Below are 288,358 nucleotides of genomic sequence, written 5' to 3' on the forward strand. Positions count from 1 at the left end.
TTTACGTTCTTATTCAACCATATTGGTTTTCTCTTATTTCTGGCCCTTTTATTCCCATACGGTATATACCTCTCGCACTGAGTATTCAGAATTCTTTTGAAGGTTTCCCATTTACTATTCGTATTTCCTTGATTAAGAACTTTGTCCCAGTCAATAAGTTGAAGGTTTTCTTTCAGCTGATCAAACTTCGCCCTCCTAAAGTTTAATGTTTTAGTTGTTCCCTTATTGATAACCCTACTGAAGGGCATTTTGAAATTGATAATATTATGATCGCTATTACCTAGGTGCCCCCCTATCTGTACCTCAGTTATTCTATCAGGCCTATTAGTCAATATTAAGTCCAACACGGCCTTCCCTCTCGTTGGTTCCTGCACTAGTTGGGAGAGATAATTATCCTTGATATTTGTCAAGAACCTTTTTCCTTTCTGCGATCTACAGGTTTCTGTTTCCCAGTCAATATCCAGGTAGTTGAAGTCCCCCATTACAATCACCTCATTATGTTTTGCTACTTTGTCTATTTGTCCTAATAGCAGTTTCTCATTCTCCTCTGTTATATTAGGTGGCTTATAGCAGACCCCCAGTAATATTTTATTATTATTTTTTGCCCCCTCTATCTCTACCCACATGGACTCGACCCCCTCTTCTCCCTCTCCTATATCTTCCCTTAGTCTGGGCTTTAGACGTGACCTTACATATAAGCAGACTCCTCCGCCCTTCCCCTGTTTCCGGTCCCTTCTAAATAAACTATAATCTGTTAAATTTACCGCCCAGTCGTAGCTATCGTCTAGCCAAGTCTCTGTTATACCTACGATGTCATACCTCTCCTCCGATATAAGCGCCCGCAGCTCTTCCGCCTTATTGGTCAGGCTTCTTGCGTTGGTCAGCATGCAAGATAAAACTTTGGGGTTATTTAGCATCCTATTCTTCTCTAACGATCTAACTGTACTATCCCCACCCCCCTCTCCACCCTCATTATATTCACTTCTCCCCTTCCCCCTTGCTTGCCTCACATCCCACCTATTTCCTTGGTTCCCCCCCCCGTCTCTAGTTTAAAAACTCCTCCAACCTATTAGCCATCTTCTTCCCCAGCACCGCTGCACCCTCCCCATTGAGGTGCAGCCCGTCCCTACGGTAGAGCCTGTAGCCGACAGCGAAGTCGGCCCAGTTCTCCATGAACCCAAACCCTTCTGCCTTGCACCAACTCTTTAGCCACTTATTCACCTCCCTAACCTCCCGTTGGCGCTCCTGTGTGGCTCGCGGGATTGGTAGTATTTCTGAGAAAACTACCTTGGAGGTCCTTGCCCTAAGCTTCCTACCTAGATCCCTGAAATCATTTTTAAGGACCCTCCATCTACCACTCACTTTGTCATTGGTGCCAATGTGGACCATGACCGCTGGGTCTTCGCCAGCCCCACCCAGTAACCTGTCAACCTGATCCGCGATGTGCCGGACTCGAGCGCCAGGGAGGCAGCACACCGTTCGGCGATCCCGGTCTTTGTGACAGATTGCCCTGTCTGTCCCCCTAATAATAGAGTCACCCACTACCAGGACCTGTCTAGCCTGCCCTACACTTCCCCCCTCCCCCTCATTACTGGAGCATACACTCCCCCGGCGGTCAGAGGATCTGTCGTGCTCCAATAATGCCGGTTCTGAACCAGCCTTCCTATACTTCTTCCCTCTATCCCTTCTAACTGTTACCCAGCTCCCTGCCTGTTCAGCCTGCGCTTCCCCACTAAGCTCCACCCCCAGTGTTGACCCATTGAGTGTCTGCTCGGTGAGCAGCAAACTCCGTTCCATGTTGTCGATGCTCCTCAGTACCGCTATCTGAGCACTTAGATCCAGGATTTGGGCTTCCAAGTGCACGATATGCTCACATCTCTCGCAGCAGTATGGATCCCTGAGCGGTAGCTCAAGGAATGCATACATTGCGCAAGATGTACACTGCACGGCTCCGGCCAACATGGACGTCATTCTAAATATGGGGATACAGTCAGTATATATGTACAAGTACAAAACACAATTATTTATATATAGGTGTATGGACGGGGATCAATTAGGGATGTGCAAGTGTATCGATTAGATATCGGCGCGGGATCAGTTAAGTATGGACGGGGGATCAATTAAGTATCAATTAAGTATGGACGGGGGATCAGCTGAGTGGGTGAGGTTGATTAATTAAGTATGGACGGTGTGTCAATTAACTATGGACTGGGATCAATAAGTATGGACTGGGGAAATAATTAATTGTGGACTAGGGAATCAATCAATTAATTATGGACAGGGGGTTTAATTAGGATGGGGGGTAAAGCAAATAAATAGGTATGGACGGTGGGTCAATTAACTAAGGACTGGGGATCAATAAGTATCAATAATATCAATAAATATGGACTGGGGAAATAATTAATTGTGGTCTGGGGAATCAATTAATTATGGACAGGGGTTAATTAAATATGGTGGGGATAAGGCAAATAGATAGGGACTGGGGATGAGTAAAAGTGGACAAGGGGAATCTATTAAATAGGACAAGGGGGATCAATCAATTATGGGCTGGGGGGGGTCAATCATTTAAATGTGGTCAGGGGGATCACTTTAATATGGATGGGGGGTGGTCGGGGATCAATTAAATGAGGACGGGGGGGTCAATTTAATGTGGTCAGAGGGATCAGTTAAATATGGATGGGGGTGTTCAGGGGAATCAATTTAAATATGGACGGGGTGATCAATTAAATATGGACGGGGGGTAATCAATTAAATATGGACTAGGGATACAATACAATTACAATACAGATACAAATACAATACAGTACAGTACACACTTGGGTTCAGTAGGGCCGCTTATCGCGGCCTCCTGCCCCTCACTCACCTCCTCTAGGGACGCTGCACGCTATCACAGCGCGCTTGTCCCTCCGGTCGCCTCTTACCGGTCCTCCTGATCACCACCACCTGGCACCCTCCGCTGGCCGGCACTGCACGCTGCCACAGCGCTCTCTTGCGCTCGTCCCTCCGGTCGCCTCCTACTGGTCCTCCCGGTCCACTCGGTCACCTCCGCCTGGCTCTCCTCCCTTCCCAGGAGCTCTCTCCACACACCTATCTTATGCTAATGAAGGGTGGTGTTTTTCTAAGGTCCTAGCAGGAGACAGTATTCTGGATAGTAACTTTACTTTCAGTTCAGCTGAAGAGACAGAGAACAGACGCAGACATACGAGCTCTGAAGACTCATACAGGTATGAATTGTTATGAAATAGTTTAGCTGTCTGTCAACTGATTCAGCCCACCTACTTTTGAAGGTGGCAGAACAGTTATTATTTCTTTTAGTTTTCATTTCATTTCTATTTTTCAGCAGGGAACTATATAGAATTATGGAATTTGTGAGGAATATGGAGAGAAGACGTTTGATAAAGCCTCAGGATATTCTGGCTACTTTGCAATCCATACCGGAGGATGAATCGGAATCCGAATTGCAGGAACATGTATTTGATTCTGACAGTGATGAAGATTTCATTCCTCAGAACATATCAAGTGAATCTGAAGACTCAGAAGGAACAAATCCAGAAGGTAAGTAGTTATGTGTATTTATTTGTTCTTCCACACACTGAGTTAGGGCCTGTGCACACTAGCAGAATTCTGGCTGAATAGCCATCTGGATATTCTTGCCGCAATGCAGGCCGTACCTGCCCGCTCATGCCTGAAGCTCCGCTCCGAACCCCGGGCTGGAGCCGCTGTCAGGGACAGAGCAGCGCTTGCTTACGCGCGAGCACGGCTCCGTCCCAGACAGCGGCTCCAGCCCGGGGTTCGGAGCGGAGCTTCAGGTATGAAACTCCGCTCTGTACCTGAGCGGGCAGGTACGGGCCGGATTGTGGTGAGAATATCCGGTCGGATATTCCGCCGCTAATCCAGCCAGTGTGCACGGACCCTTACAAAACAAAAATTCTAAATATTCATCAACTTTTTTACAGATATTCCAAGCACATCAACTGGGGATCGGGCTCATGCAGTTATGTTGCCTCGTGACCATCCTCCTGGTCGTGGACAGAAAAAATCAGCAAAACGTCCCAGAAATGAAAGAACAACAGATAACGATGGCGGCGAAGGTAATGCAACAACAAACACCAGAGAAGGCGAATCTGAAGGAATACTAGTTTCAGCGGATGGTATTCAATGGAAACCTGTTGAAATTGGAGAACACTTGCCTGGTAGGCGTGACAGCCAAAATATTCTTCGAGAAGCACCTGGCCCTACAGGATACGCCAGAAGAAATATCATTATCGATAGTCCTTTGAGCGCATGGCGTTTATTTTTTGATTCATATATATTGACACATATAAAGAACTGTACGCTTGCAGAAGCATGCAGGAACAATAATTTACAGTTTACTCTATCTGATGAGGAGCTAGATGCATTCATTGCGATATTCTATGCTCGTGGAATATCTGGCACGAACCGTCACTCGATTAGCAGTATTTGGTGTAATGACTGGGGAATACCGTTTTGCAAAGCGACAATGTCTAGGGACCGCTTTGTTGAAATTATGAGGTTTCTCAGATTTGATGAGAAATCTACTCGATCGGAGAGACTGCAAACGGACAAGTTTGCTCTATTTTCTACTGTGTGGGACAGGTTTATTGAAAATTGTATTGCGTGTTACAAACCTGGCCCATACATAATGGTGGATGAGCAACTTTTCCCAAGCAAAACTAGGTGTCCATTCACGCAGTACATGCCTTCCAAACCAGATAAATATGGCCACAAATATTGGCTAGCTGTTGATAAGAGGAGCAAATATCTGGCAAATGGCTTCCCTTATCTAGGCAAAGATGACACACGCCGTGCTGAGGACCGTTTAGCTGACCATGTGGTAATGAAATTATTGGACCCGTTTTTGAAAAAAGGTCGCAATGTTACAACCGATAATTATTTTACTTCAGTAAAATTAGCTAAACAGCTAAAAAGCAAAGGAACAACCATCGTGGGAACCCTGAACAAGATAAGGCGAGAAGTGCCTAAAGAAATAAAATCCATGAAAGAGGAATTGTACAACACTAAAGTGTTTAGAAATTAAGACAATTTTACACTTACAGTATATCAAGGAAAGCCCAACAAAAATGTTGTCATTTTGAGTTCCGTCCATCCAGATGTTGTTGTTGCGTCTGATTCCGCTAAAAAAAACTCCAGAAACGGTAAAGTTTTACAATGAAACAAAATATGGAGTAGATGTAGTGGATCAGATGGCACGAAAATATACCACACGAACATGCACAAGGAGATGGCCTGTTCATGCATTTGAAAATGCCTTAGACTTTGCGGTTATAAATGCATGGATAATATTCAAGGAGATTACCCACCAAAAAATGTCACGCAAGGCATTTTTGCAAACGCTTGTGAGAGAGTTGAGTGGTCCTTATGTCACAGATAGGGAAAAGGGTTCCACGTCCCAAGTTTCTACATGCTCAGAAGTGATGGTTCAAACAAAATTTTGCCAGATCAAAGAAAAGTGCAAGAAAAATAGATCTGTCGGAAATTGTAAGACTTGTGGTAAGTCTTTGTGTGGGCAATGTACTGCCATAAATCAAAGGCAATGCCTAAAATGCGAAACACCAAATGTTTAGAAGGTGAATTCTGCGCCATATTTTCATTTTTATGCTCCTCCACCTACATTTTCTCTGCTTTTTGTTCTTCAGTTGTTGTTTATATGTGTGCACTTGAATAAAAAAAAATGTTTGAAAAACGTCTATTATAATTATTGTTATTTTCTGTAGAAAAATAAGAAAAGCAGAAAAAAAACAATCAAAAGCATTACTGTTGGATCTCACAATAATAATACATTACAAAAAATATAATTATTAATAAATAACCACAAATGAAACTCTAAAAATAAACGAAAACAAGCAAGGAGTCAAAATGACTCCTTTCAGTAGTTCTAGGCGGGGTCACGAGTCCAGTAGTCCTAGTGTTAAAGAAGCACTCCTCCCATCAAAGTTTTTATCTTAATATATTGCACTCATCATCTTATATAGCACTGTGTACTTACAATTGCTCATTTTGCTTTTCTACCCAGCTAATTCTTCTGTTTTCCATTAGGTCTATGACATCATGTGATTAACCCCTTCAGAACATTTGAAGTTTATATACATCATGGAAGGAAAGGGGTTCTTGACCAGTGCAGTATACATGCCCTGCAATCACCGTGACTAAATGCGTGGTGATTGTATGAAGCTGCCTGCTGTTTGTCAGTATTGCACTGGGATTCATAGCAATGGGGGGTTGCGCCATCCCCCTGCAACTATCACTGTGATTGGCTGTTCCATTATGAACAACGATTTTAGGCAATAAAATTGCCTGAAACACTAAAGTCCAGCTATGATCTGTGCTGTAATATCATAGGCTGGAGCTTGGCAACAGCAGCACTAATTGCTGTGATCGGACGATGATGTCAATTGCACCAATCTGTGCACAGTAGCAGTCTGAACTTTGTGTGTTGATTTGCTGGGACTTGTGGTGCCATCGACTAATTTTGCCTGTGTAATCGCTGCTGCTGTTGTTCCTGTCCCCAGCTTTTTCCTAAGCCTACCATTTTCCCCCTAACCCCTTCCCCACATCCCCCTTCTGCTGCCAATCGGTACTTGACTGCTCGATTTATGGGAGTTTTTTTTTTCTTGTGCGTGCATCCTGCAGCTGCCGCGCGCTGATCAGTGACGCATATCAGATCGGCACCCGCGCTCGCTCTTTTACAGGACTTTGTTTGCCTTTATTTTACCAAATTTTTATAGTCTCCTTTTTATTTTTATTCTATTTCTAGATTTTCTTCTATTCTTTCTATATTTTTAAGTTTACACCGAGCACTCACACACAAAACTTGATACACACACCACACATGTGAAAAATTATCCCGCTCATCCCAAACACTATTCAGCCAAGGAGGAATACATCTTCCTTGCCTCCGCACTGTTAAAGGAAGGGAGCATCCTCTCTCACTATTTTTCATCTTCTTCCTCAAGTGATACTGAACCGGCACGCAGACGCCCCAGGTGTCCCAGACAAATTACGCCCAACAATTTTTATCCTAAAAGCCCACTTCATCATTTGTCAAATAGACCCCTATAGACATCGTAGAAATGTCAGTTTTGGGGCCTTGTTCTTGACATGGTGATAGTGAAGAAACCAGAAATTTGGCAATATTGGAGTGTTGACATTTTATATAACAGTCCACTGTTCCGCATGGCTATGCCCGCGACATGCTTTGAGACCATCCACAAATTTTAGAATTACAACTGATGGATAAACCTATATGGAAAGTTTTAGGAGAAACTCAAGAGGTTTCACATGTTTGCCAGTTTTGATCAAATCAGGGAGTCAATCGATCGGAGACAAGAGCACACAACCAATTTTGTCTGTGTCTCAGACTTCTCTGCGCTCAGATGCCTGGTTTTAAGTTTTTATTACAAACCACAAAGACAAGGAAAGTGAGAATGGCTTACATTATGTTACCTAAAAAAGAAGATACGATGGGGAAAAAAAGTCGTAAATTATGTATTCTTCTGCATTCCTTAGGATCTGGCTATATCTCGTTTACTATACGTTCAGAAACAAAGGAAGGCTTTAATACATCTCTAGATCAGAGACAACACCCTGTTATTTATGAATAACACTTATAAAGCTAACATTAAAATACAAAATTATCAAAGATATATGAATTGTCTAAATAATAAAGCAAAGTATAAATATTTACCATAACACAATAATAATGCAGGGTGTCCTTCTCGAGATGACCTCGATTTTTCAAAGTTTGGCCGGTCATTTATCACTTCAGCAACAAGTTTGCTCAGGTATACGTTCCCCAAATGGACATCTGCGTGGATAAGTCCCTAATATATTTCAAGGGGACGCTTAAATTCCGGCAGTACCTGCCCAGTAAGAGGGCCAGGTGCAGAATTAAGCTGTACAAACTGTTAGAGTACTTCAGGGTACACCCACAGGTTTAGGGTTTATGAAGGGAAAGCCCCCCCCCCGTCATGTGAGTGGCAAAATTGTGTGGGATTTGGCCACCCCCACTGCTGGATCAAGCTTATCACCTCTACGTGGATAACTTTCATACCAACATCCCACTCTTCAAGTTCCTCTCTGCGTGAGGTACCGCAGTCTGTACTGTATGCAAAAATCAGAGATGCCTCCCTAACACGCTAATTGGGCAGCTGCTCAGAAAGGGTGAGAACAGAGCCCAGTGTAGCGACAACATGCTGGTGGTCAAGTACAAGAGGGATATTCTCTTCTTGAATACCATACATGGTGATGCCCACACCCCCACCGCTGTACGAGGTTCCTCTACACCGATCACCAAACCAGACTGTGTCCTCCAGTACAGCAAGGACATGGGGGAAGTTGATCTCTCTGATCAAGTCCTCTAGCCCTACAGTGCCATAAGAAAAGTCTATGAAAGAGTTAAGCCAGCACCAGGACTCATACATCCAGAGCAGATGTCCTCAGGAGAGATTCACTGCAGGATCAACAGCCTAGCGTCAGCGGTGCTAATACCAAGAACCCATGTATATGCAGTAAGTGAATAGAAGAAAGGTAGCACTCACCATAGGTATGCGGGATCTGCAATCTTTATTTAAATAAAGACATACGGGAGCAACGGTGCAGGGGGAGCGTTACTGGACTACGGCCATTTCGCGCTTGATTGCGCTTCTACGGGTCCACATGACGTGTCAATGCCAAGGTGTGGTACAAGAAGCTGGCCGAGCACATTGTGCATGATGTGCAGGCCAAATGGGCCTTGATCACTTCCAGGAGGTAGTGATCAAGGCCCTAATATTTGGCAGTCAAGAAGAAGCGGGCCCCAGTACTTCCCAAACTGCAAAGAGAGGAAGGTCGTAAAAGAGGTGCCGGGTGTGTTACAGAAGGGGAATACGAAAGGACACCACTTATCAATGCGACACCTGCCCCAACAAACCTGGCCTGTGTATGAAAGACTGTGTTAGAGTCTACAACTCATCCATGGACTACTAAATTTACACTACACAACTCACGTATGCCGACCTAATGCACTCTACACAACTTACATATGCCACTACATTGTAAAATTCACATACCAGGAAAACACTAGATCAGTTCCAATATAGGGTCACTTGTGGGGGGTTTCCACTGTTTAGGCACATCAGGGGCTCTCCAAACATTTCGCATTTATGAAACTTTTCATTTTTATTCCCTTAAAGCACACCTGTCAGCAGGATTGTGCTTAGTAAACCACATACACTGTCAGGTGGGCGCCGTTACACTGATTAAAATGATACCATTGTTGATTAAATCCGTCCATCTGTTCTTTTATAATCTTCATTTTCATTTCTGACATAATGATATGCTTCAAGGCGGCCTTGGGGTGGATCTATATCTGGTGCTCTGCTTACATATTCATCTGTATGGCTTCTGACAGGTCACTGTGCCTTCACTGACCTGCCTACTATTTTAAATACTGCCTGTGTAATTTGTGTGCCAAACATGAAATTTACATGCACCAAAATGGCCCCGGCCGCCCGCACAAGTGCAGTAGCATCTCTCGCTTGCCGAGAAATGCTACTGAGCAAGCGCGGCCGGCGGTGCCATATTTCTGCAGGAAATTTCTTTTTCCTCCAGCAAAATGGCGCCCACACAATATATAAAATAATAGGCAGGTAAGTGAAGGCACAGTGACCTGTCATAAGGCTGACATAGGAATACATAAGCAGAGCACACAATAAAGACCCTCTCCACAGGCTGCCCCGAAGCACGAGCATATCATTATGTCAGAAATAGTGTTGAGCATTCCGATACTGAAATATCGGGTATCGACCGATATTCGCGGTATCGGAGTTCTGATACTGAGTTCCGAAACTTTTAGAATATCGAATACCGGAATCGGAAGTTCCCATAATGCAATGAGCCTGAGCCAGTTTGATTTTATTCAGCCAATGAGGATCCTAAGAAGTGTGGGCACATCCTGTTAGGCATGTTAACTAATGGCTGTGATTGGCTGCTGAAATGATGTCATGATGCACTATAAAAGCCGCCGCCATTTTGGGTTCACTCTGCTGTGAATTCAGTTAGGGACAGGACGCTGCTGTTCTGAGGGACAGTTTTAGCTACCGATTTGCTTTATTGTGCTTTACCCAGGCTACTGTTATGTGCTGCTACCAGAGCTAAGGAAAGAGAGGAGATCTGTCCCTACGATAGAACTCAGCTTGATCCCTACGATGTAACAGGGGACCTGATCAGACCTGCTAAAGTCCTCAGCTAGTCTGTACGGAGACCTATAGATGTGGGGAAGGAATCCCTACAAGTTCTAGGGACTGGAAGCAAAATGGACACCTCCTAACAGAAATAGTAGCAGACAGACGAACAAACAAATAATATTGAACACAGAGGTCCGAAGACCAAGCAAACTAACAGAGTTAGATACTGAGCACCGGCTAGCTAAAGAGTAGTAATACAATGAAGTCCAGCAAAGCCAGAAGGGCGGAGCAAGACTAAATAGGCCAACAAGGTCATGTGACCAGCAATAGAAAAAAACTAAGAGCAAGGTTCTAACAGCTACTTTATAAAGCTTTCTTTTGCCTTGCAGCGCTAGTGCACAGTTCTCTGCACTGTTCACGGCTGTCTGCGAGGTCTCTGTGTGAGTGCAGCTCACGCTGAAGTGTGTGCTGCAGCCACGTCCGGTTGTAGTCCGCTCAGCGTGCGTCACTGCCTCATACATTGTGCTTTTTTACATTAGTGCTGCTCATTTTTCCTGATTTCTCCTATTAGTGTGGTTCCATCCGTATCCAGCTAGAATTGCTTCCAAACACACTATATAGGAGTAGATAGAGAAGCTTTCTTTTGCCTTGCAGTGCTAGTGCACAGTTCTCTGCACTGTTCACGGCTGTCTGCGAGGTCTCTGTGTGTGAGTGCAGCTCACGCTGTAGTGTGTTCTGCAGCCACGTCCGGTTGTAGTCCGCTCAGCGTGCGTCACTGCCTCATACATTGTCCTTTTTTGCATTACTGCTGCTCATTTTTCCTGATTTCTCCTATTAGTGTGGTTCCATCCATATCCAGCTAGATTGCTTCCAAACACACTATACAGGAGTAGATACAAGTGCCTTTCTGCAGCCCCAGCCAGATTAGTATTAGCCTATTATTTGTAGCCTCATCTATTGCATTGTAGGTTACCTTCCTGCATTGTAATAGCTACAAAAAGTTTGTGATACTATCGGTTTTACATCTTCGGGCACATCCAGTGTCGTTTTGTGAAAAAAACAACGTAAATAAAGTTCACCAAACACTCCACTTTACAGTTGTGTAGGCCACATTAGCTCATATTAAAGTCTAGTCCACACTTTATAAAATTAGTGTTTCTTATACCTGTTAGCAGCTGTTCAGGAATAAGCACACTAAGCCCTTAGTACTTTTCTGCCTATCTTTATCAGTCTACCAAGATGAAAAAGGCAGGGAGTAAGGCATATGGTCGTGGGCTGGAGTTTCTGCAGGGAAAGGACGTGGGGATTCTGTGCCTGCAGGGAGAGGACGTGGGGATTCTGTGCCTGCTGCGGGCACCAGTGACTCAGCATCCCCCAGTTTTACCAGGGAACAGTCCTTTATACGCAGCTTTGTAGGAGCTCGCCATACCCCACTGTTGCGGGAGGACCAAATTGAAGCCGTTGTCGGATGGATGGCAGCTAACGCATCGACTTCAATTAGTTCCAGATCCTCTCAGGTCCTGAGCACTGAAGAGCACCCATCTGTCTCTTCACCCCCTGCCAAATTGCCCAGGCAGTCAGAGAGCCCTGGACAGGAGCCATCTCTACTTCTGTTCTCTGAATCTCTTGGCTTGGAAAGAGGGGGCCAGCCAAGCAGAATTCTAGAATTTGAAGAAGAGGTAGTATGCAGTGATGCGCAACCGCTTTGTCTCTCTGAATCTGAAGAGGAGGGTGGGCCAGTGCCTATGGTCAGCACACCTCAGTACGCATCTGATGATGAGACTCAAGTGTCACTTTCTGGTGCGTACTGTGCTCTCGAGACTACCCAGGAGAAGCAGTTGTTTGAAGAGGGTGGTGTATATGATGAGGTCCTTGACCCATCATGGCGTGAGGTACAGAAAGGTGGTGGGAGCAGCTCTGAGGAAGAGATTCCCCGAACGGCCCAAAAAGGAGGGAGATGGAGGGGGCAGACTTGGTTGCCTGTAGCCTCCACTTCAGCACCCATTAGGAGCATGCCTCTTCCAAAACCCAAAACGGGCGCTCCCAAGACTTGCAGTGCCTGGTCCTTTTTAGACACAGTTGCAGATGACATTTGCTTTGTCAAATGCAAGCTGTGTAATCAGAAAGTGAAAAGAGGGAAAAGTGTCAGCAAACTCAATGCCACAAATATGTGGAAACGTGCGGACCAAGCACGTGGTGGAGTTACAAAGACACACTGAAGACCTAGGCCAACCTACAGCGCCACCTACCACCTCTTCAGCTCGTGTTGTAGCCTCTTCCTCCAGCTCACACACAGCAGGTTCGGCTTCCTCACAGGATCGCCATGGAAGAACCTCTGGCACTGTTGTACAGAGACACAATGTCATTCCACCCATAGCACCATGTTCCCTGTCATCCTCACACTCCCAGGCCAGTCTACAGCCATCGTTAGCACAGGCATGGGAGAAAAGGCGCCCATACTCGGCAAACCACCCCCGAGCACAGGCTCTGAATGCTGGCATTGCAAAACTACTGGCCCTTGAAATGCTATCATTCAGGCTGGTGGAGACTTGACACCTTCCGTAACTTGATGGCATTGGCAGTCCCACAATACAACGTGCCCAGCTGCTTTTATTTCAGCAGGCAAGCCGTCCCTGCCCTGCAACAGCATGTGGAGGGAAAAATTAAACATGCGCTACAAAACGCCGTCAGTATCGAGGTCCACCTGACCACCGATGCGTGGACCAGTAAGCATGGACAGGGACGATACCTTTCCCTCACTGCCCATTGGGTAAATGTTGTGAAGCCGGGTACAGATCTTGAGAGTGGCGCTGTACGTTTTCTGCCAACTCCAAGGATTGCAAGAATCCAGTCTGTACACATTGACTCCTCCTCATACTCCAGTTCCTCTGAATCAGCGCTGCAGGAGCCGTCACGGCCTACCTCCACATCGACCCGTGAACGGTTGGTTACCTGTTACGACGATATGAGCACAGTCGTGGCCAAACGTCAACAGGCCGTATTGAAATTAATTTCTTTGGGGAATCGAAGCCACACAGCGCAGGAGCTCTGGAATGCCATCAAGCAGCAGAGCGACGTGTGGTTTGTGCCAGCGAATCTCCAGCCAGGCATGGTAGTGTGTGACAATGGCCGAAATCTGGTGGCAGCTCTGGGCCTAGGCAACCTCACTCACATCCCATGTCTGGCACATGTGCTCAACTTGGTCGTGCAGAGTTTTTTGAGGGACTATCCGGATCTTGATGCACTGCTGCACAAGGTCCGCATAGAGTGCTCTCACTTGCGGCGTTCCAGCATCGCAAGATCGCGCATTGCAGCTCTGCAGCGCCGATTACGCCTTCCAGAACATTGCATCATATGTGACCGACCCACCAGGTGGAATTCAACGTTACATATGTTGGAGAGGTTGTGTGAGCAGCAGGCAGCAGTAATGGAGTACCAGCTGCAGCAGGCGCAAACAAGTTGCACTGCGCGCCGTTCACACTTCACCACCACTGAGTGGGCCTCTATGAAGGACATCTGCCACGTTTTGCGTGCCTTTGATTATTCCACGCGGATGGCGAGTGCAAATGATGCACTAGTCAGCATGACTATCCCCCTTATCTGCGTGCTTGAAAAAACACTGCAAGCACTAAAGGAGGAGGTTTTGGAAGAGGTGGAGGATGAGGAGTCACAAATGCCATCTGCTTCTGTACAGTCTGCGCAACATGGTTCCTCACAAACGCCTAGGCAGGGGACACTTTGTGAGGAGGATGAGGAAGAGTCAATGGAGGAGGAAGACATCTGTCCAGAGGAGGGAGGTACACAATGCTCTAGTAGTCAGTATCTAGTAGTCAGTATCAGTATCAGTGGGGTGATGCAGAGCAGGCAGAGATCACGCCTCAAGCAGGGGACAGCGTTTCTTTGCCAGTTGGCAGTCTGCAGCACATGGTTGATTTCATGCTGCAGTGCCTGAGAAATAACCGCCGCATCGCCCACATTCTCAACACGGCTGATTATTGGGTGTCCATCCTCCTAGATCCTCGCTACTGGGACAACTTACAAAGCCTCATAACACCGTTGAACCGGGAGCGTAAAATGCGGGAGTACCAAGACACACTGGTGCATTCCATCATGTTCTCCATTCCATCATGTTCTCCATTCCACCCGAGAGCAGTGCTGCTAGTGCTTTACAAAGCAGCTCAGTGCGTGGAGGCAGTGGAGGAAGCTCTGCACAAAGAGGGAGCAGAAGCAGCGCCTCAGCACAAGGTAAGACCAGTATGGCCCAAATGTGGCAAAGTTTTGTGTCCCCGCCACAAATGTCTACACCATCACAGACAGCTCCAGTCAGCAGGAGGCAATGTTTCCGTCAGATGGTGACAGACTACATGTCTTGCCCTCTAAGTGTACTCCAAGACGGCTCTTCCCCCTTCAAGTTTTGGGTCTCTAAGCTGGATACATGGCCAGAGCTTAGCCAGTATGCATTGAAGGTGCTGGCTTGCCCTGCTGCTAGTGTATTATCGGAACGCATCTTTAGTGCCGCAGGTGGTGAACTAACAGACCGTCGCATCCGACTATCCTCCGATAACGTTGACTGGATTACTTTTATGAAAATGAACAAAGCCTGGATCTCGCATGAATTTGCCAGTCCTCTTCCAGATTAAATAATTGATTGGCAACAGTATCCAGGTCTCCTGTTGTGTTCATGTTTCTACCACATGAACTGTAATCCCTGGGCTCCAACACCGCCAGTTGCTGCTCAGAAGTGCAGTCTGCACAGTCAACACTTGCTCCAGTGTTATTGGGGTTCAGTAACGTCAGCTGATCCCCTGCTGTGTGCCCGGCAATTTCTCCTGCTCTGTCCACATTCACACTACTACTGATTTTAAACTTGCTCCAATTAGGCCTCTGGCTCCACTCTGTTTTTAGTATTTACCCTGGGTTCCAGCACCGCCAGCTGTTTCCCAGCAGTGTCTTTGGCACGGGTACTCCCTCCGGCCCAGCCTGGTTCCAGCACACCAGCTGTTTCCAGGTAGTGTCAACGTCACTTTGCCTCCAATACGTTGCCCTGTCGTGTTGCGGTCGGGTTAGCCGACTCTATGGTGCCTGCAGTTTAGGTGACTCCTATGTGGGCTGCGGGATCTGGCAATGAAGGCTGGTTCCATAGTGCCAATAGGACAATCACCCCCTGTAGGACTGTGGGTTTCGGTAACTCCAGCCGGCTCGCGGCCTTGCAACTTTTTTTTTTCATGTATACCTTCTGCTGCCTATCTGAGTTCCAGTACCATTAGCTGGTTCTTTGGAAGTCTATCTTGAATATGTCCCCCTGGGTTCCAGTAACATCAGCTGGTTCCAGGCAGTGCCTTTGGTTTAAGTGCCTCCTTCTCGGTATCCGAGTTCCACCAACGTCTGCTGTTCCTTGGTAGTGCTTTCTGGCATAGGTACCTCCTGCTTAGTAACCGGGTTCCAGTGCCGTCAGCTGGTTCTCGGCAGTTCCTCAGCCTTCTTGTACCTTCTGCTACATTTCCAAGTTCAAGCTTTTTGAAATGGTTTTTGGTAATCACTCTGGATCTCCCTGAAGACGAGGACCCTGAAGACCACCCCGAAGAAGACGAGGACCCTGAAGACGACGACCCTGAAGACCACCCCGAAGACGACGACCCTGAAGACCACCCCGAAGAGGACGACGACCCCGAAGACGAGGACCTTGAAGACCACCCCGAAGACGACGACCCTGAAGACCACCCCGAAGACGAGGACCCCGAAGACGAGGACCCTGAAGACCACCCCGAAGATGACCCCGAAGACCACTCCGAAGAAGACGACGACCCCGAAGATGACCCTGAAGAACACCCCGAAGACGAGGACCCCGAAGACCCCAAAGACGACGACCCTGAAGACCACCCCGAAGACGATGACCCTGAAGTCCACCCCAAAGAAGACGACGACCCCGAAGATGACGACCCTGAAGACCACCCCAAAGAAGACCAAGAAGATGACCCTGAAGATGACCATGAGGACAAAGAACAAGAAGACAACCACCAAGATACAGAAGAACAAGAGACAGACGACCAAGAAGCAGAAAAACAAGAAGCTGCAGAACAAAAAGCATAAGAACATTAAGCATAAGAACATTAAGCATAAGACTAAAAATCAGAGCAAAAGATATTATCTAAATTATAAGCAGAAGACGACTAAGCAGTGTATGGGGGTGAGTCCGTTCCTCCTCGTGGTGCCCCTGGAAAAGACTTGCTGCTGCAGGCCAAACTGAACGCGGACAAATCCTGTTGTAAATCTTTTGTGACAGGCAGAACGGAAGGTGTAATCTTCAAACTTTTATAGATAACAACTACAGGAATGCCTGTCACAAATAAGAATATGACGAAGAAGAAGAAGATGAAGAAGATGAAGAAGTAGAATATGAAGAAGAATAATAGTTGAATAAGAAGAATATGAAGAATGTAAAAAAAAGAATAATAGGAAGAAGGTGAAGAAAAAGATGAATAAGGTGAAGAAGAAGTTGATGAAAAAGATGCTGCTGCTGAGGATGATGAAGGAGAAAGTGTGGGAGAAGTAAAAAAGAAGGTGAAGAGCATGGAAGTAGTGAAACAAATATCTGACAAAATATAAAAAAGCTTAACATAGTCAATATCTTTGTAACGCCGAACGTCTTAAAAAAAAATATTAATTCCTGCTATTCCATTTGATTGGGCTAAACCTTTATGCCTTTAATGTCTCCTCCACCTCCCCCAATACATTCTACATTATTCTTAGTTGTTTTCCTTCATGTAGAATTAACCTACAAGGAAAGAAAGGGTTTATTTTCATTCCGATATTTGTGTCCCATTGACTTGCATTGGTTTCTGATATCGGAATCGGCGATATCCGATATTTTCCTTTCCCCCATGACAGCACACCTGAGAGAGGATCCGCCCTTCAAGGACAGGAAACCATCTGAAATAAAAGGGCGGCACCTCTCCCTCGCTCCAATTGGTTTCCTGTCCTTGATAGGAAGCCTCATGGAATATCAGGCGGCTGCCATAGGAAGAACACTTACCCAGGCCTGTCCCGGCGCTGGAAGAGCGGGCTGTAGTCCGTGGCGCCGGCCTTCAGGTGCTGGAAGAGCCGTCCGAAGGTTCCCCGGGGACCTGTCGCACGTGCTGGCGCAGGTGGTGCAGAGGTCCTGGACTTCCGGACACCGCCACGCCGCTCTTCCCCGGCCGCCCATGTGACCGGTCACGTGCCTCTGACGTCGCGATGCGGGGCACGCTGGGTAGGGGCGTGCCCTGATGACGTTAAGGGTGGCGCCGTAAAAAAGATGGCGGCGCCCTGCATAATGCCGGCCGGCATCATGAAAGCGCTGGCGACGGTTGCAGGAGGTGGATGGCGGTTAGGGGGAGGGGTTTGGATACCGGACGGAGACCGCAGGGACAAGCAGGTGGTGACCTCATCCAGTCTCCCATAAAAGGGAGCACCTGAGGTCAGGAGGTTGCTCATCAACATGTCAGACATGGAGCAACAGCAGCTGTCGCCACAGCCATAGTCGCCACCGCCTGCATCGCCATCTTCATCTGCTCGCCGTCCAGAGGGTCCAGTAGGAGGAGCAGTGGTGGTCCGAGTCAGAGGGGTAAAGCATCTCAGGACTCCTCGGTCTCCAGGAAGGATGCGTCGCGTATCCTGAAAAAGCCTCCAATTCCGGTATCTGCAATGGCGGGGTGAGTGATCTTCGTAAATGTCACTATATATATTGCTAACGGGCCCTACTGTGTGTTTAAATCACCAGGAGGAACCCAGGAAGGCAACCGCCAAGAAGCGGAACAGAGAATGCGCTATTTGCAAGTGCCCTCTAGCGATAGACTGGCAGAAGGAGCTGTGCGCGGTCTGCGTTCAAAAAACCATATGTGAGGGAACCCCGGATTTTGCAGCTAGCCTCAGATCGGTCATCAGATCGGAGGTAGAGGGCTCCCTTAAAGCACTCCTGAAGAAAAGGAAAAAAATAATTTCTGATCTTTCCCCTGACTCTGGTTCCTCCGTGTTGTCGAAGGGACAGGGCCATAGTGGGTCCTCATCCTCATCCTCATCCTCATTCTCCTCCTCTTCAGACAGCGATAGGGAGGGGAGACCGTGTTTTCCAGTAGAAGACACAGACAAATTGGTGAAGGCCGTCAGGACCACTATGGGGTTGAAAGAAGATAAGCCCATTAAGTCCCTAGAGGATATCATGTTTGCGGGGTTGGAGGAAAAGAAAAAACGTACCTTCCCAGTGAATGCTAGAGTCCAGGCTCTCATTAATAGAGAATGGAAGAAGCCTGAGAAAGTGGGGGCCTTGCCTTCATCTTCAAAGAGAAGGTATCCCTTTGATCTAAAAGACTCGGAGGTCTGGGACAAGGTGCCGAGAATCGACGCGGCAGTCTCTAGGTCTTCAAAAAGATCGGCACTTCCTCTTGAGGATTAGAGACCCCTTAGACAAGAAGGCGGATTCCTTTTTAAAGCATGCCTGGGAATCCGCAGCAGGGGGTCTTCAGCCGGCCATTGATGGAACATGTACAGCTCGTTCCCTTATGGTATGGTTACGGCAGCTGGAAGATCAGCTAAAAAATAAAAAGACCTCAAGGGAGAAAATATTAAACAGCCTCCCCCTGCTACATGATGCAGCTGCCTTCCTAGCAGATACCTCCGCTGACTCAGTGAAACTGGCAGCTAGGTCGGCTGGGTTATCGAACGCGGCTAGACGAGCTCTGTGGCTTAAAGGATGCCCTGGGGACTTGCAATTAAAAGCTAGACTGTGCTCTATCCCCTGTGACGGCCAATTTCTTTTTGGAAAAAAATTGGACGAGGTCCTTGAAAGAGCAAGTGACAGAAAGGGTAGATTCCCTGGGGTTTCAGCGGATGCCAGGAAAACCTATTTTCGGAGGGGAAAATTTTGTAGAGGTCGCCCCCCGGGAGAAAAAAGGAAATGGGACTTTAAGAACAGAAAAGAGTCTGGTTACATGTTCAGCGGTTCCTCCGCTGCCCCCAAGAAACCTCCACAATGACGCCAGGCCACAGGTGGGAGGAAGACTGTCCTTTTTTCTTCGTGCCTGGGAAAAAATTTCCTCCAGTCCCTGGGTCCTCAACATAGTGAGGGAAGGACTAAGGATTCAATTCGTTCAACGGCCAGGTGGTTCGTTTTTGATAACTCCGGTGAGAAAATCCCCAGAAGAACAGCGGGCCCAAGAATCGGAGATTTTGAGCCTAGTGGACAAGCAGGTACTATGCGAGGTGCCGGACAGTCAAAAAGGAAGGGGATTTTATTCCCCTCTCTTTTTGATAAGAAAACTGGACGGGTCGTTCAGGACTATTATAAATTTAAAGGGCCTCAACCGGTTTGTCAGCAACAGTACGTTCAAAATGGAGTCAATAAACTCTACAATAAAGCTTCTTTCCCACAATTGTTTCATGGCAGTGATAGATCTCAAAGACGCATACTATCACGTCCCGATTTTCCCAGGTCATCAACAGTATCTGAGAGTTGCGCTTTACATTCAGGGGAGCCTCAAACACTTCCAGTTCCAAGCTCTTCCCTTCGGGTTGTCAATTGCTCCAAGGGTATTTACCAAGCTGATAGCAGAGGTAACAGCCTTTCTCCGCATCCAGAATACAATCATAATACCCTATCTGGACGACTTCCTTATAGTGGGGGATTCAGAGGAACACTGCGTTTCACATCTGAATCAGGTCATAGCGGTCTTGCAGAGCTTGGGCTGGATGATCAATGGCAAGAAATCAAGACTAGAACCCGCAAGGAATCAGGCCTTTTTGGGGTTTACACTAAATTCAGAGTGTCAGACTTGTCTTCTACCCGACAGCAAGATAGACAAAGTCACAAATGTGGTGTTGGCAGCCATACACACTCCAGTTATGTCCCTAAGGGAGGCTATGTCCCTGTTGGGAACCCCAACGTCTTGCATTCCGGCGGTCAAGTGGGCCCAATTTCACACAAGAAACCTTCAGTGGGAAATCTTGTCAGTACAAAAGTTGTTAAGAGGGCATTTAAATGGAAAGGTTCATCTCTCCTTGCAAACCAGGAACGCCCTCTTGTGGTGGACAAGCAGGTAAAATTTGTCTCGGGGGGTCCAGTGGGACACGCCGGTACAAGATATCATCACGACCGATGCAAGCAACTCGGGGTGGGGCGCTCACCTGAAAGATCATATGATTCAAGGCCCTTGGTCGTTCTGGGAAAAAAAGGGGTCGTCAAATTTAAGAGAGCTATGGGCGGTGAGGAATGCTTTAGAAGGCTTCCTCCCTTTACTCCAAGGTAGCCATGTCCGGGTTATGTCGGACAACAGAACCACTGTGGCCTACATAAACCACCAGCGGGGAACAAGTTCTTATTCTCTTCTGGAGGCAGTAAGCAGGCTTTTTCAAGTAGCAGAAAAAAATCTCCTCTCTCTCACGGCGCTACACATAAGGGGCATAGACAACACGAAAGCAGACTTTCTAAGCCGCAACAAGTTGAGGCAAGGGGAATGGGCCCTGAACCCCACTGTGTTCCATCAGATAGTACAGCTGTGGGGTCTACCAGAGATAGATCTGTTCGCCGACAAAGACAACAGGAAGGTGGAGAAATTCTGCTCTCTAGACACAAGGGGGAACCCTTGGGCAATAAATGCTCTCAAAATTTCCTGGAGCTTCAAGCTGGCCTATGCATTTCCACCAATAGCCATGATACCTTTAGTGGTGAGAAAGATCAGGAAGGATCAAGCGAGAGTGATACTCATAGCCCCCTTCTGGCCAAAAAGACCATGGTTCTTCCTGTAGAGGATGATGTCACAGTCAGACCCATGGATCCTACCGGAAACCCCGGACCTTCTAGCTCAGGGACCAGTATTCCATTCTCAAGTGAAGGGTTTCCACTTAGCAGCATGGAATTTGAGAGGGCAATATTGAGGAGCAAAGGGTTTTCATCAGGGTTAGTGTCTACCCTGTTAAAAAGTAGGAAACATATAACCACCAAGATCTATGGTAGAACGTGGAGGAAGTTTTTGCAGTTCCTGGGGAAAACGTTAAGCCAAAAACCACCAATTAATTCAATACTGGAGTTTTTACAGAAAGGGTTTGAGTTTGGCCTAGCTACCAGTACACTTAAGGTCCAGGTTTCTGTCTTAGGTGCGTTATATAACCATAACCTCGCAGCAAATAAATGGGTTACAAGATTCATTAAATCTTGCGGTAGATCTAGGCCAGTCTCAATTCCCAAAGTTCCTCCATGGGACCTAAATTTAGTACTTGACGCACTAACCATGGAGCTCTTTGAACCAGTTCAGGGCTTGTCAGCAAAATATATAACGCTCAAAACTATTATTTTGGTAGCTCTAACATCAGTCCGTAGGGTAAGTGATCTACAGGCCCTGTCCATAAATCCTCCATATACGCAAATATTTGAGCATAGAATAGTTCTGAGACCTGATCCAGCCTACCTTCGTAAGGTTGAACTAAAATTTCATAGATCTCAGGAGATTGTTCTGCCCTCCTTTTGTAACAGCCCAAAGAACTCAAGGGAACAAAAGTTTCATAATCTTGATGTCAGAAGGGCTATGTTGCAATACATGGAAGTCACTAGCCAGTGGAGGCGTAGTCAGTCCTTGTTTGTAGCCTTCCAGTGGAGTAGGAAGGGGTATGGGGTAACAAAAGCAACAATAGCCAGATGGATTAGGGAGGCCATTTGTTTAGCTTACTCTTCAAGTAACACCCCGATTCCTGACGGCATCAAGGCTCACTCCACCAGGGCTGTGGCTACCTCCTGGGCAGAGAAAGCAGAGGTATCGATAGATCAAATCTGTAAGGCCGCTACATGGTCGTCACCATCTACCTTTTTCAAACACTACCGTTTGGATCTATCCTGCCTGTCTGACTTGACCTTTGGTAGAAGGGTGCTACAGGCGGTGGTCCCTCCCTAAGGTGTTTCTTTCTCCAAAATTCTCTCAGGTGTGCTGTCATGGGGGAAGGGAAAACACCAAGGTTACTTACCGGTAGCCAGTTTTTCCAGAGCCCATGACAGCACCCGTATATTCCCCCCCCCCTTTTCTCTCACCCTCGGGTGTGCACGTGTGTTGGGTGCTATTTGATATGGTGTTGGATTTTGTTTATAACGCCTGTTTTACGGAGGTCGTCTCAATGCTATGTAACCAACTGAAGCGAGGGAGAGGTGCCGCCCTTTTATTTCAGATGGTTTCCTGTCCTTGAAGGGCGGATCCTCTCTCAGGTGTGCTGTCATGGGCTCTGGAAAAACCGGCTACCAGAAAAGTAACCTTGGTGTTTTTTGGGTATCGGTCCGATCCAATCCGATCCGATATTTCCCGATATCGGAAGGTATCGCTCAACACTAGTCAGAAATGAAAATAAATATTATAAAAGAACCACTGGATGGATTTCATCAGTAAAGGCATCATTTTAATCAGTGTAATGTCACCCACCTGACAGTGAATGTGGTTTACTAAGCAAAATCCTGCTGACAGATGCGCTTTAACCCCTTCCCGACATGCGGCGTACATGTACGGCTCTGCGGGAGTTGCGTTCCTGCAAAGAGCAGTACATGTACGGCGCGGTGATCAGGCGGACTCACGCTGAGCGCCTCCGCGATCACATGCGGGTGTCAGCTCTGTGTGAGAGCTGCCACCCCGCAGCACCGCCCACGATCGGTGCTAACACCGATCACTGGCGTTTAACCCCTCTGATGCCGCTGTGAGTAGTTACAGTGACATCGCAGAGGGAGTGGGCTCCCACTGTGATCCCATCAACACAACGCAATGAGACGCCTCCTTCCTGCCTCTCTGATGCTGCTCTTGCAGCGCATCAGATCAGCGATCTGAAAGTTTGAAAATGATGTCCCACCCTGGGACAATGTAAAAAAGTAAAAAAACATTTAATAAAAATTATAAAAATATTTAAAAAAATAAATAAATAAATAAATCACAAAATAAAGAAAAAAAAGAAAATATATTAATCCAATAAATATATTTATCTGTGTAAAAAAAAAAAGTACACATATTTGGTATTGCCGCGTCCGTAATGACCCAACCTATAAAACTGTCCCACTAGCTAACCCCTTCAGTGAGCTCCGTAAAATAAATAAATAAAAAACAAGGCAAAGAACGATGCTTTATCATCATACCGCCAAACAAAAAGTGGAATAAAACGCGATCAAAAAGACGCCTGTAAATAAAAATGGTCGTCATCTTGTTCCACAAAAAACAAGCCGCCATACAGCTCCGTCAGCAGAAAAATAAAAAAGTTACAGCTCTCAGAATAAAGCGATGCCAAAATAATTATTTTTTCTATAAAACAGTTTTTATTGTGTAAAAGCGGCAAAACAAAAAAATATATATAAATGTGGTACCGATGTAAACGTACTGACCCGAAGAATGAAGCGGTCTTATAAATTTTACCACACGCGGAATGGCATAAAAAAAATCCCCAAAAAACAATTCCTGAATTGATGGTTTTTGTTCATTCTGCCTCCGAAAAAACGGAATAGAAAGCGATCAAAAAAAAGTCACGTGCCCGAAAATGGTACCAATAAAAATGTCAACTTGTCCCGCGAAAAACAAGCCCTCACATGACTGTCGGACAAAATATGGAAAAATTATAGCTCTCAAAATATGGCGATGCAAAAACTTTTTACAATAAAAAACAACTTTTAGTGTGTGACAGCTGTCAATCATAAACACCCGATATAAATCTGGTATCGCTGGAATCACACCGACCCGAAGAATAAAGTCGTCTAATCAATTATACTGCGCGAGGAAAGGCGTAAAAAATAAATAAATAAAACCAATTCTTTTCAAGTTGCTTATTTATTCATTCTGCCTCCCAAAGATCGCAGTAAGGCTCGGTTCACATTTATCCTGCGCTCTACGCTGAGCGCCTGCACCAGGGTTTCCATGTAAATCTGTGAAATACGCGATTCAGATGGAACCTCTGGCGGAAGATTCCCTGTAATGAGGCAGATGGAGGCACTGTGGACGCAATCTGGCCTTTGATCCCACGGTGTTCGTCTTTTATTAGGCGTGCATAAAACTGCCGTCGACCACAGTTTTGTGCACTTCCGAAAAGAAGGACAAGGCTGAACAGAGGCCAGATGGAGTCCAGAGTAACTGTCATTATAGTGAATGGATCGCTTGGGGATGTCATCTGAATCACGTCACTTGGAGATTTAGATGGAAACCCCGATATAAGTGCTCAGCGTAGAGCGCAGGATAAACGTGATCCAAAATGTTATGTAAAATGTTCCCAATAAAAGCTTCAACTCCATTCACAAAAAAAGCAAGTCCCCACTCAGCTCCGTCATTTGTTCACAATAATATAGGGGCTTTCACATTACTGGTAGCACAAAGGCTCTGGAAAAAAGAAATGGCTCCTCGCTCTCCAAAATTAATCAAACGAATTCTGCGCTCCCAAATCCAAATGTCCCCCTCCCTTCTGAGCTCCAGTGTGTGTCTAAACCACAGTTAGCGTCCACATGTAGCGATGAGAGCCTGCCTAATTAACGGGTGTATGTCTTCAGAAGCACAAGCTGGACATAATGTACTGGTAACCACAACGTACTGGTCACTACAATAGCAGATTTGCAGTCTTCACTTAGCAACATCCACTGCTGCTTGCATATGAGGTATTTCTAAATTCAGCAGAAATTGTGGGACAAATTTTGGTGCCATTTTTACCCATTTCCCAGTGAAATGTAAAATCTGGGGCTGAAACAAAATTTCCTTGTTGAAAATGTAATTATTTTTACTTCACTGCCCAATGGTATAAAATTATGTGACCCACCTGTGGTGTCAATTTGATCACTGCACCCTTAGATGAATTAATTAAAAGGTGTAGTTTGTAAAATTGGGTCACTTATGGGGGGGTTCAGTTGCTCTGGCACCTCAAGGGCTCTACCAATGTGACATGGCACCCTCAAACCAGTCCAGCAAAATCCGAACTCCAATATGGCGCTTCTTCCTTTCTGAGCTTTGCACTATGCCTAAAAAGTAATTTTCGACCTCATATGGGGTATCTGCATACTCAAGAGAAATTGCACAACAAATTTTGGGGTCTGTTTTCTCCTGTTATCCTTGTGAAAATGCAAAATTTTGTGCTAAAAAACTTTTTTTTTTTTCAATGTTGTAAACTTCTGTGAAGCACCTGGGGGTTCAAGGTACTCACCACACATCTATAAAAGTTCCCTAAGGGATCTAGTTTCCAAAATGGTGTCACTTGTGGGGGTTTTCCACTGTTTAGGCACATCAGGGGCTATCCAAACGCAACATGGCATCCACTAATTATTCAAACAAATTTTAAAAATATTTTTTTGTAGACCTGTGTTATTCAAGCAAATTTTACATTCACAAAGTCAAATGGCGCTCCTTCTCTTCCGAACCCTGCCGTGCGCCCAAACAGTGATTTTCTCCTACATATGGGGTATCTGCTTACTCAGGAGAAATTGCACAACAAATGTTATGGTGCAATTTCTCCTGTTACCCTTATGAAAATGCAAAATTGGGGGCTAAAAAACATTCTTGTGGGAAAAATGTGAAAATTTAATTTTTACGGCTCAATGTTATAAACTTCTGTGAAGCACCTTGGGGTTCAAAGTGCTCACCACACATTTAGATAAGTTCCCTGAGGGGTCTAGTTTCCAAAAATGGTGTCACTTGTGGGGGGTTTCCACTGTTTAGGCACATCAGGGGCTCTCCAATCGCAACATGGCATCCGCTAATTACACTGGTCAACACAAAAAAATCATCAGCAAAGGTAATATGTGCTGATTCCAAAAATATGCTTAGTTTTGCTCTATCACAAAGTTTCTGATATAGAAGCAGTTTTGTTATTACGTTATTTCTACATTTTCAATGTATGTGGTTTTTCTATGTTATTCCCATTTCTTTGCTTGTCGTACTTAATTGTGAATTTTCTTACAGGGACAAAACATCAGTAAAGTTTTTAGTGAGTTTTATGGGAAGGAGTATTGACAGTGCAGTCAGCCAATGACGGCTTCTCGGAAAGTCACATGTTATGGGGAGGAGCTAACTGTTATGAGGTGGTAAGATTTGAGTCAGTCAGAAAAGGATGGTGATGGCAGCAAGGACTGGTATGTGAGACTGTGACAGGAGACAGGCCTCTTACACTGAGGTGTAACTGAGTGAGGGTCTCCACAGAGAGAGAACCTGAAAGCAGCCAATATCACACTGAGAAACTGCCTGTCTGCAAGTGTTCATTTGTAAGGAATAGGCTGACCAGTTTACCTCACACCTGTATATAGTTATCTACCAGATTACCTCCAGTAAAATCAGTTCTAAATACAAGCTGACTCTGTCATCTCTGGGGAAATATCTACATACCGGCTCATCACATTTTTTTTATTTTGAGTTTGTCAAAACCATTGAACTGAACTTACTCTACTGATCTGATTTAGAGGAGAAAAATGCCCCGACAGATTCTGATATGTGTGATTCTTTTACACCAAAAGGCCAAGGAAGTTCAATCAATCATGATATTAAAATGATGTACCAGATGTACTTTAACTGTCCACTTGGTGATCAAGACAAAAGCTGGGCCCCTCATGTGATATGCTCAAGTTGTTCAAATGATCTTCGTGACTGGTTGAATATGAGGAAAGTGGCTATGCCATTTGCTGTTCCCATGATTTGGAGAGGACCCAAAAATCATAGTGATGACTGCTACTTTTGTTTTGTCAAACTGAAGGGCTTTTCTACAAGGAACAAACATAAGATGAATTACCCTGAACTTGAATCTGCGATTGGGCCAGTTCCACATGATGACACCTTGCCAGTTCCTGTACCACCGTTGTCTGGATTGGATGAAATTGAAGTAGAATATGGAGCTGAAGCTACTAGCGAAGGCATAGAGACCTCAAGTCAAGATGAGTATGTACCTGATGGAGCAGCTGAGCGGACAGAATGCTTTACTCAACATGAATTAAATGATCTCATCAGAGACCTGTCATTGTCTAAAGATAAAGCCGAACTTCTTGCATCTAGGTTGAAACAGAAGAATCTTCTTCATGATGTCAAAGTGTGTTATTACCAAAACAGAAATAACAGTGTAACACAATTTTTCACAGTTGATGGACCAGTGGTGTACTGTAACAATGTGAATGGCCTCTTTGAAGAACCTAATCAAGAGTATTTTGTTGCAGATTGGTGATTGTTTATTGACTCATCCCAGAGAAGTTTGAAAGCAGTGTTGCTTCACAATGGAAATATGAAACCATCACTCGCTATTGCTCACTCATGTCATCTAAAGGAAAGTTATGAAAATCTGTCAGTTGTTTTGGATGCTATACATTATAAGCATCATCAATGAAATATCAGTGGAGATTTGAAAGTGATTGGTCTGCTAATGGGAATGCAAGGAGGTTTCACAAAATATTGTTGCTTCTTGTGTTTATGGGACAGTAGAAATACAGTAGAGCATTATGTTCAACGTGATTGGGGACAGAGAAACATCTATGCTCCAGGTAGACACAATGTACAGCATAATCCTTTAGTTGCTCCAACAAAAATCTTTTTTCCTCCACTACATATAAAGTTGGGATTGATTAAAAACTTTGTGAAGCCATGGCAAAGACAAATTCACAAGGGTTCCAGTACATTTCACAGAAATTCTCCAGCATTTCACCAGCAAAACTGAAGGAAGGGGTATTTATTGGTCCTCACATTAGAGAGCTTATGAGAGACTAGATGGTGGCCCGATTCTAATGCATCGGGTATTCTAGAATATGTATACGGCCGACAGGGCGCAATCAGCAGAGCGGTGTTTAAATTTGGCGCCAAAATCGCTGATTGGTCAAGGCCGGCAACCGTGACCAATCACCAAAGCGGTGTTAAAATTTGGAGGCTATATCGCAGATTGGTCACGGCCGGCGGTCGCGACTAATCAGCAGAGCGGGGTTTAAATTTGGCGCCAATAATGCTGATTGGTCGCGGCCGTGACTAATCAGCAGAGCGGGGTTTAAATTTGGCGCCAAAATCGCTGATTGGTCACGGTTGCCGGCCTCGACCAATCAGCGATTTTGGCGCCAAATTTAAACCCCGCTCTGCTGATTAGTCACGGCCGCGACCAATCAGCATTATTGGCGCCAAATTTAAACCCCGCTCTGCTGATTAGTCGCGACCGCCGGCCGTGACCAATCTGCGATATAGCCTCCAAATTTTAACACCGCTTTGGTGATTGGTCACGGTTGCCGGCCTCGACCAATCACCAAAGCGGTGTTAAAATTTGGAGGCTATATCGCAGATTGGTCACGGCCGGCGGTCGCGACTAATCAGCAGAGCGGGGTTTAAATTTGGCGCCAATAATGCTGATTATTTGCAACCGGTAACCACGACCAATCAGCATAGCGGTGTTCAAATTTGGCGCCAATATCGCTGCTTGGTCGCGGCCGGCCACCGCCACCAATCAGCGAAGCAGTGTTTAAATTTGGCGCCAATATCGCTGATTGGTCACGGCCGGTGGTTGCGACTAATCAGCAGAGCGGGGTTTAAATTTGGCGCCAAAATCGCTGATTGGTCGCCGGGGAGCGGCGCTGCCTGTGCGGGTACTTCCGCTGCGAGCAGCTGGGAGATGAGCGGCTGCTCGCAGCAGAAGCATCCCGACCGGCGGCGTCGCTCCTCCGTTCACACTTGCCATCGGGAGATCAGAGCGTTGTTTAAATTTGGCGCCAATCTCGCTGATTGGTCGCGGTCGGCTGGCATCCGCGACCAATCAGCAGAGCGTTGTTTAAATTTGGCGGCAATCTCGCTGATTGGTCGCGGTCAGCTGGCGGCCGCGATCAATCAGCAGAGCATTGTTTAAATGTGGCGCCAATCTCGCTGATTGGGCGCGGCTGTCGTCTGCGCCCAATCAGCACAGCAGTGTTTAAATGTGGCGCCAAGATCGGTGATTGGTCGCGGCCGCTATTTAAATGTGGCGCCCAAATCGGTGATTGGTCGCGGGCAGAGGCCGCGACCAATCAGCAGAGCGGTGTTTAAGTTTAGCGCCAAGATCACTGATTGGTCGCGCTCTCCGCCCGCGACCAATCAGCGAATTGTATTGGTGAGGATCGGGGAGCGGAATCGTATTGGTGAGGACCGGGGAGTGCCGCTGCCTGTGCGGCTACTTCCGCTGCGAGAAGCCGGAAGATGAACGACTGCTCGCAGCAGAAGTATCCCGACCTGCAGCGGCGCTCCCCGGTCCTCCCTTCCGCGTGGATGTCAGCGCCGCAGCCTGTGCGGCTACTTCCGCTGCGAGCAGCTGGGAGATGAGCGGCCGCTCGCAGCAGAAGTATCCCGACCCGCAGCGCCGCTCCCCGATCCTCCCTTCCGCATGGAGGTCAGCGGCGCCGGCAGTCGAGGTCCTTCTGCTGCTACGGGCCGGGAGATGAGCGCCTCGCGCCGGTCATCTCCCGGCTGCATCTCCGTCCCGCAGATGAGCCGTTAGCGGCCATCTTTTTTCAGAAATCCCGCGGCGCTGATTGGCCGCTGCTGAACCAATGAGCGACGCGGAATTTCCAGGACAGACAGACGGGATAAGACGATTATATATATAGATAATGTGTGTTGAGGGAACTCTAAATGATAAGGAATTGAGAGCTTGGAAAAGCTTCAAGTGGATCTGTGAAAACTTCTTTGGAAGAAAATAAATCTCCAGAATATTTTGAAGGTGTTGAGGAACTGCTACATGCATACCAGTGTCTTGGATGTCACATGTCTCTGAAAATGCACTTTTTGCATTCACATTTAGATTTCTTCCCTCCAAATCTTGAGGATGTAAGCGATGAACAAGGCGAGCGGTTTCACCAGGACATTAAAGTAATGGAACACTGCCACCAGGGTTTTGGAATGACTCAATGATGGCATATTACTGTTGGATGTTATATAGGGACAACCCTGAAAAATCGTATCAACGACAGTCAAATGTCAAGCACTTTTAATTTTTGCTCATATTTTGGTTTCTATTTTGCATGTGAAATTATTTTGGTTCAATAAAAACTGTTTTGTAAGGTCAAGCATTTTTTTCTGATATGTAGATTACTCTTTTCTTAATGTCGCCAGTATATTTCCTATACCTTATAATAATGATGCTGCTCCGTGGAAACTATATCTGCTACAGAAAAACTATATACATTTTTGAAATCAGAACAAAAAAATGATTCAGAAAGGTAAAAGGTCAACTGCGATGATTACAAAAATATTTTTTGTAGACCTGTGTTATTCAAGCAAATTTTACATTCACAAAGTCAAATGGCGCTCCTTCCCTTCCGAACCCTGCCGTGCGCCCAAACAGTGATTTTCTCCTACATATGGGGTATAGGCTTACTCAGGAGAAATTACACAACAAATGGTATTGTACAATTTCTCCTGTTACCCTTATGAAGATGCAATATTGGGGGCTAAAAAACATTTTTTTATGGGAAAAATGTGAATTTTATTTTTACAGCTCAATGTTATAAACTTCTGTGAAGCACCTGGGGGTTCAAGGTGCTCACCACACGTTTAGATAAGTTCCCTGAGGGGTCTAGTTTCCAAAATGGTGTCACTTGTGGGGGGTTTCCACTGTTTAGGCACATCAGGGGCTCTCCAAACGCAACATGGCGTCCACTAATTATTCAAGCAAATTTTACATTCAAAAAGTCAAATGGCGCTCCTTTCCTTCCGAACCCTGCCGTGCACCCAGTGGTTTTCTCCCACATATGGGGCATCGGTTTACTCAGGAGAAATTGCACAACAAATTTTGGGGTCCATTTTTTCCTGTTACCCTTGCGAAAATAAAAAAATTGGGGTCTAATGTAACATTTTTGTGTAAAAACTTAAATGTTAATTTTTTTCTTCCACATTCGAAAAATTCTTGTGAAGGACCTGAAGGGTTAATAAACTTCTTGAATGTGGTTTTGAGCACCTTGAGGGGTGCAGTTTTTAGAATGGTGTCACTTTTGGGTATTTTCTGTCATAAAGACCTCTCAAAGTCACTTCAAATGTGATGTGGTCCCTAACAAAATAATTTTGTAAATTTTGTTGGAAAAATGAGAAATCGCTGGTCAACTTTTATCACTTGTAACTTCCTAACAATAAAAAAATTTGGTTCCAAAATTGTGCTGATGCAAAGTAGACATGTGGGAAATGTTATTTATTAACTTTTTTTGTGACATGACTGATTTAAGGGCATGAAGATGAAAATTTTTAAAATTGCAAAATTTTCGCCAAATTTCAGATTTTTTCACAAATAAATACATTTTACCACTATCATGAAGTACAATATGTCACGAAAAAACAATCTCAGGATCAGTGGGATCCGTTTAAGCGTTCTAGAGCTATTACCTCATAAAGTGACAGTGGTCAGAATTGTAAAAATTGGCCTGGTCATGAAGGTGAAAACAGGCTTCGGGGTGAAAGGGTTAAGGGCATAAAAATGAAAAGTTTGATAAATGCGAAATGTTCAAAAGAGTTTCGCCAAATTTTCCATATTTTCACAAATAAAGTTATACTGAACAAATTTTACCACCATCATGAAGTACAATTTGTCACAAAAAAACAAATCTCAGAATCAGGGGGATCCGTTGAAGCGTTTCAGAGTTATTACCTCATAAAAAGTGACAGTGGTCAGAATTGTAAAATTTGACGTCTTGTCATAAGGTGAAAACAGGTTCGGAGATGAAGGGGTTAAAAACTGACCAGCTGAATTCTTCTAAGCGCTATGTAGAAACAGGTCAATTTTCTCTGCACAAGTTGAGCCACTGCAAAAGTCCCTGGAGGAGCGGAGGGTCATGTGCACACCTGTGATACAAATTTTGTCGTATACCTAGTTAAGTGCCCTTGCGGCCTTGTCTACGTGGGGAAACGACCCAACCCATTAAAGATAGAATCTCCAAGCACAAATCTACCATCAGATGCAAAAATTTACTTCTACCTCTCCCCCAACACTTCACGGCAGCAGGACACAATGTGTCCCAATTGCGGTTTCAAGTTATAGAGCAAATTAAACCGCCCCGTCGTGGGGGTAATCGAATCCAGACCCTCAAGCAGAGAGAGGCATTCTGGATTCATGAACTGCAGTCCCTTCATCCCAAAGGACTTAACAAGGACTATGATCTGCACTCATTCATCTAAACCTACCTGGTCCCAATCCGTCCCAATAGGGACCTAGGTTTATTTATATGTTTATCCTTTTTACTCTACAAGGAGTTAACACACGCAATCCGATATTCATTTGACATTTATTAATAGGGACCAAGATTCATGTATGCTTATCTATAATGTGGCGATTGGCTGTATAACGGTATCATAGCAGTATTCCTGTGTGTTTTACTGTACTGTGTCTTATAACTTGATTTAACATTGTATTTCATATTTCAGATGAAGGATCCATACCCATCCTCATTCTCCTATATCCCTCCTGTACTCTGCAACCCCTTCTCTCGATGGTGGAACGCTCCTTGCCATTCTTTTCCGGCAGTGGAACACATCACTTCGATACAGAAACCACTTCCTGGTCCCTGGAACGCACCTACACGTCGGCTGACACGCACGCACGTGCGCATGCGCGGCGCCGGACCAATCATATGCCGGCACTCCCTTTTTCGCGTCACTTCCTGTGACGTCACCGCATCGAGCGCTAATTACCAGCACATTCTAACTTCCTCATTGGCTGGCAGCCAAACCCTCCTCTCCTCTAATAATATTTGTAGCCAGTCTCCTAGTCGTGTACTCTGCTCACATCCAGCGGTGGATACCGCGATCGATGCAGCACCTCTCCTATACTTCATGGCACAAACGGTATGTCTACCTCCCTTATAGTCCTCACCCCATTATAGCCCCATATATCCTTCCATTACCTCATAGTATGCACTTTCTCCATAGGAATCCCTGTATTGGGTCCCATCTCCTTCTCTTTTCCTGCTCCCATCCCAGTAACTTGGTAGGTTGCCCCCTTATTTTGCTTCACTGTTGGACAAAAGGCTACATAGACACATAGACCTTTATTTATATGTTTTGTATACATAATCTGTGACTTTATAATCACTATAATGTTTGTATTCTATATCTGTTCATTTTGTTTACATGCAGTACACTGATGAAGGTCTTGTCGACCGAAACGTCTTTACTGTGGACTGCAAATAAAAGTATCTTATTATACCATTTGGTGTGCTGAGGTTATCGCGACATTTCAAGGCTTTGGACCCAACTCATGCACCCAGGTCCAGTAGTGCTGCGTTTTTTTCTAAATATGAAAGAGGGGAACGAGTCATACAGGGACAAGAGCCTTCCAGTTTCTACACGGAGAAAAGAGAAGAATTAGCCCTGTAGAAAGGCAAAATGAGCAATTGTAAGTACACAGTACTTTATAATATGGTGACAGCAATATATTAGGAGGATAAAAACTTTGATGGGAAGAGTGCTTCTTTAACCCCTTCATGAAGCATTTTCTGTTTTTGCATTTTTGCTCCCCTTCTTCCCAGAGCCATAACTTTTTTATTTTTCGTTCAATATGGCCATGTGAGGGCTTATTTTTTGCAGGACAAGTTGTACTTTTGAACACCATCACTGGTTTTATCATATCATGTACTGGAAAGCAGGAAAAAATTCCAAGTGCGGTGAAATTGCAAAAAAAAGTGCAATTCCACAGGTTTTTTTGGATGTTTTTTTTCTACCACATTCACTGAATGCTAAAACTGACCTGCATTATTATCCTCCAAGTCATTGTGAGTTTGTAGATACTAAACATGTATAGATTCTTTTTTATTTATGTGGTGAAAAAAAAAAAAAAAAAGTCACCATTTTTCAAGACCTGTAGCGTCTCAATTTTTCAGGATTTGGGGCCGGGTTAGGGCTTATTTTTTGTGCGCCGAGCTGATGTTTTTATTTTGGGGTAGATCCGATGTTTTGATTGCCCATTATTGCATTTTATTGCAATGTTGCGGCGACCAAAAAAATGTAATTCTGGCGTTACGCCGTTTACCCATCGGATTAATTATTTTTTTATATTGACAGATCGGGTGATTCTGAACATGGCGATACCAAATGTGTGTTTTTTTTTATTGTTTTATTTTGAATTTTTTTTTTACACTTTTCGCTTGCTTCAAGTCTCCATGGGAGACTAGAAGAAGCACTTGTCAGATCTCTTCTGTTTATGACGTGGTGCGTACTAATACGTTCCACGTCATAAAGGGGTTAAATGGGCAAAAAAACACTGAAAAATTTGACATGCTGCAGATTTGAAAGGAAACGCTTTGAAGGTTCAAATCTGCAAGGAAAAAAAAAGCAGCATCAGTTTCACGAAGTCTCATTCACATTTGCTGGTACTGTTAACAGCTGTTTTTCCAAAGAGGAAAAGTGCATCACTAATTTGTCATGTCTGACTGCAGTCTTAAAGGGAATCTGTCACCCCCTGGGACTTATCTGACCTCTAATATGGGCATACAGGTGATAGAAATGTAAATCTATACCTACCTGTATGCCTCATATTGGATGTCTTGTTGCTGTGAAATGTCTTTTTATTCCTACAAGTTTCTGATGTGTTCCCTTCCTGGGACTGGAAGAAACCCCCGCATCCTGTGTGAATTACAATGTTTCCTCCCTCCCCTGCACGTCACAGTGCCTGGATTTGGCAGCTGCAACTGCACATCACAGGGCACTGTGACATGCAGGCAACGGGGGAAAAATAATCACCACAGGAGTCTGGATTTCTTTACGTCCCCCGGTCGGCAGGCATCAGAAACCTGATTGAATAAAAAGACATTTCACAGCAACAAGACCTCTAATATGGGCCATACAAGTAGGTATAGATTCACATTTCTATCACCTGTATGCTCATATTTGTTGGTTAGATAAGTCCCAGGGGGTGACAAATTCCCTTTAAAGCCTACTTGTTTATGAGCAGAACTGAATTCTTTCCATTTGGCCACTGCTCCATCTCTTGTCACTAATAAGAAAATGAATTGTAATATAAGTACAAAGTGATTATGTAATGTAGATATTAAACCTTAATAATTTTTAACACTTAAAAGGTAGGTACTGGTGGATCAAAACACGGACCAAGCTGGATTGACCATCTGTCCAGTAGCACATGTTACGTAGCGGATTCTCTCTGTAGCGTGTACATGAGATCTCACAAAACATGGACATGGCAAATCTGTCAAACCACTGCTCATCCATGTGGGTTTCAATTCTGCATAAACAATTGAGATACTACAGATTTATAAAGAAAAGAACATCTAACAGTATGTGTTAGTGTATGCTCACAGTTTTTTTACAAGAACTTTTTGGCTGAAAATTCCAAATGAATGTTGTTGGGATTTTTGTGCGTTTGAAGAGTTAATTTTTCTGCTTCTAATTCAGTCAGTGTCCAAATCTAGAGACTTTTTTTCAGGAAGAATCTGAAGAATTAATATGCTGCTTCTTCATCATTAACTTGTGGGGAAAAAAATCACCATGTGCACAACACGCAGAGATATTTTTACCACTGAAATCAGTGGGAGCCTATTCAAAGTGCATTTCAAGAAGTTCTGGATGTGGATTTTGGAGCAGAATCTGCTATGAAGTCCATGGTAAAAAAAACTCCATGTGAACATACTCCATAGTTCTCTAGTATTCTGTAGGCCATTATTCACATGGCAGCTACAGGTCTGCATCCGCTCCATTATGCACTGTAGCTATAAGCAGTTACTCAAGACATCAGCGACACTGGACGAATTTACAAAAGCACATCAAGAAATGTTCGGGAACACAATAGGTACAAGAATGGAGGTGGCATACGTGGTATGATTTGTATCTCAACACAACACCCTGCACTAATAATGACCAGTCAGTGATTCCTGCACAACACCCAGCACTAATAATGACCGGTCAGTGATCCCTGCACAACACCCTGCACTAATAATGACCGGTCAGTGATCCCTGCACAACACCTAGCACTAATAATGACCGGTCAGTGATCCCTGCACAACACCCTGCACTAATAATGACCAGTCAGTGATCCCTGCACAACACCCTGCACTAATAATGACCAGTCAGTGATCCCTGCACAACACCCAGCACTAATAATGACCAGTCAGTGATCCCTGCACAACACCCAGCACTAATAATGACCGGTCAGTGATCCCTGCACAACACCCAGCACTAATAATGACCAGTCAGTGATCCCTGCACAACACCCAGCACTAATAATGACCGGTCAGTGATCCCTGCACAACACCCTGCACTAATAATGACCGGTCAGTGATCCCTGCACAACACCCTGCACTAATAATGACCGGTCAGTGATCCCTGCACAACACCCAGCACTAATAATGACAGGTCAGTGATCCCTGCACTAATAATGACCAGTCAGTGATCCCTGCACAACACCCAGCACTAATAATGACCGGTCAGTGATCCCTGCACTAATAATGACCAGTCAGTGATCCCTGCACAACACCCAGCACTAATAATGACCGGTCAGTGATCCCTGCACTAATAATGACCAGTCAGTGATCCCTGCACAACATCCTGCACTAATAATGACCGGTCAGTGATCCCTGCACTAATAATGACCGGTCAGTGATCCCTGCACTAATAATGACCAGTCAGTGATCCCTGCACAACATCCTGCACTAATAATGACCGGTCAGTGATCCCTGCACTAATAATGACCGGTCAGTGATCCCTGCACTAATAATGACCGGTCACTGATCCCTGCACTAATAATGACCCGGTCAGTGAGATTCCTGCACAACACCCTGCACTAATAATGACCGGTCACTGATCCCTGCACTAATAATGACCCGGTCAGTGAGATTCCTGCACAACACCCTGCACTAATAATGACCCGGTCAGTGAGATTCCTGCACAACACCCTGCACTAATAATGACCCAGTCAGTGAGATTCCTGCACAACACCCTGCACTAATAATGACCAGTGAGTGAGATTCCTGCACAACACCCTGCACTAATAATGACCAGTCAGTGATATTCCTGCACAACACCCTGCACTAATAATGACCAGTCAGTGAGATTCCTGCACAACACCCTGCACTAATAATGACCAGTCACTGAGATTCCAGCACAACACTTTGCACTAATAATGACCAGTCACTGATCCCTGCACAACATCCTGCACTAATAATGACCGATCACTGATCCCTGTACAACACCCTGCACTAATAATGACCGGTCACTGATCCCTGTATAACACCCTGCACTAATAATGACCGGTCACAGATCCCTGTACAACACCCTGCACTAATAATGACCGGTCAGTGAGATTCCTGCACAACATCCTGCACTAATAATGACCGGTCAGTGAGATTCCTGCACAACACCCTGCACTAATAATGACCCGGTCAGTGAGATTCCTGCACAACACCCTGCACTAATAATGACCGGTCAGTGATCCCTGCACAACACCCTGCACTAATAATGACCCGGTCAGTGAGATTCCTGTACAACACCCTGCACTAATAATGACCCGGTCAGTGAGATTCCTGCACAACACCCTGCACTAATAATGACCGGTCACTAATCCCTGCACTAATAATGACCCAGTCAGTGAGATTCCTGCACAACACCCTGCACTAATAATGACCAGTCACTGATCCCTGCACTAATAATGACCCAGTCAGTGAGATTCCTGCACAACACCCTGCACTAATAATGACCGGTCACTGATCCCTGCACTAATAATGACCCAGTCAGTGAGATTCCTGCACAACACCCTGCACTAATAATGACCCGGTCAGTGAGATTCCTGCACAACACCCTGCACTAATAATGACCCGGTCAGTGAGATTCCTGCACAACACCCTACACTAATAATGACCAGTCAGTGATATTCCTGCACAACACCCTGCACTAATAATGACCCGGTCAGTGAGATTCCTGCACAACACCCTGCACTAATAATGACCGGTCAGTGAGATTCCAGCACAACACCCTGCACTAATAATGACCGGTCACTGATCCCTGTATAACACCCTGCACTAATAATGACCGGTCACAGATCCCTGTACAACACCCTGCACTAATAATGACCGGTCAGTGAGATTCCTGCACAACATCCTGCACTAATAATGACCGGTCAGTGAGATTCCTGCACAGCATCCTGCACTAATAATGACCGGTCAGTGAGATTCCTGCACAACACCCTGCACTAATAATGACCGGTCACTAATCCCTGCACTAATAATAACCCAGTCAGTGAGATTCCTGCACAACACCCTGCACTAATAATGACCCGGTCAGTGAGATTCCTGCACAACATCCTGCACTAATAATGACCGGTCACTGATCCCTGCACTAATAATGACCCAGTCATTGAGATTCCTGCACAAAACCCTGCACTAATAATGACCCGGTCAGTGAGATTCCTGCACAACACCCTGCACTAATAATGACCAGTCAGTGATATTCCTGCACAACACCCTGCACTAATAATGACCAGTCAGTGAGATTCCTGCACAACACCCAGCACTAATAATGACCGGTCACTGATCCCTGCACTAATAATGACCAGTCAGTGAGATTCCTGCACAACACCCTGCACTAATAATGACCGTTCACTGATCCCTGCACAACACCCAGCACTAATAATGACCGGTCACTGATCCCTGCACAACACCCTGCACTAATAATGACCCAGTCAGTGAGATTCCTGCACAACACCCTGCACTAATAATGACCAGTCAGTGATTCCTGCACAACACCCAGCACTAATAATGACCGGTCAGTGATCCCTGCACAACACCCTGCACTAATAATGACCGGTCAGTGATCCCTGCACAACACCTAGCACTAATAATGACCGGTCAGTGATCCCTGCACAACACCCTGCACTAATAATGACCAGTCAGTGATCCCTGCACAACACCCTGCACTAATAATGACCAGTCAGTGATCCCTGCACAACACCCAGCACTAATAATGACCAGTCAGTGATCCCTGCACAACACCCAGCACTAATAATGACCGGTCAGTGATCCCTGCACAACACCCAGCACTAATAATGACCAGTCAGTGATCCCTGCACAACACCCTGCACTAATAATGACCGGTCAGTGATCCCTGCACAACACCCTGCACTAATAATGACCGGTCAGTGATCCCTGCACAACACCCAGCACTAATAATGACCGGTCAGTGATCCCTGCACTAATAATGACCAGTCAGTGATCCCTGCACAACACCCAGCACTAATAATGACCGGTCAGTGATCCCTGCACTAATAATGACCAGTCAGTGATCCCTGCACAACACCCAGCACTAATAATGACCGGTCAGTGATCCCTGCACTAATAATGACCAGTCAGTGATCCCTGCACAACATCCTGCACTAATAATGACCGGTCAGTGATCCCTGCACTAATAATGACCGGTCAGTGATCCCTGCACTAATAATGACCAGTCAGTGATCCCTGCACAACATCCTGCACTAATAATGACCGGTCAGTGATCCCTGCACTAATAATGACCGGTCAGTGATCCCTGCACTAATAATGACCGGTCACTGATCCCTGCACTAATAATGACCCGGTCAGTGAGATTCCTGCACAACACCCTGCACTAATAATGACCCGGTCAGTGAGATTCCTGCACAACACCCTGCACTAATAATGACCCGGTCAGTGAGATTCCTGCACAACACCCTGCACTAATAATGACCCAGTCAGTGAGATTCCTGCACAACACCCTGCACTAATAATGACCAGTCAGTGATATTCCTGCACAACACCCTGCACTAATAATGACCAGTCAGTGAGATTCCTGCACAACACCCTGCACTAATAATGACCCAGTCAGTGAGATTCCTGCACAACACCCTGCACTAATAATGACCAGTCACTGAGATTCCAGCACAACACTTTGCACTAATAATGACCAGTCACTGATCCCTGCACAACATCCTGCACTAATAATGACCGATCACTGATCCCTGTACAACACCCTGCACTAATAATGACCGGTCACAGATCCCTGTACAACACCCTGCACTAATAATGACCGGTCAGTGAGATTCCTGCACAACATCCTGCACTAATAATGACCGGTCAGTGAGATTCCTGCACAACACCCTGCACTAATAATGACCCGGTCAGTGAGATTCCTGCACAACACCCTGCACTAATAATGACCCGGTCAGTGAGATTCCTGTACAACACCCTGCACTAATAATGACCCGGTCAGTGAGATTCCTGTACAACACCCTGCACTAATAATGACCCGGTCAGTGAGATTCCTGCACAACACCCTGCACTAATAATGACCGGTCACTAATCCCTGCACTAATAATGACCCAGTCAGTGAGATTCCTGCACAACACCCTGCACTAATAATGACCAGTCACTGATCCCTGCACTAATAATGACCCAGTCAGTGAGATTCCTGCACAACACCCTGCACTAATAATGACCGGTCACTGATCCCTGCACTAATAATGACCCAGTCAGTGAGATTCCTGCACAACACCCTGCACTAATAATGACCCGGTCAGTGAGATTCCTGCACAACACCCTGCACTAATAATGACCCGGTCAGTGAGATTCCTGCACAACACCCTGCACTAATAATGACCCGGTCAGTGAGATTCCTGCACAACACCCTACACTAATAATGACCAGTCAGTGATATTACTGCACAACACCCTGCACTAATAATGACCCGGTCAGTGAGATTCCTGCACAACACCCTGCACTAATAATGACCGGTCAGTGAGATTCCAGCACAACACCCTGCACTAATAATGACCGGTCACTGATCCCTGTACAACACCCTGCACTAATAATGAACGGTCACAGATCCCTGTACAACACCCTGCACTAATAATGACCGGTCAGTGAGATTCCTGCACAACATCCTGCACTAATAATGACCGGTCAGTGAGATTCCTGCACAACATCCTGCACTAATAATGACCGGTCAGTGAGATTCCTGCACAACACCCTGCACTAATAATGACCGGTCACTAATCCCTGCACTAATAATGACCCAGTCAGTGAGATTCCTGCACAACACCCTGCACTAATAATGACCCGGTCAGTGAGATTCCTGCACAACATCCTGCACTAATAATGACCGGTCACTGATCCCTGCACTAATAATGACCCAGTCATTGAGATTCCTGCACAAAACCCTGCACTAATAATGACCCGGTCAGTGAGATTCCTGCACAACACCCTGCACTAATAATGACCAGTCAGTGATATTCCTGCACAACACCCTGCACTAATAATGACCAGTCAGTGAGATTCCTGCACAACACCCAGCACTAATAATGACCGGTCACTGATCCCTGCACTAATAATGACCAGTCAGTGAGATTCCTGCACAACACCCTGCACTAATAATGACCGGTCAGTGAGATTCCTGCACAACACCCTGCACTAATAATGACCGGTCACTGATCCCTGCACAACACCCAGCACTAATAATGACCGGTCACTGATCCCTGCACAACACCCTGCACTAATAATGACCCAGTCAGTGAGATTCCTGCACAACACCCTGCACTAATAATGACCAGTCAGTGATATTCCTGCACAACACCCTGCACTAATAATGACCCAGTCAGTGAGACTCCTGCACAACACCCTGCACTAATAATGACCAGTCAGTGATATTACAGCACAACACCCTGCACTAATAATGACCCGGTCACTAATCCCTGTACAACACCCTGCACTAATAATGACCGGTCACAGATCCCTGTACAACACCCTGCACTAATAATGACCGGTCAGTGAGATTCCTGCACAACATCCTGCACTAATAATGACCCGGTCAGTGAGATTCCTGCACAACATCCTGCACTAATAATGACCCAGTCAGTGAGATTCCTGCACTAATAATGACCGGTCAGTGAGATTCCTGCACTAATAATGACCGGTCAGTGAGATTCCTGCACAACACCCTGCACTAATAATGACCCGGTCAGTGAGATTCCTGCACAACATCCTGCACTAATAATGACGGGTCAGTGAGATTCCTGCACAACACCCTGCACTAATAATGACCCAGTCAGTGAGATTCCTGCACAACACCCTGCACTAACAATGACCCGGTCAGTGAGATTCCTGCACAACACCCTGCACTAATAATGACCCGGTCAGTGAGATTCCTGCACAACACCCTGCACTAATAATGACCGGTCACTGATCCCTGCACTAATAATGACCCAGTCACTGATCCCTGCACAACACCCTGCACTAATAATGACCCAGTCAGTGAGATTCCTGCACAACACCCTGCACTAATAATAACTGGTCACTGATCCCTGCACTAATAATGACCGGTCAGTAAGATTCCAGCACAACACTTTGCACTAATAATGACCAGTCACTGATCGCTGCACAACATCCTGCACTAATAATGACCGGTCACTGATCCCTGTACAACACCCTGCACAAATAATGACCGGTCACTGATCCCTGTACAACACCCTGCACTAATAATGACCGGTCAGTGAGATTCCTGCACAACACCCTGCACTAATAATGACCGGTCAGTGAGATTCCTGCACAACACCCTGCACTAATAATGACCGGTCACTGATCCCTGTACAACACCCTGCACTAATAATGACCGGTCAGTGAGATTCCTGCACAACACCCTGCACTAATAATGACCCGGTCAGTGAGATTCCTGCACAACACCCTGCACTAATAATGACCCGGTCAGTGAGATTCCTGTACAACACCCTGCACTAATAATGACCGGTCAGTGAGATTCCTGCACAACATCCTGCACTAATAATGACCGGTCAGTGAGATTCCTGCACTAATAATGACCGGTCAGTGAGATTCCTGCACAACACCCTGCACTAATAATGACCGGTCACTAATCCCTGCACTAATAATGACCCAGTCAGTGAGATTCCTGCACAACACCCTGCACTAATAATGACCCGGTCAGTGAGATTCCTGCACAACACCCTGCACTAATAATGACCCAGTCAGTGAGATTCCTGCACAACACCCTGCACTAACAATGACCCGGTCAGTGAGATTCCTGCACAACACCCTGCACTAATAATGACCCGGTCAGTGAGATTCCTGCACAACACCCTGCACTAATAATGACCCAGTCAGTGAGATTCCTGCACAACACCCTGCACAACACCCTGCACTAATAATGACCGGTCACTGATCCCTGCACTAATAATGACCCGGTCACTGATCCCTGCACAACACCCTGCACTAATAATGACCCAGTCAGTGAGATTCCTGCACAACACCCTGCACTAATAATGACTGGTCACTGATCCCAGCACTAATAATGACCCGGTCAGTGAGATTCCTGCACAACACCCTGCACTAATAATGACTGGTCACTGATCCCTGCACTAATAATGACCAGTCACTGAGATTCCAGCACAACACTTTGCACTAATAATGACCGGTCACTGATCCCTGTACAACAACCTGCACTAATAATGACCGGTCAGTGAGATTCCTGCACAACACCCTGCACTAATAATGACCGGTCAGTGAGATTCCTGCACAACACCCTGCACTAATAATGACCGGTCACTGATCCCTGTACAACACCCTGCACTAATAATGACCGGTCAGTGAGATTCCTGCACAACACCCTGCACTAATAATGACCCGGTCAGTGAGATTCCTGCACAACACCCTGCACTAATAATGACAGGTCACTGATCCCTGCACTAATAATGACCCAGTCAGTGAGATTCCTGCACAACACCCTGCACTAATAATGACCCGGTCAGTGAGATTCCTGCACAACACCCTGCACTAATAATGACCAGTCACTGATCCCTGCACTAATAATGACCGGTCACAGATCCCTGTACAACACCCTGCACTAATAATGACCGGTCAGTGAGATTCCTGCACAACATCCTGCACTAATAATGACCGGTCAGTGAGATTCCTGCACTAATAATGACCGGTCAGTGAGATTCCTGCACAACACCCTGCACTAATAATGACCGGTCACTAATCCCTGCACTAATAATGACCCAGTCAGTGAGATTCCTGCACAACACCCTGCACTAATAATGACCCGGTCAGTGAGATTCCTGCACAACATCCTGCACTAATAATGACCCGGTCAGTGAGATTCCTGCACAACACCCTGCACAAATAATGACCCAGTCAGTGAGATTCCTGCACAACACCCTGCACTAATAATGACCCGGTCAGTGGGATTCCTGCACAACACCCTGCACTAATAATGACCCAGTCAGTGAGATTCCTGCACAACACCCTGCACTAACAATGACCCGGTCAGTGAGATTCCTGCACAACACCCTGCACTAATAATGACCCGGTCAGTGAGATTCCTGCACAACACCCTGCACTAATAATGACCCAGTCAGTGAGATTCCTGCACAACACCCTGCACAACACCCTGCACTAATAATGACCGGTCACTGATCCCTGCACTAATAATGACCCGGTCACTGATCCCTGCACAACACCCTGCACTAATAATGACCCAGTCAGTGAGATTCCTGCACAACACCCTGCACTAATAATGACTGGTCACTGATCCCAGCACTAATAATGACCCGGTCAGTGAGATTCCTGCACAACACCCTGCACTAATAATGACTGGTCACTGATCCCTGCACTAATAATGACCAGTCACTGAGATTCCAGCACAACACTTTGCACTAATAATGACCGGTCAGTGAGATTCCTGCACAACACCCTGCACTAATAAAGACCGGTCAGTGATCCCTGCACAACACCCTGCACTAATAATAACCCGGTCAGTGAGATTCCTGTACAACACCCTGCACTAATAATGACCGGTCACTGATCCCTGTACAACACCCTGCACTAATAATGACCGGTCAGTGAGATTCCTGCACAACACCCTGCACTAATAATGACTGGTCACTGATCCCTGCACTAATAATGACCAGTCAGTGAGATTCCTGCACAACACCCTGCACTAATAATGACTGGTCACTGATCCCTGCACTAATAATGACCCAGTCATTGAGATTCCTGCACAACACCCTGCACTAATAATGACCGGTCACTGATCCCTGCACTAATAATGACCCGGTCAGTGAGATTCCTGCACAACACCCTGCACTAATAATGACCGGTCACTGATCCCTGTACAACACCCTGCACTAATAATGACCCGGTCATTGAGATTCCTGCACAACACCCTGCACTAATAATGACCGGTCACTGATCCCTGCACTAATAATGACCCGGTCAGTGAGATTCCTGCACAACACCCTGCACTAATAATGACCGGTCACTGATCCCTGTACAACACCCTGCACTAATAATGACCCGGTCAGTGAGATTCCTGCACAACACCCTGCACTAATAATGACCCGGTCAGTGAGATTCCTACACAACACCCTGCACTAATAATGACTGGTCACTGATCCCTGCACTAATAATGACCCGGTCAGTGAGATTCCAGCACAACACTTTGCACTAATAATGACCCAGTCAGTGAGATTCCTGCACAACACCCTGCACTAATAATGACCCGGTCAGTGAGATTCCTGCACAACATCCTGCACTAATAATGACCAGTCACTGATCCCTGCACTAATAATGACCCGGTCAGTGAGATTCCAGCACAACACTTTGCACTAATAATGACCCGGTCACTGATCCCTGCACAACACCCTGCACTAATAATGACCCAGTCAGTGAGATTCCTGCACAACACCCTGCACTAATAATGACTGGTCACTGATCCCTGCACTAATAATGACCCGGTCAGTGAGATTCCAGCACAACACTTTGCACTAATAATGACCCGGTCACTGATCCCTGCACAACACCCTGCACTAATAATGACCGGTCACTGATCCCTGCACTAATAATGATGGGTCACTGATCCCTGCACTAATAATGACCCGGTCAGTGAGATTCCTGCACAACACCCTGCACTAATAATGACCCGGTCAGTGAGATTCCTGCACAACACCCTGCACTAATAATGACTTGTCAGTGAGATCCCTGTACAACACCCTGCACTAATAATGACCGGTCAGTGAGATTCCTGTACAACACCCTGCACTAATAATGACCCGGTCAGTGAGATACCTGCACAACACCCTGCACTAATAATGACCGGTCACTGATCCCTGTACAACACCCTGCACTAATAATGACCGGTCACAGATTCCTGCACAACACCCTGCACTAATAATGACCGGTCAGTGAGATCCCTGCACAACACCTTGCACTAATAATGACCCGGTCAGTGAGATTCCTGCACAACACCCTGCACTAATAATGACCAGTCAGTGATCCCTGCACAACACCCTGCACTAATAATGACCGGTCACTGATCCCTGTACAACACCCTGCACTAATAATGACCGGTCAGTGAGATCCCTGTACAACACCTTGCACTAATAATGACCCGGTCAGTGAGATTCCTGCACAACACCCTGCACTAATAATGACCGGTCACTGATCCCTGCACAACACCCTGCACTAATAATGACCGGTCAGTGAGATTCCTGCACAACATCCTGCACTAATAATGACCGGTCACTGATCCCTGTACAACACCCTGCACTAATAATGACCGGTCACTGATCCCTGTACAACACCCTGCACTAATAATGACCGGTCACTGATCCCTGTACAACACCCTGCACTAATAATGACCGGTCAGTGAGATTCCTGCACAACATCCTGCACTAATAATGACCGGTCAGTGAGATTCCTGCAGAACATCCTGCAATAATAATGACCGGTCACTAATCCCTGCACTAGTAATGACCCAGTCAGTGAGATTCCTGCACAACACCCTGCACTAATAATGACCGGTCAGTGAGATTCCTGCACAACATCCTGCACTAATAATGACCGGTCAGTGAGATTCCTGCAGAACATCCTGCAATAATAATGACCGGTCACTAATCCCTGCACTAGTAATGACCCGGTCAGTGAGATTCCTGCACAACACCCTGCACTAATAATGACCCAGTCAGTGAGATTCCTGCACAACACCCTGCACTAATAATGACCCAGTCAGTGATATTCCTGCACAACACCCTGCACTAATAATGACCCGGTCACTGATCCCTGCACAACACCCTGCACTAATAATGACCGGTCACTGATCCCTGCACAACACCCTGCACTAATAATGACCGGTCACTGATCCCTGCACAACACCCTGCACTAATAATGACCCAGTCAGTGAGATTCCTGCACAACACTTTGCACTAATAATGACCAGTCACTGATCCCTGCACAACATCCTGCACTAATAATGACCGGTCACTGATCCCTGTACAACACCCTGCACTAATAATGACCGGTCACTGATCCCTGTACAACACCCTGCACTAATAATGACCGGTCACTGATCCCTGTACAACACCCTGCACTAATAATGACCGGTCAGTGAGATTCCTGCACAACACCCTGCACTAATAATGACCGGTCAGTGAGATTCCTGCACAACACCCTGCACTAATAATGACCCGGTCAGTGAGATTCCTGCACAACACCCTGCACTAATAATGACCCGGTCAGTGAGATTCCTGCACAACACCCTGCACTAATAATGACTGGTCACTGATCCCTGCACTAATAATGACCCAGTCAGTGAGATTCCTGCACAACACCCTGCACTAATAATGACCAGTCAGTGATATTCCAGCACAACACCCTGCACTAATAATGACCGGTCACAGATTCCTGCACAACACCCTGCACCAATAATGACCGGTCAGTGAGATCCCTGTACAACACCCTGCACTAATAATGACCCGGTCAGTGAGATTCCTGCACAACACCCTGCACTAATAATGACCAGTCAGTGATCCCTGCACAACACCCTGCACTAATAATGACCAGTCAGTGATCCCTGCACAACACCCTGCACTAATAATGACCGGTCACTGATCCCTGCACAACACCCTGCACTAATAATGACCAGTCAGTGAGATTCCTGCACAACACCCTGCACTAATAATGACCAGTCAGTGATCCCTGCACAACACCCTGCAGTAATAATGACTGGTCACTGATCCCTGCACTAATAATGACCAGTCAGTGAGATTCCTGCACAACACCCTGCACTAATAATGACGGGTCAGTGAGATTCCTGCACAACACCCAGCACTAATAATGACCAGTCAGTGAGATTCCTGCACAACACCCTGCACTAATAATGACCGGTCAGTGAGATTCCTGCACAACACCCTGCAATAATAATGACCGGTCAGTGAGATTCCTGCACAACACCCTGCACTAATAATGACGGGTCAGTGAGATTCCTGCACAACACCCTGCACTAATAATGACCCAGTCAGTGAGATTCCTGCACAACACCCTGCACTAATAATGACTGGTCACTGATCCCTGCACTAATAATGACCCGGTCAGTGAGATTCCTGCACAACACCCTGCACTAATAATGACCCGGTCAGTGAGATTCCTGCACAACACCCTGCACTAATAATGACCCAGTCAGTGAGATTCCTGCACAACACCCTGCACTAATAATGACCAGTCAGTGAGATTCCTGCACAACACCCTGCACTAATAATGACCAGTCACTGATCCCTGCACTAATAATGACCAGTCAGTGAGAATCCTGCACAACACCCTGCACTAATAATGACCCGGTCAGTGAGATTCCTGCACAACACCCTGCACTAATAATGACCCGGTCAGTGAGATTCCTGCACAACACCCAGCACTAATAATGACCCAGTCAGTGAGATTCCTGCACAACACCCTGCACTAATAATGACCCGGTCAGTGAAATTCCTGCACAACACCCAGCACTAATAATGACCCAGTCAGTGAGATTCCTGCACAACACCCTGCACTAATAATGACTGGTCACTGATCCCTGCACTAATAATGACCCGGTCAGTGAGATTCCTGCACAACACCCTGCACTAATAATGACCCGGTCAGTGAGATTCCTGCACAACACCCTGCACTAATAATGACCCAGTCAGTGAGATTCCTGCACAACACCCAGCACTAATAATGACCAGTCAGTGAGATTCCTGCACTAATAATGACCGGTCACAGATTCCTGCACAACACCCTTCACTTATAATGACCCGGTCAGTGAGATTCCTGCACAACACCCGGCACTAATAATGACCCAGTCAGTGAGATTCCTGCACAACACCCTGCACTAATAATGACCAGTCAGTTTGATTCCTGCACAACACCCTGCACTAATAATGACTGGTCACTGATCCCTGTACAACACCCTGCATTAATAATGACCCGGTCAGTGAGATTCCTGCACAACACCCTGCACTAATAATGACCTGTCAGTGATCCCTGCACTAATAATGACCCGGTCAGTGATCCCTGCACTAATAATGACCGGTCAGTGAAATTCCTGCACAACACCCTGCACTAATAATGACCGGTCAGTGATCCCTGTACAACACCCTGCACTAATAATGACCGGTAAGTGATCCCTGTACAACACCCTGCACTAATAATGACCGGTCAGTGATCCCTGTACAACACCCTGCACCAATAATGACCGGTCAGTGAGATCCCTGTACAACACCCTGCACCAATAATGACCGGTCAGTGAGATTCCTGTACAACACCCTGCACTAATAATGACCAGTCAGTGAGATTCCTGCACAACACCCTGCACTAATAATGACGGGTCAGTGAGATTCCTGCACAACACCCTGCACTAATAATGACCAGTCAGTGAGATTCCTGCACAACACCCTGCACTAATAATGACCAGTCAGTGAGATTCCTGCACAACACCCTGCACTAATAATGACGGGTCAGTGAGATTCCTGCACTAATAATGACCCAGTCAGTGAGATTCCTGCACAACACCCGGCACTAATAATGACCAGTCAGTGATCCCTGCACAACACCCTGCACTAATAATGACCGGTCAGTGATCCCTGTACAACACCCTGCACTAGTAATGACCCGGTCACAGATTCCTGCACAACACCCTGCACTAATAATGACTGGTCACTGATCCCTGCACTAATAATGACCCGGTCAGTGAGATTCCTGCACAACACCCTGCACTAATAATGACCCGGTCAGTGAGATTCCTGCACAACACCCTGCACTAATAATGACCCAGTCAGTGAGATTCCTGCACAACACCCTGCACTAATAATGACCAGTCAGTGAGATTCCTGCACAACACCCTGCACTAATAATGACCAGTCACTGATCCCTGCACTAATAATGACCCAGTCAGTGAGATTCCTGCACAACACCCTGCACTAATAATGACGGGTCAGTGAGATTCCTGCACAACACCCTGCACTAATAATGACCAGTCAGTGAGATTCCTGCACAACACCCTGCACTAATAATGACCCAGTCAGTGAGATTCCTGCACAACACCCTGCACTAATAATGACCAGTCAGTGAGATTCCTGCACAACACCCTGCACTAATAATGACCAGTCAGTGATCCCTGCACAACACCCTGCAGTAATAATGACTGGTCACTGATCCCTGCACTAATAATGACCAGTCAGTGAGATTCCTGCACAACACCCTGCACTAATAATGACCAGTCAGTGAGATTCCTGCACAACACCCTGCACTAATAATGACCGGTCACAGATTCCTGCACAACACCCAGCACTAATAATGACCAGTCAGTGAGATTCCTGCACAACACCCTGCACTAATAATGACCCGGTCAGTGAGATTCCTGCACAACACCCTGCACTAATAATGACCAGTCAGTGAGATTCCTGCACAACACCCTGCACTAATAATGACCAGTCAGTGAGATTCCTGCACAACACCCTGCACTAATAATGACCCAGTCAGTGAGATTCCTGCACAACACCCTGCACTAATAATGACCAGTCAGTGAGATTCCTGCACAACACCCTGCACTAATAATGACCAGTCAGTGATCCCTGCACAACACCCTGCAGTAATAATGACTGGTCACTGATCCCTGCACTAATAATGACCAGTCAGTGAGATTCCTGCACAACACCCTGCACTAATAATGACGGGTCAGTGAGATTCCTGCACAACACCCAGCACTAATAATGACCAGTCAGTGAGATTCCTGCACAACACCCTGCACTAATAATGACCGGTCAGTGAGATTCCTGCACAACACCCTGCAATAATAATGACCGGTCAGTGAGATTCCTGCACAACACCCTGCACTAATAATGACGGGTCAGTGAGATTCCTGCACAACACCCTGCACTAATAATGACCCAGTCAGTGAGATTCCTGCACAACACCCTGCACTAATAATGACTGGTCACTGATCCCTGCACTAATAATGACCCGGTCAGTGAGATTCCTGCACAACACCCTGCACTAATAATGACCCGGTCAGTGAGATTCCTGCACAACACCCTGCACTAATAATGACCCAGTCAGTGAGATTCCTGCACAACACCCTGCACTAATAATGACCAGTCAGTGAGATTCCTGCACAACACCCTGCACTAATAATGACCAGTCACTGATCCCTGCACTAATAATGACCAGTCAGTGAGAATCCTGCACAACACCCTGCACTAATAATGACCCGGTCAGTGAGATTCCTGCACAACACCCTGCACTAATAATGACCAGTCAGTGATCCCTGCACAACAACCTGCACTAATAATGACCAGTCACTGATCCCTGCACTAATAATGACCAGTCAGTGAGATTCCTGCACAACACCCTGCACTAATAATGACCCGGTCAGTGAGATTCCTGCACAACACCCAGCACTAATAATGACCCAGTCAGTGAGATTCCTGCACAACACCCTGCACTAATAATGACCCGGTCAGTGAAATTCCTGCACAACACCCAGCACTAATAATGACCCAGTCAGTGAGATTCCTGCACAACACCCTGCACTAATAATGACCGGTCACAGATTCCTGCACAACACCCAGCACTAATAATGACCAGTCAGTGAGATTCCTGCACAACACCCTGCACTAATAATGACCCGGTCAGTGAGATTCCTGCACAACACCCTGCACTAATAATGACCAGTGAGTGAGATTCCTGCACAACACCCTGCACTAATAATGACCAGTCAGTGAGATTCCTGCACAACACCCTGCACTAATAATGACCCAGTCAGTGAGATTCCTGCACAACACCCTGCACTAATAATGACCAGTCAGTGAGATTCCTGCACAACACCCTGCACTAATAATGACCAGTCAGTGATCCCTGCACAACACCCTGCAGTAATAATGACTGGTCACTGATCCCTGCACTAATAATGACCAGTCAGTGAGATTCCTGCACAACACCCTGCACTAATAATGACGGGTCAGTGAGATTCCTGCACAACACCCAGCACTAATAATGACCAGTCAGTGAGATTCCTGCACAACACCCTGCACTAATAATGACCGGTCAGTGAGATTCCTGCACAACACCCTGCAATAATAATGACCGGTCAGTGAGATTCCTGCACAACACCCTGCACTAATAATGACGGGTCAGTGAGATTCCTGCACAACACCCTGCACTAATAATGACCGGTCACTGATTCCTGCACAACACCCTGCACTAATAATGACCAGTCAGTGAGATTCCTGCACAACACCCTGCACTAATAATGACGGGTCAGTGAGATTCCTGCACAACACCCTGCACTAATAATGACCAGTCAGTGAGATTCCTGCACAACACCCTGCACTAATAATGACCCAGTCAGTGAGATTCCTGCACAACACCCTGCACTAATAATGACCCGGTCAGTGAGATTCCTGCACAACACCCTGCACTAATAATGACCAGTCAGTGAGATTCCTGCACAACACCCTGCACTAATAATGACCAGTCACTGATCCCTGCACTAATAATGACCAGTCAGTGAGAATCCTGCACAACACCCTGCACTAATAATGACCCGGTCAGTGAGATTCCTGCACAACACCCTGCACTAATAATGACCAGTCAGTGATCCCTGCACAACAACCTGCACTAATAATGACCAGTCACTGATCCCTGCACTAATAATGACCAGTCAGTGAGATTCCTGCACAACACCCTGCACTAATAATGACCCGGTCAGTGAGATTCCTGCACAACACCCAGCACTAATAATGACCCAGTCAGTGAGATTCCTGCACAACACCCTGCACTAATAATGACCCGGTCAGTGAAATTCCTGCACAACACCCAGCACTAATAATGACCCAGTCAGTGAGATTCCTGCACAACACCCTGCACTAATAATGACCAGTCAGTGAGATTCCTGCACTAATAATGACCGGTCACAGATTCCTGCACAACACCCTTCACTTATAATGACCCGGTCAGTGAGATTCCTGCACAACACCCTGCACTAATAATGACCCAGTCAGTGAGATTCCTGCACAACACCCTGCACTAATAATGACCAGTCAGTTTGATTCCTGCACAACACCCTGCACTAATAATGACTGGTCACTGATCCCTGTACAACACCCTGCATTAATAATGACCCGGTCAGTGAGATTCCTGCACAACACCCTGCACTAATAATGACCCGGTCAGTGAAATTCCTGCACAACACCCTGCACTAATAATGACCGGTCACTGATCCCTGTACAACACCCTGCACTAATCATGACCGGTCACAGATTCCTGCACAACAGCCTGCACTAATAATGACCGGTCAGTGAGATTCCAGTACAACACCCTGCACTAATAATGACCCGGTCAGTGAGATTCCTGCACAACACCCTGCACTAATAATGACAGGTCAGTGATCCCTGCACAACACCCTGCACTAATAATGACCCGGTCAGTGAGATTCCTGTACAACACCCTGCACTAATAATGACCCGGTCAGTGAGATTCCTGCACAACATCCTGCACTAATAATGACCGGTCAGTGATCCCTGCACAACACCCTGCACTAATAATGACCGGTCACTGATCCCTGTACAACACCCTGCACTAATAATGACCGGTCAGTGAGATTCCTGCACAACACCCTGCACTAATAATGACCGGTCACTGATCCCTGTACAACACCCTGCACTAATAATGACCGGTCAGTGAGATTCCTGCACAACACCCTGCACTAATAATGACCGGTCAGTGATCCCTGTACAACACCCTGCACTAATAATGACCGGTCAGTGATCCCTGTACAACACCCTGCACTAATAATGACCAGTCAGTGAGATTCCTGCACAACACCCTGCACTAATAATGACCGGTCACAGATTCCTGCACAACACCCTGCACTAATAATGACCAGTCAGTAAGATTCCTGCACAACACCCTGCACTAATAATGACCAGTCAGTAAGATTCCTGCACAACACCCTGCACTAATAATGACGGGTCAGTGAGATTCCTGCACAACACCCTGCACTAATAATGACCAGTCAGTGAGATTCCTGCACAACACCCTGCACTAATAATGACGGGTCAGTGAGATTCCTGCACAACACCCTGCACTAATAATGACCAGTCAGTGATCCCTGCACAACACCCTGCAGTAATAATGACCGGTCACAGATTCCTGCACAACACCCAGCACTAATAATGACCAGTCAGTGAGATTCCTGCACAACACCCTGCACTAATAATGACGGGTCAGTGAGATTCCTGCACAACACCCAGCACTAATAATGACCAGTCAGTGAGATTCCTGCACAACACCCTGCACTAATAATGACCGGTCAGTGAGATTCCTGCACAACACCCTGCAATAATAATGACCGGTCAGTGAGATTCCTGCACAACACCCTGCACTAATAATGACCAGTCAGTGAGATTCCTGCACAACACCCTGCACTAATAATGACCGGTCACTGATTCCTGCACAACACCCTGCACTAATAATGACCAGTCAGTGAGATTCCTGCACAACAACCTGCACTAATAATGACGGGTCAGTGAGATTCCTGCACAACACCCTGCACTAATAATGACCCAGTCAGTGAGATTCCTGCACAACACCCGGCACTAATAATGACCAGTCAGTGAGATTCCTGCACAACACCCTGCACTAATAATGACCGGTCACTGATTCCTGCACAACACCCTGCACTAATAATGACCAGTCAGTGAGATTCCTGCACAACACCCTGCACTAATAATGACGGGTCAGTGAGATTCCTGCACAACACCCTGCACTAATAATGACCCAGTCAGTGAGATTCCTGCACAACACCCTGCACTAATAATTACCGGTCAGTGATCCCTGTACAACACCCTGCACTAGTAATGACCCGGTCACAGATTCCTGCACAACACCCTGCACTAATAATGACCGGTCACTGATCCCTGTACGACACCCTGCACTAATAATGACCCAGTCAGTGAGATTCCTGCACAACACCCTGCACTAATAATGACTGGTCACTGATCCCTGCACTAATAATGACCCGGTCAGTGAGATTCCTGCACAACACCCTGCACTAATAATGACCCGGTCAGTGAGATTCCTGCACAACACCCTGCACTAATAATGACCAGTCACTGATCCCTGCACTAATAATGACCAGTCAGTGAGATTCCTGCACAACACCCTGCACTAATAATGACCCGGTCAGTGAGATTCCTGCACAACACCCTGCACTAATAAAGACCGGTCAGTGATCCCTGCACAACACCCTGCACTAATAATGACCCGGTCAGTGAGATTCCTGTACAACACCCTGCACTAATAATGACCCGGTCAGTGAGATTCCTGCACAACACCCTGCACTAATAATGACCCGGTCAGTGAGATTCCTGCACAACACCCAGCACTAATAATGACCCGGTCAGTGAGATTCCTGCACAACACCCAGCACTAATAATGACCCGGTCACTGATCCCTGCACAACACCCTGCACTAATAATGACCCAGTCAGTGAGATTCCTGCACAACACCCTGCACTAATAAAGACCGGTCAGTGATCCCTGCACAACACCCTGCACTAATAATGACCCGGTCAGTGAGATTCCTGTACAACACCCTGCACTAATAATGACCCGGTCAGTGAGATTCCTGCACAACACCCTGCACTAATAATGACCGGTCAGTGATCCCTGCACAACACCCTGCACTAATAATGACCGGTCAGTGATCCCTGCACAACACCCTGCACTAATAATGACCCGGTCAGTGAGATTCCTGTACAACACCCTGCACTAATAATGACCCGGTCAGTGAGATTCCTGCACAACACCCTGCACTAATAATGACCGGTCAGTGATCCCTGCACAACACCCTGCACTAATAATGACCAGTCAGTGATCCCTGCACAACACCCTGCACTAATAAAGACCAGTCAGTGATCCCTGCACTAATAATGACCGATAAGTGATCCCTGTACAACACCCTGCACTAATAATGACCGGTCAGTGATCCCTGTACAACACCCTGCACTAATAATGACCGGTAAGTGATCCCTGTACAACACCCTGCACTAATAATGACCGGTCAGTGATCCCTGTACAACACCCTGCACTAATAATGACCGGTCACAGATTCCTGCACAACACCCTGCACCAATAATGACCGGTCAGTGAGATTCCTGTACAACACCCTGCACTAATAATGACCCGGTCAGTGAGATTCCTGCACAACACCCTGCACTAATAATGACCGGTCACTGATCCCTGCACAACACCCTGCACTAATAATGACCGGTCACTGATCCCTGTACAACACCCTGCACTAATAATGACCGGTCAGTGAGATTCCTGCACAACACCCTGCACTAATAATGACCGGTCACTGATCCCTGTACAACACCCTGCACTAATAATGACCGGTCAGTGAGATTCCTGCACAACACCCTGCACTAATAATGACCGGTCAGTGATCCCTGTACAACACCCTGCACTAATAATGACCGGTAAGTGATCCCTGTACAACACCCTGCACTAATAATGACCGGTCAGTGATCCCTGTACAACACCCTGCACCAATAATGACCGGTCAGTGAGATCCCTGTACAACACCCTGCACCAATAATGACCGGTCAGTGAGATTCCTGTACAACACCCTGCACTAATAATGACCAGTCAGTGAGATTCCTGCACAACACCCTGCACTAATAATGACGGGTCAGTGAGATTCCTGCACAACACCCTGCACTAAAAATGACCAGTCAGTGAGATTCCTGCACAACACCCTGCACTAATAATGACGGGTCAGTGAGATTCCTGCACAACACCCTGCACTAATAATGACGGGTCAGTGAGATTCCTGCACAACACCCTGCACTAATAATGACCAGTCAGTGAGATTCCTGCACAACACCCTGCACTAATAATGACCAGTCAGTGAGATTCCTGCACAACACCCTGCACTAATAATGACGGGTCAGTGAGATTCCTGCACTAATAATGACCCAGTCAGTGAGATTCCTGCACAACACCCGGCACTAATAATGACCAGTCAGTGATCCCTGCACAACACCCTGCACTAATAATGACCGGTCAGTGATCCCTGTACAACACCCTGCACTAGTAATGACCCGGTCACAGATTCCTGCACAACACCCTGCACTAATAATGACCAGTCAGTGAGATTCCTGCACAACACCCTGCACTAATAATGACCAGTCAGTGAGATTCCTGCACAACACCCTGCACTAATAATGACCCGGTCAGTGAGATTCCTGCACAACACCCTGCACTAATAATGACCCGGTCAGTGAGATTCCTGCACAACACCCTGCACTAATAATGACCCAGTCAGTGAGATTCCTGCACAACACCCTGCACTAATAATGACCAGTCAGTGAGATTCCTGCACAACACCCTGCACTAATAATGACCAGTCAGTGATCCCTGCACAACACCCTGCAGTAATAATGACCGGTCACTGATCCCTGCACTAATAATGACCAGTCAGTGAGATTCCTGCACAACACCCTGCACTAATAATGACGGGTCAGTGAGATTCCTGCACAACACCCAGCACTAATAATGACGGGTCAGTGAGATTCCTGCACAACACCCAGCACTAATAATGACCAGTCAGTGAGATTCCTGCACAACACCCTGCACTAATAATGACCGGTCAGTGAGATTCCTGCACAACACCCTGCAATAATAATGACCAGTCACTGATCGCTGCACAACACCCTGCACTAATAATGACCGGTCAGTGAGATTCCTGCACAACACCCTGCACTAATAATGACCGGTCAGTGAGATTCCTGCACAACATCCTGCACTAATAATGACCAGTCACTGATCGCTGCACAACACCCTGCACTAATAATGACCGGTCAGTGAGATTCCTGCACAACACCCTGCACTAATAATGACCGGTCAGTGAGATTCCTGCACAACACCCTGCACTAATAATGACCGGTCAGTGAGATTCCTGCACAACACCCTGCAATAATAATGACCAGTCACTGATCGCTGCACAACACCCTGCACTAATAATGACCGGTCAGTGAGATTCCTGCACAACACCCTGCACTAATAATGACCGGTCAGTGAGATTCCTGCACAACACCCTGCACTAATAATGACCGGTCAGTGAGATTCCTGCACAACACCCTGCACTAATAATGACAGGTCAGTGATCCCTGCACAACACCCTGCACTAATAATGACCCGGTCAGTGAGATTCCTGTACAACACCCTGCACTAATAATGACCCGGTCAGTGAGATTCCTGCACAACATCCTGCACTAATAATGACCGGTCAGTGATCCCTGCACAACACCCTGCACTAATAATGACCGGTCACTGATCCCTGTACAACACCCTGCACTAATAATGACCGGTCAGTGAGATTCCTGCACAACACCCTGCACTAATAATGACCGGTCACTGATCCCTGTACAACACCCTGCACTAATAATGACCGGTCAGTGAGATTCCTGCACAACACCCTGCACTAATAATGACCGGTCAGTGATCCCTGTACAACACCCTGCACTAATAATGACCGGTCAGTGATCCCTGTACAACACCCTGCACTAATAATGACCAGTCAGTGAGATTCCTGCACAACACCCTGCACTAATAATGACCGGTCACAGATTCCTGCACAACACCCTGCACTAATAATGACGGGTCAGTGAGATTCCTGCACAACACCCTGCACTAATAATGACCAGTCAGTAAGATTCCTGCACAACACCCTGCACTAATAATGACGGGTCAGTGAGATTCCTGCACAACACCCTGCACTAATAATGACCAGTCAGTGAGATTCCTGCACAACACCCTGCACTAATAATGACGGGTCAGTGAGATTCCTGCACAACACCCTGCACTAATAATGACCAGTCAGTGATCCCTGCACAACACCCTGCAGTAATAATGACCGGTCACAGATTCCTGCACAACACCCAGCACTAATAATGACCAGTCAGTGAGATTCCTGCACAACACCCTGCACTAATAATGACGGGTCAGTGAGATTCCTGCACAACACCCAGCACTAATAATGACCAGTCAGTGAGATTCCTGCACAACACCCTGCACTAATAATGACCGGTCAGTGAGATTCCTGCACAACACCCTGCAATAATAATGACCGGTCAGTGAGATTCCTGCACAACACCCTGCACTAATAATGACCAGTCAGTGAGATTCCTGCACAACACCCTGCACTAATAATGACCGGTCACTGATTCCTGCACAACACCCTGCACTAATAATGACCAGTCAGTGAGATTCCTGCACAACAACCTGCACTAATAATGACGGGTCAGTGAGATTCCTGCACAACACCCTGCACTAATAATGACCCAGTCAGTGAGATTCCTGCACAACACCCGGCACTAATAATGACCAGTCAGTGAGATTCCTGCACAACACCCTGCACTAATAATGACCGGTCACTGATTCCTGCACAACACCCTGCACTAATAATGACCAGTCAGTGAGATTCCTGCACAACACCCTGCACTAATAATGACGGGTCAGTGAGATTCCTGCACAACACCCTGCACTAATAATTACCGGTCAGTGATCCCTGTACAACACCCTGCACTAGTAATGACCCGGTCACAGATTCCTGCACAACACCCAGCACTAATAATGACCGGTCACTGATCCCTGTACGACACCCTGCACTAATAATGACCCAGTCAGTGAGATTCCTGCACAACACCCTGCACTAATAATGACTGGTCACTGATCCCTGCACTAATAATGACCCGGTCAGTGAGATTCCTGCACAACACCTTGCACTAATAATGACCCGGTCAGTGAGATTCCTGCACAACACCCTGCACTAATAATGACCAGTCACTGATCCCTGCACTAATAATGACCAGTCAGTGAGATTCCTGCACAACACCCTGCACTAATAATGACCCGGTCAGTGAGATTCCTGCACAACACCCTGCACTAATAAAGACCGGTCAGTGATCCCTGCACAACACCCTGCACTAATAATGACCCGGTCAGTGAGATTCCTGTACAACACCCTGCACTAATAATGACCCGGTCAGTGAGATTCCTGCACAACACCCTGCACTAATAATGACCCGGTCAGTGAGATTCCTGCACAACACCCAGCACTAATAATGACCCGGTCACTGATCCCTGCACAACACCCTGCACTAATAATGACCCAGTCAGTGAGATTCCTGCACAACACCCTGCACTAATAAAGACCGGTCAGTGATCCCTGCACAACACCCTGCACTAATAATGACCCGGTCAGTGAGATTCCTGTACAACACCCTGCACTAATAATGACCCGGTCAGTGAGATTCCTGCACAACACCCTGCACTAATAATGACCGGTCAGTGATCCCTGCACAACACCCTGCACTAATAATGACCGGTCAGTGATCCCTGCACAACACCCTGCACTAATAATGACCCGGTCAGTGAGATTCCTGTACAACACCCTGCACTAATAATGACCCGGTCAGTGAGATTCCTGCACAACACCCTGCACTAATAATGACCGGTCAGTGATCCCTGCACAACACCCTGCACTAATAATGACCAGTCAGTGATCCCTGCACAACACCCTGCACTAATAAAGACCAGTCAGTGATCCCTGCACTAATAATGACCGATAAGTGATCCCTGTACAACACCCTGCACTAATAATGACCGGTCAGTGATCCCTGTACAACACCCTGCACTAATAATGACCGGTAAGTGATCCCTGTACAACACCCTGCACTAATAATGACCGGTCAGTGATCCCTGTACAACACCCTGCACTAATAATGACCGGTCACAGATTCCTGCACAACACCCTGCACCAATAATGACCGGTCAGTGAGATTCCTGTACAACACCCTGCACTAATAATGACCCGGTCAGTGAGATTCCTGCACAACACCCTGCACTAATAATGACCGGTCACTGATCCCTGCACAACACCCTGCACTAATAATGACCGGTCACTGATCCCTGTACAACACCCTGCACTAATAATGACCGGTCAGTGAGATTCCTGCACAACACCCTGCACTAATAATGACCGGTCACTGATCCCTGTACAACACCCTGCACTAATAATGACCGGTCAGTGAGATTCCTGCACAACACCCTGCACTAATAATGACCGGTCAGTGATCCCTGTACAACACCCTGCACTAATAATGACCGGTAAGTGATCCCTGTACAACACCCTGCACTAATAATGACCGGTCAGTGATCCCTGTACAACACCCTGCACCAATAATGACCGGTCAGTGAGATCCCTGTACAACACCCTGCACCAATAATGACCGGTCAGTGAGATTCCTGTACAACACCCTGCACTAATAATGACCAGTCAGTGAGATTCCTGCACAACACCCTGCACTAATAATGACGGGTCAGTGAGATTCCTGCACAACACCCTGCACTAAAAATGACCAGTCAGTGAGATTCCTGCACAACACCCTGCACTAATAATGACGGGTCAGTGAGATTCCTGCACAACACCCTGCACTAATAATGACGGGTCAGTGAGATTCCTGCACAACACCCTGCACTAATAATGACCAGTCAGTGAGATTCCTGCACAACACCCTGCACTAATAATGACCAGTCAGTGAGATTCCTGCACAACACCCTGCACTAATAATGACGGGTCAGTGAGATTCCTGCACTAATAATGACCCAGTCAGTGAGATTCCTGCACAACACCCGGCACTAATAATGACCAGTCAGTGATCCCTGCACAACACCCTGCACTAATAATGACCGGTCAGTGATCCCTGTACAACACCCTGCACTAGTAATGACCCGGTCACAGATTCCTGCACAACACCCTGCACTAATAATGACCAGTCAGTGAGATTCCTGCACAACACCCTGCACTAATAATGACCAGTCAGTGAGATTCCTGCACAACACCCTGCACTAATAATGACCCGGTCAGTGAGATTCCTGCACAACACCCTGCACTAATAATGACCCGGTCAGTGAGATTCCTGCACAACACCCTGCACTAATAATGACCCAGTCAGTGAGATTCCTGCACAACACCCTGCACTAATAATGACCAGTCAGTGAGATTCCTGCACAACACCCTGCACTAATAATGACCAGTCAGTGATCCCTGCACAACACCCTGCAGTAATAATGACCGGTCACTGATCCCTGCACTAATAATGACCAGTCAGTGAGATTCCTGCACAACACCCTGCACTAATAATGACGGGTCAGTGAGATTCCTGCACAACACCCAGCACTAATAATGACGGGTCAGTGAGATTCCTGCACAACACCCAGCACTAATAATGACCAGTCAGTGAGATTCCTGCACAACACCCTGCACTAATAATGACCGGTCAGTGAGATTCCTGCACAACACCCTGCACTAATAATGACCAGTCACTGATCGCTGCACAACACCCTGCACTAATAATGACCGGTCAGTGAGATTCCTGCACAACACCCTGCACTAATAATGACCGGTCAGTGAGATTCCTGCACAACACCCTGCACTAATAATGACCGGTCAGTGAGATTCCTGCACAACACCCTGCACTAATAATGACCAGTCAGTGAGATTCCTGCACAACACCCTGCACTAATAATGACCAGTCAGTGAGATTCCTGCACAACACCCTGCACTAATAATGACGGGTCAGTGAGATTCCTGCACAACACCCTGCACTAATAATGACGGGTCAGTGAGATTCCTGCACAACACCTTGCACTAATAATGACGGGTCAGTGAGATTCCTGCACAACACCCTGCACTAATAATGACCGGTCAGTGAGATTCCTGCACAACACCCTGCACTAATAATGACCAGTCAGTGAGATTCCTGCACTAATAATGACGGGTCAGTGAGATTCCTGCACAACACCCAGCACTAATAATGACGGGTCAGTGAGATTCCTGCACAACACCCAGCACTAATAATGACCCGGTCAGTGAGATTCCTGCACAACACCCTGCACTAATAATGACCAGTCAGTGAGATTCCTGCACAACACCTTGCACTAATAATGACGGGTCAGTGAGATTCCTGCACAACACCCAGCACTAATAATGACCCGGTCAGTGAGATTCCTGCACAACACCCTGCACTAATAATGACCAGTCAGTGAGATTCCTGCACAACACCCTGCACTAATAATGACCGGTCAGTGAGATTCCTGCACAACACCCAGCACTAATAATGACGGGTCAGTGAGATTCCTGCACAACACCCTGCACTAATAATGACCGGTCAGTGAGATTCCTGCACAACACCCAGCACTAATAATGACCCGGTCAGTGAGATTCCTGCACAACACCCTGCACTAATAATGACCCAGTCAGTGAGATTCCTGCACAACACCCTGCACTAATAATGACGGGTCAGTGAGATTCCTGCACTAATAATGACCGGTCAGTGAGATTCCTGCACAACACCCTGCACTAATAATGACCCGGTCAGTGAGATTCCTGCACAACACCCTGCACTAATAATGACGGGTCAGTGAGATTCCTGCACTATTAATGACGGGTCAGTGAGATTCCTGCACAACACCCTGCACTAATAATGACCAGTCAGTGAGATTCCTGCACAACACTCTGCACTAATAATGACGGGTCAGTGAGATTCCTGCACAACACCCTGCACTAATAATGACCAGTCAGTGAGATTCCTGCACAACACCCTGCACTAATAATGACCCGGTCACTGATCCCTGCACTAATAATGATGGGTCACTGATCCCTGCACTAATAATGACCCGGTCAGTGAGATTCCTGCACAACACCCTGCACTAATAATGACCAGTCAGTGAGATTCCTGCACAACACCCTGCACTAATAATGACGGGTCAGTGAGATTCCTGCACAACACCCTGCACTAATAATGACCAGTCAGTGAGATTCCTGCACAACACCCTGCACTAATAATGACGGGTCAGTGAGATTCCTGCACAACACCCTGCACTAATAATGACCGGTCAGTGAGATTCCTGCACAACACCCTGCAATAATAATGACCAGTCACTGATCGCTGCACAACACCCTGCACTAATAATGACTGGTCACTGATCCCTGCACTAATAATGACCAGTCAGTGAGATTCCTGCACAACACCCTGCACTAATAATGACCCGGTCAGTGAGATTCCTGCACAACACCCTGCACTAATAATGACGGGTCAGTGAGATTCCTGCACAACACCCAGCACTAATAATGACCAGTCAGTGAGATTCCTGCACAACACCCTGCACTAATAATGACCGGTCAGTGAGATTCCTGCACAACACCCTGCAATAATAATGACCAGTCACTGATCGCTGCACAACACCCTGCACTAATAATGATCGGTCAGTGAGATTCCTGCACAACACCCTGCACTAATAATGACCGGTCAGTGAGATTCCTGCACAACACCCTGCACTAATAATGACTGGTCAGTGAGATTCCTGCACAACACCCTGCACTAATAATGACCGGTCAGTGAGATTCCTGCACAACACCCTGCACTAATAATGACCAGTCAGTGAGATTCCTGCACAACACCCTGCACTAATAATGACCAGTCAGTGAGATTCCTGCACAACACCCTGCACTAATAATGACGGGTCAGTGAGATTCCTGCACAACACCCTGCACTAATAATGACGGGTCAGTGAGATTCCTGCACAACACCTTGCACTAATAATGACGGGTCAGTGAGATTCCTGCACAACACCCTGCACTAATAATGACCGGTCAGTGAGATTCCTGCACAACACCCTGCACTAATAATGACCAGTCAGTGAGATTCCTGCACAACACCCTGCACTAATAATGACGGGTCAGTGAGATTCCTGCACAACACCCAGCACTAATAATGACCCGGTCAGTGAGATTCCTGCACAACACCCTGCACTAATAATGACCAGTCAGTGAGATTCCTGCACAACACCTTGCACTAATAATGACGGGTCAGTGAGATTCCTGCACAACACCCAGCACTAATAATGACCCGGTCAGTGAGATTCCTGCACAACACCCTGCACTAATAATGACCAGTCAGTGAGATTCCTGCACAACACCCTGCACTAATAATGACGGGTCAGTGAGATTCCTGCACAACACCCTGCACTAATAATGACCGGTCAGTGAGATTCCTGCACAACACCCAGCACTAATAATGACCCGGTCAGTGAGATTCCTGCACAACACCCTGCACTAATAATGACCAGTCAGTGAGATTCCTGCACAACACCCTGCACTAATAATGACGGGTCAGTGAGATTCCTGCACTAATAATGACGGGTCAGTGAGATTCCTGCACAACACCCTGCACTAATAATGACCAGTCAGTGAGATTCCTGCACAACACTCTGCACTAATAATGACGGGTCAGTGAGATTCCTGCACAACACCCTGCACTAATAATGACCAGTCAGTGAGATTCCTGCACAACACCCTGCACTAATAATGACCCGGTCACTGATCCCTGCACTAATAATGATGGGTCACTGATCCCTGCACTAATAATGACCCGGTCAGTGAGATTCCTGCACAACACCCTGCACTAATAATGACGGGTCAGTGAGATTCCTGTACAACACCCTGCACTAATAATGACCAGTCAGTGAGATTCCTGCACAACACCCTGCACTAATAATGACTGGTCAGTGAGATTCCTGCACAACACCCTGCACTAATAATGACGGGTCAGTGAGATTCCTGCACAACACCCTGCACTAATAATGACCAGTCAGTGATATTCCTGCACTAATAATGACGGGTCAGTGAGATTCCTGCACAACACCCTGCACTAATAATGACGGGTCAGTGAGATTCCTGCACAACACCCTGCACTAATAATGACCCGGTCACTGATCCCTGCACTAATAATGATGGGTCACTGATCCCTGCACTAATAATGACCCGGTCAGTGAGATTCCTGCACAACACCCTGCACTAATAATGACCAGTCAGTGAGATTCCTGCACAACACCCTGCACTAATAATGACGGGTCAGTGAGATTCCTGCACAACACCCAGCACTAATAATGACCAGTCAGTGAGATTCCTGCACAACACCCTGCACTAATAATGACCGGTCAGTGAGATTCCTGCACAACACCCTGCAATAATAATGACCAGTCACTGATCGCTGCACAACACCCTGCACTAATAATGACTGGTCACTGATCCCTGCACTAATAATGACCAGTCAGTGAGATTCCTGCACAACACCCTGCACTAATAATGACCCGGTCAGTGAGATTCCTGCACAACACCCTGCACTAATAATGACGGGTCAGTGAGATTCCTGCACAACACCCAGCACTAATAATGACCAGTCAGTGAGATTCCTGCACAACACCCTGCACTAATAATGACCGGTCAGTGAGATTCCTGCACAACACCCTGCAATAATAATGACCAGTCACTGATCGCTGCACAACACCCTGCACTAATAATGACCGGTCAGTGAGATTCCTGCACAACACCCTGCACTAATAATGACCGGTCAGTGAGATTCCTGCACAACACCCTGCACTAATAATGACCGGTCAGTGAGATTCCTGCACAACACCCTGCACTAATAATGACCGGTCAGTGAGATTCCTGCACAACACCCTGCACTAATAATGACCAGTCAGTGAGATTCCTGCACAACACCCTGCACTAATAATGACCAGTCAGTGAGATTCCTGCACAACACCCTGCACTAATAATGACGGGTCAGTGAGATTCCTGCACAACACCCTGCACTAATAATGACGGGTCAGTGAGATTCCTGCACAACACCTTGCACTAATAATGACGGGTCAGTGAGATTCCTGCACAACACCCTGCACTAATAATGACCGGTCAGTGAGATTCCTGCACAACACCCTGCACTAATAATGACCAGTCAGTGAGATTCCTGCACTAATAATGACGGGTCAGTGAGATTCCTGCACAACACCCAGCACTAATAATGACGGGTCAGTGAGATTCCTGCACAACACCCAGCACTAATAATGACCCGGTCAGTGAGATTCCTGCACAACACCCTGCACTAATAATGACCAGTCAGTGAGATTCCTGCACAACACCTTGCACTAATAATGACGGGTCAGTGAGATTCCTGCACAACACCCAGCACTAATAATGACCCGGTCAGTGAGATTCCTGCACAACACCCAGCACTAATAATGACGGGTCAGTGAGATTCCTGCACAACACCCTGCACTAATAATGACCGGTCAGTGAGATTCCTGCACAACACCCAGCACTAATAATGACCCGGTCAGTGAGATTCCTGCACAACACCCTGCACTAATAATGACCAGTCAGTGAGATTCCTGCACAACACCCTGCACTAATAATGACGGGTCAGTGAGATTCCTGCACTAATAATGACGGGTCAGTGAGATTCCTGCACAACACCCTGCACTAATAATGACCAGTCAGTGAGATTCCTGCACAACACTCTGCACTAATAATGACGGGTCAGTGAGATTCCTGCACAACACCCAGCACTAATAATGACCAGTCAGTGAGATTCCTGCACAACACCCTGCACTAATAATGACCGGTCAGTGAGATTCCTGCACAACACCCTGCACTAATAATGACCAGTCACTGATCGCTGCACAACACCCTGCACTAATAATGACCGGTCAGTGAGATTCCTGCACAACACCCTGCACTAATAATGACCGGTCAGTGAGATTCCTGCACAACACCCTGCACTAATAATGACCGGTCAGTGAGATTCCTGCACAACACCCTGCACTAATAATGACCAGTCAGTGAGATTCCTGCACAACACCCTGCACTAATAATGACCAGTCAGTGAGATTCCTGCACAACACCCTGCACTAATAATGACGGGTCAGTGAGATTCCTGCACAACACCCTGCACTAATAATGACGGGTCAGTGAGATTCCTGCACAACACCTTGCACTAATAATGACGGGTCAGTGAGATTCCTGCACAACACCCTGCACTAATAATGACCGGTCAGTGAGATTCCTGCACAACACCCTGCACTAATAATGACCAGTCAGTGAGATTCCTGCACTAATAATGACGGGTCAGTGAGATTCCTGCACAACACCCAGCACTAATAATGACGGGTCAGTGAGATTCCTGCACAACACCCAGCACTAATAATGACCCGGTCAGTGAGATTCCTGCACAACACCCTGCACTAATAATGACCAGTCAGTGAGATTCCTGCACAACACCTTGCACTAATAATGACGGGTCAGTGAGATTCCTGCACAACACCCAGCACTAATAATGACCCGGTCAGTGAGATTCCTGCACAACACCCTGCACTAATAATGACCAGTCAGTGAGATTCCTGCACAACACCCTGCACTAATAATGACCGGTCAGTGAGATTCCTGCACAACACCCAGCACTAATAATGACGGGTCAGTGAGATTCCTGCACAACACCCTGCACTAATAATGACCGGTCAGTGAGATTCCTGCACAACACCCAGCACTAATAATGACCCGGTCAGTGAGATTCCTGCACAACACCCTGCACTAATAATGACCCAGTCAGTGAGATTCCTGCACAACACCCTGCACTAATAATGACGGGTCAGTGAGATTCCTGCACTAATAATGACCAGTCAGTGAGATTCCTGCACAACACCCTGCACTAATAATGACGGGTCAGTGAGATTCCTGCACTATTAATGACGGGTCAGTGAGATTCCTGCACAACACCCTGCACTAATAATGACCAGTCAGTGAGATTCCTGCACAACACTCTGCACTAATAATGACGGGTCAGTGAGATTCCTGCACAACACCCTGCACTAATAATGACCAGTCAGTGAGATTCCTGCACAACACCCTGCACTAATAATGACCCGGTCACTGATCCCTGCACTAATAATGATGGGTCACTGATCCCTGCACTAATAATGACCCGGTCAGTGAGATTCCTGCACAACACCCTGCACTAATAATGACCAGTCAGTGAGATTCCTGCACAACACCCTGCACTAATAATGACGGGTCAGTGAGATTCCTGCACAACACCCAGCACTAATAATGACCAGTCAGTGAGATTCCTGCACAACACCCTGCAATAATAATGACGGGTCAGTGAGATTCCTGCACAACACCCTGCACTAATAATGACCGGTCAGTGAGATTCCTGCACAACACCCTGCAATAATAATGACCAGTCACTGATCGCTGCACAACACCCTGCACTAATAATGACTGGTCACTGATCCCTGCACTAATAATGACCAGTCAGTGAGATTCCTGCACAACACCCTGCACTAATAATGACCCGGTCAGTGAGATTCCTGCACAACACCCTGCACTAATAATGACGGGTCAGTGAGATTCCTGCACAACACCCAGCACTAATAATGACCAGTCAGTGAGATTCCTGCACAACACCCTGCACTAATAATGACCGGTCAGTGAGATTCCTGCACAACACCCTGCAATAATAATGACCAGTCACTGATCGCTGCACAACACCCTGCACTAATAATGACCGGTCAGTGAGATTCCTGCACAACACCCTGCACTAATAATGACCGGTCAGTGAGATTCCTGCACAACACCCTGCACTAATAATGACTGGTCAGTGAGATTCCTGCACAACACCCTGCACTAATAATGACCGGTCAGTGAGATTCCTGCACAACACCCTGCACTAATAATGACCAGTCAGTGAGATTCCTGCACAACACCCTGCACTAATAATGACCAGTCAGTGAGATTCCTGCACAACACCCTGCACTAATAATGACGGGTCAGTGAGATTCCTGCACAACACCCTGCACTAATAATGACGGGTCAGTGAGATTCCTGCACAACACCTTGCACTAATAATGACGGGTCAGTGAGATTCCTGCACAACACCCTGCACTAATAATGACCGGTCAGTGAGATTCCTGCACAACACCCTGCACTAATAATGACCAGTCAGTGAGATTCCTGCACAACACCCTGCACTAATAATGACGGGTCAGTGAGATTCCTGCACAACACCCAGCACTAATAATGACCCGGTCAGTGAGATTCCTGCACAACACCCTGCACTAATAATGACCAGTCAGTGAGATTCCTGCACAACACCTTGCACTAATAATGACGGGTCAGTGAGATTCCTGCACAACACCCAGCACTAATAATGACCCGGTCAGTGAGATTCCTGCACAACACCCTGCACTAATAATGACCAGTCAGTGAGATTCCTGCACAACACCCTGCACTAATAATGACGGGTCAGTGAGATTCCTGCACAACACCCTGCACTAATAATGACCGGTCAGTGAGATTCCTGCACAACACCCAGCACTAATAATGACCCGGTCAGTGAGATTCCTGCACAACACCCTGCACTAATAATGACCAGTCAGTGAGATTCCTGCACAACACCCGGCACTAATAATGACGGGTCAGTGAGATTCCTGCACTAATAATGACGGGTCAGTGAGATTCCTGCACAACACCCTGCACTAATAATGACCAGTCAGTGAGATTCCTGCACAACACTCTGCACTAATAATGACGGGTCAGTGAGATTCCTGCACAACACCCTGCACTAATAATGACCAGTCAGTGAGATTCCTGCACAACACCCTGCACTAATAATGACCCGGTCACTGATCCCTGCACTAATAATGATGGGTCACTGATCCCTGCACTAATAATGACCCGGTCAGTGAGATTCCTGCACAACACCCTGCACTAATAATGACGGGTCAGTGAGATTCCTGTACAACACCCTGCACTAATAATGACCAGTCAGTGAGATTCCTGCACAACACCCTGCACTAATAATGACTGGTCAGTGAGATTCCTGCACAACACCCTGCACTAATAATGACGGGTCAGTGAGATTCCTGCACAACACCCTGCACTAATAATGACCAGTCAGTGATATTCCTGCACTAATAATGACGGGTCAGTGAGATTCCTGCACAACACCCTGCACTAATAATGACGGGTCAGTGAGATTCCTGCACAACACCCTGCACTAATAATGACCCGGTCACTGATCCCTGCACTAATAATGATGGGTCACTGATCCCTGCACTAATAATGACCCGGTCAGTGAGATTCCTGCACAACACCCTGCACTAATAATGACCAGTCAGTGAGATTCCTGCACAACACCCTGCACTAATAATGACGGGTCAGTGAGATTCCTGCACAACACCCAGCACTAATAATGACCAGTCAGTGAGATTCCTGCACAACACCCTGCACTAATAATGACCGGTCAGTGAGATTCCTGCACAACACCCTGCAATAATAATGACCAGTCACTGATCGCTGCACAACACCCTGCACTAATAATGACTGGTCACTGATCCCTGCACTAATAATGACCAGTCAGTGAGATTCCTGCACAACACCCTGCACTAATAATGACCCGGTCAGTGAGATTCCTGCACAACACCCTGCACTAATAATGACGGGTCAGTGAGATTCCTGCACAACACCCAGCACTAATAATGACCAGTCAGTGAGATTCCTGCACAACACCCTGCACTAATAATGACCGGTCAGTGAGATTCCTGCACAACACCCTGCAATAATAATGACCAGTCACTGATCGCTGCACAACACCCTGCACTAATAATGACCGGTCAGTGAGATTCCTGCACAACACCCTGCACTAATAATGACCGGTCAGTGAGATTCCTGCACAACACCCTGCACTAATAATGACCGGTCAGTGAGATTCCTGCACAACACCCTGCACTAATAATGACCGGTCAGTGAGATTCCTGCACAACACCCTGCACTAATAATGACCAGTCAGTGAGATTCCTGCACAACACCCTGCACTAATAATGACCAGTCAGTGAGATTCCTGCACAACACCCTGCACTAATAATGACGGGTCAGTGAGATTCCTGCACAACACCCTGCACTAATAATGACGGGTCAGTGAGATTCCTGCACAACACCTTGCACTAATAATGACGGGTCAGTGAGATTCCTGCACAACACCCTGCACTAATAATGACCGGTCAGTGAGATTCCTGCACAACACCCTGCACTAATAATGACCAGTCAGTGAGATTCCTGCACTAATAATGACGGGTCAGTGAGATTCCTGCACAACACCCAGCACTAATAATGACGGGTCAGTGAGATTCCTGCACAACACCCAGCACTAATAATGACCCGGTCAGTGAGATTCCTGCACAACACCCTGCACTAATAATGACCAGTCAGTGAGATTCCTGCACAACACCTTGCACTAATAATGACGGGTCAGTGAGATTCCTGCACAACACCCAGCACTAATAATGACCCGGTCAGTGAGATTCCTGCACAACACCCAGCACTAATAATGACGGGTCAGTGAGATTCCTGCACAACACCCTGCACTAATAATGACCGGTCAGTGAGATTCCTGCACAACACCCAGCACTAATAATGACCCGGTCAGTGAGATTCCTGCACAACACCCTGCACTAATAATGACCAGTCAGTGAGATTCCTGCACAACACCCTGCACTAATAATGACGGGTCAGTGAGATTCCTGCACTAATAATGACGGGTCAGTGAGATTCCTGCACAACACCCTGCACTAATAATGACCAGTCAGTGAGATTCCTGCACAACACTCTGCACTAATAATGACGGGTCAGTGAGATTCCTGCACAACACCCTGCACTAATAATGACCAGTCAGTGAGATTCCTGCACAACACCCTGCACTAATAATGACCCGGTCACTGATCCCTGCACTAATAATGATGGGTCACTGATCCCTGCACTAATAATGACCCGGTCAGTGAGATTCCTGCACAACACCCTGCACTAACAATGACGGGTCAGTGAGATTCCTGTACAACACCCTGCACTAATAATGACCAGTCAGTGAGATTCCTGCACAACACCCTGCACTAATAATGACTGGTCAGTGAGATTCCTGCACAACACCCTGCACTAATAATGACGGGTCAGTGAGATTCCTGCACAACACCCTGCACTAATAATGACCAGTCAGTGATATTCCTGCACTAATAATGACGGGTCAGTGAGATTCCTGCACAACACCCTGCACTAATAATGACCAGTCAGTGATATTCCTGCACTAATAATGACGGGTCAGTGAGATTCCTGCACAACACCCTGCACTAATAATGACCAGTCAGTGAGATTCCTGCACAACACCCTGCACTAATAATGACGGGTCAGTGAGATTCCTGCACAACACCCTGCACTAATAATGACCAGTCAGTGAGATTCCTGCACAACACCCTGCACTAATAATGACGGGTCAGTGAGATTCCTGCACTAATAATGACCCAGTCAGTGAGATTCCTGCACAACACCCGGCACTAATAATGACCCAGTCAGTGAGATTCCTGCACAACACCCGGCACTAATAATGACCAGTCAGTGATCCCTGCACAACACCCTGCACTAATAATGACCGGTCAGTGATCCCTGTACAACACCCTGCACTAGTAATGACCCGGTCACAGATTCCTGCACAACACCCTGCACTAATAATGACCGGTCAGTGAGATTCCTGCACAACACCCTGCACTAATAATGACCAGTCAGTGAGATTCCTGCACAACACCCTGCACTAATAATGACCGGTCACTGATCCCTGCACTAATAATGACCCGGTCAGTGAGATTCCTGCACAACACCCTGCACTAATAATGACCAGTCAGTGAGATTCCTGCACAACACCCTGCACTAATAATGACCAGTCAGTGATATTCCAGCACAACACCCTGCACTAATAATGACCAGTCACTGATCCCTGCACTAATAATGACCCAGTCAGTGAGATTCCTGCACAACACCCGGCACTAATAATGACCAGTCAGTGAGATTCCTGCACAACACCCTGCACTAATAATGACCCAGTCAGTGAGATTCCTGCACAACACCCTGCACTAATAATGACCAGTCAGTGAGATTCCTGCACAACACCCTGCACTAATAATGACCAGTCAGTGATCCCTGCACAACACCCTGCAGTAATAATGACTGGTCACTGATCCCTGCACTAATAATGACCCGGTCAGTGAGATTCCTGCACAACACCCTGCACTAATAATGACCCGGTCAGTGAGATTCCTGCACAACACCCTGCACTAATAATGACGGGTCAGTGAGATTCCTGCACAACACCCTGCACTAATAATGACCGGTCAGTGAGATTCCTGCACAACACCCTGCAATAATAATGACCAGTCACTGATCGCTGCACAACACCCTGCACTAATAATGACCAGTCAGTGAGATTCCTGCACAACACCCTGCACTAATAATGACCAGTCACTGATCACTGCACAACACCCTGCACTAATAATGACCAGTCAGTGAGATTCCTGCACAACACCCTGCACTAATAATGACGGGTCAGTGAGATTCCTGCACAACACCCTGCACTAATAATGACGGGTCAGTGAGATTCCTGCACAACACCTTGCACTAATAATGACGGGTCAGTGAGATTCCTGCACAACACCCTGCACTAATAATGACCGGTCAGTGAGATTCCTGCACAACACCCTGCACTAATAATGACCCGGTCAGTGAGATTCCTGCACTAATAATGACGGGTCAGTGAGATTCCTGCACAACACCCTGCACTAATAATGACCAGTCAGTGAGATTCCTGCACAACACCCTGCACTAATAATGACGGGTCAGTGAGATTCCTGCACAACACCCTGCACTAATAATGACGGGTCAGTGAGATTCCTGCACAACACCCTGCACTAATAATGACCCAGTCAGTGAGATTCCTGCACAACACCCTGCACTAATAATGACCAGTCAGTGAGATTCCTGCACAACACCCTGCACTAATAATGACGGGTCAGTGAGATTCCTGCACAACACCCTGCACTAATAATGACCCAGTCAGTGAGATTCCTGCACAACACCCTGCACTAATAATGACCAGTCAGTGAGATTCCTGCACTAATAATGACCCAGTCAGTGAGATTCCTGCACAACACCCGGCACTAATAATGACCCAGTCAGTGAGATTCCTGCACAACACCCGGCACTAATAATGACCAGTCAGTGATCCCTGCACAACACCCTGCACTAATAATGACCGGTCAGTGATCCCTGTACAACACCCTGCACTAGTAATGACCCGGTCACAGATTCCTGCACAACACCCTGCACTAATAATGACCGGTCAGTGAGATTCCTGCACAACACCCTGCACTAATAATGACCAGTCAGTGAGATTCCTGCACAACACCCTGCACTAATAATGACCGGTCACTGATCCCTGCACTAATAATGACCCGGTCAGTGAGATTCCTGCACAACACCCTGCACTAATAATGACCAGTCAGTGAGATTCCTGCACAACACCCTGCACTAATAATGACCAGTCAGTGATATTCCAGCACAACACCCTGCACTAATAATGACCAGTCACTGATCCCTGCACTAATAATGACCCAGTCAGTGAGATTCCTGCACAACACCCGGCACTAATAATGACCAGTCAGTGAGATTCCTGCACAACACCCTGCACTAATAATGACCCAGTCAGTGAGATTCCTGCACAACACCCTGCACTAATAATGACCAGTCAGTGAGATTCCTGCACAACACCCTGCACTAATAATGACCAGTCAGTGATCCCTGCACAACACCCTGCAGTAATAATGACTGGTCACTGATCCCTGCACTAATAATGACCCGGTCAGTGAGATTCCTGCACAACACCCTGCACTAATAATGACCCGGTCAGTGAGATTCCTGCACAACACCCTGCACTAATAATGACGGGTCAGTGAGATTCCTGCACAACACCCTGCACTAATAATGACCGGTCAGTGAGATTCCTGCACAACACCCTGCAATAATAATGACCAGTCACTGATCGCTGCACAACACCCTGCACTAATAATGACCAGTCAGTGAGATTCCTGCACAACACCCTGCACTAATAATGACCAGTCACTGATCACTGCACAACACCCTGCACTAATAATGACCAGTCAGTGAGATTCCTGCACAACACCCTGCACTAATAATGACGGGTCAGTGAGATTCCTGCACAACACCCTGCACTAATAATGACGGGTCAGTGAGATTCCTGCACAACACCCTGCACTAATAATGACCGGTCAGTGAGATTCCTGCACAACACCCTGCACTAATAATGACCCGGTCAGTGAGATTCCTGCACTAATAATGACGGGTCAGTGAGATTCCTGCACAACACCCTGCACTAATAATGACCAGTCAGTGAGATTCCTGCACAACACCCTGCACTAATAATGACGGGTCAGTGAGATTCCTGCACAACACCCTGCACTAATAATGACGGGTCAGTGAGATTCCTGCACAACACCCTGCACTAATAATGACCCAGTCAGTGAGATTCCTGCACAACACCCTGCACTAATAATGACCAGTCAGTGAGATTCCTGCACAACACCCTGCACTAATAATGACGGGTCAGTGAGATTCCTGCACAACACCCTGCACTAATAATGACCCAGTCAGTGAGATTCCTGCACAACACCCTGCACTAATAATGACGGCTCACTGATCCCTGCACTAATAATGACCCGGTCAGTGAGATTCCTGCACAACAAAACGGAGTAGAAATTAGGAACATAATGTGACATGCACCCTGGCTGTTAACAAAAAAAATTTATTCCAGCTTTGTAACTAAGCATTTACATCTGAATATAGATTAACATTTTTCTGCTTTTGATACACAGTATTATAAAGGCTTTTATCATTAACAGATCATATTAGTAAAAAAACAGTGGAATGTCATACAAAATTATTTTTAGATACACAATTTTATGGGGAATAAAGATTCATTTTTTATTGTTTTTATTAAAGTAATCAACAAGTGCATCCATAAGTTCCTGCTTTTTCCCGCCCTTTAGCCCATAATTACGACAAGATTCCTTCAGAACCGGAACGGTCAGTTTTCCCAACGTTCCATTCTCCACATAAGCTCTTAGATCGGCTTCAGAAATGGAGGTTTCTGCCTTGGCCTTCTTTCCAGCCTGACCACTGTCATCTCCTACAAAAAGACAAAACACAAGTGTTGAAAGGGAAATGGTCCGGTCCGGATCGATTAATGAAGTAAATGGCCAGCATCAGTCTATCAGTTGCGGAGGTCCCGTCAGGATAGGTTCACACGAGCGTATAAAAAAAATTATTCAGAGTTTCATCCAGAAAAGTGGGATGATTTTCTTCTCACTTTTCATCCTTGTAGAATCCGTTTTTTTAACACAGGAGCTACTAATCATTTATGGTTTCCTGTGTTATAGAATTGCAATGTATCCGTAAAAATCGGATGCTGTATTGCGGCTCCATATGGCATCTGATTTTTTTTACACTACCCTAGACATGAATGAGTGAGAAACTAGTCCATGCTGAAATTTGTTTCACATTGTGACAGAGTCACTGGTATGATTTATGAGGGGAGGTATGTGTCGCACAGGTTGCTAGCCTGTGTGAACTGAAACCAGTGGACTTTCTGCCAGCATGTTATATGCTGGTGGGTTAACTCACTTAAAGGGCGTGGTTTTAGGGGAATGACATAGTGATGGGAGGGACGTCATTCCCCATACCTCCACCCCAGGGTGTGGCTGAGCATCGTTTAAATGTTCAGTTCTGGGTTTTTTTCTTTGAGTTGTGTTTGGAGAGGCAAGGTCTGCAGACTGGACAGCGATAGCTCAGGGGGGAGCTGAAGGCTGGACATAACTTGTGTGCGCGACCCGCACACATATATGTGGACTGTGCTATAGTTTATCTTTTGTTATGTTGTTTAGCCAAGTAAGGCTGTATTTATTTTGCTGGAGGGCAGAGCTTTATGCTGCTAATAAAGCCTGCAAAGAAAACCCGGGTTCCTGAGTCTACTTCCGGAAGTTGCCAAGCGAGTCGTCTTACCACAACATGCAGATTCAGTTAGGAAAAAAACAAAAACCTCTCATCTGCCCGTGCCCTATAGAATAACATTGGTGCTGTCCGTTTTTTTCACAGACAGCACTCAGACTGAAAATACAGTCATGTGAAATAGTCCTAAGGAGAATTAACTCTGAGAATATTGTAGGAATAAAGCACTCTCCAATTCAGGATTCTCTGTAATAAGGAGGATTTTATTGGAAGATGATAAATACGGATTCATGCATTGCTTATTGTGATATTTCGACTCTTCCCGAGCCTTGATCTCACTGGCAGAGAATGCAGAAGAGGAAACGGATTCCTAAGTTGGGACAGCGCCGGGGCTGCTGGTAAACTAATGTGAGTGGCGTGCTCATTTCTAGCTGCCTCGTCACCAAAGCGCATCGCTCCACTCACCAGTCCTTATTCCAACTTAGGAAGGACAGTTTTTTCCTTCGCATTCCGTGACTGTGAATTCAAGGCTCGGGAAGCCGAAACGTCATAATATGTCACAATAAGCAGTACATGAATCATTTTTTTGTCATAGGCAACAGTGAAAAGAGAAAACAATGTTATAATCATTTTGCGCCCAGCTCGGGGGAGACACCCAGCAACGAGCAGTCACGGCTGATCTCAAATCATGCCCGATGTCCAGCAGATTGGCCGCCGTTACTGTGCTGATAGGAGGATGTAAATCCACTGAACCGTGAGCATGATTGGAGAACAGCCGTGACCACTCAGTGCGACACCCTGCCCCGACGACTGGAAAGAAATCTGGACCCGATAGGTTCCCTTTAATCAGGTATCTCGATGTCATAATGTAATGGCATACAGCTAAGAGATGCCATAACATAGTAATTGACAGCAGTCTGTATCAAATAAATACACATAATGGTATGAGTGCGCTATTGAAACTGTATCAGAAAAAAGATAAGGGCTTTAGTACCATGTCTAGTACTGAGAGTTTTAAGAGAAAATATTGGGATCTAAGGAGTAACATTTCTTCTTGTAGAGAGTGACATGCCTAGCATTGCAATGTAAGGAGGCTTATAGGCGAGCAATGCTCCTCTGGGAAACTGAATATGCAAATTGTCTCTTCAGAGAGGAAGAGGACTTTAACTCTAGCGCCACCTATTGGAAGTAGCAGTACTAAAAGTCACTATCGACCCTTTAACCCTTGGCAAATGACTTAGGATAAAAGCCAGAACCAAAATCATAATTTGCAGACACAGTGATGGTCTTTCTTTGATATTCAGAAGTACACACTCTCTCTCTGCTGGGATTATCTTAGTCTTTCTTTGATAGCTAAATGAATAAAAATCCATCCGAATATCAATGAAAGACAATCAACCAACAGAGTGTGACAATTTACATCCCAACGTAACCTATACACAGTAGTAATAGCTTGTGATTTGCAAACTTCCTGGACATTGCACTGATCAAGATCGTGCCCATCTAGTTGGCACGTGACCGCATGTATGCAAATCACTTACTTGCAGTTAGGAGCTCGCCGCTGGAAAATCCTCACAGCGTGCAGTGCACACCATGTGATGTTTCATAAGTCTGCAGTCACATAGAGTGACTGCAGACAGGATAATCGTTTATGATTAGCAGGGCCCTGGTGGCCAAATCCTCACGTATCCTATGTACTGTGGGGAAAAGAAGTGTTTGATACACTGCCGATTTTGCAAGTTTTCCACCTACAAAGAATAGAGATGTCTGTCATTTTTATCGTAGGTACACTTCAACTGTGAGAGACAGAATCTAAAAAAAAAAAAAACAGAAAATCACATTCTATGATTTTTACATAATTAATTTGTATTTTATTGCAGAAAATAAGTATTTGATAGAAAAACAGAACTTAATATTTGGTACAGAAACCTGTGTTTGCAATTACAGAGGTCAGACGTTTCCTGTGGTTCTTGACCATGTTTGCACACACTGCAGCAGGGATCTTGGTCCTCTCCTCCATACAGATCATCTCCAGATCTTTCAGGTTTGGGGCTGTCGCTAGGCAACATTGAGTTTCAGCTCCCTCCAAAGATTTTCTATTGGGTTCAGCTCTGCAGACTGGCTAGGCCACTCCAGGACCCTGAAATGCTTCTTACAGAGCCACTCCATAGTTGTCCTGGCTGTATGTAACAGGTAATTGTCATGCTGGAAGATCCAGCCACGACCCATCTTCAATGCTCTTACTGAGGGAAGGAGTGTGTTGGCCAAAATCTCGCAATACATGACCCCATCCATCCTCACTTTAATATGGTGCAGTAGCCCTGTCCCCTTTTCAGAAAAGCACCCCCAAAGTACGTTATTTCCCCAACCATGCTTCACAGTTGGAACGGTGTTCTTGGGGTTGTACTTATCCTTCTTCTTCCTCCAAACACGGCGAGTAGAGTTCATACCAAAAAGTTCTATTTTGGTCTCATCTAACCACATGACCTTCTCCCATGCCTCCTCTAGATTATCTAGATGGTCATTAGTGATCTACAAACAGGCCTGGACATGTGCTGGCGTGAGCAGAAGAAACTTGTGTGCCCAGAAGGATTTTAATCCATGATGGCGGAGTATGTTACTAAAGGTAATGTTTGACAACTCCTGTGTAGTTCTAGGCTGATCCCTGACCTTTCTCAGAATCATCCTTAACCCACGAGGCGAGATCCTGCATGGAGCCCCAGACCGAGGAAGATTAATAGTCATCTTGTGTTTCTTCCATTTTCTAATAATTGCACCAACAGTTGTTGCCTTCTCACCAAGCAGCTTGCCTATTGTCCCGTAGCCTATCCCAGCCTTGTGCAGGTCTACAATTTTGTCCCTGGTGTCCTTAGACAGCTCTTTGGTCTTGGCCATGGTGGAGAGGTTGGAGTGTGATTGAGTTTGTGGACAGATGTCTTTTATACAGGTAACGAGTTCAAACAGGTGCAATTAATACAGGTAATGAGTGTAGAGTAGGAGGGCTTCTTAAAGAAAAACTAACAGGTCTGTGAGAGCCAGAATTCTTGCTGGTTGGTAGGTGATCAAATACTTATTCCATGCAAAAAATGTAATTATGTTAAAATCCTAAAATGTGATTTTCTGTATTTTTTAAGATTCTGTCTCACACAGGTGAAATGTACGTACGATAAAAATTACAGACCTCTCCATTCTTTGTAGGTGGGAAAACTTGTAAAAATCGGCAGTGTATCAAATTCTTATTTTCCACACTGTATATGCAAACCTACCCCTTTAAATAAATAGATTCATGCTTGTTGCATTTAATACAAAATTAATGTTATTGCTAAATGCAATATCAAATCAGCTTATCTTACCCTGTTTCCGTTTCCCAGCTTTGCCTTCTGGGTTATACCCGGGTGGATATACTAGTTCTTTAAATTCTTCTGACAGGGAGCCCAATCGATTATCTATCATGTCGGTCTTTGGTACTAGAATTGAAAAAAAAACACAAAAACAAACGTGTAGATGTCATTGACATCTCCATGCTACACACAAATCTCACCCCCCACCATCATTGTCCACTCGGTATGATCACTCATGTCTGGGTTTTTCTTTCAGTAACAAATCAATGTAATCTTTCATCATAGGAGTATTCAAGCCTACACTTGTACTGTGCAGAGAAGAAATCACTCAGGCCAATCAACCCTTTTCCTGCCCAAAACGCAACAGTTTCATGGTGAGCGAGTCAGTAAGTTATTTACAATACAATCAAATGGCTTAATTTTATCGACACAGCCTGCCATCTTGAAATTCAATGTAATTAATCTGATTAAATCAATCATCAAGTGCGGGGAAAGATGCGGGATCAGCGTTGGAGCCTGCATCAAAGTCAGGGACACAACCTTTGACGTAAATTTATGTTAACCTCTTTACGACCTTGGATGTATGAGTACGTCCAAGGTCATATCCCTGCACTCCTTGCGGGCTCTGGCGCTGGGCCCGCATGTTTTCGGGCACATGACAGCTGTTCTGTACAGCTGTCATGTGCCCCTAACAGCCGCAGGTGGAATCGCGATCCACCTGCGGCTGTTAACATGTTAAATGTTACTGTTATTCTCCGACAGCGGCATACATGTCACGCGACAGCAGCTAGCCGATGCGTTGGCATGACAAACTGGGGTCTGCAGGAGACCACTGCGGTTGTCATTGCCGGGATGCTAGGAGCGGCGCCCAACGCTCAAAGCAAGTGAGCATTTTTGCTACACACAGCACAGCTGAAGCCCTTCTGTGTGTAGCACAGACGATCGGGTGATCGCAGCTTCTAGTCTCCCATGGAGACTATTGAAGCAAGTAAAAAGTAAAAAAGTTTTAAAAAAATATATATATATATTAAAGTTCAAATCACCCCCCTTTTGCCCCATTCAAAATAGAACAAATAAAAAAAAAATCAAATCTACACATATTTGGTATTGCCGCGTTCAGAATCACCTGATCTATCAATATCTAAAAATAATTAATTTGATCGGTAAACGGCGCAATGAGAGAAAAAATCAAAAAGCCAGAATTACATTTTTTTGGTTGCCACAACATTGCAATAAAGTGCAATAACGGGCGATCAAAAGAGCGTATCTACCCCAAAATGGTACCAATAAAAAACATCCGCTTGGGGCGCAAAAAAATGAGCCCTCACCCGGCCCCAGATCCCGAAAATGGAGACGCTATGGGTCTCGGAAAATGGTGACTTTTTTTTTTTGCAAACTTTGGATTTTTTTCCCCCACTTAAATAAAAAGTAACCTATACATGTTTGGTATCTACGAACTCGTAATGACCTGGAGAATCATAATGGCAGGTCAGATTTATCACTTAGCAAGGTAAAAAAAAAATTATGGAATTGCACTTTTTTTTTTTGCAATTTCACCGCACCTGGATTTTTTTTCCCGTTTTCCAGTACACGATAAGGTAAAACCAATGGTGTAGTTTAAAAGTACAACTCGTCCCGCTTAAAACAATCCCTCATAGGGCCATATTGACTGAAAAATAAAAAAGTTATGGCTCTGGGAACAATACATACACATATACATACCTATATAAATAAAAATGTAAATGTTCGTTTGTTCAAAATCTTAAATCTCCAAAAGTATATACACACACACACACACATATATATATATACACACAAACACATACATATGTTTATCTGTGTGTGTATATACAGGGTGGTCCAAAAGTAGGTGGACAGAAAGTAATAAGGTTATGAAGGTTATGGAACAGTCACAGGAAATAAGTATCTCGAAATTCTAATGAATCAAGTTGTTCCCCAGTTACAGCAACAGCCTAATTCAAATGACCTTTATTTCCAACAAGATGGGGCCCCTCCACATTATTCAAGAGTAGTCCGTGAGTATCTTGATGAAACATTTCCTAATAAATGGATTGGCTGAAGAGGCCCACTTGATTGGCCGGCACGTTCACCAGACTTGACCCCAATGGATTTTTTCTTTTGGGGAGTACTCAAGGACAAAGTTTATAGTCGAAAACCAAAAAGTGTCAGTGACTTGAAAAATTACATAAGAGATGCATTTCAAGAAATTAATACCCAAAGAGACTTGTGCAAAAATGTTTGTCGAAGCGAAAGAGGCAGACTTCAAAGCTGTGCAAATTGTAATGGAAAACAGTTTGAGCCCCTGCGTTGATAAAATTTAAGGGCTTTTGTATTATTGTTCAGAATAAAATGTAATTGTCAATGTTATGCTTGTGTTAGTAAATATAATTTTATATATAAATCAAAATAAATGTTATTATTTTTGGTCCACCTACTTTTGGACCACCCTGTATATTATGTCATGTTCATGTATGTACATGACATTGCAACAACATGGGTTACTAGGAAACCCCCAAACATTCTTAACATGTTGTTTCTACTCCATAATAATAATAGATAAGAAAGGAGTGAAGACCATTCTATCTTACATGTTAGATCTTCAATGGGTTCAGGCTCCATCAGATCAAGGGCGAGGGCTTCCAGGTTCCGAAAGTGTTTCTGTAGCACGGGGTTCTCGAATGAGTCGCTCCTAGAACCATAAGAACAGGATGGATTAATGAGAACAACTAGGGATTTCCAGTTCTTTTTTTTTACAAAAAAGGGACTTGAATATTTAATGACAAATGTTAAAATCCATTCTGCATACCTCCCCTCAGAGGAAAAAAAACTTACAGAAAATGATACATATACTAATCTTCCAAGCCCCACTGTGATAATTTACAGTACTGGAAATGGAGATCAGATGGATCAGCTGAATTTCATAAAAATTGTTTCCTGTCAGTTTTAAAGGGAAGGTGCCGCAGTTTTTTTTTTGTATTAATAATTATTGATTATATAATCAGTTATTTTTAATACAAAATTAAATTCACAGTTTGAACCGTTTTTGTATTATTATTTTAGTCAACAGCTGGGGGCTGCCATTTGCATTTGCTGGTGTGTAACAGCAGTTACACACCTCAAATACGGCCTCCGACCGCATATGCTGCATTGAAACAGCTTTAGCTGTGACCTGGGCACGCCCACTGGGCTGTCCAGGTCACACCTATGGGAGGAGATCGGCGCCATCTCTCTGAAGCCCACAGCTATGCTGTGAGCTCCAGTTTCCCCCTGGATGATGTCACAGCAGTGGGCGGGGCCTTCTCCTCCACCAGGAAGCTGCCTTGTGCTCATGCTGCTTGGAGTCGGTTGTGTGAGAGCTGAGCGGCTGTATGATTGAGGGGGAGAGAGGGGCACAAGAGTCAGACAGACAGACGCTGGGGTACAAAGACAGACACCTCCAGAGCTGCGGTCACTATTCTGTGTTATCATGTAACAGAATAGTGAATGCTGCTCTGGAGGTGACTGGAGAATAAGACAGCACGTCTTTTTCTCCAGTCACCTCCAGAGCTGCACTCACTATTCTGTTACATGATGACACAGAATAGTGACCGCAGCTCTGGAGGTGACTAGAGGATAAGACACAATGTAACAGAATAGTGAGTGCAGCTCTGTAGGAGAAGACGTGATGTCTTATTCTGCAGTCACCTCCAGAGCAGCATTCATTATTCTGTTACATGATGACACAGAATAGTGACCGCAGCTCTGGAGGATAAGACACAATGTCCAGTCACCTCCAGAGCTGAGCTCACTATTCTGCGGTTACATCTGGTCTTATCCTCCAGTCACCTCCAGAGCTGCGGTCACTATTCTGCTGTTACATCTGGTTTTATCTGCCAGAGCTGCGGTCACTATTCTGCTGTTACATCTGGTTTTATCTGCCAGAGCTGCGGTCACTATTCTGCTGTTACATCTGGTTTTATCTACCAGAGCTGCGGTCACTATTCTGCTGTTACATCTGGTTTTATCCTCCAGAGCTGCGGTCACTATTCTGCTGTTACATCTGGTTTTATCTGCCAGAGCTGCGGTCACTATTCTGCTGTTACATCTGGTTTTATCTGCCAGAGCTGCGGTCACTATTCTGCTGTTACATCTGGTTTTATCCTCCAGAGCTGCGGTCACTATTCTGCTGTTACATCTGGTTTTATCCTCCAGAGCTGCGGTCACTATTCTGTTGTTACATCAGGTTTTATCTGCCAGAGCTGCGGGCACTATTCTGGTGTTGCATCTGGTCTTATCCTCCAGTCACCTCCAGAGCTGTGGTCACTATTCTGTTACATGATGACACAGAATAGTGACCGCAGCTCTGGAGGTGACTAGAGGATAAGACACAATCTAACAGCAGAATAGTGAGTGCAGCTCTGGAGGATAAGACGTGATGTCCAGTCACCTCCAGAGCTGCACTCCCTATTCTGCTGTTACATCTGGTCTTATCCTCCAGTCACATCCAGAGCTGCGCTCACTATTCTGTGTCATCATGTAACAGAATAGTGAATTCTGCTCTGGAGGTGACTGAAGAATAAGACAGCACTTCTTATCCTCCAGTCACCTCCAGAGCTGCAGTCACTATTCTACTGTTACTTGTCACTGGTACCTAATCCATAACATGAGAGGTCACATGACTGGTGACCCTTTATATTTGCATTTATAATGAAAATACAAATTACTAAATAAAACTGAAACATTTAAATATATTATATACAAAATAAATAGTAAGAACACAAGGACAATATTCAGTCCAGGCCTGGGCCGCAGAGCTGACGCTATAATATCAGACCTTCATGCATAAGGATCTGCATGTAGCTGTGTGTTGGTACCACTATGTGTCTACGGCTGTGTGCACACATAGCGTTTAAGAGTTTTTTCTGCGTAAATTACGCAGCGCAAACACTTGAAAAACGCTAGTATATACGCCCCCATGGTCCCCTATGTGAGAACGCAAGTCATGTGCGTAGCATGTCCATTAATTTTGCGGTTACGCGGCGTAATCGCCGCCTTATGCGTATGTCCATGCCCACCATGTGTGTATTGTGCGCTTCAATATGTGTATGGTACCCGGGTCTGGAGGAGAGGAGACTCTCCTCCAGGCCCAGGTACCATAAAACCTGTTGTAAAAAAATAGTTAAAATAATAAATATCGATATACTTACCCTCTGTCAGCCCACGATCTCCTCACCACCGCTGCCTCCGAACCCAGAGATGCATTGCGGCAAAGGCCTGCGATGACGTTGCGGTAATGTGACCGTGAGGTCCTCACAGGTCCTGCCGCTCTGTATCTATGGGAACAAAGCTGCCGCGGAGTAGCGGTGAGGAGACTTATTTTTTTTCACATTCTATCTTTTACTATTGATGCTGCATATGTAGCATCAATAGTAAAAAGTTGGTCACACTTGTCAAGCACTATGCAGTGTGACCAACCTGTCAAGCACTTTTCCAAGTGATGCTAATATCGCTTGGAAAGCTCTTGACAATGTGCATGCTAAAACGCTTGATTTGCACTTGTGTTTTGTGGGAAAACGCATGTGAATTAGGCTTGCGCTTTCCCGCAGCAGGGGGATGCGGAAATGATGCAGAAATTTCTGCTTAACTGCTTCCCGACCGCCCACTGTACATAAACGTCGGCGCTGCCTGGGCTCTGTGCAGCGCCGACGTTTATGGTCCTGCAAGTGCTGCAGTTGTGGTTGAGAACGACAGCTCTGACAGGGGACATCATCGGGACCTGATTGGATCAGGTCCCAATGATGTTAACCCTTTCCTATCTTCTATATGCCGCGATCTATAGTGATCGCGGCATATAGAAGATAGTGAGAGGAGAGGGGGTCGCCCACTTACCTCTCCGACGGCCCCCTGATGCCTTCCAGGACCTGCCGTTGTTATGGCAGCAGGACGTCACATGACCGCCTCCAGATCTGCCATATATTGTGTCCTGCTAGGCTCAGCCTGCACCTAAAGCCTAGCAGGAGACAGACAGTGTGAAACTGTCAGCAAACTTCTCATGCAATGTAATACATGTCTATTACATTGCATGAGATCAGTGATTAGAAAAATAAAAATTAATGTCCCATACAGGGACTAAGTAAAAATGTAAAAAAAAGTCTAAAAAATGTTTTCAAACTGTTAAAAAAAAAAAAAAATCACAAAATAAAAATAAATAAAATATTAAACCAATAAATCCGTATATATATGCAAAAACAAAAAGAGTACACATATTTGGTATCGCCGCGTCCGAAACAACCCGTTCTATAAAACTGTCACACTAATTAACTCCTTCTGTGCACACCGTAATAAAAATAAATAAAAAACGGAGCTAAAAACGATGCTTTTTCATATCGCCAAACAAAAAGTGGAAAAAAATGCGATCAAAAAGTAAAATGGAAATAAAAATGGTACCGCTGAAAACGACATCTTGTTCCGCAAAAAAAAGCCGCCATACAGCTTCATCAGCCAAAAAATAAAAAAGTTATAGCTCTCAGAATAAAGCGATGCAAAAAAAATATTTTTTCTATAAAATTGTTTGTGTAAAAGCGCCAAAACATAAAAAAAATACAGTAAGTGTAGTATCGCTGTAAACGTACTGACCCGAAGAATAATGCTGCCTTATCACTTTTACCACACGCAGAACGGCATAAAAAAAAACTCAAAACAATTCCTGAATTGTTGTTTTTTGTTAATTTTACCTCCCAAAAAACGGAATAGAAAGCGATCAAAAAATGTCACGTACCCAAAAATGGTACCAACAAAAATGTCAACTCGTCCCGCAAAAAACAAGCCGCCACATGACTCTGTCGGCCGAAATATGGAAAAATTATAGCTCTCAAACTATGGCGATGCAAAAACTAGATTTTGCAAAAAAAAGCGTTTCTTAGTGTGTGACAGCTGGCAGTCATAAAAACCCGATATAAATCTGGTATCTCTGTAATTGCACCGACCCGAAGAATAAAGTAATCTCATCACTTATACTGCACGAGGAACGGCGTAAAAAATAAATAAAACCAATTCTTCACCTGCTACTGATTTGTTTATTATGTCTCCCAAAGATCGCAGTACGGCTCTGCTCACATTTATCCTGCGCTCTGCGCTGAGCACTTACACCAGAGTTTCCATGTAAATCACTGAAATACATGATTCAGACAGAGCCCATGACAGAAGATTCCCTGTAATGAGGCAGATATAGGCCACTGTGGATGCCGTCTAGCCTGTGATCCCACGGTGTCAGTTTTTTTAGGTGTGCATAGAAGTGCGGTTGGCCACAGTTTTGTGCACTTCAGAAAAAAAGGACACCGCTAAACAGAGGCCAGACGGAGTCCAGAGTAACTCTGCTGCCTCATTACAGTGAATGGATCCCGCAGGGGTTTCATCTGAATTACATCACTTGGAAATTTAGATGGAAACCCCGATGTAAGTGCTCAGCCTAGAGCGCCAGATAAATGTTACGTAAAATGTTCCCAATAAAAGCTTCAACTCAGTCCTCAAAAAAAGATAGTCCCCACTCAGGTCCGTCATCTGTTAAAAATATAAGGGACTTCCAAGTTACTGGTAGCAGAAAGGCTCTGGAAAAGCGAAATGGCCCTTGCCCCCCAAAAGAAATTCAGAAAATTTTGTGCTCCCAAATCCAAATGCCTATTCTACAATAATTTGTTCTCCAATTGTCAAATAGCGCTCCGTCCCTCCCAGATCTCGCCGTATGGCTAAGCGGTACGATACAACCACATATGGGGTATTGCCACTTTAAGAAGAAATTGTGTGACACATTTCGGCACCATTTTTACTCATTGCCCTGTGTGAAAATGTAAAATCTGAGGGTAAAACATTTTTTTGTGGTAGAAATACAATTATGTTTTCTTCACTGCCCAATGGTATAAATTTAAAAATTAAAAAATACTCACTACTTCCCTAGATGAATTCCTTGAGAGGTGTACCTTACAAAATAGGGTCACTTGTGGGGGTTTCTGCTGTTTCGGCATGTCAGCGACTCTTCAAATGTGACATGGTGTCTGCTGCCTATCCCAGCCAACATAGCGCTCCTTTCTCTTCCGAACCCTGCCGTACACCAAAGCAGTGGTTTTCCCCCACATATGGGGTATCAGCGTACTCAGGAGAAATTGCACAACAAATTTCATGGTGTAATTTATCCTATTACCCTTATGATAATGCAAAATTAAGGGATGAAAAACGTTTTTGTGGGAAAAATGTGAAAATTTTATTTTTACAGCTCAATATTATAAACTTCTGTGAAGCACCTTGGGGTTCAAGGTGCTCACCACACATCTAGATAAGTTCCCTAAGGGATCTAGTTTCCAAAATGGTGTCACTTGTGGGGGTTTCCACTGTTTAGGCACATCAGGAGCTCTCCAAACGCAACATGGCGTCCGCTAATTATTCAGACAAATTTTACATTCAAAAAGTCTAATGGCGCTCCTTCCCTTCCGAACCCTGCAGTGCGCCCAAATAGTGGTTTCCCCTCACATATGGGGTATCAGCGCGCTAATGAGAAATTGCACTACAAATTGTGTATTCCATTTTTTCTTGTTACCCCTGTGAAAATAAAAAAATTGGGTCTAAAGTAACATTTTTGTGAAAAAAAGTTAAATGTTCATTGTTTTCTTCCACATTCCAAAAATTCCCGTGAAACACCTGAAGGGTTAATAAACTTCTTGAATGTGGTTTTGAGCACCTTGAGGGGTGCAGTTTTTAGAATGGTGTCACTTTTGGGTATTTTCTGTCATAAAGACCCCTCAAAGTCACTTCAAATAAGATGTGGTCCCTAAAAAAATGTTTTTGTCAATTTTGTTGGAAAAATGAGAAATCGCTGGTCAACTTTTAACCCTTATAGCTCCCTAATAAAAAAAAATTTTGGTTCCAAAATTGTGCTGATGTAAAGTAGACATGTGGGAAATGTTATTTATTAACTATTTTGTGTGACATATCGCTCTGATTTAAGGGCATGAAAATTCAAAGTTTGAAAATTGCAAAATTTTCAAAATTTTCGCCAAATTTCCGATTTTTTCACAAATAAACGCAAGTGATATCGAAGAAATTTTATCACGATCATGAAGTACAATATGTCACAAAAAACAATCTCAGAATCAGGGGGATCCGTTGAAGCGTTCCAGGGTAATTACTTCATAAAGTGACAGTGGTCAAAATTGAAAAAATTGGCCTGGTCACGAAGGCAAAAACAGGCTCTGGCGCGAAGTGGTTAATTTACGCAAAGTGGGCACATAGCCTAATATCAGACCTTGCTGCATAAGGATCTGCATGTAGTTGTGTTGGTATCACTTTGTGTCTACAACAAAATGGCTCCTCACTGTGAGAGATCCTAATTCCTAAACTTCATTGTCTCTTATCCATTTGTAAACACCCAGAAAGGGAGGGGGGAGGAGGAGACATCAGACATGGAGCAAATCCAGCCCAGATTTTCAGCAGTCGTAATGCATGCCAGCTCTACACAAGGTTTTCATGCCAAATTTCAGTAGCTGCTCCCCCTAGTGTTTCAAAGTGGAACATATCAAACTTTTTAAATTATTTTTCATATTTTACTCCATTAAAAAAAATATGATAATATTGGAAAAACGAATCAAAACAATAATACTTTACGTTTTTGCAATTGTTGAAAAAAAATTTTTTTTAATGGCACCTTCCCTTTAAATCAGTTAATGGGGGTTTTGCATCAATGCAACTAGACATGGTTATATCCACCTGTCAGCAGTAATTCACCCCCTAAACTATATGCACATGAAGCTCTTTCAAAGACAAGTCCAGCAACACCTTTACATGGCCAGTCCCTGCCACTGTTACTGAGGAATTAGGGTTTGAATTGATGTGCAAATGAGGCAGAATCTAAAGCCTCTGTCACTCCAACTCTAATCTCCACCCAGTGCAGCCACCTCCTCCTGCTTGACTGTCAGCTCCTTTGCCTCAAGTCTTACATCATAGAGGCTGTCAGTCAAGCAGGAGAAGGAAGCGCAGGCGGGGAATAGAGCTGGAGTGACAGAGACTTCAGATTCTGCCTCATTTGCATATCAATTCAAACGATAATTTCTCAATAACGGAGGAGCGGATTGGCCATATAAAGGTATTGCTGGACGTGTCTTTGAAAGAGCTACATGGACCTATAAAAAGTCTAGGGGTGAAATCCTTCCTTGAAAGCTTTTTCTGAAGCAAGGGGCCATAGCTTGTATCAGGAAATATGGGTGGGATATTAAAGTTGTGTTATACATAATATTCTATGCTACTATTTAGTATAAAAAAAAAAATGCATTAAAGTTAAGTCATCAGATTCATGTCTGCATCATGGACAGCATGAATGAGGCTCTGGGTTTGAGATTGCAGCTAGGTATGTTTTCCTTCAACACTCTGGGGTATTTTAGAGAAAGCATACATTTAAATGATGGTTGGGACCTATGTGTCTCGGCTGACTAGTCCGAGGAAGGTCCCAGGCTGGCTTTTCCCAGCCCCTGTAAGTCAAAAAGATTGAGGCAGTGAGAACCCGTCCAGGGACCGGTCTCGGATTAGTCAGCCGATACACACATTCCCAGACCGGCTTTTAAAAGTTATGTTTTCTCTAAAGAAACCCAGAGTTTCAAAAGGAAAATATCCTTAGTTGCAATCGCATTTACACTGTCCGTGATTCGGACATTAATCTGATCACAAGTTTCCTTTAACTTTTATGCACTGGGTTTTATTCTGAGTAGTATAGAATGCCACGTAAAATGCAACTTGACTATCCCATATACTTTTCCTGTTACACACTATGGTTGGTTGGGTCAGAAAAAAAGTGTTCAAATGGAATCTGTCAGCAGGATGCCCTCCCGACCCCCAAACTCCTTATATGAGGATGTAACTCCGGTAAAGACAGGTCCAGCAATACCTTTACATGGCTAGTCCATTCCTACATTACTGAGAAATCAGGGTGTGAGCTAGACACACAGTGCTCAACCGGCTTTTAAATGTATGTTTTCTCTGAAACGCCCCAGCATGTTATGAGTAAAACATACCTGGCTGCAATCGCACAGTCCGGCTCTGATTCCTGCTAGATCGGGGCAGAATGAATCGGATGACAGATTCCCTTTAATAATTTGCAATACTTATACATTATTTTTAGAATATATTTTAGAAGCTTCTCTATGTAGATACAGTTGCATGGGCCTGACAATGTCTTTGCTACATCTGTACAGAAAATTTAGAAATGGAGACAGGTAATCCACTAAGGTTATGGTAGTTTGCTTACATGGATTTTGAAGAAGATCCACATGAAAAAACGCTTTAGATACACTTTTTATTGATTTCAATGGTTTATTCAAACAAAATGGTCCCCCCTCACTATAGGACAGGATGAATCTGTAGGAGCAGGAGCGGTGCTGAAACACGTTCAGGTAATATTTTCAATAAAGTGACTATTACTGAGCTATCCTGATGGTGGACTTTATGCTTCTGTCATACTGAAGGAGGACCATTTTTGCTTAAATATTTCACTATTGATCTATAGCCTGGAATAAAGGGTTTTAACCCCTTAAGCCCCGAGGGTGGTTTGCACGTTAATGACCAGGCCAATTTTTACAATTCTGACCACTGTCAATTTATGAGGTAATTACTCTGGAAAGCTTGAACGGATCCCCCTGATTCTGAGATTGTTTTTTCGTGACATATTGTACTTCATGATTGTGGTAAAATTTCTTCGATATCACTTGCGTTTATTTGTGAAAAAAAACGGAAATTTGGCGAAAATTTAGAAAATTTTGCAATTTTCAAAATTTGAATTTTTATGCCCTTAAATCAGAGAGATATGTCACACAAAAGAGTTAATAAATAACATTTCCCACATGTCTACTTTACATCAGCACAATTTTGGAACCAAAATTTTTTTTGTTAGGGAGCTATAAGGGTTAAAAGTTGACAAGTGATTTCTCATTTTTCCAGCAAAATTTACAAAACCATTTTTTTAGGGACCACATCACATTTGAAGTCACTTTGAGAGGTCTTTATGACAGAAAATACCCAAAAGTGACACTATTCTAAAAATTGCACCCCTCAAGGTGCTCAAAACCACATTCAAGAACTTTATTAACCCTTCAGGTGCTTCACAGGAATTTTTTGAATGTGGAAGAAAAAAATGAACATTTAACTTTTTTCACAAAAATGTTACTTTAGACCCAATTTTTTTTATTTTCACAGGGGTAACAAGAAAAAATGGACCCCAAAATTTGTTGTGCAATTTCCCCTGGGCACGCAAATACCCAATATTTGGGGAAAAAACACTGTTTGGGCGCACGGCAGGGCTCGGAAGGGAAGGAGCGCCATTTGACTTTTCGATTGTAAAATTTGCTTGAATAATTAGCGGTCGCCATGTTGTGTTTGGAGAGCCCCTGTGTGCCCAAACATTGGAGCTCCCCCACAAGTGACCCCATTTTGGAAACTAGACCCCCCCAAGGCACCTATCTAGATGCATAGTGAGCACTTGGAACCCCCAGGTGCTTCACAAATTGATTTGTAAAAATGAAAAAGTGAAAAAAAAAAACACTTTTTCATTTTTATGAATCATTTTGTGAAGCACCTGGGGGTTCCAAGTGCTCACTATGCATCTAGATAGGTGCCTTGGGGGGTCTAGTTTCCAAAATGGGGTCACTTGTTGGGGAGCTCCAATGTTTGGGCACACAGAGGCTCTCCAAACGCAACATGGCGTCCGCTAACAATTTGAGACGATTTTCCATTCAATTTGTTAGCGGACACCATGTCGCGTTTGGAGAGCCCGTGATGTGCCTAAACAGTGGAGCTCCCCCACAAGTGACCCCATTTTGGAAACTATACCCCCCAAGGATTTTATTAAGGTGTATAGTGAACATTTTGAACCCAGAGGTACGACACAGAATTTGTTTACATTAGGTCATCATATTGAATAAGTTGTCATTAGTCTTGAGCACAAGTGCTCGCTACTTGAGTTTGCATCGGGTACTCAGGTATGCACCATGTACAGCGTGTGCTCGAGTGACATGCTCGAGTCCCCGCCCGCATGTTTCACGGTTATTAGACACCCAAAACAAACATGCGGGGATCGCTCGTGCATGGCAGGCAATCCCCGTAAAGTTTTTTTGGCCGCGAAGCATATGGGGCAGAGACTCGAGCATGTCACTCAAATACCCACGATACTCAATGCATACCAGAGTACCCGATGCAAACTCAAGTAGCGAGCACTTGCGCTCAACACTAGTCGCCATATCGTCATCTTTTTTTCTTACTTTTGAAAAAAATCCCAACCCCATCACAACCCCAGCCCTAACCCTAGCACAACCCTAACCCTAGCACAACCCTAACCCTAGCACAACCCTAACCCTAGCACAACCCTAACCCTAGCACAACCCTAACCCTAGCACAACCCTAGCCCCAAACCCAGCCCTAACCCTAGCCCAATCCTAACCCAAGAGTTTATTTTTGACGCCGTTCCTTGTGCGGTATAAGGGATTAGACGACTTTATTCTTCGGGTCGGTGTGATTACAGCAATACCAGAATCATATGGGGTTTTTATGACTGACAGCTGTCACACACTAAAAGACGCGTTTTTTGTAAAATCTAGTTTTTGCATCGCCATATTTTAAGAGCTATAATTTTTCCAGATTTTGGCAGACAGTCATGTGACGGCTCGTTTTTTGCGGGATGACTTGACGTTGTTATTGGTGCCATTTTCAGGCACGTGACATTTTTTGATCGCTTTCTATTCCGATTTGTGGGAGGCAGAATAAACAAAAACCAACAATTCAGGAACTGTTTTTTTTTTTTTTTTTTTATTCTGTTCCGCGTGTGGTAAAATTGATAAGGTAGCTTTATTCTTCGGGTCAGTACGTTTACAGCGGTACCACATTTATATCGTTTTTCTATGTTTTGCACTTTTACATAATAAAAGCAATTTTATAGAAAAAAAATATTTTTTAGCATCGCTTTATTCTGAGAGCTATATCTTTTTTTATTTTTCGGATGATGGAGCTGTATGGCGGCTTGTTTTTTGCTGGACGAGATGATGTTTTCAGCGGTACCATTTTTATTTATATTTGTCTTTTTGATCGCGTGTTATTCCATTTTTTGTTTGGCGGTATGGTGATAAAGCATTGTTTTTTGCTTCGTTTTTTTTTTTTTTTTTTTTTACCGTGTTCACTGAAGGGGTTAACTAGTGGGACAGTTTTATATGTCAGGTTGTTCCGGACGCGGCGATACCAAATATGTGTACTTTTATTGTTTTTTTTTTATAATAATATTTATTGATGGGTACATTATATTTTTATTTTTGGTGGATTATTTTTTTTATTTTTTTTTTATATTTTTGCAATTTTTTTTTTATTTCACTTTCTGGAAGCTTATATAGTTTATTACTTTGTCCCACTCTGGGACTTTCACTTTTTTCTCTCTGATCGCCTGCATGGCACAGGAATACAGCACCATCCCTCTGCTATGCAGGCTGTCAGCGCCGGACAGGGAGAAGATTGTTTGGAGATGCACTGCGCATGTCCAAACAATCTTCCTGCTGTCTGGTGACCCGGATGTTGTCATGACGACATCGGGTCGTCATGGCAACACCCGGGAAGCCTTTGCAGACAGCGCTGGAAGCCGGAAGAGGAGGTGAGTATCTGCGATCACCTCCCCTTGCCCCCGCAATGCTGCGATCGACTTCGATCGCAGCATCGCGGGGGTTAATGTGCTGGGAGCGGTGCAGGACCGCTCCCTGCACATAGTATCGGGTGTCAGCTGTGACAATCAGCTGACACCCGGCGGCGATCGCGCCCGCACAGCCTGTGTGCGCGCGCGATCGCCATGACGTACTAATACGGGTCTGACTCTTAAGTCCCAGGGCACAGACGCGTATTAGTACGTCAGATGTTATTAAGGGGTTAACTACAGTGCAGCAACTTTTCACTTACTGGGAACGATTGAATGCCCAGACGAGGCCTTCATAGAGCCAGGCCTACATTAACAACTCTCGAAAAAAACATGATCAAATAATCCCCAGTAACGTTGGATATTGTATAAAAAAAAAATAGAATCTTTATTTGAAAATATCATTAAAAATTGGTTTACAGGTAAGTGGAACTCGATGGTAGTGAAATAGATATGCACATGTAAAAAGGAACATGCGTATCACCACTGGGAAAATGTAAGGTCGCTATATAAAGTACAAATCATAGTAAATACTGTGAGGTGTACTCACTAATAGGTCAATTTAGAGTATATCGCTAAAGTGCAAGATGTGACACCTATTATATTAGTAGATACTACAGGTTGTATATTGAAATGGGAGCATAAAATACCTGGTATGGTGTAATCACAGGGGTATAGGGTTCCCAGGGTGAGCGCACGTTTTTTTGTGCTGGTTATGTGTTAGCGATTATGTCCCCTTACTATGTAGTCCACCAGTGCAGATAATTTGAGGAGTACCACCATTGAATAGTATGTTGCACTGTCACCGGTTGAGGATTCTAATTATTTGCACAACTCTGCCATGTGAGCGTATGTCTAACAGACTCCATGAACGATCAGATACAATCCGCAGTATTCAATTTATTACACTAGGGAGCTCCACTATCTTTTCTCCTTTTTTTCGCTTCTTGGAATTAGAGGATTTCAATGGGAAATCCACATGGCTTTTCCTGCAGAGATTTTAACCTTATTGAGGAAATTAAAAGATGTGACATATCAGTTTTTTCAATGGAATGGCTTGTGAAGTCCACTCCAACCATGATCTGATCAAATCAAAAGAAAGAAAAGATACTTGGGTTTCCGACAAGGATTTCTCCTGAAAACTTCTTAGGCCACGGCCCCACTACCAGTATTTTGTCAGTATTTTTTCTCAAGAGTGGGAGTCAAAACCAGGAGTGGGTGATAAACGCAGAATTGGTGACTTGTTTCTATTATAGCTTTTCTCTGATTGTTCCTCACCTGGTTTTGGCTCCCACTCCTGAGAAAAAATACTGACCGAATACTGACCAAATACTGATAGTGGGGCCATGGCCTTAGGAGGAAAAACCCAGAGTGAACATATCCTAATAATGTAAGGGTAGTGTCCGATGGTGCAGGAGCCAAATGAGTGGATAAGATTACAGGCACACTGAGATTTTACCTGCAAACTTGTGTGCTCATTCATCCCATTGGTGTGAGAGGTCTTCAATAGTGTTGAGCGAATTTGTTCGGCAATTCAAATCTGAGTTAACATCTGCGTGACAGTGTGGCAAATCAGGGATGTTCATGGGTGGAGCCGATTTTTTTGGCGCGAACAAGCCGGAACCCTGAACACGAATTTGAAATGCCGAACAAATTCACTCAACACTAGTCTTCAACCACACATGGTAGCCACATGATAGTACCCATATACCATAAATCAACCCACATACCTGTACTTAAATCTCAGCTTGTGGACAATTTCTTTCATTTTATCCACCTGTTCTTCATTAGCTGGAATGATCTCGTGGTAATTAATTGTTCGAATGTCGTCAGCAAATGGGATGAAAATTAGATTGAAACCTAAATCCAAAAGACAAGCAGAAATATTAGAGTTACCATCTCGTTATTTCTTATTAACAATGATACTCAGATATAGCAACATGCTGTGATTAGTGGGGGTCCGGCCGCCAGAATCCACTCCTGATCTTAAAAATAGGCAGCCATAGATAAAAATAAGTCCTGTATAGGGAACCTGTCGGGTGACTCCTGCAACCTAAACAGCAGTCAGCATGAATCGTAGCCTGACAGCACGATTAGAGTTAGTATATACTCTGCCATTTCAGGGAAAATGCACTTTGAAGATCCAACCAAGGGCCATTGCCGGGCACCAGACCAGTCTGAGGAATTCTAGTGCTGCTAGAGGTGATTACCAGGTCTCTCCCCATGTATATGACCTCGAGAAAGAGAGAGACCGGTCAATCCCCTCCAGGAGTACTGGAGGCCCCCAGCGATCCAGAACATGGCTCTGCAACATAATCAACCTCCACCCCATTCATGCTCTATGCCACAACTAGTAGACAGCTAAACTCACAGCCCCTTAGACAATGAACGGAGGGATAACTTGCTATTTTGATATTAACCCTTTCTCTATCGCTTCATTGGGGGACACAGGACCATGGGGTGTATGCTGCTGTCGCTAGGAGGTTGACACTAGGCAAAAAAAGGAAAATAGGTCCTCCTCCGCAGTATGCACCCGCCTACAGGCACCAAGCCCACCAGTTTAAGCTTAGTGTCTGTAGGAGGTAGACCTGGATCTTCACAGATCCAACCCTGTTGTGTTTATTAACCTTTGTTTTTTCTCTTTCAGATACAGCTCTTCAGGCTAACAGGGAACACTGCGTCTCCTGTTAACCCACAAGCGACCGAGAGAGCAGTGTGGCTACCCCCACATCGCCCACTCTCGGACCCGCTGGGCAGGACTTATCCCCTGTCACCTTAGGGTGTCTCAGGGTGATTTCGGTGGCCAGTCCTAGCCTGTTCCCCACCCCAGCCCCGTCCTCGGAGCGGCCTGGGAGGGAGACGGTGGTCCCTGCGGGTTACCTTCCCCCAGTTTTCTGGGGTTGACACCGTCTCCTGCACTGTCCAGGACCGGACAGTGCGGGAAGGAGGAAAAGCCAGGATCCCCCCCCTATCCATGAGGGCATCCTGAGACCATCCTCAGAAGGGGAGAGGAAGAGACGACAGCCGGACTGCTAAGAGAGGTACTTTCCCCTGTCTCTCAGCTGTAGGTCCCAGTCCCCCGGCGTTACCTGCCCTCCTACCCCCCTCACCAAACATGGCGCTTAACAGCGCTTCCCTGGGCCACTCCCGCCTTCTTCTTCCATTATGCGCGGCAGATCTGCAGCGCTTTTCTCCGTCCGGTGGGCGGTCCCCCTCCGACGGCTATACGCCCCCTGCTATTTGACCAACCAGGGCCGAGGAGCATAGTGACACTTCCGTCACGCCCTCGAGCCTTCCGCGGACCTATCAACGGCGGGTTTTTCAAGGCCGCCCCCCTTTCCATCCGCCTATCGGAGCCTCGACGTGCCCCGTCATCAGAGCAGAGTCCTCTGCTCCTTCCCCTACACCGACGCCATCACTCTGCCGCACGCAGCTCCCTACTCCGTCGGCACCTGATTGTGAACCGATCCAGCCTCACCTTCGGAGCCTATCAGGGGGACACGGGACCGCTTCTCTGCAGGATCGGGTAGGCTCTGTCCTGACACGACCCACACCCTTTCCTGACCACAGGCGTCCTCCTCTGTATTATCCCTGGCCTGGCACATATGCCCAAACCCAGGGAGCTCTCAGTCGGTCTCTCTCACATTGTCACATACTACGACTGTACTCTTTGCGGTACTAAGTGGCCCGTGGGTCTCACTACAGCCTTCTGCTCGACCTGCAAACCTCCCGCCATGCTGGCACCCCAGGATCCCCCCCGCCGCCCAGGTCAAAGGAACTCCCTCCCCTCCGGAGTCGGCTGTTGCAATGTCCCAGTCTGTCTCTGACCTCACCAACGTTTCTCAATCTCTGGTGCAGGTCTTAGAACGCTTGCCAGAACGCTTGCCTATGTTATCCACGGCCACCAGTGCTCCGAACGTCCCCACAGACGATTCGCAAGCACCCCTGCCCCCTCCTCACCTCCTCACAGGGGCAGACTGACGGCACGTTCTCAGAAACGGACGCACACAAGCTCATCCTCCAGCTCTCCAGATTCCAAGATGCTCCCTGCGTCTCACACCTCTTCCCCGGAGGTCGCCCTGGGATCTAACTCGGCATCGGATTCAGACTCTGGTTCAGACTCAGACCAGTATTCAAGGATCCAGGACATGATTGACAGCCTTATTACGGCAGTCAATCAGACGCTGCATGTTAGAGAAGACGAGACTCCTTCTCAGGACTGCTCAGTTCCGTTAAAAAAAAATTAAGCGGCGCGCACGCACTTTTTCTAACCATGCAGAATTTGACAGTGTCTTTCAAAAGCAGTGGGAGCATCCAGAAAAGTGCTTTACAGGAAAGAAACAGTTAAACATCCTATACCCCTTTAACCGTGACCTTGTCAGCAAATGGAAGGAGTCCCCATCTGTGGATCCTCCCGTTTCTCGCCTTTCGGCCAAGAAGGTACTGTCTCTTCCGGACGGTTCCCCTCTTAAGGATACCACGGATAGACAGGTTGAGGCCCTCACTAAGTCAGCCTTTGAGGCTGCGGGCACCTCCCTTTGCCTCAACTTGGGTATCAAAAGCGGTGTCCGCATGGGCCAAACAGCTCAGACAGGGCATCCTAGCAGGGGCCTCCCCGGACGATCTTACCGACTTAGCAGATCAACTCGGCCACGCAGGGAAATATCTACTTACGGCGTCCCTCGACTCCGCTGCATGCTCAGCCCGGGTTTCCAGCAATCTCGTTGCCTTACGTAGAATTCTTTGGCTTAAAGCCTGGAATGCCGACCCGGCTTCCAAAAGATCTCTAACTAATCTTCCTTTTCAAGGCTCCAGGCTGTTTGGATCCAAGCTAGACCAGTTCATCTCTGATGCTACTGGGGGTAAGAGCACCTCTCTCCCCCAGCCCAGATCCAAACGCCCTTTTCCTAGGAGACGCCCCCTTCAGTTCCGGTCCTTTCGTCAGTTCGCTCAACTGAACCCCTCCTCTCAACAGAACCGTACTCCAGCATGGCGGGACAGTCGTAAGCCCTCCTTTAGGCCCACACCTAACTGGCGCCCAAAGGGTCGCTCCTCCAAGTCCTCTGGATCACGATCACGATCCAACAGGTTTTCCTCAGCATGACGGGTCACTCCCACCTGGGACCTCTCCCAGGGTGGGCGGCCGTCTCCTTCTGTTCCGAGATTCTTGGCAATAGAGGATGCCTGGGTCAAGGAGATTGTTACTTCCGGCTACAAGATCGAGTTAAACTCCAGCCCATGATCGCATTTTATCAGGTCCTGCCCCCCTCAACCATCTCTGCTTCCCGGTTTCCTTCAAGCCATCGCCTCCCTTCTGCGCTCAGGAGTCATAGTCCCGGTTCCCTTTCAGGAAAGGTTTTCCGGTTTTTACTCAAACCTCTTCGTCGTCCCAAAAAAGGACGGCTCACTACGTCCGATTCTGGACCTCAAACAGCTAAACCGACATGTACGCATCCGACTGTTCAGGATGGAGTCCCTCAGGTCGGTAATAGCCTCGATGGAAACCGAGGAATATCTATGTTCAGTGGACATTCAGGATGCGTACCTTCACATCCAAATCTGCGCATCACATCAGAAGTTCCTTCGCTTTTACTTCAGGAACGCGCATTACCAGTTCACTGCCCTCCCCTTCGGCCTCGCCAGAGCCCCGAGGGTTTTCACGAAGGTCATGGCGACAGTTATGGCCATTCTTCGAACAAGGGGAATTGTAATCATCCCCTACCTCGACGACCTGTTAATCAAAGGCCCCACGTTCAGGGACTGTCTCCACAGTCTCCATATCACCTTGAACACACTCTCTCGGCTAGGCTGGCTGATCAACACAGACAAATCCTCCCTGGTCCCATCCCAACGCTTAACCTTCCTAGGGATGCAGTTCGACACGACTCGTGCCCGGGTCCTCCTTCCGAGGGAAAAGATAAACTCTCTACGGCAGGGGATCCACATCCTCTCCGACCCAAGTTCACACTCCCTTCGCCTATGCATGAGTGTCCTGGGAAAAATGGTAGCAGCCATGGAGGCAGTTCCGTTTGCCCAGTTCCATACCCGGCCCCTTCAACTAGCCCTTCTCTCAGCTTGGGACAAGAATCCGTCATCTCTAGATCGACGCATCAGGTTACCTCATCAAGTAAGACAGTCGCTAACCTGGTGGTCCCGCCCTTCTTCCTTCAGACCCGGGAGGTCATTCCTTCCGCTTCGCTGGCAGGTGGTCACGACCAATGCCAGTCTCATCGGTTGGGGGGCAGTTAATCAGCAACACACGGTCCAGGGCCGGTGGAGTCCCCACGAAGTCTTCCTACCCATCAACATTCTGGAGATAAGGGCGATTTACGTTGCGTCACTGGCAGAAGATCCTGGCAGGGTTCCCAGTTCGTGTACAATCGGACAATGCCAAGGCCGTGGCATACATAAACCATCAGGGAGGAACGTGCAGCAAGCCCGTTTAAAAAGAGGTGGCAAGAGTGCTATTTTGGGCCGAGAAGACGTTTCCAGCAGTCTCAGCAGTCCACATTCCAGGGGTCGACAATTGGGTGGCCGACTTCCTCAGTCGGCAGGGCCTCGCCTCAGGAGAATGGTCTCTCCATCCCGAGGTGTTTCACCAAATCTGCTTACGGTGGGGCACGCCGGACGTCGACCTCATGGCGTCCCGGTTAAACCACAAGGTTCCGTCCTTTGTAGCTCGGTCCCGCGATCCGCTAGCAATCGCCCAGGACGCGCTAGTCATATCATGGTCACAGTTCCAACTGCCCTATCTCTTTCCACCTCTACCTTTGATCCCTCGAGTCAAAAAGATCAAGACAGAGGGAGTACCAGTTCTCCTAGTAGCCTCAGATTGGCCCAGACGCGTCTGGTACGCAGATCTGGTAAATCTGCTTGTCGACTCCCCCTGGAGACTACCAGACCGTCCGGACCTCCTCTCTCAGGGTCCTATTCTTCATCAGAGTTCTCGTTCTCTGAATTTAATGGTATGGCTGTTGAGGCCGCGGTGTTGAAGAGGGCGGGCTTTACTGACAATGTCATTCAGACCCTAATTAACGCCAGAAAACCCGCTACCTCGCGCATATACCACAGAACTTGGAGAGCCTTTTTTCGTCACTGCGAACAGGATCAGCTGGCTCCTATGTCTTTTTCTTTGCCAGTCATTTTGGCTTTTCTTCAGTCTGGCCTAGAGGTGGGGACTCTCTCTCAGCACTCTCAAAGGCCAAGTTTCGGCCTTGTCCATTCTATTCCAACATAACTTAGCTAGCCGTTCTCAGGTCAAGACGTTTCTACAGGGGTGGCCCACCTGGCGCCTCCCTATCGCCCTCCAGTGGAACCATGGGACCTTAATATGGTCCTAAGCGTCCTACAACAGTCTCTGTTTGAACCTATTCAGGACATTCCAGCCTCTCTTCTTTCCTGGAAGGTGTCTTTTCTGGTGGCTGTTACCTCTATTAGAAGGGTTGCAGAACTCGCGGCCCTCTCTTGTCGGTCGCCTTTTCTAGTATTCCATCAAGACAAAGTAGTGCTCAGGCCAGTGCCTTCCTTTTTGCCAAAGGTGGTTTCCGCTTTTCACATTAATGAGGACATTGTTTTGCCTTCCTTTTGCCCGACTCCAGTGCATCCACGGGAGAAGTCCCTGCACAAACTGGACCTGGTCAGAGCTCTACATGTATAACTTTCTAGAACGGCCTCCCTTCGGCGCTCGGAAGCCCTTTTTGTCATCCCTGAGGGGCATCGCAAGGGTCTTCCTGCTTCCAAGTCAACCATCGCCCGTTGGATACGTTCGACCATTTTGGAGGCATATCGCATCTCGAACAAACCTCCCCCTCCCCGAGTAAGGGCTCACTCCACCAGGGCGGTGGGGGCCTCTTGGGCGGTCCGCCATCAGGCTTCGGCCTCTCAAATCTGTAAGGCCGCAACGTGGTCTTCACTCCACACCTTTTCAAGGTCCACATTTATTCTTCGGCTGATGCCAGTCTTGGACGGAAGGTCCTGCAGGCGGCAGTTGCCGCAGTCTGACCTAGTCTGTGACTATCTTCTGTTCTCCCACCCAGGGAACTGCTTTGGGACGTCCCATGGTCCTGTGTCCCCCAATGAAGCGATAGAGAAAGAGGGATTTTTGGTACTCACCGTAAAATCTCTTCCTTGGAGCCTTCATTGGGGGACACAGCACCCTCCCTGATTTTGGGCATATGTCCAGTTGGCCCTGTTGGGCATCTCATTCAGTTTTCACGGTTGTGCCCCGTTGGGCATTGCATAGTTTGTTGTTTTATGCTACTCCTACTGCTTTAGCCACTAACTGGTGGGCTTGGTGCCTGTAGGCGGGTGCATACTGCGGAGGAGGAGCTACTTTCCTTTTTTTGCCTAGTGTTAACCTCCTAGCGACAGCAGCATACACCCATGGTCCTGTGTCCCCCAATGAAGGCTCCAAGAAAGAGATTTTACGGTGAGTACCAAAAATCCCTCTTTAATTGTATTAATTTGCTCACTTATTTTAATCTAGTCATGTAGTGTATGTTTGTACCTAGCCAGTCTCTGGACTCAGGACTTTCAAGGGTTATAGAGCAATCTGCAGTGTAAATGAGTGTTACTCCTCCACAAAGTGTCATTGGCAGGAACGGAAATGTATTGCTATGTAGTAAATTCAGGTTGTGCCAACAAATAGAAGAAACAGGTCCCTGCAATCTTATCATAGGAACATACTAGTACACACGCTAGTGCTGAATGTATGGTGGGAAAGGCTGGAAAGGTGGAAGCACTTTTGACTTGACCTGCTCTCTTCACGGAAGATGATTTCAGCATTCAGGCTCCTGACGTCCCCACAACATTTCAACTCACAGGTCCTTTATCTTTGCTCCCACATGTCTATCATATATTTGTACATGAAGTTGATCAGAGAGCAGAATTCAGGGGGAGGAGGAGTGGACGTATAATGACAGTACTTGGCAGTTGCTTATTAATATGCATGAAACTTTTCTAAAAGTATACTACAGACTACAGGGGTGTCAAGGATGCCTACAGATGTTACTGGGTACTTGGCCATCGCTGACAGTCACATAGAGAATGAATGGAATGGAGATGTGCAGCGTGATCTGCGCTCTAATCAGGCAGGGCTCTGCAGAGCCCCATTCTACAAATCAGCAGGGTCCCAGTAGTTCTCACAGAGTGCAAGCTCTCCTGTCTACAAAATAGCGCTGGATGGAGGAGCATGTGACTGATGGACAGGTCTGGGCATGATGGACAGGTCTAGTCAACTGCCCCTCCATCAACAGCTATGTTGAGAAGAGGAGCGCTGCGTGGAACTAACAAGCAGGCAGCGCTTCACAAAGGAGGAGATCTGTGCTGATCCTGCAATACGTAGATTAGTAAGTACCACATGAAGTGGACACCCCCTTTAATGTTTGCATTGGACACAATTAATCAATAACCCCCTTTTTATAAAGGATTAATAACAATCATATTCCCTTCTTGCTTCCTGTGGTAAACACTATAAATCTTAATTTAATGCTCTCACCAGGAGGTTTCAGTGGTACATTTTCATCATCCAGCTTCTCTTCCTGTGGGACCAATGCGACAAAACGAGGAGGTGTATTTCTGCGGGGGGTGTACCTGCAAATGGCCATGACCTGTCGCTTCAGGCATTTAATAAGCAGAGCCTGAAACAATGTGCTGCTTCCTAAAGAGAGAATTCATGTACAGGTTAGTACACAACCATCACAGGAGTTTAGTCTGTTCACTTCATCATTTCTGATAATATATTATTTGGAAATTGGAATTACTTAAAAGAAGAAATACAAAAAAGTGGCCGGGAGCAACAATGTGCTATGAGAAAATTAGGAGACATAGGTAAGCAATCATCAAAAACACGACATTTTCTCATGTGATTATTGGTAACATCATAATGTATTTTAGTTTGATTCACCTCTGCTGACATGTGTTATCATATTTATACCATTATACGTAATAATTTATGTATATTACAGCTGGCTTTTTGTATTGATGCTTTTTTACAATTTCACTTGTAGAATACCACCGTGACCAAGGTCCTGGGAGGACCAAAATATTGGTGGTTTCTTCAAGTATTCTGTCAATTTGCATCCTGTAACAATCCATTGGATTGAAGAAAACACAAGTTATTGCAGGATTAATGACAGATATCAATAAAGAAACCTGTTGAGTGTCACAAGTGCTAAAGTTTACTCTTGATGATTACAAGTTGGGAATGCTTTCCTTTTCCCTGTGCAGACCATAATTCTATACATTTGTGGGGGGAATATGCTAGATAATATAGTTTTGAGATTAGAGCAGCCTTGGCACCTATTCAATCTGTGTGTAAAGAAGAGAAAAGAAGCTGCAAGTACAAGATGAGCTGGCAGTCCTGTGCAAACAGGGACAAGACAATCCAATTACTTCCATTTTAAGATTCAGGATAAGTCTGTAGTACAAACAAGTGAATTGGAAAGAATTCATAAATGTACTACACGACTTGGAGTGGATCTTAGGGCAGTGTGAAGCTTTGATTTTTCACTGCATGTAAGCTTTAAAAGGAACCTGTCAGGTGATTCATGCTGCCGAAACCACGAGCTGCAAGAATCAGATCCTGGCTGTATGATTGCAGACAGGTATGTCTTCTGCTGAAACTACCAATAGAAAAAAACTGACGAGCACCTCCTAACTAGTGTGAATAGGTGCCAGCTAAGAAAACAGTTATAAAAATATATATAGCTGCACTCTAGGTTGCTAGAATGGTAAATTTAGACAATTGGCACTCCATTACTGCCATGTCATTATCACACTAGTTAGGAGGTGCTGGTCAGTTTTTTTCTATTCGTAGCAAACTCCTGTGACATGAGCACACCTATTCCCATCAGTCGTAGGTGGTTTTAATTAGCTAGTTCCTTCCTGCCACATAAATTGTAGGCTTTTTAGTCCAAGAGAGGTGTCTTTTTTTCAGGACAGGGACCCAACAATAAAGGTACACTTTGATGTTAACTGTTGGGCTCATATACATTGGCCAATTTATGTGCTAAGTACCTTCCTTCTACTGTATATTTTCCTAGAGCAAATTTTTTTACTCTTCCATTTCTCTAAAAATTACATGTATACATTATGTAGCACTTATCTATTGCTGCTGAAACTGGCATTTCAGAAATAAATATATTTCAAGGATCCAGCCGGGCACCAAATACACACCGCCATGGCATAATCCCAATTTTGGGTGAAGTATCAGAGTTAAAGGGCTTTTCTGATTGGGAGCAAAAAGGGATCTGGTGGATAGAACAATTAATTACAAACTCTGTCCTTTAAAGTTTTCCACAGCTCCAAGAGGAATTCAATTTATCGCTTCACACTTTTGCCCAATACCTACAAATCCGACGTGCTCTTTCAGCTCAATGGGGTCTGATGGATCCTGGTATACAACTTCATCCCCTAATAGATACCACTGCTTCTACAGATCATACAAAGGGTTTATAAATGACCATTGTCATCTCGACTGGATAATCACCCTCTGGCACTCAAAGGGAACCTGTCACGTCCTAGTTGCTATGTACCGTATTTTTCGGCCTATAAGACGCACTTTTTTCCTTCAAAATTTGAGGAAAATGGGGGGTGCGTCTTATAGTCCGAATGTTGGGGGGGGGGTGATATATATATATATATATATATATATGCTGTGTGAAGGGAGCGGTAGCGGTGGAGGAGCGGGGCACAGGAGGCAGCAGCCGCCTGCTGCAGCCTACACTGTCCCCGCTGCTAAAGAAAATTAATATTCATGCTCCTTAATAGCGGCACACCGTGTATCCGCAGCGCGACTCCTGCTGCTACCGGAATCGCCTGTGTCCGCTGTTAAAGTGCATGAATATTCAAACTCTCTCCAAGCCCATGGGCGTTGGGAGGGGTGAATATTCATGCCCTTTAATAGTGGACACACAAGATAGCCCAGCAGCAGCAGGAGCTGCACTGTGGCTACGCTGTGTGCCGACTATTAAGGAGCATGAAGTCACTGCTCCCCGCGCACACAGTCCCGGCGTGGGGAGTAGTGACTTCCGGCAGCTGATCTCTCCTTGTGAGCTGATTATGGTAGTGACGTCATGCGCAACTCACATGGAAAGATCAGTGCGGGCAGGCAGGACGCAGCGCTGGAGTAGAGAAGAAAAGGTTGAGTAGGAGTGTTTATTTTTTTTATGTGCAGCATGATGGGCATGAGGCGTGCCACGCATACCAGGACAGGCATGAGGCGTGCCACGCATACCAGGACAGGCATGAGGCGTGCCACGCATACCAGGACAGGCATGAGGGCTGCCACGCATACCAGGACAGGCATGAGGGCTGCCACGCATACCAGGACAGGCATGAGGGCTGCCACGCATACCAGGACAGGCATGAGGGCTGCCACGCATACCAGGACAGGCATGAGGGCTGCCACGCATACCAGGACAGGCATGAGGGCTGCCACGCATACCAGGACAGGCATGAGGGCTGCCACGCATACCAGGACAGGGATGAGGGGTGCCACGCATACCAGGACAGGGATGAGGGGTGCCACGCATACCAGGACAGGGATGAGGGGTGCCACGCATACCAGGACAGGGATGAGGGGTGCCACGCATACCAGGACAGGGATGAGGGGTGCCACGCATACCAGGACAGGGATGAGGGGTGCCACACATACCAGGACAGGGATGAGGGGTGCCACGCATACCAGGACAGGGATGAGGGGTGCCACGCATACCAGGACAGGGATGAGGGGTGCCACGCATACCAGGACAGGGATGAGGGGTGCCACGCATACCAGGACAGGGATGAGGGGTGCCACGCATACCAGGACAGGGATGAGGGGTGCCACGCATACCAGGACAGGGATGAGGGGTGCCACGCATACCAGGACAGGGATGAGGGGTGCCACGCATACCAGGACAGGGATGAGGGGTGCCACGCATACCAGGACAGGGATGAGGGGTGCCACGCATACCAGGACAGGGATGAGGGGTGCCACGCATACCAGGACAGGGATGAGGGGTGCCACGCATACCAGGACAGGGATGAGGGGTGCCACGCATACCAGGACAGGGATGAGGGGTGCCACGCATACCAGGACAGGGATGAGGGGTGCCACACATACCAGGACAGGGATGAGGGGTGCCACACATACCAGGACAGGGATGAGGGGTGCCACACATACCAGGACAGGGATGAGGGGTGCCACACATACCAGGACAGGGATGAGGGGTGCTATACATACCAGGACAGGGATGAGGGGTGCTATACATACCAGGACAGGGATGAGGGGTGCCATGCATACCAGGACAGGGATGATGGGTGCCATGCATACCAGGACAGGGATGAGGGGTGCCACGCATACCAGGACAGGGATGAGGAGTGCCATGCATACCAGGACAAGGATGAGGAGTGCCATGCATACCAGGATGGAGGGCTACCAGGATGGGGATGGGGGCCACGTATAAAAGGAAGGGGGGGGCATATATACCAGGAAGGGGGATATTGTCAGAATTGGGGGACATTACCCCTATACCAGTGTCAGCAGAAGACCCCCTTCCCCTTAAAAGTGCATCGTGAACACATTTTTTGCTTAAATTTTTTTCTACTTTCCTCCTCTAAAACCTAGATCCGTCTTATGGTCCAGTGCGTCTTATAGTCCGAAAAAATACAGTACTCTGCCCCCATTGCTTTGCTAGTGATGCAATGTGCATCACTAACAAGCTTTTTTCATTAAAATCGGTGGTAGTATAATGATTTTATAACTTTACATGTTCTAAAAAAAAAAAAAAAAAATCAACTCCAATCTAGACACAACCTTGCCGGGAGCAGTATTCAAACACATGGGCGGCGCCAGCAGTGAGTGAATGAGAGAATCACACCCCTATGACTGAATACAGCAGGTAGGACAAAGTATATATAAAGTTATAAAATCATTATACTATCACCGATTTTAATGAAAAAAGCTCGTTAGTGATGCACATTGCATCACTAACAAAGCAATGGGAGCAGTGTACATAGCAACTAGGACATGACAGGTTCCCTTTAAAGCTAAATGAGAGGGGGATGTAGGCCCTATATCGATGGAGCAATGGAGAGAGAACTGTTCCCAAATTTTCTCCCTGTGAGGCCCAAAGGCTCTCAACTACATTTAATTCACAGAGTATACAAAACTCCAAGCTTTTTACACAAGATAGGATATCGCCATGACGCAAAATGCCCTAGGTGTGGGATTGATGAGGCACATTTGATGCATATGATGTGGGAGTGTAGACAGATAGGCCCATTTTGGAATGAGGTCATATCCTGGATAGAAAGGGTGAATGGAGAGAAATTGTTAACAGATCCCCATGTAAGTATATTGGAAATATTTGAGGATGGAGTGGATCATGATTTGCCCCTATTCATAGGCATCTCTCGTATCTTATTTCAAGCACATAAACTTCTTGTATTTCGCTGGTTAGACACACAACCTCCATCTATGGGAGAGCTACAACGAAGCATAAATAATATAATCTGGTTGGAAAGAGGAGTCTATCATAAATGTAACTCTATTCGCAAATTCGAAAAGATATGGAGTCCTTGGTTGGATCCTCCAGGGCTGCACACAAATCTTCTAATTAGAGATAGAATATTAACGATCCCTTTGTTAGTCAGTTTTTTATCTTCCTCCCCTTCAACAAATGTAATACTCTGTTATTCTAGAACTGCTCTGAAAATGGTTCTCTCTAGAGTGTTGGGATTTGGGAATTGAAGTTGAGATACTTTGTTCATGTTTTATACTATGCAATTACTATGTCATTTATTTTATTTGAAAGATGGAAAATTTGGAGTTTTCAATAAAAATTATTTGATTAAAAAAAAAGATCCAACCGGGAACAATAGCTGGAGACGAGACTAGTCCGGCTCTTCCCAGCGCCGCTGCAGGTGATTGACAAGTCGCTTTCTCGCGTATGCATAGTGAGAGACCTATCAATTGCCTCTCAGTGCTGGGAAAATCTGGCTGGGGGTGGCACCTGACGGATCTTCAAAGTCTATTTTCCAATAGTTTCGTTGATACAAGCAGGCATAAGGTCATAATGGCTTTAAAGGGGCACTCTGATGTCTGGCTAAAATCAGAAACTAGTGTAAGAGAGTAAAATAAGCAACAGGGTCATGCCCTCATTGGTTTACATTAGGTTGCTAACTAGCAGTGCTTGTATATCCTGAGTATACGCTTATTCTGCGACTGTGCCACATTTTATATTAGCCTTCAAGACATATCCAAGAGCAAACAAGGGTAATGGGGCAACTATCATTAAAGAACTCCTCAAAACGTATATAATGTGTACGTGTACATGGAAAACATTGTTAACTTGCAAATCACTTTTAATATAAGAAATACTAGAAATGGCTGAAAAAACTGTACAATCCATCAACTAATTTGTGGACTCATTACTGTTATGTTAGCTTTAAATATTACCTCTCCTGTACTGATGACAACTTTAATCCAATATTTACCACCCACCAGCTAATTAATTTACAAAATTGGATCTGACTTGGCCCTTTTACATATATCACCACTTTTTCTGCATGCACGCACTTGGTGACATTAAACAAATGTATTAGGAAAGTGTCTAAAAACAGTTGCAACAGCTACACGTTCATTTCAGAATTGCTTTGGTTAGCAAGCAATGTTCAGATAATAGAGAAGAAAAGCTGGAAAGAATTTAAAACTCCACCGCTGCCCTTCGAGCCATAAAAGCCAAGGAAAGTAGTCTGCTAATAAACATGCTGGTACAGCCTGGGACTATTGATGGCTTTGCGGAGCTGTCCATGTGAATTAAAGCAATCATGCACTATGTCTGGCACATGAGGCCATTCTGCGCTGCCTGTGGCAGGAGGGACAGTCACAGTGCTTCATTCAGGATTATATATTACTAAGAAGGGAATCAGATAGACACCAAGGGAATGGACGCAGACACCAGCACAAACAACAGAGTAACCACTCTGTCCTGTAGACAACCAAGCAGCATGACAAAAAAAAATACCGTAAGGCATGAATGTAGGTCTACAGTGGACAAATATGGTAATAGCAGTAAGTGATGTGCCATGTCATTAAGAAACAGTCCTTAAAGGGGGTATGGTGAAGTTGTCTATGGAGCAGCTCTCCTCACTTCCTGGTTGCTTGGGGGCGGGCATCTCTCCTTGAGTGACAGTTCTGGTGAATAGCTTTGTCATGCTGCAATAAATTAACTAATGGTCTGTCAGTGTTTGTTCCAAGGCTATGTGCCCACGATGCAGAAATGCTGCATATTTTTTCCGCTTCTCCCTGGCAGGAAAAGAGCATGCGGATTTTACATGCGTTTTTCCCGCCAGGTAGAAGCGTTTGTCAAGCGTTTTTGCATGCATTTCTGCATGCGGGTTATCAACCACTTTTCTAAGCGATTTTAGCATCACTTGGAATAGTGCTTGACAACTTGGTCACACTATATAAATCCATGCAACCGGCATGGATTTATATAGTGTGACCAAGTAATAGTTAAAAAAAAAAAAAGAATAAAAATGGTAAAAAATAAAAGATTATACTTACCTTCCGATGGCCCCCGGTATTTTCTCTGCTCCATCTGGTCTGTTGTACGACTCGCGGTGGTGTGAAAGGACCTGCGATGACGTCATTGAGTCATGTGACAGGTCACGCGACTGCCGACGTCAGAGGTCGCGTGACCTGTCACATGACTAAATTACGTCATGGCAGGTCCTCACACCACCGTGACCCATACAACAGACCGGGCGCCATCAGAAGGTAAGTATAATCTTTATTTTAATTTTTTTTTTTTAACAGGTTCTATGGTACCTGGGTCTGGAGGAGAGTCTCCTCTTTTCCAAATCCGGGTACCATCCGCACATAGAATCGCATAATATCCGTGTGTGCAAATGTGCTGACATGGATAATATGCGTTTCAATGCAAGTCAATGGCGGCAATTATGCTGCGTGTCCGCAAAATTAATAGACATGCTGCGTATTTTTCTGCAATGATAATCCGCAGCGGAAATTTCGGCAGCATGTGCACAGAACATGCGGATTATCATTGGAGACCATGGGGCACATATTACCAAGCGTTTTTTAAGTGTTTTCGCTGCGGAAATTCCGCGGCAAAAACGCTTGAACGCAGCCTAAGTCTAAACTATTATCACAATATTTACATATAGAAATAAATCAGGCCCTTGACCAAGCACACAGCTCTGGAAAGCAACAGCCGTGATTAGGAGACCTCATCCGGAAACTGCCAATACAGGTGGGGAGGAGGGGGGATTGTGACTGTCAGGAGCAGGGAGAGTAAGGGAGGGAGGTGAGCAGCCAACTGCTGTACAGAGATCATTGTGATGGAAATGGTTGACTGGGATGTTAGGAGACAACTCCCCTCCTGGAATGTAACTACTGTACATACTATGGGTGGTGAACTCCATGAAAACAAGCTGTACATTATGATTACATGAAGATAAAACGTCTCACAGGAGAATGACAGCAGATAGAAAAAGTCAGTCCATTACAATGTATATATTACAAGAACATGAGAATACCCCTTTAATCTGCAGTCCAAAACAAGACTCACCACTGACGAGGGACTCCTCCGGATAAACAAATTGGGCAGGTCGGATAAAATGATGTTTCTTTAGCAAACTGATTGGTTTAAAACCAATCAACACAAGGCTAGGATCATCAAACCTCTTCAGCTGTTCAGTCTCTTCCTTCTCGAGTACAATCTGCCGGTTTCCATAAATCTGACCAAAGAAAAAATTTGTGAGTTTATCTGATGGGTAATAATTAGATATGGGCAAAATGGTTTTCAGGACCCTGGTCTAGCAACCAGGTCAGTATTTCATGGCTAATGAATGGGAGTCCTGCAAGCTGCTTCCTACCTGACGGCCTCCCCGGCTCCTCTTTTGATTAGCTGGCCTGGTTCGACGACATCATTGCGGCGTGATGCACTCACACAACATCGCACCGTGCCAACTAATCAAAAGTTGAGCTAAGTATGTCACCCCAGAAGAGACCCATCAAGCAGTCACAAAACACTGACCTGACCACTAGACCAGGGTCCTGCACATTTATTTCCTCTTTGATAGTACTAATCAAGCATCGTGGATTAGCTCCTGAACTGAGTTCACCACCCCGCTAAATACCTGAGCTTTCTTTGTATCACTGGGAAGCAGGAGACTACCTGTCTCCCTGTTGAATGTTCTTGTCTTTGTTTTTACAGGCTCATTGCTGTCACTGTACAGCCTTACAGGAGCTGGTTTCATGGCTTTTTGGACCAAGTTATAAACTCCCACAGTAAGATAGAGGTCATCATTCAACTTTAAAGGGATTCTGCATGAAGAAGAAAAAAATGATAGGAAGAAAATTAAAATCTGAGTAAACACATCTTAAAATATAACTATGTACAACTTTCAATGGGTCCTGGTCTGTCAATATAGTATATGGGCTCAGACTTCTTCAGGATAATTCCCTATGACAGGGATGAAGGATCCCCCCACCAGCATTAACATCGATCAAGGCAAGCGAGAATGGAAAGAAATTGACTGTCCTGTACAGTCAGAATGGCTAGCTGGGTTCTTTTGTGTTGTCGCAGTGATCCACGTCAACTTGAAGTTGTCAGTGCAGGGAATTGGGTAATAAATGATACGCGAGAGTCTTTCTCGCCCATTTGTCATATTAAAAAAACACTACAAGAAATAAAAGCTCTGTTATGGGTGAAAAAAGGTTGGTGCGTCTAACCAAAAGTGTATGGCATTATGGGGCTGTGAACGGGTATTGAATCAATTTTAGGCTCTTTATATAGAGATGAGTGAACCTGAACTTAATAGTTTGGGGTTCGTAGCGGACAGTGTCAGGCTAAATACTGAACAGAGAGAGCGCACAAGAGCGAGATGCATTTGTCAGTTGCACCACTTTGAACTACCAATAACTAATCACCTAATTTTTATTAATTCTTAATGTGGAGAAATAACAAAAAAAGAAAATAATTAAAAATAATAATAGTGAAAAAAAAATTACGTTTTTTTGACATTTTACACCAGGGGTGGGGAACCTTTTTTCTGCCAAGGCCATTTGGATATTTATACCATCCTTCAGGGGCCGCTCTAATCGATTGCTAACTCCGTCCAGACGCTGGCACTGGTGTCAGGACGTAATCCTTCATTGCATGCGCCTCAGCGCTCAGTAGTGAACATGCTCACAGAGCAAGAAACTAATGGGCAGGCAAAATACAGCATCTGGCCCAAGCACTGAGGACCCCGGTAACCTGCCCGGGGGGGGGGCGGATAAAATGTCATCGAGGGCCATAAACGACCCGTTTTACACTGTTCATGGGCTGCATGAATAAAGCCTTACCAGTATTGTGAGTCTGCACAATATGAATTTCATATGTATTTGCTTAATTTTTATTACATTTATTGAATAAACACACTGAACAAAAACTAGCAAATCTGGCATGCCTTTTGGATTTATTTTTTTTACAGAATTCACTGTGGGGGCTAAATATTTATGTGGCTTTATTGCATGTGTTGATATAATCATAGCTTTACTCAATGTATATTTTTTTATATCTTACGACTTGTACAAGAAAATCACTTTTTAAAGAGAATCATTGTTTTGGGATATTATATTGTGAAAGCCACAACTTTTCTTATTTTCTTTGTTCACAAAGCAGTGTGAGGGCTTGTTCTTTGGGCAATGCGCTCTGGTTTTTATTGCTAGCATTTTGGGAAACACGTGAATTTTTGACCACTTTTTGTTTTTGCGGCCTTCACAATGTGGGGATACATGATGATCTAGTTTTAAAGCACGTGTAGCTACGGACGATACCAAATGTGTGAAATATGTATAATTTTTTGGGACATCTATTTTCTATATTATATTCACTTTATTTATACAATTTTTTTTTTTAAACAAACAATGTTTACATTTTTTTTATATCCATTAGCATAAAGGGACATAATTGATACACTGCACTAATGCACAGGAAGATATAATAGGCTTCAGTCTGTCTGCTTTCTCTATCAAACTCCTGAAATGCTGTGGTCGCTAATGACAGCAGTATGTGTGGGAGTGATCTGCTAGTATGGAGCACAGGTACATATGGGCCTGCACCATCCTCATCGTATATGTATAAATCCTGACGCGGGAACTTACTCCCAATCAGGATGTATGTAGAGAAGGGGTTACGCATGTTATCTGTTGGTCCCTTACCTGCACAAAGATCTCTTCTTATTTTCCTTGGCCCGCACTTTTCTCATGAGGTCATCCAGCTTTCTGGAAGCTTTAAATTGCACACCGAGGTCTTCATCATCATCAATATTCACAATATCACGGTAGAATAAAGAGATATCAAAACCATCGTCTTTTTCAAGATGCATGAGATCCAAGAAAATCCCTGAAAATACCCGACAATGCCTGTGAAGTTCAGCCCAAAAATTTGTAATCTCTATGGGTTTTAACTTCATAAAAAGAAACTTAATACACCGGTTTATCCCTGATCCATTTGGTCACAACTAACAGGGGTTGTTCAGTACTTTTACAGTGATGGCTTGTCAGAAAGGCCATCAATGAGATTAGTGGCAGTGCGACCACTGGCACCCTCGCCAATCAGCTGTTCCTGCGCCGGCCAGATGTGATTAGTTGCGGTGTGGAACAGCACAGATCTGTCAACTGTATAGTGGCCGCGGCATAGCGGTGCCTCTGCAGTACCCCTGCATTACGATAGGCCATCAATATATAAGTACTAGACAACCACTTTAAATGCAATGTAGAAAAGCATATACCGTATATATTTGAACATGTATTATTTCATAAAGAAAATCTGATTCTGTGGCAAAAAATATATTTCTTCTAAATGGAGGAGGATGTACAAAAGTGTACAGTTCAGCAAGTAGAAGGGCTGAACTATTGCACAAGAGCACACAGAGCATGTACAGGTTCAATAGAAGTCTATGAGTCTGCACTCTGGAGCTCCGCACTCCTGCTTGCCGAAGTGAGAACTGCTGAACAGTCTATAGCAGTGATCCCCAAATTGTGGGTCGTGGCTGTCTGATTCCCCGGTGTCTTAGTTCAGTATAAAGCAGACATCCAGGAGAAGGATGAAGTGCAGGAGGAGGAGGACAAGACATGAAGCTGTTAAGGCTGCCTCCTCCTCCTTGCAGGTGAAGTGTGTGGCTGGCTTCGCCTCCTGATGTGTCTGCGTGCGCTCAGCATTGCAGCAGTGAGGAGCAGGCACATCAGTGAGTGGAGAGCACAGATTACACAGCAGCCTCCACTGCTTATCTAAGTGCCGGTAGCAGCCTGTGCAGACACTGAGTGCCGGTAGCAGCCTGTGCAGACACTGAGTGCCGGTAGCAGCCTGTGCAGACACTGAGTGCCGGTAGCAGCCTGTGCAGACACTGAGTGTCGGTAGCAGCCTGTGCAGACACTGAGTGCCGGTAGCAGCCTGTGCAGACACTGAGTGCCGGTAGCAGCCTGTGCAGACACTGAGTGCTGTCAGCATCAGGAGGCTGGTTCTGTGCATGATCTCTAGTCACTGCCTGTGCAGGGCTGTTTCTAGCACCCACTGAGTAACCAGTATAGGACATAGCACAGATCCACCTCCCCCACTCCACCATCACTTCTGAGAGACTGCTGTTCATGTCACTCCTATGCCTGCACACAGTATGAGAACACATCACTGCTAATCAGAGGAGGAGCTGAGGGGTTTATGGCTCCCTCCCTCTCAGATAAGCAGCACATATAGCCACACAACCATGCTGACTAGCCCCATCATATTAAAGGGAATCGGTCATTTATTCCCCCCGGCAGCCTCTCTCTTTCAGTCATAGGGGCGGTACCAGCGCCGATTCAGTCACCACTCTGTGTAGAGAGCAGCAGCTGTAACCGAGCCCTAGCACTGACTGACAGCAGCCTCTAATGATGAGCTCTAATACTCAGCCGGCTGTCAGTCAGTGTCGGGGGCCATAGACATCCATTTGGTAGCCCCTTTGGGGCTTACAACCGAACCCCCCACAAAATGGGATTCGGATGTATGTACCAATGAGGCCATAAACTACAATGGTGCCGGCAGAGCAAATGTGCCCTCTGACGTATATAATTTTTCAGACATTCAGATGCAGTCTATGTCTGAGTGTCCCCCTCCAGTAGGCGTGCACACCTGAAAATCATGCATGGCAGAGCACACATTCACTCTGCAGGCACCATTCTAGTCTATGGCCTCATTGGCGCATACTTCCGAATCCCGGGGTTCAGACGTAAGCCCCGAAGGAGTCACTAAACAGGTGCCTGAACGCAATGTGAAACCACTCTAAAAGAAATGTAAGGCGTCCATGATTTTTTTTTTTTTATAGCTGAATAAACTTATACAGATTATTTGCTCTGTAACTATCATCATTTTACAATTTACAGGGACTGGAGCTGATGTCTTCATATCAGAATAATAGGCTGTAGACATGTGTCACTTATTATCTTAGGGATTTATTATGATTTTCCAAATTTGTCCGTAAAAAATATTGTCTGTCTGTGATTTTTTTGATTAGCTGGCCAGAAAAAATAAAGTCAAGTTGGCAACTGTGGTTGGAATCCATTATGGGAAAAGCGCACATGCACGGTGTGTGTGGATGTAGCAGAGCTGTGTGTACACTGTGGGGACATCATACTGTATGGGGGGCATTGTGGAGACTATGAAAATGGTACAGTACTGTGTGGGAAAACTAACTGGCTTCACTAGGAGCAATATTTCAGAGTGGGCGCATGTAGTGGAGCGTTAGGGCAGGGTACTGACTTGGCATAAAATAAATATTTCCACCCCACAGTAAGTGACCCTCATTCTTATCTTTCATAGTTGTGTGTATATCCCTATGAGGCTGTCGAGTTCGGGAGATCCAGGGTTACTCTGAGTATCACGGTCCGTGGTCGCACTGGAAAACATATACAGCTTGATTCCGCCTAAAGCCTCATTCAGACATTCATATATCACGGTCTGAAATAACTGGGGGTCTGCTATCCCCAAAGTATATTAGGTACACTCGTCCTCTGACCCACAATAACTAGAATAAGCCTCTAACCACTAGTGAGAACCATTTAATCACTAGTTATGTTTTTTTTTTTCAAATATGGCTTCAATAATTTTTTCATACAGATTGTGGCTCGCAACAGTTTCTCAGAGCAAAATCTGGCTCTCAAGGTATAAAAGTTTGGGGACCACTGGTCTAAAGTGATCATTGAGTGTCTTTATGCTATATAAAAAAAGACATTTTTGAAAGTGCAGGTAAAATTTAAACCAACGAAGAGTCCAGCCATTACTTACCCAGCTCGCGGAGGTCCTTTGCCTTGGTCACAGCCTGTGTGATTTTGGCAGACTCACTGCAATGTGGATTGTCTTCATTAGTGAACAACATTATACGCTTGTGACTCAATTTGAGCTTTACATTGCTGAAGAGGTTGGAGCAGTGCCAGAGCGCCTCCCCCAGGGAGAAGTCCAATGAATGCCCAATGGCCTCAGAGAAGTAAGCCCTTCCTTTGTCCTCTCGGTATTTATCCAAGTCCAGAACCCGCTTTGCACCTAAATATACACACATCAGTAAAGAACAGTCCAGAGCCGAGCTAGAGTAAAGCCTGGAAACGTACAAGTCTACAGAACAATGCATTATTTATGTTGTACCATTATTGGTGCCTGCAGATCAGAGACGCTCTTTAGGCAGTGCCTTCATTACACCGAGCACAGCGCAGTATTCTGATGGAGGAAAATACTAAGGCCCACATTTATTACTGGACTGTGCCCATTGTTGGTGAATGTGTAATCTGCTGTCGGACACATTTATTACCCTGTGTGTCATGTGTGTCAGTCTGTGGGTGTTTCTTACCACTGGATAATAATTTACGATTATGAATTGCATTATCAAATGCAATATTTTGAAAATGTTGCAAAATTTTTGTGCAATGTCAATTAGTGGGTGATGTAAATGCTGAAGAAACATCTCTAAATATATTAATAGAAACAACATTTTGTCACAAACAGCAGCAAATTTGCCTAACCTAAAACTAACTTTAAAAAAAAATGCGTCATATGACAAACGCTCTGCACTTTATTATGCTGGATGCTGTAGAGCAGGTGTATGTCAAGTTAGTTGACTGCTTCCAATATCATCCTGCAGCCTTGTGACTGTAAATCATCACTAAGTCAAGGTAAGCAATGCTCTCTATGCAGAATAATTGTCACGGCACTGTTGTCGAACATCTGGGGGCTAGGGGCTCCTTCCCTAAAGCTAGTGGCGCCCTAGATATCCCTGCTCCCCGGATTACTTCTAATGATGAAGACGCCGAGGTCACGTGCTTTGCTGAGCTTTTAAATCAGCCCTTATCTGTCCCCTCCCAGGGAAGGGGGGAGTAGTTGTATATAAAAATACACAAACCAGACTAACAGGGAAGAACATACAGGGATAAACGAAAATACTTGTCATACAAATACGCACTCACAAACAACAGAGTGGAACACCGGGAAGTAAAGGAAGGAAAAAACAAAGAGGTGAGGATGAGGATATGCACACAGACAAATCACCAAGCAGCAGTCTTTAGAACAACATTCCATTTGCCTCCACAAACAACCAACACCCCCAGTTCCAGAACCAGGCAGTATAAAACTAATACTGGCAATCCTTGATTGCCAGAGGTGAGTATATATAGCAGAGGGGAGTGGCCAACACTGAACAGCTGAGACCATCAAAGCAGGAAAGCCTCAGAGGCTCTCAACTGAACAGATCAACCCCTCCACTGCTAGAAGAAACCTGCACTGTTTAATATGATTGTGAAGTGCTTCTAATCAATCCAGGAGTATGTGAAAATCACACACTACAGTCTTCTGGCCCCTCTCTGTCGTGGTAAACCTGTGACAATAATCCAAAATGGAAACAGTCTAATGCTGTTCAAAGAATGTTCATGTTAAAAGGGTTAACAAGCATTAAAGAAGTTGTCCACTACTTTCACATTGATGCCGGTCGGGTTCCTGCATGCAGCACCCCCAGCTGATTAGCTGCTATCAGTGGCGGCGGCCTTACCTGCTGTGCTTGGCCGTCCATCTGTAGTGGCCGCCGTGGGGTACTGCACATCCACCTCCCATTCAATTGAATAGGAGGCGGATGTGTAGTAACAAGCGCCGGCCAGTACAACTTGATGGCCAAGCACCGCAGGTAAGGACTTCCAGCCGCCACCGATAACAGCTGATCAGCGGGGGTGCCGCGTGCAGGAACCCGGCTGATCATACATTGATGCCCTATCCTATGTATAGGGAATCAATGTGAAAGTAGTGGACAACCTCTTTAAAATATACAATAAACTTGTAGATCTTAAATTTTGCTGTTAAGCCATTTATACTAATAGGCTGCAAACGTTGCAGATTTGATGTAGATTCTCTGCTGTATATCTGTAGCATTTCTTTAACACGCATGGAAAATGTGCATCGAATCCGCCCCGTGTGCAGCCAGCCTCATAGGGGTTGTCCCTTTCAGATAATGTTCAGCCAGGCACCAGAACTAGAAGCGGAAACTCTCAGATGTTCCTCGGGAAGGTGAGTACAGAACCGTTTTGTTATTTTTTAACAAACTGCATTCTGGCCATTATCTTAAAAGGGACACCACCTTTAAGTATAAAAATAAAGGGTTAAGCAGTTAAAAGAATAAAACATCAACAGGTCAGAATCAGACTTCTAGTGGCCATTTATAGAAGGAAAGCAATTGTAAAAGAAGAAAAAATAACCAAGGATCTGCTTTGTGTTTAACCAGGTTACTTTTTAAAGAAAAACTTTTTACCTGGTGTATCCAAATCATGAAGAACATAAATGTGTTTGAAAGAATCAGCGCTTTTGCTTTCCTTGGTACCAAAGAAGACCACAGACAGGAGATCACGGTCACTGCTGATGATCTTGCTGGTATAGACATTTCGGATACACTAAAAAGCAAAAACAAGAGAAAAAACAATGATATACAGAAAAAGCAGGCAAATAAAGATCACTGCTGAGCCTGCTGCTCACCAACCAACCTCTCAGGCTAGCAAGTAACCAAAAGAAGCATCAAATAGGAATAAGAACTGGCATTAGTGCCAAATAGTGGCCCTATAGCTGCCAGGTCACATAATAGTGACGACAAGAACTTCCTTCTGGTGTCCACACAGCCTGACCGTGCATGCAGCACTGAAACCCGTATACATGGTCCCCCTGGTGTATGCAATCTACTGATCACCTGTATACTGCACAGAAATGTCCCCACTGCGGCCATGTCATATACTGACACAGAAGGGAATGGTTACAGCAGGACACCCTGGACCTCCAGGACCCCCACCAATTCTGAGAATGGAGCCAGCAGTGGTGGTTTTATCGCTGTTTCCATTTCACTAGAGCACTAGGACCAAAAGCTGTACAAGGAACTGCAGCAAGGCCCCATACAAGGAAATAAGACCAGCTGCAATTTCTTGTAAAACCAGGGACCAGGACCACTGTGGCTTTGAAGAGTTGTAAAGTGTACCAGATTTATTAACGCCATGTGAAAGTTTTAGGGCAAAATACCAATCTAAAGTAAGCCAGCCTTGAGATTAGAAAAACATACCACATTGTGATAAATTTCACATATCCGCTATATAATTTATGGTGTCCAAATTTTAGGCAGTGTAAGGCCTCATTTAGAAGTCAGATTTTTTTAACGTAAGGGAAAAAGGAGATCAAGTTTCATCTGAGTTTCATCAGTTTTTCCTATATGTGAAACATAAGAAAAAAAGTCATAAGTTCCTTACCGGTAACGGGATTTTTCGGAGACCATGACAGCACCACGAGAGAGGGGATCCGCCCAAGGACAGGAAACCTACAGGCTTAAAAGGGGGTGGCCCTCCCTCTCGCCTCAGTTTGGATTACAGAGCATTGAGAGGACCTCCAGGTTAGTAGACATAGCAAAACAATCATAAAAATAACATTTTTATACAACACCACTAAGTGAGAAAAAGTTGTAATAGATGAGGAGTGCTCCCATAAGGTGAAGGGAGGGAATATAAGGGTGCTGTCATGGTCACCGAAAAATCCAGTTACCGGTAAGTAACTTATGACTTTATCGGTTGACCATGACAGCACCACGAGAGAATTGCAGAGATGAAAAAGTCTAGGAAGGGACCACAGCCTGGAGCACCCTTCTCCCAAATCCAGTCTATAGTGCCTATAGAAGGTAGATTGAGAAGACCAGGTAGCAGCCTTACATATGTCTTCCATCGAGACACCAGTCTTCTCCACCCATGAGGTTGCCACCGCCCGGGTAGAGTGAGCCTTCAACCCCTGTGGCGCTTCCTCACCGCTGGAGACATAGGCTAGAGTAATAGCCTCCCTGATCCACCTAGCTATGGTGGATTTAGTAACCTTAAGCCCCTTCCTCACCCCTTGGAAGGAGATAAATAAAGAACTATCTTCCCTGAAGGCCTGGGTGACCGACAGGTACTTAATCACACATCTTCTAACATCTAAGGAATGGAACTCTGCTTCTTTTTGGTTACTTGGATTAGGACAGAAACGGGAAACTACTTCATGGAGATATGCCGGGTCCGTTCTAAGAATTATTCTATCGTCCAGGATCTGAGTGAAGGGTGGGGCTGAAGACAGAGCCTGGATATCACTAACCCTTCTAGCTGATGTTAGAGCTATTAGAAGCGCTGTTTTAAAGGGAGATGGACTTAAGAGATGCCGACTCTATTGATTCAAAAAGGTGAACCGGTTAATGCTTTTAGAACTAAATTTAGATCCCAGGGTATCAAATTGCTCTTGATAACCGGTCTGGATCTAAACACAGCTCTGATAAAGCGAGAAATCCAGTAATTCCCTGCCAAGTCACAGTTATATAGACAACCTAAGGCAGAGACTTGGACTTTAAGGGTGCTTGTCACCAACCCCATCTCGAGACCCTTCTGTAAAAATTCTAAAATTTTACTAATTGGAGCTCCCGTACCAACTGTAGAACCAGAGAAAGATTAAAAAATGTTTTCCAAGTTCTAGCGTAAATCCTGGTCGTGACAGGTTTTCTACTATGCATTAGTGTAGTCACTAGATCTCGGGAGAATCCTTTGTGTTCTAACAGGGACCTCTCAAGTTCCCCACCGTCAAGTGGAGGTCAGGAGCTTGAGGATGGAGTATCAGACCCTGGCTGAGGAGATCCAGGATTTCTGGTAGGACCCAAGGATCGGAGATGGACATGTTCCTCAGGCATGAGAACCAGGGCCTCCTGGGCCAAAAGGGGGCAACCAGAAGGACCCTCGCCTTGTCCTCTCTGATCTTTCTTAGAACCATGGGAAGGAGATTGAATAGGGGGGGAAGGCGTAGGCCAGACTGAAATCCCAAGCTATTTGGAGAGAGTCTACTGCCAGGGGGTTTTCTCTGGGATTTAGGGAGCAAAAGGGTTTTGTCTTTCGATTTAGCCTTGTGGCAAAGAGATCTACCACCGGAAGACCCCATTTCCGGACTATTTGGAGAAAAAAAAAAAAAATATCCTGCTTTAGTTCCCACTCGACCTGTCTCAGAGAAAAACGGCTTAAGTAGTTTGCTTTTACGTTTTCTTTTTCTTTGATGTAGAGGGCCGTTAAGGAAAGGAGATGGCATTCCGAAATCCAGGTGGCTCAAAAGGCTGGTATTGATTTGGAGGAAGGACCCTTCTCAGCCGGGGGATCATCCCTGGAGGCTGCAGATTCGTCCATCCTGCTGGAGCCGTGATGACTGGACTTAGACGCCGAACCTCGTTTTCCTGAGGACCGGGCATTACCAGAAACACGCGGGTGATGCACCTTTTGGGGCTCCCCAAACCGCTGCCGAGATGGTGAAGATGGCGGCTGCTCAACTTGCTGCTGCAGTAGTTGCTGTTCACTATCAAACTCCATGATAGGGAGAATGAAGCTGGGAAGCCCTGAACAGTGGTGCCTGGCCAGTTAAATAGGCCTTGATCCACCCCTCCGCCACCGGATTTCAATCAAATGCCTCTTTTTTTTTTTTTTTCCCCCCAGTACCTTTAGAAAGAGGGACTATGAGGTACAGACACCCTATAAAAGCACTACAAGGCACAGGGGCACCCTGAAGCACTGAGAGATACTATGAGGCCCCATTAGGTACTAAAAGGCACTGTGAATCGCTGAGGTACTAACAGGCGCTATACGGCACTATGAATGCACCATAAGGCACTATGGTATGCTATGAGTCACTATGATATGTTATGCTATGAAGAGCCATAAGGCGCTATGAGGCACTATGCCATGAGGCACTATAAAGCACTATGAGAAGCTATACGGCACCATGATGTGCTTTGAGACACTAACATGCGCTATGAGGCACTGTGAAGCGCTATGAGGCACTGTGAAGGGCTATGTGACATGAGGCACTATTAAGTGACATGAAAAGCTGTGCCGTGAGGCACCATGCTGTAATGCGCCAAGAGGCACCACGCTATGATGCGCCAAGAGGCACCACGCTATAATGCGCCAAGAGGCACCATGCTATGATGCGCCAAGAGGCACCATGCTATGATGCGCCAAGAGGCACCATGCTATGAAGCGCTATGCTATGACGCACTATGATGTGCCATGCGGCGAGGCACTATGATGTGCTATGAAGAGCTATGCTATGATGCACTATGATGTGCCATTAGGCGCTATGCTATGAGGCACTATGATGTGCCATGAGGCACTATGCCATGACGCACTATGATGTGCAATGAGGCACTATGATGTGCTATGAGGCATTAAGATGTGGCATGAGGCACTATGATGTGATGTAAAGAGCTATGATGTGCTCTTTGTGAAATGCAAAGAGGCTTTTATAAGGCACTGTGAGGCACTGCGCTCAGATTTATATTTAAAAGAGTAATCCATCTGAATGAAGGATAAACCTTTCCTTTGGGTGGTAAAGCTCAATTGTCAGTCTAGCCCCACCCGAAGGAGCCAACTGATGAGACGCAGCTGGAAAGCAGACCTTCACAGAGACCATGTGCTGTATTAACACCATGTGCCGTCCTATGGATGGAGTAAACAGACTGGAGGACAACAGTAAAAACCTCTGAGTGTTACTTTAACATTTACTGAGCAGATTGAGGCTCATTTTTGTGGTAAATTCTGAAGGCCAATCATGAGGCTCTGTGCGGCCCAGACATGTGGCTCACTTTAGCCTAGAGGTCTAAGGTCCAGCTTCCGTCCTGAAGCCAATTTTAAAGCACGATCCCTTGGCCCAGATGGGGTCTTACAGAGCGCACACACACCCATTTTTGAGTTTTGTGCAAACATCCTTCAGCCTTTCCTAGTATCCATAACAAGGAAGGGGCCCATAATCAAGGTAAACATTCACGAAGATCACTCACCACCAGCTGTACGGATTCGGAGGCAGGAACGAGTCACAGGCCTGTTCCTCTCCATCCGTCCATGCCTGAGCCACTGATGCACGGAACTAGAGCTGTCAACCCCAGACAGGGGCGCAGGTCCACAGCAGCTTCTCCACTTATGCACGGAACTGGAGCTGTCGACTTTTTTTTTTTTTTTTTCCTCTTCAGGGACGCATGCACAGTGACGTCATCAGGCTGTGACTTACAGGAGGACGGAAGCCTCGCGCAAGGATGCCTCATACACCGCTGGCGCTCCCAGGTAGGCCCTACCCATAGTGATGGCTTGCTACCTCTGAACGGGGCGCCGCTCTCCCGCGGCCCGCTCCTGGTTGGGGCGGAGGTTGGCCGACGGCCTCAGACCCGGCGCGCCGACCTCCGCCGGGTGTCGATGGGGACAACACCCCACGCAACTCGCATCTCCAGGGCGATGGTGGGCTTGCCACCCCAGATAGGGGCGCAGTCCCACTGCAATCCGGATCCCAACCAGGGCAGACTCCTCTACAGAAAGCGCAATCTGACTGAAGCAGATAAAAGGGCTGCCACTCCAGATAGGGGCGCAGCTCCCCTGCATATCCGGTGCAAAGAAATGCTGTGCCTCTCCCAGATAGGGGTGCACTCGCATAGGCAGAACGCTGGAGCTGCAGATCCCAGATAGGGGCGCTGCTCAACAGCCGTTGCCATCCAGATCTTCCATGAGCCTGCAATAGGTTCCCTCCATCAAGGACAGGAAACCAAACTGAGGCGAGAGGGAGGGCCGCCCCCTTTTAAGCCTGTAGGTTTCCTGTTCTTGGTGGGCGGATCCCCTCTCTCGTGGTGCTGTCATGGTCGACCGATAAAAATTCTCCACCTTATCCTGACAGTCCGTGAAAAATGGACAACACTCGGATGGCATATGAATACAGTTCAATTTTTTCACAGATCCATAGACTTGCATTGATGAGTTTGAGCAGACACTCGGATCAATATCGGACATGTCTCCGCGATTTTGCAAGGATGACTCGGTAAGCAAAAAAAAATCACAGATATGTGAACAACCCCATAGGCTGTGATAGGTACGAGTGCTATCCATGAAAAATATAGAACTGATACAGTGGGGAAAATAAGTATTTGATACACTGCCAATTTTGCAGGTTTTCTCACCCACAAAGAATGGAGAGGTCTGTAATTTTTATCGCAGGTACACTTAAAACTGTGAGAGACAGAATCTTAAAAATCCAGAAAATCACATTGTGTGATTTTTACATAATTAATTGGCATTTTATTGCATGAAATAAGTATTTGATACAATAGAAAAACAGAACTTAATATTTGGTGCAGAAACCTTTGTTTGCAATTACAGAGGTCAGTTTCCTGTAGTTCTTGACCAAGTTTGCACACACTGCAGCAGGGATTTTGGCCCACTCCTCCATTCAGATCTTCTTCAGATCTTTCAGGTTTTGGGGCTGTCGCTGGGTAACATTGAGTTTCAGTTTCCTCCAAAGATTTTCTATTGGGTTCAGGTCTGGAGACTGGCTAGGCCACTCCATGACCTTGAAATGGTACTCATGGAGCCACTACTTAGTAGCCCTGGCTGTGGGTTTTGGGTCACTGTCATGCTGGAAGACCCAGCCACGATCCATCTTCAATGCCTTTACTGAGGGAAGGAGGTTGTTGGCCAAAATCTTGCAATACTTGACCCCATCCATCCTCCCTTCAATACGGTGCAGTCATCCTGTCCTTTTTGCAGAAAAGCACCCCCAAAGTATGATGTTTCCGCCACCATGCTTTACAGGTGGTACGGGGTTCTTGGGGGATGTACATCATGTTCTTCCTCCAAACATGGCGAGTGGAGTTGATATTTTGGTGTCATCTGAACACATGACCTTCTCCCATGACTCCTCTGGATCATCCAGATGGTTATTGGCAAACTTCAAATAGGCCTAGACATGTGTTGGCTTGAGCAGGGGGACCTTGCGTGCATGGCAGGATTTTAATCCATGACGGCGCAGTGTGTTACTAATGGTAATGTTTGAGACTGTGGTCCCAGCTCTCTTCAGGTCATTGACCAAATCCAGCCGTGTAGTTCTGGGCTGATTTCTGACCTTTCTCAGAATCATTCTTACCCCACAAGGTGAGATCTTGTATGGAGCCCCAGACCGAGGAAGACTGACAAACATGTTGTGTTTCTTCCATTTTCTAATAATTGCATCATTGTCCCTGGTGTCCTTAGACAGCTCTTTGGTCTTGGCCATGGTGGAGAGGTTGGAGTGTGATTGTTGTGTGGACAGGTGTGTATTATTATTATTTATTTATATAGCACCATTGATTCCATGGTTCTGTACATAAGGGGTTACATACATAATACAGATATCACTTACAGTAAATGAACTAACAGTGATAGACTGGTACAGGGGGAAGTGGATCGTGCCCTTGCGGGCTTACATTCTACTGGATAATGGGGAAGGAGATAATAGGTGGGGGGTTGCAGCAGCTCCGGTTGTGGTGAGGTGCAGGTCCAGTATTGGTAAGGAAGCAGCTCTGGTGGCGGTGAGGCACAGGTTTGGTGTTGGTAAAGCAGCAGCTCTGGTGGTGGTGAGGTGGCAGCAGGGTCACTGCAGGTTGTAAGCTTTCTTGAAGAGATGGGTTTTCAGGTTCCGTTTGAAAGATCCGCATGTGGCAGACAATTGTACGTGTTAGGGCACAGAATTCCAGAGGATGGGGGATATTGAGAAGTCTTGGAGAAGATTGGATGAGGAACGAATAAGTGTGGAGGAGAGGAGGTGGCCTTAGGAGGACCGGAGATTACGTGAGGGAATATATCGGGAGATTAGTTCAGAGATGTATGGAGGAGAAAGGTTATGGATGGCTTTGTAGGTCAGTGTTAGTAGTTTGAACTGGATACGCTGGGCAATTGGGAGCCAGTGAAGAGATTTGCAAAGGGGGGTAGCAAAGGAGTAGAAAGGGGAGAGATGAACTAGTCGAGCAGCAGAGTTAAGGACAAACAGGAGAGGTGCGAGAGTGTTAGCAGGTATGCCACAGAGGAGGATGTGCAGTAGTCGAGGCGGGAGATGATGAGGGCATGCACAAGTAGTTTAGTAAATTGAGGGTTGAGGAAAGGACAGATTCTAGAAATATTTTTGAGCTGGAGGCGACAGGAGGTGGCGAGGGCTTGGATGTGTGGTTTGAAGGACAGAGTAGAGTAGAGAGTTACACCGAGGCAGCGGATTTTTGGTACAGGGGAAAGAGTGATGTAATTTATTGTGATAGATAGATCAGATGGGGAAGATACGTGAGATGGAGGAAAGATGAGTTCAGTTTTGTCCACATTGAGCTTGAGGAAGCGGGAGGAGAAGGAGGATATGGCTGATGGACATGCTGGGATTCTGGACAGCAGAGAGGTGACGTCTGGGCCAGAGAGGTAGATCTGGGTGTCATCAGTGTACAGGTGATACTGGAAACTATGGGACTTTATGAGCTGTCCCAGGCCAAGGGTACAGATGGAGAAGAGTAGGGGTCCTAGGACAGAGCCTTGAGGGACTCCAACAGAGAGGGGGCGGGATGAGAGGGTAGTTTGGGAGTGGAAGACGCTAAAACTGCCGTTGGAAAGGTATGAGGAGATCCAGGATAAGGCAAGGTCTGACACCAAAGGAAGAGAGAATCTGTAGTAGGAGGCATTGGTCAACTGTGTCGAAGGCAAAGGACAGGTCTAGAAGGAGGAGTATGGAGAATTGTCTGTTAGCTTTGGCTGTAAGTAAATCATTAGTAATTTTGGTCAGGGCAGTGTTAGTGGAATGGTAGGGACGGAAGCCAGATTGTTGGTTATCGAAGAGAGAGTTAGACGAGAAATGGGAGGAAAGTTCAGAGTGAACATGTTGCTCAAGGAGGTGGAGGCAAATGGGAGCAGTGATATGGGCAATAGCTGAACAAAACGGTTGGGTCGAGGGATGGCTTTTTGAGGATGGGTGTGATTGTGGCATGTTTGAAAGCAGAGGGGAAGATACCAGAAGTTAGTGATAGGTTGAAGAGATGGATTAGGGATGGGACGAGTATGGGGGCGAGGTTTGGGAGGAGGTGAGATGGGATGGGGTCAAGTTCACAAGTGGTGAGGTGTGATTTGGAGAGGAGGCAGGTAAGCTCTCCTTCAGTGATTTTGGAGAGGGAGGTTATGGGGGAAGGGCAATGGTCTGGAAAACAAAGGGGTTGTGGTGGTCGAACAATGAAGGCTTGCCTTGTTTGGTCAATCTTGTTTTTGAAGTGTGTGGCAAAGTCCTCAGCAGCGATGAGGGAGGTCGGAGGGGGCAGTGGAAAGTGTTGAATAGTTGTTTGGGGTTGTAGGATAAGAAGGCTATGAGGGTTGTGAAGTAGGCCTGTTTAACGGAGGTGAGGGCTGATTTGAATGCGAGTGTTGCTTGTTTGAATGCAGTGAAGTCATCTTGCTAATGTGTTTTCTTCTAACGCAGCTCTGCAACCCTTGACACTTGCCGAAGCTTTTTAGTGAGGTCATTGTGCCAGGGTTGTCTATTGATTATTCGAACTCTGCCATGCACAAAAAGGGCGACCGAGTCAATAGCTGATGTGAGAGTGGCACTGCAGAAAGCAGTGGCGCTGTCTGTGTCGTGGAGTGAAGATATGGATGTCAGTGGTAGAATAGAATCAGAGAGTGTGTGAGTGTCTAGATGTGCAAGGTTTCTGCGGGTGTGTGCAGATGGGGATGAGAAAGTGAGTAGATGATGGTCAGATAGGGGGAGGGGGGAGATTGAGAGGTTAGATAGGGAGCAGAGTCGGGTGAAGATAAGGTCCAGTGTATGTCAGTCTGTGTGGGTGGCTGAGGAGGACCATTTTATACAGGTAACAAGTTAAAACAGGTGCAATTAATACAGGTAATCAGTGCAGAGTAGGACGGTTTCTTTAAGAAAAACAAACAGGTCTGTGAGAGCCAGAATTCTTGCTGGTTGGTAGGTGATCAAATAGCATTTTTTTTTGCATGAAAGAACTATTTAATTATTTAAAAATCATACAGTGTGATTTTCTGGATTTTTTTTTAGATTCTGTCTCTCACAGTTGAAACTGAAGATAAAAATTAGAGACCTCTCTATTCTTTGTAGGTGGGAAATCTTGTAAAATCTGCAGTGTATCAAATACTCATTTTCCCCACTGTATGTTCTCAATGGTACGGTGCTGCAGTCTCAGATATAACCCCAACCAGTTGTATAATGCTGTTTTTGTGGAAACAAAGCACATTCAGAAGATTAGTAGAAAGATTTGGTAGTTAAACCCAACTGATATTGATGGGGCATCAATATTAAAGTTCCAAAAATTAGGCTGAGGGTGCCAATACTTTTGTCTGGCCCATTTTTGGAGTTGTGTGTGAAATGATCAATGATTTGATTTTTGCTTCATTCTCTTTTGTGTTTTTTCCTTGCAAGCAAATTAAATGAAGATAATAATACCAAAGAATTTGTGATTGCAATCATTTTCAGGAAGAAACTGAGTATTATCTGACAGAATTGCAGGGGTGCCAATACTTTTGGCCACCACTGTATATTGATGGCTGGACCATAAAATACAAGCACTTTTTACCATTTACCTTTTGTGTCTCCCCTACAACACAGAAACATTATGGCTATGTGCACACGATGCAGAAATGCTCAGGATTTTTTTCCTGAGCGTTTCTGCATCTCCCTGGCGGAAAAAAACACATGCGGATTGTACATGCGTTTTCCTGCCAGGGACATGCGTTAGTGAAGCGTTCTTCACTTGCATTTCTGCATGCGGGTTATCAAGCGCTTTTCCAAGCGATTTTAGCCTCACTTGGAAAGTGCTTGACAACTTGGTCACACTATATAAATACATGCAAACGGCATGGATTTATATAGTGTGACCGAGAGAATGTCAAGAAATAAAAAAATAAATGTATACTTACCCTCCGATGGCCCGCGCTGTCTTGCTTCACCGTCCCGGCTGCCGACAGCGGTGGATTGAAGGACCTGCCGACGTCAGCGTCACATGACCCGTCACATGACTGACGTCAGCGCAGGTCCTTCATTCCATCGCGAAGTGCCGGGAAGCAAGGAGGAGCGCAGCGTAGGCCGCCAGAAGGTAAGTATACATTTATTTTTTATTTTGTTCTTTTTTTACCGTTTTTTTAATGTTACCTGGGTGTGGATGAGACTCTCCTCTCCTCTACACCCGGGTACCATCCGCACATTAGAAAGCACCAATTATGCAAGTACAGATGCAGTCTTGCGGAATTGGCGTGTTCTAATGCAAGTCAATGGCGGCGAAAACGCAGCACTTCCGCAAAATAATTGGTAGTGCTGCATTTTTTTCCACAGCGGAAGTTTCCGCAGCATGTGCACAGCACATGCGGATTATCATTGGGGAACATGGCAGGCCTTCTAACCATGCGTTTTTTAAGCGTTTCTGCAGCGTTTTTGCCGCTGCGGAAACGCTTAAAAAACGCATCGTGGGCACACAGCCTAAGGGTTACACAAAAGCATCAGTATAGCGTCAGTATTACAGGCCCGGAATTCTGAATTCACATGTAAAGAACTTTCATAGACTTCAAATGGGATTTCTAAGCACACAACAGAAAAAAGTAGAGCGTACTGTTTTCTAAATGCATGCGTTATATACACCAATGTGACAAATCTATTGTTATTGGCTCTATGTTACCTACAGAAAAATATGGAAGTAAAACTGAGGAATTTAAAAGACAGATCCTTTTTTTAATTTATTCTTAGATATCTTGGGTTATAAAACCATTACAATAAATTACCTGTAGAGCGATATCAAACGGTGTTAAACCATCATCAGTCATGCTCTTAAACATTTGTTTAGAAGCATCAACAAGGAAGATTATACTATCCCTTCCTCCAAAGCGAAACTCTATTCAAACATAGAAAAAAAAAAGTAGAAAAATTAACCATCTTACACAGAAGCCGACTGACTAAATGCAAAACAGATCACAAAAATTTGTAATTAAAAAACGTAAAACACAGAAATGTTAGATGTAAGGTTTTGCATAAAGCAAAATGTAAAACCGTTAAAAAGACTCTCACCACTAGACTCCGCTTCCCCATCTTCCCGATCTTCATCCTCATCACCTTCTTCCTTAATGTAGTAAGATCCCCATTGAGCCATTATTTCAGATTGCTGCAAAGAACCAGCATGTAAACGGATGCTTACCCAAAAATGTGTAAACCATGCAAACACTTACAGTATATGCAATACTGGATATGTCGCCTTTACATTCAGTCATACAAGGGGAGAGGTCTCATTGACAGTACGGCTTCATTCACACTGCAGTATTTTTTCCACGCTATTTGTAAGTCAAAGCCAGCAGTGTCTCCAAAATACAGAAAAGGTATGAATATCTCAATTATCATAATTATTCTCTAGTTTTCACTCCTGATATTGGTTTTCAAATGACGATGCAAAATACTGACATGTGAGTAAGGCCTTATAGTAAGGCTATGGTCACAAGGAGTATTTTTTTCTTTTCGAGACATTCAAAACTTATGTTTATTTTAGTGGAAACCTCTTTAATATTTTAGCTCTTGCTTTTATTATCATTTAAACAATTAGATATTTCTAGTTTTAATATTTCTGTGTTTTTGTATACTCTGTAAAAGTTTTGCTCGCAACAGTAACAAGGCAGGATGTTGATTTTCTGATGAGCTGTTGGAATCTGGTTTGACCAGAAGTGAGTTAGCTTTTTCTGTAACTAAGGCTGCGTGCCCACTATGCGTTTTTCAAGCGTTTTTGCTGCGCCATTTCCTCAGCGAAAACGCTTAAAAAACGCTTGGTAAGTATAATCTTGATTTTTTATTTTAAATTCTTTTTTTTTACAGGTTCTATGGTACCCAGGTCTGGATGAGAGTCTCTTCTTCTCCAGACCTGGGTACCATCCGCACATTGAACCGTGTGATATCCGCATGTGCAGATGCAGTGATGCGGATGTCACGCGGTCCAATGCAAGTCAATGGCGGCGATTACGCTACGTGTCCGCAAAATTAATGGACATGCTGCGTACTGTTCCACAATCATAATCCGCAGTGGAAATTTTCACAGCATGGGCACAGCACATACGGATTATCATTGGGGACCATGGGGCACGTATTACCAAGCGTTTTTTAAGCGTTTTCGCTGCGGAAATTCCGCGTCAAAAACACTTGAAAGGCGCATAGTGGGCACCCAGCCTTACATATCCATTTGTGATCATGCACTGTGACTTGCATTCTGAAGACAATAAAAACCCCATGCACTTCAGGATGGGTCAGACAGGCTTTGCCACAGACATTCAGACTCTGATCATCCAACACTCTGATTTGGTCAATGCTTGCAAATGTGAAAGACCCTTCAAGCTCTCCCATAAGAGGGGTTTCTACCGCACACAATGTTTTTTTCAGGCAGGCAAACCTGCCGAGGTTTTCAAGCAGAAAACACTGGCATTTTTTCTCCTTTAGTGTCTTTTGCATAGTTTTTTTTTTTTGTTTCCTGAATGTTTTTTAAACATTTTTGGATTGCGGACATTTTTTTATTATTGTTTTTGCCCCACTTTTTTTTCCTCGCATTTTCCAGACTATTTTTTTTTTTTTTTTAAACCTTTATCATTTTTTTCAAGCACAAACCCTGGCAAAACGCCCAAAAAGCAGCCTGGACACCTTCCGGGCGTCTTTTGAGCCTTCATATTGACTTCTATTATAAAGTATAGAGCATCTTCAGTGCAGAAAATATCTGGAGAATGGTCAGATCACTTCTTTTAAATGATTGGAGTCTCTTTAAACCTGAAGAGATTAAACACAGAAAGTCGTCTTTACCTAGAAAGGATCATTCTATTGAGTGTTTACTTAGCACTTTTTCAAGAGACTTCTGGAGGGAGTCTGCCTGAAGAAGGGGGTTTTGAAGAGTTTTGGGGGCACTCAGGAGCAGTGCTCACGGCACAAGATAGATGGCGGCCCAGTTACACAGTCAGATGAAATAACGCTACTAGAGAAGTTCTGAGGGCGCCACCTGGTCCCGTAGATATGGACATGAAAAGCAACAGAGAAAAATAAGGAGTACAGGGGTACCTGGAGGAAAGTCCGCTGCTATACACGGCCATATACATGACACCGGGTGGCGCCCTCAGAACTCTGTTTTTCTACTTTAATTACTTAATCTGCGTTTGCCAAGGGAGTATCACCCCCGCCAGGAGTCGGAGGTTTGCCTTATCGACTCCACAACCCTGATGTGTACATTTCACTACCGACTGCATATAGTCCATGTTCATTCCCTTACCATCAGGCACAAGGAAGTCAACATCCATTTATATGGGATAAGTGTTTATTCCCTATATATCGCATTTTTTCCATGTTCAACCACCTTCTTAAAAGGGAAAAGGTTACTCAAACCAAATATATATATTTTTTTTATACAATATTTGTCAAAACTTTCCACATACCGGTTTATGCACCTCGTCCTTTTTGGAATGTGCACAATGAAAATTTAGACTGAAGGCAGCAAAACCACTAAGGCACAAGGAGTTAAAAACATGAGTGAAATAAACCAGAATGTGTGAAGCCTCAGATTTCTCAAAGTACCCCCGTTTCCTCAGATGATAGCATTACGCCCCCTTGGTATTCTCTCCAGCAGCTTCATCAGGTCATCACGTGGAAGGGCTTCCAACAGTCTTGATCTTGTTCCCAGAGGTACCGAGCACTTGTTGGGTGCTTTGCGTTCAGTCAGCGGAAAACTCATCCCAAACCATCTCAATTGTGATGAGGTTGGGCGATTGTGGAGGCCACGTCATCTGACGCAGCCTCCATCCCTCTCATTCTTGGTTACATAGCCTTCAGGTGTGTTTTGGGTCATTGTCCTGTTGCAACACAAATGTTGGTACCAATATACACCTGATGGTCACAAACACTTTCTGAAGGCCACAAACTCCTACACTTGGACTCTGAGTCATTCCTGCTTATTTGAAGCCATTCAGGGTGACGACCAGATGAAGGACAGACAGACAGACAGACAGAGAGACAGACAGAGAGACAGACAGAGAGACAGACAGAGAGACAGACAGAGAGACAGACAGAGAGACAGACAGAGAGACAGACAGAGAGACAGACAGAGAGACAGACAGACAGAGAGACAGAGAGAGACAGACAGACAGAGAGACAGACAGAGAGACAGACAGACAGACAGAGAGACAGACAGAGAGACAGACAGAGAGACAGACAGAGAGACAGACAGAGAGACAGACAGAGAGACAGACAGAGAGACAGACAGAGAGACAGAGACAATGCCAAGTGGGTGTAAAGATGCGATCAGAGACAGGTCCCTTCTATCAGTAATTGGTCAGTATTTTTTCTCAGGAGTGGGAGCCAAAACCAGGTGAGGAACAATCAGAGAAAAGGTCTAATAGAAACAAGTCACCAATTCTGCATTTATCACCCACTCCTGGTTTTGGCTCCCACTCCTGACAAAACATACTGACCGAATACTGATAGTGGGGCCGTGGCCTTACAGTGGACTACAAGGTGTAACACACTCTGCTGTTTCTTTATTCCTTGTTTTCCTTCCTTGAGTCTGAATCTACAATGTGCACTTTTCAATAAGAAAACGGAAACCCACTGTGGGAACAGATGTGTCCAAACGTGTGAGCAATACTGCGCTACAGGAGCTCTCCTGTATAATCTGCACATAGCCACCTACAAAGCACAGGGGGCACAATATCCACCTGCTCCATGGACCTGGCCCTCCCCTATATCCAGCACCCTGCCGTTATTCCAGGAAGATGGACCTGGCCCTCCCCTATATCCAGCACCCTGCCGTTATTCCAGGAAGATGGACCTGGCCCTCCCCTATATCCAGCACCCTGCCGTTATTCCAGGAAGATGGACCTGGCCCTCCCCTATATCCAGCACCCTGCCGTTATTCCAGGAAGATGGACCTGGCCCTCCCCTATATCCAGCACCCTGCCGTTATTCCAGGAAGATGGACCTGGCCCTCCCCTATATCCAGCACCCTGCCGTTATTCCAGGAAGATGGACCTGGCCCTCCCCTATATCCAGCACCCTGCCGTTATTCCAGGAAGCCCTGGATAGAAATCATACAGCGGGTTCTCTTTATTCGTCCTCTCGGCTCCTGGTCACACTCTGAAGCCATTGTGCTCGGTCTGCAGGGCAGAGCCTGGAGGACATGGCGCCAAGCTTCCACAGCACCGGGCTCGTCTGTTCTGCTAGGTCTGGCCCTGCACCGGCACATGGGACCCGGCAGTCAGTGCACCGTCACCGTCACCGTCACATTACAATGCTATCTGTAAACAGCCCGCGTGTGGCTCGGTGCGGGGCACGGTACCTCGGGGAGGACACACCGCCTCCTGGACGCGCCGTTCCCTTCCTGGACGCGCTCAGTACCGGCCTCCAGCAGAGCACGTCATTACCCGGCGCCAGCACTAGGGGGCGGGGTACGATGCATCAGCACGTTAGACACATCGCTACTCTGATTGGTCATGACATGGCAAATAGGCGTGTCCTCCAGGAAAGTGTTCGGCATCCTCCGGTGCGCGTGCTGTGGCATTCTTGCTGGCCACTGTGATTGGCTGGGCTCACCGCAGTGGGCGTGTCTAACAAAGAGTAAGCTCGCCTTGTGTTACCGGGCTGTCAGACAGACGGTGCTCCTAGCCCGCGGTGACGGTGAGGATTCGTAGCGCCAACATGGAGGACACCCTTAGCCCACAGCTTGTGCAGCTCTACGTGTACGACCTGTCGCGGGGCCTGGCTCGCCGGCTCAGCCCGGTCATGCTCGGTATGTTGTGCGCTATGTCAGCTGAATGGATATGACCGGAGACAGGTGATGTGATTAGCGCGGACTGCTGGGGTCGTGCTGCCACCTGCTGGGGGAATGTGTCCTTAGCAGTCAGGTGTGGGGAATCCTAGAACTCGTCCTTAGGGGCCGGTAGTGTGCGCTGTAAGCCGGATCTGCTCACTGACATGGTGTTCTGCTTCTTCTAGGTAAACAGCTGGAAGGTATCTGGTGAGTGGCCCTCCTTGTCTCTACATTGTGCATGGCGGCCGGGGGAGCTGGCGGCTTCACTACAGGGATGCACCCACATGTGCCAACCAGTCTACCACAGGCATCCCCATGCCAGGCCTTGTAGCCATCACCATACACTGGCGGTGACCTCCTCACAGCCCCGCTAATCTCTGACAGGAGGCAGAGGTCTGGACTGGTAACCGCATGCTCACTGAAGAGTCAGATTACAGCTCCTACTCCTCTTGTAACTAGTAGCCAGTCACAAGCCTCTTCAGCGTGATGTAGGGTCAGAGACCCTGATTGCAGCGATGTGTCACTTACTGGGCTGCTATAAAATCCCTCTTTTCTCTGCTGCAGATTTAGCAGTGCTATGAATGCTGAGCTCTGTGTAACCCCGCCCACATCACTGATTGGCTGCTTTCTATCAATGCTCTGAAATATGTGGATCAGTGGTGGGGACAGGGTTACACAGAGCAGGCCGACTACATGACATAAGACAACTAGTCCTCTAGTGATAATCTTCTGGTGTTAAAACACTGATTATATAGAAACAGCACCACGTAGCCCAGTAAGTGACACATCGCTGGAATCAGGATCTCTGCTCCTACATCAGGCTGCTCTCAGATGAAATGGCAAAAACCTGCTGACAGATTCCCTTTAAAACTGAGCTGTCTATGTATACTCGGCACTTCTGTGAAGTTTTTTCGCTGGTGCGCAGCCATTCAGTACAGACAGGGAGCAGATAGATGTATAAGATCCCACTGCAGTGTATCCTTGCTGATAGCTTTCATTGCAAATTGTGGGTGTATGTATGTATGTATATAAAGTCATTAGTAATAAATATCCACTCCCACAGGAAATCTTTTCTGACCCAAGAAGCGTTGTCATGATGACTACACTTCGTGCTGTGAGCGCAGTGTCCAGCAGGGGGAGTATTTCTCAGTGTAAGGTGACTAGGCAGATCATGACCGCGCTGCAATAGTCACCCAGGAAGTGTAGACGGCAACTGAAAGTTTTACAAGTCATCGTAGAAGAGTTTAACATGGGAGAAAGTAGAACCGTCACTGGCTTAATGGCAATGAATAATTGTTTTTTTTCTTGTTTTTCAGGCACACATCTGTTATTGTATTTAAAGAAGAATTCTTCTATGGTGGAGGAGGCATCACTAGTTGTGTGCCGGTAAGAGCTGATTGACAGCTTTTAATAATTGGCAAAAGTCACAATTGTTTCATTTTTATTTATTTATTTTTTTTAAATGTTGCACTTTTGCAGTGATTAAGTAAGTACACCCCAGGGCCTCATTCACACGTGCATAGTTTCCTGAGTGTCTTGCATCAATATTTGCAAAACAAGACCGTTAAAAGAGAAATTGTAATGGAAAGTTGTGCACATTTTCTATGGTTTAGACCCATAACTGGCTTTGATTTACAAATACGGATGCAAAATTCTGCCCAAAAATAAACCATGATCTGAAATAATGATTTCAGATCCTTTACAATTTTAATTAATTTTTACACCGATCAGTAATCTCTTCTCACCACACTCATTTTTTTTTCTATTCATTTGTAATCTCTGCCTTTCAAGAGCAATAACTTTTAATTTTACTTTCATCATAGCAGGATGAGGGCTACAATTTGTTTTGTCTTTGTTAGTTTTTAATTCCACTATTGACTTGAATATGTGATCGCTGGTACAAATCTCAGCACAACCTCTGTACTGCTGTGTATCATCCTGTTACTGCTTTCTATTACGCCCCATGGTGGACTGATGAGGTGCTTCTGCCTTACCACATAGATGAACTATTTATGCGGCATGACGAATAATACAAAATTTTTAAAGCAAAAAAAAGAAAACACTGGCTGAATTGCTGTTTTTTATATACCTTTTCATAAAGAGTTAAAAGGGTTTTCAGGTCTTCTGATAAAAGTTTGCAGTCACTCTATAATTGCAGACTTCTGAATCCTGGCAGTATGCAGTGCACACGCTGTCAGGATTCATCAGTAGTGCAAGTGTGCGATTTGCAGACGCGGTCTTGTGCCAACTAGAAGTTCTCAGTTTCTCTCTTCACTTGTGCCTGGCCTCTCTCAATACATCTACTCAGAATGCGGCCAAAAGTATGCAGATTGCGTTCATGTGGTCCTGTGACCACCCGCACTCACTGGCAATACTGGTGAATCCCAGCAGTGTGCGCACCAGCTGCTGTCAGGATTCAGAAGTGTGCGGTCATATAGAGGGAGCACAGTAGACGCCGAGAAGTGTGCGGTCGCGTGGAGGCGCCGAGAAGTGTGCGGTCGCGTGGAGGCGCCGAGAAGTGTGCGGTCGCGTGGAGGCGCCGAGAAGTGTGCGGTCGGATAGTGAGCACAGTAGGCGCCGAGAAGTGTGCGGTCGGATAGTGAGCACAGTAGGCGCCGAGAAGTGTGCGGTCGGATAGAGTGAGCACAGTAGGCGCAGAGAAGTGTGCGGTCGCGTGGAGGCGCAGAAAAGTGTGCTTTGTTATGCGGTTATGTTACCCATAAGAATGTGACTGACAAATACAACTCGGCAAAAATAAAGCCTCCTGGAGCATAATAATAAAATTGTGGGGAAAAATGTTTCTCATAAAGGCAAAAACTGTCTGTGATGCCAAGGGGTTAATAGATGTGTGAGGGGAACCTGAACTAAAGAGTCTGTACCATAACCAGCGCTGGTAGGAGCGAATTACACCAGAAACACTTGTAATTTTCGCACGTCGCTCTGTGATCTTCGAGCCACAGAAGTTTGTTTCTGGCTGAAGGCCGCGTGCGGCTTGGAAAGTATTATCTGGGGAATACAGGACTGAAAATTCACAGCAAATATTGAAACTAGATACTTAACCAGGGCTGTGGAGTCGGTAAGCCAAACCACCGACTCCACCAAAATGGACACGGACTCCAACTCCACAGCCCTGCAATTAACAGCCACATTTATTAATTACTCAGCTTACAACAGTGTTTTTCCTCTGTATACTGAGCCGTGAAAAGCCACAATCTGCAGAAAAACGTGAAACTTTTTTCTGTATTCACCATTTAAAAAAAGCACAGAATTGGCATGGTCTACAAGCTTCAGACAGATTTACCTAGTGACAGATTCTTTTTACTATGTAATCTGAGAACAGCATGTTGTAGGGACAGAGACCCTGATTCCAGCAATGTATCACTTGCTGGGCTGCTTGCTGTCATTTTGATAAAATCCCTGTTTTCTCTGCTTCAATTCTCTGAATGCTGAGCTCTGTATAACCTTGCCTACACGTCTGATTGGCAGCTTCCTGTGTACACTGTGCATAGGCAGAAAGCTGCCAATCAGTGGTGTGTGTGGGGTTATACATTGCGAGATGACTGCATGGCACGAGACAACTAGTCCTGTAGTGATCTACTGCTGATAAAGCACTGAGTTTATTGAAACTGTGATACCCAGCTCAGAAAGTGACACATTGCTGGAGTCGGGGTTCCTGTCCCTACTTTATGATGCCCTCAGATTACACAACAAAACCTGCTGACAGATTCTCTTTTACAAAAATCTCTACTTTTGCACACAGTGGCCTTTAGATCTTATTTCTCCCTTTTAGGCTGCTTTCACACATTGCTTTTTTCCTGCGTATTTTTAAGCGTGCGTATTTCCTGCTTTTTTTACCTGCGTTTTTTTACGGAGGATGCAGGAGAAATGAAGCGTGAGGATGGAGGATTACACCTGTATGTAATGTAATGTAATGTATGTATGTGTATGTATGTAATGTAATGTAATGTCTGTGTCGTGTGTGTGAGTGTCCCCCTAGCAGTGTATGTATAGACAGCTTCTGGCTGCTGTACATACACTGCTTTAAAAGAAAAAAACTGTGGATACTCACCTATCCGATGGATGGGAGAGCCGTCCGGTCCCGCCGCTGCCAGCATCTTCAGTGAAGCGATGACAAGCCGGCGTTCGCACCGGTCCCGCCGCTTGCTGCTTCCTGCCATAAAGCGATCACAAGCCGGTCGATCGCTTTACGGCAGGAGGCTGCAAGCGGCGGGACCGGAGCTGACGCCGGCTTGTCATCACTGCACTGAAGATGCTGGCAGCGGCGGGACCGGACGCCTCTCCCATCCATCGGATAGGTGAGTATCCATAGTTTCTCCTGTGCCTCCATCAAAAAGCTATGGAATTACGCAGTGTGTGAACACCGCTGCGTAATTCCATTGCTTATAACGGGCACAATAGGAGAAAGTGCAGGAGGCAGCTGCGTAAAGAATTGACATGTCAATTCTTTACGCAACTGCAATTACGCACTGCGTAAAAACACACAGTGTCTGAACGGCAAAGTGAATTTCCCATTCACTTTGCTGGCAGACACAAAGCACATTGCGTATTTTGAAAAAGCGCGCGAAAATACGCAATGTGTGAACGCAGCCTTAGACAGTCTTAGTAGATATGGGTAAGTAGTAATGGTACTACTTAACGTGAGCCTGACTGCTGATGCATGTTTCCTGATTTACATGATTAGCATGTATCAGACACTGGCTGTATGATCTCAGCCATATATAACTCTGAAATGCTGTGGAGTGTCTGAGAAAAGCCTACTTTACAAGCCATCCAAGAAGCAAGCCGCACAGGAGCTGACTAGTTGACAGGCGGGTCCCGAGCGGCTTCTCCCTGCCCACTGGCAGTGACTGATAGGTCTTTCTCTACACACGCATGCAGGTAGAGTCCTGTCACTCCATGGCAGCGGGTGGGGAGAAGACGCCAGGACCCATCTGGTGACTAGTCTGCTGTGCGGCTCAGTCCCCGGCTGATTTTTGCAGTATATTTTCATCTGAAACCCCGCAGCATTTCAGAGTCAGACATACCTGGCAGAGATCACACAGCCCCTGCCTGACACATGCTGCCCGGGGATCGTGCAGCATATACCAGCTGTCAGGATCCCTTATCATGATAGCTGATTGTATCTTGCTGAATCATCATCTTATAGAACTGTAGAAAACATTTTCTGATGAGATTAATTTTACTGTTCCTTTTTTTTTTTTTTTTTTTCTTCTTAGGGGGGAACAATGCTGGGGGAACCAGACAATGTAATAGAGCTCGGTACCACGGAAGTGACAGAGGAGATCTTTCTAGAGTACCTGTCGTCTCTGGGTGAATCTGGCTTCAGGTGGGCAGCACTGCTAATATAAAGGAAATCATCACCAGCCCTGTGTCGTGTCCCGGCGTCCGCTCTGTGCATTGCTGAAGCCGAGTTCACATGTCCAATAATCATCTGTTTGAAACTGATCCAGTAAATAATATGACTCTATCACTTTCAACTGATCCCCTTTATAAATTCTACATTCACATTGACATCAGTGATTTAAAGCGCCACTCCGGCATTTTTTTTTTTCTTTCACTGCCAGAGTGATATTACTAATGCATGTTCCTTTGCCCCTAGTAATACACTTAGCAGCTGTTGTCTTCTGCTCTTGGTGGCCTTGCTATGGCCCCTTCCGTCATCTCGTAACTTCAGCTTCTGACTAGCCATAAGTCAGCGGTAACGGGCACAATCTCTCAATATAAGTGTGAGACCCTCCTCGCAGCTTTCATAGTCTTACACTGAGTTGTGACTTCTGACTCGCCAATTAAACACTGGAGCGATCCGACAGGTCACAGCCCGCAGAAGACAACTGGAGCGGCGCCGATAGAAGAAGATGATGGCGGCTGGTGAGTATAATACTAGGGGCAGGGAACATACATTAGTGGTGCTACTCTAGCCGTGAAATAAAAAAAAAACCTGGAGTGGTCCTTTAATAATAAGATCCAGGAGCCATCATTTTTATTTTTTTTAGCCAGATAAAATATCTGAATCTGTAACTTTTTAGTCCAGCAAAAAAAAAAAAAGATTGCTCCTGGATCCTTTTTGTTAAATCGTTAAAGTCAATGTGAATGGATTAGTTTTAAAGTTGAAAGTGATCCAGTCGTTTTATTTACCGAAACCGTTTCAAATGGATGATTACTAGAAATGTGAATTCCGCCTTAAGGTGTTTGGACCCAGATGTAATCTGCAGGAAGCTTGTACGTTGCGCCAGGGTGCATGGAGTTCCCTCATGTTACAGATTTCTGTAATATTTATTGTAATGTCTGACCATTGTTATATGTTATAGGGTTATATTTTTTTATACAATTATCCCCCAATCATTGCTGGATACCAGTCAATATTGGGATAATACCTCCCACCGCCTTCTCATAACCTACAGAGTACGGTGATCTCGTGACCTCTCAATTTAGTAAATCTGCTGCCTTGTTTGGGGGCATGAGATGGCCGAGCAGCAGGAGAGGGGACCGTTCATAATAGTATGCAAAAGAAGATATTACATTGTTTAGTGGCCACTCCCAGGTACTGCACCTTTGTCACGTATTCAGGAGCTGCCACTGAACAGTGTAGGAGCCGCGCTGCTTCTGCTCCGCACATTGCTGACATCTGATCAGAGCAGATCTCCGCTGTCACCTGCATTCCCCAGTCATCCTGGAGAAACCCTTTCAGGAGTTTTTCAGAGATCCTACAAAATGTAACAGGATAGAGGGTATAAAGTACCATTAATCGATGCTCTCCTGTTTAATCTCCTGACACCCCAGCACCGAGGAAACAAAGACAAACGGAGAGCAATGGAGCGGCAGTGCTTGTAACATTGGCACAAGGAATTCTACCTCCCTGGTAATGAACTGCAGCCCCTGCCATGAAATGGTATGACGTTCAGATAATACAGGGTGCTTTTTATTAGTGACTGGCTGCTTTCCTTACTATTGGGTCACGTGCTCACGTTGAGTATTCGGTCAGTATTTTAGATCAGTATTTGTAAGCCAAAACCAGGTGAGGAACAATCAGAGGGAAAGTATAATAGAAACACGTCACCACTTCTGTATTTATCACCCACTCCTGGTTTTGGATTACAAATACTGATGTAAAACACTGACCAAATACTGAATGTGTGAACGAGGTCTTAAAGGGGGGGCATCAGGTTAGTACAAGCTCTTTAATGATTGTATGAAAATTCCTTCCCAGTGGACACATTTTTGTAAGATCTCAGAAAATTAAAACAGGCAGCAAATGTTATAAAATAAAAATGAATACAACTGACCTGATCTTTCCTTCAAAAATCCAGCACAGTCCTCCCTGTCCTCGCAGTCTTTGCTTACAAGCTGCCAATCAGTGGTCTCATCAGCCTCATGTTGTAAGTCACCGGCATCACTCCTCAGCACAGAACCATGATGGCAATAGTACAGCAAGTGGCTACTGATTGGTTGCAGCGGTCCCACGCTTTAGTTTTGTAATACAGAGACTAGGAGGACCACTTTAGCTGCAGTTTAGTCACCAGAGGAAAGAAAATATGAGCAGTGTTTGTTCATAACATTTACTTCTGTGTGTAGTATTATTATTATTATTATTATTGCAAAGAACTGAGGTTGTGGGTTGTAAGTAGTCACCTAGGCAGGTTAACGATGCAACAATATTTTATTGATCACAGCCATGGTAATAAAGCAATTCCAGGTAAATGGCCAAAATACAGTTCTCTCAGTCCTCAAGTTCCCAATCTGGGTTCAATAGTTCCACTGGCTTTGTATAAGGCCATACTCACTGTCTCCCAACTTGTGGTTGGCCCACAGATTTCGTATCTCCAGCCAGTATAGTCTGTAGCCACAGTCCATGATCCTCTAGATGGCCGATAAAACTATGAAAGCAGAGGTATCCAGTAGCAGCCGTCCTTTTAAGAAAGTGTAAATCCAAACGACATAATCCATAATGGTAACATGTTTATCCATTCATCCTTCCAAGTCCACGGTCTCCATCCTCTTCCTTCAATCCTTCCACACAACTCTCTAAAACATGTCTTCACTTTCTTCCACTGGCATCAGTCCCCTCCCAGTTCAGAAGTGATCACATCCTCCCCCTTAAGCATTTACTGTTGGCTAAAAACAATGAAGAATATTCTAGAAGCCTTCATAGAAGACTGCATGTAAGACCTCATGTGGTGACGGCTCCACTGTGTCTACAATCTACACACACATAATGAGATTATTGGCTGTTTTAACAATGGTTAGATACTCCTGAGATACAGATATCCTGAGATACAGATTAGTGGAATGCTGGACATTTTACAAGTGAATCTAGTGCACATACTGACAAGTAAGCAGAACTATATAAAACATAACAAATAAATAACTAATAAAACACAATAATTATATTGACAAAAATGGTGGTCCATTGCTGGAAAAGTATCATAGTCTTTAGTAAGTGGGCTTCTTCTTCCTTCTTCTTCCTTCTTCTTCTTTCTTTCTTTCTTTCTTTCTTTCTTCTTTCTTTCTTTCTTTCTTCTTTCTTTCTTCTTCCTTCTTCAGTTTAGATAACTTTTATTGTTAAATTGTTTTATACATAAGCGCTGCGGGCGAACACTACATTTACAGCTCTGCTGCCTCTCTGCTCTGTTCCCCGCCTGTCTCCTGTCAGTGATTGACAGGTCGCTCTTCTGTCAGTGACCTTCCTCACCTGCCTGAGATCTAAGTGCCATCATTCCCTGAGCGGTGCGTGTACAGCAAGGTCCTGATGAAAAAGATGGTCAGTGTCTACTAGACGGTCATAGTTTGCAGATTGCCCCAGACAGTCTTCTTCACTAGGACGACCGGCAGGAGAGAAGGAAGTGTGACCTGTCAATCACTGACGAGATCGGCGGTGGGTGGGGAATAGGGCAGAGCTGTATGTGTAGTGTCTAGCATAAACCTAGATTTCTAAAATAAAGGTGCCACAAACAGTCCTCTCTCCGTGATGTGGGGGTGATTATAAGGGTCCACATAACTCTGCAGCTCAATCTCGCACTTAGCCCTCTCGGACTACAGATTGAGCACAACTCATACCCCAACCAGTCCACACACCCAAGACACTCCATGCTGCCACCACTTACCGAAAGGGCGGTAGGTCCCAATGTCACGCACACCATGTACTCGCTGCCCGCAGGCCATGCACAGGGCACATGTACAAGGATCACTTAGTCTTTACATAGACGCTTGGATCCCTTAGGCTAGCAAGGCAAAACTATTTGTTTTAATAATGACAGGGACAGTGCTTAATATATAAAAAATAAGTAACCGGCATACATAAAAGGTGTAAAAAAAAAAAAAAAAAACAGCTATAAAAGCAGGAAAGTTCTATAAGTTTCAGGCCTGTTAGAAAGTCATTTGTTGCTCACAGGGACATGGGAAGAGAATGTACACGAATACAATGGTCTTGTGTCCTCAAGGCGTGTCACCATAAGAGGAATAGTCCAATGGCTACACACGGTCCAGCATTGGGGATGGGGTGAGACCTTATTCTCCTCTTTCCTGGGTCCCCCCATGTGGAGGGTTCTCCATTGTACATGTGCACCACACCTACCCCCTTTATCCATCGAATGTGAAGTGCAATATGACTGGATATCAACTTTGCGTGAACAATGTTCCGGTCACAGAATGTCGCTCATTTCAGGAAGCGGCCATTTGCTTCCACTGGATTGCACTCTGAATTCCCATAGTAATGGTGGTGTGTGAGGTGTCGGAGGTGGACATCATGTCCTAATTATGTTTCCACAAAGCTGGACGAGGGAGACCTTTATATTTCATGTTTTCACGAAGATGTGGGGACTAATATTTTTCCACAATAAGAATTAATATTACCCGTTTTCATCACAACAGATAAGGATGTAGTCGGAGTTCCAGCTCCTTTACATAGATGGCATTAGTTAGGGTAGGAAAACCTGATGACAGGTTTAAGGGATTAAAGATATTGCTCACCATAAAAAATATTATCTACGGTAATAGAACTATTGGATGTGATTGCAACATTCGTATTCAGTAGGAAATTCTTTAATATAATGTCTGCCAGGTTTGCCATAAATTGCCCCCGTCCTACGCTGCGTTCCTTCAGGGCAGCCTAGAGAGATCGCAGTTCCCGATGTCTGCCATGACATAAAACCTGATTGAGGATGGTTGTTCTGTAAGACGTTATCTCGCCTTCATACAGGAGGGTCCTTGGGTCCTCATTACATGGCTCGGCTGAACAGATGAGGCAGAGCTTACACATATTGTATTTTCTAAGCCTGTGGAAATCTCAGCCTCCTAATACAAGAGTAATTTACTGGAAAACTCCTCCGGGACGATCCCTTTCTAGAAATGTTCACTTTTGCTGCTTTTAATGTCATGTTTGTCATCTTCGTTCACAACCATGCTGTTATATTCTGTGTTCACCACAGTGGGGAGTCCTACCATTTGTTTGATCACAACTGCAACACATTTAGCAATGAAGTCGCTCAGTTCCTGACGGGGAGGAAGATACCGTCCTATATTACAGAGCTGCCTTCTGAAGTCCTGTCTACGTAAGTCTACATGTTTGTTTGTTTGTTTTTGTTTTTTATATCAACTTAATAAAATAACTTGATTTTTACAGAGTGACCATTGACCACCGATAGATTAAGGAGCATTTTAAAACAAATTTCAAATAATTTGCCTGGGAAAATGCAGTCTGTGAGCTGCACCACTTCTTCATATGGCTTTATTGTGAAAACATGCTGCCGATCACCCGAGGAATGAGCAAAATGCCCATTCGTTGGGTGAAATGATTTTTAGGCAGCCTTTTCAGTTGTGTAAAATCCTCAGCACTCTGCCACCTCTGCTCCACCTTGCAATAAAAATTAAACTTTAAAGGTTTTAAATGGAAAAAATGTAAAATATATATATATATATATATATATATATATATATATATATATATATATATATATATATATATATATATATAATCTCATAGAATCATAGAATGGAAGAGTTGGAAGGGACCTCCTGGGTCATCTGGTCCAACCCCCTGCTCAAAGCAGGATTCACTAGATCATCTCAGACAGATGTCTGTCCAGCCTCTGTTTGAAGACGTCCATTGAAGGGGAACTCACCACCTCTCGTGGCAGCCTGTTCCACTCATTAATCACCCTAACTGTCAAAAAGTTTTTTCTAATATCTAATCTGTGTCTCCTCCCATTTAGTTTCATCCCATTGCTTCTAGTCTTTCCTTGTGCAAATGAGAATAAAGATGATCCTTCTACAATGTGACAGCCCTTGACATATTTGTAGACAGCTATTAAGTCTCCTCTCAGTCTTCTTTTTTGCAAGCTAAACATTCCCAAATCCTGCAACCGTTCCTCATAGGACATGGTTTGCAGACCAGTCACCATTCTGGTCGCTCTTCTCTGAACTTGCTCCAGTTTGTCGATGTCTTTTTTAAAATGTGGTGCCCAAAACTGTACACAGTATTCCAGATGAGGTCTGACCAAAGAGGAGTAAAGACCGATAATGACTTCACGTGATCTAGACTGTATGCTTCTGTTAATACATCCCAGAATTGTATTTGCCTTTTTTGCTGCTGCATCACACTGTTGACTCATGTTCAGTCTATGATCTATTAGTATACCTAAGTCTTTTTCACATGTACTGTTGCTTAGCTCTATTCCTCCCATTCTGTATATGCTTTTTTCATTTTTATTGCCCAGATGTAGTACTTTGCATTTTTCCCTGTTAAAAACCATTCTGTTGGTTGCTGCCCACTGCTCCAGTTTATTTAGGTCTTTTTGAATCCTCTCTCTCTCTTCTCTAGTATTAGCTATCCCTCCTAGCTTTGTGTCATCAGCAAATTTAATCAGTTTACCCTCAATTCCTTCATCTAAATCATTGATAAAGATGTTGAACAATACAGGTCCCAGGACGGAGCCCTGTGGTACCCCACTTGAGACATTCATCCAGCTGGATGTGAAGCCATTTACAACCACCCTTTGAGTCCGATCACTAAGCCAGTTATGAATCCACCTAACAGTTGCCTGGTCCATTGCATACTTGGTCATTTTTTCAATAAGGATGGTGTGAGATACTTTGTCAAATGCTTTGCTGAAGTCAAGATATACTATATCTACAGCATTTCCCTGATCCACCCAGTCAGTGATTCTGTCATAGAAGGAAATTAAGTTAGTCTGACATGACTTGTTAGTTACAAACCCATGCTGACTCTGGTTAATCACTTCATTCTTATCCATATACTTACATACATGTTGTTTAATAATTTGTTCAAAGATCTTTCCTGGTATAGAAGTCAGACTCACCGGCCTATAGTTCCCTGGGTCCACGTTCTTCCCCTTTTTGAAGATAGGAACAACATTTGCTCTTCTCCAGTCTTCTGGGACTTCTCCTGTTCTCCAAGAATTTTCAAAGATTATGGAGAGTGGTTCTAAAATTTCTTCTACGATCTCCTTCAGTACTCTGGGGTGTAATTCATCTGGACCTGGAGACTTGAACTCATTTATGTTAGCTAAATATTCCCTCACAATCTTTCTGTTTACAGATAACTTGGATTCCTCTATTCCTTTAAAAGGACAGTGAAGATCAGTTGATGTTACATTTTCTTTCTGAGAGAAAACAGATGCAAAATAGGAATTAAAAAGTTCGGCCTTCTCAACATCCTCTCTTACCATTTCTCCATTTTCATCCTGTAAAAATCCTATAGCATCTTTGACTTTTCTTTTACTTTTGACATACCCCCAAAATCCTTTTTTATTGCCTTTGACATCTCTTGCAAGCCTTAATTCATTGTCAGCTTTAGCTAACCTGATACGTGCCCTGCAGGATCTGCAGACTGCATTATAATCTTCTTTAGATATGCCTCCCTCTTTCCATTTAATAAACATTTCTTTCTTTCTTTTTAGCATGTGTTTAAGTTCTGTGTTCATCCATCCTGGTTTCCTTAAATGCTTCCCATTCTTCCTACTTTTCGGGATTGTTAACGATTGTGCTTTGAGAATCTCATTTTTAAAAATTTCCCATCCTTCCTGGACATTTTTGTCCTTAAGGACATCCAGCCATTGGATCCCTCCTATTCTCTTTCTGAGTCTCTTAAAATCTGCCTTTCTAAAATCTAACCTTGAAGTTTGAGTCTTCACATGTCTTCCTCCTCTAGTTATCCAAAATTCTATAATAGCATGATCGCTGCCTCCTAGGGTCCCAGCCACCTTTACCTCCTCAACCATTTCCTCCCTGTTTATAAGGATTAGATCCAAAGTAGCAGATCCCCTTGTTTTCTCCCCTACCTTTTGGAAGATAAAGTTGTCAGCAAGAGACGATAAGAATTTGCTTGACCTGTTAGTTTTACTTGAGAGAGATTCCCAACAAATGTCTGGATAGTTGAAATCTCCCATGACCACTACGTCATATTTTTTGGAGAACTTGGTCATTTGATACATAAAGAGTTCATCCATATCTTCAGCTTGCCCAGGTGGCCTGTAGTAAATGCCTACAATGGTGTCCTTTCCGTTGTTCTCTCCTTGTATTCTTACCCAAACAGTTTCCACAGAACTCCCAGTCTCTGAAGCTTCAATCTCTGTGCAGATATACGCTTTTCTAACATACAATGCAACACCTCCTCCTCGTTTATCAAGTCTGTTTCTTGCAAATAAGTTGTATTCTTTTACTCTTTTATTCCAATCATGTGTATCGTCCCACCAAGTTTCAGTGATTCCAATGACATCATATTCCTTTTCCTGCATTAGTAGTTCCAATTCTCCTTGTTTGTTGCCCATGCTTTGTGCATTTGTATAAAAACATTTTAGTTTGTGATTGGTTTTTTTTTTTTTTTTTTTTTTTTTTTCCTACAGGTCTCTGCCACCTATCTGCATATTGTGCCTGGCACCGATCTCTGCCAGTACAGAGCTGTCACATACCATTCCTGCAGGCGATTCAGCAGCTTCCACTGACGTCACATCAACAGAGCAGTTTCTTCTCTTCTGTTCTGCTCTGTTGACGGGGCATCACTGCCAACCTCATGCTGATTGACAGCCTGCTGCCTAACTGCGGGGAGCCAGCTATTGAACAGCATGACATCAGCAGTCTCATCCTGTCGACAGAGCAGCTCGGAAGAAGAAGAAAGCTGGTCTGTTGACGTAGAGCAGCAGAATCACCGGCAGGAGCGATCAATAACCACTCTGTGCCGGTACCGGGTAGAACAGGCAGGTAGCTAGCAGCTACCTGTCATTTAGCTTTTATGCCCATAGTTAAAAAAAAAAAAAGTCTTGGACAGTCCTTTTATAAAGGTGCATTTTGCAGATCATAATTACGTGTTGTGTTTTACCTTCATAGGGATATTTCCTTGGCTCCTCACAGCTTCTCAGACCTCTCCTTTTTGCTTGGAAGCAAAACATTTATTGTGAACATCATCGCTGATTTACATTTTTTTTTCTTTCTTCCAGACCTTTCGGACAAGCCCTCCGTCCTCTCTTGGATTCTGTTCAAATCCAACCACCTGGGGGGAACAGCTTTAACAGGCAAAATGGACCAAGCTAACCAGGACACGCTGCTCTCCAATGTGGGCAGTGACCTGCTTTTTAACTTAATGTACTTTTAATTATTTAACTCTGACCCTAATTTTTCCTTGTTTTATTACATTCACCCTTTGCAGTAGGACATTAGAATATATTCTGAATGTTCCTCGTTGTTTAAGTGGCATCATCAAGCTAACATTATATGCAAACAGAAATCCGTGTATGGGGCAGAACCTGCAGTCAGGCCATGTCCCCCAGTGCAGGTTCTCTAGCGTTCAGTGATGCATACAGCACTATTTTTTCCCCATTAAAATGACTGACCCCTTGGTAGAGCCCGAAAAACCCTATTTTAAATCAATGTGGGTCATTGGGCGCCGCTGGTGTCTATGGTCTAGATATTCATTGTGGTGTCCTACAGAACCTTAGAGTTAAAATAGACTTCCTGCCAAGTCCTTGGTTTTGCCACCTTATTATATTCCCCTCCATTTTATTTTTCCTGTAAAACCTACTAGAAGAAGGCTCAGTGATTTTTGTTGAGTATGTACGTGAGGTTGATATTCTGGAACGAGTAAGAAGGGGAGAATGTGTTTTTTACAGTACTCCGCTGATTTCAGGATAACAGTAGTCCCCACAGATACTGCATAGGATGTAAGCTTTGTTAGGGATCATAGGCCATACAGTATACTAGATCAGGTTATGTCACAGGGCTGTACACAGAAGACGCGGGCCAATGTGCACACAAACAACCCATAGCTGTTCCCTACAGTGTTTTCCAGGCTGTGAGGACACTTTCTCATCTTGGACACTGAGTGTGTGAACTTTGCTCCTTCATTCTTCAGTAAAGACAGAATGACAAAGTGCAGTAAAATTGTCCTTCAGTGGTTATTTTCCACATTTACAGAGCAGTTGTTTTTCTGCAAGTTAATTTTTAATGTAAGTTATCTCTCTTTTTATTGTTCACATTTATCAGCATTAAACCTTTTTTATTACATGATCTCCATGCTATACTGGCACATAGTGCTCCACTATTTCTCACTTGTGCTCAGTTGGCCATCTAGATGGCACAGATGTAGTTTTGTTGTCAGACACTTTTCTAAGTATAAAAGTGTCAAAAAGTTTTGCAACTCTCCATCCATTTTTCTCACAATTTTAAAGGGAGTCAGTCGCCCCAAAAATGTATTTTAAATGGATTATACAGTGTTATAGGGGACTTAGCCCCTTTAACAACCATACTAGCACTGTACCTGTTACTATGCTGACTTTTTTGATTAATTTGCAAATGAGGAGGCTTTAGTGCACCCTTAGTGTGACCAAGGATTTGGTGCACTGTTAGATCTCCTCATTTGCATATTGAGGACCTCCCCCCACTTCTGATTGACAGTGATTACTTCCCAGAGTGAGCACTATGTGAATGTGGCCTGCTAATATGGCCGCGCACATTCTCCTCCCTGTCCTTTCTTCTGATGTCGTTCATTACACTAATACACCTGGAAGTGTAGAGTCAGAAGAAAGGAGATGGAGGAGAACTGCATGCGCTCACAGCCGCACACACACTGGCAGCAGTCAGACAGTGCTATCTCTGGGAAGTGAGCACTGTCAATCAGGAGCAGATGAAAGGGCCTCAATATGCAAATGTGAGGCATAACGGTGCACCAAACTCTTGGCCACACCTAGGGTGCACCAAAGCCTCCTCATTTATATATTCACTTATTTTCTCAGGCACTGTACCAGTAACAGGTACAGTGCTAGTGTGGTTGTTACAGGGCCTCAGTCCCCAGTAACACTGTATAGCCCATTAAAAATGCATTTTGGGGGTGACTGACTCTCTTTAATGTATTCACCCCAGAAAACTAGTGTGAGATGGAAATTCCTAATCCCTCGTATTCTGCATACAAAGGAATTCTGCAATTTAGCATAAATGGTCCTAAAGACAAAAGAAATTCTAGGTTTGAGACTCTTTTCTGACAGTTTCAGTCTGCTACATTGTTGTCAGGAAATAAGATCCTGCTTGTCTTATTGTTCAGACTCCAGGCTAAAAGGCTTAGCTGCTTTAAAACCGGTTTTAGAGATTAATGTATGCAACGGACTATTGTAGCCTTTATTGCATTAGTGAGGCCATGCCCCTTGATGGGCCAGTCTTCAGTCCCGTCCGGCAGCCATAAGATGCCTTGTGGCCAATACACGTCATTCAGCGTACACACTGTGCATTACAAATCTGGTCAAACCCTTTTCCATCCACAAAGGTTTTGGAAGATTTCCAAATGGCAGATTTAGTTAGACTAGAAAATGTATTTCTGTCCAACTAGACAGATGTAGGAGTCTATGGAGGCTGTCTGATCATCTCTAGTTAGGGTTGAAATGCGAAGTTATTTGTGGTCACCTCGCTTTCACAGATGAAAATATACTGGATGACTGAAGGTGGAAAATGCACAATTTTCTAATAAAGTTGGTCACATAGAAGAATCAGTGCTTATAGGGGTTGTCTCCTTTTCAGAAAGGATTTTCCTATAAGGCCTATTAGTAGTGTAAAAAAAAAAACCTGTACTGTACTCGCCCTCCCTGGATCCAATGCTAAAGACCCCCATACACATTGGATGGCTGTTGGCCAAACCAATACTTAAGTGGATCATTCAGATGACGGCCATCTTGATGGACTCTCCCATAGACAGGTGCGCATGCTCAGCTGTGCGCTTCTGTGTTCTCTGAGACATCCGCTGATACATTGGAACAAAGCTATCGGCAGTCCTAAATAACACATGCCTGATTGACACCTCCCCGACAATCATTTCACCTGCGCTCCTATGCACATTAGATTGTCGGCCGAATCCAGTTCAGTCATTCAGACATTTAGTCTAATGTGTATGGGGGCTTCAGTCTCGGCCACTGCTCCAGTGTTTGGCTGCTGCGCTCTCCATATAATAATCAATGAGCTCAGCAACTCGTAGCCTCCGCGCAGACACTGTGCTCCATTATTGGCTGCTGCGCTCTCCATGTAATAATCAGTGAGCTCAGCAGCTCGTAGCCTCCGCGCAGACACTAAGCTCCATTATTGCCTGCTGCGCTCTCCATGTAATAATCAGTGAGCTCAGCAGCTCGTAGCCTCCGTGCAGACACTGAGCTCCATTCAATGAGCTCAGCAGCTTGTAGCATCGGCAGAGACACTGAGCTCCATTATTGCCTGCTGCGCTCTCCATGTAATAATCAGTGAGCTCAGCAGCTCGTAGCCTCCGTGCAGACACTGAGCTCCATTATTGGCTGATGCCCCCTCCATGTAATAATCAGTGAGCTCAGCAGCTCGTAGCCTCCGCGCAGACACTGAGCTCCATTATTGGCTGATGCCCCCTCCATGTAATAATCAGTGAGCTCAGCAGCTCGTAGCCTCGGATTGGCTGCACTGCTTTCAATGTGCCACAGACGTCGGGCGCTTATAGGAAAAGTTTTTCTGGAAGGAGAAACCACTTTAACAAGGCAACATAGACTCATGCTGAAGTTCATTAAAAAAGTATTTGAGATCTGTGCCAAATCTAGCATGAAGCAACCAATGTTCTTAGCGTTTGTGTGACCGTATAGCACAGCTGTAGAACCGGGTGAATACAATGTATTCACCCGTGTGGTTCCATCTAAAACATCTAGTATGACTCAGTAAGAAAGTTATGGTCGCCATGTGCAATGTACGAGCAAACAAAATGCAGAATTTGATTAGTTATCTGCCGACCAGAAAGTGGGTAGCCCTAAAAATGGATTTTGATACATGATTTGCTTTCTTATATTTTCTTTCCTGTCCTCTGTGTGGTCATGTAACTCTGCTAAATCCGTCCTCTGGTCAATGTTGTGTTTGATAGGACCATTGCAAAGAGTGGTGCTGGCCAAGTACATGCAATTGTGTGCCTTTACTAAATACATACAGTTGTATAGAAAGCATAGGGAATGCTGAGGAATCCCAATGTACAGTGGCCCAATGTGCCAAAAGGACACCCCAATGGTAAGCATTTGACCTATACGGAGAACCTTTCAAGGTCCATTTGATCTCCCAAACTGCTCTTGCCTGCAGTAGGGACGGCCTATCCCTGTTATCAGCTATTTATAAGGCTGATCCATACAATATAATACTCCTGCTGGTGTTCTAAGCGTGTAATTATCCACTAGTGTTTATTTCACTACTTGTGCTTCCTGAGGGCTATGATAGCACTGAGAAGGGAAAACCCTGCGCTCTGAATAGTATAGTGAGCAAGGCACTGTGGGCAGGGCTTTGGGGCCAGGCTGGTGTACATACACGGGATTTTGATGAGCCCCTTGTGGAGGCAGTAGTGTCAGACCCTAGGAGAAAAAGTTGCTGCGAGAGCTCATGAATACACTAGACTCTTCAGAAGACGGGGAACACCCACTGGACTCCTAGCAATTCATTTGCATGTGGCACGGAAGCATTTATTGTAGACTATAAGAGATATAGAGATTGCCTTGAGAATATTACTATTGTAGAACCTCCTTTCACTGCATATGAAACATTGCAGATTGGGTGGAAAAATGGACTTTTGAAGGCTCCTTTAAGTGTATACATGGCTGTTTATACTGGTGGATCAAGTGTGCTCTTTAACCTATAACACAACCGTTATTCCCTTCATTGGAGTCACACAGCTCCATAGTACATAGCCATAAAGGACTCTGCGTTGTCGTCCAACCTCCCCGCCATGTGCATGAGGCCTTCAGCCGCTGCTGTGTGTGAATGGGGTCTTCATACCTTCCCATGAACTGACTTTGCACATCTCTCGAATACGCTCATGTGATCGCAGCCTTAGAAGTAGCTGCTACACTTTGACCCTCCTCCTAAATCGACAAGTTGATATTATTGTGAATTTAAACCTATTTTTTTACGATACTAGATCAGCATACGTGGTAACAGATGTCCCTCTTATGTACTGACATAAGTAAAGGTTCTATACTCTTCTATACATTTATACCTCGTTGTGTCATATCCTTACAATGTAACCGTGGATATATTACATCTTGCATGATGTAATATTCCGTTTTATACGTTCTTTGTAATATGTTTTATTTCAGTATCTGTGTTATGAACTCATTCCTTATGTATTTTTCCCATGGAAACATGGGATTTGAATGTATAATAAATATATGTTTCACTATCATAATCTATTTTCCATTCTTTACCAGATAACTTGTATAGGACTATAAATCTTTCATCCGAGCAGTATGTCAGCTTATCCTTCAGACTGTGCACTACTTTTTGTTGACTACTCCGTAGAAGTCATCCCACCGGGACAAGGTGTAATCAATGGGGACAGTACCTAACGCGTGAGGTTGACCTTTCAAGGTGTCAGCAGGTCTTTGTCATCTGTCACTAATGAAGGCAGTGTGGATAAACCTGCTGCATGCCTGTCCACATGTCCTTCATAAGCGGCATACGTTATGAAGCCCCTTGTTGCAATCCTCTAAAGAGAGTTCATTGCTGAGGCAAGTTGTCCCCTCATTGTATATCTCGTGCCAACTAGACCTTTATCCATTACGCCACTCCGATCCCCGACAAGCCTCCTTTACTGCGACACTTTGCCATGCTTGTCGCCATCAGGGCAGTGACTAGGGCAGGACGGTGACCCCATAATATGGATAGTCATTAGGAGAGGCAGCACTCGCTGTCCGATTACATCGCGAGTGGGAGCGAGCCCTAAACCATACTTTTGAAAAGCTGGCCGAGGACCATAGAGAAAGCACTCGGGCCAGCTTCTCCCCTTCTTAAGTTGATCGCTCTCGCTGTCTGTGGTTCGGGCAGCATGAATCTAGTGGCCGACTTCCTTTAATGGAAATAAGGGAATATTTCCCAGAGTTTGTTCCCTATCCTACTTATACATGTAATACAGCAGCATACCTTCTATAGAAGCAGGTCTCTTATATCCCTAAATTGCTTCTGTTTCTCAACAAAGTCTTTTTTCCAGCAGCTACCACCAAGGGGCACTCAACATCTAGTGAATTTTTTCTGCTTCCACTGATTTTACTAGTGTCTGTATAAATCTTCATGCAGTGAGCTCCCCCTGGTGGCGGCTGCAGACAAAGTTTTATTATTTAGTTCTATGACTGGGAGAAGAGAAAGCTGGGTATATAGAGTGATGTGAAAAATGGACAATCCACAGATGTGCCACACAATATCTGTGGGCAGAATAATTCTAAACACTCAGTGGAGGCCGTAGCACATTCTGAGTTTTGCTTTGGGGCGCTGTGATTTTGGTGTACCCTTTTGAAGGGGCATCATATTGCAGGGATCCTGGGGATCTGTATACCTGGTCCTTTACTCTCTCGGGACTTCTAGGGACTTTGTCGCCTCAGCCACACTACCTAAAGATATAGGGTTAATCTACAGGTACGTAGAAAGCTGGTGGCTCCAGGGTAATTTGTTGCCGGTGGCCAGTAAGGTGGCCGAGCAGCACTGTAATGCCATTTACCTACAGATTAACCCTATATTTGCAGATAGAATTTTCCGAGGTGATCGGTTCCCTTTAACTGCTGTCAGTGGGGGTTATTCCCTTTAGATTTGCAGCATAAAATTGTTTCTTGCAATATCAGTTCATTGATTGTAATTTTAAGAATGTATGATATGTTTTTAACCAACAGAATAAATTCTAAATGAGACTTATCGTAGTCTCCCTGTGATTGGCTATTCTTTATCAGGTTGGTTAAATTGACAACCACCCTAATGCACATGGCTATCTAGCGCCCTACACCTATCGTATGGTCCATAGCACAGTGTCATTAGTGCTGTGTGATGCCTTATCTGCCTGTATAATATGGAGGCATGCTGAGCGCCATCAGATACCCCTGTACAGTAGTGTGCAAAATAATAGCAGTCCAATATGACTAACCAGATTAATCACTGTTTTTGGTATAAATTATATTACCACATGCCAAGCAATTCACCAGTTGATGCAGTAAATTCTAAGAAAACCACCAGACTCCACATTCATGATCTGCATGTTTTTGAGTCTGTGTATTTGAATAATTATTGTAAGGTGGTGTGTTTAAAATAATAGCAGTGTGGAGTTCAATTAGTGAGATCAATCATTCTGTGAAGAAACAGGTGTGAATCAGGTGGCCCTTATTTAAGGGTGAAGCCAGCACATGTTGTACATGCATTTCTCCTTGAAAGCCTGAGAAATATGGGTCGTTCGATACATTGTTGAGAAGAATAGAGTACTTTAATTAAAAAGTTGATTGGAGAGGGTAAAACGTATAAAGAAGCGCAGATAGTGATAGGCTGTTCAGCTAAAATGCTCTCCAATGCTTTAAAATGGAAAGCAAAACCAGAGAGATGTGTAAAAAATGGAAGACTACCATTCGAATGGATCGAAGAATAGCCAGAAAGGCAAAGGCTCAGCCAATGATCAGCTCCAGGATGATCAAAGACATTCTCAAATTACCTGTGAGTACTGTGACAGACGCCTGTGTGAAGCTAATCTCTTAGCAAGAAGTCCCCACAAAGGCCCACTGTTAAAGACGTACAATTTGCCAAAAAATCAACTGGCCTAAAGAGAAATGGAGAAACATTTTGGGGACTGATGAAAGTAAAATTGTTCTTTTTGGGTCCAAGGGCCGCAGACAGTTCCTCTGAAGACCCCCAAACTCTGCATTCAAGCCACTGTACACTCTGAAGACAGTGAAGCATGGTGGTGTAAGCATCATGTTATCGGCATGTTTCTCTTACTATGGTGCCGGACCTATTTACCGCATACAAGGGATCATGGACCAGTTTGCATATACATTGCTCAAAACAATAAAGGGAACACTCAAATAACACATCCTAGATCTGAATGAATGAAATATTCTCATTGAATACTTTGTTCTGTACAAAGTTGAATGTGCTGACAACAAAATGACACAAAAATCATCAATGGAAATCAAATTTATTAACCAATGGAGGCCTGGATTTGGAGTCACCCCCAAAATTAAAGTGGAAAAACACACTACAGGCTGATCCAACTTTGCTGTAATGTCCTTAAAATAAGTCAAAATGAGGCTCAGTATTGTGTGCAGCCTCCACGTGCCTGTATGACCTCCCTACAACGCCTGGGCATGCTCCTGATGAGGTTGCGGATGGTCTCCTGTGGGATCTCCTCCAAACCTGGACTAAAGCATCCACCAACTCCTGTACAGTATGTGGTGCAACGTGACGTTGGTGGATGGAGCGAGACATGATGTCCCAGATGTGCTCAATCGGATTCAGGTCTTGGGAACAGGCAGGCCAGTCCATAGCTTCAATGCCTTCATCTTGCAGGAACTGCTGACACACTCCAGCCACATGAGGTCTGGCATTGTCCTGCATTAGGTGGAACCCAGGGCCAACCGCACCAGCATATGGTCTCACAAGGGGTCTGAGGATCTCATCTCGGTACCTAATGGCAGTCAGGCTACATCTGACGAGCACATGGAGGACTGTGCGGCCCTCCAAAGGAATGCCACCCCACACCATTACTGACCCACTGCCAAACCGGTCATGCTGAAGGATGTTGCAGGCAGCAGATCGCTCTCCACGGCGTCTCCAGACTCTTACGTCTGTCACATGTGCTCAGTGTAAATCTGCTTTCATCTGTGAAGAGCACAGGGCACCAGTGGCGACTTTGCCAATCCTGGTGTTCTGTGGCAAATGCCAAGCGTCCTGTACGGTGTTGGGCTGTGAGCACAACCCCCATCTGTGGACATCGGGCCCTCATAACACCCTCATGGAATCAGTTTCTAACCGTTTGTGCAGACACATGCACATTTGTGGCCTGCTGGAGGTCATTTTGCAGGGCTCTGGCAGTGCTCCTCCTGTTCCTTCTTGCACAAAGGAGGAGGTAGCGGTCCTGCTGCTGGGTTGTTGCCCTCCTACGGCCCCCTCCACGTCTACTGGTGTACTGGCCTGTCTCCTGGTAGCGCCTCCAGCCTCTGGACACTACACTGACAGACACGGCAAACCTTCTTGCCACAGCTCGCATTGATGTGCTATCCTGGATGAGCTGCACTACCTGAGCAACTTCTGTGGGTTGTAGCGTCTGTCTCATGCTACCACGAGTGTGAAAGCACAACCAACATTCAAAAGTGACCAAAACATCAGCCAGAAAGCATTGGTACTGAGATGTGGTCTGTGGTCACCGCCTGCAGAACTACTCCTTTGTCTTGATAATTGCCAATAATTTCCATCTATTGTCTATTCAATTTGCACAACAGCATGTGAAATTGATTGTCAATCAGTGTTGCTTCCTAAGTGGGCAGTTTGATTTCACAGAAGTTTGATTTACTTGGAGTTATATTCTGTTGTTTAACTGTTCCCTTTATTTTTTTGAGCAGTGTATTAAAATACGTGAAGAGTACATGTTGCCTTACGCTGAAGAGGATATGCCCTTGAAATGGGTATTTCAACAAGACAACGAACTTAAACAAGTCAGTAAATGAGCAAAATCTTGGTTCCAGTCCAACAAAATTGAGGTTATGGAGTGGTCAGCCAATCCCCGGACCTTAATCAGATAGAGCACTTGTGGGGTGACATCAAAAATCCTGTTTCTGAGGCAAAGCCAAAAAATGCCAAAAAAGTGTGGGATGTAGTCAAAGCATCCTGGGCTGGAATAACCATTGACAGGTGCCAGAGGTTGGTTGATTCTATGCTGCATAGATGTGAAGCAGCTCTAAAAAACTGTGGGTATACAACTAAATAATAGGTTAGAGATTCCCAGGAATGTTAAATCCTCAACAAAGAGAGAGTACATATTGTGAGTTTGTAAAGACAAATGCAGACACTGCTATTTTTTGGAACAGCCCAATGTTAATTTTTTGATATTTTCTGCAAAGTAGTTAAACTTCTATACATTTTTCGTCATATTTTGAATTCGAAAACAGTGTGCAATATTCCCAATGCGTGGAAATAAAAGATAGTATAAAGATTTTGTGCTTAACTCATGTTTTTGAACACTCTGCTATTATTTTGAACACTACTGTATGTGTTAGTAATTAGAATCCTGCCATGTTTTATCGGCTGTCGTAGAGCCTCGTACGCACTAATTCTATAGAATTATACGCGGCTCGGAATTCTGTACTAGAGATTTACAAACGTAGTAATAAGGTTTCTGTGTAGGATTATTGCTCCGTAGCTCTGTGCATTATCTTGGCGCTGTCAGTGGCGGGATCAGTGACAACCTGTCCTGTTTGCCTGATGTTTGGACATAATGTAGGTGGAAGGTCACCGTCCTCTCCAACTCACTGACTTTTAACCTACTTGGCTTTGGTGTTTTTCTGACATGCTGCAGGGAGAGATCCGGGCTACGTGATCTGTGTCTTGTTTACCCTGACCATGTGACTCTGAGGCTGTGTGATAATTGGCTAGCGAGGCCAGCACGCCTCCCACCCTCCTATACCAGCCCCTGACACTCCCTCTTATGTCCATTCATTGCAGCTGGCCTCTGCAGATGGAGAGGCAATGGCAGATCCCAGGAGCCAGAAGCACAGGGACATTCTGTGTCTTTTTGATGTGGATGGGACATTAACCCCTGCACGGAAGGTATGTGTCGGGCATATAGGTGACATCAGTATAGCATGCACCTACAGCACATGAGACATAGTCCTGCTGTATGTTTGCTGTTACGACATTGTCAGTTTTGTTGTCAGGATTCATATTTCTAGTACTTGTACATTGTCTTCCGGGATTACTTAGACAGCCGTCATGTGGCTAAAGTTTAGCATCTGTAATAAAGTCACAAGCCCTCCAGCCCACAACATCATTGGTATCTATGAAGCCGTTATCTTGTGTCGGCTGGAACTTGTGGCTTTAAAAGAAAAGCTAAAATGTTGTCACATGATTATCTCAATAACTTCTCATTTTCTTTTTTCAATGGATTGTTGTATTAGTTTCCTATGGAAATTATAATCAATGCTAAATGACAATAAACCTTGGGAAGATTAATCATTACAGGTTAGTATGGAGTTTGTTTGTTCAGTTCTGTAAAAAGTGAGACAAACTATAATGAAAAGTTTTGCACCTCTTCTGCGTTTTGGTCGCACTCCTAGTTTGGCTTACAGAGCAGTCAGACGGCCATAGAAATCGGAGCGCAGTACACGGACCGGCCGGCAGCTCTCCTTACCCGAGTGTCACAGATTCAGCTATTTCTATGCAGCTGTCACACTCAGGTCAGGAGATCCGCCGGCCAGAAACCAACAAGAATATAAGAGGACACCACTCCAATGCATATAAATTCTAGGATCAACCCATTGCATACCAGGGAGTAGCACATATATGAGAAAAAGAAGTTTGCAAATTTATGGATACACCTAATATTATTAAATATTCTATCTTTATTAAAGAACAAACAGGCAAGCCAAAAATAGAAAAATTAAAACCATTTAAAAAGCACAACTGGTTATAACATATAAACAAGATGAAGTTAGGATAAAACAAGATCTCCACTGTCTACATATTGAGCTATATATTATAGGGTACCTACACAGATATTGCCAGTCCAATAAGGAGCAACCAAATAAGCCCAAAAATAAACAATTCCAGCAAATGATTTATGATTAATTCATATAGATATCAAATACAGTCATGGCCAAAAGTATTGAGAATGAGACAAATAGTAATTTTTCCAAAGTTTACTGCTTCATTTTTTGTAATGGCAATTTGCATATACTCCTGAATGTCAAAGAGTGATCAGCTTAACAGCAATTACTGTACTTGCAAAGTCAATATTTGCCCAGAAAATGAACTTTAACCCCCAAAACACATTTCAACATCATTGCAGTCCTGCCTTAAAAGGAGCAGCTAACATCGTTTTAGTGATTGATCCATTAACACAGGTGTGGGTGTTGATGAGGACAGGGCTGGCGATCAGTCAGTCATGATTAAGTAAGAATGACATCACTGGACACTTTAAAAGGAGGCTGGTTCTTGGTATCATTGTTTCTCTTCAGTTAACCATGGTTATCTCTAAAGAAACACGTGCAGCCATCATTGCACTGCACAAAAATGGCCTAACAGGAAAGAGTATCGCAGCTACAAAGATTGCACCTCAGTCAACAATCTATCGCATCATCAAGAACTTCAAGGAGAGAGCTTCCATTGTTGTCAAAAAGGCTCCAGGGCGCCCAAGAAAGACCAGCAAGCGCCAGGACCGTATCTTAAAACTGTTTCAGCTGCGGGATCGGACTACCAGCAGTGCCGAGCTTGCTCAGGAATGGCAGCAGGCTGGTGTGAGTGCTTCTGCACGCACTGTGAGGCGGAGACTCTTTGAGCAAGGGCTGGTTTCAAGGAGGGCAGCAAAGAAGCCACTTCTCTCCAGAAAAAACATCAGGGACCGACTGATATTCTGCAAAAGGTACAGGGGTTGGAATGCTGAGGACTGGGGCAAAGTCATTTTCTCTGATGAATCCCCTTTTCGATTGTTTGGGACATCTGGAAAACAGCTTATTCGGAGAAGAAGAGGTGAGCGCTACCACCAGTCTTGTCTCATGCCAACTGTAAAGCATCCTGAAACCATTCATGTGTGGGGTTGCTTCTCAGCCAAGGGAATCGGCTCACTCACAGTCTTGCCTAAAACACAGCCATGAATAAAGAATGGTACCAGAATGTCCTCCAAGAGCAACTTCTCCCAACCGTCCAAGAGCAGTTTGGCGCCCAACAATGCCTTTTCCAGCATGATGGAGCACCTTGCCATAAAGCAAAGGTGATAACTAAATGGCTCATGGAACAAAACATAGAGATTTTGGGTCCATGGCCTAGAAACTCCCCAGATCTTAATCCCATTGAGAACTTGTGGTCAATCATCAAGAGACGGGTGGACAAACAAAAACCAACAAATTCTGTCAAAATGCAAGCATTGATTATGCAAGAATGGACTGCTATCAGTCAGGATTTGGTCCAAAAGTTGATTGAGAGCATGCCAGGGAGAATTACAGAGGTCCTGAAGAAGAAGGGGCAACACTGCAAATATTGACTTGCTGCATTAACTCATTCTGTCAATATAACCTATTGGTACTCATAATATGATTGCAATTATATTTCTGTATGTGATATAAACATCAGACAAACACTAATAAAAACCAGAGGCCAGCAGATCATGTGAAAATATCATTTTGGTGTCATTCTCAAAACTTTTGGCCATGACTGTACACAGCAGAAAAGTGAATACGTGTAAAGATGGGCTAACTGTCATACAATAGAAGATCATACCATATATAACAGACAACTAATAAAAGTGGCATATTGTTGGAAGATCATACCATATATAACAGACAACTAATAAAAGTGGCATATTGTTGGAAGATCATACCATATATAACAGACAACTAATAAAAGTGGCATATTGTTGGAAGATCATACCATATATACCAGACAACTAATAAAAGTGGCATATTGTTGGTACAAAGAGATAGTCACCTGAATGTAGGTACCTAAATAGACAGTGGCAAGGGAGAACACAACGCATGTCGCCACTATAATTATGATTTCATCAGGGGTGAGTGTATGGCCGCTGGCCAGAAAGTGCACCGCATTCCAACCTCAGTCCGATTTATACGGCCATCTGACTGTGCCCTTACATATACCACTCAAAATACTGCCATGTGAAAGGGACCTGACTCTGATTTGATCCCATACTTCAAAAACATACAGATAGGTCCCAGTTTCTTATTACATTTAAAGGGACTCTGTTAGCACAGAATGACTGTTTAAAATAAGCACAGGCATTCGTGCACCCCTTGGCATGGCCAAACAGTTCAGTGCACCTTCCCACCTGCTTATTTTCCCTCTATTTCCACCCACTCTTTGGGTATGTTCACACACTGTTTTGCTGCGTATTTGTTGCAGATTTTTATGTAAATTTTCAGCTGCATTTTGCAGTACCAGCAAAGTGTATGAGAAACCTGAATTCACTGTTCCCACATGTTGCTTTTTGTTTGCTGCGTATTTTCAGTGATTAGAAAAACTCTGAAAGAAGTGACATGTCACTTCTTTCATCGTTTTTTCACCCATAGAAAGTAATGGGAGGGATGAAAAACGCTACAAATACGCATAAAAAACGCACCTGCGTGTGCACATACCCTTTGAGTGACAGCTCTGGCTTTATACAACGAGACAAGGGAGGAGATAGGTGGGAAGGTGCACTTAATGGGACTCTATCAGCACAGAATGACTGTTCAAACTAAGTACAGGTGCTTGGTGCACAAAGGCTTGGCCAATCATTTATAAACATTTTCCCACCTGCTTCTTTTCCCTCAATCTCCCCCCACCGTTCTTTGATTGACAGCTCTGGCTTCATAGAGCCAGAGAAGGGTGGAGATAGATGAAAACCAAGCAGGTGGGAAGGTGTGTATAAATGTCTGTCCCCGCCATGGAGCACCTGGACTTGGTTTCAACAGTCATTCTGTGCTGACAGTCCCTTTAATTCTAGTGTGTCTGCATGTAATAAGGAATATGTGGCCAGAGATGGATGTTATACATAAGACAATGTGCAGGTAGTACTATGCTCAGTGGATGCACTATTGCATGTGGGTGCACATTCTCTGGGAGCCACCACCCGGCTCATTTGAGAACGATACTGTAGCAGCTTTTGGGGGAAAAAAAAAATCACACAAATTTGCACTAAATATGCTCCAAAATACTTTAATTTGGTAATCATTCGTTCAAATCCAATGACAAAAATGTAGAATACTGCAACAATTATGTGTTATTTTGTTTGTCAGGGTGCTGTAGAGGTGGTCCGGCATGTGGTGATGACAATTTCTACAGAGTGATGCTTGAATTTTTTTGAGGTTGAGAAAATGGCACATAATGCGCCAAACTAATAAGTGTTTTACTTTGAGAAAGGAGCTGAAATGCGTTGGTACAATAAAGAAACAATTTGCAAAACAAAAGGCTTCTCCTGTTCAACGTGATACCATCCTCCTGTACTAAACTGATGAGTACATGCATATTTGCCATAACTCACTAGACAAGTTACATTTGTTTTTTTCTTACAAATGTTACATTTTTATTTTTAAAATTCACATTGACCCTGAAGCTTTTTCAGTAAAATGCTCCAGCAGTTGATGGAAATTGGAGTTGTTAACTGTAGCACCCAAACTTGTTGCCCCATTTCCAAAAAGCTTCTGAAAAACGAGAGCCGGAATCTCTTTCCTTCCGACAACTACTGCACTTTTCCCTGCACCAGTTTTATAGAATCTCCCCCATTGTACAAATTGAAAACCAAGATCCACTCCTAGAAATGCATGTATAAGATGTATAAGAACCTGGAGTGGTGATAAAAGAGCTGTGACCTATAGAGGAGTATTATAGGGTTATACGCTGTCATGTGAACACTGTAGGAGCCATCATACAAGGCTCACAAAAATCACCTACAAATGCAGCGGTGTTTACTGATGACAATCATATTGCCGTTTAGGAACACAATTCGTCTTACTATTGATTTTTTTCAGCGTCTCTCCCTAATCCCCAAGGAAAATTCATAGTGTCGTTTCTCTAAGATTCCCGGTTCATAGATAGCGAACCAGAGAAGAGAACATAAAAGTCACGTCAGTCACTACTATTGCATATTCCATCCAATTGTGTAATTATATGCTTGCACAGCACCAAAAGATGAAGGAATGCATAGGTTGCCACAATGCCTAACCGTGTAGCCAATATCCCTCTCCACATCTCCCGTGTAGCCAATATCCCTCTCCATATCTCCCATGTAGCCAATATCCCTCTCCATATCTCCCATGTAGCCAATATCCCTCTCCGTATCTCGTGTGTAGCCAATATCCCTCTCCGTATCTCGTGTGTAGCCAATATCCCTCTCCATATCTCCCGTGTAGCCAATATCCCTCTCCACATCTCCCGTGTAGCCAATATCCCTCTCCACATCGCCCGTGTAGCCAATATCCCTCTCTGTATCTCCCGTGTAGCCAATATCCCTCTCCGTATCTCCCGTGTAGCCAATATCCCTCTCTGTATCTCCCGTGTAGCCAATATCCCTCTCCATATCTCCCGTGTAGCCAATATCCCTCTCCATATCTCCCATGTAGCCAGTATCCCTCTCCACATCTCCCGTGTAGCCAATATCCCTCTCCATATCTCACTGCCTTTGGTCTTTCGACGTGTCACTTGCTAAATGATGTCTTTCAGAGACAGGCCCATGTCAGCTGTCGGTCCTCCTCCTATGTTTGCTTCTAATTATTTAAACCCTGCTCAGAACTTCCACACCATGCCATTCACACCATAGAGTTGGTGCGAATCCATTCTCCCATCCCGATCTATTTACCAAGTTAGTAACCTGTGGCCGCTGGACAGGAGCCATGTGAGGCGGCTCTTCTTTTGATTACCTGGCCTGGCGTGATGTCACTTGTGCATCATGTCACAATGATGACGTCATGCCAGGCTGGCTACTCAAAAGAAGAGCTGTGGATGCCAGGAGATTAGAGGAGGTACTCATGGCTCCTGTCCAGCAGCCACAGATTACTCACAAATCCCCTTAGGCTGGCCCCATCCATTCCCAGTTAAAGGGGTTTTACAGGTTTCCTGGCAGATTGGCGAATCCTGACAGTAGGCATTTCACACACTGTCACAACCATGAATACTGACAGTATGCATTCCACACACTGTCACAACCCTGATTCCTGACAGTATGCATTCCACTCACTGTCACAACCCTGAATCTTGACAGTATGCATTCCACACACTGTCACAACCCTGAATCCTGACAGTATGCATTCCAAACACTGTCACAACCCTGAATCCTGACAGTATGCTTTCCACTCACTGTTCCAACCCTGAATCTTGACTGTATGCATTGCACTCACTGTCACAACGTATGCATTCCACACACTGTCACAACCCTAAATCCTAACAGTATGCATTCCACTCACTGTCACAACCCTGAATCCTGACAGTATGCATTCCACTCACTGTCACAACCCTGAATCCTGACAGTATGCATTCCACTCACTGTTCCAACCCTGAATCCTGACAGTATGCATTCCACTCACTGTCACAACCCTGAATCCTGACAATGTGCATTCCACACACTGTCACAACGTATGCATTCCACTCACTGTCACAACCCTGAAACCTGACAGTATGCATTCCACTCACTGTCACAACCCTGAATCCTGACTGTATGCATTCCACTCACTGTTCCAACCCTGAATCCTGACAGTATGCATTCCACACACTGTCACAACCCTAAATCCTGACAGTATGCATTCCACTCACAGTCACAACCCTGAATCCTGACAGTATGCATTCCACACAGTCACAACCCTGAATCCTGACAGTATGCATTCCAAAGACTGTCACCACCCTGAATCCTGACAGTACGCTCTGTTGACATAAAAAAGAAAAGTTTTCAGTGATCATGTCGGCGCGGGCTCAGTGGGCTCAGTGGTGTAACTTGAAGCTTGTGGGCCCCAATGCAAAATCGCCAACAGGGCCCCAAACTATCATGGGTCTGTAATAGTAATAGTCTTTTCATATGGGGTAAAGTAACCTTTTGTACCCCCTAGTCTCCACTTGAAATCTTTGGCAGGAGATTATTACAGTTATTACAAGCACTAATACACACACAGTGCACTTTATTATGGACTACTGCGGTATTGGGCAGAGTTAGTGATTATAGCTGACATCTATCACTACCATAATATTACAAACCGCTAGACTAATGGCATCTCATTTTTATGGGATAATTAGGGGGTGTGCAGTTGTGTCCCAAGGCAGATTTATACATGACAGTGAAATAATTTGCCAAGATAACAATTAATTTTCCTATTCATTGGATTTGTATAACTGTTCCACCTGATATTAGCATTGAGGCTATTCCAATATATGGGGATATCATTTACATATTTCCTCGGTCCTATATTAGAGGGACTGGACAGAGGTGTCCCTAATTTGCCCTACACTGCATCTAGCCAGACTTATTTGTGGGTACCATCTTTATACTCTAATAGATGGTTACCTTATATGCATCTATAGATGCATTAGATATTTTGTATTTTAAAGATTTAATAAAGGTTATGAATTTTAAATGTTTCTATATATCCACACTTCTCCTACTTCCCCTTCCCCCTATCTAACATTCTTCTTGAACCATGGAAGGAAGTGCTGTTTGAGAAACTCAACATACATTATGGAGTTCATCTTTACCCCTTCAGGGATCCTAAAAGGGACGACAATCTTTCTCCCCATGATTCCAGCCCAAAACATTACTCCACCTCCTCCTTGTTAGCGCCGTAGCCGTGTTTGCATGGGGTGTCCATCAACCAGCCATCCTCCACTCCATCCATCTGGACCATCGAGATCATTTCATGCATGATAATGCCCCGTCTCATGCTGCACATAACACATCTGCATCTCTGGCTGCTATGGGCATAAAAGGGGACAAACTTATGGTGTGGCACCCATGCTCCCCTGACCTCAACCCCATTGAGAACCTCTGGAGCATCATCAAAAGGAGTGTCTATGATGGCGGGAGGCAGTTCACATCTAAGCAACAGCTCTGGGAGGGTATTCTGTCCTCATGCAAAACAATTAAAGCAGAAACCATCCAAAACCTGACAAATTCAATGGACGAGAGAGTTCAGAAGCTCCTTTCGAACAAGCGGTCCTATGTGCAAATGTAACATCACCTAGAATAAAGTTTTGAGTTGAAAACTGTTTGATTTCAGTTTGTAATAACCTGCTAATGCTTATAATTTCAAAAATGACCATTTTTTGGTTCTTTATTAAAATGAAAAAGGTTGAAAACTCTGCTGTGCGTAATAATTTGGAACATGCATTTTGAGTGCAGTTTGAGTTTTTTATTTTTTTAAAAATATACTGTTATCATAGGCAGTTTGTACAAAAACCTTTCAATTGTACTCTAATAGTTATTTGACTGGAAAATTACAATGACTGCAATTCATATAGGTAATTTGGGAAAATCTGAGAAAATATTATTTGCATAATAATTTGGAACACAGTGTATATCAGACACCTCTTAATAAATTCAGACTCCAGAGGAACAAAAAGAAAAGAAAATTCAGATTCCCAAATTAGACTATGGCTTATATTTACTGCTCCATAGTCCTCGTCACTTCCAGCACTGCACCTGTATTAGGATGTTGTGTGCACCCACACAGAACCTAGTGCCGCAGCACCCGAAGGAGTGCTATATCCATGCTATATATGGCGGTAATTTGTATGATAGAAATCAAATCCATTAGATACTTTATCTTCCTAGTTATAAGACTTCTCGCGGCATCTGGGAGAGCTTTGTAAGGGTAGGAAGGGTGACGCCGGGTGGTAAGGGGCCTTAACCATTTCCCTCTAGACAGCTGTGTGAGGAATCGCTTTTTATTTTTATTTTTGCGGGATGAGTGCACAATTTTATTTGTACCATTCTGGGGTACCTAAGACTTTCTGACCATTTTTTCAACTGCTTCTGGGAGGTGGGATGGCCAAAAAAAACCTCAATTCTGGCATTGGATTTATATTTTTTATACTATAGCTATAGAGAAAGACATGGACCGCACATCCAAAACTCATACATTGATCTAATGCTACCTAAGCAAAAATTTACTAAACTGAATATGAGGTTCTTAGTGAAAAATTCTGATCAGACTGTATGAAGCCCACTGCCACGTCACGGCGAACCTCTCAGTGGTCCTAATTTTAAATTGCCGCAAAGGTGCGGTTCCGTTAATAAACTACCACCGCAGTAACAATGCACCAGCAGGGTGGGTGACCTGGTGCCTCACAGCACCCATGCTGCTAGGCTGAGTCCCCATGACTCCAAGCCACACTGACATTTATTTATTTTGTCGGATGAGTTCACAATTTTAATTGTACTATCCTAGGATACATAAGATGTTTTGATCGCTTTTTCTTCTGTTTTTGGGAGGTGGGATGAACAAAAAAAGCACCAATTCTGGTATTGGATTTATATATCTTTTTATTGTTCACTGTGCAGGTTGAATAACAGAATATTTGTTTACATTGGGTCACAACGGATGCATCAATATCAGATATGTGTACTATAGTTTTTGGGGTTTATTTTTCTTGCATGATTTTTATAGGGAACATTGTGTTTTTCTGTTGTTTTTTTATTCGTTAGTCTAGTACACGGCAATACTTCTGCGTTGCACATACCGCCCCAAAGATTAGACACATGATGCAGAGACACATTGCTCACATATCAGACACGTGCAGTTACACACTGCTCATATATTACATGCATTCAGTGCAAACTGCTCACATATCAGACCCATGCACTGCACATACATTATATACTGCTCACATATCAGACACATGCACTGCACATGCATTATATACTGCTCACATATCAGACCCATGCACTGCACATACATTATATACTGCTCACATATCAGACCCATGCACTGCACATATATTATATACTGCTCACATATCAGACACATGCACTGCACATACATTATATACTGCTCACATATCAGACACATGCACTGCACATGCATTATATACTGCTCACATATCAGACCCATGCACTGCACATACATTATATACTGCTCACATATCAGACCCATGCACTGCACATACATTATATACTGCTCACATATCAGACCCATGCACTGCACATACATTATATACTGCTCACATATCAGACCCATGCACTGCACATATATTATATACTGCTCACATATCAGACACATGCACTGCACATACATTATATACTGCTCACATATCAGACATATGCACTAAACATACATTACACATATACTGCTCACATATCAGACACATACTGCTCACATATCAGACACATGTACTGCACATACATTAGAAATATACTGCTCACATATCAGACACATACACTGCACATACATTAGACATATACTGCTCATATATCAGACATATACTGCTCACATATCAGACACATGTACTGCACATACATTAGACATATACTGCTCACATATCAGACACATGCACTGCACATACATTAGACACATACTGCTCACATATCAGACACATGCACTGCACATACATTAGACATATACTGCTCACATATCAGACACATACTGCTCACATATCAGACACATGCACTGCACATACATTAGACATATACTGCTCACATATCAGACACATACTGCTCACATATCAGACACATGCACTGCACATACATTAGACATATACTGCTCATATACCAGACACATGCAATGCACATACATTAGACACATACTGCTCACATATCAGACACATACTGCTCACATATCAGACACATACACTGCACAAACATTAGACATATACTGCTCACATATCAGACACATACTGCTCACATATCAGACACATGCACTGCTCATATATTAGACATATACTGCTCACATACCAGACACATGCAATGCACATACAGTACAGATCAAAAGTTTGGACACACCTTCTTATTTAAAGATTTTTCTGTATTTTCATGACTATGAAAATTGTACATTCACACTGAAGGCATCAAAGCTATGAATTAACACATGTGGAATCATATACTGAACAAAAAAGTGTGAAACAACTGAAAATATGTATTATATTCTAGGTTCTTCAAAGTAGCCACCTTTTGCTTTGATGACTGCTTTGCACACTCTTGGCATTCTCTTGATGAGCTTCAAGAGGTAGTCACCGGAAATGGTTTTCACTTCACAGGTGTGCCCTGTCAGGTTTAATAAGTGGGATTTCTTGCCTTATAAATGGGGGTGGGACCATCAGTTGTGTTGTGCAGAAGTCTGGTGGATACACAGCTGATAGTCCTACTGAATAGACAGATAGCATTTGTATTATGGAAAGAAAAAAGCAGCTAAGTAAAGAAAAATGAGTGGCCATCATTACTTTAAGAAATGAAGGTCAGCCAGTGCGAAAAATTGGGAAAACTTTGAAAGTGTCCGCAAGTGCAGTGCAAAAACCATCAAGCGCAACAAAGAAACTGGCTCACATGAGGACCACCCCAGAAAAGGAAGACCAAGAGTCACCTCTGCTTCTGAGGATAAGTTTATCCGAGTCACCAGCCTCAGAAATCGCAGGTAAACAGCAACTCAGATTAGAGACCAGGTCAATGCCACACAGAGTTCTAGCAGCAGATACATCTCTACAACAACTGTTAAGAGGAGACTTTGTGCAGCAGGCCTTCATGATAAAATAGCTGCTAGAAAACCACTGCTAAGGACAGGCAACAAGCAGAAGAGACTTGTTTGGGCTGAAGAACACAAGGAATGGACATTAGACCAGTGGAAATTTGTGCTTTGGTCTGATGAGTCCAAATTTGAGATCTTTGGTTCCAAACACCGTGTCTTTGTGCGACACAGAAAAGGTGAACGGATGGACTCTACATGTCTGGTTCCCACCGTGAAGCATGGAGGAGGAGGTGTGATGGTGTGGGGGTGCTTTGCTGGTGACACTGTTAGGGATTTCTTCAAAATTGAAGGCATGCTGAACCAGCATGGCTACAACAGCATCTTGCTGCAGCATGGAATTCCATCCGGTTTGCGTTTAGTTGGATCATCATTTATTTTTCAACAGGACAATGACCCCAAACACACCTCCAGGCTGTGTAAGGGTTATTTGACCAAGAAGAAGAGTGATGGGGTACTACGCCAGATGACTTGGCCTCCACAGTCACCAGACCTGAACCCAATTGAGATGGTTTGGGTTGAGCTGGACCGCAGAGTGAAGGCAAAAGGGCCAACAAGTGCTAAGCATCTCTGGGAACTCCTTCAAGATTGTTGGAAGACCATTTCCGGTGACTACCTCTTGAAGCTCATCAAGAGAATGCCAAGAGTGTGCAAAGCAGTCATCAAAGCAAAAGGTGGCTACTTTGAAGAACCTAGAATATAAGACATATTTTAAGTTGTTTCACACTTTTTTTGTTAAGTATATAATTCCACATGTGTTAATTCATAGTTTTGATGCCTTCAGTGTGAATGTACAATTTTCAAAGTCATGAAAATGCAGAAAAATCTTTAAATGAGAAGGTGTGTCCAAACTTTTGGTCTGTACTGTACATTAGACACATACTGCTCACATATCAGACACATACACTGCACATACATTAGACATATACTGCTCATATATCAGACACATACTGCTCACATATCAGACACATACACTGCACATACATTAGACATATACTGCTCACATATCAGACACATACTGCTCACATATCAGACACATGCACTGCTCAAATATTAGACATATACTACTCACATATCAGACCCATGCACTGCACATACATTAGATATATACTGCTCACATATCAGACACATGCACTGCACATACATTAGACATATACTGCTCATATATCAGACACATACTACTCACATATCAGACACATGCACTGCACATACATTAGACACATACTGCTCACATATCAGACCCATGCACTGCACATACATTAGACATATACTGCTCACATACCAGACACATGCACTGCACATACATTAGACACATACTACTCACATATCAGACACATGCTACTCACATATCAGACACATGCACTGCACATACATTACACATATACTGCTCACATATCAGACACATGTACTGCACATACATTACACATATACTGCTCACATATCAGACACATACTACTCACATACCAGACACATGCAATGCACATACATTACACATATACTGCTCACATATCAGACACATACTGCTCACATATCAGACACATGTACTGCACATACATTACACATATACTGCTCACATATCAGACACATACTACTCACATATCAGACACATGCACTGCACATACATTACACATATACTGCTCACATATCAGACACATACTGCTCACATATCAGACACATGCACTGCACATACATTAGACATATACTGCTCACATATCAGACACATGTACTGCACATACATTAGACATATACTGCTCACATATCAGACACATACTGCTCACATATCAGACACATGCACTGCACATACATTAGACATATACTGCTCACATATCAGACACAAGCAATGCACATACATTAGACGCATACTGCTCACATATCAGACACATGTACTGCACATACATTAGACATATACTGCTCACATATCAGACACATACTGCTCACATATCAGACACATGCACTGCACATACATTAGACATATACTGCTCACATATCAGACACATACTGCTCACATATCAGACACATGCACTGCACATACATTAGACATATACTGCTCGCATACCAGACACATGCAATGCACATACATTAGACATATACTGCTCACATATCAGACCCATGCACTGCACATACATTAGACATATACTGCTCACATACCAGACACATGCACTGCACATACATTAGACACATACTACTCACATATCAGACACATACTACTCACATATCAGACACATGCACTGCACATACATCACACATATACTGCTCACATATCAGACACATACTGCTCACATATCAGACACATGTACTGCACATACATTACACATATACTGCTCACATATCAGACACATACTGCTCACATATCAGACACATACACTGCACATACATTACACATACAGTCATATGAAAAAGTTTGGGCACCCCTATTAATCTTAAGCTTAATGTTTTATAAAAATTGGTGTTTTTGCAACAGCTATTTCAGTTTGATATATGTAATAACTGTTGGATACAGTAATGTTTCTGCCTTGAAATGAGGTTTATTGTACTAACAGAAAATGTGCAATCTGCATTCAAACAAAATTTGACAGGTGCATAAGTATGGGCACCTCACCAGAAAAGTGACATTAATATTTAGTAGATCCTCCTTTTGCAAAAATAACAGCCTCTAGTCGCTTCCTGTAGCTTTTAATGAGTTCCTGGATCCTGGATGAAGGTATTTTTGACCATTCCTCTTTACAAAACAATTCCAGTTCAGTTAAGTTTGATGGTCGCCGAGCATGGACAGCCTCTTCAAATGATCCCACAGATGTTCAATGATATTCAGGTCTGGGGACTGGGATGGCCATTCCAGAACATTGTAATTGTTCCTCTGCATGAATGCCTGAGTAGATTTGGAGCGGTGTTTTGGATCATTGTCTTGCTGAAAGATCCATCCACTGCGTAACTTCAACTTTATCACTGATTCTTGAACACTATTGCCAAGAATCTGCTGATACTGAGTGGAATCCATGCGTCCCTCAACTTTAACAAGATTCCCAGTGCCGGCATTGACCACACAGCCCCAAAGCATGATGGAACCTCCACCAAATTTTACTGTGGGTAGCAAGTGTTTTTCTTGGAATGCTGTGTTTTTTTGCCGCCATGCATAACGCCTTTTTGTATGACCAAACAACTCAATCTTGGTTTCATCAGTCCACAGGACCTTCTTCCAAAAAGAAATAGGCTTCTTCAAATGTGCTTTTGCATACCTCAGCCGACTCTGTTTGTGCGTACTTGCAGAAACGGCTTCTTTCGCATCACTCTCCCATACAGCTTCTCCTTGTGCAAAGTGCGTTGTATAGTTGACCGATGCACAGTGACACCATCTGCAGCAAGTTGATGCTGCAGCTCTCTGGAGGTGGTCTGAGGATTGTCCTTGACTGATCTCACCATTCTTCTTCTCTACCTTTCTGATGTTTTTCTTGTCCTGACACTTCTGGCCTTAACAAGAACTGTCCCTATGTTCTTCCATTTCCTTACTATGTTCCTCACAGTGGAAACTGACAGGTTAAATCTCTGAGACAGCTTTTTGTATCCTTCCCCTGAACAACTATGTTGAATAATCTTTGTTTTCAGATCATTTGACAGTTGTTTTGAGGAGCCCATGATGCCACTCTTCAGAGGAGATTCAAACAGGAGAACAACTTGCAAGTGGCCACTTTAAGTAGTTTTTCTCATGATTGCATACACCTGGCTATAAAGTTCAAAGCTCAATGAGGTTACAAAACCAAAAAAAGTGCTTTAGTAAGTCAGTAAAAAGTAGGCAGGAGTATTTAAAACAAGAAAATGATAAGGGTGCCCATACTTATGCACCGGTCAAATTTTGTTTGAATGCAGATTGCACATTTTCTGTTAGCACAATAAACCTCATTTCAAGGCAGAAACATTACTGTGTCCAACAGTTATTACATATATCAAACTGAAATAGCTGTTGCAAAAACACCAATTTTTATAAAACATTAAGCTTAAGATTAATAGGGGTGCCCAAACTTTTTCATATGACTGTATACTGCTCACATATCAGACACATACTGCTCACATATCAGACACATGTACTGCACATACATTACACATATACTGCTCACATATCAGACACATACTACTCACATATCAGACACATGTACTGCACATACATTAGACATATACTGCTCACAAATCAGACACATACGCTGCACATACATTAGACATATACTGCTCATATATCAGACACATACTGCTCACATATCAGACACATGTACTGCACATACATTACACATATACTGCTCACATATCAGACACATACATTAGACATATACTGCTCGCATACCAGACACATGCAATGCACATACATTAGACACATACTGCTCACATATCAGACACATACACTGCACATACATTAGACATATACTGCTCACATATCAGACACATACTGCTCACATATCAGACACATGCACTGCACATACATTAGACATATACTGCTCGCATACCAGACACATGCAATGCACATACATTAGACACATACTGCTCACATATCAGACACATACACTGCACATACATTAGACATATACTGCTCACATATCAGACACATACTGCTCACATATCAGACACATGCACTGCACATACATTAGACATATACTGCTCACATACCAGACACATGCAATGCACATACATTAGACACATACTGCTCACATATCAGACACATACACTGCACAAACATTAGACATATACTGCTCACATATCAGACACATACTACTCACATATCAGACACATGCACTGCTCATATATTAGACATATACTGCTCACATATCAGAAACATACTGCTCACATATCAGACACATGCACTGCACATACATTAGACATATACTGCTCACATATCAGACACATACTGCTCACATATCAGACACATGCACTGCACATACATTACACATATACTGCTCACATATCAGACACATACATTAGACATATACTGCTCGCATACCAGACACATGCAATGCACATACATTAGACACATACTGCTCACATATCAGACACATACACTGCACATACATTAGACATATACTGCTCACATATCAGACACATACTGCTCACATATCAGACACATGCACTGCACATACATTAGACATATACTGCTCGCATACCAGACACATGCAATGCACATACATTAGACACATACTGCTCACATATCAGACACATACACTGCACATACATTAGACATATACTGCTCACATATCAGACACATACTGCTCACATATCAGACACATGCACTGCACATACATTAGACATATACTGCTCACATACCAGACACATGCAATGCACATACATTAGACACATACTGCTCACATATCAGACACATACACTGCACAAACATTAGACATATACTGCTCACATATCAGACACATACTACTCACATATCAGACACATGCACTGCTCATATATTAGACATATACTGCTCACATACCAGACACATGCAATGCACATACATTAGACACATACTGCTCACATATCAGACACATACACTGCACATACATTAGACATATACTGCTCACATATCAGACACATACTGCTCACATATCAGACACATACACTGCTTAAATATTAGACATATACTACTTACATATCAGACCCATGCACTGCACATACATTAGATATATACTGCTCACATATCAGACACATGCACTGCACATACATTAGACATATACTGCTCATATATCAGACACATACTACTCACATATCAGACACATGCACTGCACATACATTAGACACATACTGCTCACATATCAGACCCATGTACTGCACATACATTAGACATATACTGCTCACATACCAGACACATGCACTGCACATACATTAGACACATACTACTCACATATCAGACACATACTGCTCACATATCAGACACATACACTGCACATACATTACACATATACTGCTCACATATCAGACACATACTGCTCACATATCAGACACATGTACTGCACATACATTACACATATACTGCTCACATATCAGACACATACTACTCACATATCAGACACATGCACTGCACATACATTACACATATACTGCTCACATACTGCTCACATATCAGACACATGTACTGCACATACATTAGACATATACTGCTCACAAATCAGACACATACACTGCACATACATTAGACATATACTGCTCATATATCAGACACATACTGCTCACATATCAGACACATGTACTGCACATACATTAGACATATACTGCTCACATATCAGACACATACTGCTCACATATCAGACACATGCACTGCACATACATTAGACATATACTGCTCACATATCAGACACATACTGCTCACATATCAGACACATGCACTGCACATACATTACACATATACTGCTCACATATCAGACACATACATTAGACATATACTGCTCACATACCAGACACATGCAATGCACATACATTAGACACATACTGCTCACATATCAGACACATACACTGCACATACATTAGACATATACTGCTCACATATCAGACACATACTGCTCACATATCAGACACATGCACTGCACATACATTAGACATATACTGCTCGCATACCAGACACATGCAATGCACATACATTAGACACATACTGCTCACATATCAGACACATACACTGCACATACATTAGACATATACTGCTCACATATCAGAGACATACTGCTCACATATCAGACACATGCACTGCACATACATTAGACATATACTGCTCACATACCAGACACATGCAATGCACATACATTAGACACATACTGCTCACATATCAGACACATACTGTTCACATATCAGACACATACACTGCACATACATTAGACATATACTGCTCACATATCAGACACATACTGCTCACATATCAGACACATGCACTGCTCAAATATTAGACATATACTACTTACATATCAGACCCATGCACTGCACATACATTAGATATATACTGCTCACATATCAGACACATGCACTGCACATACATTAGACATATACTGCTCATATATCAGACACATACTACTCACATATCAGACACATGCACTGCACATACATTAGACACATACTGCTCACATATCAGACCCATGTACTGCACATACATTAGACATATACTGCTCACATACCAGACACATGCACTGCACATACATTAGACACATACTACTCACATATCAGACACATACTACTCACATATCAGACACATGCACTGCACATACATTACACATATACTGCTCACATATCAGACACATACTACTCACATATCAGACACATGTACTGCACATACATTACACATATACTGCTCACATATCAGACACATACTACTCACATACCAGACACATGCAATGCACATACATTACACATATACTGCTCACATATCAGACACATACTGCTCACATATCAGACACATGTACTGCATATACATTACACATATACTGCTCACATATCAGACACATACTACTCACATATCAGACACATGCACTGCACATATGTGACACCCCAGGGGTCTGGTTGCCACAGTGATAGAGATGTTATGTCTGAGAGCAGGTGGGAGGTCCTTTGGTCAGGGATCCTGTGCATGCCACACCTCCTGCCCAGTCTTGGGAGGGGAAGAACTTCCCCTATATAAACCCGGGGCTGAAGCAGGGTTAGGAGTCAAGGAGAGTAGAGACAAGAGACAGTCATAGGAAGAAACAGCTGGAGCTCAGTGGGAGCAATACTACTACGAGTCAGGGGCTGGCAGCTGCAGAGCTCGCCCTGACTGAGAAGCTTTCTTACCGGACCCGGCATCCGAGGCTGTGGGGACTAACTCTTACCCAGCAGCAGAAGCCGACCGGCAGGGGATTTCAGGTCCTCAGGCCCAGAAACCCGAAGGCACGGTCACACGTGTGGGACCAGCACCGCCATCGTGGAGCGGAAGCCAATAGAAGGCCCCGAGTCACCGGCCATACGGGTGAGCACCACACGGTACACTCAGGGACGTGGGCTACTTATATCCGCTTCTAGCAAGGTAGCCAGAAGAGTACAGTCAGTTTGGGAGGCCTACAACTCCGCCTGGCCAGGGGAGATCCCATCTGCTCAAGGACTGACCAGGCCCCGTTCGCTAGCAAGTACTCCGGGAGGGTCTATCGTTGTTACCAGTAAAGACCCTGAATTACACCGCACCGTCTCTGAGTGGTTCCTGCTACCCCCATCTTCCACGTCGGCTGCCCTGAGGCCATACCCCTCCCGTTGGGGGTTATACTATCACGCTGCACAATTCTACACCGGCCTCAGCGGTCTGCCCTGCAGCGGCAGCTCCATAGCTGCAAATCAACGGGTGGCGTAGTCGACACTCAAATAACATCTATCAAGACTGCCACACACTGAGTCTGACCCCCTGGGCACGGACCGGGTCCCCGCCACTCGGAGACTACAACCCTCATCTGATCCGGTTCCGGGTAAGCCCCCGTGCGCGAGACGCTGCGCGACACAGCAGGCCCAGGGGCGCGTCAACTTTGGCGTAGTCGGCAGGATTTCGTGCCCGCAACCACCGGGTACTGCGTGCCTGAAAAGCAAAGACTGTTCAAACTTACCAGTGGTGAGGTTTCCCGCCATCCGGCGCCATCTTCTGCCTTCTTCCCGCCATCCGCGAAGTTTTCCCGCCATCCGGCGCCATCTTCGGCCTTCTTCCCGCCATCCGTGGAGTTTTCCCGCCGTTGGACGCCATCTTGAGGACGCCACGCGGGAAGAAGAGGGGCGTGGACTTCGAAAGCGCGCGAGAACTGAAGCCCCGCCTCACGTCCGGACGTTGCGTAAGGTCCTGGAAGGAGCCCAGCAGACGCCGACGTCACCGGAGCGCGACGGAAGGTCCTCAACCCTGACGATCTACTGCGGAGCCGCGGCCTACGGAACAGGATCATCGCAAGGTAGGCCACGGTCCACTAGGGGGGAGGAAGATGTCGGATACGGAGGAGAGCTTCACTGCCTCAACCCCCGCCAGCGCCACCGCTGCTGCAGTTATGCCCTTCACCATGCCCTATATCCCGGGAGCAGCTTGGCTACCCCAGTACTCAGGGGAGTCACATACCCTGCATGACTTTAGAGAAAAGCTGGATAGCCTCTTCCAGGTGTACCCCCTCACAGAAGAGCAAAAAGTGAGCATCCTGGTGGCCCAACTAACCGGGGCAGCTAAAAGGGAAGTAAAATCCTGGCCACCTGGGAGGAAGACTGTCGCAGGGATACTAACCAGGCTGAAGGATACCTTTGATACCCGCACCTCAGCCGAGATTAAGCTTAGATTCTACGGGTGCAAGCAGCGAGCGCATGAGAGTATAAGGGACTATGCACTAAACCTACAAGAGGCCCTGAGGGCCATTAAGCAGACCGACCCTGATGGAGTGGGAAACGAGGACAGGCTGTTGACTGAACAATTTATAGAGGGACTGTATTGTAATGCCCACCGAACCCAGTTGCGGGCGATGGCCTTACAGGATCCCCATCTGGGCTTTGCACAGTTCAAGGACAGAGCCATCCGGGTGCTCCGAGAACCGGCACCGGGTGGCGTTATGACCCACAGGCGCCCAGCTATTACTTACCACCAGGAGGCGGCACCCTTGTCGGCAGGGCCTGTGGGAGCTGATGCGCAGGCTTTGGACAATGACCCGGCTCCAGACCTACACCATCAGGTCCAAGAGCTAGCTAAGAGCGTTGCTGCGCTAACCCGAACTGTGCAGTCTTTACAGGTTTCCACCCCAGGGAAGATCCAGCTGGCATCCAGACCGGAGGACATCCCGTGGCGTCGACCAAGGAGGACCCCACCGGCCAGAGGAAGACCCAGTGACCGATACAGCGAGGACGGACGACCCATCTGCCGCCGCTGCAATCAACCCGGACATATGGCAAGGTACTGTTCTTTAAACGGGCACAACCTGGGGTAGAGGGCCAACCCCCAGGAAAAAGATCACCAGGCCCATTGAACTGGCGCGACAGATATGTGGGAGGACGTCCAGTCTTGCCGGTGGTACTGGATGGCATTCCCATGAGTGCCCTACTGGACACCGGGTCGCAGGTCACCACCATCCCGTACGTGCTCTTTAAGCAGTACTGGAATGACTCGGATATTACCCGCTACCCTGAGGACGACTTGAGTATCATCGCCAGCAATGGCCAGCCCGTGCCACAGATCGGATTTAAAGAGGTGACCATCAAAATCGGTAGAGTCGAACTGGCAGCACAGGGACTGATCATTGTAGATATTGACAAACATGAGAGTCACCCAAAAATAACTCTAGGAACTAATGTAATTGAAAATTGTCTTGCAGAGGTGATTTTCCTTTTACAGCAGGTTGCCAAGAACGCCAGCTCCGGCGAGCAGCGGGTGCTCCAGAAAGAGATCCGGGCACTGATGCGACGGCAACAGGTGGAACTCTCCGGCGGTGAGATTGGTAGCGTAAGAATGTGTGACCCTTTTCCTATTGCCATGCCCCCAAAAAGTGCAATGATGATTTGGTGCCGGGCAGCTATTGGTCTGAGAGGTAGGGATTACCAGGCAATGGTAGAACCAGTTTACTCAGACAGTAGGCCCACCATTTTGACAGCACGGGGGGTGGTTGATGTACGCCATGGGAGGGTGCCCGTTCGCATAATAAATATCGGGGAGAGGGAAGTGTACCTGCCCCGGTATGCCACGCTAGCCAAATTATATACCATTAACCAAAATTCTATACAATCTGTGGAACCCTTGCCTCCATCTCACCCGGAGGAAGGTAACGGCTCTAAGAAAAACATGGAGGACTGGTGTCAGCAACTACATCTGGGTACTGACTCCACTCCCTCACACCAGAAACAAGGAGTCTATCGGGTGGTTCAGGAGTACGAGAGAGTGTTCAGTAAACACCCGTTAGACTTCGGGCGAGTCAAGGGGGTAGAACACCACATCCCCACGGGAGACCATCCTCCTATAAAAGAGAGGTATCGACCCGTACCCCCTGCCCACTACCAACACGCCAAGGGGATGCTTAGAGACATGAAGGAGGCTGGGGTGATCAGGGATAGCTGTAGCCCCTGGGCAGCTCCACTAGTCTTAGTCAGAAAAAAAGACAACACCATGAGGATGTGTGTAGATTACCGGAAAATCAACCGTATCACACACAAGGATGCGTACCCCTTACCAAGGATAGAGGAGTCATTGGCTGCTTTAAGATCTGCTAACTTCTTCTCTACCTTGGATCTCACTAGCGGGTACTGGCAGGTTCCTGTAGCAGAGGCGGACCGGGAGAAGACCGCATTCACCACCCCGATGGGACTTAGCGAGTTCACCTGCATGCCGTTCGGACTCTGCAACGCACCAGGAACCTTCCAACGACTAATGGAGTGTTGTCTGGGCCACAGAAACTTTGAGACGGTCTTGTTGTACCTGGACGATGTCATCGTATATTCCAAGACGTATGAGGACCACCTGAAACACCTGGCGGAAGTGTTCGAAGCTCTGGCGAGTTACGGCCTAAAGGTGAAACCCTCCAAGTGTCACCTCCTGAAACCAAAGGTGCAGTACCTGGGACACGTGGTGAGCGCTGACGGAGTGGCTCCCGACCCTGATAAGATCACCGCAATTAAGGAATGGCCAAGCCCCTCCAGCGTAAAAGAAGTGCGGCAGTTCCTCGGGTTGGTAGGCTACTACCGAAGGTTTATTCCCGGTTTCACCAAAAAGGCAGCACCTATGCAGGACCTCCTGATAGGCCAGTCCCGGAAGGCCAAGAACCAGAAGCCGCCCTTCAAATGGGAGGAGTTGGAAGAAGAGTCCTTCCGCCAGCTGAAGATGGCCCTCACGGGGGACGAAATCCTGGCGTACCCGGATTATAGCCAGCCCTTTATCCTCTACACCGACGCCAGTAACATCGGGCTAGGAGCCGTACTGTCCCAGATCCAGCAGGGGAAGGAACGAGTAATCGCCTACGCCAGCCGAAAACTGCGACCCACCGAAAGGAACCCCGAGAATTACAGCTCATTTAAGCTAGAGTTCCTGGCCGTAGTATGGGCAGTCACCGAGCGCTTTAAGCATTACCTCGCTTCTTCCCGGTTCACCGTGTACACGGATAACAACCCGTTGACACACCTGGACACGGCAAGACTCGGTGCCCTGGAGCAGAGGTGGATGGCCCGTCTGTCCAACTACGAGTTCACAATCAAATACCGGGCCGGACGCTCCAATACCAACGCGGATGCCCTGTCCAGGATGCCCAACCTGCCGGACGAAGGAGAAGATCCGGAGGGACTGGAAGAAGTTGAACTCCCTGCGTTCCACCGTCATGGGACTATCCAGTATTCCCACCGGGTAAGGAGTAAGCAGGCTGCTACGTTGAACCCCTTACCTCACTACAACTGGGCGGAAACGCAAGACAGCGACCCTGCCGTCCGACTGGTGAAGGAGATGCTGACTCGCCCGGAGGCTTGCCTTGAACCAGACGCTCCGGAGGAAGCCAAACAACTATGGACAGAGAAGAGTCGACTGTTCCTTTACAAGGGGAAGTTGTGCCGCAGAATGGTTAACTCCCGGACGCATGAACTACTCTGGCAAGTAGTGGTGCCACGAAGAGACGCAGCCATGGTGATGAAGGCATACCACGACGGAGCTGGACACTTCGGGTGGAAGAAGCTGGAGTTCCTGCTGCGCGAGCAATTCCACTGGGTAGGCATGAGGGGAACCATTGAGAAGTGGTGCAGAGACTGTGGCCCGTGCAACCTGAGAAGGAAGGACCGTGCCAGCCAGAAAACTTCCCTGCAGTCCATCGTCACCCGGCAACCGTTGGAACTGGTAGCCTTGGATCATGTAAAACTGACCCCAAGCAGAAGTGGCTACGTCTACGCGTTAACCATCGTGGATCATTACTCCCGGTTCTTGGTTGTCGTCCCCGTCAAGGACTTAACGGCTCAAACAGCAGCTAGAGCCTTCCAGCAGCACTTTTGCCGTCCACACGGGTACCCGGACCAAGTGCTGATGGACCAGGGACCTGCCTTTGAAGCGGAGGTCTTCCAGGAATTCTGCAATCTGTATGGCTGCCGGAAGATAAGGACGACACCCTACCATCCGCAAACTAATGGACTTTGTGAGAAAATGAACCAGGTGGTAATGGATCTTTTAAAAACGTTGCCCCTGGAAGAACGCAGTCTGTGGCCTGAGAAGTTGCCCGATCTGGTGGACCTATACAACCACATCCCGGTAGGTTCCACCAACTGTACCCCGGCTTACCTAATGAGGGCAAGACCTGGTAAGTTACCTGTTGACCTGGAAATGGGAGTCCTGACACCCGAGGACACTTCACCAGAAACAGACTGGGACACGGAGAGGCAGCAGCAGTACCGGAGAGTACAGGAGAGCGTGGAGCGAAGTCTCTCTCAGGCTAGGGAAAGACAAGAGAAAACTTACAACCAGTATGCTCCCGCTGTTCCCCTGGTACCCGGAGAGCAGGTCTTGAAGAGGAAGAGACGGCTCCACAAGTTGGACGACCAGTGGGAAAAGGACCCGTACACCGTACTGCCCTCAAGCCACGAGAACCCGAAGGTTTGTACCATCAGTAAAGACGGAGGGGAAACCACAGCTATTGTATCCCGGGACCACCTGAAGAAGTGTCCCGAACAACTGAGGAACCCTGAAGAGGAACAAGAAGACCATCGACCCGTAGAGGAAAGGGAAGATATGGTTAGTACTGTGCTCGGGGACTTCCCTCGGTCTTGGACTCAAGTCAATGGTGCAGTTGTGGTACCCGTACTCACCTTCCTCCAACCAGCATCCCAAGCACCTATGGAGGAACAGGTAGAGCTGGAAGAACAGCCGGTCCAGGAGGCAGAAGACCCCACACCCGCAGACCAGGAGGATCAACCCTCTGCTTGCAGTGAGCCTGCCATATCCCTAGTGAGCCAAAGAGCCGGTAGACAGCTGCCCAGTTTACCCTTGACAGCTCCTACACCCTGTAGTTCAGGGCTAGGCAGTCAGCTCCGTAGGTCCACTAGGGCCACTAGAGGCCAGTTACCCGCAGGGTGGAGGATTTGAAGTGTATAAATTATTTTATTTATGTTTACCTGTGTATTGTTGCTTGTGTATAATTTTGTGTTTCTAGTTATTTGTAGGAGTCCTTGGTGGATTTACCGGGAATCCTTGTACATAGTTGGAGCGTAACCCAGGACGGACTAAAGACTGTTAAGGACTCGGGGTAGGACAAACCCCTACCTGGTTACGTCTCCCTGTTTTGGTGAAATGGACACCTTGCTTTTCTTCAAAGACTGCACCCGGTTACGGACATGCCGTAACCATCTTTATATGTTTTTCTTATTGTATTATTATTGTTTTTATCTTGTTATGTTTTTCTAAAATATGTTTAGTCCCGGAGTACTAAATTTCACTAGGGGGGAATGTGACACCCCAGGGGTCTGGTTGCCACAGTGATAGAGATGTTATGTCTGAGAGCAGGTGGGAGGTCCTTTGGTCAGGGATCCTGTGCATGCCACACCTCCTGCCCAGTCTTGGGAGGGGAAGAACTTCCCCTATATAAACCCGGGGCTGAAGCAGGGTTAGGAGTCAAGGAGAGTAGAGACAAGAGACAGTCATAGGAAGAAACAGCTGGAGCTCAGTGGGAGCAATACTACTACGAGTCAGGGGCTGGCAGCTGCAGAGCTCGCCCTGACTGAGAAGCTTTCTTACCGGACCCGGCGTCCGAGGCTGTGGGGACTAACTCTTACCCAGCAGCAGAAGCCGACCGGCAGGGGATTTCAGGTCCTCAGGCCCAGAAACCCGAAGGCACGGTCACACGTGTGGGACCAGCACCGCCATCGTGGAGCGGAAGCCAATAGAAGGCCCCGAGTCACCGGCCATACGGGTGAGCACCACACGGTACACTCAGGGACGTGGGCTACTTATATCCGCTTCTAGCAAGGTAGCCAGAAGAGTACAGTCAGTTTGGGAGGCCTACAACTCCGCCTGGCCAGGGGAGATCCCATCTGCTCAAGGACTGACCAGGCCCCATTCGCTAGCAAGTACTCCGGGAGGGTCTATCGTTGTTACCAGTAAAGACCCTGAATTACACCGCACCGTCTCTGAGTGGTTACTGCTACCCCCATCTTCCACGTCGGCTGCCCTGAGGCCATACCCCTCCCGTTGGGGGTTATACTATCACGCTGCACAATTCTACACCGGCCTCAGCGGTCTGCCCTGCAGCGGCAGCTCCATAGCTGCAAATCAACGGGTGGCGTAGTCGACACTCAAATAACATCTATCAAGACTGCCACACACTGAGTCTGACCCCCTGGGCACGGACCGGGTCCCCGCCACTCGGAGACTACAACCCTCATCTGATCCGGTTCCGGGTAAGCCCCCGTGCGCGAGACGCTGCGCGACACAGCAGGCCCAGGGGCGCGTCACATACATTACACATATACTGCTCACATATCAGACACATACTGCTCACATATCAGACACATGTACTGCACATACATTAGACATATACTGCTCACAAATCAGACACATACACTGCACATACATTAGACATATACTGCTCATATATCAGACACATACTGCTCACATATCAGACACATGTACTGCACATACATTAGACATATACTGCTCACATATCAGACACATGCACTGCACATACATTAGACATATACTGCTCACATATCAGACACATACTGCTCACATATCAGACACATGCACTGCACATACATTAGACATATACTGCTCGCATACCAGACACATGCAATGCACATACATTAGACACATACTGCTCACATATCAGACACATACACTGCACATACATTAGACATATACTGCTCACATATCAGACCCATGCACTGCACATACATTAGACATATACTGCTCACATACCAGACACATGCACTGCACATACATTAGACATATACTGCTCACATATCAGACACATGCATTGCTCATATATTAGACATATACTGCTTACATATCAGACACATGCACTGCACATACATTAGACATATACTGCTCATATATCAGACACATACTGCTCACATATCAGACACATACACTGCACATACATTAGACATATACTGCTCATATATCAGACACATACTGCTCACATATCAGACACATACACTGCACATACATTAGACATATACTGCTCATATATTAGACATATACTACTCACATATCAGACCCACGCACTGCACATACATTAGACATATACTGCTCACATATCAGACACATGCACTGCACATACATTAGACATATACTGCTCACATATCAGACACATACTACTCACATTTCAGACACATGCAATGCACATACATTAGACACATACTACTCACATTTCAGACCCATGCACTGCACATACATTAGACGCATACTACTCACATTTCAGACACATGCACTGCACATACATTAGACACATACTGCTCACATACCAGACACATGCAATGCACATACATTAGACGCATACTACTCACATTTCAGACACATGTACTGCACATACACTAGACATATACTACTCACATATCAGACACATGCACTGCACATACATTAGACACATACTGCTCACATATCAGACACATACTGCTCACATATCAGACACACACACCACTCACACATTAGACACATGCAGCAGACATTTCATATTTTGCATATCTTAGTCACTGGATATATGATGTCAAAATTATACATATCGCTGATTACAAACATCACCTAAACCCCTAATAACATCACTTAGTCACATTGTAATACTTCCCTGCTTACTCTTTCTGTGGGACTGCTACCAAAGGAGTAAAGAAGTACTCTCTCTCCTGCACTCACCGGCTTATTCCTTTACCCAGTTCTCTCTTGATTCACCCTCTTTTTTACTGTCCAATGATCTTTGCCTCTTTCAGGACCAAGGATACTCTAAAGAGGGAGAGAGGCAGAGCTATGTTGTGCTCCGCAAAGCCTGCGCAGCGGCTCGCCAGCTCTGCTGTTCCAGGTCGGTACTGCTGGTGCCAACCCATTACTGGGACTCCAGATTGCTACCTAAGGCCACGGCCCCACTATCAGTATTTGGTCAGTGTTTTTCCTCAGGAGTGGGAGCCAAAACCAGGAGTGGGTGATAAATGCAGAATTGGTGACTTGTTTCTATTATACCTTTTCTCTGATTGTTCCTCACCTGGTTTTGGCTCCCACTCCTGAGAAAAAATACTGACCGAATGCTGATAGTGGGGCTGGGGCCTAAGGCAAGAAATTCATCATGGCAGATGCAGCCTTGATTGCCCAGAAAAAGTGTGAAATGAGCCTTCCCCCTGTGTATTCATTTGAAATTACTATTTCGTTCTTTCTGTCTTCTTGTGCAATCTGTGGTTGTATTTTTTTTTCATATCAAAATTGTTTGCATAAGCAATGCACTTTTTTTGCAATTTTATCCAATCTGTTGCCTAATGAACAGGAACTGTTCATTTATCCTGCCTAAGGAAAAATAAACTTAAGAAAGAATAGCCAGATTTTAGAATCTAAGAAGTAAGAAAAAAATCATAATCAATGTTGGACTTAAAGCTTAGTCTGTACCGATCACTTCCACGTCAAGAAGAAAGTGGGGCAAGTGACGTCATGTCTACTGACATTAGCTGGGACACGTGCGCCATTGGCGGGTATTGTGCAACTATCGCGTACTACAACCAATAACAACAACACAGTAAAAAAGTTACATTTTCTTTGATCTGTAAAGTGACACGTTGCTGTCAGCGCTCTGTTGTGCTCCCTCTGTCCGACCTTTGGACTGTTCATTACTTTGTTTTTGTTACTCACCATGTAACCTGGTCATGGTGTGTTCACATACTTACTCCATGATTTGTTCACTGTACATACAGAAGTCTATAAGAACTAGACGTAAAAACTTTTTAATAACACTTACAAAATATGTTGACATTGAAAATGTTTCCATATAACTGCACATGAATATTTTATGAACGACATGCCTCGTTATAGCGGAGAATTTAATGGTGAAGTGGCACATACTTCAGACACTTATGAATAAAGAACTTTAATTCCAAACCATCAAATGTCTATATATCTGTGGTCTTCTAATGATCTTCTGAAATAAAGTGGACATTGTTTAAAAAGAAGATGGCGCGCCAGCAACTTTGGAGGATAGTTTTTAGCCAAACAAGTCTGCCAAATTATATCAACTAAGAGCAGAGGCAGACGAGTTCAGTCCGAGTGCGATCTGATAAAACATCGCACAATCCAATGTTAGTCTATGGGGCCGTGCACATGTCCGAGGAAAAAATCTGTACATGCCCTAGTTTGATCCAATATTCGAATCACACTTGGCCTTGCAAGTCAATGAGTCTGTGGAAACCATCAGAGTGCGATTTCCTCAACCTCACAGAATGGAGAATTCAGAGAAGTTTTTTTCTTCATCTTCTCTCATCCAAGAGAATTGGATCGCACTGAGCTGACACTGATCAGAGTTTTATTTGCATAATTGGCCCGATTCCCTCTGATGAGAGAAAATAACGTTGTCTGCACCTGCCCTAATGGTCATTTTATACTGGCAGATAAACTGGCCACAGTGAGCACCAATCATCCATATTGGAAGCCGATCAGTCATTTAACAATGATCGCGAGGTGCAGTTTCATATGAACGATCCTTCATGAAATATTTTGTTCTCCTGTCACATATGTTGTTAGCAGCAGGCGTAAAAGATGCAATCAACACCAAAACTGCATCCTTTCTGTTTGTCACAAGAAGGATGGCCAGGCTTATACTGAGCAATGATTATAAGCAAAACTTCATATGAAAGTTTGTTTTGGGGCTTTTTAAACAAAGAATATAAAGAATCTAGAAATAATGGGCAGAGAGCATTGACATTGGAACTCTAATTAGGAAAAAGTCATTGACCACACATCCAAAAATCACACATTGTTCTAATGCCACTAGGCAAAATTTAAAATAACTGAACATGAGGTTCCTAGATTAATATTCTGATCAGACTGTATGAAGTCCACTGCCATGTCACGGTGAACCTCTCAGTGGGTCCCTTTTTATAGCCTTAAAGGTGCGGCGCTGTGCACCAATCACTACCACGGCGACAGTGCACCAGCAGGGTGGGCGACCGGGTGCCTCACAGCACCCATGCTGCAAGGCTGAGTCCCCATGACTCCAAGCCCCACAGGCACACATCTAAATACTTTAGATCCCTAATTACTGTTTGCTCAGTCTGTGGACAAGTGGGTTGCTGTTTTTGGAATAAGGCAGCCTTGTTTTTCTAATCCTGCTCTTCAAGGCTGTCTTCACATTATGCTTGATTCCTTCATTTGACATATGTGCAAAAAAAAGCTCCAGGCATATATGATGAACTCATTTAAAGTGCACCATTAACCCAACAGGGGTATAACGAGTGTCTTTTTGGACTTCGTTCAGTCTGTGTACACTGGTATACTCTATATTTTTTTATATTTGTGTAATAGTGTGATAGACTCTAGGTGATCCATACAAGGGTATAAAATTGTCTTAAACTGTTCAGTATTAGGGCTCATACTCATCTGTGTGAAAAACGTACGAATGCAATCCAATAAAAAATCGGATTGCACTCTGACTAAAGTTAGTCAATGAATCTATGTTCATCTGCAATTTTTTCCTCAACTACTATCGGACTGAGAAAAAAAATCACAACTTGCTGCGAGTGTCCGCATATATCGGACGAGACTTGCCAATGCAAGTCAATGGGTGCGAGAAAAAAATCGTATGGCACACGGACCATGCATTTGCCATCCGATTTTTACTCACACATCTCCTAGAAAACCCAAAATTTCATCAGCCGAGTACAGTAACATCACAGTGTGACTCGTCACAATAGAATAGATAGAATATATACATAGAATAAATAGAAAGATGCCAGTGACCTATATAATTAGTGCAGTGCGTGTGTAGTTTAATGTATTTAGCTAATAATTCAATAAATGAAAGAATAAAAATGGCGTAGGATCCCCCACAATTTTGTTAACCAGCTGAGGGAAAGCCGACAGCTGTGGGCTGATGTTTTTATAGCCTGGGAAGGGGGTAATAAACATGGAGCTTTCCTGGCTATTAATATCCACTCACAGCTGTACACTTAGCCTTTATTTGTTATTAAAATGGGGGATCCCCCCCAAAAAATTATGTAATTAATAACCAGCAAAGTCTAAGCAGACAGCTGTGGGCTGATATTCATAGGCTAGCAGGGGCCATGGATTTTAACCCCTCCCAGACTAAGAACATCAGCGCTCAGCTGCCCCAGAAATGGCGCATCAATAAGATGCACCAATTCTGGCACTTAGCCTCAGCTCTTACCCTGGTGCAGTGGCAAGTGAGGTAATAGTATTGGGGTTATAAGACACCCCCATTACTAACCCCATAGTTATATTGTAAAAAATACACATCCAGAATAAAGTCCTTCAATTGAAGGAAAGACACAGACTCCTTTATTTGAAATAAATACTCCCCATCCCTCTTTTCCCCATTTATTATTGTAAAATATAAAATAAAAGAACACCATATTCCTCACCTGTGGAAACGAGAAGATAATCCATTTGTTCTGCGACTAGTCTAGCTCTGCTATATCTAGATGCCTTGCTGAATGGTGGCATGATGCGACTGTTCAGCCTGGCTTCCATAAGAGACATTGAGCTGCACGTGATAGCGCAGCATCAGTGCCTTGAGGTGATGTGAATAAGGTGAGTGGAGTTCATAGCCAATGAACTCCCTTCACCTCACTGACATCAGTGCTAGCGCCATGAAAAAGTTCTCCCCCATTTTAATAACTATTAAAGGCTAAGCATACAGCTGTGAGCTGATATTAATAGCCTGGGAAGCTCCATATGTATTACCCCCTTCCCTGGCTATAAACATCAGCCCACAGCTGTTGGCTGGTTAATAGAAATTATGGGGGACCTGAAGTCATTTTTTTTATTTACTTATTACGTAAATACATGTACAGTAAGCTACACACGCAAAGCAATGATTATATATCTGTCATATATTTCTATCTATCTATCTATAACTATCTATGTATTGAAGATTTTTTACTTTGAAAACTATCTTTAAATGACATAGAGAATTACTCTATGTGAAAGTTAATGTTAAAATCGCATTGCATACGGATTGCATATGGATGTCATATGGATGCTAGGTGAGAAAAATTACATTGTACTCACATGACACTCGTCTGACTTTTCAGGAATAACATTGGACCGATTTTATTAACGCACATCGGTCTGAGCCCTTATTTCTATATCCCTCTGTATACACACAGTTGAAACCAGAAGTTTACGTACACTATACGAAAAGACACATATGCATGTTTTTCTCAATATCTGACATGAAATCAGAATAAGCCTTTCCCATTTTAGGTCAGGATTAGGATTACCATAATTTTTAATATTTCCAAATGCCAGAATAATGAGAGAGAGAGAATGTTTTAAGGCATTTTTATTCCTTACTGCAAAGTCAAAAGTTTACTTACATTTCATTAGTATTTGGTACCATTGCCCTTAAACTGAATGACTTGGGTTAAACGTTTGGGATATCCTTCCAGAAGCTTCTCACAATAGTTGGTCGGAATTTGGGCCCATTCCTCCTGACAAAACTGGTGTAACTCATCCAGGTTTGTAGGTCGCCTTGCTCACACCTGCCTTTTCAGCTTTACCCATAAATTTTCAATAGGATTGAGATCAGGGCTTTGTGATGGCTACCCCAAAACATTGACTTTGTTACCCTTAAGCCACTTTGTTACCATTTTGGCAGTATGCTTCGGGTCATTGTCCATTTGGAAGACCCATTTCCGCCCAAGCTTTAACTTCCTGGCTGATTTTTTGTAAGCTTTTGACACTGCATTTTCACTGAGCAAAAAAACGCTGCAGCTTACATTTCCAGCAAAGTGGATGTGATTTATAGAAATCTCATGCCCAATGTGCTTTTTTTTTTTTATGTGACATAAAGTGATCTTCGGCGCGTGTTTGAAATCAGCAACATATCAATTTCACTTACGGGTACAATGAGTTTTATGTCCAGATTTTACCCATAGACTTGCATGAGATGTGGAAAACCTGAAGGTAAAAAAACGCAGATACAGAAAGGCACTAATAACACATCTAATTTGCACGTGACTATATCAATAAAGTATATTCAAAGCCAAATACCAGGAAGTATCAAAAACAAACCAGCTTTATTCAAAACAAGACATGACAAAAAGAGACAAACGCCACAGCATCAAAAACGCGATAAAAACGCATGAAAAAAAGAAAGCAGAAAATCTGCAACATCAAAAACTTAGCAAATACTCATCGTGGGAACGTATCTTAAAGGCAACCTGACAAGTGATAAATGGTGCCCAAACCGTGGCGTTTGGGGACACAAAAGCTGATCATGGAAAAGCACTTCAAAGCTTCATGGCTTTCTTATTTATACAAAATTACAAAAAATTATATACCAGGAAAAAATATTGAATAATCATCTGCACCAGAAAGAAAAAAAATACTCTAAAATTGAATCCATATTTGCATCTGCTCTTTTGGGATAATTAAAGAAGTTGTGCACTACTTTATATTATTCCCCCAATGTATCCTCCCAGGGCCCCTAAGACTTTTTGTAATTACCTTACGTTGCAGATAATGCCTGTGAGCGGCGCTATCGATGGCCGCTCACAGGCATCACGTGACCCCGCGCTGACGTCATGACAAGTTAGGCATGACTCAGCGTTGGGGTCCCCGCGGTGGCTGTTAGGTTGTGGGTGGTGTTACCCCCCGCGTCACACCCAGCATCCACCTCGCGCTTTCCCAATGAATGGGGAGAGGCAGAGCACGCGGTGGATGCCAGGTGTGACGCACGGGGTAACCCCGCCCACAACCCAGCAGCCACCGGTGGAACCAGGAAGACAAAGACCCCCGGCTGCTGCCAGCACTTGTCATGACATCAGTGGATGTCAAAGCCAGCTGCAGCCGGGGGTCACGTGATACCTGTGAGCGGCCAGTGATAGCGCCGCTCACAGGCAGTATCTGCAACGGAAGATATTTACAAAAAGTCTTAGGGGCCCCAGGGGGATACATTGGGGGGTAGTCTTCAGTAGTGCACAACCCCTTTAACTACACTTACAAAATATTTGATTTCTTTTCTCTAACAGAAAGTACACCCTGAGGTGGACCTGTTTTTACAGAAGCTCCGGCAAAGGGTAAAGATTGGTGTGGTGGGTGGATCCGATTATTCAAAGATTGCAGAACAGCTTGGAGACGGAGATGAAGGTAATATGAAAACACGATTGTTGAATCAGATTTAGACTTTAGTCATAAAGCCATATAGTCATATAAAGTCATATAGACATCATGTATACAAATGGACTAGACTAGTTATGTGTGATCGTAAGGAGATGGACATACTGCCCACATTCCCCCTTGAAGAATAAGTGTATTATAATGTATGTTAAATTGTGTAAAGTGAATTGTGACATGCATTAATATTGTGTATTGTGTGTTGCCCGACGGTAGTGAGAGTTAGAATTAATGTTTGGGACTAGCCCATAGTGGGAGGGGCTGAGGTGAAGAGACAGTTTCCTGTCTAAACATTACATAGGGCCCAGTGTGCATAGAGAGAAGACCTAAGATCTGATGTGAGCAGTGCCGCATGACGTGGGTGTCCATAATGTGTGTGGAGACCGAGACAAAAGATAGCGAGATCCTAGCGGAAAGTAGGACAGAAGTGACCAAAAGGCAGAATGTTCAATTGGAGACAAATCCAGGGAGAGGACACCTAGCAGGATGGGCCAGAGTTCATAACTCCAAGAGGTAGCAGGTCAAGACGGAACAGAGTAAGTGAGACGAAGAGAGTGCCCAGGAAGGAGTTACAGAGCCTCAGGAACAAAGAAGATGAGTACCTGCCATACTGGCAATATAATTCCCTTGAGAGGAAAGAAGACATGGAACAACGGGTTGAGAATAGGACTCTTGCTAACTGGATTGTAGTACTGAGTTTGGCTGTGGTGAAGTAGAAAGGAGCAGTGAAGATAGAAGACAGACGATTAAAGAGGAAGGAATTGAAACCGCGTGTGGAAAATGCGCCGTATTGTGAAGGAAACGTTCATAAAGTTGTGTACCCGCTGCCTATTGTGCATAATGCTCACAAAGTTATTGTTAAGTAAAAAGTTTATTTTTGACTGGTGGTCTCCATCATTGAAGTCCTCAACATCTGTTCCCGGCCAACCAGTCATTGGTTACATGAGGCCTGCAAGCGTGTAGCGCCCCTATAGCACAAATCCACACACTTAGCCAGGACCCCCAACTTCATGTAACATGCCAGGGCGTAAGAGACGAGTACCTCGGCCATGGCTACTGCCCCGAGCCACGCTACATGATTACAACAGCAGATCTGTTGCAAGAATTTCTGCTGTGCCTGGATCCTCGTTGATCTGAATGGGGCTTGCAGGCAGAAGTCCATTAACAATCATCCGGACACAACACCACTCAGATGTATAGAATGAATTTTACAGTTTCAAAAATTTCTGCAACAAATCAGCTGCATGTGAATATACCCTTTGTATATGTTCTTATAATAAACGAAACAATGCAGAAAGGCAGCACCAACAAGGCACAAGGATATACAACCCGTGGCAAAAATTATGGAATCACCGGGCTCGGAGGATGTTCATTCAGTTGTTTAATGTTGTTGAAAAAAAGCAGATCACAGACATGGCACAAAACTAAAGTCATTTCAAATGGCAACTTTAGGGCTTTAAGAAACACTAAAAGAAATAAAGATGAAAAATGTGGTACTCAGTAAGGGTAATTTTTTTCAGACAAAGCAGAGGGAAAAAATTATGGAATCACTCAATTCCGAGGAGAAAATTATGGAATCACCCTGTAAATTTTCATTTCCAAAACTAACACCTGCATCAAATTAGATCTGCTCGTTAGTCTGCATCTAAAAAGGAGTGATCACACCTTGGAGAGCTATTGCACCAAGTGGACTGACATGAATCATGGCTCCAACACGAGAGATGTCAATTGAAACAAAGGAGAGGATTATCAAACTCTTAAAAGAAGGTAAATCATCACGCAATGTTGCAAAAGATGTTGGTTGTTCAGTCAGCTGTGTCTAAAATCTGGACCAAATACAAACAACATGGGAAGGTTGTTAAAGGCAAACATACTGGTAGACCAAAGAAGACATCAAAGTGTCAAGACCGGAAAGTGTCGAGTTGCCGCCTTTGAACTGACTCTAACTTCTGAATATCCTTTTTAAAATGTGGAGCCCAAAGCTGGATCCCATATTCCAGATGTGGCCTCACCAGTGATTAATAAAGGGGTAACAAACGTTGGGATCGCGGGATTTTATCTCTCCTCTTATACATCCTAAAATCTTGTTTGCTTTCTAATTCCATAATAGAAGTTGAGTCTAGGCTGCATTTCTAAGTGAAAGCCGAAGTATTTTGTACTACAGGAGGCGTACTGTCCACCAGCGGCAGGATCGCTGCAGCACTTACTGTAGGTGGCTGGAGCATTGCTGCATCAGAAAGACCTCTGTGGTTTCTTCATTGCTGAATTAAAGATATGGAAAAACGGTTAAAAAAGTAGACCCCAAAAAACTGGGAAGACGCTAAAAAAAACTGCTGGCGATCAAAAACAGAGAAAAAACAATCTGCAAATGACCCAAAAAAATGCTTAAAAAGAGATACTTCTTCCTCTTGAATAAAAGACATTTTTGGACACCTAAAAAAAACGTTGGGTGCATGCATATACCTTAAGGAGCTTCCATCTCCCTCTGACGTTTTCATTAGTACCAATGTGTACCAGGTACGCTGGGTTTGCCCCGGCCCACCCAGCAATCCCTCTATCTGCTTTTCTGGAGGAAGGCCCCCTATCTGGAAAACCCCTGAGTTACAGTAGAAGAGTCTGTCAACAAGGTTATTAATACTGTAACCCCCAATAGAATTGTGAATGCAGCTCTTGGGTATAATTCTGTCTGTTATTCACAAGATACAAGATAGTGTAAGAGAATGAATGAATATAAGAGAATGAAGAAAAAATGGTCGTTCTCTATATGTCCACTGTAAGGCTAGGTTCACATTTACACATCTGCAGATGTATGGTGCACGCGCCTGATGTATACAGTAAAAATGTATGTGTACCGTATGTTGGCCCATGTGTGACTGAATTTTGACTGTCATTTAATGTATATGTCCATCTATGTCTGTATATATTGTAAAAAAAGAGTTTTTACAGCTACTTTTTACTGTTTTAGACACCCCATCTCCTTGAATTTCAGGGCCTTCCCTCTGGGAATGTGCAGAGGTTGTTTTTAAAGGGAATCTGTCACCATCTGGGAGCAGAATAATGTAGGGACAGAGACCCTGATTCCAGCTATGTATCACTTACTGAGCTGCTTGCTGTTGTTTCGATAAATCACTGTTTTATAGTCAGGAAGTTATCACCAGAGGACTAGTAAACCTGCTGCCATGTAATCCTCCATATTCATTAGCTCTGTATAACCCCACCCCCACCATTCTGCCTATGCACAGTATACAGAAAGCTGCCAATCAGTGGTGTGGTCGGGGTTATACAGAGCTCAGCATTCAGAGAACTGGTAGATCTCTAGCAGATAAAACAGGGATTTTATGAAAACTGCAGCAAGCAGCCCAGTAAGTGATACATCACTGAAATCAGGTCTCTGCCTCTACACCATGCTGCTCTCAGATGGGATAGCAACAAAACCTGGTGATTCTCTTTAAGAGGATGAAAATCTTTCTTTCTCATCAAATGCATTACATCCACTTACCTTTTAGTTGATCTGAAACGTATTGCTTTACGTTTTAAGGTGTCTTCCATTGAGAATAATAGACAAAAAATGTGATACAATGTAAACAGGACAACATTTAGTCAAAACAACATTTTTTTTACTTGTGCATTTTAGTCTATGGATATGCCTCCATATATACATCTGAAGTATTCAGGTGGCATGCCTTGTGTGAATGTGAGTGTAGCCTAGTCGCTGCTCATGGAATAAGGCTGTAAGCACATTGTATTCCCCACATATCTGTGTACATGCTGCCTCCTCCTCCATTACTCAGGTCGTCTATCATCTGTATCTTGTGTCTTCCCATTTAGTAATTCACAAATTTGATTATGTATTTGCTGAGAACGGGACTGTTCAGTATAAGGATGGCCGGCTCCTTTCCAGGCAGGTAAGGAAACAATCTGAATTAGTTTCCAAGTAATTGAAAAATAAAACTATCACTGGCCATTTTGTTGGATCTCTTACATTTGTAATCCAAATATCACACATCCTTTTTTTCCATCTGGATCGTGTTTTGTACATATGATAAGTCTGAATGTATGGTCTTTTATTTGTCACATCTGTAACATACATTTATGGAAGGAAAATTAGTCTATATGATGGAAACTATACAACTGTCTAATGTATTCAGGGCCATTGAGCATTGTGACTATGCCGGTTTTCTGGCTTCAGACAAAAGCTCCAACTGAGCACAAACGTATGGAAGAAAGTTAATGTCTTCCCAGCTTCAGCCAACAATGTATTTTAATGTTATGGTGTGGAAGAGGTTAAATTGCTAGCCACATGTCTAAAATTCTGTGTCGTTTCATATGTTCTGTTCCATCTAAGCACAGAAAAAAGTTTCTTGTTAAATAAAAAAAACTTTATACCAATGCTGGCTCAGCTTGTGAGCTCCTCAGTAGCAGCCAGTGTATTGTTTTCCAGAGTGTAACAAACCCTAAAACTGTTCCTGTATCCTCACTGCCAGCACCGGTCATTTCAGAACACCTGCCCTCTTCATCCCTCTCCCCTTGGCTGCTACTCTGCTATTGGCTGATATACAGTTATGAACCAACCTATGTACTTCTTAAAGGGAATCTTTCACCAGGTTTTTGCTACCTCACCTGAGAGCAGCATAATGTAGGGGCGAAGACCCTGATTCCAGTGATGTATCACTTAGTTTACTGGGTGCAACAGTTGTGACACAATCATAGTTTTTACATGTAGCAGAGCTCAGAAAACTAACCCCACCCACATCAGGCTCTCTATGTACATTGTCTATTGACAGTGAGCTGCTAATCAGTGCTGGTGGTGTGGTTGGACCAGGCCTCACTTCAGCTGTAGTCCAGGCAGTGATAATCTCTTGGTGATAAAACATTCATTGTATTGAAACAACAGCACACAGCCTAATAAGGCACACATCCGTGAAACCTGTGTCTCAGTCTCTACCTATCATGGGTGTGTCAGAGGTGACAGACAGTCTACCTGCAGTTGGTTGCAGGAGATCTCTGCGTTTGGCATTACAGACATCTTCTTAGAGGCTGTCTCTAGGACCCAGCTGCTACCTCCCTCTGGCTAATTAAGACCCTGCCTGGGTGTATAAATACCTGCTGTGTTTCAGATGGAGGTGCCGGTAATATTCATTACTACTTGTGAAAGCTTTAGCAAGAGCAGTACTTCATCCTCTCTGGAGCTTGAGGCCGGGTGCGCATTTGACTGGAGCCGCCTAAAGCTAAGCAATCCCCCCCCCCCCCCCGTTTGTCTATCCCTGTTGTCTATAGTGTTTAGTGGAGATCGACTAGTGTTCATCTCCTCCCTTCCCTAGCCTTAGCCATACGCCATGGAAAGACAGGGCAAGGCACGCGTGCGGCGATTGGTGAAGAGCCAATACAGGGATGTTAGGGGAGACAGGGTGACGCTAGATCAAGCTAGGAGGTCTCCACTCCCCCCCTTTCCCTATTTCCCTAGAGTCTGGGCTCCCTTCCCCTCTTCCCTTTGTGTTGCACTAAGTCTTTCCCACATTTTGCGTGACACTACCTGATGCTGCCCTCAGATTTCATAGCGAATACCTGCTGACAGATTCCCTTTAAAGAGGACCTGTCACCAAGTTAAAAGTGGCCAGTTCTTGTGCTTATGTTATTCACGCTGCTCCCCTCAGTATTCAGCTTTTTTAAATTCACCAAACAGTTCCAGAGATATGAACCCTGTTATTTAGTGCTCTCTTTTATGACAATTACCAAAGGGGCTTGGCTCATAGGGTAATACTGCAGAGCAGACCAAAGACCTCCCCCACCTCCACCACCTCAGAGAATCCTGTTAGCCACGTCCTCTTGGTAAAGAACATAAAAATTAGCTCTTACTAAAAAGGCCCATATCTCTAGAATCATATGGCAGATTAAAAAACAAACAAACCACAAAATACTCTTGGGAAAAACAGCAGGAATAAAATAAAAATTGTCAACTTTTGACTTGGTGACAGGTGTTTTTTAAAGCTGCAGATGACTGTCACCCCAGCACACACGCTGTGAGCTACAGGCCTGTGGAAGAGAGGATCTGACGCGCCCCTGGGCCTGTGTCGCGCTGCGTTGCGCACGCGGGAGCTTACCCGGAGCCGGATCTGTTGAGGGTTGTAGTCTCGTGGCGGTGACCCGGTCCGTGCCCAGGGAGTCAAACTGAGCGGCGATGTATCAGCGGTAGATGTTGGACGACTACGCCACCCGTTGAGTACAGCTAAGGAGCTGCTGCTGCAGGGCAGACCGCTGAGGCCGGTGGTAGGATTGTGCAGCGTGATAGTATAACCCCCAACGGGAGGGGTATGGCCTCAGGGCAGCCGACGTGGATGATGGGGGTAGCAGGAACCACTCGGAGACGGTACGGTGTAGTTCAGGGTCTTTACTGGTGACAAAGATAGACCCTCCCGGAGTACTGGCTAGCGATTGGGGCCTGGTCAGTCCTTGAGCAGATGGGATCTCCCCTGGCCAGGCGGAGTTGTAGGCCTCCCAAACTAACTGTACTCTTCTGGCTACCTTGCTAGAGGCGGGTATAAGTAGCCCACGTCCCTGAGTGTACCGTGTGGTGCTCACCCGTATGGCCGGTGACTCGGGGCCTTCTAGTAGCTTCCGCTCCACGACGGCGGTGCTGGTCCCATGCGTGTGACCGTGCCTTCGGGTTTCTTGGCCAGAGGACCTGGAATCCCCTGCCTGACGGATTCTGCTGCTGGGTAGGAGTTAGTCCCCACAGCCTCGGACTCCGGGTCCGGTAAGAAATCTTCTCAGTCAGGGCGAGCTCTGCAGCTGCCAGCCCCTGACTCCTTGTAACACTGCTCCCACAGAGCTCCTGATGTTCTGTTCCTATATTTGCTTCTTTTCTCTGTCTCTACTTCTTCTCTACTCACTAACCCTGCCTCAGCCCTAGGTTTATATAGGGGAAGTTCTTCCCCTCCCAGGACTGGGCAGGAGGTGTGGCATGCATAGGATCCCTGACCAAGAGACCTCCCACCTGCTCTCAGACGTAATATCTCTATCACTGTGGCAACCAGACCCCTGGGGTGTCACATTCCCCCCTAGTGAACTTTAGTACTCCGGGACTAAACATATTTTTAGAAAAAACATAACAAGGTATAAACAATAATAATACAATAAGAAAAACACATAAAGATGGTTACGGCGTGTCCGCAACCGGGTGCAGTTTTGAAGAAAACAAAGGTGTCCATTTCACCAAAACAGGGAGACGTAACCAGGTAGGGGTCTGTCCTGCCCCGAGTCCTTATCAGTCTTTTAGTCCATCCTGGGTTACGCTCCAACTAATTGTACAAGGATTCCCGGTAAATCCACCAAGGATTCCTAAAAATAACTAGAAACACATAATTATTTACAAGCAACAAGAAAAACAGGTAACCATAAATAAAACAACTTATACACTTCAAATCCTCCATCGTGCGGGTAACTGGCCTCTAGTGGCCCTAGTGGACCTACGGAGCTGACTGTCTAGCCCCGAACTACAGGGTGTAGGAACTGTCAAGGGTAAACTGAGCAGCTGTCCCCGGGCCGTTTGGCTCACTAGAGGCATGGCAGGTTCACTATAAGCAGAGGGTTGATCCTCCTGGTCTGCTGGTGTGGGGTCTTCTGCCTCCTGGACCGGCTGTTCTTCCAGCTCTAGCTGTTGCTCCGTAGGTGCTTGGGATGCTGGTTGGAGGAAGGTGAGTACGGGTACCACAACTGCGCCATTGACTTGAGTCCAAGACCGAGGGAAGTCTCCGAGCACAGTACTAACCATATCTTCCCTTTCCTCTACGGGTCGATGGTCTTCTTGTTCCTCTTCAGGGTTCCGTAGCTGTTCAGGACACTTCTTCAGGTGATCCCGGGATACAATGCCTGTGGTCTCCCCTCCGTCTTTACTGATGGTACAGACCTTCGGGTTCTCGTGGCTTGAGGGCAGTACGGTGTACAGGTCCTTCTCCCACTGGTCGTCCAACTTGTGGAGCCGTCTTTTCCTCTTCAAGACCTGCTCTCCGGGCACCAGGGGAACAGCGGGAGCATACTGGTTGTAAGTTTTCTCTTGTCTCTCCCTAGCCTGACAGAGACTTCGCTCCACGCTCTCCTGTACTTTCCGGTACTGCTGCTGCCTCTCTGTGTCCCAGTCTGCTTCTGGTGAAGTGTCCTCGGGTGTCAGGACTCCCATTTCCAGGTCAACAGGTAACTTACCAGGTCTCGCCCTCATTAGGTAAGCCGGGGTACAGTTGGTGGAACCTACTGGGATGTGGTTGTATAGGTCCACCAGATCGGGCAGCTTCTCAGGCCACAGACTGCGTTCTTCCAGGGGCAACGTTTTCAGAAGATCCATTACCACCTGGTTCATTTTCTCACAAAGTCCATTAGTTTGCGGATGATAGGGTGTCGTCCTTATCTTCCGGCAGCCATACAGATTGCAGAATTCCTGGAAGACCTCCGCTTCAAAGGCAGGTCCCTGGTCCGTCAGCACTTGGTCCGGGTACCCGTGTGGATGGCAGAAGTGCTGCTGAAAGGCTCTAGCTGCTGTTTGAGCCATTAAGTCCTTGACGGGGACGACAACCAAGAACCGTGAGTAATGATCCACGATGGTTAACGCGTAGACGTAGCCACTTCTGCTTGGGGTCAGTTTTACATGATCCAAGGCTACCAGTTCCAACGGCTGCCGGGTGACGATGGACTGCAGGGGAGTCTTCTGGCTGGCACGGTCCTTCCTTCTCAGGTTGCACGGGCCACAGTCTCTGCACCCTCTCGATGGTTCCCCTCATGCCTACCCAATGGAACCGCCCGCGCAGCAGGAACTCCAACTTCTTCCATCCGAAGTGTCCAGCCCCGTCGTGGTATGCCTCCATCACCATGGCTGCGTCTCTTCGTGGCACCACTACTTGCCAGATTAGTTCATGCGTCCGGGAGTTAACCATTCTGCGGCACAACTTCCCCTTGTAAAGGAACAGTCGACTCTTCTCAGCCCACAGTTGTTTGGCTTCCTCCGGAGCGTCTGGGTCAAGGCGAGCCTCTGGCCGAGTCAGCATCTCCTTCACCAGTCGGACGGCAGGGTCACTGTCTTGCGTTTCCTCCCAGTTGTAGTGAGGCAAGGGGTTAAACGTAGCGGCTTGCTTACTCCTTACCCGATGGGAATACTGGATAGTCCCATGATGGTGGAACGCGGGGAGTTCGACTTCTTCCAGTCCCTCTGGATCTTCTCCTACGTCCGGTAGGTTTGGCATCCTGGACAGGGCGTCCGCGTTGGTATTGGAGCGTCCTGCCCGGTATTTGATTGTGAACTCGTAGTTGGACAGACGGGCCATCCATCTCTGCTCTAGGGCACCGAGTCTTGCCGTGTCCAGGTGTGTCAACGGGTTGTTATCCGTGTACACGACGAACCGGGAAGAAGCGAGGTAGTGCTTAAAGCGTTCGGTGACTGCCCACACCACTGCCAGGAACTCTAGCTTAAATGAGCTGTAATTCTCAGGGTTTCTTTCGGTGGGTCGCAGTTTTCGGCTGGCGTAAGCGATTACTCGCTCTTTCCCCTGCTGGATCTGGGACAGCACGGCTCCTAGCCCGATGTTACTTGCGTCGGTGTAGAGGATAAAGGGCTGGCTGTAATCCGGGTACGCCAGGATTTCATCCCCCGTGAGGGCCATCTTCAGCTGGCGGAAGGACTCTTCTTCCAACTTCTCCCATCTGAAGGGCGGCTTCTGGTTCTTGGCCTTCCGGGACTGGCCTATCAGGAGGTCCTGCATAGCAGCTGCCTTTTTGGTGAAACCGGGGATGAACCTGCGGTAGTAGCCTACCAACCCGAGGAACTGCCGCACTTCCTTTACACTGAAGGGACTTGGCCATTCCTTAATTGCGGTGTTCTTATCAGGGTCGGGAGCCACTCCGTCAGCGCTCACCACGTGTCCCAGGTACTGCACCTTTGGTTTCAGGAGGTGACACTTGGAGGGTTTCACCTTTAGGCCGTAGCTTGCCAGAGCTTCGAACACTTCCGCCAGGTGTTTCAGGTGGTCCTCATAAGTCTTAGAATATACGATGACATCGTCCAGGTACAACAGGACCGTCTCGAAGTTTCTGTGGCCCAGACAGCACTCCATTAATCGTTGGAAGGTTCCTGGTGCGTTGCAGAGTCCGAACGGCATACAGGTAAACTCGCTAAGTCCCATCGGGTGGTGAATGCGGTCTTCTCCCGGTCCGCCTCTGCTACAGGAACCTGCCAGTACCCACTAGTGAGATCCAAGGTAGAGAAGAAGTTAGCAGATCTTAAAGCAGCCAAAGACTCCTCTATCCTTGGTAAGGGGTACGCATCCTTGTGTGTGATACGGTTGATTTTCCGGTAATCTACACACATCCTCATGGTGTTGTCTTTCTTTTTGACTAAGACTAGTGGAGCTGCCCAGGGGCTACAGCTATCCCTGATCACCCCAGCCTCCTTCATGTCTCTAAGCATCCCCTTGGCGTGTTGGTAGTGTGCAGGGGGTACGGGTCGATACCTCTCTTTTATGGGAGGATGGTCTCCCGTGGGGATGTGGTGTTCTACCCCCTTTACTCGCCCGAAGTCTAACGGGTGTTTACTAAACACTCTCTCGTACTCTTGAACCACCCGATAGACTCCCTGTTTCTGGTGTGAGGGAGTGGAGTCAGTACCCAAATGTAGTTGCTGACACCAGTCCTCCATTGTTTTCTTAGAGCCGTTACCTTCCTCCGGGTGAGATGGAGGCAAGGGTTCCACAGATTGTATAGCATTTTGGTTAATGGTATATAATTTGGCTAGCGTGGCATACCGGGGCAGGTACACTTCCCTCTTCCCGATATTGATTATGCGAACGGGCACCCTCCCATGGCGTACATTAACCACCCCCCGTGCTGTCAAGATGGTGGGCCTACTGTCTGAGTAAACTGGTTCTACCATTGCCTGGTAATCTCTACCTCTCAGACCAATAGCTGCCCGGCACCAAATCATCATTTCACTTTTTGGGGGCATGGCAATAGGGAAAGGGTCACACATTCTCACGCTACCAATCTCACCGCCGGAGAGTTCCACCTGTTGCCGTCGCATCAGTGCCCGGATCTCTTTTTGGAGCACTCACTGCTCGCCGGAGCTGGCGTTCTTGGCAACCTGCTGTAAAAGGAAAATCACCTCTGCAAGACAATTTTCAATTACATTAGTTCCTAGAGTTATCTTTGGGTGACTCTCGTGTTTGTCAATGTCTACAATGATCAGTCCCTGTGCTGCCAGTTCAACTCTACCAATTTTAATGGTCACCTCTCTAAATCCGATCTGTGGCACGGGCTGACCATTGCTGGCGATGATACTCAAGTCGTCGTCAGGGTAGCGGGTAATATCCGAGTCATTCCAGTACTGCTTGAAGAGCACGTACGGGATGGTGGTGACCTGTGACCCGGTGTCCAGTAGGGCACTCATAGGAATGCCATCCAGTACCACAGGCAAGACTGGACGTCCTCCCACATATTTGTCGCGCCAGTTCGATGGGCCTGATGATCTTTTTCCTAGGGGTTGGCCCTCTACCCTAGGTTGTGCCAGTTTAAAGGACAGTACCTTGCCATATGTCCGGGTTGATTACAGCGGCGGCAGATGGGTCGTCCGTCCTCGTTGTATCGGTCGCTGGGTCTTCCTCTGGCCGGTGGGGTCCTCCTTGGTCGACGCCACGGGATGTCCTCCGGTCCGGATGCCAGCTGGATCTTCCCTGGAGTAGAAACCTGTAAAGACTGCACAGTTCGGGTTAGCGCAGCAACGCTCTTAGCTAGCTCTTGGACCTGATGGTGCAGGTCTGGAGCCGGGTCATTGCTCAAAGCCTGCGCATCAGCTCCCACAGGCCCTGCCGACAAGGGCGCCGCCTCCTGGTGGTAAGTAGTAGTGGGGCGTCTGTGGGTCACAACGCCACCTGGTGCCGGTTCTCGGAGCACCCGGATGGCTCTGTCCTTGAACTGTGCAAATCCCAGATGAGGGTCCTGTAAGGCCATTGCCCGCAACTGGGTTCGGTGGGCATTGCAATATAAACCCTCTATAAATTGTTCAGTCAACAGCCTGTCCTCGTCTCCCACGCCGTCAGGGTCGGTCTGCTTAATGGCTCTCAGGGCTTCTTGTAGGTTTAATGCATAGTCCCTTATACTCTCATGTGCCCGCTGTTTGCACCCGTAGAATCTGAGCTTGATCTCGGCTGAGGTGCGGGTATCAAAGGTGTCCCTCAGCCGGGCCAGTATCCCTGCGACAGTCCTCCCCCCAGGTGGCCAGGACTTTACCTCCCTTTGGGCTGCCCCGGTTAATTGGGCCACCAGGATGCTCACTTTTTGCTCTTCTGTAAGGGGGTACACCTGGAAGAGGCTATCCAGCTTTTCTCTAAAGTCATGCAGGGTATGCGATTCCCCTGAGTACTGGGGTAGCCAGGCTGCCCCCGGGATATAGGGCATGGTGAAAGGCATGACCGCAACAGCGGTGGCGCTGGCGGGGGTTGAAGCGGTGAAGCTCTCCTCCGTATCAGACATCCTTCTCCCCCCTAGTGGACCGTGGCCTACCTTGCGATGATCCTCTTCCGTAGGCCGCGGCTCCGCAGTGGATCGTCAGGGTTGAGGACCTTCCGTCGCGCTCCTGTGACGTCGGCGTCTGCTGGGCTCCTTCCAGGACCTTACGCCACGTCCGGACGTGAGGCGGGGCTTCAGTTCTCGCGCGCTTTCGGAGTCCACGCCCCTCTTCTTCCCGCGCGGCGTCCTCAAGATGGCGTCCAATGGCGGGAAAACTCCACGTATGGCGGGAAGAAGGCTGAAGATGGCGCCGGATGGCGGGAAAACTCCACCGATGGCGGGAAGGAAGCGGAAGATGGCGCCGGATGGCGGGAATCTTCACCACAGGTAAGTTTGAACAGTCTTTTTCAGGCACGCAGTACCCGGTGGTTGCGGGCACGAAATCCTGCCGACTACGCCAAAAGTTGACGCGCCCCTGGGCCTGTGTCGCGCTGCGTTGCGCACGCGGGAGCTTACCCGGAGCCGGATCTGTTGAGGGTTGTAGTCTCGTGGCGGTGACCCGGTCCGTGCCCAGGGAGTCAAACTGAGCGGCGATGTATCAGCGGTAGATGTTGGACGACTACGCCACCCGTTGAGTACAGCTAAGGAGCTGCTGCTGCAGGGCAGACCGCTGAGGCCGGTGGTAGGATTGTGCAGCGTGATAGTATAACCCCCAACGGGAGGGGTATGGCCTCAGGGCAGCCGACGTGGATGATGGGGGTAGCAGGAACCACTCGGAGACGGTACGGTGTAGTTCAGGGTCTTTACTGGTGACAAAGATAGACCCTCCCGGAGTACTGGCTAGCGATTGGGGCCTGGTCAGTCCTTGAGCAGATGGGATCTCCCCTGGCCAGGCGGAGTTGTAGGCCTCCCAAACTAACTGTACTCTTCTGGCTACCTTGCTAGAGGCGGGTATAAGTAGCCCACGTCCCTGAGTGTACCGTGTGGTGCTCACCCGTATGGCCAGTGACTCGGGGCCTTCTAGTAGCTTCCGCTCCACGACGGCGGTGCTGGTCCCATGCGTGTGACCGTGCCTTCGGGTTTCTTGGCCAGAGGACCTGGAATCCCCTGCCTGACGGATTCTGCTGCTGGGTAGGAGTTAGTCCCCACAGCCTCGGACTCCGGGTCCGGTAAGAAATCTTCTCAGTCAGGGTGAGCTCTGCAGCTGCCAGCCCCTGACTCCTTGTAACACTGCTCCCACAGAGCTCCTGATGTTCTGTTCCTATATTTGCTTCTTTTCTCTGTCTCTACTTCTTCTCTACTCACTAACCCTGCCTCAGCCCTAGGTTTATATAGGGGAAGTTCTTCCCCTCCCAGGACTGGGCAGGAGGTGTGGCATGCATAGGATCCCTGACCAAGAGACCTCCCACCTGCTCTCAGACGTAATATCTCTATCACTGTGGCAACCAGACCCCTGGGGTGTCACAGATCCATTATGGTGTAGCTGATTGTGCCTGCTGCTCTTTTCTCCTCCTCTCCCCTCTGCAGGTCCCTGCACTGTATGCCAACTAAGGAGGAAGGATCAGCTGCTGCTACAGCCTGCCCACTCACAAGACTGAACAATGGCCCACTGTAAGCGGCATAGACGGGCAATATGGGTGGAATAGCCTGCTCCGCCATATTTCCCAGGAGGACCTAACCTTCCCGTTATGCTCAGTTGTGGTCGCACCCTCCCCTTTAATCTTGTGTATATTACTACTATTATGTAGTAATTTACCATTGCAATATACTTGTAATATGTCATGTTTGGTTATAACACCTATACACTTTTTCAGGCCATCCAAAATCATCTTGGGGAGGATCTGCTACAAGATCTCATTAACTTCTGTCTCAGCTACATTGCTACGCTCAAGCTGCCTAAGAAACGGTAATTAGCAAAAGCCATTAGGCCTCATTCATGTTCATTTTTTTCACATATTTAAAATCAAACACCATGAATTTCATGTGTTTTGCAAAGCATTTTTACAAGCAGTTTTGGTGTTGTTTCTATTCCTGTTTCTATCTTGTTACATTTGTAATATATATTTTTACTTCAGTTTTCAAAACTGTCCAAACCCAAACTTCTTGATTCTAGTCCCTGCCCGGCCCCACCTTCCTATGCTTGACTGACAGCTCACAAACTGTGTTGTCAAGCCAGTGAGCTTTCAGTCAAGCCGAGGAAAGTAGGGCTCCACTAACAGGGCTTGAACAGAGCCAGCGAGGCTAAAGGTTAAAGGGAACCTGTCAGGTTGGATAACGCTGTTAACCTGCAGATAATGGGGTAATCTGCAGGTTAGTAGCATTATGATGGTGCCCTGCCACAGTACTGAAAATTAACTTTATTCCTCGCAAGAGCCTCCGGCTTTCAGTCATTCGTCCATGCCAGTGTGGCTTCAGTATACTATACTGTGATCGGCGACTGTAAGCAGGTGCCAGCTCTGTGGCAATCAAAGTGTAAGGTTGTGCTCACGGTGCCGTGACTGAAGCCAATCCGTGCATACCTGTATGAGTGAAAGCCAGCAGCTCCGGCGGGGAATAAAGTTAATTTTTTCCCGGGTGCCACACATTCAGTACATCAGCCGGACAGCTTCCTAACGCTATTAACATGCAGATTAACCATACAGGGTAGGAAATAATTATTTGATCCCTTGCTGTTTTTGTAAGTTTGCCCACTGACAAAGACATTAACAGTCTATAATTTTAAGGGTAGGTTAATTTTAACATTGAGAGATAGAATATCCAAAAAAAATCAAGAAAATCACATTGTATAAATTAGATAAATTTATTTGCATTTTTCATTGAGAAATAAGTATTTGATCCCTCTGGCAAACAACACTTAATACTTGGTGGCAAAACCCTCGTTGGCAAGCACAGCAGTCAGACGTTTTTTTGTAGTTGATGATGAGGGGTGCGCACATGTCAGGAGGATTTTTGGTCCACTCCTCTTTGCAGATCATCTCTAAATCCTTAAGATTTTGAGGCTGTCGCTTGGCAACTCGGAGCTTCAACTCCCTCCATAAGGCTATGTGCCCACGATGCAGAAATGAAGCAGAAAATTTCAGCAGCATTTCTGCATCTCCCTGGCAGAAAAAACGCATGCAGATTGTGCATGCGTTTTTCCTGCAGAATACATGCGGATCCACATGCGGATTCACATGCGTTTCCGCATGCAGATTGACAAGCGCTTTCCAGGCGATAGCATCACTTGGAAAGTGCTTGACAACTAGGTCACACTGTATAAATCCATGCACACAGCATGGATTTATATAGTGTGAACCGTAAAAATGAAAACAAATAAAGCTATACTCACCCCCGAGGCCCCGGCGTGGCTGCAGCGCTCGTTCCTGTCTGGTTCATGGATGCCGGCATATCGCGAGACAGAGCGGTGAAGGGCCTGCGGTCACATGACTGTGACGTCACCGCAGGTCCTCAAGCGATGCCGGCATTCAGAGAGAAGACGCCGGACAGGTGAATATAACTTTATTTGTTATTTTATTCTTTTTTTACAGGTACAATGGTACCCAGGTCTGGATGAGAGTCTCCTCTCCTCCAGAACTGGGTACCATCCGCACATAGAGACGCATAGAAGCCGCTTTTAAAAATGTACAGTCGCGGTTTCTATGCGTCTCTATGCAAGTCAATGGCGGGAGTTCCGCTGCGCTTCCGCAAAATTAAATGACATGCTGCGGATTTTTGTACGCAGCATAAACGCTGCGGAAAAATCCGCAGCATGTGCATAGAACATGCGGAATCCCCTTGGGGACCATGGGGGGTGGATTACCTAGCGTTTCACAAGCGTTTATGCTGCGGAAATTCCGCAGCATAAACGCTTGAAAAACGCTACGTGGGCACTCAGCCTAAGTTTTCTATGGGATTAAGGTCTGGAGACTGGCTAGGCCACTCCATGACCTTACTGTGCTTCTTTTTGAGCCACTCCTTTGTTGCCCTGGCTGTATGTTTTGGGTCATTGTCTTGCTGGAAGACCCAGCCACGACCCATTTTTAATGTCCTGGCGGAGGGAAGGGGGTTGTCACTCAGGATTTTACAGTACATGGCTCCATCCATTCTCCTATTGATGCAGTGAAGTAGTCCTGTGCCCTTAGATGAGAAACACCCCCAATACATAATGTTTCCACCTCCATGCTTGACAGTTTGGACGGTGTTCTTTGGGTCATAGGCAGCATTTCTCTTCCTCCAAACACGGTGAGTTGAGTTAATGCCAAAGAGCTCAATTTTTGTCTCATATTACCACAGCACCTTCTCCCAATAACTCATAGAATCATCCAGGTGTTCGTTGACAAACTTCAGACGGGCCTGCACATGTACCTTCTTGAGCAGGGGGACCCTGCGGGCACTGCAGGATTTTAAACCTTTAAGGCATAATGTGTTACCAATGGTTTTCTTGGTGACTGTGGTCCCAGCTGCCTTGAGATCATTAACAAGTTACCCCGTGTAGTTTTAGGCTGATCTCTTACCTTCCTCATGATTAAGGATACCCCACGAGGTGAGATTTTGCATGGTACCCCAGATCGATGTGGATTGACAGTCATTTTGTATTTCTTCCATTTTCTTACTATTGCACCAACCATTGTCTCCTTCTCACCCAGCCTCTTACTTATGGTTTTGTAGCCTATTCCAGCTTTGGGCAGGTCTATGATCTTGTCCCTGACATCCTTAGAAAGCTCTTTGATCTTGCCCATGTTGTAGAGGTTAGAGTCTGACTGATTAATTGAGTCTGTGGACAGGAGTCTTTTATACAGGTGACTATATAAGACAGCTGTCTTTAATGCAGGTAACGATTTGATTAGGAGCGTCTAACTGGTCTGTAACAGCCAGAACTCATAATGGTTTGTAGGGGATCAAATACTTATTTCTCACTGCAAAATGCAAATAAATGTAACTAATTTATACAATGTGATTTTCTTGATTTTTTTTGGGATATTCTATTTCTCAATGTTAAAATTAACCTACCCTTAAAATTATAGACTGTTCATGTTTTTGTCAGTGGGCAAACTTACAAAAACAGCAAGGGATCAAATAATTATTTCCTTTACTGTATATCTACGGGTCAATAGGCTTCTATGACCTGACAGGTTCCCTTTAAGCCTCATTTGTATATGAATTAAACCAGCGTTTTTTCAGTCAGGGAAGCAACAGATTGCATCAGTAAAGATGTGGGTGACATTGTCATTCAGAGGGCAACATGACTATATAAACAGTTTCAGGGATGGAACGTTCTGACAGATTCCAGGGAACTTGTCATTAGATATATTTTGCCAAAACAATGTGCAGCATGAATCAGAGCTGCGTTATTGCTGACAGGTATTTATTACTGTGAAACCCTGCAGTTTATTAGAGTGCACAACCTTTCCAGGGACTATAGGGAGAGACCTGACTAGTCTGATGGGGTCCTAGGCCGGCTCCTCCCTGCTCCGCTCCTATGTACACACATGAGAGAGGCCGGCTCTCTGCAGTATCAATACCCTGAATTCTCCACAGCGTTTCAGAGTCAGACATACCCGGCTACAGCTGCTCTCTGATCCTTGCTGCCTGTGCTTCGGGCAGTAGGAATCTAATGACACCTTTCCTTTAAGTCCTATTGAGAAGACTCTTGTAAGAAGCCCCCAAAACGCCTGACCTACAGCATGTTACTTTCTGAAACAATACTGCTGACCAAGAAAACCGCAATACAACAGTATGGACCAGATTTATTACTACTTTATGATTATGTCTTGAATTTCAAAGAGCCTCTGAAAAATTAGATCTGGAATATGACTGGTTGCCATGGACACCTGCTTCATTTTTATAAAACTCCTCTGTTAATTTTTAAAATGGAAATAGGAAATAACATGACAAAATGTTGTGTTCAGACATCCGGCCCCTTGTAACAACCACATTAGCCATTATGTCAGGTAGGAGGACTCATGCACAGTCAGCCATATTATGGCTCCGCTTGGCCCGGGGTCATGGACAATACTGGGGCTCCAGGGCTTATTACACTTACTGCACAATATAGGAAGGTCAATTGTGGGCTCATGCTCTTCAAGGGAATTATTATTATTATTATTTTTATAATAATAATTTGGCTGACTTTAGATGAGGTAGAATACTTCTAGAGAATCTGCAGTGAAACTGCAGAAAATGTGACAAGTTTTTCTGCAATGCATTCTGCAACACCCCTAATTATACCACGTGAACCAAGTCCTAAAATTACATACTAAGGCTACGTTCACACATTCAGTATTTGGTGAGTTTTTTACCTCAGTATTTGTAAGCCAAAACCAGGAGGGGAACAATCAGAGGAAAAGTATAATAGAAACACGTCACCACTTCTGTATTTATCACCCACTCCTGGTTTTAGCTTACAAATACTGAGGTAAAAAACTCACCAAATACTGAATGTGTGCATGTGGCTGTGCAAATTTACCCTTCGCGCCTCCACCCCATTGTGTACACAGCACACATGAGCGGACATGTTTGTATGTGGGGAAAAAAACACTACATAATGCTAGGAGCTGAGATCTGCTTCACCTCTGGCTACAGTGAGACCCCTGCACAGCTGAACATGGGGGGACAGGTGACCCTAAATCAGTCTGATATAGATGACCGTCAATATCTAAGACCTGGACAACTCTCTTATGGTCTTTGATAAGTACATGTGACTATGAATGAGTACAGGCCTTTTGATGAGAATAATAGCTGGGTGTCAACCTTAATTTCAAGTACAACACTGTTTGCTGAGATTTGTATCCAAGCCTCGCCCTGCATGATACTGCCTGCTGAGCTTTTGTAGCTTAGCCGATCACGTGTGGTTCTGTCTGCTGAATATGGATCTAAGCCTGCTATGTGTAATCATTACAAAGTCCATATTAATTTCCCCCAGCTTTCTATAGACCCTGAATGTAAAATAATTCTACATACCATCTCTTAGGCCCAATTCACATGTCTGTTAGTTTTTCACATGTGACCAGAGATGGTTTCTCCTCCTATAGCACTGGAGGATAAGGATCATTTCAGAGTAATAGATTAAGTCTATTCTTCCATATTTGAAAGTGAGAGCGACCAGGACATTAGTCTATTTCCATTAAGAGAGGATGTCTGTTCTATTTAAAGGGAACCTGCCACCAGAAAAAACGCTATTAACCTACAGAAATGGGGTTAATCTGCAGGGTAATAGTGTTACTAACCTACCCGGTGCCTGCACTTAGCCAAACTAACTTTATTCCCCCTGGCAGCATACGGATTTCAGTCATATGGCGGCGCTGGAGCTGGTTCAGTCATCATTCTGTATTCTCAGAGCAGTGACTAAACCCATGACGGCGCTGCCCCAGTGCTTGAAACTTGAATGCTGCCAGGGAGAATAAAGTTTATTTCCCCCCCACAGTGATCGGCTAAGTGCAGGCATTCGGCAGGTTAGTAACGCTATTACCCTGCAGATTAACCCCATAGCTGCATGTTAATAGTGTTTTTTTCTGGTGACAGGTTCCCTTTAAGATTTAGACCCTGAAGAAGGTATTTAAGCTGAAATAATGAGAGAAAACAGTTTTCCTTAAAAAAAAAAAAAAAAAAGTTCTTTAAAGGGAATCTGTCACCAGATTTTTACTATGGAATCTGAGAGCAGCATAATATAGGGGCAGAGACCCTGATTCCAGCGATGTGTCACTTACTAGGCTGCTTGCTGCAGTTTTGATAGATCAGTTTTCTCTGTTGTAGATGTAGCAGTGCAGGATGCTGAGCTGTGTATAACCCGCCCACACCTCTGATTGGCAGCTTCCACAGTGTGCACTGGACATTGTCAGCAAAGTGCCAATCATTGGTGGGGGCGGGGTTACACAGATTAGCCTGACTGCAATGCACACAACACCTAGTCCAGCAGTGATAACCTCCTGCTGATAAAACATTGATTGTATTGAAACTACAGCACACAGTCGATCAAGTGACATATGTCTGGAATCAGGCTCTCTGACCCAATATTATGCTGCTCTCAGATTAAATAACAAAAACCTGCTGACAGATTCCCTTTAAAGTAAGACAGATCATTAAGGTCGCATTAAGATGTCTGTGAATCACATACGGGCACCATCTTTGTTTGTACACGTATCCATTACAATCCATAGGGGTATATGAGTGTCAGTTTTTCACCCAATTTGCAATCGAACTTACCCACTGACAGATAGCGCTCATAAACCATTTGTATGTCATCCTAAGGCCACCGCCCCACTATCAGTATTTGATCAGTATTTTTTCTCAGGAGTGGGAGCCAAAACCAGATGAGGAACAATCAGAGAAAAGGTATAATAGAAACAAGTCACCAATTCTGCATCTATCACCCACTCCTGGTTTTGGCTCCCACTGCTGAGAAAAAATACTGACCGAATACTGACCAAATACTGATAGTGAGGCCGTGGCCTTAGGCAGTACATTGTTTTACTGCTAATGGGTAGGAGAAATTTGAAAATTATTACTTTTTTTGCCACACTGATGAAAAATGGACATTTTTTTCTCATCTGAATGAAGCCTTACTGTGTAGCTTGAGTAACAATGTTGACTATAATTCAGTCATTGTATCAATGAATTAAAGAGATTTTCCATTATCAAGATAGTTGGATCTGTAGGCGGTTTGTTGTAAAAAAACAACTATGCCTTACTCACCCTCTCTAGGTCCAGTCCCAAGTCTCTGCCGCTGCTCCCAGTGTCTTTTATTGTCTGCAGCGTTGATGTCATGTTGACAGTGCTTCAGCATATCGGTGTCTCTGCCCATGTAGATGGTATGAACTGCTGAGAAAATGAGCTGTCACCATCACCTTTGTCATAACTGAACTTATGTACATTTGTCTGAACTATGCATTGCTCACTAGTTTATCTACGTTCTGAATAAGTCATAATATTTTAATACTCTGTTTTTTTTTAATACGTTATATTACGCTGTTTTTCTTACCTATCTGCAGGGGAACGTTCATTGAATTTCGCAACGGAATGTTGAATATTTCGCCCATTGGTCGTAGCTGCAGTCAAGAGGAAAGGATTGAATTCTCTGAGCTGGATAAAGTATGTTATTAAACTCCTAAACTGAAATATTTAATAAGAACACAAAGAAGTATAAACACTTGACAAGGTTAAACTCTAGAAGACAGATTCATGAAACTATCTAAAAGAATCAGCAAGCAGTCACATAGCAGCTTCCAGAGCGTTTCAGAGTAAACCATACCTGGGTGCCATCATGCAGCTAGACACTGATTCATGTTGCCTGTGGTTTGGACAGCATGAATCAAATGATAGGTTTTCTTTAAAGGAAACCTGTCATCATTATACCCTAAACTAATTCCATCTGTGTAAAGGCTCCATAATGCTGAGTACAGATCTACTTTTATTTTAGATATCTGGGTTTACATTGTAGAGAAATGTATTGCTGAATCTCTCCAAAACTGAACTCCTTATTTTTCCTCCCTCTACTAACCTACCTATACCTGACTTTTCAATTTCCTTGGGTGGTACCACCATAACTTCCAAGAAGCAAGCTCTATGTCTTGGAGTCATATTTGACACACAACTTTCCTTTATTCCCCATATTCAATCACTCACTCGCTCATGTCACCTGCACCTTAAAAACATCTACAGAATCCGACCTTTTCTCACATTTGATACTGCAAAAACTCTTACAGTCGCTCTTATTCACTCTCGTCTGGACTACTGCAACTCTCTTCTGATCGGTCTCCCTCTAAACAAACTCTCTCCTCTCCAATCCATCCTGAATGCAGCAGCCAGGGTCATATTTCTATCAGGCCGCTTCACCGACGCCTCTACCCTGTGCCAGCCATTGCACTGGTTACCCATTCACCACAGAATATAATGCAAACTCATCTCTCTCACCTACAAAGCTCTCCACAGTTCTGCACCACCCTATATCTCATCCCTCATTTCTGTCTATCGCCTCTCCCGTGCCCTCCGTTCTGCAATTGATCTAAGACTGACATCCTCCTTAATCCGAACCTCACACCTCCATCTCCAAGACTTCTCTCGTGCCGCGCCAGTTCTCTGGAATGCACTACCCCAAACGATCCAACTCATATCTAGCCCCTATGTCTTCAAACTTGCTTTAAAAACACAATGCCTGTATACATGGGCATAAGTCATCAGAACCCACTGATATTGGTGGGACCAGCTGACTATTACTTCTTCAGCAAAAGATGTTAGGAAATAGATGAATTTAAGCCTGATCCTTCAGTTTTCATTAAAAGGCATCTGCTGCCCCAGTCCTCAATGAGAACACATGCATGTGTCTGTAGGGCTGGGAAGAATAGCCATCACTGTACAAGCTTTGGACCTGTAGCTTTTGAAAGTGTATGAGATTCTGTACTGTGATTGCAAGTAGACTGACCCTGTCACTGGGCAAGAAACATGGTCTCTGATCATTTATTTATTCCTTGTTTCCAGAAAGAAAAAATCAGGGAGAAGTTTGTGTCCGCTCTTCAGAAAGAATTTGCAGGGAAAGGCTTGCGATTTACCAGAGGTGAGTTGGAGCTTTCTCTTCATTTTGCAGTTCATCACATCCTCTTTCTCTAAGTTTTCATTTCGTTTTTCAATAATTATTCTTGTTGTCTTTTTACCTGTTAGCCGATATCTATTTTTATTCGACTGTAGAGAATTTTCCTTGTAATCTGTGGCTTCCCCTGCCAAAATCAGCTGTTTCCTGAGGGTGCTGGGAACTTATCACATCGGCAGCCACATTTAAATGGAATTACCTCTAAAAAGACAAGCCTTTTAAATAGCAGTTTATTTAGAGGAGATCCATTTTTTACCCATGTAGAACTTTTATAGTTGTAAGTTATTCTACATCCACAACCTGAATTTAGAAGTTGTGAAGTCACAAATCAGTCTTGAATTTAAGAAAAGAATAACTGTTTTAACTTTACATCTATAATATAACCGGGGATGTGTTTCTCTGTCTGAAGCCTTTATAGACTGCGCATGCGCGACGCGCAGTCTGGCTCCAGACAGAAGCAAGCATCCAGCCGTTACAGGTAAGAGGAGTGTATGGCGCCGGAGGTCGCGGTATGAGTAGACACTGAACGCATACCGCGATCTCTGGCACCATACTTACCTCACCAGGGGGAGCGTTGCCGCGGCACATCTCTTCACCGGAGACCGGAGCAGGAGTGAGGCGTCGGATCGGCGCATGCACATAGCGCTATCCGGCGCCATTTTACTGAAGACACATTTGCAGTGTGTCTTCAGCAAAATGGCGCTGGACAGCGCGGTGCTCCGGCGCCGCACTCCTCCCCCGGCCTCCGGTAGTACAGGACACAGCAGCGCTGGAGCACAGGGAACAAAGGTGAGTATAAGTGTTTATTTTTTTGTATGTGTGTACAGCATGAAAGGGATGAGGGGGCCACACATACCAGGATTGGGGGGTGAGGGGACCATGCATACCAGGATTGGGGGGTGAGGGGTGCCACGCATACCAGGATTGGGGGGTGAGGGGTACCACACATACCAGGATTGGAGGATGAGGGGATCATGCATACCAGGATGAGGGGTACCATGCACACCAGGACTCGGGGGTGAGGGGACCATGCATACCAGGATTGGGGGGTGAGGGGTGCAATGCATACCAGAATAGGGATGAGGGGTGCCATGCATACCAGGATAGGGGGATGAGGGGTACCATACATACCAGGATAGGAATGCGGGGCACCATGCATACCAGGATGAGGGGTACCATGCATACCAGGATAAGGATGAGGGGTGCCATGCTTACTAGGATGAGGGATTGGGTGCCATGCATACCAGGTTTCTGGGATGAGGAGGCTATACATACCAGAATTGGGATGAGGGGTGCCATGCATACCAGGATGAGGGGCCCATGCATACCAGGATAGGGATAAGGAGTGCCATGCATACCAGGATGGGGGTGAGGGAGCCATACATACCAGGATTGGGGATGAGGGGTGCCATGCATACCAGGATTGGGGATGAGGTGTACCATGTATACCAGGATTGGGGATAAGGGAGCCATGCATACCGGGATTGGGGATGAGGGGTGCCATGCATACCGGGATTGGGGATGAGGGGTGCCATGCATACCGGGATTGGGGGTGAGGGGTGCCATGCATACCGGGATTGGGGGTGAGGGGTGCCATGCATATCGGGATTGGGGGTGAGGGGTGCCATGTATACCGGGATAGGATGGTGGAGACAGGATGGGGGCAGCGCAAATACCAGGAGGGGGGCAGCACATACCAGCATGGGAGACCATATACCAATAAAAATGCTCGCCACCCGGGCGTAGAACGGGTTCAATAGCTAGTCCACTTGAACCAAATTAGCACATGATATAAACATTACACTGATAAACCAGCCACATAATCTGCGGAAATTACCTTGCATTAATCTTTTCCCTTAACATTATGGGATAATTTCTCTACACATTGTTCATTTCTCTATGATGTACAATACAAAGTTATATTGTCGTACCGTGTTAGCATTCATTTCTCTATAAAAGCGTGTAATTTTTAGTTTACACTTACTGCTCACTTAGTACTTGTAGTCTGAACTCTGCTCATATCTTCCTAGGTGGGATGATCAGTTTTGACATTTTTCCAGAAGGCTGGGACAAGCGTTACTGTCTGGATGTCCTGGAGGAGGAACGGTTTCTTAGCATTCACTTCTTTGGCAATGAGACTTCACCGGTGACTTTAAACTAATTTTTCTTCTTGTGTAAAAAATTCACGACTTATATTTAGTCAAATCAGTGGTATACAACCTTTCTTACATTGAGAGCCACATCCAGAGCCCCCACCCCTGAATACTGACATCCAGCTCCTGCTCTCCCTCCCCCCAATAGTGACACCCAGAGCCCCCATTACCAGTATAATGACAATCAAGGCTTCCCCATGGAAATCACACTGTGCCAAGATCTAGGGGTTCCCACCTTGTCTACCTTGGGTATTCTTACATCAAGCACTCCCACTTCATGCTCATCCAGATCTGCTCTTCTGTGCCCTTACTCACAAAAGTCACCATCTGGAAACCTGCTCTTTATAGCTCTTTGCTAGACCTGGTGCTAATGTACCAAGCTGACATTCAGCCACGAGCCACACATCAAGGGCATGTGAGCCACATGTGGCTCCGGAGCGATAGGTTGGGGATCCCTGTTCTATATGAAGTATATATATATATAAGTCTCGGTGTATCCTATGTGATGTATATATTACAGTCTCAGTGTATCCCATGGGATGTATATACTGCAGTCTCAATGTATCCTATGTGATGTATATATTACAGTCTCAGTGTATCCCATGGGATGTGTATATACAGCGAGTCTCAGTGTATCCTATGTGATGTGTATATACAGCGAGTCTCAGTGTATCCTATGTAAAGTATACACCAACCACAGAGTATCCAGTATGATGTATACAGCAGTCTCAGTGTATCGTTTGTAATGTATTCAGCAGTCTCACTGTACTTAAACCATAATCTCTTCACAAAATAGAATGATATAGTCTTAGGTTCTCAAAACCATCATGTAGCAACTAGCTTTTGGGTTTGTTCGTAGAATACTGCTTGACATCAAAGTTTAAAATGTAGATAACTATATTTTATTAAGCTTGACGGTAGGCTGGCCATCATTTTTTTAAATGAAGCAATAAGTAGGTAACCCATTTCATGGTTTATGTAGCTGATTGATTAGTTACTGAACAATTATTTCATCCACAGGGTGGGAATGACTATGAGATCTATACTGACCCAAGGACGGTCGGACATACAGTTGTGTCACCGGAGGACACAGTTAGGAGGTGCCGGAAACTGTTCTTCTCAGAAAGAAACCATGAACTTTGAAACATTTTCCTTATGATTTAATGTGAATTGGACCAGTGATTATTCTAGAAATGCTTTTCTTTAGAGAAGTCTAAGCATCACAGTGAACCAGAGAGCAAAGCTTATCATTCTGTAAGTACTGATATAAGTGTGACCATTGAGGAGTACTAACAACACTTGAAACTGCACAGTGGCTGGATGAAGAAGAGCTGCCAACATTTTCAGAACAATCCAGGATCATTTACAAGAAACCTGACTATTATACAATTGCCAAAGAGGAGGAGCAGTAATGCAATATGCAAGGACATTAGATTGAGATTTCTCTTGAAAATATATTCCAAATGCTATGTGTGGGCTATACGTGATTGTCTATGGGACACATTGGATGTTATATGTGATCTAAGATGACGGCCTCATCACAAGTACCGTTGTGTGTGGTATAGTAATGGTTGTCTTGTATTTGTAGAGCAATATACTGTTTATGAAACTAGAATAAGTGCATTCATGTTCGTTGGTGTTTTAATCAATATTTATCACTTTTCCTAGTGTTAATTGTTATTGAATATCTTTATAGAAGTCCATTTTTATATTGGCTAAACCTGTGTAAAAGATAGTGTTGTGTAGGTGTGTTAATATATTCAACGATTGCCACCTTTCTCCGGTGTCCAGCGCTGCTCAGCTCCTCTTCTGGGTCACGTGACGGTGATTCTGACTCTCTGGATCTTACCTAATTCAATACGTGAGCCGGAAGTTAGTTTTACAATTTTAAGTCTGTGGAGCCTTGTTCTGACGTTCCATAGACTTACATTGGAAAAGCCACTTCCGAGTCACACATATGCCCTGATTCATCAAAGCTTTTACACCAGAAAACTGGCGTAAAAAGCTTTGAAAAGTCACACATTTTTTACATTTTCACACCAGCTTCTCACAGCTCTGCCAAAATGTGTGGAGCTGGGGAGGGACTGGTGCGCAAAATCTAGTGGAGTAAGATTTGTGGTGCGGCACGTGGAATTGCACCCCACTTGTCAGATGCTCCTGATTCATTAAAAGGCGTACACCTTTTAATGAATAAGGAGTGACTGACTCCACCATTATCCCTCACTAAGACCGACGTGAAAATCGCTAGTGTTGATGAAACCAGGGCTATAGAGCTCAGATTTTAGCCATCACATTGGAAGAGCCATCATGTGGCTCAGACGTGGACCGGAGCAGCGCTAGAAACCGGGGAAGGCTGCGATCGCTGAGTATTTTAGCATAAACTACACTAACCGTTATACAGGTATAGGGAATAAAAAAAGTGTTTCACAAGTATGTTTGAAACAACTATTAAACCTGAAGTGTTTTTGCAGTAACTTTAGACAAATGGTGTGTACTGCAATTATTTTTTTTACTTGAATGTACATCTTTCCAAGCCCCTTTATCAACGTCATCACACAATGTCACGATTTCAAAATCTAGGCAGCATGATCTAAGCCTGCCCAAGCTCCTCTCTCCTGGTGACAGACAGGACTGACGTAAGTCTGCCCAAGCTCCTCTCTCCTGGTGACAGACAGGACTGATGTAAGACTGCCCTAGCTCCTCTCTCCTGGTGATAGACAGAACTGATATAAGTCTACCCAAGCTCCTCTCTCCTGGTGATAGACAGAACTGACGTAAGTCTACCCAAGCTCCTCTCTCCTGGTGACAGACAGAACTGACATAAGCCTGCCCAAGCTCCACTCTCCTAGTGACAGACAGGACTGACGTAAGTCTACCCAAGCTCCTCTCTCCTGGTGACAGACAGAACTGATGTAAGCCTGCCCAAGTTCCTCTCTCCTGGTGACAGACAGGACTCACGTAAGTCTACCCAAGCTCCTATCTCCTGGTGACAGACAGAACTGACGTAAGTCTACCCAAGCTCCTCTCTCCTGGTGACAGACAGAACTGACATAAGCCTGCCCAAGCTCCTCTATCCTGGTGACAGACAGGACTGACGTAAGTCTACCCAAGCTCCTCTCTCCTGGTGACAGACAGAACTGACGTAAGTCTGCCCAAACTCCTCTCTCCTGGTGACAAACAGGACTGACGTAAGTCTGCCCAAACTCCTCTCTCCTGGTAACAGACAGGACTGACGCAAGCCTGCCCAAGCTCCTCTCTCCTGGTGACAGACAGGACTGACGTAAGTCTGCCCAAGCTCCTCTCTCCTGGTGACAGACAGGACTGATGTAAGCCTGCCCTAGCTCCTCTCTCCTGGTGATAGACAGAACTGATATAAGTCTACCCAAGCTCCTCTCTCCTGGTGATAGACAGAACTGACGTAAGTCTACCCAAGCTCCTCTCTCCTGGTGACAGACAGAACTGACATAAGCCTGCCCAAGCTCCACTCTCCTAGTGACAGACAGGACTGACGTAAGTCTACCCAAGCTCCTCTCTCCTGGTGACAGACAGAACTGACGTAAGCCTGCCCAAGTTCCTCTCTCCTGGTGACAGACAGGACTCACGTAAGTCTACCCAAGCTCCTATCTCCTGGTGACAGACAGAACTGACGTAAGTCTACCCAAGCTCCTCTCTCCTGGTGACAGACAGAACTGACATAAGCCTGCCCAAGCTCCTCTCTCCTGGTGACAGACAGGACTGACGTAAGTCTACCCAAGCTCCTCTCTCCTGGTGACAGACAGAACTGATGTAAGTCTGCCCAAACTCCTCTCTCCTGGTGACAAACAGGACTGACGTAAGTCTGCCCAAACTCCTCTCTCCTGGTAACAGACAGGACTGACGCAAGCCTGCCCAAGCTCCTCTCTCCTGGTGATAGACAGAACTGAGATAAGTCTACCCAAGCTCCTCTCTCCTGGTGACAGACAGGACTGACGTAAGTCTGCCCAAGCTCCTCTCTCCTGGTGATAGACAGAACTGACATAAGTCTACCCAAGCTCCTCTCTCCTGGTGACAGACAGGACTGACGTAAGTCTGCCCAAGCTCCTCTCTCCCGGTGACAGACAGGACCGACGTAAACCTGCCTAAGCTCCTCTCTCCTGGTGACAGACAGAACTGACATAAGTCTGCCCAAGCTCCTCTCTCCTGGTGACAGACAGAACTGACATAAGTCTGCCCAAGCTCCTCTCTCCTGGTGACAGACAGAACTGACGTAAGCCTGCCCAAGCTCCTCTCTCCTGGTGACAGACAGGACTGACGTAAGCCTGCCCAAGCTCCTCTCTCCTGGTGATAGACAGAACTGACATAAGTCTGCCCAAGCTCCTCTCTCCTGGTGACAGACAGGACTGACGTAAACCTGCCTAAGCTCCTCTGTCTTGGTCACAGACAGGACAAGTCCTTTATGGTATTATATTAAACCTAGTGCAAGACAAGAAGAGCAACCCATAACATGAGGGATTCCCAACCCCTGAACGCTACGGGAGAGGCTTCCAAACTTGTGTCTGATGATACCACTGAATCCAAATCGTGGGCAGTGAAGCAGAATTAAATTAGAGGTTGTGGTGAACCATAGTGTCTTTACAGAACTACATTTTCTGATTTGTCCTGAATAATCTTGATATGTTTTAAATAAGGTTTTCAAAATGCCAAAACCAAAATCCTTCATCAATTCAGTAGAAGATTCTGTTTCTGCTAAAACACTGTACACAGATCTGCTGAAGGTAACGATCTGTCTGTACACAGTTTTTTTCATATGTCTCAGCTTTTATTTAAATTAGTTTTATGTAAGATATGACAAGTTATATTCTCTAGAATGGCATCAGTAACACTTATTCTTCTGCTGGACTTTTATTTTTGCCCTGGACATCTTGGAAGTTCATACAGTTGCTATGATGTTCACTAAAATATTGTTGTCCTCTCTGTGTTGTAGTATATTCATATATTTTAAAATGAAGTCCCATTTTGATTTTGCTGTTAAGGAAATGCTTAAAGGGGTTCTACAGGATTAGAAATTGTGATTTCTTTTATGTAGAATTGGTGCCATGCTCCTCTAACTCTGTAGAACCCCTTTGAGCAACAATTACTTAAAGGGGTTGTCCACTACTGGATAACCTCAGCATAATCAATTCAGGACCTTAATTAAAATCAGTGTATACTCACCTCTCGCAGTGGCACCTTTCCAGCAATGTTGGTGCCGCTGTTCCTGGAGATGGACATGACTTGTTGCGGCACATTCTGGTGGCAGCTTAAGGTCGGCCACTCTTTGGCTGTAGCTCATCAATATTGTGTCAGAACAGACGTCTGCACTAATAGTAAGGATATAGTAGACCTGCAGCTGCAGCAACATCACTTGAACAGCAACGCTGCAGGAGGCCAGTATACACTGATTTTAATTGATTGATTAATTGATTGATTCAGTTGGGGTTGTTCAGTGGACAATCCCTTTAATATAATATTATTATTGGAATCGCTCAGCTAAATTAAGCTACAGATTTTCTGCCCACTGGTAAATAAGGTATATACATTATACTACAGATAATTCATGGCTAGAACATGTGATTCTGGTTACAGTGTTAGCCTATGGAAGGACAACAGGAAAGACAAGGGTAGTACGAGATTCCCTGGCATACTGCAAGTAAATTTGTCTTTTCCTGGCAGCGTCTGTACCAGTTAATGGTAAATAAAACCAATATCGTTGATCAGTAAACTGCCAAATGGACAATAGGTATACCCATATAATTATTTAGAAATCATTATTTACCCCATGGTAATTGTGGCTGTATATAGCTTGTTGCTTTACCTAAGAAAATGTACTAAATGGCTTTTAATGAAGTGATTGAATCGCCAGTATGGAGCATGCAGAAAACTGGTGATGGAGAGCAACAATGAGGATCCTAACACTGTGTAATAAACACACTGTTAGGATTCCCTTGTGTGGTCGTCAAATGACTGTCCATATGCGACTTGCCCTCCCTAGTTTTCTTCATCTTCTGGAAAACCCCTTTAATTAATTAACATGGTGCTGCTTGTAGTGCACCACTTGCTGCCCGTATTTAGGGTAAACCATGTGCCTGAGCTTTTGGGGATTAAAGAAGCACTCGCATCTATATTTTATTATTAAATGTGTGTATATATGCATGTATTGTAGTGTCAGTGTATTAATATACTCACCTACCGCTGCTCTCTCACATTTAATACAATTATAGATGGGAGTGCTTCTTTAATAAAACTGTAAATAAGTAAACAGATATTTAGAAGATTCTTTATTTGAGAATTAATAACATACATGTATAACATGATCATATGTGTATAGATTTAATATTTTGTTTAAATGCTGCTAAAAATACTTTTTAAAACAAGGATGTCACAATTATTTTGCACTGTGAAACAATAAAACTATTTCTTTTTAAATATCATTGTAAAAAAAAATTTCGCACCTGGTCAGCCAATGTTATCCTTGTGTTAAATGGCACCTGTCACCATGAATATGCCGTCCAATATGCCATGCTATAAGGCAGGAAGAATTTAGAAGATTGATTAAGTGCTGTGGGAAATGGTCCTCTAGGACTTCTCATGCTGGGATTGGAGCTTCATGAATGATTGAGACGAATGCGGAGACGGCTATTAGTCATTGAGACCACCCAATTGAATTTTAAGTCCTCAAAGAGCAGAGATTTAAATGAATGGAATACAAGTTAGGGCTCCTTCAAATGTCTGGGAAACTTGTTCCGACCACAGACTTGTGCGCTGGTCTCCCAGAACTCGACAGCCTCATATATGCCTATGAAGCTGCTACATTTTGGGTTGGGAGACTCGTGGACAGTCTAAGCAATGCTGGCTGTGCTCAGACCGAGTTACACCGACTTCTGCAGCCGCCCTATATTGAATCTTTCCCTAGAAAACTATCAATTTGTTCAGCTCATCCTGCTCTATAACATGATGCTGGTCGATTAAAACACTCAAAAAAACATAAAAAATGAAAGATAAGAAAGAAACCCCCTTCTTTGGATGAGTCTTTCCAAAATGTTTTGTTTGGTCTCCCTTTAACCCCTTCACCCCCCCGAAGCCTGTTTTCACCTTCCTTACCAGGCCAATTTTTTGAATTCTGACCACTGTCACTTTATGAGGTAATTACTCTGGAACGCTTCAACAGATCCCGCTGATTCTGAGTTTGTTTTTACGTGACATATTGTATTTCATGATAGTGGTAAAATTTATTTGATATGACTTACGTTTATTTGTGAAAAAATCGGAAATTTGAAGAAAATGTTGAAAATTTTGCACATTTTAAAATTTTAATCTTTATGCCCTTAAATCAGAGAGATATGGCACACAAAATAGTTAATAAATAACATTTCCCACATGTCTACTTTACATCAGCACAATTTTGGAACCAACATCCTTTTTTTTCGTTAGGAAGTTCTAAGGGTTAAAAGTTGACCAGCGATTTCTCATTCTTCCAACAAAATTTACAAAACCATTTTTTTTAGGGACCACATCACATTTGAAGTGACTTTGAGGGGTCTATATGACAGAAAATACCCCAAAGTGACACCATTCTAAAAACTACACCCCTCAAGGTGCTCAAAACCACATTCAAGAACTTTATTAACCCTTCAGGTGCCTCACAGGAATTTTTGGAATGTGGAAGGAAAAAATAAACGTTTAACTTTTTTTTACAAAAATGTTACTTTGGCCCCTTTTTTTTTACTTTCACAACAGTAACAGGAGAAAATGTACTCCAAAATTTGTTGTGCAGTTTCTCTTGAGCACACCAATACCCAATACCCAATATGTGGGGGAAAACCACTGTGTGGGTGCACGGCAGGGTTCGGAAGGGAAGGAGCGCCATTTGATTTTTTGAATGTAAAATTTGCTGGAATGATTAGCGGACGCCATGTTGCATTTGGGGAGCCCCTGATGTGCCTAAACGGTGGAAACCCCCCACAAGTCACACCATTTTGGAAACTAGACCCCTCAGGGAACTTATCTAGATGTGTGGTGAGCACCTTGAACCCTCACGTGCTTCACAGAAGTTTATAACATTGAGCTGTAAAAATAAAATTTTCACAATTTTCCCACAAAAATGTTTTTCAGCCCCAAATTTTGCATTTTCATAAGAGTAACAGGAGAAATTGCCACATACCATTTGTTGTGCAATTTCTCCTGAGTAAGCCGATACTCTATATGTGGGGAAAAAACATTGTTTTGGCGCATGGCAGGGCTCGGAAGGGAAGGAGCGCCATTTGACTTTTTGAATGTAAAATTTGCTGGAATGATTAGTGGACGCTATGTTGCGTTTGGAGAGCCCCTGATGTGTCTAAACAGTGGAAACCCCCCACAAGTGATACCATTTTGGAAGCTAGACACTTCAGGGAACTTATCTAGATGTGTGGTGAGCACTTTGAACCCCCAAGTGCTTCACAGAAGTTTACAACATTGAGCCGTGAAAATAAAAAAAATAAAAAAAAATTCCTGCAAGAATGGTTTTTAGCACAAAATGTTGCATTTTCACAAGGGTAACAGGAGAAAATGGACCCCAAAATTTGTTGTACAATTTCTCTTGAGTATGCAGATACCCCATATGAGGTAAGAAAAAACTACTTTTGAGGCATAATGCAAAGCTCAGAAGAGAAGGAGCACCATATTGGAGTTCAGATTTTGTTGGACTGGTTTGAGGGTGCCATGTCACATTGCTAGAGCCCCTGAGGTGCCAGATCAGCTGAACCCCCCCCATAAGTGACCTCATTTTACAAACTACCCCTCTCAATGAATTCATCCAGGGGTTCAGTGATCATATTGACACCACAGGTGTGTCACATAATTTTATACCATTGGGCAGTGAAGAAAAAATAATTACATTTTTACCACGAAAATTTTGTTTTAGCCCCAGATTTTACAGTTTCACACTGGGAAATGGGTAAAAATGGCATCAAAATTTGTCCCACAATTTCTGCTGAATGTAGATATACCCCATATTTGGCTGTACAGTACTGCTTAGCCACACGGCGAGACTCAGGAGGGACGGATCGCTTTTTGCCTCCTTGAGCGCTGATTTTCCTAGAATAGTTTGCGGATTCCATATACAGAGAACCTAGAAGAGCAGAATCCCCCTCAAGTGACCCCATTTTGGAAATTATACCCCTTTGTGCATTTATCTACTGGTGTAGTGACGATTTTGACTTCATGGGTGTTTTCCAGAAACAAGTACAGTGGATGTTGCTAAGTGAAGATTGCAAACTGCCGTTGTAGTGACCAGTACGCTGTAGTGACCAGTATGTTGTAATGACCAGTACATTATGCCCAACTCATTCTTCTGGAGACAAGCACCCATAAAATAGGCAGGCACTCATTGCTACAGGAATGCCAAACATGTGGACGTTAATTGCGGTTTACACACACTGGAGCGCGGAATGAAGAGGGACTTTTGGATTAGGGAGGGCAGAATTCGCTGGATTTCTTTTGGAAGGCGAGGAGCCATTTAGTTTTTCCAGAGCCTTTGTGCTACCAGTAATGTGGAAGCTCCTATATTAGTGTTAACAGATGATGGACCTGAGTGGGGGCTTTTTTTGTGAATGGAGTTGAAGCTTTTATTGGGAACATTTTACATAACATTTTGGATCACGTTTTTCCTGCGCTCCACGCTAAGCACTTACATCGGGGTTTCCATCTAAATCTCCGAGTGATGTGATTTAGATGAAATCCCCAAGGGATCCATTCACTATAATGAGGCAGCAGCGTTAGTCTGGACTCCGTCTGGCCTCTGTTCAGTGTCGTCCTTTTCAGAAGTGCACAGAACTGTGGCCGATGGCACTTTTATGCAAGCTTCATAAAAAGACAGACACCGTGGGATCACAGGTCCTACGGCATCCACAGTGCCTCCATCTGCCTTATTACAGGGAATCGTCCACCGGGGGTTCCGTCTGAATCACATATTTCAGAGATTTACATGGAAACCCCACTGTAAGCTCTCAGCGCAGAGCGCAGGATAAATGTGAGCCGAGCCTTACTGTAATCTTTGGGAGGCAGAATGACTAAATCGACAGCATGTGAAGAATTGGTTTTATATATTTTTTACGCCTTTCCTCGTGCAGTATAAGTGATTAGATGACTTTATTCTTCGGTTTGGTGCGATTACAGTGATACCAGTTTTATATCGGGTTTTTATGATTGACAGCTGTCACACACTAAGAGACGCTTTTTATTGTAAAAACAAGTCTTTGCATCGCCATATTTTGAGAGCTATAATTTTTCTATATTTTGTCAGACAGAGTCATGTCATGGCTTGTTTTTTGCGGGATGAGTTGACGTTTTTATTGGTACCATTTTTGGGCACGTGACAATTTTTGATTGCTTTCTATTCCGTTTTTGGGAGGCATAATGAAAAAAATCCAGCAATTCAGGAATTGTTTTTTGGGGATTTTTTTTATGCCGTTCTGTGTGTGGTAAAATTGATAAGGTAGATTTATTCTTCGGGTCGGTACGATTACAGCGATACCACATTTAGATTTGTTTAATGTTTTGGCACTTTTACACAATAAAAACTATTTCATAGAAAAAAATTATTATTTTGGCATTGCTTTATTCTGAGAGCTGTAACTTTTTTATTTTTCTGCTGACGGAGCTGTATGGCGGCTTGTTTTTTTGTGGGACAAGATGACGTTTTCAGTGGTACCATATTTATTTACAGGCGTCTTTTTGATCGCGTTTTATTCCACTTTTTGTTTGGCGGTATGATGATAAAGCATCGTTTTTTGCCTTGTTTTTTACTTTTTTTTTTACGGTGTTCACTGAAGGGGTTAACTAGTGGAACAGTTTTATAGGTTGGGTCGTTACGGACGCGGCGATACCAAAATATGTGTACTTTTATTGTTTTTTAACACAGATAAATATATTTATTGGATTAATATTTTTTCTTTATGCGATTTTGGAAAAAAATGTTTTTATAATGTTTTGTTACTTTTTTTACATTATCCCAGGGTGGGACATCAACTTCAAACTGTCAGATTGCTGATCTGATGCTCTGCAATGCATCTGCACTGCAGAGCATCAGAGCAGCGTCAGACAGGTAGGAAGGAGGCGTCTCAGCTCCTGCTCTCTGACCGGGGGTCACCATGGAGACTATCAACACAACGCGATCACATTGCTTTGTGCTGATGGGATCACAGAGGGAGCCCCACTCCCTCTGCGATGCCCTGCGATGTCGCTGTCACTACTGGCAGCGGCATCACAGGGGTTAAACGCCCGCTATCAGTGCTAGCATTGATCGTGGGCGGTGCTGCAGGGTGTCAGCTGTCACACAGAGCTGACACCCACATGTGATCCTGTCGGCACTCAGCGTGAGCCCACCTGATCACCGTGCCGTACATGTACTGCTCTTTGCAGGGAACACAGCTCCCACAGAGCAGTACATGTACGGCGCATGTCGGGAAGGGGTTAATAAAACATGTCTGGGCTGCCTGCTCATTGCTCAGAATTGTGAGACAAATGCCCTGTAGGAGAAATAGTTAGGAAATATTGTACGACTAGGTGAAACATGCAGCATAAATTCACCCTATTAATACTACTGCTAATATATGGCCTTTTTGTGCCTAAAATAGCATATTTTTGTATCTGGAAGGTCAGCAGTATCCTAATATTGCTTAGGGCACCGTGCATTAGTAGTTCAAGCTAAGGGGCAATGTGCAAATGAAAACTTAGATAAATATACATTTTTTGAATATGGTTTAGAACTATAATTGAGGTTGTATTTACAATTATCGCTTTCACTTTCTGTGAATGACAGCTCCTGTACCTTTTTTCCTGCACCTTTTTCTGTTTTTTAATATAATAACTTTTTAAAAATATTTTCAAATAAAAAACTATTTTATTGAACTAATCTGTGTCACTTCTAATTACCACCAGGAGCAAATAGAACATCTGGTGGGGTCTTTGATTATATCTATGCATTTGAGAAGTGCCAATTCAGTGTTTCCAGGTATTGTGGTAAAAATAAGGAATTTTTTTGATTAAATAAGGATTTCTAAGTCAAAACCAGGAGTGGAACAATCAGAGGAAAAGTATAATAGAAACCCGTCAGCCAGGGGTGGATTAAGAGTAGCAAGGGCCCCGAGCAGTTTACACACACACCTGATGTATCACATGACATGTCATATGATCCCCTTTGATAGATCATGTGATAGTTAACGTGAAATTAATTTGACACAATATTAATTATAATATTTTTTTTACATTAATTGTATGACTTAATATTGAGCACAATTAAGTATGCTGACATCCCCTATATACAGTATGAGACCCTACCTAAAATATAAGCTGCCACTTAATCCTCCTATACACAGCAGGAGGCCGCACGTAGCCATCTAGACACAGCAAGAGGCCGCACGTAGCCATCTATATACAGCAGGAGGCCGCACGTAGCCATCTATACACAGCAAGAGGCCGCAAGTAGCCATCTAGACACAGCAAGAGGCCACACGTAGCCATCTATATACAGCAGGAGGCCACACGTAGCCATCTATACACAGCGGGAGGCTGCACATAGCATCTATATACAGCAGAAGGCTGCACGGCCCCATCTAGACACAGCAGGAGGCTGCACGGTGCTGTCTATACACAGCATGAAGCCGCACGTAGCCATCTAGACACAGCAGGAGGCCGCACGTAGCCATCTATACACAACGGGAGGCCGCACGGCGCCATCTATACACAGCGGGAGGCCGAACGGCGCCATTTATACACAACGGGAGGCCGCACGGCGCTATTTATACACAACAGGAGGCCGCACGGCGTGATCTATACACAGCAAGAGGCCGCACATAGCCATCTAAACACAGTAAGAGGCCGCATGTAGCCATCTATACACAGCAGGAGGCCGCACGTAGCCATCTATACACAGCAGGAGGCCGCACGTAGCCATCTATTTACAGCGGGAGGCCGCACGTAGCCATCTATACACAGCGGGAGGCCGCACGTAGCCATCTATATACAGCAGAAGGCTGCACGGCACCATCTAGACACAGCAGGAGGCCGCACGGCGCCATCTATACACAGCATGAGGCCGCACGTAGCCATCTAGACACAGCAGGAGGCCGCACGTAGCTGACGTGCCCCCTGGGCCGTGGGGTACTCGGTAGCCGGGCCGGTCGATGCTGGGGGGATGACCGAGTCCGTGACCAAGGGCGGTCAATAAAAGGGGAATAAAGAAAAGGGGAATTAAAGTTTTATATATATAATGTTCTTGACGCCACCTGTGGTATGCGGCTATATGGAGCCGCCGCTGCGGTGCAGATCCTCTGGAGCTGATGATGATGCAGCAGAGTTGGTTCAGCTCTCCACAGGCAGAGCTTAGCTCCAGGGCAGGAAGTGGTGATGTTATAGATGTTGCTGTGCAGTGTAGTGCAGGGGATGGTGCAGATAATGACCAGTCCACAACTTAATGGCGGTTTCCTCTTATCTTTACTTGCGGTGGTTAGGCAGACCGGGGCACGGGTACTAGCTGGTAGTAGAAGTCCAGGCGGCCTGGAAGCAAGTTGGGAATCCACCCCGCCAGGTGAAGTTGTAGGCCTTCCCTTTGCGCTAATCTCTTTGGCCCTGCTGCTTATAGCTGTGCTGTGGCTCTCGTCCCTGAGTAAAACGTCTTTGTGCTCACCCGTATGGCAGGCAGCTCGGGCCTTCCTGGAGTGTCGCTCCCACGTGACGGTGCTGGGCCCTATGGTATGGTGCTGCTGAGACTCCGGGAGGCCGCACGTAGCCATCTATACACAGCAGGAGGCCGCACATAGCCATCTATACACAGAAGGGGGCCGCACGTAGCCATCTATATACAGTATGAGGCCGCACGTAGCCATCTATACACAGCAGGAGGCCGCACATAGCCATCTATATAAAGCAGGAGGCCGCACGTAGCCATTTATACACAGCAGGAGGCCGCACAGCGCCATCTATACACAGCAGAAGGCCGCACGTAGCCATCTATACACAGCGGGAGGCTGCACGTAGCCATCTAGACACAGCAGGTGGCCACACGTAGCCATCTATACACAGCAGGAGGCCGCACGGCGCCATCTATACATAGCAGGAGGCCGCACGGCGCCATCTATACACAGCAGGAGGTCACACGGCGCCATCTATACACAGCAGGAAGCCACACGTAGCCATCTATATGCAGCATGAGGCCGCACGTCGCCATCTATACACAGCAGGAGGCCGCATGTAGCCATCTATACACAGCAGGAGGCCGCACGTCGCCATCTATAGACAGCAGGAGGCCGCACGTAGCCATCTATACACAGCAGGAGGCCTCACGGCGCCATCTATACACAGCAGGAGGCCGCACATAGCCATTTATACACAGCAGTAGGCCGCACAGCGCCATCTATACACAGCAGGAGGCCTTACGCAGCCATCTATACACAGAAGGGGGCCGCACGTAGCCATCTATATACAGCATGAGGCCGCATGTAACCATCTATACACAGAAGGGGGCCACACGTAGTCATCTATACACAGCAGGAGGCCGCACGTAGCCATCTATACACAGCGGGAGGCTACACGTAGCCATCAATACACAATGGGAGGCCGCACATAGCCATCTATACACAACAGGAGGCCGCACGTTGCCATCTATACACAGCGGGAGGCCGCACGTAGCCATCTATACACAGCGGGAGGCCACACGGCTCCATCTATGCACAGCAGGAGGCCGCACATAGCCATTTATACACAGCAGGAGGCTGCACAGCGCCATCTATACATAGCAGGAGGCCGCACGTAGCCATCTATACACAGAAGGGGACCGCACGTTGCCATCTATATACAGCATGAGGCCGCATGTAGCCATCTATGCACAGAAGGGGGCCGCACGTAGCCATCTATACATAGCAGGAGGCCGCACGTAGCCATCTAGACACAGCAGGAGGCCGTACATAGCCATTTATACACAGCAGGAGGCCGTACGGTGCCATCTATACACAGCAGGAGGCCGCACGTAGCCATCTATACACAGCAGGAGACCGCACATAGCCATCTATACACAGCAGGAGGCCGCACGTAGCCATCTATACACAGCAGGAGGCCACACGTAGCCATCTATACACAGCAGGAGGCCTCACGTAGCCATCTATACACAACATGAGGCAGCACGTAGCCATCTATATACAGCAGGGTGCTGCACGGCACCATCTATACACAGCAGGGAGCAGCACATAGCCATCTATACACAGCAGGAGGCAGCACGTAGCAATCTATACACAGCACGGCACCCCCCAGATACAGCGGGAGGCAGCATGGCACCCCCCAGATACTGCAGGAGGAGGCATGGCGGCCCCCAGATACAGCAGGAGGAGGCCGCACGGCGCCCACCAGATACAGCAGGAGGCCGCACGGTGCCCCCCAGATACAGCGGGAGGCCGCATCGCACCCCCCAGATACAGCGGGAGGCACCACGATGCCCCCCAGATAGAACGAGAGGCTGCACGACGCCCCCTAGATACAACGGAGGGCCGGATGGCGCCCCCCAGATACAGCGAGAGAAGGCACGGCGCCCCCCCAGATACAGCGGGAGGCCGCACGCAGTCATGCACACACATACAAACATATACAGACATATATATACACGCATAAACACATTTGAAACACAAAAATACATATAAACAGACATCACACAATGATATCTACACACACAGACACTCTGTGACACACACACACGTCACTCACCATTCCCCGGCTCGGCTCCAGTCGTCCAGCTCCTCTCCGGTGGTAAGTAGCAGTGCAGCGAGCACTGCGTGACGTCACGCTAGCAGACATGGCCGCACACAGGGCCGTGTCTCCTAGCTGTGACACGGCCGGGCCAACACACAGGGAAGTTAACAGCTGCAGTGCTACCCCGGCTAAATAAGAAGCAGGGGCCCTGCACAGCTGCTGGGGGAGCGGTCCGGAGGCAACCCCGCCTGCCGGTGTGTGCCGCATTGATGCCGCACACATTATAATGAAGGCAATCTGGCCATGGGCCCGGACCCGGGCGGTAGCCCAGACTGCCCTCATTATAATCCGCCTATGACGTCACCACTTCTGCATTTATCACCCACTCCTGGTTTTGGCTTACAAATACTGATGTAAAATACTGACCAAAAATCATTCATTGTGGTTTGTCCTGATGAAGAAGTATGTTTACTTTTAAACGTGTTGACAAATAAAAACCACATTTAAACCATTGTGGTCACCATTGGCAGCTCTGATTTATACACACTCACTTCTGGTCTCACAAGTTTCTCTATATTGTGGATCTGCAGCAGCCAACTTTCTAAGATAACATATGGGTTGTTACTCACAACAACCCCATAAGGTGAGCATAATTCACTTTTTACCTTCCATTTTTAACCCAGATTAGACCCTACTGCGCTTATTGTCTCTCCAGTTTTTTATCTATTCCTACTTCAATTCCTGTGTCACTTGCTTGCTGGTTGAATGCAATAGGCTACATTCACGTGGGATTGGGCTGCAGTCTGCAGTGTTTTTTGACACAAAAAGGGCAATAAAAGCCAGAGAAATGCAGCAGTTTGCAAAAAATGCAACATGTGAAACCATCCTTATAGTATTAAACATGGTGCAAGACAAGTGGAGCAACACTTGAAATGGAGACAGCAGCATAACTAGAGTCCGATGGGCCCTGGTGCAAAATGTGGACCTGGGCCCCCCTACCCCTGCATGTTGGTCAGATTATGGGCCCTTGTAGCCTTCTAAATCCTATAAATACACATGAGCTGCCCCCCCCTTCCCCATTATGTAGTAATGTTCCACATCTTGGGCTTCTTCCTGGTATATATGTCCCCCATCCTGGGCCTATCCTGGTATATATGACCTCCATCCTGTTATATATGTTCCCCATCCTGGGCACATCCTGGTATATACATCCCCCATCCTGATATATGTCCTCCATTCTGCCGTTGTTCTTTAATACATAGAAAAAAATAAATGATTCTACTCACATTCCCTCCGCTTCCCCGCTGCGCGGTGTCCTCTATTGAAACCAGCAGCTGAATTCAATGTGCAAGCGACAGGAGCGCATGACGTCACTGCTGTGTGCCCCCAGTCATGTGCACACTGACATCACCTGCTGGCCTCTGATTGTCTATTGCAGCGCATGGACTTGGCAGGTGTCTGTGATGCAATACACTTCAACTGAATGTGCATCCAAGGACGCACAGCCTTTTGAATTTTGTGCTGGTGTTGGCGGGCCCCCCACCCGTACAGGTCCGGTTGAGGTTGCGACCTCTGCGACCGCGATAGTTACGCCCCTGCATGGATAATTAATCTGGCCAGAGTGGAAGAAAGAAAGAATCTCATAAGGACTTGTGTTATGCAAATAATGCAATGTGTAAAGCAATCCTTGGTCTTAAGAAGTCTTTGGTTTTCTTAATTTTTGCCCTTGAACTCACTGAGAAACAAGGACATAGCTTTACCTCCATTGGAAGTGATGAATATTTTATGATGTAGTATACCGTATATTAAAACATGTTATTAACTAGTACAGAAAATTTGGGGACAAACTGACTAATCATGCATTACAGATAGAATAAACTTACATCTCACAGTGTAAACTGCACCATGTTTAGCACACTGGCTCATGCTGGTTAAGAAATTTGGTGCATTTTAGACTTTCTGGACTAAGTTTACATCATCTATTAGTTGTTATTTTTAGACCATGTTTTAAGCCAAAAAACTGGGCAAAATTTGTATAAATTTTGTAAACATAGTCTCTCTTCTTCCCTCTTCTAGTTACTTTTTCAAGTGTCTAAACCCCCTACTAAATGTGGCATAGCCATGTGTGCCAGAATTGTAGCTTAATTTTAGACAAAAGTCTGATGTATCATTTCCCCCCACCACCACTGAGTACAGCCATGCCCAAGAGAGAGAGGAGTCTCATTTTGTTGAGCCAGGACATCGGACCATGTCCATGTAGCGGACCACTACCCTGGCCTTATCTTTGTATCCAGCACTCTCTGCTTTTGAACTGTCTTTTCTTCTGCCTATTAAAATTTTTTCATTAATATCTGAGGCTGTTCAATTTTTTGGCTAACACTTTACCTTGTACTTGTACTTTACCGTTCTTGCTTTTTTATTATTATTAGTATTATTATTATTATTTTTGTAGGAGTGCATGTCTCTGTATACATTTTATTAACCCTTTCACGACATCCGCCGTACATGTACGTCACATGGCGTGTCCCCCTTTGGTGCAGGCTCTGGCAATGAGCTCGCACCTTTCCGGGAACATGACAGCTGATCTGTACAGCTTTCATGTGCCCCCAACAGCCGCTGGTGGAATCGTGATCCACCCGCGGCTGTTAACATGTTATATGCCGCTATTTCTCTCCGACAGAGGCATATAACGAGGCCACGCCGGAAGCGTGTCACTAATCCCGCCCATCAGCGCCCATGTCACATGACCACGGGTCGCCGATGCGTTGGCATTACGACTCAGGGTCTGCAGGAGACCAGCTGTCGGCGCTAAGAACAAGTGAGCACTTTTGCTACACACAGCAGGGCTGAACCCCTCCTATGTGTAGCAGAGGCAATCAGATGATCGCAGTTTCTCGTCTCCCATGGAGACTATTGAAGCTAGTGAAAAGTAAAAAAAAATGTTTTTAAAAATATAAAAAAATGAAAAAAATATAAAAGTTGAAATCAACCCCCTCTTTGTCCCCATTCAAAATAAAACAATTATGAAAAATCAAATATATACATATTTGGTATCACCGCGTTCAGAATCGCCCGATCTATCAATATATAAAAATAATTAATCCAATCCATAAAAGGTGTAACGAGAAAAAAAATCAAAATGCCAGAATTACGCTTTTTTGGTCGCCGCAACATTGCAATAAAATGCAATAACGGGCGATCAAAACATTGTATTTACACCAAAATGGTATCAATAAAAAAACATCAGCTCGGCGCGCAAAAAAATAAGCCCTCACCCGACCCCAGATCCCAAAAAATGGAGACGCTACAGGTCTCAGAAAATGGTGACTTTTTTTTTTAACAAACTTTGGATTTTTTTTTTTTCACCACTTAAATAAAAAAGAACCTATACATGTTTGGTATCTATGAACTCGTAATGACCTGTAGAATAATAATGGCAGGTCAGTTTTAGCAATCAGTGAACGTGGTAAAAAAAGAAAAACAAAAAACAATTGTGGAATTGCACTTTTTTTGCAATTTCACCGCACTTGGAATTTTTTCCTGTTTTCCAGTACATGATATGATAAAACCAATGATGTCGTTCAAAAGTACAACTCAAATGGCCATATTGACTGAAAAATACAAAAGTTATAGGTCTGGGAAGAAGGGGAGCAAAAAAACTAAAATGCAAAAACAGTAAAGGGCCGCGGCGTGAAGGGATTAACATTCTTTATAGTCATTTGTACTGCGTTTTGTTATGTAATCTGGTAGCAGCATGATATAGGGACAGAGAGCCTGATTCCAGAGATGTGTCACTTAGTTTACTGGGTGCAGCAGTTATGATAGAATCTCAGATGTAGCAGAGCTCGGATGTTGAGCTGTATAACCCCCCACACCACAGCTTTGTGTGTACAGTGACAGAAAGCTGCTAATCAGTGCTGGTGGCTAGGTTGGACTTGTATGCATGAGGCAGCTTGTCCTGTAGTGATAATCTCCTGCTGATAAAACACTGATTATATTAAACATCCTAACAAGTGTCACTTCGCTAGGAATCTGGTTCTCTTCCCCTACATAATGCTGCTTTCAGATTACATAACAAAAACCTGCTGACAGATCCACTTTATGATTTGTATATCTACATATTTACTATGTGGATACTGATAGAGATTTTATAAATATATTTGGATGTGACACTTTTCTACATAGTAGGTTTCTTTTTTTGTATTTTTCAATATGCTCCTTACTATGTAATGAACACTCCTTCTTTACTAGTATGATGCCTGCCTTCTACATTATTACAATACTAATAGTACCCATAGAGCCAGGGTTGGACTGGGAATAAAAAGCAGCCCTGGCATACAAAGCCCCAACAGTTCACATATAATATCACCCCCGCACAATGTTCAGTGGGGTACATTTTGATTTACTTGGTCATTTAACCAGAAACAGATAACGTCAAGAATAAAAAAAATTGTAATTAGATAAAGAGCTTTGCTATCTCCTGGAAAACAGGAGAATTATCTGAGTAGAAAGGCAAAATGAGCAATTGTAAGTACACAGTGCTATATAATATGATGACTGCAATATACAGTCATATGAAAAAGTTTGGGCACCCCTATTAATCTTAAGCTTAATCTTTTATAAAAATTTGTGCTTTTGCAACAGCTATTTCAGTTTGATATATGTAATAACTGTTGGACACAGTAATGTTTCTGCCTTGAAATGAGGTTTATTCTACTAATAGAAAATGTGCAATCTGCATTCAAACAAAATTTGACAGGTGCATAAGTATGGGCACCCTTATCATTTTCCTGTTTTAAATACTCCTACCTACTTTTTACTGACTTACTAAAGCACTTTTTTTGGTTTTGTAACCTCATTGAGCTTTGAACTTCATAGCCAGGTGTATGCAATCATGAGAAAAGCTACTTAAAGTGGCCACTTGCAAGTTGTTCTCCTGTTTGAATCTCCTCTGAAGAGTGGCATCATGGGCTCCTCAAAACAACTGTCAAATGATCTGAAAACAAAGATTATTCAACATAGTTGTTCAGGGGAAGGATACAAAAAGCTGTCTCAGAGATTTAACCTGTCAGTTTCCACTGTGAGGAACATAGTAAGGAAATGGAAGAACACATGGACAGTTCTTGTTAAGGCCAGAAGTGGCAGGCCAAGAAAAACATCAGAAAGGCAGAGAAGAAGAATGGTGAGATCAGTCAAGGACAATCCTCAGACCACCTCCAGACAGCTGCAGCATCAACTTGCTGCAGATGGTGTCACTGTGCATCGGTCAACTATACAACGCACTTTGCACAAGGAGAAGCTGTATGGGAGAGTGATGCGAAAGAAGCCGTTTCTGCAAGCACGCCACAAACAGAGTTGGCTGAGGTATGCAAAAGCACATTTGGAGAAGCCAATTTCTCTTTGGAAGAAGGTCCTGTGGACTGATGAAACCAAGATTGAGTTGTTTGGTCATACAAAAAGGCGTTATGCATGGTGGCAAAAAAACACAGCATTCCAAGAAAAACACTTGCTACCCACAGTAAAATTTGGTGGAGGTTCCATCATGCTTTGGGGCTGTGTGGCCAATGCCGGCACTGGGAATCTTGTTAAAGTTGAGGGACGCATGGATTCCACTCAGTATCAGCAGATTCTTGACAATAATGTTCAAGAATCAGTGATAAAGTTGAAGTTACGCAGGGGATGGATCTTTCAGCAAGACAATAATCCAAAACACCGCTCCAAATCTACTCAGGCATTCATGCAGAGGAACAATTACAATGTTCTGGAATGGCCATCCCAGTCCCCAGACCTGAATATCATTGAACATCTGTGGGATCATTTGAAGAGGGCTGTCCATGCTCGGCGACCATCAAACTTTACTGAACTGGAATTGTTTTGTAAAGAGGAATGGTCAAAAATACCTTCATCCAGGATCCAGGAACTCATTAAAAGCTACAGGAAGCGACTAGAGGCTGTTATTTTTGCAAAAGGAGGATCTACTAAATATTAATGTCACTTTTCTGGTGAGGTGCCCATACTTATGCACCTGTCAAATTTTGTTTGAATGCAGATTGCACATTTTCTGTTAGTACAATAAACCTCATTTCAAGGCAGAAACATTACTGTGTCCAACAGCTATTACATATATCAAACTGAAATAGCTGTTGCAAAAACATCAATTTTTATAAAACATTAAGCTTAAGATTAATAGGGGTGCCCAAACTTTTTCATATGACTGTATTAAGAGAATACAAATTTTGATGTGCGGAGGAGACTTCTTTAAGCAGACTTGGCCACGCGGAGCGTGCTACGTGTTCACTTCTGTTATATTGTCATGAGGCCGGGGTCAGGCTGCAGTATTTAAAGGCACAGTGCTACCCAGCAGCCGCTAATGTCGCAGGTTCCATGTGGCCTTAAACAGCTATTGGACGACTGGCTTGAGGGGCATTTGCCCCTCTGCCATCCTGGCCCAGCCTGACCCTCAGAGCAGTAGTGACAGGAAGAGATCAGTGAAGGCATGAAGAGAGCGACGGAGGGGAGCAATAATAACAGGAGGGGAGTCCATTTATGCAGTGAGCAAACATAAACCATATCGCCCAACTTTTGAAGAGCAGAAAGAGGGACAGTTCATGGGGCAAATTTTGGCCACACCCCAATTCACGCCCATTTACCATTTCTTTCTACCCTGACAAGAGGAGATGTCAGAGTGGCGGTGGTAGTTAGGGGCATTCAGATGTCTGAGACTGCAGGGCGTAGACCCAAATCCGGGGCTGTCCGCTGTATCTAAGATGGTTGGGACTAGAGATGAGCTGATTGATTCATGGGTCTCCGTTCCAATGATTTTTATTGCCATTTTTATATTTATAATTGGGATAGGGAAAAGGTGAATATAGGGACAAGGGGAAAGGGTTGGGAATGAAGGGAAAGGGAAGGAGGGGAGGAGAACTCAATGATTTACAAAGGGTAAGCAATCAAAAAAAGAAAACAAAACAATATATCACATACAATAGGTAACAAATAAGTAACAATAGAGTGTACTAAAGAACTATAATAAGTTAACAGTCCAAGTAAAGGTTTCATATATGGGACAAATAAGACATAGAGCTCGTTGATCTAGGAAAAAACTTCAGACCATCGTAACCATTTTTTGGAATATTTGTTGAGATAGTTATTTATGATAGCAAATTTTTGTTTGTAGGTTTTATGAAGAGCAATTCTCTCTAAAATGTCAGAAAAAGATGGTGGTTCTGTTTTTTTCCAATGAAAAGCTATAGCATTTTTAACGACAAGGAAGATGTGGATTAAAGTAGGTCTGTCCAAAGGATTGATGTTTTCCATACCGAAAAATAAATCTTATTTATGAGGTCAAATGTTTGCGTCCATAAAAATTGAATTCTCGGACAACTCCAGAATATATGAAGTAGATTACCGTTTAAACCACAGTTTCTCCAACACAGTGGCGGGTTGTTTGGAATTATGTGGGAGAGTCTGGTGGGTGTGTAGTACCCCCTGGGAATTATTTTATAATATGATTTGTGGAAAGACATAGATATGTTAGATGCATAAGACTATGATAAAGCATCTTCCCAGTTCTCTGGAGGAAGAGATAAGTTCAAGACGGATTCGCATTTAGTCATATAGGCGTTTTTAATTAATTCAGTGTCATTATTAAACCAATTGTAAAGGTTTTTGAGACTCCAGAATATTTTGATTCATGGGTCTCCCATCCAGCATATTGGCCCTGTATTTAATCCCAGTGTGTGTTATGCTCGGCATATCTAACCCCAGCGTGTAATACTGTGAGCAGCCCCACCTAACAGCCGTCCTCGGTGACACTGTAGGCATGTCACTTTGCTGTCACCGAAAAAATGGCTCCGCAATGTTATCCCAAACTTCATCCTTTCTCATCTTGTTGCACACACCCAGAAGGGGAGGGGAGCAGTGACATCACACCCATGTGAGCAGACCCCGCCCACTTTTACTTCAGTTGTAAAGTGAGCTAGTTGTACACTAGGTTTTCATGGCAAATGTCATCAGCTGCTCTCCGTAGTGTTTAAAAGTGGAAATGCCAAACCTTTTTAAATTGTTTTCATATTTTACTTTATTAAAACAAATGTTAATATTAAAAAATAAATAAACCATTAAAAGTTTACATTCTTTCAGTTGTTGAAAAACATTTTTTTTGATGGCACATTACCTTTAAAGAACGGTTTCCTAATGTTCTGGCATGATAATTAATGAAAATTTCAATCCCTCTGTATGGAAAATAAAGCTGTGCCCACCAAATTATCTCCAAAGCTTCATATTCTAAGCAGATTTACGGCACGCATATATAAAATGAACTGCAAAGAAATATCAACATCCTGTTCCTTTAAGTTCCGTGTGTTACATGACACTAGTAAAATCACCTCCAAACCTTCATATTCTAAGCAAATTTACGGCACGCATATATAAAATTAATTACAAAGAAATAACATCCTGCCCCTTTAAATTCCATGTGTTACATGACACTGGTGAGCAGCCAATAGGATCGTTGCATTTGAATTTGAAAAGAGAGCAAACTGTCAATCATCCTCAGTCTGTTACAAGACAGTGAGCAGTGGATGGATGTCGGTGAGTGCTCCCATCCCATCATCTGATGTAACTGACACTGATTCATCTCATCTCCCTGAAGCTGAAGCTCCCTGAATTCTTGTAATCTGGAATCTGCTGATTTTATCCTTTCACCTAAACTTAAAATAGGAGAGAAACTGAGCAGAGCAGGCAAATCTGCCACAACGGCTGTTGTCACCTGCCACTAGGGGGAGCTATCAGCATAATATGCTGTATTTCTACTGGTGCACTGTACTCCCCCTAGTGGCTGCAGGAAGGCAGAATTTTATCTTTAGGTTACACAGGACGCTCTGCTGCCTGTATTATTTATTGAGGAACATTTTTTGCTACTAATGTCAATGGGATTAGTGTTCTGGCACTGTTAATGGGGGTTAGTCTTTATGCACTGTTAATGAGGCCTATTTGCTATCATTTTTGAGGACGTAACTGTACTTAGAAGAGCATAGAAATACCTGTATGCCTTATATCTTTATTTACATGGCATCAATACAATCCAGGGCACCATGTGTATTGCATGTGGCATTACCGATACTGGCGCCTCTACTATGAGGAGACACTACAAGCACCCAGTACAGGCTGTGCTCCATGTGGTCATACTGCCTACATGTATGTGTATAATTATTCTCCAGGTGGTATGCGCTCCAGATTCCTGCCATCACCGATCTTCAAGATGGAGGTCACTGATTTTACCGCAGATTATGTCATCCGTGTTCTGTCCATAGATGTGAAGAAACGTCTCAATGGACAACTGACTGAATCTATTCTTTTTTTAGCGCCTCATGCCGACCAACCGTGAAGCTCAGAAGAAATATCTGCCATATCCTTTGGACAAACCTGAGCCGACATCAATGACGCTAGAAGAGCTGAAAGAAGAGGAAATGAAGATGTCCCAGGAGGCAAAGAAGTATCAGGAGGTAAAAGAGCTTGAAGAAGATGAGAAGACGTCAGAAGTGAAAGAAGAAGTTGTACAAAAAATCAGAAACTCGACTAGAAGAGTTCAGAAGCAGCCGGCACGAAGACAGAAGATGCGTCAGCAGTCCATCCTCCGATATATCAACACAAACCTCAGAGGAAGGAGGAATATCATCTGGACCATCCTCCTCAAACCAATGAGATTCTGACGGACTCTATGGAATCAACATTACAGCTATACTAACATCGACAGCTTCAAATCTAATACTAATAAAAAGCTTAGACAAAGTAGTAATTATTAGATTAAAAAGATTAAAACTGTAGTAAAAACATTTTATAGACTTTTATAATAAAAGGAATAATAATTTAGTATGTAATATAATAATAAAAAGAGCAATAACTATAACATTAATTGTACAATAATGATAGAAACATAAAAATAACGTCAGCAGGTTTGATCCAGGGTTTTAGGACTGATCGCCTTTTCCCGAGGTCAAGAAGGAATTTTCCCCCTGAGACACCAATTGGCTGAATGTGTCCAGGGGTTTTTGCCTTCTTCTGGATCAACAGCTTTAGGAATAAGGACCTAGGTATTAGTAAGATTCTAGTAGAATTGGTACTAGTGGAACAGTAATATAATATAGTATAAAGTGTAATATTAGTGATCATAAAACAGTAATAATGTCACTAGTAAAATAATAATAAAATTATACTATAGTATTAAAAATAAAATGTTAATAATATTTATTAAAATTTGAATAGATATTAGGGGATTTGACCCTGGGTCTTAGGACTGATTGCCTTTTCCCGGGGTTAAGAAGGAATTTTTTCCTCCATGACACAAGTTGGCCGAATGTGTCCGGGGTTTTTTGCCTTTTTTTGGATCAACATCTTTAGGAATCAGGATCTGTTTTATAGTTTTCGTAAAATATGAGTGCAAATGTTAGCAGTAATGGTAATAATAATAAAATAGCAATAACTTTAATTCTAGGGATCTCATAGTACTAGAGTAATAATAGCAATAATAATATAATAATATTGTAATAGTAATGTAAGGATTGTGATGATGATAATAAGAATAATATAAACACAATAAATAGGTTAGTCTGTTAGTGTAGGGCCCCATCTGATGAGGTCGCCTTGTCGTTTGCAGATGGGCTTGTACAATTTGATCAAAATGTGCGCTAAGAGCCTCAAATTTATAAGTATTGTAAATAAGGAAGTAACAAAACGCCTAATATTATAAATATAACTTTGTGTCATCTACTTTATTTTCCTGTAATAAAGAAAAAATGAAAATCCAATGTTACGCTCGCGCCCGGACTGACTGGCGTGAGCGTGATTAGTGATCCCACTGTACCATGAACCGAGGAGTGCCTGGAGGGGCGTAACTAAGTATCAACCCGATCCGACCAAGGTCGCACGGCGGCTCAGTCGGCTCCGTGAACCAAGGAGGAACCGAGCAGAGGGACCAGGTGCTACTCCAGGTCAGACCCCGGTCACAGCTGTTGACCCACACCGGGGAATGCAGGAACAGGCAGGTTAGATTGGCATACAGACAGGTGGGTATTGGCTGGCACGGCTGGTATGCAGAGAGGTGGGTACTGGTAAGCACGGCTGGTATGCAGACAGGTGGGTACTGGCAAGCACGGCTGGTATGCAGACAGGTGGGTAAGGGCAAGCACGGCTGGTATGTAGACAGGTGGGTACGGGCAAGCACGGCTGGTATGCAGACAGGTGGGTACTGGCAAGCACAGCTGGAGTGCAGACAGGGAGATACTGGCAAGCACGGCTGGAGTGCAGACAGGGAGGTACTAGCAGGTTGGAGCGCAGGCTGGATAGGGTCCGGTACAGACTGGGAGATAGGAACAGAGCCGCAGATGCGGTAGTCAAGCAGAGTAAAGCGAAACCGCTGGAGCGGAGGACAAGGCAGAGCAGAGCGGAACCGCCGGAGCGGTGGACAAGGCAGAGCAGAGCGAAACCGCCGGTGCGGTAAGTAAGCAGAGCAGAGCGAAATCGCAGGTGCGGTGGACAAGGCAGAGCAGAGAGGAACCGCCAGAGCGGAGGACAAGTCAGAGCAGAGAGGAACCGCTGGTGCGGTGAGTAAGCAGAGCGGAGCGAAACTGCAGGTGCAGTGGACAAGGCAGAGCAGAGAGAAACCGCCGGAGCAGTGGACAAGGCAGAGCAGAGAGGAACCGCCGGAGTGGTGGACAAGGCAGAGCAGAGAGGAACCGCCGGAGCGATGGACAAGGCAGAGCACAGCGAAACCGCAGGTGCGGTGAGCAAGCAGAGCAGAGCGAAACCGCAGGTGCGGTGGACAAGGCAGAGCAGAGAGGAACCGCCAGAGCGGTGGGCAAGGCAGAGCAGAGAGAAACCGCAGGCGCAGTGAGCAAGCAGAGCAGAACAGGGCTGCAGGTGCAGGCAGAGAGGACAGGGCTCTGTTCACATGGAACAGACTGGAAAATACAGGAAGATGGCTAGAACACAGGAGGTAGATACGGAGGAAGGGAAAAGGGACAAGCAGAACCAGATACACACAAGGTACTTACAATGAAGTAGCGAGTGGACACAAAACTCACAAACAGAAGTACAGAGACAACGAGTTGGAGTTAGGTGCAGGTTCAGACACTGCAGGAAAAGGGAAGGTACGGACATAGAGACAAACAGGTAACAGGCTAGGAGATAGTTCAGACAGGAACTGATACTGCAACGAGATACAGGAACGAGCCTGGGTATACAGCCCCCAGAGGCGGAAACAGACTAGAAGTCACAGGTAAGAAGAAGCGAAGACGAGTAAAAATGGCATAAAGGGACAATATTTTATTATTCAAATATAAATATATAAATAGTAATACCAAAGGGATGCATACAAAAACACTGGGTGATCATAGGACACGGGAACATCCCGCTACAACTTGAAGCCCCTCATAGGTATATATTCCTATCCAAGGTGGATACAGGTACAGTTCATAAAGAGTTAAAGATAAAAGGAAAAAAGAGGGTAAAAAGAAGGACATGAATCTGCAGGAAAAATGGGGACATAGAGAAAATACCAAGTATCAGTACAGCCAGGGTGAGGTACCCATTATCTCAAGTGAAAAAATGGTACTATTCAAAAATTAGACAAACTCACCCAGGCAGTTAGCATAATCTCTATGATGTAGGGGACACAGGGGGGCAAATCGTTCCCATCCAAGGAGGGCCTCGACGCGCGTTTCGCATCGGCTTTATCAAGAGGCACATGTTAAAAATACACAAGGACCTAGAATAAATAGGACCTTGATAGATCACATGGGCGATCATATGATCGCCACGTGACGACTGCCGTGAGGGCCACCCATCGGGCGCATGCGCCGGGGTCATGGCAACCACAGCAGCCGCGCGACGTCCGTCATGGCAGGCGCGTATCCCGGAAGTGTCTGTTGTCAACATCCGGGAGCGCGTCATCGCCATAGAGACAGACGCGCGCGGGTGCCGGATCGCGGATGGCCCAGCGCATGCGCACCACGGGCCATCGCAGCAGTGTGTCCCATAAAGGAAAGCGGCAGGTATAATAAATACAAAGATCGCAGGCTGAAACAAAACAATGATAGTGTAGATGATACAGAGAAGGGACATAAAGGGAAGGAAAAAAGGAACAAACAAGAGGTGCAGATAATAACATAAGACAATAAAAATTAAATACAAGCAAAGAACGACAATGCAAATATACAAAAACAATAAGACATAATGCAAAATAGTAAATAGAAAATAATGAAAGTAAAAAGAAATAAAGAATAAAAATGAACAAATAACAAGAAATCATTTTGCTAGAAGAAGACTCCTGGAAGGTGTTCCTAGTTCCGGCTTAGTCATCATATAGACGGGAAGAAGATCACTGACCCAAATATTAATGTGGGAATTACAATTGGAATGTGGTGAGAGCACTAGACAAAAAATAGCAAAATAAAAAAATTATTATTAAGACACACAAACCATTAAAAGCAACTATAGAAATAAAAAGTGGATGTTTAACCCCTAGAGGAAATATCAAGGGGAGGCCCCTGGAGGGCACCAGGAGAAAAGCAAACCCAAGGGAGAAATCAGACGCAGGAGGCCCACATGTGGACACCCAAAAAGGAAAATAAAATAAAACATAAAAGTAGTAATACTACCAATAACATAACCAATAAGCAAAGCTAATCATCTCCATAACCAATATGTAGACATCCATGAGGACAGATTCCTAGAGAGAAATCATAAGAACGAGGAGAAATCTAGATGTTCATTAAGTCCCCGTGGTGTAAGAGTATCAAGATTAATGATCCACCTGGCCTCCTTTTGCGCCAGGAGGCGTTTAGCATTCCCTCCCCAGGAGCCCAAGTGTACCACATCAATGCTGCAAACCTTCAGAGATCGGGGATCACAGTTGTGAGCAGATTTAAAATGCAGTGGTAAGGTCTTGAGCTCCCGAGGATCAAGGACCGCCCCCGCCACGCCAATGTCCCTCACATGCTCACGAACTCTGACCCGCAACTCCCTGGATGTAAGACCTACATAAATAAGTCCACATCCACATGTAGCATGATAGATCACATGTGTAGTGCTACAAGAGATGTAATGACGGATGTTAAAGTTACGGGAGCCGTCAGAGTTCGTGAACACAGTGGTCCGTAGGACATTGGCGCAGGCGGCACAATGACCGCATGGAAAGGTCCCCAAGGTGGGGCCACGGGAGCCGAAAGGGTTTCTCCCAGAAGGGACATAATGACTAGAGACCAAAATGTCAGCTAGGGTATTGGAACGCCGAGGTGTCATGCACGGAGATTCACCAATGTATTCCCTCAGGGAGGGCTCCGTACCCAATATATCCCAATGTCGGGAGAGGATGCGCCGCACCCCACACCACTCAGAGTTAAATGTGGAGATAAAGCGAATCCTATCCGAACTTTTCTGTTTGCATCCGGGGAGGGGATGGATGAGTTGATCACGGGGGGTGTTCCGAGCTCTTCTATAGCCACGGCCGATACATCGATTACTGTAACCCCTATGTTTGAAACGTACGGCCAAATCAGAGGCACGTGTCTCAAACTTAGAGGGTGGCAGAAACAGACAAGATACATGACAAGACCTGGCAACTCAGATACAAGGAGCACAGTGATAGAAAGTGTTGCTCAGGCACCTCCTTCTGGGTGGAGGGGGTTTAAATATCCAGTGACTCACAGCAATAGGCTGGAGACGCATTAGGAGTGCGCCCACAGCAGCTATAAGAATCAGGAAGTAACCGGTCCGCCGCCCTAAGCAGTCAGACAAGAGACATGCACACAGCATGAACTGGAGCAAGGTTTGCAGGCTGGACTGGTGGGTAAGATTGCGGTCTTGCATAGTGGGAGGTGGTGCACTATGCAAGCATGCTGCCAGGGATGTTACATCCAACATATTTTCAAATATTTGTACATTTGTATCTCTGTCGCAATTGTGTTAGGTTAAAATCACAATGCAACACTGATATTAGCCATAGTAAATGTTATGTTCTGCTACCAAAGCTAAGGAAAGAGAGGAGATCTGTCCCTACTATAAGACTCAGCTGAATCCCTACGATGTAACAGGGAACCTGATCCTGCGATCAGACCTGCTAAAGTCCTAATCTAGTCTGTACGGAGACCTATAGATGTGAGGAGGGAATCCCTACAAGTACTAAGGACTGGGAGGAATATGGGACACCTCCTAACAGAAATAGTAGCAGACAGACGAACAAACAAAATAGATAGAACATAGAGGTCCGTAGACCAAGCAAACTAACAGAGTTAGATACAGAGCACAGGCTAGCTAGAAAGTAGATATACAATGAAGTCCAGCAAAGCCAGAAGGGCGGAGCAGGATTAAATAGGCCAACAAGGTCATGTGACCAGCAAAGGAAAAAAAACCTAACAGCAAGGTTCTAACAGTACCCCCCCTTCTAAGAGGATCCTCCGGATCCCCTAGGACCAGGCTTATCAGGAAATCTCCTGTGAAACGCTCTGATAAGTCTGGACGCGGAAACATCATCTGACCTCACCCAAGAGTTATCCTCGGGTCCGAAACCTTTCCAGGCCACAAGATACTGCAAACTACCTCTATACCGTCTAGAGTCAAGGATGCGAGAAATTTCATATTCCCCGTCCTCCACCACCGGAGGAACAGAGGCAGAGGCGTCACCATCCGACACAACAGCTTTTTTTAACAGAGAGACATGAAAGACCGGATTAATTCTCCAGGAGGTAGGAACCTCCAACCTAACAGCAGATTGGTTGACAACCTGAAGCACCTTAAAGGGCCCTACAAACTTGGGACCCAATTTCTTAGAAGGAATCCTCAACCGCAGATTCCTAGAGGACAACCAAACCATGTCACCAACAGCGAACAAAACCTCCTGTCGTTTCCTATCAAAGTAGTCTTTAGATTTTCTGTTGGCCTCCTGAAGATTACCACGCACATCCATCCAAACTCTCTCCAAATCACCGGAAAAATTCTCCTCCTCAGGCACGGCAGATCCCAACTTGGAGAACGACCCAAACGACGGATGTCTCCCAGAACAACAAAAAAAAGGCGAACAACCAGCAGAAGAAGATGTATGATTGTTCAGAGCAAATTCGGCAAGTGGCAGAAACTCAGACCACCCCTCTTGATTGTCTGCCACAAAACAACGCAAGAACTGCTCAACATCCTGGTTTTTCCTTTCTGTCTGGCCATTAGATTCAGGATGATATCCGGACGAAAACGACAAATGAATTCCCAACCTGTCACAAAAGGCACGCCAAAAACGAGCCACGAACTGAGGACCCCTATCAGAAACAATGTCAGTAGGAACGCCATGAACTCTGACAATTTCCTTGACAAAGGCCTTAGCGAGAGTTTTAGCGCAGGGCAGTTTGACGAAGGGAACCAAGTGACACATCTTGCTAAAACGGTCCACGACCACCCAGATGACAGTAAAACCCTCAGAGGAGGGAAGGTCAGTTATAAAGTCCATAGCCAAATGTGTCCAAGGAGCACTGGGGACCTCCAAAGGACAAAGCAACCCCGCAGCAGGAGTATGTGAGGACTTAGATCTAGCACATATAGTACATTGGCGCACCCACTTAATGACTTCCTTCTGCCATCCAGGCCACCAAAAACTGCGACCCACCAGTCTCTTGGTCTCAGAGATTCCGGGATGACCTGCCAACCGAGATTCGTGACACTCAACAAACAAATCTCTCCTAAAGGTCCCAGGCACAAACAACCTCCCATGAGGAGTGTTAGATGGGGCATTCTCCTGTGCTTTAAGAATCTCATCTTCCAAAACGGAGTCTAAAGCAGCTATCACAACACCTTCTTGTAAAATGTTTTCCTCTTTCTCAGCACCGACTATGGGAGAAAAACTGCGAGACAAGGCATCCGCCTTAACATTCTTAGTACCAGGGATGTAAGTAACGGAGAAATTAAACCGCGAGAAAAACAGTGCCCACCTAGCCTGACGGGCATTCAGGCGCTTGGCAGCATCAAGATATATCAGATTTCTATGATCCGTAAGAACCTGAACGGGAAATTCCGCACCTTCCAAGAAGTGGCGCCAGTGTTCAAATGCGAGTTTAATAGCCAATAATTCCCGATTACCAATATCGTAATTCAGTTCAGTCTCCGAAAATTTTTTTGAAAAAAAGGCACAGGGATGTAATCCATCCCCGTTATCCTGAGACAATACTGCGCCAACCCCCACAGAGGAAGCATCAACCTCAACCAAAAACGGCCTAGTAACATCAGGCTGCATAAGGATGGGAGCAGAGGTGAACCTCTCCTTGAGATACACAAAAGCTTCAATGGCCTCAGAAGACCACTGAACCGCATCAGCACCTTTCCTGGTGAGATCAGTCAGAGGTTTGACAATACTAGAAAAATTTTTTATGAATTTTCTGTAGTAATTGGCGAAACCCAAAAACCTCTGTATCGATTTCAAACCAATAGGCCTAGGCCATTCCTGCACAGCCTGAACCTTAACCGGATCCATCTCAAAACCTTTGCTGGAGATAATGTAGCCCAAAAAACTAATTCTCTGTACAGCGAACTCACATTTCTCCAGCTTAGCAAAAAGCGAATTGTCCATTAATAACTGTAATACCTCACGCACGCTCCGCCAATGAGACTCCAGATCTGGCGAATAAATCAAAATGTCATCCAAATACACAACCACATTTTTACCGATCAAAGGTCTAAGGATGTCATTAATCAGATTCTGAAAAAATGCAGGAGCATTAGTAAGACCAAAAGGCATAACCAGATTCTCAAAATGACCCACAGGAGTGTTAAAAGCAGTCTTCCATTCATCACCCTCCTTCATGCGCAACAGATTGTATGCCCCCTTAAGGTCAATTTTAGAGAACCACTTGGCCCCCAATAACTGGTTAAACAGATCAGGAATCAATGGCAGTGGGTAAGGATTGCGTACCGTAATTTTGTTAATCTCACGAAAATCCAGACAAGGACGTAAACCGCCGTCCTTTTTTTTTACAAAAAAAAATCCAACCGCCACAGGAGACTTAGAGGGCCTAATGTGACCGGCGGCCAAACTTGTCTGTATGTATTCCTCCAAAGCCTTCCTCTCAGGAATGGTAAGGTTAAATAAACGACTTTTAGGAAGAGTCGCTCCAGGGACAAATTCAATAGAACAATCATAGTCTCTATGGGGAGGCAAAACCTGCGATTCCTTCTCAGAAAAAACTCTCCAAAAATCCTGAATAGGAACAGGCAATTCTCCCCTATCCAAAGCTGCAATACGCCCGTTACAACACTTGTCATAACATTTATGGCTCCAGGATTTAATTTCACTGGTAGACCAATCCAGTACAGGATTGTGAAATTTTAACCAGGGCAAACCCAATATTACTGGAGAAGGCAAGTTATTCAACACTACCAAATCCAATTTCTCATGGTGAACACCATTAATAGTGAGAGGAAATTCACTGACCTTGAGAGTAATATTCTTCAAAGGGGAGCCATCCACAGAAACCACAGCAATGGGGGATGATAAAGGTTCAGGTTTTAAATTGAGTTTTTCCACGAATCCCCCATCAATTACATTCAGTGTAGACCCGCAATCAACAAACACCCGAAATTCCATTAATTTTTCCTGAGCAATCGTGGAAGCAGCTAAAAATATACCCTTGGAATTTAAACAGGCAATACGGGCGTGACTGACCATTTTTTTTTCTTTCTTCATACGAAGCTCACAGCCTTTAATCAAATGACCAGATTTTCCGCAATAGAAACACAAGCCTTCTGAAAAACGACGGTCTTTTTCTTGAGAGCGAGGTGCCACCGATCCAATCTCCATCGGTTCACCACTGTTAGTACACACATTATCATAACCAGAAACTGACATAGCAGAGGATTTGCTCTCATTAACCCTAGCACGCAGTCTTCTATCCACCCGTATAGCTAATTGCATAGCCTGTTGCAAATCCTCAGGTGTAGGATAAGCAATTAGCAGGTCTTTAACCCTTTCACTGAGCCCAGCAAGAAATAGACTTTTCAGAGCAGAATCGTTCCACCCTGTTTGAGTGGACCAACGACGAAAATGAGTACAATATTTTTCGACATTACCTGATCCTTGTTTTAAACGTCTCAACTCAGTCTCAGCTGATGCCATACGGTCAGGATCATCATATAATAGTCCTAAAGCAGAAAAAAAACTATCCACTGATCTGAAGCATGTATCACTAGGTTGCAAAGAAAAGGCCCACTCCTGAGGCTCTTTGCGCAAAAGTGACATTATGAACCCTACGCGCTGGGATTCATCCCCAGAGGACTTGGGTCTCAAACGAAAATACAATAAGCAAGCATTTTTAAATGAAAAAAATTCTCGATGTTCACCAAAAAATAAATCCGGCAAACATACCTTAGGCTCCAAGAAATATGCTCCAGGACAGTTACTCACGTGCTGACGGAGCTCGGCCACTTCCAGAGAGAGTCCCTGCAGGTGTTTAGCCAAATCCTGAACCGACACCATGATGGAACAAAAAAAAAAATCTTTCCTTAGAGAATTTGCAGGCTGGACTTACTGTTATGTTCTGCTACCAAAGCTAAGGAAAGAGAGGAGATCTGTCCCTACTATAAGACTCAGCTGAATCCCTACGATGTAACAGGGAACCTGATCCTGCGATCAGACCTGCTAAAGTCCTAATCTAGTCTGTACGGAGACCTATAGATGTGAGGAGGGAATCCCTACAAGTACTAAGGACTGGGAGGAATATGGGACACCTCCTAACAGAAATAGTAGCAGACAGACGAACAAACAAAATAGATAGAACATAGAGGTCCGTAGACCAAGCAAACTAACAGAGTTAGATACAGAGCACAGGCTAGCTAGAAAGTAGATATACAATGAAGTCCAGCAAAGCCAGAAGGGCGGAGCAGGATTAAATAGGCCAACAAGGTCATGTGACCAGCAAAGGAAAAAAAACCTAACAGCAAGGTTCTAACAGTAAATGTACTGTGCTTCCCAATGCCTAAAAGAATATATACAAATGAGTGCAATTTCATTAATCATGTCCATAGCTCACAATTACTGGTTGATTGGACACCAGTAACACATTTTATGCTAGGGTTACATGGCGGCATGTGTCAGGTGACATTGTGCGCCTCATTGGAAGATAGAATATAACGGTGCATCTATTAGACATTTAAAGAAGCCTTCCCATTAAGTTTTTTATTCATTAAATGTGTGTATATATGCATATAATGTAGTGTGACTGTATTAATGTATAGTGGGTACGGAAAGTATTCAGACTCCTTTAAATTTTTCACTCTTTGTTTCATTGCAGCCATTTGGTAAATTCTAAAAAGTTCATTTTTTTTCTCATTAAAGTACACCCTGCACCCCATCTTGACTGAAAAAAAAACAGAAATGTAGAAATTTTTGCAAATTTATTAAAAAATAAAAACTGAAATATCACATAGTCATAAGTATTCAGACCCTTTGCTCAGTATTGAGTAGAAGCACCCTTTTGAGCTAGTACAGCCATGAGTCTTCTGGGGAATGATGCAACAAGTTTTTCACACCTGGATTTGGGGATCTTCTGCCATTCTTCCTTGCAGATCCTCTCCAGTTCCGTCAGGTTGGATGGTGAACGTTGGTGGACAGCCATTTTCAGGTCTCTCCAGAGATGCTCAATTGGGTTTAGGTCAGGGATCTGGCTGGACCAGTCAAGAATGGTCACAGAGTTGTTCTGAAGCCACTACTTTGTTATTTTAGCTGTGTGCTTAGGGTCATTGTCTTGTTGGATGGTGAACCTTCGGACAAGTCTGAGGTCTAGAGCACTCTGGAAGAGGTTTTCATCCAGGATATCTCTGTACTTGGCCACATTCATGTTTCCTTCAATTGCAACCAGTCGTCCTGTCCCTGCAACTGAAAAACGTCCCCATAGCATGATGCTGCCACCACCATGTGTCACTGTTGGGATTGTACTGGGCAGGTGATGAGCAGTGCCTGGTTTTCTCCACACATACCGCTTAGAATTATCAACAAAAAGTTCTATCTTCGTCTCATGAGACCAGAGAATCTTATTTCTCATAATCTGAAACAAGAGGGGTTTAAAGGGAGACAAAATAGGAAGCACAGGCTTCTACGTGTAGAAGTTAGATTCCAAGGGTATATACTTAGTATAAATTCACTCACCTATTTGGTGTCTTGAGGTATTGCATGTAAATTCAATCAGTGGATTACTACATTCCTCTTTCCATTCAGTTTGCTGCAGAAATCTGGGAGCTAATAAGAGCACTGGACAGTGCTTTCATGGGCAATACCACTTTGTAAATATTTTTCCCAGCAATATGCGCATCTGAAAGATGATGATGTAACTCGATATTCGGATTCGAAGATAAGCTGACACCGCGCTCAGAGAAGCTGCAGCTGCCGGCTCCCATTGTTGAAGCTCTGATCTCAGGATCAGAGAGAGACGCCAGCAGCGTGATCCGTTCATGTGATCACGCTGCTGACATCACTAACTGGCACTGCAGCTCAGGCAGAGGCGGCCATTGGTGGAAAGTGCTCCACACTGGAGCTGAAGACACCGAAGATGGAGGTGAAGATTAATTGTTGGGGATGAGTTATGCTATGGCTGGGGGGGGTTATTTATGATATGGCTGGGGGGGTGGATTTATGATATGGTTGGGTGGTAATTTATGATATGGCTGGGGGGATGATTTATGATATGGCTGAGGGGGATGATTTATGATATGGCTGGGGGGATGATTTATGATATGGCTGGGGGGGATGATTTATGATATGGCTGCGGGGGATGATTTATGATATGGCTGGGGGGATGATTTATGATATGGCTGAGGGGGATGATTTATGATATGGCTGGGGGGATGATTTATGATATGGCTGGGGGGGATGATTTATGATATGGCTGCGGGGGATGATTTATGATATGGCTGGGGGGATGATTTATGATATGGCTGGGGGGATGATTTATGATATGGCTGGGGGGTGATTGATGATATAGATGGGGGGTGATTTATGATATGGCTGGGGGAGTGATTTATGGTATGAATGGGGGATGATTTATGGTATGGCAGCGGGAGTGATTTATGGTATGGCTGGGGGGTGTGATTTATTGCATGGCTGGGGGTGTGATGTATTGCATGGCTGGGGGGTGATTTATGATGTGGCTGGGGGGTGATTTATGGTATGACTGGGGGGTGATTTATGGTATGACTGGGGGGGTGATTTATGGTATGACTGGGGGGGTGATTTATGATTTGGCTGGGGGGGTGATTAATGATGTGGCTGGGGGTGATTTATGATGTGGCTGGGGAGGGTGATTTATGATTTGGATGGGGGGTGATTGATGATATGGATGGGGGGTGATTTATGGTATGGCTGGGGGGATGATTTATGATATGGCTGGGGGGGTGATTTATGATATGGCTGGGGTGATAATTTATGATATGGCTGGGGTGATAATTTATGATATGGCTGGGGAGTGATTTATGATACGGCTGGGGGGTGATTTATTGTATGGCTGGGGGGTGATTTATTGCATGGCTGGGGGTGTGATTTATTGCATGGCTGGGGGTGTGATTTATGATATGGCTGGGGGGGTGATTTATGATATGGCTGAGGGGATGATTTATGATATGGCTGGGGGGTGATTTATGTTATGGCTGGGGGGGATGATTTATGATATGGCTGGGGGGTGATTTATGATGTGGCTGGGGGGGTGATTTATGATATGGCTGGGGGGTGGATTTATGATATGGCTGGGGGGGATGATTTATGATATGGCTGGGGGGATGATTTATGATATGGCTGTGGGATGATTTATGATGTGGCTGGGGGGATGATTTATGACATGGCTGGGGGGTGATTGATGATATAGATGGGGGGTGATTTATGATATGGCTGGGGGGGTGATTTATGGTATGGCTGGGGGGGTGATTTATGCTATGGCTGGGGGAGTGATTTATGGTATGGCTGGGGGGTGTGATTTATTGCATGGCTGGGGGTGTGATGTATTGCATGGCTGGGGGGTGATTTATGGTATGGCTGGGGGGTGATTTATGGTATGACTGGGGGGTGATTTATGGTATGACTGGGGGGGTGATTTATGGTATGACTGGGGGGGTGATTTATGATTTGGCTGGGGGGGTGATTAATGATGTGGCTGGGGGATGATTTATGATATGGCTGGGGTGATGATTTATGATATGGCTGGGGGGTGATTTATGATATGGCTGGGGTGATGATTTATGATATGGCTGGGGAGTGATTTATGATGTGGCTGGGGGGGTGATTTATGATATGGCTGGGGGGATGATTTATGATATGGCTGGGGGGATGATTTATGATATGGCTGGGGGGGTGATTTATGATATGGCTGGGGGGTGATTTATGGTATGGCTGGGGGGTGATTTATGATATGGCTGGGGGGTGATTTATGGTATGGCTGGGGAGTGATTTATGATGTGGCTGGGGGGGGTGATTTATGATATGGCTGGGGGGGTGATTTATGATATGGCTGGGGGGATGATTTATGATATGGCTGGGGGGGGTGATTTATGATATGGCTGGGGGGTGATTTATGGTATGGCTGGGGGGTGATTTATGATATGGCTGGGGGGTGATTTATGGTATGGCTGGGGAGTGATTTATGATGTGGCTGGGGGGGTGATTTATGATATGGCTGGGGGGTGATTTATGGTATGGCTGGGGGGTGATTTATGATGTGGCTGGGGGGGTGATTTATGATATGGCTGGGGGGTGGATTTATGATATGGCTGGGGGGGTGATTTATGATATGGCTGGGGGGATGATTTATGATATGGCTGGGGGGGTGATTTATGATATGGATGGGGGGTGATTTATGGTATGGCTGGGGAGTGATTTATGATGTGGCTGGGGGGGATGATTTATGATATGGCTGGGGGGGTGATTTATGATATGGCTGGGGGGATGATTTATGATATGGCTGGGGGGGATGATTTATGATATGGCTGGGGGGGTGATTTATGATATGGCTGGGGGGATGATTTATGATATGGCTGGGGGGGGTGATTTATGATATGGCTGGGGGGTGATTTATGGTATGGCTGGGGGGTGATTTATGATATGGCTGGGGGGTGATTTATGGTATGGCTGGGGAGTGATTTATGATGTGGCTGGGGGGGTGATTTATGATATGGCTGGGGGGTGATTTATGGTATGGCTGGGGGGTGATTTATGATGTGGCTGGGGGGGTGATTTATGATATGGCTGGGGGGTGGATTTATGATATGGCTGGGGGGGGTGATTTATGATATGGCTGGGGGGATGATTTATGGTATGGCTAGGGGGGTGATTTATGGTATCGCTGGGGGGGTGATTTATGCTATGGCTGGGGGGTGATTTATGATGTGGCTGGGGGGGTGATTTATGATATGGCTGGGGGGTGGATTTATGATATGGCTGGGGGGGTGATTTATGATATGGCTGGGGGGATGATTTATGATATGGCTGGGGGGGTGATTTATGATATGGATGGGGGGTGATTTATGGTATGGCTGGGGAGTGATTTATGATGTGGCTGGGGGGGATGATTTATGATATGGCTGGGGGGTGATTTATGATATGGCTGGGGGGATGATTTATGATATGGCTGGGGGGGTGATTTATGATATGGCTGGGGAGTGATTTATGATGTGGCTGGGGGGGTGATTTATGATATGGCTGGGGGGTGATTTATGGTATGGCTGGGGGGTGATTTATGATGTGGCTGGGGGGGGTGATTTATGATATGGCTGGGGGGTGGATTTATGATATGGCTGGGGGGGTGATTTATGATATGGCTGGGGGGATGATTTATGGTATGGCTAGGGGGGTGATTTATGGTATCGCTGGGGGGGTGATTTATGGTATGGCTGGGGGGTGATTTATGATGTGGCTGGGGGGGTGATTTATGATATGGCTGGGGGGTGGATTTATGATATGGCTGGGGGGGTGATTTATGATATGGCTGGGGGGATGATTTATGATATGGCTGGGGGGGGTGATTTATGATATGGATGGGGGGTGATTTATGGTATGGCTGGGGAGTGATTTATGATGTGGCTGGGGGGGATGATTTATGATATGGCTGGGGGGTGATTTATGGTATGGCTGGGGGGTGATTTATGATATGGCTGGGGGTGATTTATGGTATGGCTGGGGAGTGATTTATGATGTGGCTGGGGGGGTGATTTATGATATGGCTGGGGGGTGATTTATGATGTGGCTGGGGGGGTGATTTATGATATGGCTGGGGGGTGGATTTATGATATGGCTGGGGGGGTGATTTATGATATGGCTGGGGGGATGATTTATGGTATGGCTAGGGGGGTGATTTATGGTATCGCTGGGGGGGTGATTTATGCTATGGCTGGGGGGTGATTTATGCTATGGCTGGGGAGGTGATTTATTGTATGGCTGGGGGGGTGATTTATAATACGGCTGGGGGGTGATTTATTGTATGGCTAGGGGTGATTTATTGTATGGCTGGGGGGGTGATTTATTGTATGGCTGGGGGGGTGATTTATGGTATGGCTGGGGAGTGAGTTATGGTATGGCTGGGGGGGTGATTTATGGTATGGCTGGGGGGTGATTTATGGTATGGCTGGGGGGGTGATTTATGGTATGGCTGGGGGGGTGATTTATTGTATGGCTGGGGAGGTGATTTATTGTATGGCTGGGGGGTGATTTATGGTATGACTGGGGGGTGATTTATGGTATGGCTGGGGGGGTGATTTATGATATGGCTGGGGGGTGATTTATGGTATGGCTGGGGAGTGATTTATGGTATGACTGGGGAGTGATTTATGGTATGGCTGTGGGAGTGATTTATGGTATGGCTGGGGGGTGATTTATGGTATGGCTGGGGAGTGATTTATGGTATGGCTGGGGGGTGATTTATGGTATGGCTGGGGGGTGATTTATTGTATGGCTGGGGGGTGATTTATTGTATGGCTGGGGGGGTGATTTATGCTATGGCTGGGGGGGGTGATGTATGCTCTGGCTGGGGGGTGATTTATGTTATGGCTTGGGGGTGATTTACTATGGGGAGAGATTTATTGTATGGCTGGGGCGGACATTTAATGTGGGGGGAGGGGTGGGGATATTTTTTGTGTGGGTGATTGGTGCGGACACAGAATGGGGAGGATGGGTGCTTACGCAATATGGGGAGCGAAAGAGGGCAATGTACACTACCGTTCAAAAGTTTGGGGTCATTTAGAAATTTCATTATTTTTGAAAGAAAAGCACTTTTTTTTTCAATGAAGCTAACAGTAAATGAATCAGAAATACACTCTATACATTGTTAATGTGGTAAATGACTATTCTAGCTGCAAAACGTCTTGTTTTTATTGCAATATCTACATAGGTGTATAGAGGCCCATTTCCAACAACCACCACTCCAGTGTTTTAATGGTACATTGTGTTTGCTAACTGTGTAAGAAGGCTAATGGATGTTTAGAAAACCCTTGCACAAGTATGTTAGCCCAGCTGAAAACGGTTTGGCTGATTTGAGAAGCTATAAAATTGACCTTCCTTTGAGCTAGTTGAGAATCTGGAGCATTATGTAATGCACACGCCCGGACTGACTGGCGTGTGCGTGTTTAGTGGTTCCACTGTGCCATGAACCGGAGAGTGCCTGGAGGGGCGTAACTAAGTATCTGCCCGATCCGACCAAGGACGCACGACGGCATACGACGCCAGTGCACCAGGGAGGAACTGAGCAGAGGGACCAGGGTCTACTCCAGGTCAGACTCCGGACACGGCTGTTGACCCACACCGGGGAATACAGGAACAGGCAGACTAGAGCGCAGGCTGGGTAGGGTCCAGTACAGACTGGGAGACAAATTCAGAGCCACAGATGGGGTAAACAAACAGAGTAAAGCGAAACCGCAGGTGCGGTAGTCAAGGCCGAGCAGAGCAGAACTGCAGACGCGGTAGACAAGGCAGAGCAGAGCAGAACCGCAGACACGGTAGACAAGGCTGAGCAGAGCAGAACCGCAGACGCGATAGACAGGGCTAAGCAAAGCGAAACCGCAGACGCGGTGTACAGGGCTGAGCAAAGCGAAACCGCAGACGCGGTGGACAAGGCTGAGCAAAGCGAAACCGCAGACGCGGTGGACAGGGCTGAGCAAAGCGAAACCGCAGACGCGGTGGACAGGGCTGAGCAAAGCGAAACCGCAGACGCGGTAGACAGGTCTAAGCAAAGCGAAACCGCAGACGCGGTGGACAGGGCTGAGCAAAGCGAAACCGCAGACGCGGTGGACAGGGCTGAGCAAAGCGAAACCGCAGACGCGGTGGACAGGGCTGAGCAAAGCGAAACCGCAGACGCGGTGGACAGGGCTGAGCAAAGCGAAACCGCAGACGCGGTGGACAGGGCTGAGCAAAGCGAAACCGCAGACGCGGTGGACAGGGCTGAGCAAAGCGAAACCGCAGACGCGGTGGACAGGGCTGAGCAAAGCGAAATCGCAGACGCGGTGGACAGGGCTGAGCAAAGCGAAACCGCAGACGCGGTGGACAGGGCTGAGCAAAGCGAAACCGCAGACGCTGTGGACAGGGCTGAGCAAAGCGAAACCGCAGACGCGGTGGACAGGGCTGAGCAAAGCGAAACCGCAGACGCGGTGCACAGGGCTGAGCAAAACAAAACCGCAGACGCGGTGGACAGGGCTGAGCAAAGCGAAACCGCAGACGCTGTGGACAGGGCTGAGCAAAGCGAAACCGCTGACGCTGTGGACAGGGCTGAGCAAAGCGAAACCGCTGACGCTGTAGACAGGGCTGAGCAAAGGGAAACCGCAGACGCGGTGGACAGGGCTGAGCAAAGCGAAACCGCAGACGCTGTGGACAGGGCTGAGCAAAGCGAAACCGCAGACGCGGTGGACAGGGCTGAGCAAAGTGAAACCGCAGACGCGGTGGATAGGGCTGAGCAAAGCGAAACCGCAGACGCGGTGGACAGGGCTGAGCAAAGCGAAACCGCAGACGCTCTGGACAGGGCTGAGCAAAGCGAAACCGCAGACGCGGTGGACAGGGCTGAGCAAAGCGAAACCGCAGACGCTGTGGACAGGGCTGAGCAAAGCGAAACCGCAGACGCGGTGGACAGGGCTGAGCAAAGCGAAACCGCAGACGCGGTGGACAGGGCTGAGCAAAGCGAAACCGCAGACGCGGTGGACAGGGCTGAGCAAAGCGAAACCGCAGACGCTGTGGACAGGGCTGAGCAAAGCGAAACCGCAGACGCGGTGGACAGGGCTGAGCAAAGCGAAACCGCAGACGCGGTGGACAGGGCTGAGCAAAGCGAAACCGCAGACGCGGTGGACAGGGCTGAGCAAAGCGAAACCGCAGACGCGGTGGACAGGGCTGAGCAAAGCGAAACCGCAGATGCGGTGGACAGGGCTGAGCAAAGCGAAACCGCAGACGCGGTGGACAGGGCTGGGCAAAACGAAACCGCAGACGCGGTGGACAGGGCTGAGCAAAGCGAAACCGCAGACGCAGTGGACAGGGCTGAGCAAAACAAAACCGCAGACGCTGTGGACAGGGCTGAGCAAAGCGAAACCGCAGACGCGGTGGACAGGGCTGAGCAAAGCGAAACCGCAGACGCGGTGGACAGGGCTGAGCAAAGCGAAACCGCAGACGCGGTGGACAGGGCTGAGCAAAGCGAAATCGCAGACGCTGTGGACAGGGCTGAGCAAAGCGAAACCGCAGACGCGGTGGACAGGGCTGAGCAAAGCGAAACCGCAGACGCTGTGGACAGGGCTGAGCAAAGCGAAACCGCAGACGCGGTGGACAGGGCTGAGCAAAGCGAAACCGCAGACGCGGTGGACAGGGCTGAGCAAAGCGAAACCGCAGACGCGGTGGACAGGGCTGAGCAAAGCGAAACCGCAGACGCTGTGGACAGGGCTGAGCAAAGCGAAACCGCAGACGCGGTGGACAGGGCTGAGCAAAGCGAAACCGCAGACGCGGTGGACAGGGCTGAGCAAAGCGAAACCGCAGACGCGGTGGACAGGGCTGAGCAAAGCGAAACCGCAGACGCGGTGGACAGGGCTGAGCAAAGCGAAACCTCAGATGCGGTGGACAGGGCTGAGCAAAGCGAAACCGCAGACGCGGTGGACAGGGCTGGGCAAAACGAAACCGCAGACGCGGTGGACAGGGCTGAGCAAAGCGAAACCACAGACGCGGTGGACAGGGCTGAGCAAAGCGAAACCGCAGACGCTGTGGGCAGGGCTGAGCAAAGCAAAACCGCAGACGCGGTGGACAGGGCTGAGCAAAGCGAAACCGCAGACGCGGTGGACACGGCTGAGCAAAGCGAAACCGCAGACGCGGTGGACAGGGCTGAGCAAAGCGAAACCGCAGACGCTGTGGACAGGGCTGAGCAAAGCGAAACCGCAGACGCGGTGGACAGGGCTGAGCAAAGCGAAACCGCAGACGCTGTGGACAGTGCTGAGCAAAGCGAAACCGCAGACGCGGTGGACAGGGCTGAGCAAAGCGAAACCGCAGACGCTGTGGACAGGGCTGAGCAAAGCGAAACCGCAGACGTGGTGGACAGGGCTGAGCAAAACGAAACTGAAGACGCGGTGGACAGGGCTGAGCAAAACGAAACCGCAGACGCGGTGGACAGGGCTGAGCAAAGCGAAACCGCAGACGCTGTGGACAGGGCTGAGCAAAGCGAAACCGCTGACGCTGTGGACAGGGCTGAGCAAAGCGAAACCACAGACGCGGTGGACAGGGCTGAGAAAAGCGAAACCGCAGACGCTGCGGACAGGGCTGAGCAAAGCGAAACCGCAGACGCGGTGGACAGGGCTGAGCAAAGCGAAACCGCAGACGCGGTGGACAGGGCTGAGCAAAGCGAAACCGCAGACGCGGTGGACAGGGCTGAGCAAAGCGAAACCGCAGACGCGGTGGACAGGGCTGAGCAAAGCGAAACCGCAGACGCTGTGGACAGGGCTGAGCAAAGCGAAACCGCAGACGCGGTGGACAGGGCTGAGCAAAGCGAAACCACAGACGCTGTGGACAGGGCTGAACAAAGCGAAACCGCAGACGCTGTGGACAGGGCTGAGCAAAGCGAAACCGCAGACGCGGTGGACAGGGCTGAGCAAAGCGAAACCGCAGACGCGGTGGACAGGGCTGAGCAAAGCGAAACCGCAGACGCGGTGGACAGGGCTGAGCAAAGCGAAACCGCAGATGCGGTGGACAGGGCTGAGCAAAGCGAAACCGCAGACGCGGTGGACAGGGCTGGGCAAAACGAAACCGCAGACGCGGTGGACAGGGCTGAGCAAAGCGAAACCGCAGACGCAGTGGACAGGGCTGAGCAAAGCGAAACCGCAGACGCTGTGGACAGGGCTGAGCAAAGCGAAACCGCAGACGCGGTGGACAGGGCTGAGCAAAGCGAAACCGCAGACGCGGTGGACAGGGCTGAGCAAAGCGAAACCGCAGACGTGGTGGACAGGGCTGAGCAAAGCGAAACCGCAGACGCTGTGGACAGGGCTGAGCAAAGCGAAACCGCAGACGCGGTGGACAGGGCTGAGCAAAGCGAAACCGCAGACGCTGTGGACAGGGCTGAGCAAAGCGAAACCGCAGACGCGGTGGACAGGGCTGAGCAAAGCGAAACCGCAGACGCGGTGGACAGGGCTGAGCAAAGCGAAACCGCAGACGCGGTGGACAGGGCTGAGCAAAGCGAAACCGCAGACGCTGTGGACAGGGCTGAGCAAAGCGAAACCGCAGACGCGGTGGACAGGGCTGAGCAAAGCGAAACCGCAGACGCGGTGGACAGGGCTGAGCAAAGCGAAACCGCAGACGCGGTGGACAGGGCTGAGCAAAGCGAAACCGCAGACGCGGTGGACAGGGCTGAGCAAAGCGAAACCTCAGATGCGGTGGACAGGGCTGAGCAAAGCGAAACCGCAGACGCGGTGGACAGGGCTGGGCAAAACGAAACCGCAGACGCGGTGGACAGGGCTGAGCAAAGCGAAACCACAGACGCGGTGGACAGGGCTGAGCAAAGCGAAACCGCAGACGCTGTGGGCAGGGCTGAGCAAAGCAAAACCGCAGACGCGGTGGACAGGGCTGAGCAAAGCGAAACCGCAGACGCGGTGGACACGGCTGAGCAAAGCGAAACCGCAGACGCGGTGGACAGGGCTGAGCAAAGCGAAACCGCAGACGCTGTGGACAGGGCTGAGCAAAGCGAAACCGCAGACGCGGTGGACAGGGCTGAGCAAAGCGAAACCGCAGACGCTGTGGACAGTGCTGAGCAAAGCGAAACCGCAGACGCGGTGGACAGGGCTGAGCAAAGCGAAACCGCAGACGCTGTGGACAGGGCTGAGCAAAGCGAAACCGCAGACGTGGTGGACAGGGCTGAGCAAAACGAAACTGAAGACGCGGTGGACAGGGCTGAGCAAAACGAAACCGCAGACGCGGTGGACAGGGCTGAGCAAAGCGAAACCGCAGACGCTGTGGACAGGGCTGAGCAAAGCGAAACCGCTGACGCTGTGGACAGGGCTGAGCAAAGCGAAACCACAGACGCGGTGGACAGGGCTGAGAAAAGCGAAACCGCAGACGCTGCGGACAGGGCTGAGCAAAGCGAAACCGCAGACGCGGTGGACAGGGCTGAGCAAAGCGAAACCGCAGACGCGGTGGACAGGGCTGAGCAAAGCGAAACTGCAGACGCGGTGGACAGGGCTGAGCAAAGCGAAACCGCAGACGCGGTGGACAGGGCTGAGCAAAGCGAAACCGCAGACGCTGTGGACAGGGCTGAGCAAAGCGAAACCGCAGACGCGGTGGACAGGGCTGAGCAAAGCGAAACCACAGACGCTGTGGACAGGGCTGAACAAAGCGAAACCGCAGACGCTGTGGACAGGGCTGAGCAAAGCGAAACCGCAGACGCGGTGGACAGGGCTGAGCAAAGCGAAACCGCAGACGCGGTGGACAGGGCTGAGCAAAGCGAAACCGCAGACGCTGTGGACAGGGCTGAGCAAAGCGAAACCGCAGACGCGGTGGACAGGGCTGAGCAAAGCGAAACCGCAGACGCGGTGGACAGGGCTGAGCAAAGCGAAACCGCAGACGCGGTGGACAGGGCTGAGCAAAGCGAAACCGCAGACGCGATGGACAGGGCTGAGCAAAGCGAAACCGCAGACGCGGTGGACAGGGCTGAGCAAAATGAAACCGCAGACGCGGTGGACAGGGCTGAGCAAAGCGAAACCGCAGACGTGGTGGACAGGGCTGAGCAAAACGAAACCGCAGACGCTGTGGACAGGGCTGAGCAAAGCGAAACCGCAGACGCGGTGGACAGGGCTGAGCAAAGCGAAACCGCAGACACTGTGGACAGGGCTGAGCAAAGCGAAACCGCAGACGCAGTGGACAGGGCTGAGCAAAGCGAAACCGCAGACGCTGTGAACAGGGCTGAGCAAAGCGAAACCGCAGACGCTGTGGACAGGGCTGAGCAAAGCGAAACCGCAGACGCGGTGGACAGGGCTGAGCAAAGCGAAACCGCAGACGCTGTGGACAGGGCTGAGCAAAGCGAAACCGCAGAAGCGGTGGACAGGGCTGAGCAAAGCGAAACCGCAGACGCGGTGGACAGGGCTGAGCAAAGCGAAACCGCAGACGCGGTGGACAGGGCCGAGCAAAGCGAAACCGCAGATGCGGTGGACAGGGCTGAGCAAAGCGAAACCGCAGACGCGGTGAACAGGGCTGAGCAAAGCGAAACCGCAGACGTGGTGGACAGGGCTGAGCAAAGCGAAACCGCAGACGCGGTGGACAGGGCTGAGCAAAGCGAAACCGCAGACGCGGTGGACAGGGCTGAGCAAAGCGAAACCGCAGACGCGGTGGACAGGGCCGAGCAAAGCGAAACCGCAGACGCGGTGGACAGGGCTGAGCAAAGCGAAACCGCAGACGCGGTGGACAGGGCCGAGCAAAGCGAAACCGCAGATGCGGTGGACAGGGCTGAGCAAAGCGAAACCGCAGACGCGGTGAACAGGGCTGAGCAAAGCGAAACCGCAGACGTGGTGGACAGGGCTGAGCAAAGCGAAACCGCAGACGCGGTGGACAGGGCTGAGCAAAGCGAAACCACAGACGCGGTGGACAGGGCTGAGCAAAGCGAAACCGCAGACGCGGTGGACAGGGCTGAGCAAAGCGAAACCGCAGACGCGGTGGACAGGGCTGAGCAAAGCGAAACCGCAGACGCTGTGGACAGGGCTGAGCAAAGCGAAACCGCAGACGCGGTGGACAGGGCTGAGCAAAGCGAAACCGCAGACGCTGTGGACAGGGCTGAGCAAAGCGAAACCGCAGACGCTGTGGACAGGGCTGAGCAAAGCGAAACCGCAGACGCGGTGGACAGGGCTGAGCAAAGCGAAACCGCAGACGCGGTGGACAGGGCTGAGCAAAGCGAAACCGCAGACACGGTGGACAGGGCTGAGCAAAGCGAAACCGCGGACGCTGTGGACAGGCCTGAGCAAAGCGAAACCGCAGACGCGGTGGACAGGGCTGAGCAAAGCAAAACCGCAGACGCGGTGGACAGGGCTGAGCAAAGGGAAACCGCCGACGCGGTGGACAGGGCTGAGCAAAGCGAAACTGCAGACGCGGTGGACAGGGCTGAGCAAAGCGAAACCGCAGACGCGGTGGACAGGGCTGAGCAGACAAGAACTGCCAAAGCGGCAAGCAAGGCAGAGCGGAGGGGACAGGGCTCTGTTCACACGGAACAGACTGGAAAGGAAAGGCAGAACCAGGTACACACAGGATACTTGCAATGAAGTAGCAAGTGGACTCTAAACTCACAAACGGAAGGTACGGACATGGAGAAAAACAGGTAACAGGATAGGAGAGTATACAGACAAGAACAGGCAAGATACAGGAACAGGTCTAGGTATGCGGCCCCTAGAAGGCGGAAAGAACAGGCTAGGAGCGTGTTCACACTGGCCTGGAAATACAGCCTCCAGGATAGGCAGAAGACAACAGGCTAGAGAGCGTGTACAGACTGCAGGTTAGAGTACACAGGTAGGACACAGTACAGACACGGGAACAGATACTGCAAGACAGGTAACATACACAGGACCTGGCATGTCAGAGACAAGAAGCCAACTGACAGGGCAAGATGCTCAGGCATGGGTTAATTGGAGCAGCTGGTTTAAATACCAGGTGACAGACAGCAATAGGCTGAGGACGCACAAGGGGTGTGCCTGCAGCAGGTACAAAAAGCAGGAAGTGATTGGGCGCCGCCCTAAAGGAGCAAAAACAGAGGCAAACAGACAGCATGGAGAGAAGCCAGAGAGACATTCTGGATTGGAGATCAAGTGCGCACTCTTGCACAGTGGGAGATGGACCACTATGCAAGGACGCCGCCAGGTATGTTACACATTACATTTGTTTGTTCCTTGAAACTCTCAAAATGGCCAGAAAAAGAGAACTTTCATGTGAAACTTGTTGCACAGCTTCTGAACACCCACAGTTGCAGTAGAAACTTCACAGAGCAGATTACATGGGATAACAAGCTTTTACTTCTCAGAACATGAGGTAAAGGATAAAGCACACAGTCACACAGTACTGCACCAGGAAGTAAGAACAAAACAGAAAAATACAAGAGACTTTTTTTCCTTTTACAATACAGTAAACAAGGAAACTTTACACAACATCGCCATCTACTGTCAGATCAGCATAAAGTCCTCCTTCACACAAACAAAGAAGTCCACAGCTGTTGCATATACAAACACCCTTTTTCAACAGTAAGGACTTATTCAGTCAAACCCCATTTCTTCATTAGTCTCTGATGTTTTTCAGCATTCAATGCCTTTGTGAAAATGTCTGCTGTCATATCTTTAGTTGGACAATATTCTAATTTCAGGATTCCTTGTTCCTGATGGTCCCTCAAGAAATGATACTTCACATCAATGTGCTTGGTTCTTGGGTTAACTCTTTCCATCTGAGCAAGAACAAGACATCCCTGATTGTCCTCATTTATTTTTGTTGGTTCCAACTGTGCTTGTCCTAGGTCTGTTAGCAATTGTCTTAACCATAGAACTTCTTGACTCGCATGTGCTGCTGCAACATATTCTGCTTCTGTTGACGACAGCATTACTATTGATTGTTTTTTACTAGTCCAACTAATTGGTCCACCTGAGAGAAAGAAAAGATAGCCACTGGAAGATTTTCTGTCAGTTTGATCTCCAGCCCAATCTGCATCAACGTATCCAGTTAAAATGCATTTATCACTTGTATGCAGTTTCAGTTTAACATTGCTGGTTCCTTTCAAATAACGTATTACTCTCTTCACAGCATTCCAATCGCTTTATTTGGCTTGGACACTTTTCTACTCAGAATTCCTACTGCTGCTGCAATGTCTGGCCTTGTAACAGTCGCTAGATACAGTAATTTTCCTATCGCCATTCTGTACTCTTCATTATTTGGTAATACATTTTTCTCACTACTCATCTCTTTAAGATAATTAGTTTCCATTAGAGACTTTGCTGGTTTTGCATCCTTTAATCCAAATGTTTCGCCTATGTCTTGAATCATGTGATTTTGATTAAGTAGGAAGCTTCCATCTTCTTCTCTTTCTATCTGTATTCCTTTTCCAATAATTTTTATTAATAATTTTTTATAAAACATTGTAATAGGGAGGGGGTAATGTAATACAAGGTAAAGATAGGGGAAGGATGGGAACATGGTAAGGGGAACTCCAGGGAAAAAAAGGAAGAGGGAAATAAGGGAGGACACAATAAAGCAAACAGTTATGACATAGGATTGGTATAATAACAATAATAATAACCATTAATGAACAATTATAAAGAGGAGTCATTATTCACCCAATAAAAGAATACAGATCTTTTATTTTTTAACAATAAGCATTTTAGGAGTAAGCAGTTGACCAAAGTTCCCATTTCTTAGTATGTTTAGTAAGACAATTATTTATGATAGCGAATCTAAGTTCAAATTCTCTGTGTGTGGAGATTTTATCGAGAATATCTGAGAATTTGGGGATATCTGTTTTTTGCCAGAAAAAGACTAATGAGTTTTTAACCACGACAAAAATGTGTATGAAGATATGTCTACAATGAGGTTCCAGCGCTTCCAAATCAATAGATAATAAAGCCATCGGTGGAGTAATTTTTAGTGACCTGTTGAGTAATTGGTTGATAAAGGAAGAGATTTGGTCCTATAGATTTTTAATTTCCGGGCAGGACCAGAAGATATGTAAGAGATTGCCTTGAAGGCCACAATTTCTCCAGCACACTGGAGAAATTTCAGAACTAATATGGGATAATCTAGTTGGGGTGTAATACCATCTAGTCAAGATTTTATAGTAAGATTCTTGAAGAGATGTTAATATAGTGGCCGAGTAGGAGTATTTTATGGCGTCTTACCATTGGTCTAAATGTAGAGAAATTTTTAAGTCAGATACCCATTTGGCGAAGTATGAGTTTTTAACGAGTTCGTTATCGTTATTGAACCAAGTATATAAATTTTTTGTGTTCCAGAACAAGTTATAATTAATGTTGCAAAGGAGTTTAGCTGTTTGTTCAGAAATTTTTGGTTTGTTAATTAAAAATTGTTTTATATGAACTTTTAAGATCAAAAAAATGGAGAAAATGAGAGGAAGGTAGGTTAAATTTAGTTTTTAGTTCCGTATATGAAAGGATATTATCACCATTGTATAAATCCCTTACTTTTTAAGGCGAAGATTCGACCAATAAGAAGGGATTGAGGAATTATTTAAGAGAAGCTAAAAATGATAAAGGGAGAGTTTTAATAATGTCGAATTTTTTCACCTTCCTTTTGGGTTTTGATATTTTTTTCCAAGCGGAAATAGTAGCTTGGAAATTAGGGTTATTGGGGTCGTTGGAATCATTTTTTAATAATTGTTTATATAACAAGTCGCAAGGAGGGGAGTTATTATTTTGGTGAAATTCCAGGTTATACCAGGCAGGAGGGTTATCTGGTTTGAACCAATAAGAACTTTGCTTAATTAAGTTAGCCATATAATAAGCTGTAATGTTGGGGAGACTAGTAGCGCCATTTTGCTTTTTCTTATATAGTATATTAGTGGGGATTCTAGATTTTTTTGTAATTCCAAAAAAGGAATTAATTTGGTTTTGTAGTCTAATTAGAGAGAAAGAGGGAATCGTAAGAGGTGATGTTCTAAATATGTATAGTATTTTGAGAAGGATAATTGATTTAATTATTAATATTTTACCCATCCATGAAAGATCATGACTGCCCAGGACAAGTAGATCTCTAGATATGGTGGTACTTAGATGTTGTGTTGATACGCCGAAAAGCATCAAAAAATTCTATTTAAAGATCCAATTATTGAGCGTGGCAGCGGTATGGCGAGTTTTGGAGGTGGAATCTAAGTGTCCATCCGGGACTACATTAAAGTGACCTAACAGAATTAAAACACCTTTCCTTATTAATTGAACTTTTTTAATTAGTTTATCTAAAAAAGAGATATGTCTTTTATTAGGGGCGTAGATATTAACTAATGGTGCTCAGTTGATTGTTAAGATAGCAAATCATACAGTGGTGGCCAAAAGTATTGACACCCCTGCAATTCAGTCAGATAATACTCAGTTTCTTCCTGAAAATGATTGCAATCACAAATTCTTTGGTCTTATTATCTTCATTTAATTTGCTTGCAAGGAAAAAAACTCAAAAGAGAATGAAGCAAAAATCAAATCATTGATCATTTCACACAAAACTCCAAAAATGGGCCAGACAAGAGTATTGGCACCCTCAGCCTAATACTTGGTTGCACAACCTTTAGCCAAAATAACTGCGAACAACCGCTTCCGGTAATCATCAATGAGTTTCTTACAATGCTCTGCTGGAATTGTAGACCATTCTTCTTTGGCAAACTGCTCCAGGTCCCTGATATTTGAAGGGTGCCTTCTCCAAACTGCCATTTTGAGATCTCTCAACAGGTGTTCTATGTGATTCAGGTCTGGACTCATTGCTGGCCACCTTAGAAGTCTCCAGTGCTTTCTCTCAAACCATTTTATAGTGCTTTTGGAAGTGTGTTTTGGGTCATTGTCATGCTGGAAGACCCATGACCTCTGAGGGAGACCCAGCTTTCTCACACTGGGCCCTACATTATGCTGCAAAATTTGTTGGTAGTCTTCAGACTTCATAATGCCATGCACACGGTCAAGAAGTCTAGTGCCAGAGGCAGCAAAGCAACCCCAAAACATCAGGGAACCTCCGCCATGTTTGACTGTAGGGACCGTGTTCTTTTCTTTGAATGCCTCTTTTTTTTTCCTGTACACTCTATGTTGATGCTTTTTCCCAAAAAGCTCTACTTTTGTCTCATCTGACCAGAAAACATTTTTCCAAAACGTTTTAGGCTTTCTCAGGTAAGTTTTGGCAAACTCCAGCCTGGCTTTTTTATGTCTCGGGGTAAGAAGTGGGGTCTTCCTGGGTATCCTACCATACAGTCCCTTTTCATTCAGACGCCGACGGATAGTACGGGTTGACACTGTTGTACCCTCGAACTGCAGGGCAGCTTGAACTTGTTTGGATGTTAGTCGAGGTTCTTTATCCACCATCCACACAATCTTGCGTTGAAATCTCTCGTCAATTTTTCTTTTCCGTCCATATCTAGGGAGGTTAGCCACAGTGCCATGGGCTTTAAACTTCTTGATGACACTGCGCACGGAAGACACAGGAACATTCAGGTTTTTGGAGATGGACTTGTAGCCTTGAGATTGATCATGCTTCCTCACAATTTGGTTTCTCAAGTCCTCAGACAGTTCTTTGGTCTTCTTTCTTTTCTCCATGCTCAATGGGTTACACACAAGGACACAGGACAGAGGTTGAGTCAACTTTAATCCATGTTAACTGGCTGCAAGTGTGATTTAGTTATTGCCAACACCTGTTAGGTGCCACAGGTAAGTTACAGTTGCTGTTAATTACACGAATTAGAGAAGCATCACATGATTTTTCAAACAGTGCCAATACTTTTGTCCACCCCCTTTTTTAGGTTTGGTGTGGAATTATATCCAATTTCGCTTTAGGACAATTCTTTTTGTGTTTTTTCATTGAAGACAAATTAAATGAAGATAATAATACCAAAGAGTTTGTGATTGCAATCATTTTCAGGAAGAAACTGAGTATTATCTGACAGAATTGCAGGGGTGCCAATACTTTTGGCCACCACTGTATCTGCCCAGGGAGTCACAGTGTTCTTCTATTAATTTAAAGGGAATCGAGTTTTTTATTATTGTTGCTACTCCCGCTTTTTTTTTTAATTTAAGGATTTGAAAATATTGGGAAAATTTTTATGGGAGAATTTAGGGTGATTTGCTTGGGAAAATTTTGTCTCTTGAAGACATTAAATACGCGTGACTGTTACTGATTTCCTTCCAAATGGAATATCTTTTGTTTGGGCTATTTAATCCTCTCACATTATATGACAATAATTTAATACTCATGGTGTAATAGAAACAAAGTAATGTATTCTAGACTGATTTTAATTGTTATGTCATATGATAATGGGAATTTGGCATGACAATTAAAAGCTTAGGGTGAACAATAAACCAACAAATAAGAATACAAAAACTAAAACAGTGCAGTCAAATATTAATCGACAACAATAATGAATGATAATAGAAGTGTTAATAAAGCACAATAATTAAACTTTGAATGTAGTCCTCCTGAAGGATCCCAACCCAACGGAGGGTTCTTCTTTTTTATGGGGAAAAGTTTGTGAATGAGGACCATAAAAGTAACATCGGAGAATGAAGAAATCATGGTATAATATAAGTATAATTTTTTTTTTTTATTGTACCATGTTACGTAAACTATAACATAGAGTAGAATATCTTAATACAGTATGAACCTATAGAATCAATAAGAATGAGGAAAAACAAAGATTTAAATTAAACCATTCAGCGTTTAACCGTTGGGGTAGAAGTTTCTTTAAGAGAAGCGATAAAGTTTATTCCTTCGCTGGGAGTGAAAACCGGAATGGTTTTACCCTTGAAAAGGATCAGGAGTTTTAGGGGAAACCCCATCTGTAAAGTATGTTTTTGCTTCTCAGAGAAGCTGTAACTTCTCTAAATGTTTTCCTGCCTTCAATCATTTCTTTAGAAAGATCGGCAAAAGACCTTAATATGGCCATAAGGGTCTGGAAAAGTTTTGTTTTCCTTAATATAATTTTGGATCTTTTTCTTAGTATTATAAAAGTGTATTCGTAAGATAGTATCCCTAGGATTGTCAGAGGGAATAGTTGGCGGACGTGGTAACCTGTGGATCCTGTCTATGTTTAGATCATAATTAGTTAGTGAGGGAAGAGCCTTTTTGAACATTGTCTTAACATATTCAGACAAGTTATTTTGAGTGACACTTTCAGGAATTCCTCGCAGTTTTAAATTATTCCTGCGGCTTCTGTCTTCCAAATCCGCTATTTTAGACTTGAGTTTGCGGATTTCTTGGTGTATGTCTTGGTTGTCTTTTATGAGATTCTCAGTTTTCTCCTCTACCTGGATAATTCTTTTCTTATTATCCTCGAATTTTTGGTTGAGGGTATTAAAGTTGGATTGAATAAGGTCGGCTTGTTTTTGAAAACCAGAGGAGGAGTCCTGATGAGATAATTTGCATATTCCCACTGCATTTTGGGGTAAGTGAGGAGTCTCCGCGAGCTCAAAGAACACTGGATTTTGGCTGTTGGAGCTGAAAAGAGAACATCGGTAAACCAGGGGAGGAGTCCTGAGGAGATAATTTGCATATTCCCACTGCATTTTGGGGTAAGTGAGGAGTCTCCGCGAGCTCAAAGAACACTGGATTTTGGCTGTTGGAGCTGAAAAGAGAACATCGGTAAACCAGAGGAGGAGTCTTGACGAGATAATTTGCATATTCCCACTGCATTTTGGGGTAAGTGAGGAGTCTCCGCGAGCTCAAAGAACACTGGATTTTGGCTGTTGGAGCTGAAAAGAGAACATCGGTAAACCAGGGGAGGAGTCCTGAGGAGATAATTTGCATATTCCCACTGCATTTTGGGGTAAGTGAGGAGTCTCCGCGAGCTCAAAGAACACTGGATTTTGGCTGTTGGAGCTGAAAAGAGAACATCGGTAAACCAGAGGAGGAGTCCTGATGAGATAATTTGCATATTCCCACTGCATTTTGGGGTAAGTGAGGAGTCTCCGCGAGCTCAAAGAACACTGGATTTTGGCAGTTGGAGCTGAAAAGAGAACATCGGTAAACCAGAGGAGGAGTCCTGACGAGATAATTTGCATATTCCCACTGCATTTTGGGGTAAGTGAGGAGTCTCCGCGAGCTCAAAGAACACTGGATTTTGGCTGTTGGAGCTGAAAAGAGAACATCGGTAAACCAGGGGAGGAGTCCTGAGGAGATAATTTGCATATTCCCACTGCATTTTGGGGTAAGTGAGGAGTCTCCGCGAGCTCAAAGAACACTGGATTTTGGCTGTTGGAGCTGAAAAGAGAACATCGGTAAACCAGAGGAGGAGTCCTGATGAGATAATTTGCATATTCCCACTGCATTTTGGGGTAAGTGAGGAGTCTCCGCGAGCTCAAAGAACACTGGATTTTGGCTGTTGGAGCTGAAAAGAGAACATCGGTAAACCAGGGGAGGAGTCCTGAGGAGATAATTTGCATATTCCCACTGCATTTTGGGGTAAGTGAGGAGTCTCCGCGAGCTCAAAGAACACTGGATTTTGGCTGTTGGAGCTGAAAAGAGAACATCGGTAAACCAGGGGAGGAGTCCTGAGGAGATAATTTGCATATTCCCACTGCATTTTGGGGTAAGTGAGGAGTCTCCGCGAGCTCAAAGAACACTGGATTTTGGCTGTTGGAGCTGAAAAGAGAACATCGGTAAACCAGGGGAGGAGTCCTGAGGAGATAATTTGCATATTCCCACTGCATTTTGGGGTAAGTGAGGAGTCTCCGCGAGCTCAAAGAACACTGGATTTTGGCTGTTGGAGCTGAAAAGAGAACATCGGTAAACCAGGGGAGGAGTCCTGAGGAGATAATTTGCATATTCCCACTGCATTTTGGGGTAAGTGAGGAGTCTCCGCGAGCTCAAAGAACACTGGATTTTGGCTGTTGGAGCTGAAAAGAGAACATCGGTAAACCAGGGGAGGAGTCCTGAGGAGATAATTTGCATATTCCCACTGCATTTTGGGGTAAGTGAGGAGTCTCCGCGAGCTCAAAGAACACTGGATTTTGGCTGTTGGAGCTGAAAAGAGAACATCGGTAAACCAGAGGAGGAGTCCTGATGAGATAATTTGCATATTCCCACTGCATTTTGGGGTAAGTGAGGAGTCTCCGCGAGCTCAAAGAACACTGGATTTTGGCTGTTGGAGCTGAAAAGAGAACATCGGTAAACCAGAGGAGGAGTCCTGATGAGATAATTTGCATATTCCCACTGCATTTTGGGGTAAGTGAGGAGTCTCCGCGAGCTCAAAGAACACTGGATTTTGGCTGTTGGAGCTGAAAAGAGAACATCGGTAAACCAGAGGAGGAGTCCTGACGAGATAATTTGCATATTCCCACTGCATTTTGGGGTAAGTGAGGAGTCTCCGCGAGCTCAAAGAACACTGGATTTTGGCTGTTGGAGCTGAAAAGAGAACATCGGTAAACCAGGGGAGGAGTCCTGAGGAGATAATTTGCATATTCCCACTGCATTTTGGGGTAAGTGAGGAGTCTCCGCGAGCTCAAAGAACACTGGATTTTGGCTGTTGGAGCTGAAAAGAGAACATCGGTAAACCGCGCGCTGTTATTTTGAAGCTTTTTTTTTTTAAGCTTTTTTCACTGTTTTCAGAACATTAACAATAAGAACATGGAAGAGTCCGGGAGCCATTTGGTGAGCTGCATATCCTGCTACATGTTCACAGACTTGCAGTGGAAAAGCCAAACTTCACATGCCAGAAATGCAAGCTTGTGTCCCTGTTGGAGGAAAAGTTGCGAAATCTAGAAGAGAGGTTAACTACCTTGAAAATCATTAAGGAAGGTGAAGAGTTCTTAGACAGAGCAGAATTATCTCTTCATGATTCAGAAAGAGAAGAAATTCGAACTGCACCTGACGAAACAGAGGAATGGAAGCATGTGACCCACAGAAGCAGGAGGATCGAGAGGCAGTCAGCACCCATACTGCTCAGGAACCAGTACCAGGCTCTCACGCAGGAGAACCATGAAGAAATACAGCAAAATAAGACTTTGCCAGCAATGAATAACCTTGTAAGCCCTCAGAATCCTCCTGGATGGAGAAAGAAGAATGTTGTGAAGAAAAAACGGAGAGTAGTGGTCATGGGGGATTCCCTGTTAAGAGGAACAGAGGCCGCTATCTGCAGACCAGACCTAACCTCAAGAGAAATATGCTGTCTTCCAGGAGCAAAAATTAAAGATGTGTCTGACAGGATATCAAGACTCTTCAGACCTACAGATCACTACCCATTCCTGCTAATACATGTGGGGACAAATGACACCGCAAGAAAGGACCTGGAAACCATCTGCAGTGACTTTGAAGACTTAGGCAAGAAAGTGAAAGAATTGGGAGCGCAGGTGGTCTTCTCATCCATCCTCCCAGTGGATGGCCATGGAACAATGAGGTGGAATAAGATTCTACAGGTGAACAACTGGCTACGTCGATGGTGCCGTCAACAAGGATTTGGATTTCTGGATCACGGAATGAATTACCTATACGATGGACTACTTGCTAGAGATGGGGTGCACCTTACGAAGACTGGAAAACATGTATTTGGAAGTCGCCTTGCTACACTCATCAGGAGAGCTTTAAACTAGAACAATGTGGGAAGGGAAGCAAAAGGCCAGAAAAAGCCATACAGCTGACAAATACTATTGAGATCTCTGCTACTGGAAGTGGAAAGGAAGAACAAAGACAAAACAATTTAAATAATAAAAATATGGGAGGAAGAGAAACCAATCACAAACTAAAATGTTTTTATACAAATGCACAAAGCATGGGCAACAAACAAGGAGAATTGGAACTACTAATGCAGGAAAAGGAATATGATGTCATTGGAATCACTGAAACTTGGTGGGACGATACACATGATTGGAATAAAAGAGTAAAAGAATACAACTTATTTGCAAGAAACAGACTTGATAAACGAGGAGGAGGTGTTGCATTGTATGTTAGAAAAGCGTATATCTGCACAGAGATTGAAGCTTCAGAGACTGGGAGTTCTGTGGAAACTGTTTGGGTAAGAATACAAGGAGAGAACAACGGAAAGGACACCATTGTAGGCATTTACTACAGGCCACCTGGGCAAGCTGAAGATATGGATGAACTCTTTATGTATCAAATGACCAAGTTCTCCAAAAAATATGACGTAGTGGTCATGGGAGATTTCAACTATCCAGACATTTGTTGGGAATCTCTCTCAAGTAAAACTAACAGGTCAAGCAAATTCTTATCCTCTCTTGCTGACAACTTTATCTTCCAAAAGGTAGGGGAGAAAACAAGGGGATCTGCTACTTTGGATCTAATCCTTATAAACAGGGAGGAAATGGTTGAGGAGGTAAAGGTGGCTGGGACCCTAGGAGGCAGCGATCATGCTATTATAGAATTTTGGATAACTAGAGGAGGAAGACATGTGAAGACTCAAACTTCAAGGTTAGATTTTAGACAGGCAGATTTTAAGAGACTCAGAAAGAGAATAGGAGGGATCCAATGGCTGGATGTCCTTAAGGACAAAAATGTCCAGGAAGGATGGGAAATTTTTAAAAAATGAGATTCTCAAAGCACAATCGTTAACAATCCCGAAAAGTAGGAAGAATGGGAAGAATTTAAGGAAACCAGGATGGATGAACACAGAACTTAAACACATGCTAAAAAGAAAGAAAGAAATGTTTATTAAATGGAAAGAGGGAGGCATATCTAAAGAAGATTATAATGCAGTCTGCAGATCCTGTAGGGCACGTATCAGGTTAGCTAAAGCTGACAATGAATTAAGGCTTGCAAGAGATGTCAAAAGCAATAAAAAAGGATTTTGGGGGTATGTCAAAAGTAAAAGAAAAGTCAAAGATGCTATAGGATTTTTACAGGATGAAAATGGAGAAATGGTAAGAGAGGATGTTGAGAAGGCCGAACTTTTTAATTCCTATTTTGCATCTGTTTTCTCTCAGACAGAAAATGTAACATCAACTGATCTTCACTGTCCTTTTAAAGGAATAGAGGAATCCAAGTTATCTGTAAACAGAAAGATTGTGAGGGAATATTTAGCTAACATAAATGAGTTCAAGTCTCCAGGTCCAGATGAATTACACCCCAGAGTACTGAAGGAGATCGTAAAAGAAATTTTAGAACCACTCTCCATAATCTTTGAAAATTCTTGGAGAACAGGAGAAGTCCCAGAAGACTGGAGAAGAGCAAATGTTGTTCCTATCTTCAAAAAGGGGAAGAACGTGGACCCAGGGAACTATAGGCCGGTGAGTCTGACTTCTATACCAGAAAAGATCTTTGAACAAATTATTAAACAACATGTATGTAAGTACATGGATAAGAATGAAGTGATTAACCAGAGTCAGCATGGGTTTGTAACTAACAAGTCATGTCAGACTAACTTAATTTCCTTCTATGACAGAATCACCGACTGGGTGGATCAGGGAAATGCTGTAGATATAGTATATCTTGACTTCAGCAAAGCATTTGACAAAGTATCTCACACCATCCTTATTGAAAAAATGACCAAGTATGCAATGGACCAGGCAACTGTTAGGTGGATTCATAACTGGCTTAGTGATCGGACTCAAAGGGTGGTTGTAAATGGCTTCACATCCAGCTGGATGAATGTCTCAAGTGGGGTACCACAGGGCTCCGTCCTGGGACCTGTATTGTTCAACATCTTTATCAATGATTTAGATGAAGGAATTGAGGGTAAACTGATTAAATTTGCTGATGACACAAAGCTACGAGGGATAGCTAATACTAGAGAAGAGAGAGAGAGGATTCAAAAAGACCTAAATAAACTGGAGCAGTGGGCAGCAACCAACAGAATGGTTTTTAACAGGAAAAATGCAAAGTACTACATCTGGGCAATAAAAATGAAAAAAGCATATACAGAATGGGAGGAATAGAGCTAAGCAACAGTACATGTGAAAAAGACTTAGGTATACTAATAGATCATAGACTAAACATGAGTCAACAGTGTGATGCAGCAGCAAAAAAAGCAAATACAATTCTGGGATGTATTAACAGAAGCATACAGTCTAGATCACGTGAAGTCATTATCGGTCTTTACTCCTCTTTGGTCAGACCTCATCTGGAATACTGTGTACAGTTTTGGGCACCACATTTTAAAAAAGACATAGACAAACTGGAGCAAGTTCAGAGAAGAGCGACCAGAATGGTGACTGGTCTGCAAACCATGTCCTATGAGGAACGGTTGCAGGATTTGGGAATGTTTAGCCTGCAAAAAAGAAGACTGAGAGGAGACTTAATAGCTGTCTACAAATATGTCAAGGGCTGTCACATTGTAGAAGGATCATATTTATTCTCATTTGCACAAAGAAAGACTAGAAGCAATGGGATGAAACTAAATGGGAGGAGACACAGATTAGATATTAGAAAAACCTTTTTGACAGTTAGGGTGATTAATGAGTGGAACAGGCTGCCACGAGAGGTGGTGAGTTCCCCTTCAATGGACGTCTTCAAACAGAGGCTGGACAGACATCTGTCTGAGATGATCTAGTGAATCCTGCTTTGAGCAGGGGGTTGGACCAGATGACCCAGGAGGTCCCTTCCAACTCAACCATTCTATGATTCTATGATTCTATGTTCTCTTTTAATATTCTTGTTAGATTGTTCATATATCTAATGAAAGAATTCTCCTCAGTTCCAAAGTTCGGGACTAGAACTGGGTGACTGAATGTTAGGGGAAGCCTGGAAGTCTTTTTTAAAATTATTTTTATCAGGGCTCGGGTTGGGGGAGGAGTCGACGAATTCATCTTCTGATGCTTCATGGGATGATGTATTTAAATGGCCCCAATCTCCCGGCTCTTTCCTTTTTGTTGAAATGGAAAGATCCATTTCTTCTACAAAGGCAGTGTTAAGCATAGAAGAAGTATTTTTATTTTTGGTAGTAGTTTTATCATCGTCTCTTTTAAGAGGAGATCTGGATTTGATTGGGCTAGTTATGTTCGTTGAATCTTCTGATGGTTTAGAGGAAGAGAAGCAGGAATGTGATTGAGATTGGGAGAGTTTCTCTCTCTGAGATTTGGATTTGTTGGAATAGTCAAAAATTTTACTAGAGGGGGGATTTTAGGAAATAGTATTGAGAATATTATAATAAAACAGTGAGTTTGAGGATTATGAGCAAGCAATACAATATCTTAAAGCAATACAATACAACACAACAGTACAGTTCTGTTACAATGCACAACTTATTTAGATAGTAAAATCACTGTAAGTCAAATAATTCTGATTCCATATAGAGCCTACTACAGAAAGTCCCAAATAATTGTTGATATTAGGCTCCCAGGGAGTTAGACTGTACCAGAAAGTTGTTGAATATTGTATCCCCAAAGGGTATTACCCCATTAGGGACTATAAAGGTGTTATAGTGCTGGCTCCCAATAGAAGATCAAACTACCTGTAGTTGTCTAATCAGCTCCGTTGCACTCAGACAGTTCTTGAAATAGTCGAGTTGGTCCTCCGAGGATCGGAATTCAGGTTCCACTTTGGTAGTCGAGATTCTTCTTTAATAGGATCTGTCCAGGGATCACTCTCAGCTCAGGATGATGGAATGTACCACTCCTGTAGCAACTTCAACTTGGAGCTCCTGGGCAGGAGCTGCAGTAATGCCAGTGATTCAGGAATTCTTCTACGTGGGTGTGGAGAACGAGACGTTGTAGGGTTGTAAACCACTTATTTTATGGTATCCCTGTCGTCCAGTTCCCAATAGACAGGTGATATATAGAAGGATCCAAGGTGTGAACAAGCCACTTAGGACAAACAGCGTCGGATCCGGTGCACTGTACTTCTTGCAGCAACCGCTGTCAACAAGAAGGGTGATGTGCTGCACTGTTCCGTGGCACCAGCGTAATGTCAATCAAAGGTTGGAAGAGCGGGGTGTCGACGTCCCGCAAAAGCTTCTTCGGACAAGTGATCCTCTCAAGAATGGTGTTCCGTGGGAATGATGGCAAACTCCACTGTGGCCCACACTGTGGAGACCTCAGGGGAATAGAGGGGATCCGAAGGGGAGCTAGAGCCAGATCATATGAAGAAAGCTCTAAAAGGATGTGGTCCCCGGGGAGTTCACAAAAGGTAAGCGTTGGAGAGACGGAGTACTACTGACCTGTTGGTATTCCCTCAGGTTTATTCTTCACATCAGGCTTGAGGTTTGGGAGAGGCTGGGGGGGGGGAATCAAAGAGGTAAAGATCCTGCAAATGATATGATGACAAGACCTGAGCTATGTTATCCCCGCAGCTAGCAATGAAGCAGAGAAGCAGACACTCCGTGTGTCTGCAGGAGCCCCTCAGCGATGCTTACCACGTCCCGACCAGGGGATCAGAAGGGGTCTGGATGGGATAAGTCGGGTCCTATGGTGTCGGAGGGAAAGAAGATCGGAGAGGAGGTGTCGGGTTCTGAACTCCGCTTTCACCGCATCCGGCGGTGAAGAAAACGATCCATGAGTCCGCAGGTGCGCTTCAGCAGAGGTTATCACGGCGTGCCCAGAAGATCAGAGGAAGTCCGGAGGGGTTCCAGATGAAGGTCAGCTTCAGGTAAGTAAGATCTCCACAGGTATCACCGTGTTCACTCCGAAGCAGAAGGGGACCGCGCTTTCACTTTCACCGATGCCGCAACTGAGTAGGGGACCCGCCGGCAGTGTCTGTGGATTTCTCCTTTGTGCCACCACCGATCATCACATGAAGGGTGTCAATCTTCTTAGGGCACCTCTCTGGGCAAGCTAGTGGTCAAATCAGGCTAGACCAGACAGTGTGGGTCGCGCATAGCCCCAGACAAAGCAGTGGGGTCGCTTATCCCCGCGGGGCATGCGTATATTCCGTGTGCCTGCAGAA

At 45.4% G+C, this 288,358-nt stretch overlaps 3 protein-coding genes across 4 annotated transcripts; 2 read left to right on the top strand and 1 right to left on the bottom strand.

Annotated features, from left to right (window-relative positions):
• Window positions 1–77,052: 77,052 nt before the first annotated feature.
• XRCC6 (X-ray repair cross complementing 6) lies at window positions 77,053–138,173 on the bottom strand. 2 transcript variants are annotated; one of them, XM_073644216.1, is made up of 13 exons: window positions 138,022–138,173; window positions 133,743–133,836; window positions 133,460–133,569; window positions 122,125–122,263; window positions 119,628–119,882; window positions 116,528–116,711; window positions 114,460–114,646; window positions 113,889–114,057; window positions 105,809–105,970; window positions 98,043–98,172; window positions 84,221–84,321; window positions 81,624–81,737; window positions 77,053–77,452 (listed from the first exon to the last, which is right to left on the bottom strand). In XM_073644216.1, exons 2-13 carry the CDS (start codon window positions 133,822–133,824, stop codon window positions 77,241–77,243), a joined length of 1,845 nt encoding a protein of 614 aa, XP_073500317.1. In that variant the 5' UTR covers window positions 133,825–133,836; window positions 138,022–138,173; the 3' UTR covers window positions 77,053–77,240. The 2 variants fall into 2 exon arrangements, with proteins under 2 accessions (XP_073500317.1, XP_073500318.1); XM_073644217.1 differs by lacking the exon at window positions 138,022–138,173 and adding an exon at window positions 137,778–137,930.
• A 24-nt stretch (window positions 138,174–138,197) lies between these two features.
• DESI1 (desumoylating isopeptidase 1) lies at window positions 138,198–158,182 on the top strand. Its single transcript, XM_073644218.1, has 6 exons — window positions 138,198–138,471; window positions 138,678–138,699; window positions 139,809–139,878; window positions 143,730–143,839; window positions 148,938–149,060; window positions 152,964–158,182. Exons 1-6 carry the CDS (start codon window positions 138,381–138,383, stop codon window positions 153,055–153,057), a joined length of 510 nt encoding a protein of 169 aa, XP_073500319.1. The 5' UTR covers window positions 138,198–138,380; the 3' UTR covers window positions 153,058–158,182.
• Window positions 158,183–163,414: 5,232 nt separating this feature from the next.
• On the top strand, window positions 163,415–231,724 carry PMM1 (phosphomannomutase 1). Its single transcript, XM_073644219.1, has 8 exons — window positions 163,415–163,569; window positions 198,285–198,402; window positions 202,258–202,334; window positions 212,727–212,818; window positions 219,879–219,978; window positions 221,365–221,440; window positions 223,504–223,619; window positions 224,647–231,724. Exons 1-8 carry the CDS (start codon window positions 163,489–163,491, stop codon window positions 224,767–224,769), a joined length of 783 nt encoding a protein of 260 aa, XP_073500320.1. The 5' UTR covers window positions 163,415–163,488; the 3' UTR covers window positions 224,770–231,724.
• Window positions 231,725–288,358: the final 56,634 nt, after the last annotated feature.

This window comes from Phyllobates terribilis, unplaced genomic scaffold, assembly GCF_046119375.1.
Source record: "Phyllobates terribilis strain yellow unplaced genomic scaffold, ASM4611937v1 Scaffold_8__6_contigs__length_399053987, whole genome shotgun sequence".
NCBI lineage: Eukaryota > Metazoa > Chordata > Amphibia > Anura > Dendrobatidae > Phyllobates > Phyllobates terribilis.

Coding starts and splice junctions, on each gene's coding strand:
- XRCC6 (XM_073644216.1), bottom strand. CDS start 133,824: ATGGCTCAATGGGGATCTTACTACATTAAGGAAGAAGGTGATGAGGAT. Junction 84,322..98,042: donor AAGCTGAGATTTAAGTACAG/GTATGTGGGTTG, acceptor TTATGGTTCTAG/GAGCGACTCATTCGAGAACC. Junction 81,738..84,220: donor ACCCATTGAAGATCTAACAT/GTAAGATAGAAT, acceptor TTTCAATTCTAG/TACCAAAGACCGACATGATA.
- DESI1 (XM_073644218.1), top strand. CDS start 138,381: ATGGAGGACACCCTTAGCCCACAGCTTGTGCAGCTCTACGTGTACGAC. Junction 138,472..138,677: donor GCTCAGCCCGGTCATGCTCG/GTATGTTGTGCG, acceptor TGCTTCTTCTAG/GTAAACAGCTGGAAGGTATC. Junction 139,879..143,729: donor GCATCACTAGTTGTGTGCCG/GTAAGAGCTGAT, acceptor TTTTCTTCTTAG/GGGGGAACAATGCTGGGGGA.
- PMM1 (XM_073644219.1), top strand. CDS start 163,489: ATGGCAGATCCCAGGAGCCAGAAGCACAGGGACATTCTGTGTCTTTTT. Junction 219,979..221,364: donor AATTCTCTGAGCTGGATAAA/GTATGTTATTAA, acceptor CCTTGTTTCCAG/AAAGAAAAAATCAGGGAGAA. Junction 221,441..223,503: donor AGGCTTGCGATTTACCAGAG/GTGAGTTGGAGC, acceptor ATATCTTCCTAG/GTGGGATGATCAGTTTTGAC.